This window comes from Pseudorca crassidens, chromosome 16 (assembly GCF_039906515.1).
Source record: "Pseudorca crassidens isolate mPseCra1 chromosome 16, mPseCra1.hap1, whole genome shotgun sequence".
In the NCBI taxonomy this organism is placed as follows: Eukaryota; Metazoa; Chordata; class Mammalia; order Artiodactyla; family Delphinidae; genus Pseudorca; species Pseudorca crassidens.
In genome coordinates, this window is record NC_090311.1 from 12028939 (window position 1) to 12314952 (window position 286014).

Below are 286014 nucleotides of genomic sequence, written 5' to 3' on the forward strand. Positions count from 1 at the left end.
ATCCAACTGGGATTCCAAAGAATTCCCTCCTGCCCAGGCTGAATCTGGCCTCTCTGTGTTTTGGGGGGGCGGGGCAGGGGGGACGGTTCACTTGTTTTTTTTGTTTTTTTGTTTTTTCTTTGCGGTACGCGGGCCTCTCACCATTGAGGCCTCTTCCGTTGCGGAGCACAGGCTCCGGACACGCAGGCTCAGCGGCCATGACTCACAGGCCCAGCCGCTCCGCGGCATGTGGGATCTTCCCGGACCGGGGCACGAACCCGTGTCCGCTGCATCGGCAGGCGGACTCAACCACTGCGCCACCAGGGAAGCCCGTTCGCTTGTTTTTATTAAGGACACTGGATATTCATTCCATTAAATGGCTGGACTGTAACTCCTTTAACTAGTTCACTGATGAACATTTTTTATTATTACCAATCTTTTGCTATAACAAGGAGATGATTTTTTTTAAGTTGATGAGTATCTTTTTTCCTTTTGTCATCTACCTTTTAAATTTACATACAGTAATAAAATTCACTCTTTTTGGTGTTTAGTTCTATGAATTTAGACAAATGCATATACTTGTGTAACATCAACACAGCCAAAATATAGAACAGTTCCATCACTCCTGATTTTTTTTTAAAGGAGTAAAGTACTGGTACATACATAATTACATAGATTAACTTTATTTTTTTATTATTTATTTTATTTATTTATTTTTGGCTGTGTTGGGTCTTCGTTGCTGCCTGCGGGCTTTCTCTAGTTGTGGCGAGCGGAGGCTACTCTTCATTGCAGTGTGCAGGCCTCTCATTGCGGTGGCTTCTCTTGTTGTGGAGCACGGGCTCTAGGCGCGCAGGCTTCAGTAGTTGCAGCACGCGGGCTCAGTAGTTGCAGCTCACGGACTCTAGAGCAGAGGCTCAGCAGTTGTGGCGCATGGGCTCAGTTGCTCCACGGCATGTGGGATCTTCCCGGACCAGGGATCAAACCCGTGACCCCTGCATTGGCAGGTGGATTCTCAACCACTGCACCACCAGGGAAGCCCCACTCCTGATTTTTTTAATGTTCTTTTTTTCTTTCCTAAAAAAAGAAAAAAAAACCTGAGTTCCTGAAAAAGTTAAACAGAAGTAACACATGATCCAGCAATTCCACTCATAGGTATATACCCCAAGAACTGAAAACTTGTACACAAACGTTCGTAACAGCACTATCACAACAGTCAAAAGGTGGAAACAGGGGACTTCCCTGGCAGTCCAGTGGTTAAGACTCTGTGCTTCCACTGCAGAGGGCACGGGTTCGACCCCTGTCGGGGAACTAAGATCTCGCATGCCTCAAGGTCAAAAAAAAAGGTGGAAACAATTCAGATGTCCATTAACAGATTAATGGATAAGCAAATTGCGGTGTATCCATACAATGGAATATTATTCAGCCACAAAAAGGAATGAAATAATGATACATGTTACAAAGTAGATGAACCTTGAAAACATTTTGCTAAGTGAAAGGAGCCAGACATAAAAGGACAAATGTTTTGTGATTCCATTTATATGAAATATCCATAATTCATAGACACAGGAACATAGACTGGTTATCAAGGGCTGGGATAGGGTGAATGGGGGAGGAACTGCTTAATGGGTCTGGGGGTTTATTTTGGGGTGATGAAAATGTTTTGGAACTAAAGGCGGTAGTTCCCCAACATTGTGAATGTCCTGAATGTCACTGACCCATTCCCTTTAAAATGGTTAATTTTATGTTGTGTTAATTTTGTCTCAATAAAAATATAATTTTTAAATTCAAGTAATAGTTGAGGAATACTTGGATTAGACCTAGTGATTAATAATATTAATATGCTAAACAACAAATTACAGTTTACCAAGTGCTTTCACCTACCTAACGAGTAGGTAGATATTATAATTCCAACTTTATAAACAAGGAAATTAAAGAGATATAAAAGGCTGTTGAAATAGAGGATGCATAACCAGAAAGTTGTAGGATTGGGACTCCAAGCCCAGTCCCTGGTTCTACGTGCAGCGTTGTTTCCATTCTACTGCATGATCTTCTAGAATGATAGGAAAGTTGCAGCATTTTAACCATGTGCACTGATCTTGCAGGAAAGAGAGGATATTGGCAGGAGACCAAGAGTCCAGAGAATAGTTAAATGGACAGAGGGAGCAGCAGAGGAGAGGAGGAAGAAATTAACAAAGAGAGGACCAGAACCTTGGCGTGCTGAACAAAATTACAAGGGGTGGTGGGCAACAGGCAGGCTGTCTCATGTCGGGGTGGAGTGTGACTCCTCTGAAGGAAAGAGGCTTTGAGCCGTGATAAGCACTCCTGGTTAGGAAATTGCAGATTAGGAACCTCACTACCTGCTGGCCTGGAGCGGCTGCTCCGCTGCTCTCCTCCACTACCCCTCTCATCCTCCCTCCTCTCTGAGACGTCAGTTTCCCATTGCGGGAAGACCAGAGAGGAGACAAAAACAAAAGCATCTTTATTTTCAGCACAACCTCTTGTCCCACCTCTACTCAACCTCTCCCTCTCTGGCCCCCAGCATTCCAAACCCTTGGGGAAATTAAAAGCGGCTTCTCCTTGCACAAGACTTGGAGCCCCTCCCCTAAGGTGCCTTAACAGAGCAGGGAATTGGAGCCCATAATAATGCTTTGAAACCGGTGAGGTTGTGTGTAAATGTTCCATGCTTCGTGACGTGGCACCGGTATTTCTGAAATGATGATGACTAAAGGCAGTCACAGACTATTTAGGCGAACAGTGTTTTGTTGTGGTTGTGGTAGAGGTGGAGGGAAAATTCATCTGAAAGGGAAGAAGACTCTTTTATTTTGGGAAAACACTTTCAGCGGCTTTTAGTTATTTTGAAAATCAAGCCACTTCCCACTCTGGAATGGGAATACAGAGGAGTTGAACTGTGCTGCATATTCTAAAAAGATGTCTTCACCAGGGGAGGCTGATCACTGGGGATTCTTTCTGGGAGAAGCCAAGGTGAGGGTGGGGGAGGGCAGGCATGGAAAAAAGAGGCAAGATCAAGGGTGCTCCCTATGATACTCTCCCAAGTGAGCAGATCCCTGAAACATGGGGGAAGAAGGGGTATTGCAAAGGAGAAAATCGTCCCTCAGGGGTGCCTAAGGAGCTGGGAAGGTGACAGAGTGTATGAACAGGATACCTCACACCCTGCTTTATGTTTGCCTTGTCTGCATTGTAATTCCCCTCTGTTATCCCCAAGCCTTCAATTTAAAATGATCGCTCATCTCTGCTGGCATCCAGGAATTGAGAAAAAGGCATGTGACCACCCTGGGACCCAGAAGTATGTACAGGAAGACCGGCAGCAGCCCAGAGAAGCTTCTGGAGCAAGGGCAAGAGGGGAGCTGAGAAACCCAGAGCAGTTGTTGCGGTGCTGGTACATGAGGTGAAGAGCACACCTGGGGTCAAAATGGACAAGATGTAAAGATTCTTTGGGACTCCCAAGAGGTCCTGGGAATAGGGACTGGTAAAAAGCTGGACTGCTTTCTAATCTAGGCTAGTAGGGACTCTGGTTGTTGGACTCTGAGATGCTAATGTTAATGACATTTTTAGTAACCCAACATGTCAGAACAGAATCTAACCATCATATAAGGTGTCAAAATTATCATTTGTTACTTCCTTCCTTTGACATTTATTGATCCACTGTTAAGTAGGAAGCATAGTTAGGCACCATGGGATGAACAGGACCACAAAGATGAGTAAGGCACACAAGCCCTACCTTTAAACAGCTTCTAGGTGCTTTGCACCAACCAGTCGTATGCAAGAAACTGGAGTAGAAGATAGATCAACGTGAGAAGTACAGACTGCTGCAGGAAGGATGCTTTACACTGTTTGGATTCAGTGTTGGCAAAACGTCCTAGAAACTGCCGCTTTCACTCATGGTGGAGGGAGTGTAAACTGGCACAGTCCATCTAGAAGGCAATTCGGCAACACGTAACAAAAATTATAAACACACACACGACCCTTCAAGCATTTCCACTTCCAGAAATATACCCTAAATATACCCTAAAGAAATCAGTAAGAACGTGCGCAAAGGTTTGGCTACGATGGCATATAAAGATCATAATATTAGTTATAATATGAAGAAAATTTTGAAGCAACACAAATCTCCAACAATATCAGTTTGGTTAAGTAAATTATGGATCAACACTTCAGTGGTCTTCCTGTCAAAAATGTTTAACCTGACTTGAATGATGAGGAAATATCAAACAAGTGAACTGAGGGACATTCTACAAAAGAGCTAGCCAGTGTCTCTTAAAACGGTGAAGGTCAAGGAAGATCAAGAAAGACTGAGGAACTATTCCAGCCTAAAGGAGGCTAAAAAAACAAGACAACTAAATGTGATGTGATGATTTTTTCTTTTTTTTCTTTTGTTTTTACTTTTGGCTGCTCTGGTTCTTCGTTGCTGGCCTTCTCTAGTTGCAGCGAGTGGGGTTACTCCTCATTGCAGTGCGCGGGCTTCTCATTGCAGTGGCCTCTTCCATTGCAGAGCACCGGCTCTAGGCACGTGGGCTTCAGTAGTTGTGGCATGTGGGCCCAGTAGTTGTGGCTCGCGGGCTCTAGAGCGCAGGCTCAGTAGTCGTCACGCATGGGCCTAGATGCTCTGCAGCATGCGGGATCTCCCTGGACCAGGGCTCGAGCCCGTGTCCCCCATACCGGCAGGCAGATTCTCAACCACTGCTCCACCAGGGAAGCCCAACACCCCTGATTTTGATCGTTGTAATATGGTTATTGTATAAGAGAATGTCCTTATTATTAGAAAATATACCCTCAAGTATTGAGGGGCTTTTATTTATTCATTTATCTTATTTTTTCAAAAATTTTTTCTCTTTATTAATTTTATTTATTTATTTATTTTGGTCGTGTTGGGTCTTCGTTGCTGCGTGCGGGCTTTCTCTAGTTGCGACGAGCAGGGGCTACTCTTTGTTGTGGTGCGTAGGCTTCTGATTGCGGTGGCTTCTTTTGTTGTGGAGCATGGGCTCTAGGAGCACGAGCTTCAATAGTCGCAGCACGCGGGCTCAGTAGTTGTGGCACATGGGCTGAGTTGCTCTGCGGCATGTGAGATCTTCCCAGACCAGTGCTCGAACCCCTGTCCCCTGCATTGGCAGGAGGATTCTTAACCACTGCGCCACCAGGGAAGCCCTTGAGGGGCTTTTAAAAAGTGAATTAGCCAGTTATTCAAGCTGCAAACCAGGAGAGCCACCAGAAATGATTAAGAAAGGAAACATTAGTCAAGTAACAGTTCAAGGTAACAGTAGAAGGCTTGTGATAAAACACAGAGGATTGATTGCCAAGAGAATTATGTTGATGATAACTGTCAAAGGCATTCAGGGAAAGGAGATGTCAGCTGGGATGGGAGGATGTGTAATCAGAAGTGGCTGCATATGGTGAGTTTTTAGCTAGATCTTCAACCAGATTCATCTAAATTGGCCAGGAGCCTGTCATGTGCCAGGCACGGTGCTGGGGTCTGGGCATGTAACAGTGAGCAAGATGGGCATGGTCCTTGCCCTATTGGGGCTTTTATCTTGGGAGGGAACCCAAAAAATACCCAGTAAACAGACAAAGTAATTGTAATTTCCAATCAAAGGAAACAGACAAGGGCCAAGCCGGTAATAAGAAACAAGGTCATTAGGGGAGTCCTCTTGGTGAGGACCACAGCTAAGCCATGACCTAAGTAGGGAGGAGGAGGTAGCCAGACCTGAGCAGAGAGCAGTCCAGTCAAAGAGCACGGCAGGTGCCAAGGTGCGCACTGGGTGTTGGGGAAGGAGCAGTAAACCAGCGTGGCTGGAGCAGGAATGGGGTGGGATGGGCCCCAGATGAGTGGTCTGGGAGGAGGCAGGGGCACAGACTGTCTAGGGCCCTCTATGAATTGGGGTTTTACTCTAATGAAACGGGAAGCTACTGAAGAGTTTTATGTAGGAGATGAAATGACCTGGTTGGTGTTTGAAGAAGAACCACGGCTGCTGCTGAGGATGAATTGGAAGGAGGCGGTGAAAGCAGAGAGACTAGGTAGGAAGCTGCAGGGCCCATCACGGGAGGGGGAGGGGAAGCAGGCAGACCAGGCGTAAAGGGGTAGGCCTCGAGCCTGTACTTTTGCAACGTCTTCAAATAGAGTTCTACGGGCCACGCGTGGAGTGAATTACGAATAAATATTTCTACCTAAATCCTGTAATCAGCCTGTGGATAGCATTCTGTATTACAGTTTTTGTAGCGCTGTGTCTGAGTTTGGGTTCTCCTAGACCTTGAGACTAGGATTCAATGCAAGGAGCTTGTCTGGGAGGTGCCGGAAGTGCAGGAGAGGTGGGGGAAGTCACACAGGAAAGCAGCCAGTAAAGGTGTGTTAAGGAACCTCCATGGGTGACCAGCTTAATCCCTGTGGAAACTCTGGGAACGCACCTCAGCTTGTCTACCCAGGAGCAGGGGAGCTGGGCTATTTTTACACCAACTCTCTCCCCCTGGCCACTGTGAGGGCTGCTGGGCAGGGGTTAATTCTCCTAAATTTCTGTCTTTCCATAGGGATGGGTGGTCCGGCCTTCCCCAGTTCTGAAAGGCCTCAACACAGAGATGCAGGTAAGGGCAGTTGGGAATCTCCGGAATCCAAAGAAGTAGCAGGGCCTGAGGGACACAGAGACACGGGACGGAATTGTGTGGACTTTGTGTTGGGTTTTCTTTCCCTTTTAAAATAGACCTCACATCATGGAAGTGACCTAAGCCTTTTTGATCACCAAGAGGCCCTAAGAAGCTGTGAAAATTCCAGGGGAGAAATGACGGTGGCCTGGGCTGAGGTGGTGGCAGTGGAGGTGGAGAGAAGACCGTGTATCCTTTGGGTGCTGGTTGGCTGGGATGGTGGGGAGGGCGCCGTGAGGCATAGGTTTGAGGAGAGAAAGCAAGAGTTTGGTCTTGTGTTTGGTAAGTCTGGGCTGAGTAAGAGCTATCTGAGTGGGGATGTTGGCAGCCTGGATGGGAGACACAGCTCTAAGAAGGGGATAGGTAGCTGAGGGTATGGGGAGGGAGGGATGACTGGGGGGCACAGAGGATTTTTAGGGCAGTGAACTATTCTGTATGATGCTATAGTAGTGGATACACGTCACCATATTTGTCCAGACTTGTAGGATGTACAACACCAGAGTGAACCCTAATGTAAACTAAGGGTGACAATGACATTATCAGTGTAGGTTCATGGACTATAACAAATGCATCACCGTGGTGTGGGATGTAGATATGGGAGAGGCCGTGCAGGAGCGGGGACAGGGAGGAAACGGGAAGTCTCCTGTACTTTCACTAAATTTTGCTGTGAACCTGCAACTGCTCTAAAAAATATGATCTACTGAATAAAGAGCCGGGGGAGAGGGAATAGGCAATAAAGACAGGAGGGGAAAGGCTCAGAAGGAAGCCGAGGTGTGTCGGGGTGGCAGGAAGGGAGCTGCCCTGTGAGTGAACATGAGGTGACCAGGGGCCTACAGTGGGCAGGACCTCCCAACCCAGCCTCACAAGAAGCTTCACAAGAAGCCTGTGAGGTGAGTGTTCCTGCATGGAGACTCTCAGACTTGGGAAGGTGAAACAATCTGTGGGTCCGTGGGGTTTTTTTTTTTTTTTTTTTTGGCTACATCATGTGGCTTGCAGGATCTTAGTTCCCCGACCAGGGATCGAACCCACAGAGTCCTAACCACTGGATCGCCAGGGAATTTCCCCATGGGGTTTTTTTCTTTTTTAGTACACGGGCCTCTCACTGTTGTGGCCTCTCCCGTTGTGGAGCACAGGCTCCGGACGCACAGGCTCAGCGGCCATGGCTCACGGGCCCAGCCGCTCCGCGGCATGTGGGATCTTCCCAGACCGGGGCACGAACCCATGTCCCCTGCATCGGCAGGCGGACTCTCAACAACTGCGCCACCAGGGAAGCCCTCCCCATGGGGTTTTGAACTGAGGACAAGTCGACTCCACCCGCTACTCCGCTGCCTGCCCTTGAGGAGCTCACCGTGGAGCAGCACGAGGCCATGCAGTGGGAATCCGGGGGATAATGTTCTCAGGAGAGGCCTTTGCTAGCAGACATGGCTCAGTGTTGAGACTGCATCTTCCCTGAACCCAGGGGCCCTCGTCAATGGGAAAAGAAGAGGAAAAAAATGAATGCTTTTTGCCGTGGAAAGAGGAAGAACTCAGCAAAACCCAGAGTAATGTTTGTCATCTCTAATTGTAGCCCTACTTACCAGAATATTAACTTGTGGTTCCAGGGAGGTATTTTCCTAATCATCATAAAAAGTAGCATATATCTTTTCATTTGCCTTTCCCTCGACTAGGTCCAAAAATTCTTCTCCCAAACTCAAAAGCAAGAATTTCAGTTATTTTCTACCCTTTTGGTAATGAGGACAAGTTCAGTTTGTCTTTTTTCTTCAGGGGAACAATCTGTGTCCTTGTTGTGACAGCTAGAGAAAACTGAATAAAGAGATGTCTTTTCCAGAATGAATGTGGAAAGAACGTTTTGGCCACCATGTCAGCCACTGCTTATTCATTCATTTGACAAATTTTTCTGAGCAGTTGCTATGAGCCAGGCACTAGCCTAGCCATGGGGACCACAGAGCTGAGCAAGACATGAGCTCTACCCTCATGAAGTTCACAGTATGGTTAAGATCTAGAGAAGACTATAGAAAATTCCAATGTGATGTGGCAAGAGCAATGAGAATGAGAAAAACGTGAGAAATGAGAATGAGAAAAGCTTTCTAGGTACCTGCAAGGTTTCTCTAACCCAGACCCATGGGGGAGGTAGTCCGGGAAGGCTTAGCAGAACAGTGCTCAAATACCAATACTAATTAAGATGATCTGTTCTTGGAATGAACAAGTGGAGGACTCTGCTTATCCTCCCAGGGGAAGTCCTTGGCTGTAGCCTGAGATTTAGCTGAAGGCCACTCACTTTGCAATTCTGAACAGGCTTGAAAGGCTCTGGTATGAAATTCCTTCTGGGCCTCTGGGCCTGAGATTCTAGGTTATTTCATTCCTTTTAGGACAAGGGAGATAAGCTTTAGACAGATATCAGCAGACCAACGTGTCCAATGAAGAGTTCTCAGTTCTAATTGTCCCCTTGCCAATGGATCCCTGTGTGACTTGAGGCAAGCTGTTGAACCACATGCAATTGCTTCAGCTTTCTGTTTAGAAAAGAAGCGATAAGCAGTGAAACGTCCTCTCCAGTGGCCAAAAGATCTGGGAATTGGGCTGCTGTCTTGGGCCTGTAAGTAGATAAGGTGGGGGGTCCTTGGAGAAAGAGAACCAGGCATGGCTTTCTTGACCTAACAGAAGCCATTTTTGGCCTAAGCTATTTTGTGATCTAAGCCTGGCCACAGAACTTGCCCTTGAACAGGTCTCAGTAATTAATGATCTAAAGGGAACAGAAGAATGCAGAAACAAATTACTTTATCAGGCAAGAGAAGAAACTATAGCAAAGATAATACATCAGTTGTAAAGACTTCCAGGTCTGTTTCAATGTTTAAGATTGGCCTGAAGCGTTCAACCACCAGATCGACTGGAACTTAAAGCTTGGACTTGGGGACTTCCCTGGTGGCACAGTGGTTAAGAATCCACCTGCCAATGCAGGAGACACAGGTTTGATCCTTGGTCTGGGAAGATCCCACATGCCGTGGAGCAACTAAGCCCATGTGCCTCAACTACTGAGCCTGCACTCTAGAGCCCACGAGCCACAACTACTGAGCCCGTGTGCCACAACTACTGAAGCCCACATGCTTAGAGCCCACGCTCCGCAATAAGAGAAGCCACTGCAATGAGAAGCCTGTGCACCGCGATGAAGAGTAGCCCCTGCTTGCCTCAACTAAAGAAAAGCCCGCATGCAGCAACGAAGACCCAACACAGCCAAAAATAAATATAAAAAATAAATAAATTAAAAAAAAAACTTGGACTCTTTCTACCACCCAAGCCCCTTCATGAATATGCATGTACCCTTAGCTGAAAACTTCCCCAGTTTTCCTGTTTGAGGAGATAATGCTTTGGGAAAGATCCCTGGTGTTCTCCTTACTTGCTGCAAGTAATAAATCCTTCCTCCTCCGGATTTTGCCTGGGTTGTGTCTTTTGGCTCCACACCCAACAAGAGGCGAACCTGGTTTTTCAGGTAACAGGCCTGGTGTTTGAAGAATACTCACTTATAATCTACATTTTGTCACACTTACTGTAGGGCCACTGTATGATTTTTATCATGTTTGATGAATTTGCTTCAAAGTACCCTGCTCACCACTGAGAACTTGGCTTTACTAATCAACAGAAAACAAATTTTAGATATGTCCTAATTCTCCCAATTTTGGCAAAAGAAGACAAAACGGAAGCCCATGCATCATCCTAAAGGTTTTGAGGACAACACAAACCTTGATGTGCCTGACCCACTCATCTTATTAACGGACTAAAATTGCATTAATAATTTTTTTTTTTTTTTTGGCCACGCCATGCAGCATGCTAGATGTTAGTTCTCCGACCAGGGATCACAACCTGCGCCCCTTGCATTGGGAGCTCAGAGTCTTAACCACTGGACCGCCAGGGAAGTCCCTGCATTAATATTTAATTTCATTTCATCCAGAAGCCACAAGGCTACACCTCTGGCTGAAATAGGAAAGGGATTCTTTTACAGAAACAGTAATCCACAGGTTCACAAAAAGTAGCAAATATGGAAATATCTATCTTCCCACCTGGATTAGACCTTTTTAGGTTGGGGCGACAAATAGAAATAAAGTGTCGCTTTCCCAAGCATGCAGCTACTTAGAAGCTTTAACAGGAATTAGCCCCGTATGAATTGGGTCAAGGGACCCGACCACAGGGACGTTTACACGCGGAGGATCCCCAGAAGGCGAGGAGGATGCAGCTCTTCCCCGCCGCGTCTCCGGCCGGGCCCCGCCCCCGCCTACCTAGACCCCGCCCCTGTCCCCGCCCTCCCTGTAGACCCCGCCTCCCCTGCTTCTCCGTCTGCCCCGTGGGTGCCGTGCACCCTGAAGATGGCGGCCGTGGCGGGAAGGTTGCTCCGGACTTCGGTGAGTGGCTGGCGGCGGGGCACAGGCGCGGAGACACTGTGGTGGCTCCGAGAACGTGCTTCCCAGATGGGATCCCGCTCCCCTGCGGCCTTGGGGTCTTTCACCCTTCTTGGAGTATATCGGAGGGTAACGGACCAGAGGCCTCCTCCTCTACGGAAGGCTCACTGCGCCTGCGCAGAGCCGCCCTTCCCCCACCCACCCTTCTTGTGGTCCCCTGCCCAAATCCCTTTCGCTCCAGGTCGTGGGTCCCCGGTCCCCTCTCCACCTAAGCATCTGGCTCTCGATGCAGGCGACCTGGCCCCTGGTCCCGGTTCTGTAACCGACTCTGTGACCTTGGACAAGTGACTTCTCCTTTCCGAACCTCAGTTAACTTTCCTCAGCTTAACAAAGAAAGAATGATGTTTCCGTGAGCAGCCACTTAAATGCTGGATGAAAACCAAAATGCCAAAGTAACCAAAATGCTTACGTGCAAAAGGCGCTTTTCTCCTCCCCACCCAGGGCGGTCCCAGGGCCGTTTCCTCCAGGCAAAGCCTAGTACCCTCTTGCTACCCGCCCTCCCTTTCTCGTGGTGGGGTTCAGCGCAGCCTCTTTCTTCTTCCTGAGTCATGCTGGACCCTGAAATTGAGCAAACGTTTCCCTTGAGCCCTGTCCAAACTTTCCCGGAGGCTGAACTTTGCTCTGTTTGTTTGCTTCTCTGTGGAGCTGGAAGGCCCTTGTCTTTTCTAGGGAAAACCTTGACCATAGTAGAACATGCTCAGCAGATCTGCTGGTAAAGGGCTTAATACACAGGGCCTGGCCAAGTTTCCCGGTTTCTGAATCCTCTGGGTTGCTCTTAAAAGCATGGAGTATTTATGTTCTTATAATTCTCTGCCTTGCAGTTTTTTTTTTTTCCATTCATTAATTTATATATATTTTTAAATAAAAATTATATACTTGAGGTGTGCATCATGATTTGATATACGTAATGAAATGATTACTACAGTCAAACCAGTTGACATATCCCTTCACATAGTTACTTCTCTGTGTGTAATGAGTACACCTGAAATCTACTCTTAACATATTGCCAGCTTCAATACAGTATTATTAAGTATAGTCAATATGCTTGTACTTTAGATCTCAAGACTTATCCTACATAACTGCAACTTTGTACCCTTTGACCAACATCTCCCTTTCCTCCTCCCCAACCCCCTTTACAATCTTGAAGGATAAGGAAGCAGAAGGGAATTTTAAGAACATGGAGACTCAATCCATGCTCTTAGAGTTTGGAGTTTGGTATTGTTGTTCACGGGAATAAGGACAGCCGAGGCCACTACTGGCCTGATGCCCTCTCAGCAGGGATTCAGCCACCATTCTGGGAATACTTCCTAATTTAAAGTGTTTCTCTTTTTAGCTTGTCCGACAAGTGAGTGCCATTCCTTGGGGCATTTCTGCCTCTGCAGCCCTTAGGCCTGCTGCTTCTCGAAGAACGTGCTTGACAGATGCACTGTGGTCTGGCTCTGCTCAAGCAAAATTCGCCTTTAGCACCAGTAAGTGTTGTTATGCTTTGGTTTGAACCAGAAAATGGCAACATGTGTCATCTCTGTACAGGGGCTCTGAACCCTGGCAGTGTATTAGACTCCCCTGGGGAGCTTTTGCAAACATACCACTGCCCCAGTCCCACCCCAAACAAAATGAGTCAGTCTCTGGGGTGAGACCAGAACATCAGTATTTTTCAAAAGCTCACCAAGTGATTCTGGTGTGCAGCCAAGGGCTGAGAATCACTGAGGCAATCTGCCCTTGTGTCGCATTTCCTTGTTGGTTCCAGAGGTTTTAATCCCGTGTTGGGGAACTTGAAGTGGGGTGAGAACACTCAGAGGCCTCTGGGCCTGCTGTGTGTGAAGGGGTGTGAGCTGACTGGGGACTGACAGTGCAGCTCCTCTAAAGGCATTTGGATTCAGACTTGTGGGCGGGCTCCACTTGGCCATGTTAGGCCAGTCGAATGGACTGCTCCGTGATCTGAGTGACACACAGCTATTTCTTGAGATTTACACTCCATTATCTAGAATATGAGGTTTGCTAAGTACAGCCTCAGATATCTGGAAATGCCTCCTTTAGATCTATCGCACCTTTTAAAAAGAGTGTATTTAACATGTAATGGTTTCGGGGGATATACTTTAGCAAACCCTCTGTGGGTGAAATGTTCTGAAAAATTTTACCATTTTACTTCCCCAGAGCTTTAAGAAATTTCTGGTAGCGATTTGATGCCACAGGTTTAAACCTTTCCTGTCACCTGTCCCAAACCCCCCTCCCAACAGCTCCTCCTGTTTCTGAAGCAGGCATCTTGACCCTTGGCCTCCTTTGTCCCGCCTTCCCAGGTAGAAGCATGTCCTCTCCAATTCTGACACAGCTCTTAAATCCTTTCCTTTCTTTCTGTTCCTTCTGCCGTACCCTTTCCCTCCACACCTCTCACTTAGATGCCTGCAGTCACCTCCTAACATCAGGCTCCCCCCTCCCTGTTCCTCTTACTGTCCCCTGCAGACTGATCTTCCTGAGAACAGCCGACGCATCATCCATCTCCTACGTGAAAGCCTCCAGTGATTCCTGTATCTCTTCTTTTAAGAACAGATTCATCGGCCTGATATATAAGGGCCCTTGCAGCATGGCCTTCACCAGCCTTGCTTTGTTTCCCACACGTCTTCCCTCCATGCACACCTGCTCTCTATATCAAGCTCTGCCACGGGCTGTTCCCCACACCTGCCCTGTTCTTTTGTGCCATTAGCCCTGGTCTTGGCAAAATCCGAACCATACTTAGAATCCACCTCGAGGGTCATGTTGTCCTTAATTCTATGTTCATTCCATCCCTACTATCTCCTATCTTTTTAGTTTCCACAGCACTTTGAATTTGTGTACAGTCTAGAACTATGAAAAGAGAAAAAATTACCTAAGATGTACAATTGAACTGAACTTTTAATTACACTATTAATTAATTACTGTGAGAGGATTAAATAAAACCAAATAAGTGCTTGGCTTAACCATGAACTATATACGTGTGTGCTATGTTTTGTTTTCAGGTTCCTCATGCCATGCCCCTGCCGTCACCCAGCATGCGCCCGATTTTAAGGGTACAGCCGTTGTCAATGGAGAGTTCAAAGAAATAAGCCTTGATGACTTTAAGGGGAAATATTTAGTGCTCTTCTTCTATCCTTTGGATTTGTAAGTGTATTTTCTGTGATGCTTTAATGTCATCCTGAGAGCAAGCAGAGATCCCCGCCTCCCCGCTGACATTGCCTGTCTCTAGTTACTCTTGTCAAGGCGAGGGTTGCTGCTGACCCTTTGTCACCGATGGTCTTGTTGATACAGTTTCCCTCTGTAGCTAATTTACAAGTGATAAATATAGGGGGTGAAGTGGCATTCCTCTTAATGGGGCAGGGGTTTAATGTACGGACTCTGGAGTAGTGGTTCCTGTAAGCCAGTCTGTGAGGAAGTTTTCACTGGTTCGGGGGGAAAATGAGAAAAGTAAGGATAAAATGAATTTTCTCATGAAGCTACCTTATTTAGATAAAATTTTGTCTTCTTGGAATATGCCTCCCCTACCCCCATTTTTTAAATATGATTCTTAAATAGGTGATAAATCTTTTTTTTGAAAATTGGAGTATCATTGTGACCAGGAGTCCTGTGAGGATGGTTAACCATTTTGCCTTTCTCACCTTTAAGCAAACTGAACTAGTTTTTTTTTAATTAATCATTTATTTATTTTATTTTTGGCTGCGTTGGATCTTCATTGCTGCACGCGGGCTTTCTCTGGTTGCGGCGAGTGGGCTTCTCACTGCGGTGGCTTCTCTTGTTGTGGAGCACGGGCTTTAGGCTCGCGGGCTTCAGTAGTTGCAGCACGCAGACTCAGTAGTTGTGGCTCATGGGCTCTAGAGCACAGGCTCAGTAGTTGTGGCACATGGGCTTAGTTGCTCTGTGGCATGTGGGATCTTCCTGGCCCAGGGCTCGAACCCGTGTCCCCTGTATTGGCAGGCGGATTCTTAACCACTGTGCCACCAGGGAAGTCCCTGAACTAGTTTTTAGACACCTATTGTTCAGATTTTAAAGCCTTGTTTTTCAATTCTCTGATGAAAATTTCTACCCTTTTTTCCTAGCACCTTTGTGTGTCCTACAGAAATTATTGCTTTCAGTGACAAAGCCAATGAATTTCACGATGTGAACTGTGAAGTCGTTGCAGTGTCAGTGGATTCCCACTTCACCCACCTGGCCTGGATAAACACACCAAGGAAGGTATAAACATCATTCACGCTGTGTCTGCACTTGTGATCTTAAAAACTCAAATGATCCCATTAAAGACCAACGTAGAAGTTGTTAAAGCACGACTAGTCTGAAATGGGCTATTAGTCAGGCCTAACCTACTGGCAAATTCTGTTAAACTCTACCCACCCATATCTCCTTTAACATTGCATGTATTTACTCCCCACTACACTTGTATTTTCCGGAGTACAAACAGTAACAGAGAACAGACTCTGCAGGGCAGGAGAACAGCTGGGGTTCATTGCCTCCCCTCTCACGTGTACCCTGTAGGTCCCCGGGACCCTGTGAGCCATGTGGGACAGTGATTAAGTTTTCTGATTTCACTGCTGTCCACGGTCAGTATTCTTGCCTAGAAACTTGCTTGGGAGAATCAAAATTTCTAGCTATGCTGCCGGACTATCAATCAAATTATTCAAAGTATTCTTTTTTTTTTTTTAAACTGTTCCATTTTTATGCTTCAGAAATTAATCTTCAACCAAAAGGATACTGTAAGAATTAGAAAAAGAAAGGTCTGTAGTATCAGCTGGGTTTAAATCCTGCCTCTGCCCCTTTCTAGCTGTGACCTGGAGCAAGTTACTTAACCTTTGTGTGTCTCAGTTTCCTCATCTGTACAGTGGTGGTGATGATAGTAGCTACTCCAGGATGCTTAGAGGAGGAAGTGAGACAACAGAAAGAGCTTAGAGCAGCGCTCGGCCCATTGTTGGTGCTCGGTCACCGCTGTCCGTTGCCACCGTCAGTCAGACATCGTGTTGCGTGGCCAAGGCTGCTGCGGGAGCCACAGTATAACAACCAGCCCTGTTTGCATTTTTATTAGAATGGCGGTTTGGGCCACATGCACATCGCACTCTTGTCAGACTTGACTAAACAGATTTCCCGAGACTACGGTGTGCTGTTAGAAGGTTCCGGCCTTGCACTACGGTAAGATCTGTTTCTTATGAACTGGAAATTGGTTTTCATGTTTAGCATCATCCTACTTCACAGGGGATTTATAGACACCTTGGTAGGGAATTTTTAGAACCCCAAATCCTTAATTTGTCTTTTAATAAGCACTGATGGATGCCTCCTGCAAGGGTTGGCAGTCTTTCAGAAATGGCTGAGACATGTGTGCCCCCTGCGTCACCCTGGGCCTGTTTCTGAAGAAGGATATCATGTCTTGATGGTCCCACTGCTCCACTCTCCCTGACTGTCTGGGAGCCACTCCTGGTGGTGAAGCCATCAGACTGTTTGGAGATGAGCGGGGGCGGGGGGGGGGGGGAGGTGGCCAGCAAGGGTAGGAGTCCGTTTTCTGGAATGGTTAGGATCTTGTACAAGCACTGGAATCAGACTGGAGTTTGAATTTATTTAAACTCAGCTACTTAATAGCTGTATGACTTTGAGCAAGATATTTAACCTCTTTGAGTCCCATTTTTCCTGTAACTAAAATGAGAATGTACCTCCCAGGTTGGTTGTGAGGATTAAATAAGGTGAGGCAGCTACAGAGTTTTTGGCACAGGCTCTAGTGCCTGTCCCAGCCTGTCAGCCTTGCCGGGAGGGATGAGAACTTAGGCCTTAGAACTGGCGTCCTGATGGCTGCTGAATGAAGGAGGGATTGGGCAAAACCGTACCTCCAGGAAGGAAGCGAGAACCCCTCTTGGATGCGCCTCCCGGTTTTGCTGGGGGTGGGCTTGAACCCGCTCACCTGCTTGCTCTTGTAGCTGACGTCTGGCCTGCTTGGGTCACACCTGAAATTTTAGCTCCAGGAGCCACCTTGGAGCTTGGGCCTTTTTGACTCCAAGGGGATTACGGTCTTCCTTTAATAAACTAAAGCCTAGCTTTGACAGAGGTGGCAAGGGAAGGAGAAGAGTGCTGGCATTTTCCTCCCAGGATCTCCTCCCCTGTAGAGTCGTGCTAATTTTGCAGTTACCTCCCTACTGGTTTCACTATCAGGATTGACAAAGGGGGAGGAGTCGAGTCTGACTTGTAAGATAAGGCTTTCTTTCTGGAGTCTGTGGGCCCTGATCCATCCTAGCCCTGTGTCTGCATCTAAACGGTGGACTCCACCTTGCCTGCACCCTGCAGGGGCATGCACCAGGACCCCTTAGCCTCAAAGCCTAGACCCCCAAAGGCCAGGCCCAGGGAGGGGGAACCACCTTTTTATCTTCTGAGTTTTCTCTAACTTGTCTTTTTCCTGAGTGATTAACACTTGGAATGCCACACCCTTTTAAAGATGGACTGTTAAAAACCTAGGAGTTTTATGACATCTGCATATGTCATAGTAACACCAGCACTCATATGGAAGATGAGCACAGACCCCAGGGTGGGTCACCTCATTACATTGCTGCCACGTGACAAAGAGTGATGGGCTTGGACAATCTGACAATAAAAGTAATAACTAGAAGTGATGGAAACACATCAAATATGTTTAAATCGATGATTTGAAGAGTTCCAGGGAACCAATTCATTATTTTGAAAACTATTAATAATGGAATAGTACTAAGCACTCATTCTCTTTCCTGTACCAACTGTACCTCAGGGTAACCAAAATAAATAAAAGTGATGGGCTTGGTTTTTCCTTTAGATTTCTGCTCTGCATAGCCTCAAGGCCAGTAAATTTTCCCATGGGATTTTCCCCCCTCTACGCAAGAATTCACTCATTTCATAAGTACTTACTGAATACAGATAAAATACATCTCTGTCCCTTCCCAGTTGCCTGTGGTTTCTTGCCAAGATTTGATGCAGCAGCCCGAAGAATGCTTACTACATCACTAATAAGAAGTCTTCAGTCTCTGTAGTTCAGTGACTTACAGATTCTGCGACATATAGGTCACATTTGTAAATGTGACCGTACTGCCTGTTTTCCATGGTGGCCTTGTCCAGTCCTGTCTTTGTTAAAGCATCCGTCATCAATAAGAGATGATAAGCTGTTTGTATAGCAAGGAAAACCCCATTTTTAAGCATATGATAGAGTTTATTAATAAGTGCTCTATCAAGGATAATTAAAGACAAAAAGGGGTAGAAGTTAGAGTCTTTCTAGCTCTGGTAATGTTGAAATACTGATGATGATAAATTCTGATGCAGAGGTCTCTTCATAATTGACCCCAACGGAGTCATCAAGCATTTGAGCGTCAATGATCTCCCAGTGGGCCGAAGCGTGGAAGAGACCCTCCGCTTGGTGAAGGCATTCCAGTTTGTAGAAACCCATGGAGAAGTCTGCCCAGCCAACTGGACACCAGATTCTCCTACAGTAGGTTTATTTTCCAAAAGCAATGGGACCCCAGCAGAGGGTCCCAGGTCCTCACTGCCTCAAGGGCTGCTGGCCTGGAATATCCATGAAAGAAGCCCACCCTTGGAGCAAGGGTGTAGATGGTGTGCAAATGGGTGAAGCTGGTGCAGGTGGGGGTGGGACCAGGCACCAGGCAGGCTGTTAATGTAAGTTTCATCCAGGTATTTTAAAGGAAACAGACCAATCTTTAAAAAGTTAAAGAACTTTAGATTAAAAATTGATGGCTTTCACCTCACTTTTGAGATCATAAAGTCACTTACCCAGTGAAATGTTTTTGTATTTTCAGATCAAGCCCCATCCGACTGCTTCCAAAGAATATTTTGAGAAGGTAAATCAGTAGACCATCCCACGTGCACCTGCAGCTTCCCACACCAGAAAAGAACCACAGCTGGAACTTACTTTTAGCATTTCAAAGATTATTATTTATAGAAGGCAAAAAAACAATTATGCTTGTATTCGTAAATATTACTCTAAATGTTTTGTTTTTGTAACATTGGCCAAGGCTTTTAAAATGTGGTTAGTTACTAATGTAAGGAGTCCTTTATTGGCAGTGTATGGATGGATGGCTAGTTGCTATAGAATGTGCAGTTCCCCTATTTCTTGGATCATGTCTTCAAAGGGAAAAGGAAACAACTTTTCTTTATCAGCCTTACTTGAACCTTTGTGTGTACACTAGCGTAGTGTGACAGGCATCAAAAGCTTCTGATCAAGGGTCCTGAAATTTTCTTCTTGAGTTTCTTTATATTAAACTGAATTTTCTTTTAAGATCATAGTTTTAAGTTGTTAGCATCAATTGTCTAATTTAACACTTGCAGGACTTCCCTGGTGGTCCAGTGGTTAATACTCTGTGCTCGCAATGCAGGGGGCGTGGGTTCGATCCCTGGTCAGGGAACTAAGAGCCCACATACCATGCAGTGTGGCCAGGAAAACAAAACAAAACAAAACACTTGCAATGAATGTGTATGTGATTGAAGCAGATGTGAATCATGTTTTTTAAAAAACCACCTACAGTGGCCAAGTGACTTAACTGACCATGCATGTTCCCCAGTCCTGAGATTTATACTTTATATAATTATTTTACTTATTTTGTTAGCTGACTTAGTGCCTACATACATTTCTAATATTTATTGGGCATAATTATAAAGGATAATTATTGAATCCAGGGATTGCATTTTGAATTTGAATCATTCATGCATTTGAATCATTGTAATTATTTTATTTCCTGAAGTGTTCAATGTAAAAAAATATAAAAATAAACATTTTAAAATACTTGCATTTTTTTTTTAATACTTGCATTTTTAACACCATTAATTTATTGGTTCAGCTTATGCTGTGGGACTCTAGTTTTCCTTCTCTGATTATATCAACAAACATTTATTGAACATTGAACTCAGTGGCTACAAAGATGAATAAGATGCTGGCTCCACATCCAAGGAACTCAGTTTAGGGGGTGAAAGAAACATGGAAGCATTTGTTAATTTTAATAAATCCTGGAGTTCCTACCATATGCTGTGTACTATTTTGGAGGCAAGAGAGTGAACAGAAAAGACACACCCCTTCCTTTATGCACTTAAATTCTAGAGGGAATAAACATAATAAAAATACATAGGGGGACTTCCCTGGCGGTCCAGTGGTTAAGACTCCTCGCTTCCACTGCAGAGGGCGCGGGTTCAGTCCCTGGTGGGGGAAACTAACATCCCACATGTCTTGTGGCATGGCCAAAAAAAAATACATAGGATGTTTGGAAGGACAATAGAGTGGAGCGAGGGACTAGAGCAGAGTGTTGCAGGTGTGTTCTAAAAGGGTTTCAGGGAGTCAGTCTCTCCAGGTCTGTTTTCTCATCTGTAAAATGAGGACTGTAATTGTACCTATCTTAGGGTTTTGATGATCAAATGAGATAAAACATGTAGGTGAGGGAGTAAGGAGGATAAGAAGGTTCTAGGCAAAGGGCATGGCAGGTGCAAAGGACCTGAGGCAAGGGTGGACTTGGGGTGGGTGAAGAATTGAAGGGCCATGTGACCAGAGCTGTGAAGGAGAAGCATGGTAATGGGGAGCCCAGAGTGCTTTATGGGCAAGCTAAGGACTTTGGATTCTATTCTGAGATGGGAAATGTCAGGAATGTTCTTGAGAAGAGTTACATCAACTTGTTCTAAGAGGATCACTCTGGCTTCTTTGTTAAGGCTAGACAGTCCAGAGAGGGAAGCAGGTCAGGTGGGCTGGATCTGTGACATACTTGCAGGGAGAGCCAGCAGGATAATAACAGGTGTGCTAAACTGTGGTACAACAGATACATTCCTGGGGCATAGAACACTGGGGAACAGCGAGGAGGGGGCACCTTACCCAGCTATGGGCATCAAGGAAGGCTTCCTGGAGGACAAGATGACGTCTTGAAGCCTATGGAAAAGTGAGCCAAGTGAGCTGAGCAGAAGTGGGAGCGGAGAGGCCACATGGGCCTCTGATAAGCTGGTTTCATGTTCCCAGAGGGGAAGGCAAAGCAAGGGAGGGCAAAGGCCAGCTGCCTGTAAGTGGCCCAGACTGAGCCAGCACTGTTAGGGCTTTTACATGTTTTATCTCATTGGACCCACAACAAAAACAAAATAGGTACAATTACTGTCATCATTTTACAGATGAGAAGGTAGATTTGGAGATATTGATTTGACCAGGGTCACACAACCAAGTAGTGGACGGTGCTGGGTCCCCAGCCCGGGACTCCTGAGGAGCCCCCTGGACACCCTAAACATCCACACGTCTTCCACAAACACACACAACCCCCCCACCCCCCCACCCCCCCAGTGCTGGGGGATGGGGTGGAAGGCGGAAAGAAGGCACGTTTTTCTCTGCAGATGGTCCCTACCTGATCTGGTATCCAACAGAAGGAGCTGGATTTGCCCCGGCGCTGGGGAAAAACCCTTGGGCAGAGAGAGAGATAGTGCACTGAAATCAGGGCCAGCTTCACGGGCTGGCAGCAGGGCCCGACACTTAACTTAGAGGGGCCCCGGGGTTTCGGTTTAACGCTCTGATATCGACTTTTGAAAATTCGCAGTCTTTTTTTAATAAGGGGCGCCACGTTTTCACTTTTCACTGGGCCACGCAAATTATTTAGCGAGTCCTGACTACCCCTGATCCCGTGTACGCTGGACTTTAGGTGCAATTGAAGGGATTTTCGAGGGTGATATCCAAAAGTCTGTGCTGGGGTTGGGGGGCGGGGGGCGGTGGTTGGACGCTGCAGGAGCGCAGGGCGAGGCTGTGGAAGGCGCCACACGCCACCTGACCGGGTCTTCGCGGTAGGTACCGTGATCCGGGGGTTCCATAGGTGACCCCTCTAGGCCTGGAGGCGACCAGGCTACCCGAAAGGGCGGAGCAAGGGTGGGAGGCCTTGACCTGTGGGATAGGTGAGCTCACTGCTACAGCAGACGCGCGGGGCCCGGGGCGCCGGAACAGCAGGCGCGTGATGCCTAGGAGCGGCGGGCGCGCGGCCCCGGGAGCGGGGAAAGGGGACGCGCGCGCGCCCGGGGCGGGGCTCGCCGCCCGGCTCCTCCTCCGCGCCGGGCCAGGCGGCCGCGGCCTTTCCCGGCAGCTCGTAGGTCTCAGGAAGAGGAGCAGCTGGAGGAAGAAGCGCGGGGGCTGGGCGGCTCCTAGGGTGCAGCAGCGCCGCAGCCCGCATGGAGCCCAACGTGCGCTTCTGGATCACCGAACGCCAAGTACGGCCCGGGCCTGGCGCGTCTGGGGACGGGGAGGGCGTGGGCCGCGCGGCGTGGAGTCGCCGCTGGCCGCGGTGACCTTGGGCAGGCCATGTGGTCGCAGCACCCGCCTTCCCATTTCAGACCCCGGGAGGGGACGAAGGAAACCCAAGCGTGCCGGATGCCGACGGCCATGGCTGTTACCGTGCGTGGCCTCTGCCCCCAGGCCTCGCAAGCGAGAGTCGCACAGTATCCCCCTGCAGATCGCACGAACTGAGGAGTCACTCCCCACCACTCAGGGGTCTGCCTTCCGCTGCCTATGCTGTTGCTGGGCATCAGGTTGGAGAGGAACAGGTCCTCCCAGGAGGCCCCAGCTTCCCCGAGTCTGTAGGCTCAGCCACCGGACAGTGAGACTCGGGGCTGCGGGAGGCCGCCTTGGCCGGAAAGTAACCTGGGCCCCATCTCAGAGTGGGGCTGGGCGGCGCTGTCCAGTAGAAATAGGATGGGAGATGCATAGGTAATTCCAAATTTTCTAGTAGCCACATTAAAAAACGTGGCTTTTAAAATTTAAATTTTAATAATATATTGCATTTAGCCCAACAGATATAAATATTAACATTTCAACATGTCGTCAATATAGAAAATTATGAATGAGGTATTTTACCTCCTTTTCTGTAGGAAGTCTTCGAAATCCCGTGTATGTTTTTACACATACAGCACATGTCAATTTGGCCTGGCCACATGTGGCTAATTGGACAGTACAGTTCTAGAGTGTTCTCTTTCAGCCTTTACCTAAAGTAGAGCCTAGCCTGGTTCTCTTAGATGGGGATGTTGAGGAAGGACAGGGTACTCAAGGTGTCCTGGCAGAGCCAGGCCTCAAAGCTGAAACCACTGCAAAATTTGGGGACTTTTAGGAGCAAACCATGCCTGCTTTCTACATATGTGAACTGCCTTTATTGAGCCTTCACTGGGGTGTCTGGTTCTTTATGACTAGAGTTAAGCCTTATAACCACTGCAGGAGGGTGAAGAAACAGATTCTGAGACCTTTCTAGGTAGTGCTTCAAGGTCATATGTGGGGTGTCAACATAGGCCCATTTGACCCCAAAGTCTGGGCTTTTAATCCTCAAGAGCACTTTGATATTGGAGTGGTTAAGAGCACAGGCCATTGGGTCATTTCCTGGTTGGGTTTCCTTGAATCCATTCGTGAGTCCTTGGAAGCCTCAGTTGCCTCACCTGTAAGATGGGGTTGTTGTGAGGATTCCAGGAGATGCTGCAAGAGGAAGGCCCTCAAAAGGTTCTCAAAAGTAACGTCGACTGCTCTTATTACCATGTATCTTGGTTTTTCTGCTGCCATTAACCTCTCTGGTGCTCTTGCCCCTCTTAAGTCTTTTATTCAAAGATTTCTTCAGTGGACAGAATTATTGGATCCTACAAATTTGGTCGTTTCAATTGTAAGTATTTTCTTGTTTTCAGAGATAGTGAATTTCACATTTTATTCTGAAACGTGAAGACTGTGTGTCCCTTTTGAAAGCAGCTGAGATAACAGAATCCATATATATTATCATGTTTTTATTCCTTGCGAATGAGCTTGTTGGATTGGAAGGGTGGTACATAAAAGCAGACATCTGTTCAACAGGTCGTAACAAAGGGGATCCAGACAAACCTCCCTGGTAATGGAGGACAGACCGGCAAAGCTAGTTGCAGACCTTGACCTAGGGTTCTAAGGGCAAAAGGTATAGTGAGGAATTGGGGGAGGTTGTTTAGAGAAGGCAGGGAGGGAGGGAGGGCGGGCCAGGGAGGAAATGTCAGGAAGAGCGGACTGTAAGCAAAATGGGGGAGGGGGGGCCAGGTGGGCCAGGTCACCCAGTTACTAGGGTTTTGTTTTCCTTTTTTTCTGCTGCGCTGCACAGCATGTGGGGTCTTAGTTCCCTGACCGGGGATCGAACCCGTGTCCCCTGCAGTGGAAGCGTGGAGTCTTAGCCACTGGACTGTCACGGAAGTCCTACTGGGACTTTTATTTTAATTCAGGTGAACCAGACACTTCTTGAAGGTCCTTGTGTGTCATTCAGACGAGGGCGGTTTGTACCTAGCCAGGTGGTGAGTAACCAGAAGGGACCAGACTGAGAGCAGTTCCGGGGATGGATGGCTCAGCTGTCCAAGTAAAAGATGAGAGTTTGAACCAGCTGTGGCTGAGGGATGAGGAGGAGGAGAGACCCTGTCACCAGCAATGACCCTCGGGGCCAGATCCACAGGGATGCTCCTGTCCTTGTGCTCAAATGTTCCATATAGTCTTGTTTACAATAGAGAAAAACAAGAAACAAGCTGAATGCCCATCGGTAGGGAAATAGAGAAATATAATGTAGTATATTCATGCAGTGGAATACTGATTAGCTGTTAAAAATGATGATCTGGTGATCGACCTATGATATGAAGTGGAAACATATGATATGTGTGATGTTAAATGGAAAAGCATGGTATCCATGATGTTTTGTAAAGAAAGCAAGACGCATATAGTACAGCATTTATGCAAATTACAACATAAAAAACCAAAACTACATATTTGTTTTATGGATACATGTATTCATGTATGTACAAATATAAACAATGGACTGGAAGTTTATACCTTGAATTCATAATAGTGGTTACCTCTGATAGAATAGAGGGGAAATCGAGACTGGGGGTGATGGATCTTTTGGGGGAAAAAATTAGAAACAAATATAACCGAATGTCCACAGTTGTTAATTCTGGGTGAAGGGATTGTATGTAATCATTTTTTAAATTTCCTTGTTTAATTTTTTTTCTCAGATTAAGTAAAAAGGAAGAGAGAAAATAAGACTGAACTGATTAGATGTGGGTATGAGAGAGAGAGAAGGGACTTCCAGGTTTCTGACCTGTGTAGCCAGGAGGATGGTGACAGTCAGAGAGGAACCGGTGGAGGAGATGGGGCAGGTGGCAGCAGCAGTGGGGTAAGCCGCTGGAGCTGTCTAAGACGCAGGGTGGGGGACTTCCCTGGTGGTCCAGTGGTTAAGGAGCTTCCAGTGCAGGGGGTACGGGGTCAGTCCCTGGTTGGGGAACTAAGATCCCACGTGCCGCGAGGTGTGGCCAAAAAATAAATAAATAAAAATTAAAAAAAAAAAGCTGGGTGGTCTGAATCTGAATGACACACAGGACTATCTAATGGAAACTCAGGGAGTACAGAGCCTTAGCTCCACGTTGCTTTAAAATTAAAATCAGGTGTGAGTGAACATGTGCTTCTTAAATCTGTGGATAAATCGGAACAGTGTTGAGATCATTGCTTGATTTCCTTATCTCCGATTATAGGAAAAAATAGAAAAATCAAGGCAGCTATTGTTAACACACGAAGATGCATCCGGAAGTGACCTGGAGGACAAAAGGGTATGGCTCTTATTCCCAGGTGTGCCTGGCTCAAGGCTGAGTGGGGTTGCCTTTAGGTGATTTTACTTGCATGGTCTGAAATCAGGTGGGATTTTGCCATTGTAAACACTGCCCAGTTGGGTTAGCTTTTTAAATGTAGGTAGGATTCCTTCTCGTAAACCAGATTAATATTAGTTACTAGTGTTAGGAACTGGTATTAAGAAGAAAAGGCATAGGGTTCCTCCTGTGCAACAGATATTTGCAGTTGCAATATCTGTTGTGAGGATTCTCTGTAGCTGATTCCTGGAGCCCCATGGCAAATTCCAGAATTCAGGCAGGCCTCCAGAGTCAGAACCTACTTCCTACTAGAGGCAGCGAGGTTATAGTCCTGTCCAAAGACTCAAACCAAGTGTTTGTTATCTACCTTGCAGTGTACGGGGCTTTCCGGAGGCCACAGACATCAGTCCCTCAAGGCAGCCTGCGGAAAGCGCACACTTTTTTTTTTTTTTGCGGTATGGGGGCCTCTCACCGTTGTGGCCTCTCCCATTGCAGAGCACAGGCTCCGGATGTGCAGGCTCAGCATCCATGGCTCACGGGCCCAGCCGCTCTGCGGCATGTGGGATCCTCCCGGACTGGAGCACGAACCCGTGTCCCCTGCATCGGCAGGCGGACATCTCAACCACTGCGTCACCAGGGAAGCCCAAGCTCACACATTTAACTTGGTTTTTCTGAGAACTTGTTGGGGCCTCTGAGCTCGCAGCTTGGCTCTGTTAAAAGTGACTTGGCTAATGGCGTGGTCTGCACACAGTTCACTCTGCTCTGAGCCAGGGGAGGCTCGCTGCGCTCAGGGACTCGCCCGAGGGACGAGTTAGGTGTGGGCCTCTCCTCGGTTAGAGACTTGGGGCTTTTTAATGCTTTGGTCATTTTCATGTGGATCTTCTCTTTGCTTCCTGTCAGTTCATTCGTTTGATTCATTTGATTCACTTGTTTTGATTTGTTCAGTCCGTGTGGTAGAGAGCAGTTTGCCCTCCAACCTGTGAAAGGTGGAGCAAACATGGCACCAGAAATGAGACTGTAGAGGAGATTGGCTGCTAAGCCACCTTTAAAAGCTATTGCTTGGTTTTTCTCTTTTTAGGTACAAGAAGCTTGGAAGAGAAGTCTCGTAAGTTTCTGCCCCGTCCTAATTTTTAGCCTAAGGTAACAAAACCAAACATCACACTCACCTTTGTGTTCACCCTTCTGAAGTCAACAGTGCATCCTGACAGTAGCAAGCTGATCCCTGGTCCTTTTCGACCTGCAGGTGAGTTGATTCTCATTTTCAGAGTGGTTTGTAACCTTTAGAAAGCCTTGCCTCCCTCTAGTCAAGTGTTTGGTTCCCCTGGCAACCAGCCCCCTTCTTTAGGTGCTTTCCCAGGGTCACTGCATTGACATTATCTCAGGTGTGGTTGAAAGGGGCTTGTTATGAAGAATAAGAGACACTCCTTTCACCTTTATCGCCCTTCTCACTTAGGAAATTTCAAGGATTTTAGGCTGTGTGCCAGGAGCAGGGATGAAGAGCAAGTATATGTGTCTTATTCTAAGTCCCAGTGTCACAGATGTATTGAATTCATGTGGAAGGGTGAACAAGGACTTGGAATAAGGGACCACTTACCTTCATTGGGCAGGAGCCTGGTCAGATCTAGCTCTGCTGCACTGATTTGAAGTTCTGCCACGTGCACAGCTATTATTTTTATTAGGAACAAAACAGCATGTGTAAAAAATACCCTTTGACGTCCATGCCTTCATTCGGCCTGAGAAGAGGTTTTTGGGTGGGTGGTTTTCCATCCACTCTGCTGTCACTGACCCTCTTGTCTTTTTTGCCAGCTCTCCTGCCTTTCACGGCGCCCATGGTGAGTAAGCTGCCGCTCACCGCTCTGAAGCTGGGGGCTTAGGAAGATGTCCCCCCATCTCCTAAGCTCAGTGGCTGGTGTCCTCCATCTCTGGACCTCTGTCCCGTGACTGCCTGATAGATGGTTAGGACCCGGCACCTCCGACCCTTGTCCACTCCCCACCCCACTCCCACATCTCCCCCCCGGGCACCAGGGCCTCTTGAGGGTCCACAGTGTCATAGGTAATCCTTTCTCTGAACACCTAGCATGTGCAAAGTGCTACGGCGCAGATTGATGAGTTAAGATGTGCTCCCTGGCACAAGCCCATGTCACTGGTCACTGGCTGTCACCTTCTCCCCGCAAGCCCTCCCCTTCATTCAGGCCCTCCCCTGGAAACCGGAATCGCCCCCAGCGAGGCCGTCCACCTTGGCTCTCATGAGGTGCGCTCACCAAGTGACAGCACCCCTCTGCCCCTGCAGGTGCTGCTTCTTAGCTGCCCTGCTCAGTTGCCTGGAGATGGGGACCACTGTGAGGCACCCAGGGGCTCCCAGTGCCCGTGGGTGCCCATCCAACATCACCTGTCCACTGCCCACTAGCCCCCTGCATCGCACCTTCCTCTACTTTCCCTGCTCCTGGGGTCTCAGGTCTGCATCTCCCTGGGCAAGTTCTTTGCTCCACAAGCCCTCCCTCCCCCCAGGCACTCACAACTCTGCTTTATTTTCTTTTTTATTTATTTATTTAATTGGAGTATAGTTGATTTACAGTGTTTCAGGGTTACAGCACAGTGATTCAGTTATACATATATACCTATTCTTTTTCAGATTCTTTTCCATTGTAGGTTATTACAGGACATAGAATCTAGTTTCCTGTGCTACACAGTAGGTCCTTGTTTATCTGTTTATTTTATAATATATATAGTAGTCTGTATCTGCTTTATTTTCTTTACAGGTATTTTTGTCAATGCTGCCAGTAAAAAGTCTAAAGTCCATGATTTTACCTCAGGTAGCAACTCTTTCTATTTCATAATTATTGAATGTTTTGTACTTGAAACCAGAATGTGACATGTTAGCCTCTGTCTTCCTGCAGGTTTCCTTCTACACGTACAGTACAGTCTTCAACATTGTCAATGGAAATGCAAGTTATGTGAGTATTATGAGGCCCAGAGGGTATGCAATTTCTTATTGTTTCTTTTGGCGATTTTGTGTGTTTAATTATCTTTCCTGGGTAAAACTCTGGTATTTGCTAAATATGAACTTTTGTTTTTCCCTAGGATCGTCGCCCCCATGAGACTATTTTAGTAGGAGCAGGAGTGATTGCTTCGTCCACCTTTTTTGGAGTGTGTATTTTAGAAATCTGTCGAATCTCTTTTATTCCTCAGAATCAAAATTTTACGTTCTAAAAAAAAAAAAAAAATTTACGTTCTAACTTAATTTAGAAAGTGTGATTAAGACACAAGGAAGAAAATAAAAGTCGTCTGTAATCCTATCGCCCCAAAATTGTGTGATTATGTTCCAGGTTTCTAGGCATGGGCTCAGTACTGTTATCTTTAAAAACAAATTAATTCAGGGGACTTCCCTGGCGGGCCAGTGGTTAAGACTCTGCACTTCCACTGCAGGAGCTGTGGGTTCGATTCCTGGTCAGGAAACTAAGATCCCACACGCAGCGCGGCACGGCCAAAAAAAAAAAAAAAAATTTATTCATGTTTATAAACATGTTACACAAATTGTGTATTGCTTTAGATGTCAGGATACTAATAGGAGAAAATGTCGATTTCAGAGTCCAGTAAGCCTGGGTTCACATCTTGGCTCAAATTTTTAATGGCTTAGTGACTCTGGACAAGTTCTGTTACCTCTCTTAAGTCTCCAAGAGTTCCTCTGATGATCAGGGAGAACATGTCAGTGTTGCAGGAATTAAAACAAGAAATACACGGAGAGCACTTGGCAGGGGTCTGACCTGTAACAGAAAGTAAGTTGACACTAGCTGCTCTCTGCTGGTCCCGTGCAGTAATGATTTTTCTCTCCTATTTTCTAGTTATTCCCTCGTTTGCTCCAAGTAAGATTTTCACTGAATAGCATTTTGAGCAGAAACGTCATTCCTGTCGTCATTCTCGGTAAGCAGGGAGCCTCCCTCCATCTTCGGGGATACCCAAGTCCCTGGGCCACACTGTAGCTGATGAGGGCCGCTGTTTGCATCTTGCCGGTGCCCCCAGGCCCAAATTAGGTCTTTGGTTTGAGAGGTGACACTTTCTCTGTAGATACTCCTTTAGTTGTCCAAGGGTGAACACAAACCTGGAAGCACAAATTACATTTGAAAGACCCTGTACAAGCCCTGTCCATGTATTATTTCATTTAATCTTGACAACAACTTAGGGGTAGGTAATGTTATTATTCCCATTTACAGATGAGGAGACTGAGTCAAGGGGAGGTTAGGGAAGTTTTCTGGGGTTTCACAGGGAGAAAGTGGTGGTCTAGGGGATTCCAACCCAGTGGTCTGACTCCAAGGGAGTGACAGATATTAACCAATTGTTTTAAGTTTGCCAGCCTGCAAGTTCACTAGTTCACGCTCCACATTTGGGTTTGGGAATCATAGCAGCTTGAAGAGTTAGCAGAATTATGTCAGTGGTAAACTTTGGGAAATTATGTTACAGAAACTTGGTCAAACCAGCTTCAGTAGGGATTTCCGCAGTGGTCCAGTGGTTAAGACTGCGCTTCCACTGCAGGGGGCACAGGTTCGATCCCTGATCAGGGAACTAAGATCCCACTTTCCACGTGGCGCGGCTAAAGAAACATAAAAAAACAAAAAAACAGCTTCAGCAAAGCAGGTAGGCGTATTTCAAGGACCCCAGGGTTTCTCCGGGAATCCTGTCGGGGTGTCAGAACCTGGTGCTAGTTTGTGGTCAGGATCCAAGACTGAGAGCCCAGCAATTCTGACCCTACCCCACAGCCCAGAGGAGAGCTTGGTTGGCCCAGTACCACCCGAGGATCAGGAAGCGCAACCATCAAAGAAACAGGCATGACACTTGAAAAGATGGTGCTTTATTGGACCGACACTTATCTCTCTGTTGTGTGTTTTCTTCTTTACATCCACAGCCCAACTCAGTGGAATGAATGTGGTCGCATCGAGAAGTTTGGAGCCCCTGCGAGGAATTGAGGTCATGGACAAGGACGGCAGTGTCATAGGCTACTCCAGAAAAGCTGGGACAAAGGTAGGGGGACACACGAGATGGAGCTGTAAGCCGCTTGCCTTTTGGGCAACGAATTGAATTGCCTGTTTGAGAGCTGGTAACAAATTCATGTCTCCCTTCAACCTTTTGTTATCTGTCTTTTCTTACGATGCTGAGAGAGAGAATTTACATTTTGTACCCTGATGTTTATTTTTTAAATTTAAAAAAATTTTTAATCTGTTCTCTGCAGTAAGATCTTTTTCTTTTTATAAATTTATTTATTTTATTTATTTTTTATTTTTGGCTGTGTTGGGTCTTCGTTGCTGCGCGTGGACTTTCTCTAGTTGTGATGAGCGGGGGCTACTCTTCTCTGTGATGCACAGGCTTCTCATTGCGGTAGCTTCTCTTGTTGTGGAGCACGGGCTCTAGGTGCGTGGGCTTCAGTAGCTGTGGCACGAGGGCTCAGTAGTTGTGGCTTGCGGGCTCTAGAGCGCAGGCTCAGTAGTTGTGGCGTACAGGCTTAGTTGCTCCGCGGCATGTGGGATCTTCCTGGACCAGGGCTCGAACCCGTGTCCCCTGCATTGGCAAGTGGATTCTTAACCACTGTGCAACTAGGGAAGCCCCACCCTGACGTTTAAAAGGTGATGCATTAGTCTGGGTTCTCCAGAGAAACAGAACCAATAGGATATCTGCCTATCTATCTATCACCTATCTATATATATAGTAAGACATTTATTTTAAATAATTGGCTTGTGCAGTTTTTGCACTGGGAATGTGTAGGGCAGGCCTGAAAGCTGGAAAGTCAGGAGCTGATGCTGTGGTCTTGAGGCAGAATTTCTTCTTTGGGAAACCTCAGATTTTGCTCTGAAGGCTTTCCAACTGATTGCATGAGGTCCATCCACCCTATGGAGGGTAATCAATCTCCTTTACTTAAAGTCAACTGATTGTAGATGTTAATCACATCTACAAAACACCCCCACAGCAACACCTCGGTTGTGTTTGATTAAATACCTGGGAACTACATCCCAGCCAGACTGACCCCTAAGATGGGTCACAGATGGACGTCCACCAAACGTTTGGCCCCTGTCTGAAGGTGAGATCTTGTCCTCCAAGCTCAGCATCTGCCCTCCCAGCCTGCTCTGTACTCGGGGAAGTCCGTGGACATGTCTCTGGGTTTAAGAGAAGCCCTCCGTGTCCACCTCCCAGTGGATTTTCTTAGAGCCTTCATCTTTAAGGACCAGTCTGCTCTCAAGAAGGGCCTGAGGAAATCCAATGCTCTGACCTAAAACTCCTCCATTTCTAAGACTTCTTCTTGTTAAATAGTTTACTCTTTTGCTCAATCCGACACAGTAGCTTCTGTCTGCATTCAGCTCAAGAACCTGCAGTAGTCTATGTTTTCATTTGGGGTATAGACTTTAAAAAAAAAAATACCTTTCAGGAAGTGAGATCTTTTTTGATCTCAGTGAAGTGACTTTAGCTAAAGAACTGTAACGTGAGGCAGTTGCTCACAAAGCAAAGAGAGTAGCTGGGCCTCTCACAGTGTCTGCGTTCAAGGGGGCTCCCTGAGCCAGCTGGACCTCCTTCCGCCCAGAATGCTGGTGGGAGAGGCGGTCAGATAAGATGGCCTCTCAGTTGATCAGTAACTACATCATTATGTGGCTGATGAAACATGTTACTCTAAATCCTGTCACCGATTTACAGAGCTGAATTGTAAACCACTGGATACGTGCTACAGTATTCTCACCAGCCCGTCTAATAGTAGGTCTGGAAGTAGTGGCCGCCTTTCTAAATGAGTTACAACAGGGACATCATAATTGCAAGTAACAGGAGAGAAACTGCTGCCAGAAATAAAATACCTTGTTTTGGAAATGAAGGTTCTATGTTTAAGAATCCACCCTAAAGGGTCCACCAGAGGGCAGACAGCAGAAGCAAGAAGAGCTACAGTTCTGCAGCCTGTGGACGGAAAACCACATTCACAGAAATATAGACAAAATGAAAAGGCAGAGGACTTGGTACAAGATGAAGGAGCAAGATAAAACCCCAGAAAAACAACTAAATGTAGTGGAGATAGGCAATCTTCCAGAAAACGAATTCAGAATAATGATAGTGAAGATGATCCAGGACCTCGGAAAAAGAATGGAGGCAAAGATGGAGAAGATGCAAGAAATGTTTAACAAAGACCTAGAAGAATTAAAGAACAAACACCTAGAAGAATTAGAGAACAAACAAGCAGAGATGAACAATACAATAACTGAAATGAAAACTACACTAGAAGGAATCAATAGCAGAATAACTGAGGCAGAAGAATGGATAAGTGACCTGGAAGACAGAATGGTGGAATTCACTGCTGCAGAACAGAATAAAGAAAAAAGAAAAGAAATGAAGACAGCCTAAGAGACCTCTGGGACAACATTAAACTCAACAACATTCTCATGATAGGGGTCCCAGAAGGAGAAGAGAGAGAGAAAGGACCCGAGAAAGAGATTTGAAGAGATTATAGTTGAAAACTTCCTTAATATGGGAAAGGAAATAGCCACTCACGTCCAGGAAGCGCAAAGAGTCCCAGGCAGGAGAAACCCAAGGAGAAACACACTGAGATACATAGTAATCAAATTGACAAAAATTAAAGAAAAATTATTGAAAGCAACAAGGGAAAAACGACAAATAACATACAGAGGAACTCCCATAAGGTTAACAGCTGATTTCTCAGCAGAAACTCTACAAGCCAGAAGGGAGTGGCATGATACACTGAAAGTGATGAAAGGGAAGAACCTACAACCAAGATTATGCTGCCCGGCAAGGACCTCATTCAGACTCGATGGAGAAATCAAAAGCTTTACAGACAAGCAAAAGCTAAGACAATTCAGCACCACCAAACCAGCTCTACAACAAATGCTAAAGGAAATTCTCTAAGTAGGAAACACAAGAGAAGAAAAGGACCTACAAAAATAAACCCATATCAGTTAAGAAAATGGTAATAGGAACATACATATCAATAATTACCTTCAGGGCTTCCCTGGTGGCACAGTGGTTGAGAGTCCGCCTGCCGATGCAGGGGACACGGGTTCTTGCCCCAGTCCGGGAAGATCCCACATGCCGCGGAGTGGCTGGGCCCGTGAGCCATGGCCACTGAGCCTGCGTGTCTGGAGCCTGTGCTCCGCAATGGGAGAGGCCACAACAGTGAGAGGCCCGCGTACTGCAAAAAATAAATAAATAAATAAATAATTACCTTCAATGTGAATGGATTAAGTGCTCCAACCAAAAGACACAGGCTCGCTGAATGAATACCAAAAAAAGAGACCCATCTATATGCTGTCTACAAGAGACCCACTTCAGACATAGGGACACATACAGACTGAAAGTGAGGGGATGGAAAAAGATATTCCATGCAAATGGAAATCAGAAGAAAGCTGGAGTAGCAGTGCTCATATAAGATAAAGTAGACTTTAAAATAAAGAATGTTACAAGAGACAGGGAAGGACAGTACATAATGATCAAGGGATCAATCCAAGAAGAAGATATAACAATTATATATGCACCCAACATAGGAGCACCTCAATACGTAAGGCAACTGCTAACAGCTATAAAAGAGGAAATCAAGAGTAACACAATAATAGTGGGGGACTTTAACACCTCACTTACACCAGTGGACAGATCATTCAGACAGAAAATTAATGAGGAAACACAAGCTTTAAATGATACAATAGACCAGATAGATTTAATTGATATTTATAGGACATTCCATCCAAAAACAGCAGATTACACTTGCTTCTCAAGTGCACACGGAACATTCTCCAGGATAGGTCACATCTTGGATCACAAATCAAGCCTAGGTAAATTTAAGAAAATTGAAATCATATCAAGCATCTTTTCCGGCCACAATGCTATGAGATTAGAAATCAGTTACAGGCTACAAACAACAAATGCTGGAGAGGGTGTGGAGAAAAGGGAACCCTCTTGCACTGTTGGTGGGAATGTAAATTGATACAGCCACTGTGGAGAACAGTATGGAGGTTCCTTAAAAAAATAAAAATTGAATTACCATATGATCCAGCAATCCCACTACTGGGCATATACCCAGAGGATACCATAATTGAAAAAGACACATGCACCCCAGTGTTCATTGCAGCACTATTTACAATAGCCAGGACATGGAAGCAACCTAAATGCCCATCAAGAGATGAATGGATGAAGAAGATGTGGCACATATATACAATGGAATATTACTCAGCCATAAAAAGGAATGAAATTGGGTCATTTGTAGAGACGTGGATGGACTTGGAGACTGTCATACAGGGTAAGTCAGAAAGAGAAAAACAAATATTGTATGTTAACGCATATATGTGGGATCTAGAAAAATGGTACAGGTGGACCAGTTTGCAGGGCAGAAATAGAGACACAGATGTAGAGCACAAACGTATGGACACCAAGGGGGGAAAGTGGTGGTGGTGGGGTAGTGGTGGGATGAATTGGGAGATTGGGATTGACATGTATACACTAATATGTATAAAATAGATAACTAATAAGAACCTGCTGTATAAAAACTAAATAAAATAAAATTCAAAACAAAAAAAGAATCATCCTAAAGAGACATCTTTAAATAGCTTGAGGAGAAATTTACATAGTATAAAATTCATTGTAAGGGTACAGTTTCATGAATTTTAGTAAATTCAAACAGTTGTGCAACCATCACCACAGTCCAATTTTAGAAGATTTTCATCACCCTAAAAATTTTTCATGTGCCCATGTACCATCACTCCCCCTCCCAGCCCCAACCCCAGGAAAACACTGATCTGCTTTAAAATTTATTTATTTATTTGTTTTTGGCTGCGTTGGGTCTTCGTTGCTGCACGCGGGCTTTCTCTAGTTGCGGCGAGTGGGGGCTGCTCTCCGTTGCGGTGCGCGGGCTTCTCATTGCGGCGGCTTCTCTTGTTGCAGAGCACGGGCTCTAGGCACGCGGGCTTCAGTAGTTGTGGCTCACGGGCTCAGTAGTTGTGGCTCACGGGCTCTCGAGTGCAGGCTCAGTAGTTGTGGCGCACGGGCTTAGTTGCTCCATGGCATGTGGGATCTTTCCAGACCAGGGCTCGAACCTGTGTCCCCTGCATTGGCAGGCGGATTCTTAACCACTGTGCCACCAGGGAAGTCCCCTGATCTGCTTTATATCGTCATAGTTTTACCTTTTCATACAAGTGAATCATACAGTATTTTTGTGTAGGGGTTCTTTGACTTTTGAGGTCTGTCCAACTTTTAAGGCATCAGTAGTGTGTGGCTTTTTATTGCTGAGCAGTGTTCCATTGTATGGCTGTACCACGTTTTGCTTGTCCACTCCCCAGGCAATAGATACTGGGATTGTGTCCAGTTTTTGGCTGTTACATGTGATGCCGCTCTGACCATTTATGTATGACTCTTCGTGTGGATATATGTTTGCATTTCTCTTCAACTCAAATTTAAGTGCAGGGCATGGGTATCGTTGTGAACTGTTCACAGAGGTGGAGAGAAGAGTGACAGCAAATGTTTAATCTACAAGTTGTTCCTCAGCACCTCCTCCCTGCTGGGCGCTGTGCTGGGCTCTGGAGACCCACACCCTTACCAGTCAGCATCCCTCTTCTCCAGGGGCTGGGGGCGGGGAGGCAGCCTCGGGCCCTGCTAGCTACCCACTTATCTAGCCCAGCTCATGGAGAGACACTTCCTTTTTTGCATGAAGGCCAATTTAGGGTAAAAGAAAGGTTTGATGGTCTGCTCTTTTTTAAGTGCTTATCTTTCTCTTAAGAATAAAGTGTCTGCGACCGTGCGTAAGCATTCTTTTATCACTTCCCTGTCACCGAAAGGTTTATTTTCTTTGGCTAAAATTTCAGAAACTGCGTAACCAGCAATATCTGATTGTAATAGGGCACCTTTGATCAGATTTCAGGAGCCTAGTCCGTGCTGTTTTCCTTGGCCTGGCCTTGTCAGCTACTCAGTTGCAAGCTGTCACGCGTCTTGCAGCGTCTCCTCATGACCGGTGTCTGGTTTGGAATGTCTTCTCTTCCACACGAGACAAATGGAGTGAGGCTGGCCTCGCCTCACTGACGTTGAAACACAGCATGCTCCGCAGCCACTTTTCTCCTCCTGGAGTCAAACAACTTTATCTTGTATTCCTGAAAGTTTATTTTAAAAGCCACCCTTCTTGGCGCCCTCTGTCCTCGTGGGGGAAGGACATTCCCGCAGAGGATCGGGTGAGCTGAGCGTTAGTGTCCTAAGCAGAGAACAGGCCTGCTGGGTACAGCAGAGGAGCCCAGATAGCGGGCTGTAGCCCCAGGGTCACAGGGTCCTGGGGTTCTGGGAGGACAGAAGTGCACAGAACAGAGTTCAGGGGAGGGAATGGTGGAGAGAGTGCCTGTCCATCTTACGCTGAGCGGTGCTGTGTGTGGAGCTGTGTCTTATCCAGGGCTTGGGTTCTGAAGTTCACATGCAAGTGTCATCTATAGTCAGAAATTTCCCTTGAAAGTCTCTGACATTGCTCTTGAGTACACATGATTTTGTGCATATAATCCATACAGTCAATCATATGTTTAAATGTTCAATATAGAGAGTAACGTATATTCTAGAAAAGATGACGATATGGTAGGAAATATACATACGTGTTTACGCAAAATAAAATTTTATAGCACATTGTTAATTACACAAGCAAAAGATGGGTGCATACAGGAAGACATATTCATGTTACATGTGGGTGTGATGCCACACCAGTGCACTCGGGGCCGGCCTTCCTCCACTGGAAGGGGTGGGAATAACTTGGGGGGCCTGTTTAGGAGAGGAAGGCCAGTGGCAGAGTCCTGGACTGGAAGGAAAACATGGAGCGGTCCTCAGTGGCAAGTCCAGTCCAGCATTTCCATCAAACGGACTGCCATCTGGTTCTAAGTAAGGATTTGTCCGTAAGCTGCCTTTGCTTGTGCTTGGTATTTTATTTGGGGTGGTTTGGGGGAGTGATGGAGACCACTGTGGAGTCAGGGAGGTAAATCCCGTCTCTGGTTCCTCTGGCACCAACCCCAGGCATCCTCTGTACGTGTGCACGTCAGGCGCTGCCTTCACCTTTTGCACGTGCATTGTTTTTCTAAGAGAGAAGGGAGAGCTGCTGTTTGCCGGCCTCTGTCGTGAGTTGCAAGATGCCTGGAAACTGTCTCACTCCACGTGCTAAGCTGCTTTCTTTTCATTTCCACTAGGCCGTTAAAGACACAGCAACATCCAGAGTTGTGCTGTTTGGGACCTCAGCTTTTATCCCTGAAGTCTTCTCATACTTTTTTAAAAGGTAAGAGGTACGCTCATCTCCCCGGGTAGGAATAAACATTTTAACAATCAAAATTGTATAAAACTCGTCAAGTACTGGACCTGGTTGGAGAGGTGGGAATAAGTTGCTTCAGGAATGTTCCTTCTAAACACGCTTCATCACAGTTAAGATAGTAGGATTGATTGAGGGCAGATGTGCAAATCCCGATGTGCGCATTCCAGCAAACCTGGAATCTCGCCCAGGCCCTGTCCTCAGTTACATCTGCTCCTGGGCATGTCCCGGCACCTGCTGAGGCTCAATTCCTCGCTTCTAGAATGATGAGTGTGGATGATTTGCGGGTTCTCCCAGCTCTGATATGCTATGAATATTGCTCAAGCCTCTTTTTCCCCCTTCATTCCAAGCATGTGTTAAATTAGCTTAAGTGGCCCAGAATCAGTAGACTGCCATCCCTTTTGAGAAGCGAGACATGGCCTGTTAGGAGGAGAGCCTGAGATCAGCCAGTATGAGAGGCCCCACTTGCAGTGAGTAGCTTAGGGCAGAAGGGAGCTGCGTTGGTTTAGATATTGGGTACGGTCAGGGTACGTTGCCCGTGGCAGCTGATCAGAAGCTCTGGTGCAGGACGGTCCTCTCTTCTCCTTCGTGGGTGTTGTCTTCCTTCTCTCCCACCACACACTGGCTTCTTCATGTTGAGGGACGTGACTGTAGCCACCTCCCAGCTCATATCCTCACAGTGTCCTGATGAGAGAGAAAAACACAGCAAACCCTGGGGGTTTAGGGGCAGGGAATGTCTTCCACTCAGTTCACAAACTCCCAAGGAAGGATTCTGTTGGCCCAAGAGGGGTCACCTGTCTGGTGCTGAACCAGTCTGCTCTGTCCAGGTGGTGAGCTCGGAAGTCCCTGCTAGGACCACACAAGGAGCACATTTCAGGAAGTAGCAGTGTCCTGGGCAGAGGCAACTGTTACTTCCCGTGGTTGATCCAGCTAGGTGGGTGTGGGGACTTCTGTTGGGTTGGGGTCTTCCTGAACCTCTCTGGCTGGCCTCAGAGTGGGGGCTTCTGGAAAAGCTGGGGTCCTGCGGTTCGTCCCCTGAGGCCTGCACAGTGGCACCCGCTGCCTGGTGAGGAGAGATGGTCCTCATTTCCCAGTGGGCCTTGGGTGCCTGGAAGGACCTCATATCATCCCACAGCTATGATGGTGTCCAAGCTGGAGGGACCACATTGGCTCTTCCGACTCAACCCTTTCATTTTGCATATGAAAAAACTCAAGGCTCAGAAGGGGAAAGTGACTTGCCCAAGAGCACACAGTCTGTCAGTGGCCGAGCCCCAGCCGGACCCCAGGACCCCAGGTCTCTGACTCCCAGGCTGGGCTTCTTGCACCTTCTTCCCACACCCTCAAAGGTCATGGTCAGAATGTCACATCCGTGTCAGTGTAGCCCAGGGGAGAGCACAGGCTCTAGAATCTGACCTCTCACTTTTAAGAATTTGGAGATTTTTGACAAGGGACTTACACGGTCTGTGGCTGCAGCCTCTTGTTCATATGAAGGGTATGATGATAACACAAACCTCACAGGGTCATGGGAGGATCTAATGAGCAAATGCATGTGAAGTGCTTGACCCGGGCCTGACGTGTAGTGAGTGCTTTGTGGGTGCAGCTGCTAATACGTATCGCCTGTTTGTGGGGCAAGTGGGAACCAAGTCTGGGCTTGCAGCTGCTGGCAAGACAATTGGACACCATTCGAGCAGAGGGCTGACCTCTAAAAAAAGCCCTGGTACCTTGTCTCTTACAGGACCCAGTTTTTCCTGCAGTGTCCGTGGTCACTGTGGACCCTAAAGCTTTCTTGTACTATCCTTGTCATGGGACTCATGGTGCCAGTTTCTTTCAGTGTATTCCCACAGATTGGACGGGTAAGTGTCCCCCTTCGACTTCCTCTAAGAATATATATCTCTTTCTTCCCCTCGTTATCAGAGTGAAATAACTTATTCTCCTAAAAAATCTGCGAAATTTTCAAAAGTATAAAACAAAGTAACATTATTTATGCATAATCCCATCTCCCAGGTCACTTGTACAATTTTGGATTCTGTGTTTCTTAACTGTATATCTGAAGCATGTTTCTGGGACGTTAAAAAAAAACCTTTGAGATATTTTAAATACTTCATAATATACTATAGCGACGCCCCACCCAATGGAACTTTCCACAGTGATGGAAATGTTTTATATCTGTGTTGTTCAGTGTGTGTAGCCGCTTATCACATGCGGCTGTTGAGCGCTTGAAACGTGGCTAGTGTGACTAAAGAACTGAAATTTTAATCTAGTTTAATTTAATCTTACGTGCTCACATGCAGCTAGTGGCTGCTGTTCTAGAGACCATGATGATCTATGGTGCGTCAGACCGCCTGGACTCAGATTCCCAGCTCTTCCATGACCCTGGTCAATCTGCTTAAACTCTCTGAGGCTGAGTTTCTATTAAAGACAGATGATGATCATAGTACCTCTGCAGAGCCTTGTTGCTGGTATCAAGGACGTTATTGATGTAGCAGATATCAATTTCTAGCATTTCTTGGCTGTCACCCCCCCCGTCCCCAAACCCCGCCAAGCAAGTCTTGGCATTTGCTGGACTTTTAAAATACCTTGTTGGTCCGAGGTGGGCATGACGTAGCTGAATGGTGGTCCTGTCCTGCCTAGGGTGGTTTGCAGAGAGAGCCCAAGGCTAAGAGGGATTCTGCCAGGCCCCTGCCCAGGGCCCCTCCTTGGACATTACATGGGCCACAGCATTTGTTTATATTTGAAATTTTCCATAAGAAAGTTTTTAAGAAGTTAGGTTAATGTTTCTTTGTTATCGATTAGACATCACTGAAAAGGTTATATGAAATAGATGCTTTCTGAAATTGTGTTGTTTTTTTTTTAAACTTGGCTTCTAAGGCAAGAAGACGTCTTAATGTGAATAGTAAGAATTTAACTTTGTGTTTTAGATACAGTGCAGTGAGCTTGAAAAGGAAATTCAGTCTGCAACAGAAGAAACAGAACTCTTCTATAACAGAGGGGTGTAGGGGTGAGTTTTAGGTGAATTTGTTTGGTACCTGCGTGAAAACCTTCCTCCAAGGTTTCAGTTTGGACAACCCTGCCAGGAGTGTCCTGGAACCCCCAGAGGTGTCTGCACCAACAGGATGGCTTCCGATTACGCACGCCAAGACTGTTTTGAGGCTGATCGTGCCTAGGGTTAAACAAGCTTGGGTGGAAGGAGAGAAACGGGGGCTGTCCTGTCTAACCCACCACACGGGGTTGCTGAGGGGATGAATGTGTGATGTAAGATTCAGTTTTCTATTCGTCAGCCTGTGAACGGATACTGTGAACTTACTAGTAAACTTTTCTAAAGTTGAGTATTGGAAAACGAAGGAGAAAGGTCCACCAATGCCCGCGTGCCCAAGGCACAGCATTAAACTGATGGCCCATCCCGAGGTGTACACGTGGGGAGCCAATGAAGGCCTCCAACCACCAAAGCAATCCTGTGTCCCTTCTCAGCTTACTCCTGTTAGACAGCTGCTTAAAATCTTTGCCAGCTGCTGCCCAGCTGCTTCTTTCTCCTCATTGGCAGGTGACCCTGTCTCCTCCTCCACTGTGAAAGCCAAGGCTATTGGCCTCCTGGCTCCAAACCTGCTGACCTCCCTCCACACACGCCGGCCTCCCCTCCTCCGTGCAAAGTCAGCTGTGCCCTGGGCTTGAGCCCGACCCTTCCTGTTTGCTCAGGGCCTTTGCTCTGCGGCCTCCTCTGCCCCTCTGGCTCCAGCCTCCCCGCTCTGCTCCTTCTCCGTAGCATTTCAACTGCTTGAGTCACCTGCCTCATGCAAAAAGCAAAACCCCCCCTTTGTAGCCGGACTTTTTCAGAGAGTTTTCTACCCTCACTGTTTCCACCCCGCCCTCCACTGCTGAGACTGCCGTCATCCGTGCCCCCACAGATGCTGGCCATACTGCCACTGCCCCCTGTGCGGGCCTGTCGTGGGGCTTGCTCTCCCCTGCCCAACAGGCCCACGTCCAGCGGCCCCCTGCGCTTCGCCATCTGGATGTCCACTTGAGACCATCTTCCCCTCCCAACCTCAGGGAACGGCACCACCGCGTACCAGTTTCGTCAGACAGGTTCACTGGCCTTGGCCTTACTCCCCCATCGCCCCACCCCATTCAGCACTATTGGGCTGAGTCTGTTAAGTCTCTAGAACTCACCCCTCCGCGTCCACTGCCCAGCCCAACAGCATATCCCCTGCTGGTGTCGCTCATCAGTCCATCTCCGGCCCGCTCTTCGAAACCACACCTGCTTAAAAGCCTTAAATGGCTTCCCAGTACATCAGGATCAAGTCCAAATTCCTTGCCATGGCAGGCGGGAGCCTTTACCTTATTCATCTCTTGCCACTCCCTCTCCTCACTCTGGACTGACATCCAGTTCCTCAGATGTGCTGTGGTCTCTCTTCTCTGGCCTTCCCACCAGCTGTTCCCTCTGTTCTGGGCTAACTCCTCCCTGTGCTTCACGTCTGACTTGGACGTCAATCACTCTTCTCCAGGAAGCCTTCCAGGATTCACAGAACTGAACTAGGTGCCCTTCCAATGTGCTCCCATAGTGCTCGTATCATGCCTAGCACGTGCCACACCACGTGCAATCCCGTTTGCTGAAGCTATGTGCCCATAGACTGTGCACCTTGACAGCAGGAACTGTTGTCTTGGGCATCAAGGAAGCCCCAGGATACGCAGTCCACGGTGTAGAGTAGGTACCCAAACGTATGCGTACTGGATGGAGGGCTGTTTCCAACACACCCTGCCCCAAGTCCTCTAAGAATGCACCTGTGGCTTTCAGTTTTCCCTAGGCCACAATGACGGTTATCTCCAAATTGGGTAAAAGATGTTTCACAACAGCCTAAAAGGACAAAATCAGTAAAAGTGATGTATCATTCAGCTCCATGTAGCCACAGGCTTATACTAAACAAACTTAACAAAATGTGCAATGGCTCCAAGTGGAGGTTCAGCCACTGACAGATAACTGAGTAGTAATGTGAGAGCATCTTTTCAGAGAAGGCACTTGGACCTTACAGTCAGCTCCAGGAAGTGCGGGGTGGAGGAGGGCCGGGCAGAGAGAGGAGGGCTGAGCCAGTGGTGGAAGGAACCAGACTGCCTAACTTTCAAATCGGTCTTTGGATAATTCCCCGGTGGGTTTGCAGTTGACTTTTAAAAAAGAGTTTTTTCTTTTGTTTGTTTGCGGTGGGGAGAATTAGAGAAAGAGGGCACAATTTTTCATATGCCTAAAACTGCCGAGTATCAAAATATTTCATTTTATTTCTGTATCATAAATTTGTCATTTTAACAACTTTGATCATTAGCTAATAGAGTAATACAAAAAAAACACGGGCAAAAATGATGTTAGTATTCATTCTCATAAAGTGCAGATTTAATTTTCAATTGTTGGCCTCAGTAAACATCATCTCATTTCAAATCCTCCCCTGCCCCCACCCAAGGAGGGGCTATTTTTAAAAATTTTTCCCTAACAAATGTCTAACACCGGGAATAAATGAACGATCCAATAAAGACAAGCTTTTTTGCAAACATTTTTCTGGGTAAGATTTCTAAGGACAACAGTACTGAGTGAAAAATAACCTTTCATAATGAATATGAACACATATAATAAGAACATAATTTAGACCCCCATGCTTATTTTGCAATTTTTAGGTCTCCAATTATGAAAAAGTTACCTAACTAAACAAAGAACGGTTATCTTCATACGTGGCCAAATTATTTTTACTGATGTTGTTTGAAGACATTCTCTGGTTTTGGCCTTTACAAGAAGTTAATTCTCACACACTCTCACCAATTACATAAGGCTGCTGTTTCAGCCATAGAGACATTTATATTCCAAATGGGCTTTCTTCTTTTACTCTACTACGTAAGGACTGGCATCTTTTTCAAAAGAATATTGCTAGCAACTGGGTTAATTAAAGAGTACTCATGGCTTAAGTTTGCCAAATGCTTACCTCTGCAACAGTATAAATATGGATTATTAAGTTGTCTACTCCAGTATAAAATCTATGCAGAACCCTCATACTATAGGCAAAATGTTCAAAGGCTAAGGAAAAAAAAATTCTTTTACAAGAAAGTGCAACTGCAGGGTCTTCTGAATGATCTTCTAGACGGTTCTGCAGAAAACTTAGTAGTTTGGCTCAAAGTAGAGTTCCTCATGAGGCATTAAAGTTCTTCCTAGAAGAATACAAAGCACAATTTCAGGCAGCTTTCTGAAAATAAACCATTAGTTTGTGGTTACACACTGAGACAAACTGGAACTTATAATAATGAAGGCTTTCGGATTTGCTGTGATTTGCAGAACTTGACAGAGCTGTTCTGCTCTTACTCCAGGACATCAGGCTGTTTTATAATGTTATATATATAGGTGGTTACAGCACTTTGTAAACATTGAGAGTAGGCATGAAATTAATCAGATAGGAGGAAATCGGAAGTGTTTTCGTATGTGTTTCAGTGCTTTTTCAGGTCAAATTGCAATGCTTTCAAATAAATCATTAAAAATATAACATTTTCTTTGTTATTTCCAGTATTTTACACAGTTAATGGATAATCATGGTGCTAGGGCTTTAGATCAGTTATCAGTAGTGATACATTCTGTCCCACCATCAGATTTTCAGCATTTGTTCCGCGGCTGCTAGGTGGTAGAGGAAGTTTTCTGTTGCTGGTGGAAATCGTCTTTGCTTTAGTGCCTCGTAATTGAGCACTCGCTTTTCTCCATCATCCGAAACTTCTGAAAATGGAGCCAGGTTGGTGAAGATTTCTTTTGTTTTTAGGGAAATATCCTTTAATAGAACAGGAAGATACACAATATGTTAGTATCAAAAAAATCTGAGTTCTCCAGAATTCTTCCTGCTATTCTTTTTTATCAGACTAACTATAAATTATAAAAAATGAAACAACAAAAAATACATGTCATGGTTAATTTTGAGCAGCGGTGACGGTGGGATCGGTGGGGGCGGGGTTAACCATTTTTAAAGTGTGTGCAACTCAGTGGCGTTTCAAGTGCGTTCACAGTATTGTGCAACCATCGCCACTGTCCATCCCAGAACTTCTCCATCATCCCAAACCAAAACTCCGTACCCATTAAACAGCAACTCCCCACCGGCATCTCCCCAGCCCCTGGCGATGACCATTGTGCTTTCTGACTCTGTGAATTGGTCTATTCTAGGTACTTCATATGAATGGAATCACGATATTTGTCCTTTTTGACTGGCTTATTTCACTTAACATGTTTTCAAGGTTCATACACGTGGTAGCACGTGTCAGAACTTCATTCTAAGGCTGAGTAATATTCCACCACGTGTATGTACTACATTTTTTCCATTCATCCGCTGATGGACATTTGGGTTGTCTTCACCTTTTGGCCATTGTGAATAATGCTGCTGTGGGACACGGGTGCACAAATATCTATTTGAGTTCCTGCTTGCAGTTTTTGATATATACCCGGAAGTAGAATTACCAAATCTATGTTAATGCTATGTGTAACTTTTTGAGGAACTGCTATTGTTTTTAGAACAAATCTCTCCCCAAAGTCCCCTCCTGCCTGGGATGAGTGACCCAGCACCTGTCGCATGGGCTTTATTCCCCTTCACTGACTGACATTCCCCTCGGGTGGCTGAGGACTCAGCAGAGCTCGCCTTAAAGTCATGTCTTTCTCCTGGTTTGCTGACATCATTAACTTATTCAAATACTGTGAACCTGTACAACATGGTAGGCACTCTCATCATACATTATACTGAGTCATCTGTGTATCCCTTTTAGTCCATGAAAAACACAGTAATACAAAACTCAAATTTACACATTTCACTAACATTGTTTTCCCTCTAATGTTGACAGGGCAATGGGTGGGCAATGACCATCTGTCCGGTAAGACAGTCTCAGTGTTTGGGTTCTCGGGAAAAAACCTGCCCACTCCTCCCAGCCACAGCACCGAAGAGAAAGGACAGTGCTGCTGGCGGGTCCCCGCCAAACCCTATGGCCCCTCTCACCACCTGGCAATCACATCTTTCACTATAAACGCTTGGCTTTGGCACCAACGCCCTCTGTCCGTCTTTCCCTGGAGCCTGGTAACTCGTTGGCTCATCTTCGCCAGGGCCAATCCTGCAGACCTCATCTCAGCAGCTGCCCACTGGCCTCCCCAGTAACTTCACTCTGTGCCCGTGAACAGCAGATAACCAGCCGCTGCCCAGCGATGCCGTTTCGAGACTCAGTCAGTGGGAAGATTAAGGCATTACCTGTATAACTTGACTGTCTGATTTCTCTGGATCTTCTGCCGACTGGACAATTAACTGACCGATTTCTTTATGTAGTTTGCCCATTGTCATGGCCTCTGGTGAGATCAAGAAAAATATTTAGATGTTTACATAATGAAAAGTAATCATCTATCTGGAAACTTGAACGATCACACAGAGGGAATTTTCAAAAAGCAACTGACAACCCCCCCATTTCCATCTTATTACTACACACAAATATGGTGACACAATAGGAGGTAAGGCATGATCATGATTTATATACTTCATGTCCAAAATAAAAATACACCACCACCAAACCAAAATTCTGATAAGAATTATTTTTCTTTCTAGACAAAACCTAATGAAATCTGACTGCCTATGGGTTGTGATTGTAAGCCAGCAAACAGCCTGACTTTCCTGTCCAGGTCTTCACAGTTGAGAATTCACGTTTATCTTTCCGGCAGGGATATTGTGAAAGCAGCACTTCCTGTCAGTTCTGCAGAAGCAGCTCAACATTCACTGTGTAAAGGCCCTTAGAAACGAGCTAAGGCAACAACCCAAGTTACATTAATTATATACACTGCTATTTTCTGCAGCCAGAAGGTTAACAAAAATTTCTGTTTGTTACTCGTGAGGGACAAACTCCACTGGGATGAGCCCGTTTTATAGACTCAGAGCAGCAGAGGGCAGCAGGGAGTTGCCAGGCTTTCCAGTCCTAACGCTTCAGCAGTTTCAGTGGCCCCGGCTACAGCTAGTTTTCTATCACTCCGGCTTTACAAAAGGCAATATCCCCTAAAGACCTGATACTATATTTTGAATTTTCCACCATGAATATTTATTATATTTGTAATTTCAAAGCGAAAACAAGTTCTGGTTCTACTAATTTGAGGTTGCTAGATAAAACCTCACATTATCAGAACCTAGCTAACAAAAATCCCTAATTGGCTGGCATTCAGCTGCTCCCACTTTTAGGAGAAAGATAAATGACACTACAAAAGCTGATATCTGTAATTCCTGTCTAAAACCAATACCTCATAGTGTCCTAGGCTCAAAACGTATTTAACCCAATCTTTTCTACTCTGTGCAGCTGTAATTTAGGATAATTTACAGTTGCCAGAGATGACCCTATGACACTAGAACACCCTTTCTTGGTCATTAGCCCCAAGAATACTCTCATTCCCTGCTGCTTACTGAGACATCCTTCAAAAAGATTTTCCACACGGGAGTCATGTTCAACCCTCGTGTGGTGACAAATGTCTACACACACTTTGATACTCCTTCCTTTATAAGGTGGAGTCTAATTCTTCTCCCTTAATGACTTGCTTTAACAAATAGAATGTGGAGGAAGTGATCATGTATGACTTCCTAGACTAGGTCACAGAAGGCACTGTGGTCCCCCCTTTCTTGAATTGCTCACTGTTGGGGAGACCAGCAGACGCGTGGTGAGAACACTCAAGCTGCCCTATGGAAAGGCCCATGTGGTGAGGCCTCCTGTCAACAGCCATGTGAGTCAGCTTGGAAATGGATTCTCTAGCCCCAGTTGAGCCTTCATTTGACTGCAGCCCTGGCAATATCTTGATTAAAACCTCATGAGAGACCCTGAATCAGAACCTCCTAGCTAAGTCACTCATAAATTCCTGCCCACCAAAACTGTGAGATAAGTATTTGCTATTTTAAATCACTAAGTTTAGAAGTCATCTCTTATGCAGCAATAGATAACAAATACACATTGTTTGAATATGAAACTGAAGAAACAAGACAAACAGACCATTTATCTTATTAACATATAACCGTACAGCGTAAGCCCTCAGATGTATCCCTAAAAGGGTCAGGTCTATTAACATGAATGCTGTGTTCTAGAAACAGAAAAATCCCTCCGGCACAACAGGTGAAGCAGGCCTTCAAAAGGGAGAATCAGCCTAAAAAATACAACTGCTTGGCTTACATCTTGTGTCAACAGAACAGAACAGAGAACTAACCTTTTGCAAGCGGGGCAATGGTAATCTCACCATCTGCCAGATTCACAAACACATCATACAGGTCAGATCTATTGCTCACCTCCGAGTCTACAAATCCAGCGACGTAACCTGCATTACAGAGGGGACCAGCGTTACTAGAGTAGGAAGAAATCACATTGTGAACATACCAAGAAAGGAGTGAGTCTAAAAGCTCATCAGCTGCTTTTCTTCTCTGCTTTATTTATCCAGGGCATTTTAGCCATATCCCGCGGCATTTATTAAGATGACATTTTTGCCAATTGCCTGAAGAAACTCAAGCAACTCAAAATGTTCCAAAACTAGGTTTCGGTGTCAAGGAGGAAGGCTGAAGCAAAGCATCTGCTTTTCAGTCATCGTTATTTGGGTCAAGAATGACAGAGGAGGCAGCAGGCAGCAAGGATTCTCTTGACCACTGTCCCCCCTAGGTCTCTGTCAACAGGAAAGTCATAGCCAAACACTCGGGTTCCTCAGGGATAGCACAGTGGAAACAGCATCATCTTCCCCAATTTCAGATCTGATACAATAAATGCTAAAGGAATCAGGGCAACTCAAGAATTAGCAGACTTCTGGAATTGGTGTTAAGACAATGGTTCCCAGACTTTGGATTTCACACAGCAGTATGATTAAAAAAAAAAAAATTTTTTTTTTGTTTTTTGAGGACCAATTTTTTACTTCACCAAGTGACAGCATTTAAGAAACAACGTCAGCGGACTTTCCTGGTGGCGCAGTGGTAAAGAATCTACCTGCCAATGCAGGGAACACGGGTTCAAGCCCTAGTCTAGGAAAATCCCACATGCCGCGGAGCAACTAAGCCCGTGAGCCACAACTACTGAGCCCGCATGCCACAACTACTGAAGCCAGCGTGCCTAGAGCCCGTGCTCTGCAACGAGAAGCCACCGCAATGAGAAGCCTGCGCACCGCAACGAAGAGTAGCCCCTGCTCGCCGCAACTAGAGAGAAAGCCCACGTGCAGCAACAAAGACCCAACAGAGCCAAAAATAATAAATAAATAAATTTATATATTTAAAAAAAACCAGCAGCAACAAAACCAAAAACCTGGAGCTCAAGATGGCAGCAGTGGGCCGTGTGCAGAGAGACTGCGGCCCGGCACTGCCACCTGGAGCGTGAGCCCTGCAGGCAACTTGCGAGAGCTCTGCTGTCCCACCCACAAAACGAGATCCCTATAAAACAGCCCCGACCCCGGTTTGCGGGGGAGAGCGTGGATGCACCAGCTGCGACCTCTCCATTCTTTGATCGAAGGATGAAGCTTTCCTTTGCTTCCGAAACGAAAACTCATTCTATTGGCTTGAATGGCACTGGGCAGAAGGACCCTTGCTGGAGACGGACTCCAGAGGTGGAGAAGAAGCTGAAAATGGCCGAAGCCAATTTGGACCTTCACAGAAGATATCTGTAGTCTCCTGCAGTTAGAGGTGGTGACCTGGCTGCTCCTCCCTTGATTTGCAACTGTTTGAATCTGCCCTTTGGAACTCAGGGTAAGTCATGGAGGCTGGAGTCTTGTCTACAAAAAATGGGGGACAAAAAGGCCTCCGTGCCTGGGAGGCCCATAGGGCCCCGCTCAGTTTCAATTTCTTCTTGCCAATTGGATCATAAAGTCACTGAGGAAAAGTGTCTTGTCTTATATAATACGGCAACTTGCCAAGACCTCAGCATATACTAGGTGCTTAAAAAATGTTTATTGCATGATGACTCGCTTCCTTGACTAATACACACCATAATTCTTCCATCATTTGGGAAATAAAGGGGCTGTAATATTGTGATATAATAAGAAATGTATATTTGGTTATCGAGGCTCCTGGCCAGAGCTCCTACAACACAAGCCTGCGCTCTAGAGTCTGTGCTCCACAACAAGAGAAGCCACCGCAATGAGAAGCCCGCGCACCACAACGAAGAGCAGACCCCGCTCGTGGCAACTAGAGAAAGCCCGCGCGCAGCAACAAAGACCCAACACAGCCATAAATCAATCAATCAATCAATCAATGAAATGAAATGATACTGCAGATTCCTGGAGAGGGGACACTATTCTGTAAGTGTTCCTGAGCCAAGTTGCCATCCAAATGGAAAAAAATGGAACCAGATCCCAAACCCACACCCTACAAAAAATAGTAATGCCAGGCAGATTAAAGACTTAAATGGGGATGAAAAAGCTTTAAAAATTTTTACTAGAATATATAGGAGAATACCTTTCTACTGTTGGGATAGAACTTTTCTTAAACAAAATATAAAAAATAAAATCATAAAAGCCTAAAAAGTCCCAACACATTAAAATTAAGATTTCTAGGGACTTCCCTGGTGGTCTAGTGGTTAAGAATCCGCCTTCCAGTGCAGGGGACGTGGGTTCGATCCCTGACCGGGGAACTAAGATCCCATAAGCCATGAGGCACGGCCAAAAAAAAAAAAGAGGGTAACTTTTATGTGATGTGTATTTTACCACAATGTTTTTTGTACTTTATAATTTTTATTGGAGTATAGTTGATTTAGAATGTTGTGTTGGTTTCAGGTGCACAATTTTTTTTTTAATTAAAAAAACTTTTTAAGGGAAAAAAAAGGTTGCATTTACCAAAAAAAAAAAAAAAAAAGATCAGTATGCCCCTTAGGAATGCACTTAAAAAAAAAAAAAAAAAATCCCCCGAAACAAACACCCCTGGTAAAGCTGAGCTTCTCATCCCCTGGGAGCCTGCTGTCTACCTGGGCACATCTGCAGGGCTTCCAGCTCGTCGGCATCCAGGTGCACGTAGGAGTGAAGTATGGTCCAGTCCTGTCGATGCCACACCAGGGCAGGCAGAGTCCTGGGGTCAAGGTGAGAACACAGATGGTTGCCAGCCCACACCTGAGACTCAGCCCATCCTCTTCCCTCTTCTTCTGGGGGAGGAAACTGGTTACCAGATGCAGAGGGAGAACAAGCCCTAAACATGCCAACACCTCCTCCAGGCTTCAAAGTAAAGTAATGCAATGTTTTAAACACCGACTGTTGGGTCAGATTGGCTACAAAAGGCTCAAGGTAAAGTTTCAAAAGATCTCCATGGTGGCAAGGAAGGATGCTTCTGAAGTGTTCCTCCCAACGCCCACTCTGCAGACTGCCATGGAGGGAGCCTGAGGGTAAAATCCAAAGTGGGCCCTGCAAGCAAGAAATTTTTTTGAAGTCTCGCATTTCATATTTAAAATTCCAGCCAAACTTGCAAACTACTTTGTGTTTGTTTTTATACAAAAATAAGTTTTCTTAAAGAAACTTCCAATAAAACAGGAAGAAGTAGGTACCGAATTTATCTGTGGTTTTGTGAACCCCCTGGTGGCCTGCTACATATCTCAGAAGCTGTGGACACTCCCATTTCAGAAGCATAAATGGAGAGGAAAAGGGTAATTGGGTGGAAAAATACAACGTTTGGGAGTCAGAGCCGGGCAAAAACTCTGGTCCTGTTACCCAAGATCTAAGGCAATCACAATCATAATAACAATGATCGTCTCTAGAGTGCCCACTATGGACAAGGTACATGCTGAGCACGATACACAAATTATTTCCAATCCTGAAACCAAGCTAACGAGGCAGGTATTATCATCTTCATTTTACAGATAAAGAAACTGAGGCGTAGAAACATTACGTACACTTTATGTGGTCACAAGGCTAAAAAGTTGCCTCCCAGGACTTTAACCCAGGTCCTTCTGACTAGCAAGTCTTTCTTCTTCTCAATATCTCACCCTTCGCCTCCATCTTCTCATCTATAAACAGGGCAGTAACACTTCCTCCCAGGGTTCTTGTCATAAGTAAAGTTAATAATTTAAGGTGACTTATACAATGCCTGGCATACGGTAAACAGCATAAATACTAGTTCCCCTGCTTTTAAAGAAGGATCTAAGTTCGATTTGGCAAGGAAAACAAAACAAACTGTATTTATTATATAAATAATACAGTCTGTAATAAAATTGAATGGAAGAAACAACTTACCTAAAACAGGGGTCAGGCAACTATGGCCCAGGGGTCAGGCAACTATGGCCCATGCCCGTCTTTGCACATAAGATTTTACTGGAACATAGCCGAGCTCATTCATTTACGTATGGACTGTCCATGGCTGCTTTTATGCAACCTGTGGCAGTTAAGTAGTCGGGACAGAGAGCATATGGCTACAAGCCTAAGATATTTACTTTCTGGCAAGGGAAAGTTTGCAAACTCCCCGCTCCAAAATATTCATATTTCAAAATTTAAAGAAGAATGTTCAAATTCAGTAACCTTGAACTACTCAATCTAAACTAAAACATTACACCAAAATGGTATTTCACCCCCAACCTAACTCAGCCTGTTTATACCAGTGTGCAAAGAACAGGGTACACAGTGACACAGAGGGCCCCAAAGTGGCTGCCAACAAAGTTTACACTTTTTGGGCTTCTCTGGTGGCGCAGCGGTTGAAAGTCCACCTGCCGATGCAGGGGACACGGGTTCGTGCCCCGGTCCGGGAAGATCCCACATGCCGCGGAGCAGCTGGGCCCGTGAGCCATGGCTGCTGAGCCTGCGTGTCTGGAGCCTGTGCTCCGCAACAGGAGAGGCCACAACAGTGAGAGGCCCGCGTACCGCAAAAAAAAAAAAAAAAAAGGTTACACTTTTTAATGATAAGAGACCATACCTGGTAAACTCCTGAACAGCTTCTATTTTGGGGTGATAGACGACAATTCTTTTCTTTAGCATCAGTGCTGTGTGTAAGATAACAGTTTCCATTCCAAACTGAGATACAATGTCTTAAAACAAAAATAATTATGGTACTGCATTAAACATTATACAAGGAAATCAAGTTTTTACTGGAAATTATTCTTGTATGAATGCAAAATTATTTTCAACACAGAATAAATTTAGGTAAATGTTATAAGTACAGAAGCACCTTATTTGGTGGATGGGCATATCAATTCATACATCTGCTCCCCAGGATGGGCGTTACAGTAGCTACACCTGCTCCCTCAAGGGACAGTATGCTGGATGCACAGATGAAGCCAGACTCACAAGAAAGTGGAATTATTTGAAGGGAACCACCATCCTCGGTGTCGTGCAAACTTAAATTTTAAAAAATGTTCACTGACCCCCCCCCCAAACCCACATACACATCATTGCATAAGTCCTTGTGAGACAGTTGGACAAACACCTAACACCTCAACAGGGATGCTTAGAAACCATATAAAACAGTAGGATCAAAAGTGGAGACAGGGCTTCCCTGGTGGCGCAGTGGGTAAGAATCTGCCTGCCAATGCAGGGGACACAGATTCGATCCCTGGTCTGGGAAGATCCCACATGCCGCAGAGCAACTAAGCCCGTGAGCCACAACTACTGAGCCTGTGCTCTAGAGCCCGCGAGCCACAACTACTGAAGCCCGCGTGCCTAGAGCCCATGCTCCACAACAAGAGAAGCCACTGCAATGAGAAGCCTGCGCACCGCAACAAAGAGTAGCCCCCGCTCGCCGCAACTAGAGAAAAGCCCGCGCGCAGCAATGAAGATCCAACACGGTCAGAAAAAAAGAGTGAAGACAGGTGCTGTGGGAGGATGAGAAAGCAGGCCAGCATCGCCCTAGGAGTTCTCCTCTCCTCCCTTTTAAGGACCTGATGTCTCGGATTAGCCCTAGGCTGGACTTTCCAGCGAGGAGAGAGGGATGGGGAGTTGGAATGGGAACTCTGGGTCAGGGGCTTGAGCTCCCCAGGTGGAACAGGTCACTGCTAAGATCTAAGGAAAGGAAAATGATGGAAGTCAGTGGAGACCTCGACCCATGAACTTTAGCTCACTGGTGAAAGTACATTTCTGTCTTAACAGCTGCAATCATATGGAAAGAAACACCGCAGAAGTCTGCTTTCCTGACAGAGTTCTAACCACATAAGGAAATGTAGAAGTTGAACTACCCTCCTGCATAGGAAACAAATATCATGTAGATGAAAATATATGGAAAGATGAAATAACAGAGTCTAATGACAGATTGTCCTTGGCTTGGGGATTTTGTTGTTGCTGGGATGGACTCATCTGGGATGGGTTTTTGTTTCTTTTTTGCTTCTTTTTATTTATTTATTACCTTTGATGGAGCCTGCAAGGTATGCCTTTCGGGCATCAAAATCCTTGCTAAGGAAAGAGCCATTTTCTTCACTCTGGCATATCCCCTTTGTGAGAACCGCGATGTAACTCTCCATCATCTTAACTGGGCTCCCATGTTTTAGGTACATTCTGTGAGAAAGGACAGAAAGCAAGTGTGCTACTAGTTAGCATGAACCACCTGGAGCAACGCACCGAGGCCAGGTATGGGTACGTTCTAAAGAATCTAAGCCAACTTGCTAATACACCTGTGAATGCCTGAATCTTTTCATGATGTGGTTACTTCTATAAATTTAATTAGAAAATCTATTAGAAAAACAAAACAACCACTTGAACAACCTTCAACAATTCTGTGAAGTCAGCCCTCTTGTTACATCTGGGGAGGCCTGCTGTGGTCCACTTAGGCAGGAGAATGAACTATGGACTTTCTGAGGCCCTGCTGTTCTCAAGAACATTGTATCCTTATCTCTTTTTATGTCTTACATTCACAACTGTTTTTGTTAGTCATAACAACTGTTTTATTGCTGGATATCCTCTGACAAGAAAGGAGTTTTATGCATGGTTCACAAAGAAAGCAGTAATTAGGTGTAGAACCTATATTTATTATCAGAGTTCTCAGAGGTAGCTGTATTTAGATAATTAAGAAATCAAACTCCTTTAAGTTTCTGGTGATAAATGCACACTAGACACATTCATCAAGTTAAAACTTCCAGAAAATGCTGACAGGAAACTGGCTACAGCTTACATGTGAAATCAGCCCTTTCCCCTGAAATATCTTCCTATAAGTAAGTAAATGTAAATTCTTCTGGAGAAGCAGGACTGGGTCTACTTGGGCATTTTAGTAGCTGAAGGGATAGAAAATTGGGACGAAAATAAAATAATTGTTTAAGAAAGATCACTTGAAAACTATATTTACTGTAGACTAAGTGAAAAAAGCATGTGATTTAACTGCTTACTAAATTTTGTCAGTCATCAGTGTTTTAAAATTATTTCAATGCATAAATTTGGGAAAAAAGGCAAAGAACAATGAATATTGTAAACTATCATATATATAGAACAGTCAACCCCATATACATGCTTATATATGAAGAAAATATCTCCAGTAAGATATAGAGAAGGGAAGCCCAGGAGCTGCCTTGGGATGGGGAGTCGGTAGGTAGAATTAGAGATGGGGAAGAGGGGAAGGAAGGGACTTAGGGTTCACTGTATACTCTTTGGCATTATTTGCATTTCTTTTTACGATGTGCTTACATTACCACCACCAAAACAAAGCAGGAAACCAAAAAACACCATTCAAATTATTAATTTTTTTTAAATAAAATAAAATTTATTTTTTAAAATTTAGAATTATAGAAAGGGGTCACGGATCTGGACCCAGATCCCACAGGGGGAATGAACCCCTCCATGCGGGTTTCCATGGCCACGTGAGCAGCGTACTGTGGAGGGCACCTCTCACCATTAACGGGAGGGAGCACCTCACCACCATCAAAAAGTGTGAGTCTAGGGCTTCCCTGGTGGCGCAGTGGTTGAGAGTCCGCCTGCCGATGCAGGGGACACGGGTTCGTGCCCCGGTCTGGGAGGATCCCACATGCCGCGGAGCGGCTGGGCCCGTGAGCCATGGCCGCTGAGCCTGCGCGTCCGGAGCCTGTGCTCCGCAACAGGAGAGGCCACAACAGTGAGAGGCCCGCGTACCGCAAAAAAAACAAAAAACAAAAAAAAGTGTGAGTCTAACTAATACAACTTTGTAAATCAACTATACCTCAATAAAAGTAAAATAGAAAATAAAGGGAAAGTGAAAAAAAAAACAGTGCTTGTCTCTGTGTGTGTGAACAGGCACACGTGCACACGGGGAGAGTGAGTGTGTGTGCACATGAGCACGTGAGCGTGGACAGGCGCTAGGGCAAGCACTCAAGTGCGGTAAGGGGTGGGGTCAGAGCGGGCGGCTGGCCATAGCTTGAGCCCTCATTTCTCTTGTAACTGTGACAGAGAAGAGAATCCGGAATGTGACAAAGCCACAGCTCTGCACAAGCAGAGACACCCTCTGGGCTTCCTCCTGGGCAGGAAGTGGGGTCTAAAGCAACCTCGCCTTCTGGGCCCCAGAACATTTCCCAGTGAATTCAGTTGAGTAACCTAACCCTGACTCAATCAAATGAAATGGGAGTCCAACGTTTGTTCAAAAACAACTTTGCAGTGTTTTTAGTTCACAGCTTCTGGATGGAGCCCCTTCTAACAATAATCATCTCCCTTTGTGTCAGTGCCGCATTTGCAGAAAACTGTTTATATTCCACAGCGAGCCATACACCTGGAATTTATCTCACTGAAAGCAAGAAGCCTTTCTTATCACAGCTGACTGCAAAAACAATTAAACTGCATTTTGTCAAAATACAACCTAACCGAGAAACACTTAGGTGATAAGATTGTATTCTTGCGCTGTGTGCGTACCCATGCGTGCATGTGCACGTGGTCATACACAGAAATTGCAAATAAGACAACCATATATCAGACTTATGGTGAGAAAAACAGAAACAACTCCCCTTATCCACCCCCCCAAAAAAAACCTACTTATTGGGCATAAACCTGAGGGCTGAGAGTAATACATAACACTGAGAATTATAATTCTATCTAGTAACAATATTAGAAAAAAAACAAAACCCCAAACCCTGAAAAAGTCTTGATTAAAGAAAAAGCCAATATCCCTAACATATAAGACGGATTTCATTAATTCCACCAGATACACTTATCAAGGCAAAAAAGCAGACTGTATATTTTAGTTAAATTTTTTCAACGGCTGGGATGAAACTGAAGGCGTCTATCCTTCAGTTTAACGATTAACCAAAAAATCAGTTTCTCAGCTCCTCAGCATTCCAGCTAAGAAATATTTTCCTGTGCTTTAGCATAATTCAAAATGCCCATTAAACTTTCCCCAAATGACTCCCACACACAGACCTTGCCACAAATGAACCAGCTTGCTTACCACTTCCATCCTAAGGAAAGTTCCAGATTGGAAACGAGCAGAAGTAACAGACCAAAAGTGGCAAGTGACTCAAAGTACCCAGAAATTACAATAGTTGTGCAAACTGCCTCTTCTCCTCCCCTCCACCATTTTCCCTAATAAGAGAAGCAGTACCATGGAAGCAGAAGACAAAGTTCCTCTTGATAAAACAGTGTTTGTAGGGCCAGTAAAGGTTAAGTTGGGGAAACAGAAGGCTGAAATATGCTTCCTCAGTGTAGAAATCTGCTGTATTACTATTGAGTAAGATCTTCATTTTTGTATATTAGCATTTAATACAGTTTTCATACAGACCTACACAATATCCTAGTGAAGGCGGCATATTTCTCTGGATTAAAATCTTTGGCGGTCAGAACAATAGAAAAATGAGTCACCTGTCCAAAACAAACAAACAAAAGTACACTCTTTAAAGACACTTTAATAGAATTAATCTTTATTACTATATCCTAACAAGCCTCTTATATAAGACATACCAGCATTAAAAAGAAAAGACCAAAATGTACCAAGTCCTCACTTGCCTCTTTATACTTTTACGTATATATACACACATAAAAAAAATTATATATACATATATATTTAATTTTTTAGTTATTTCCTCAAAAACATAAAAATATTTCAAAAATATCAGAAATGTGACTTTTTATTTAAGCCCCCCTACCCTCAACAAAGCAGAACTAAGAATGCCGTATCAGACCTACCACATAGTGACTGTTTTCCACTAATGAAATAGAAGGATGGAAAACAACAAAAATACGTTTCAGTAAAATTCATACAGTAAAAATCATACAGTTCCCAAAATAGTCAATTCCCTGTAAAATGCTATATAGGCTAAAGGGCATTGTTATAATAACCTTCATTTATTTATATGCCTCTGTTATTATACGTATAAATTTCTGATAATCATATACCTATTATTCCCATTAATGAGTATCTTTCTGCAATTTACATTTCCTAATTACTAATCTCTGTTTTATCTTAAACCTCTTACAGTTTCTAAATTGTTGCCTTCCTGTTATTTTAAACGTAATTCCTTACGTTTAAACTGGACATGCTGCATACTGTCTGGTGATTGACTATAAAATCAGCCCTGAAATTGTAAAAGAAGTCCCCACCCAGAAACCGACCAGGAGCTCAGCCACTTCTTTCCAATATTCTTTCCTCTGAAAAAGCCACTGGCTCTGTGGGACTAGGAAAGTGCACAACGACCACATACTTACTGGTTTTTAGTCTGTCACCTGATGGCATTCATATGAAATGACACACACACACAAAGTCTACAGAACACATGAATTTCCTCAATTATCCTTTCTATTCTTAACATATCCTTATCATCCATAAACAAATGAAAAGGTTTTCTTAACTAGGATAATTATAACCTTTAAAATAGTTTTTAGTTATGGAAAAATACTTCTTCCCACTTTTAATCAGAGTCCAGGCTTTGAAAATACTTCTACATTTCTACTCCATCCAAGTATAACCTGGGAAAGGCTTCGCTATACCAACCCCAGGTCAGTCAAATAATATACACCAATAAATACAATGAATGAGAGTGAAATGTGAAAGAGAACATTCCCAATTAAAGTCATATATTTAATATTTTTCCAAAGCGTATTGTGAATGATGAAGTCTAAAGCTAAGGGTTATTGGAATCTTACATCACTTAAAATATTTTTCGTTTTTTGACCCTCATACAGTCATACCTTTTTCAAAACGGAAGAATCTGGAACTTCAACTGTTGTGATATAAAACCATGTTCTTCTGTACTGACCAAAGACGAAGGGATGGAGAAGTTTGTTTTCCTCTGTAAGGCAGCATTTTCTCAGCAGTAGGTTCCTTAAAGTAGCTGTCGTGGAAGGATAACACCACACCCACAGAACTTCTCCATTTGTGTCCTTTTCTACGGTGGAAAGATGGTCACTGTGAGAATGTCAAACAGCAGCAAGGAAGTGAATTGATTGGTTACTCAGAAGCACTTCGTGGAATCAGTTTTAACACCCCATTTTACAAAGCAACCCAGAGCACGTGAGAACCCCCAATTCTCACCTACCTCTCCTGGTTACATTAGCTAGCTCTCCTGATCTTGAATTTTAGGCCACCTGAGTAAAAAGCTTTTCTAACAAATCATGAATGAAAATGTAGCCTTAGAGGTTTGCTAGGGGTCTTCCCTATCTCCTCCCACACTTTACCTTTTAATCTAGTTGGAAGGATCATTAATGAATACATAGAATGGATGGGTTTGTTGAAAACTGGAAATTAAGAAAATGGTGAAATCTCTGTCATATGCTATGTACTGACAGTATGCGTTCTATACTTAAAATTTTAATAATAATGGTTAAACAGTCATATATGTAGTTTCACCAAAGTCAACACCTCAGTAACAAAATAGGAACAATTTGCTAATAATTACTCCAGGCAAAAATAGCCTAAACGTTAGAGAAACAGTAACTGAACATATAGTAGTAAAAATCCAGTTTTTGATCTATAGACTTAAAAACAAACCCTTTTATTATGGAAAATAGCAAGTATTAAAAAAAAGTAGAATGATAAAATGAGCCTCCATCCCACAGCTTCAGCAGTTATCAACACCTGGCACTCCTCGGTTCATAAGGGTAAGGAGCTCCCCGCCACTTATTTTTAAGCAAATCCCTTTTAAATTCATGTCGACATGAAAAATAAAAAAAAACTGAATTGAAAATACGATAAGCCATCTTTTTCTTTGCTGTTACCAGATAAAGTCAGAGTTTAATTCAGCCTTAATTCCGAGGTACCTTCAAGAAGGACTTAAGATGCCTGAGGTACTTAGGTTTTGCTTTGAAACAGTTTTAAAAAATTACTTTAGAGATGAGCACAGGAAGCCGTTCCCAGATAAACGCACTCCTTTGATACAGTGAAAATAATCAGCAACATTTCGCCGCATTTCCGCCAGTTTTGCTAGATCCAAGCAATGTGCTAGGGTTTAGGGGTATATAAAAATCTCAGAATACTTTTTCAAAGAACAATGGCACTCAGGGAACCGACAGAAGTTCATTCAAGCAATCCCGTGCTCACTGTCGCTGTTGGATGAATGGTTGCTTCAAAAACTCTGCACCAGGTTCAGGCACACACTCCAGACTGCCCAAAGATCCCAACGCACTTCCATATCCATTAATTCCTCAGAACGAACTGGGATTCCACCCACTGTGATTATGTAGACACCTGTGTCATATGCACGACCTCTGTCTTAGGATGCAGTTCTCCACTGGTATGAGTTGGGGTTCTGGGGCTAGACTGCAAGGGTCCCCCATCCTGGGTCTGCCACTTCCTAATGTGCGTTCTTGCACAAATGACACGCTGGGCCGCCACCTGCTGCGTAAAGTGGGCATCAAACATTACCCAGATCCCCTGGAGCCGAGGTGAGAGTCAAACGGGAAACAATCCATGCATAACGTGCAGCACCCCGGGCTGGCAGTTGGCCACCGCGTCTGGAATCGCTCGATCACATGACCGGGGCCAGACGGGCGCCGGGCTGGCAGTCACGCGTGGCTCTCCCTCGTTCGGAGGGACCCCGGCCCTGCAGCCTCACAAACGCGCGGCCTGCAAGCTCCTCTCTGCATGACCGGCGACTCGCCTACGCGGCTCGGTTACCTCCACGTCCGGGCTCCTCTGTAGCCCGGGGCGTCCAGGAGGAGCTCCCTCCCAGAGCCTAGGAGGCCTCCAGGGTACCCGGCCCCGCCTCCCGCCCGGCAGGCCCCACACAAGGCCGCGGGCGCCCGGGCCCAGGGCGGCAGGCCGGGGCCCTGCGCCGAGGAGGCCGGGCCCTGCAGCCCCTAACCCAGGCCCAACATGGAGGGGGCCGCGCCCTCCCCACCGCGGGCGGTGCCGGGGACCGCGGGAGCAGGGACAGTCCCGGGCCCAGGCGAAGTCAGAACTGGGTGCGGGCCTGCGGGGCAGGGTGCCTTCCTCCTCACCGATCAGCCCGACTCCGAGCATCAGCAAAGGGTCCGCAGCCTCAGTTGCAGCCATCTTCCGCCGCCGCCGCCGCCGCAGCCGCAGAGCACCGCTCCCAGCTCTCTGCTCATAAGCTCCGCCTCTCTTCGGGACCCGCCCGCCCGCAGGCCCCCGCCCCGCAGGCTCCCGCCCCGCCTCCCTCCCTCCAGGCCCCGCCCCCGCACTGGAGGCCCCCGCCTCCGCCGCGCTCTGCCAGGGGTGTGCCCCTCCGTTCACCTTCACCGCAGGCTCCTCACCCTCAGAGATCTCCCTCATTTCTCTGCTCCAGATCTTCATTCCGCTCCCTCCTCAGCCCGCTCCAATCTTCGCTCTTCTCTTCAGGCTTTCCTCATTCTACCTCTGCCCTCCAGTCTGGCTCAAAAGAGGCGTCCTGAGGATGAAGGAATGGACTCCATTCATTAAGTCCCTTATTCATCCAGCCATCCAAAACAAAAAAAATAATTGAGGATTTAAAATGGCTTTAGGACTTCTCTGGTGGTGCAGTGGTTAAAAGTCCGCCTCCCAATGCAGCGGACATGGGTTCCAGTCCAGGAAGATCCCACATGCCGCGGAGCAACTAAGCCCGTGCGCCACAACTACTGAGCCTGCGCTCTGGAGGCCACGAGCCACAACTACTGAGTCCGTATGCCACAGCTACTGAAGCCCGCACGCCTAGAGCCCATGCTCCGCAGCAAGAGAAGGCACCGTAATGAGAAGCCCGCGCACTGCAACGAAGAGTAGCCCCCGCTCGCCGCAACTACAGAAAGCCCGTGCGCAGCGACGAAGACCCAACGCAGCCATAAATAAATTAATTTAAAAAATAAAAATAAAATGGCTTTAGAAATATAGTATTGACTAAGACAGAGCATTCCAATGGGGAACTTACTAAAACAGCCCAGAGGGATAAGCCTATTCAATAAAATAGTGCCGTTTGTTAGAGAGTGGATAGGGGTGCGCTGATCTGAAATGGGTGTTAAGAAGGATTCCCTCAGGAAGGGATATTTGAACCAAGATCTGAATGATGGGAAGGAGCCAGACAGTTTGGGTGGCTGCAGGATCTTTTCTTCCGGATTCTCTGTGCCTCTAAACCCAAATCACACAAAACTAATCAGGGAAAAATCTTTGGAGTCTATAGGAATACAATCCCACCCTCATCTCATTTGATCTTTAAAAAAATTTTTTATTTTTAATATGACATATTTCATACACACATACCAATCTAAGAAAAACATATGGTTACCACCCAGCTTAAGAAATAAAGTATTACAAGGACGTCCCTGGCAGTCCAGTAGTTAAGACCCCGTGCTTCCACTTCAGGGGCAGCAAGTTGGATCTCAGGGAACTAAGATCCCACATGCCTCGAGGAGGGGTCAAAAAATAAAAATAATAAAGTAAAAAGAAACATAGTATTACAAATGTAGTTGAAGCACTCTCCTTCTCTTCCTTAATCTCTTAAACTTCCCTATCCTACAGAGGTAACCACTATTCTAAATTTGTTAATTGTTGTTTTCCTGTATGTTTTTAAACTTCGGTATATGTATCACTCAACAAAATATTATACTCCTTCTAAAACTTTATACCATTGCAACAATAGTTAACATTTATTGGGTGGCAGGCATTGTTCTCCGTGCTTTACTTGTATTACTTCCATAAATCCTCACAGTACCCCTGCCTGTAAGTCCTATTATGATCCCCAATTTACAGGTGAGAAAGCTGAAAGGAGATGCAAATTGCTCAGGATAACAAGTGGCAGTGCCAGGATGTCACCCCAGGCCGTGGGATTCTAGCCACACACCGGGTCACCGTGCTCCACAGCCTCCCATGGTACGGCGTGCTGTTTGTATTAGTCTGTAAAGTGCTTTTCTTTTTTCCTTCTATTTTTTTGGCTCAGCGTGATGATTTATCCAAGTTAATATTTATAGCTCTGGTTCAGTAATTTTAACTGTTGAGTGATATTTTGCATGTGAAAATATGATTATTTCCATTGTCTGTTGATGGACATTAAGTTTGTTTCCTGTTTTTTACTGTATCATTACAGTGCTGCTATATTTTAAAAGTCTCCTCATTCTACCTGCTCTTTACCTTGAAAAATTCTTCATCATCAAGTCTCAAGTATGATTTCTTCCCTAAACCCAGGCAAAACTACATTGTCTCTCTTCCAAAGCCTAATAGTATTTGGCCGTAGAGCTAGGATTGGTGTATATTTAGGTGTGTATATGGCTCTTCTGTTTCTCCCATTAGACTGAACTCCTGGAGGGCATACACTTTTGGATTCCCTGTGCTCACTATTGTAGTAAATAGTTGTTAATATTTCTAGTTCCCACAGAAAATACGCAAGTATTGGGGGCTGAGGAGTGGGATGCAGAGTCAGAATCAGTTTGTAAGCCAAGCAGACATTTGCACTCCTGTTTCATTGGCCTTTGAAATGTCTAGTGGGGTTCTACAGAAAAAGTGTTTACAAGGAAAACAGATCCTCTTGTGGATTCCCTTTAACAGGCTCAATAATACATCAGCCTGCATCAATCATCTGTGCCTTAAGTACCTGCTTTTAGTGAAGGCCACTGCCACCCAGTCAACTAGGATAACTATATAAAATCACATATAGCAGCTACTGATATGAGCTGAAATAACCCATTGTTATATAGCATGGTCCTAACCCCCATTACCTTGCAATGTGACTTATTTGGAGATAGGGCCTTTAAATAAGTGATTAAGTTAAAATGAGGCTGTTAGTGTGGGTTCTAATGCAATCTGACCTGTGTCCTTTTAAGAGGAAATTTGGACCCACAAGAAGATACCAGGGATGAGCTCACATAGAGAAAAAGCCACGCGAGGACCAGAGAGGCGGCTGTGCAAGCCAAGGAGAGAGGCCTCAGGAGAAACCAAACCTGCTGACACCTTTTTCCTGGACTTCTAGCCTCCAGAATGGTGAAAAATTAAATTTCTGTTGTTTAAGCCACCCAGTCTGTGGTACTTTGTTATGGCAGCCCTAGCAAACTAATATAGCTACTCTTAGGCAATTAGTTTTAGATACATATGGAGTGCTCTGCTGGATATTATATTTCTGTAGAGCTTTCCCCCGTTCTCTTACAACAGAGAAGTTTGAGAAAATTACCTTTGAGTCATTATCTCTGCAGTAAAGGGGTGGGGCCATTGAGTTCACCTAGATAGTCTTCCTTGGATGGGCAATAGTTCCCACATCTGTGATTAAGACATATAGTCACCTCCTTTTGTGTTTGAGAGTTTAAGAGGAAATGTGCCAGACACCTGAAGGGATCCCAACACCTCCAAGGAGAGAAAGTGACACGGGGTCTGTGTGCATGGGGTGATGGACCCTGAAACCAGCCCTACTAACCTGCTGCTCCTGAGGCAACTGGTTCCCCTGAGGAGCCAGAGCAAGAGTTCCTCAGAGATTCAGGGTCCCCCACAAAAATCAGCACAAGGATCCATGCCCTGAGGAACATCACAGGGTCCAGGACGCTGCAGGCTTAGTCTTTCAACAGTGATTTGTGGGGCTGTGAAAACCACAGTCACATGTGGAACGCCCAGAACTAGTTCACAAACTCCCTGGATTTGTTTGCTGGGCACCTGGGACAATTGGAAAGAAACCCTTAATAAGGCAGCTGCATACTCTAGAATTTCATACGAAAGATAAAAGCAACATGAACATAATTGTTTATAGAGTTTGTGGTAGTTCATTCTGATTTAACTAGGAAATACCATTTTGTTTAATATGGGTTTAATGTATTTAAAGAAAAAATGTTAATGAAGCCTTTTTTAAAAAAAATTTATTTATTTATTTATTTTTGGCGGTGTTGGGTCTTCGTTTCTGTGCAAGGGCTTTCTCTAGTTGCGGCAAGCAGGGGCCACTCTTTATCGCGGTGCAAGGGCCTCTCACTATCGCGGCCTCTCTTGTTGGGAGCACAGGCTCCAGACGCACAGGCTCAGTAGTTGTGGCTTATGGGCCTAGTTGCTCCGTGGCATGTGGGATCTTCCCAGACCGGGGCTCGAACCTGTGCCCCCTGCACTGGCAGGCAGATTCTCAACCACTGCGCCACCAGGGAAGCCCTAATGAAGCCTTTTTAAAAGGCAGTTTGGCAGTATCTATCAAAATGGAAAAGTGCATACCCAGCAATTTACTTTTAGGACATACTTACACATGGACACAAATATGCATGTGCAAGGATCTTCATACAGCACTACGAGTAATAGTGAAAATGTGAGAAGAAGAATTACAATCCTGCAGCCTGTGGAACAAAAACCACATTCACAGAAAGATAGACAAGATGAAAAGGCACAGGGCTATGTACCAGATGAAGGAACAAGATAAAACCCCAGAAAAACAACTAAATGAAGTGGAGATAGGTAACATTCCAAAAAAATAATTCAGAATAATGAAAGTGAAGATGATCCATGATCTTGCAAAAAGAATGCAGGCAAAGATGGAGAACATGCAAGAAATGTTTAACAAAGACCTAGAAGAATTAAACAACAAACAAACAGAGATGAACAACACAATAACTGAAATGAAAAATACACTAGAAGGAATCAATAGCATAATAACTGAGGCAGAAGAATGGATAAGTGACCTGGAAGACAGAATGGTGGAATTCACTACTGCGGAACAGAATAAAGAAAAAAGAATGAAAAGAAATGAAGGCAGCCTAAGAGACTTCTGGGACAACATTAAATGCAACAATATTCGCATTATAGGGGTCCCAGAAGGAGAAGAGAGAGAGAAAGGACCCGAGAAAATATTTGAAGAGATTATAGTCGAAAACTCCCCTAACATGTGAAAGCAAATAGCCACCCAAGTCCATGAAGCACAGAGAGTTCCATACAGGTTAAACCCAAGGAGAAACATGCTGAGACACATAGAAATCAAATTGGCAAAAATTAAAGACAAAGAAAAATTATTGAAAGCAACAAGGGAAAAATAACAAATAACATACAAGGGAACTCCCGTAAGGTTAACAGCTGGTTTCTCAGCAGAAACTCTACAAGCCAGAAGGGAGTGGCATGATATACTTAAAGTGATGAAAGGGAAGAACCTACAACCAAGATTACTCTACCCGGCAAGGATCTCATTCAGATTCGATGGAGAAATCAAAAGCTTTACAGACAAGCAAAAGCTAATAGAATTCAACACCACCAAACCAGCTCTACAACAAATGCTAAAGGAACTTCTCTAGGCAGGAAACACAAGAGAAGAAAAGGACCTACAAAAACAAACACAAAACAATTAAGAAAATGGTCATAGGAAGATACATATGGATAATTACCTTAAACGTGAATGGATTAAATGCTTCAACCAAAAGACACAGGCTTGCTGAATGGATACAAAAACAAGACCCATCTATATGCTGTCTACAAGAGACCCACTTCAGACATAGGGACACATACAGACTGAAAGTGAGGGGGTGGAAAAAGATATTCCATGGAAATGGAAATCAAAAGAAAGCTGGAGTAGCAATAATCATATCAAGACTTTAAAATAAAGAATGTTACAAGAGACAAGGAAGGACACTACATAATGATCAAGGGATCAATCCAAGAAGAAAATATAACAATTATAAATATATATGCACCCAACATGGGAGCACCTCAATACATAGGTAACTGCTAACAGCTATAAAAGAGGAAATCAACAATAATAGTGGGGGACTTAAACACCTCACTTACACCAATGGAGAGATCATTCAAACAGTAAATTAATAAGGAAACACAACCTTTAAATGACACAATAGACCAGATAGATTTAATTGATATTTATAGGACATTCCATCCAAAAACAGCAGATTACACTTTCTTCTCAAGTGCACATGGAACATTCTCCAGGATAGATCACATCTTGGGTCACAAATCAAGCCTCAGTAAATTTAAGAAAATTGAAATCATATCAAGCATCTTTTCCGGCCACAACGTTATGAGATTAGAAATCAATTACAGGGAAAAAACCGTATAAGACACAAACATATGGAGGCTAAACAATACGTTACTAAATAACCAAGAGATCACTGAAGAAATCAAAGAGGAAATCAAAAAATACCTAGAGACAAATGACAATGAAAACACAACGATCCAAAATCTATGGGATGCAGCAAAAGCAGTTCTAAGAGGGAAGTTTACAAGCCTACCTCAAGAAACAAGAAAAATCTCAAAAAACAATCTAACCTTACACCTAAAGGAACTAGAGAAAGAAGAACACACAACACCCAAAGTTAGCAGAAGGAAAGAAATCATAAAGATCAGAGCAGAAATAAATGAAATAGAAACAAAGAAAACAATAGCAAGGATCAATAAAACTAAAAGCTTGTTTTTTGAGAAGGTAAACAAAATTGATAAACCATTAGCCAGATTCATCAAGAAAAAGAGGGAGAGGACTCAAATCAATAAAATTAGAAATGAAAATGGAAAAGTTACAACAGACACTGCAGAAATACAAAGCATCCTAAGAGAATACTACAAGCAACTCTATGCCAATGAAATGGACAACTTGGAAGAAATGGAGAAATTCCTAGAAAGGTACAACCTCCCAAGACTGAACCAGGAAGAAATAGAAAATATGAACAGACCAATCACAAGTAATGAAATTGAAACTGTGATTAAAAATCTTCCAACGAACAAAAGTCCAGGACCAGATGGTTTCACAGGTGAATTCTATCAAACATTTAAAGAAGAGCTAACACCCATCCTTCTTAAACTCTTCCAAAAAATTGCAGAGGAAGGAACACTCCCAAACTCATTCTATGAGGCCATAATTACCCTGATAACAAAACCGGACAAAGATACTACAAAAAAGGAAAATTACAGACCAATATCACTGATGAATATAGATGTAAATATCCTCAACAAAATACTAGCAAACAGAATCCAACAACACATTAAAAGGATCATACACCATGATCAAGTGGTATTTATCCCAGGGATGCAAGGATTCTTCAATATACACAAATCAATCAATGTGATACACCATATTAACAAACTGAAGAATAAAAACCATATGATCATCTCAATAGATGCAGAAAAAGCTTCTGACAAAATTCAACACCCATTTATGATAAAAACTCTCCAGAAAGTGGGCATAGAGGGAACCTACCTCAACATAATAAAGGCCATATATGACAAACCCACAGCAAACATCATTCTCAATGGTGAAAAACTGAAAGCATTTCCTCTAAGATCAGGAACAAAACAAGGACGTCCACTCTCGCCACTATTATTCAGCATAGTTTTGGAAGTCCTAGCCACGGCAATCAGAGAAAAACAAGAAATAAAAGGAATACAAATTGGAAAAGAAGAAGTAAAACTGTCACTGTTTGCAGATGACGTGATACTATACATAGAGAATCCCAAAGATGCTACCAGAAAACTACTAGAGCTCATCAATGAATTTGGTAAAGTTGCAGAATACAAAATTAATGCACAGAAATCTCTTACATTCCTATACACTAATGATGAAAATCTGAAAGAGAAATTAAGGAATGCCTCCCATTTACCACTGCAACAAAAAGAATAAAATACCCAGGAATAAACCTACCTAGGGAGACAAAAGACCTGTATGAAGAAAACTGTAAGACACTGTTGAAAGAACTTAAAGATGATAACAACAGATGGAGAGATATACCATGTTCTTGGATTGGAAGAATCAATATTGTGAAAATGACTATACTACCCAAAGCAATCTACAGAATCAATGCAATCCCTATCAAATTACCAGTGGCATTTTTTACAGAACTAGAACAAAAAATCTTAAAATTTGTATGGAGACACAAAAGGCCCTGAATAGCCAAAGCAGTCTTGAGGGAAAAAAACGGAGCGGGAGGAATCTGACTCCCTGACTTCAGACTATACTACAGAGCTACAGTAATCAAGACAACATGGTACTGGCACAAAAACAGAAATATAGATCAATGGAACAGGATAGAAAGCCCAGAGATAAACCCACGCACCTATGGTCAACTAGTCTATGACAAAGGAGGCAAGGATATACAGTGGAGAAAAGACAGTCACTTCAATAAGTGGTGCTGGGGGCTTCCCTGGTGGCTCAGTGGTTGAGAGTCTGCCTGCCAATGCAGGGGACATGGATTCGTGCCCCAGTCCAGGAGGATCCCACATGCCATGGAGCGGCTGGGCCCGTGAGCCATGGCCGCTGAGCCTGTGCATCCGGAGCCTGTGCTCCACAACGGGAGAGGCCAAAACAGTGAGAGGTCCGCATATCGCAAAAAAAAAAAAAAAAAAAAAAGTGGTGCTGGGAAAACTGGACAGCTACATGTAAAAGAATGAAATTAGAACACTCCCTAACACCATACACAAAAATAAACTCAAAATGGATTAGAGACCTAAATGTAAGACCAGACATCAAAAACGCTTAGAGGAAAACATAGGAAGAACACTCTTTGACATAAATCACAGCATTATCTTTTCTGATCCACCTCCTAGAGTAATGGAAATAAAAACAAAAATAAACAAATGGGACAAAATGAAACTTAAAAGCTTTTGCAAAGCAAAGGAAACTACAAACAAGACAAAAAGACAACCCTCAGAAGGAGAGAAAATATTTGCAAACGAATCAACGGACCAAGGATTAATCACCAAAATATATAAACAGCTCATTCAGCTCAATATTAAAAAAATAAACAACCCAATCAAAAAATGGGCAGAAGGGGCTTCCCTGGTGGCGCAGTGGTTGAGAGTCCGCCTGCCGATGCAGGGGACACAGTTTGGTGCCCCGGTCCGGGAAGATCCCACATGCCGCGGAGTGGCTGGGCCCATGAGCCATGGCCGCTGAGCCTGCACGTCCGGAGCCTGTGCTCTGCAACAGGAGAGGCCACAACAGTGAGAAGCCCGTGCACCGCAAAAAAAAAAAAAAAAAATGCTGTATTTCTTTGCATCCAATAGTCCAAATTTTCAAATCTCTGAAATTGGGATGCATCCTAAAATTATAATTAGGAGTGCTCTTTTTCCTCATAAAATGATGTGTTTAATCACTGATGGCATTTCTAGATTTGAAGAAACATGGTAGACAGAAAAAATAAGAAAATATGTTAAATTCATAGACCCCAGATATCCTGTCTTTTCAACTTCACTAAGGTCATTTGCTGAATCTTAAAAGAGACACATTTAGCCCAAAATACTTTATAATTTTATGTGGTATTTGGGCTTGGGTAATCATCTTCCATTAAATTAGCAAGAATGTAGAATCAGTCAGACTTGATTTCCTTTGCTCAGTGTGCTAGCATCTGCAAAACAGACTGTGACATGGGATAAAGGCTGCGGAGAGGGTACAGACATAAGCACAGCAGAGTTCTTTCCTGTGACCACCTTACAACAGGTGGGAAAACAGAAAAGAGGAGAGGGAACGCATGACCAGATCTATTGTTTCTGGGATTTCAGACCTAGAGATCCACACTTGCGGAAAGAGAAAAAGGCGAGAAGTCTCAGAGGTGGAACAGGATGAGAGCCTCCGAGTCATTGCCTCTCCTTGCCCTGCTTGGGTGGCTCTGCTGGGTGTGGGGACCTAAGGTGGGCACTCTAAGTACTTCCTCTAAGAGTAAGTTAGGGACAGCCCCCTGTGGCCAAGGCCCATCGGTGTCATCTTAGTCTCTGGCACATTCTGGAGGCATTCAGAAAATAAATGAGGATGAAGATGATGACCGATAGATACTAAAACAAAGGATTTGAGGGAGATGGTGGTGGGTACTGGGAGGGAAGGATAAAGAAGGCTGTGGCCAGGCTCGGATGGAGTGGGACAGAGGGTAGGGCTGGAGAGGTTATCTCTGGGAAGGTGGGAGGATGACTGGAACTGACGCCTTCCTCCCTCCCCTTTCACCCCCAAGCCCTGTCAGACCTGCCAGACAGGTTCTCCAGAGTTAAGGGGGAGAAGTAGAGGGTGGAGAGAGGGGAGGCACCCCAACCTTTGGCAAGAAGATTGACTGCTGGGTGTGGAAACAGAAAACTTCAGCTCTAATTCCAGCTCTGCCCCTCCTAGCTGTTAAACCAGTCTTCTCCGGGCTTGTTTTCTCAGTGATCAAATGCAGCTAACCATATCTTCCTCTGTGCCCATCCTAATAAGGGTTGGACCAAGAAAAATCTTTATGCTAATGTTATAGATAAGAGTAGCCTTGTGGAGAGTATGAACTAAACTACGGTGGCCAGAGTCAGGGCAGGACAGGCATTTAGAAAGTTTTTCCCTCTCTTTGACCAAGTATTAGTTGAAAAGAGTGCAGCGGAAACTGTAACCAAGAGAGGCATTATGCTTCCAGAAAAATCTCAAGGAAAGTATTGCAAACAACAGTAGTAGTTACCGGACTGGGCTCTAAGGCACCAAAGCAGTTCTAGACAAGGATTATTTCTTACTTAGAGATGGTGACATTCTTGGAAAGTATGTAGACTGAAATAAGTCACTACTGAAATGGCATCACGTGAAGCTGCCCATTCAACTGAGGTATTTCATCATGTAAATAATTTCCATGTTTCTCTTTTATAATAAACTAATGATATCCCCCCAAAAGAAGAATAGCCTGTGTAGGGCGTCCCCAAGACTACCCCCAGATTCAATGATTTGTTCAGGGGATTCACAGGATTCAGCATATAGCTGTATTCATGGCTATAATTTATTGCAGCTGGAGTATACAAAGCCAAATAGCAAAGGGGAAAGGCACAGGGGCTGGTGTTCAGAGCAAAGTAGGCCCAAGCTTCCAGGAGTCCTCTCCTAGTGGAGTCACAAAGGATGCACTTGATTCCTCCAGCGACAAGTTGTGACAGCACATGTGAAATATTGTTGACCAGGGAAGCTCATTAGAGACTCAAGGTTTTTATTGAAGGTGCCGGTCACATAGGCAACTTCTGCCCAGCACATACCAAAATTCCAGCCTCTCACAAGGAAACAGGTGTTCAGCATGAACCCTACTGTGTGTACGAATCGTTTAGGCATAGTTGGTCACTCTTATCAATTCTGGGAATGGTGGGAGTGATCCCGAAATCCAAGTTCCCGACACCCGCCAAGGGCCTACCTTCCTGGCAGGCTTTTCTAAGGGTGACAGTCTCTGGCCCGCTATGACTGGTTTGTGCAGCCACCTCCTTGCTCCCCAGGAAAAGATAAAGAAGTTGTTGGCACTGATGTGGATTTGGAAAATGCCCAAACTGTCTGCGTATGTGGATAAGGGACCCAATATTTTCCACAGATGTTCCAATGCCCAGGCTCCTGTGAGGCAAGTGTGGCTCTTCTTTTCATCTGTTTCCATAACTGGATTTAATCAGAGATTAGGCATGTAGTCAGCCAAGAGCTTCTTTGGGGTGGCAGCTCTTTTTTTTTTTTTTTTTTGCGATACAAGGGCCTCTTACCTCTGTGGCCTCTCCTGTTGCGGAGCACAGGCTCCGGATGCGCAGGCTCAGCAGCCATGGCTCACGGGCCCCGCCGCTCCGCGGCATGTGGGATCTTCCTGGACCGGGGCACGAACCCGCGTCCCCTGCATCGGCAGGCAGACTCTCAACCACTGCGCCACCAGGGAAGCCCGGGGTGGCAGCTCTTTTAAGGGATTCCAGGCCTGCCAGGGGACTGGAAAGTCACTTCTGGAAGGGGATTCAGTCAACTGCCCTGACACCCTGTCTTGATGGTTAACTGGCTTCCAGGCTATTCGAGACTTCCAGAACATTCCCAAGAGGAAGTCATCCTTCTTGTGTTCTCCAACATTTTAGGATGCTAATATTGGAAACTGAATAGATCCTAGGCCCCAGGAAGCCCAGCTTTGGAGCCTTAAAGAAACATTGTTGCATTAAAAGAAACATTTCAGTAAGGAAAATGCAATTAAAATTAATTCTGATCCTTATTTGCATTTTTCAAAGAGCATTAAAGATGACAGAATTCATTACCTACAGTAATATGTCTTAAAATTCCTTTCCTCTCATATTTTTAAACATTTTATTGTATTATTTTTAATTAAAAAATGTGGTACTGAAATCTGGGATAAATGTTTTGTTTTAGAACAGTTTTCGATTTACAGAAAAGGTGCAATAATACTGAGAGTTACCATATATTCCCTACCCGATTTCTTCTATTATTAACATCTTACATCAGTATAGTACATTTGTGGGACTTTTCTAGTGGTCCAGTGGCTAAGACTCCATGCTCCCAATGCAGGGGGCCCAGGTTTGATCTCTGGTCAGGGAACTAGATCCTACATGCTGCAACTAAAAAGATCCCACATGCCGCAACTAAGACCCGGTGCAAGCCAAATGAATAAATAAATATTAAAAAAAAAAGGTATAGTACATTTGTCACAACTATGGAGCCAATGTTGATACATTAGTAACTGAAGTTTATATATTATCCAGATTTCCTTAATTTTTACCTAATGAGTTTTTCTGTTTCAGGTTTCTACTTAGGATGTTTCCTTAGGATCCTCTTGTCTGTGACAGTTTCTCAGACTTTCCTTGTTTTTGATCACCTTGACAGTTTTGAGGAGTAGTGGCCAGGTTATTTTATAAACTGTCTTTCAGTTAGGAGTTGTCTGATGTTTTTCTCACGGTAAGACTGGGTTTTGGGCTTCCCTGGTGGCGCAGTGGTTGAGAGTCCACCTGCCGACGCAGGGGACACGGGTTCGTGCCCTGGTCCGGGAAGATCCCACATGCCGCAGAGCAGCTGGGCCCGTGAGCCATGGCTGCTGAGCCTGCGCGTCCGGAGCCTGTGCTCCGCAGCGGGAGAGGCTACAACAGTGAGAGGCCCGTGTACCGCAAAAAAAGAAAAAAAGACTGGGTTTTGCATTTAGCAGGAGGAAGACCACAGTGGTCAAGTGCAGTTCTCATCTCATCGTATGACACCTTGATCACCTGGCTGAGGTTGTGTTTGTTGGGTTTCTCTCCTGTAAAGTCACTCCCTCTCTCAGTTTTCTATACTGTTCTTCTTGGATAGAAGTCACTATGCACAGCTGACACTTAAGGAGTGGAGGCTTATGTGCTCCACTCTCTTGAGGGCAAAGTATCTATATAAATTATGTGGAATTCTTCTCCACGGGAAATTTCTCTATTTGCTCAATTTATTTATTCAATCATGTATTTATGTCGGCACAGGCTCCCTTGTATTTTTGTAAACTCTCTCTCTCATTCATCTGGCACAGGTTCTCATATCTCTCTCCACTCTCCTTAGAAATAACTCTTTCTGTTACCTTCATCTTCTCTCCTCTTTCCTTTTTTCCCCCATTAGCCTTTTTTCCCACCCCTCTATTATCCCTCTGTCTCTCATCTAAGCCCCTTCCTACTTGAATCTCCTACCCAACTTCTCCAGCTGTCCTCCTGACTGATTACTTCCTGTCCCGAATACAGGATGTGGAAAACAGGGGGAAGGAAACGGGGAAACGCTCATTAGTCATCATCAGAATAGTTTAGCAGTTGAGGGGGCAGAAAGAGGCTGTGAATATTTCAAGCATTGATTATTTTATCCGTCTTGCATATACGTGGAAATGATTTCTAGAGAGCTTGTGTCAGGGATGGTGCTAAGAACGATACACATAGTATCTCACTCAACCTCACAACCACCTCATCGTGCTTATTCCACAGTTGATAAAACTGAGGCTCAGAGAGATTACTTGCCAAATGTCAAGTAAAATGGCAAAGCTGTGGTTTGAAGCCACAACTAACTCCAAAACTGGCGTGCTCATAGCAATAACTGAGATGTATTCATAATCCTAGCTCCTTAGGAAATGTAACATGCCCCTAGTTCTAAAAATACCAATGTGGAGTATGGTAACTTGTTCATAGTCTCAGAGAGTCTCAAAGCTCTCATGAGGCTTTCGCTAGACCTGTCTGAATTTTTATAGTTACACCTTACGCAGTCTTGCCCTTTTCCTCCATTGAGTTGTACCTTGGTTTTCACTTCCTGCAAAGCGAAGACTCCATAGTGTTTCATTCTTTTTTCTCTGTGAGTTAATATGGAGAACACTGTTAAGTTCTCTGTATTAGTTTTCTCTTGCTATGTAACAGGTTACCACCAGCAGTGGCTTAAAACAACACCCATTTATTAGCTCCCAGCTCTGTAGATTTGTGTGGCTGGGTCTGTGTTCAGGGTCTTGCCAGGCTGCATTCCTTTCTGGAGGCTCTGGGGAAGAATCTGTTTCCAAGCTCATCCAAGTTGTTGATAGTATTCAGTTCCCTGCAGTTATAGGACTGAGGCCTCCATTCACTGGTTGGCTTTTGGCTGGGGGACTGCTCTCAGCTCCTAGAGGCTGCCCGCAGTTTTTCGCTCTGTGGCTCCCTCCATATACTTTCTCATGCTTTGAATCTCTTACTTCCTCTGCCTCTGACCTCTACACCCAGATTTAAAGGGCTCATGTGATTGGTTAGGCCCACCCAGATGATGTCCCCCTCCCTTTTTTGGGGGGGATGTGGGATCTTAGTTCCTCAACCAGGTGGAGTCTTAACCACTGGACCACCAGGGAAGCCCCAATCTCCCCTTCTTAAAGTCAACTGTGACATATAACGAACCTACTCACAGAAGTAATACACCATCACATTTACAGTCCCAGACATTAAACAGGATGCGTACACCACTGAGAAGGAGTCTTGGAAGTCTGTCTACCACAGTCTCCATTCCTTCATTTATTCACACATCTCATACTTATGGAATGCCTGCCCTGTGCTGGGCATAGTTCCAGGAGTTGGAGATACAGCAGTGAACAAGATGAACTTGGCCTCTTAAAGCTTACCATCTAGTATGTTAAGACAGACAGTAACCAAGGAAACAAAGAAAACTCCCAGTTAGTGCTGACTGCTCCTCTGAGAATTAAAACAGGTTGGTCTTTAGATTAGATTGGGTGGTCAGGAAAGGGTTCTCTGAGGAGGGACTATTTTAGCTGCTCCCTGAGAAGAGAGCACAATGAAAAGGTCCATGTGAAGATAGTCTAACATCCACAAACCCAGGATGAAAGCCCACACGTTCTAGGGTTCCTTCTAATCATGTTTAACACATTTCACAGAGAAGCCCCGTTTCAAACCACATCCAAACCCACTATACACAGTATCTTACTCATTCTGCTTCCTTGGCTGTAGTTGGTTTGTGTAGCTTTGGGCATAATCTCCTCAATCCCCAAGCAAGAGCTGGGCTTCATGGCGTGCCAACAATGGCACGTGTGAGCACGTGTGCCAATTCCCACAAACAAGCCCCTCTTTCTTCTTCCCTCAGCCTTCTTCTAGAGGCAAGCAGAATATTAATTGAAGGCTCCTGAGTGTAAGATGCATTTTACCCAATAAATAACAGTATATTGCCAGGACATGTTTCTGCTAAAAAGTATACTCAACTGAATTTGCATTCCAAGTTCCTGCTTTAAATGTGCAGAACCCAAAGGCTCAGTGAGAACTGTCTGGCACAAGCACAGTGTACCCCACGTTTGCCTTTGGTACCCCACTGCCTAAAAGCTTTCCAACCCCGGTTAGACACTTTCATGGTTAGGAATTCAAGGCTGTGAGGTTTTGGACCTAGTCTGTTACGGTGCAGCTGGAACCACCAAGGTGCTTGGGTGTGACCATGAGCCAGGCACTGTCCAGACACAAAGATTAATGGTCCCAATCATTACCTTCAAAGGACTTCCAGGGTCATAGAGGAGACCACCATGCAGACGGGCAATTATAATATAGGAGGCTTGCTTTAACCAATTGTCAGTTCTTCGACGAAGATTTATCGAGTGCTTACTCTGTGCAGGGCACTCTTACTGGTGCTGCAGATACAGCATTTGAACAAAACAGACAAATCCCTGCCCTCATCAAGCTTATATTCTAGAGGAGTAGACAATAAAGAAAGAAACTCATAAAATATATCAGGGATCAAATGATGATAAAGAAATAAATGCTATGGAGGAAAATAAAGAAGAGAAGCGTGCTAGGAAGTACTGTATGGGAAGAAGGGAGGTTATTATTACTTTAAAGAGGTGAGGGAAGACAGCACTGAAAAGGTGACACTGGCGTCACAAGGGAAAGGAAGGGATTGTGTAGGGCCTTGTAGGCCATTATAAGGACTGACTTTCACAGGGTGATCTGGGGGCCACAAGAGGGTCTTCATTAGGAGACTGACATGATCACTTCACTTTTGTGTTAAAAGGATCCCCTTCCTTGCTAAGTGGAGAAAAAAGAGAAGGGAGCCAGGTGAAAAGAGAAAGACAAGCTAGCAGGTTCTTATACACTCCAGATGAGAAATGATGGCGACTTGGATCAGCGTGATAGCTGTGGAGGTAGCACATGTGGGATTTGTTGATGGGTTGACTGGACGTGGGGATATGACAGAAAAAGTGGAGTCGAGGATGTCTCCAACACTTTTGTGGCTTAAGCAACCAGAAGAAAGGGGTTGTAATGGTTCACTGGGGGACGATGGCAGGAGGCACAGGTTGGAGCCAGAAGAGACCCAGAGTCTGGTTTGGGACAGGCTGGGTGTACGTTGTGTGTCAAACATTTAATGGATGTGAGACGGGCTTTCAGGGGAGAGATCAAGTGCTGATGATACAATTTTGTAACTTATAAGCACAGATGTGATTTCTAAAGCTATGAGCTAGCGTGTTGGGTACCTTTGCCATAAACAAGCATTTCCACTGCATAACTAATTGGCCGTAAGACAATTTTGTTATGAAGGATATAATAACTGGTTGACAATTTGGTTTCAACCGGTTGAAATGTATTAGCATTTCTTCTGGTTAGTGATATTATGGATGGCTTTATCGAGCTGACAGATGAGGTCCCTCTTTTACTTTTCGTTATTTTATCTTTTAGGGCAAAATTGCCTAAGGCCAATTAGTTATGCGGCAAAAAACATATGGAGGCAAAACGCTTGTGGTGAAGATGCCTATGGCAAAGATGCATCCTGCGAAAGTACCTAGAAGCACGAGCTAGAACCAAGAGATGAAGGTAGTTAGAGGAGGGAAGAGGTCCAGCAGCTGAGCCCTGGAACTTTTCAACCTTAGAGGTCAGAGAGGTAAGGAGCAGACAGAGAGGTAGGAAGAAAATCGGGAAAGGGTGATCCTGGAAGCCAAATGAAGACAGTGTTTCAAGGAGGATGCAGTGATCATCTGTGTGTGTGAGAGGAGATGGAATCCAACGTATTGGTAGGTAGGGGCTGGCTCTAGATAGGATAGTGGATGGAGAGTAACAGGAGGGAAGGCAGAGGGTCTGAGCACAGATGAAGATGGGTGGTAGATGGCAGAGTGCCAAAGTTCTCTAATTTTTCCACTGTTTTGGCCATCGGCTGAGAGTAGAGAAAGGACGTACTGGAGAATTAGAGAGGGGAAAAAGTATGAACTAGTCATCTGGGAGAGTGGGAGTGTGGCCCAGAGAAGTGGAGTAGGGTGGCTGAACAGCAACACAGTGCTTGTTGAGGCTGGTGGTCGTGAACTTAAAGTGAGACTTGTCGACATGGCTGTGCATTCTTCTCCAGTCACATTAGGCTCTAGGCAAGGAGTGGGTGGAGGGTTGGGTTGGCCAGGGTTTGGGGTAGAATAAAGGGAGAACTGAGCAAGAAAATAACTAAATGATGGAGTCCAAGTTGCGTCTGGAGAAAACAGAGAACAAGAGGGATGAGAGCAGTGAAAAGGAAGTACAGTTGATGAATGGATTGCAGGTCCCAGTCAGGCAGTAGGGTTGTTCAAGTTGGGATCTGATAGAATTAACCATAGGTGGTGGTGGCCAGAAAATAAGATGTTTGAAAACAAGATTTGGGAACTGAGACAGTTAGTGTGACAAGGTCTGGGTTAGGGGTCAGCAAACTATGGCCTGTGGGTTAAATTTGGCCTGCTGCCTGTTTTTATACAGCCTTGAGCTAAGAATGCTTTCTCACATTTTAAAATATATTAAAAAAAAAGACTATTATCCTTTTAGTAAGAACAGTTGCTCCAATAATTGAAGACATTGCTTCCTGGCCTGCAAAGCCTAAAATAATTACTACCTGGCCCTTTATAGAAAAAGTGTGCTGACTCTTGGTCTAGACTCTAGGGTATCACCATGTGTGAGTGGCTGAGCTCAGGTAGAGGACACATAGTGAAGGCCAGGTGGCCAGGATCATTTACTGATACAAGGGTATAGAGCCCACGAATCATTACGATGGTGGTGTTGGAGAGAGTGACAGGGAGCCAGAACTAAGAGCCAAGGAATGAGGGAATGTGACCTGGGTTCTGAAGATGCCTGTAGAGGACTGCAGTGTGGAGGAATCACATGTGGCCTAGACTGATGGCATGAATGTCAAAACTCAGAATTTAAGGGAGGAGAGAGAAAGAGAGAGAGCACACTCTGGAAGTAGCTAGTGGGAAGAGCTAGTCGGTCACTGGTTACCTCCAGGCACCAGTGGTTTGATGGAGGAACACAGCCACCCCTTGACAAGGTGGCAGGGGCAGCAGAGTGCTCAGGGCTGGCCCCAGTGATGGAGTTAACGGTGGCCTGAACAAAGAGCACAGGCAAAGGGGAAGTTGGGTAGGGCTCCCGCTGGCAGAAAAGGCTTTGCAGAGGAAGCCTTTGGGCTGAAGCTTGGAGTACTGGCAGGAGTTAGTCAGGTAACAGTGGGGGTGGGGGTGGGGGAGGGGCGGTATATATATGTGCAGGAAAGCATGGTATCTTTGAGCACTGACCTCAGAAAATCATGAGTGAACTTTGGCACAACTGGAGGTTCAGAAGCAGTGCCATTAGGAGCTTTGGGTGAAGAACATTCTTGTTTCTTCTTTACTATTTGCATGCTGAGGCTTAGGGATATCGAGCACTCCGTGTAGATGGGGAGATGCTCTATGAATGAAGCGTGACACACGTTGGCCTTTAAACTTGTTACCTCCCCATGTGTAAGGTAGGAAAATGTATTAGATACATATTTATGTAAGGATTTATTCATTTCTCTCTCCATTATTTTTTGAGAGTATCTTGTCTACCTGATGCCTTGCCAGGCATTGGGGATACAGTGGTGAACAACACAAATATGGTCCTTCCCCTCTCTGAACTTACTGTCTGCAAGTAATTACACTGAAGTATGGTCAGTGTTAAGAGAGGATGTTACTGGCGCTCAATGCCTTGGCACCTAAACTTATCTGGGGGCCAGGGAAGAATCCTGGCAGAAGTGACATGTATAGGTGATTGTTGCCAGAGCAAGGAATGGGCAGTGGTGAATTTCCAAGTGAAGTGATGGCATGCGCTGGGTTGGAGGTAGGAGAGGGCTGTTTCAGGCACTGAAAAGACACTGAGTGTGCTGAGAGATGGGCCTAGAGAGACGATGGGGACCTGGACTGGAGTGGTGTCACCGTTTCCACGTGGCTTCTTTTTTTTTTTTTCAGCCTTGTGGGATCTTAGTTCCCTGACCGGGGACTGAACCCAGGCCCTGGGTGGTGAAAGCACGGAGTCCTAACCACTGTACTGCCAAGGAATTCCCTCCACGGAGCTTCCGGTGAGTGTTCAAATCTTCCTCTCTCTAGACTGCAAAGTCTGAGAAGGCAGGAACCAAATCTGTCCTGTTCAACTGCTGTGTACCTACCTATCGGGTATTTACCTCCTCAGCCTGGCACATAGTAATGGTTTGTTGATAACATGACATAGTTTGTTGAACGAATGTATAAATGTGAACCTTGGTTTACCCCTGAATTTATTGTTCGTCATTATAAATACCTTCATTACAGCATTCTTGTAAACAAAACAATGAATGTGAAAGCATTTCAGTAAACTGTAAAACGTCATACTTGTTTTAAAACTGTAAGACATTATGTTGCAAATATGTATAATGTAGTACTTCAGTTGTGCCCTTAACAACTGTTTTTTTTTTTTTTGCGGTACGCGGGCCTCTCACTGTTGTGGCCTCTCCCGTTGCGGAGCACAGGTTCCGGACGCGCAGCTCAGCGGCCATGGCTCACGGGGCCCAGCCGCTCCGCGGCACGTGGGATCTTCCCAGACCAGGGCACGAACTCGTGTCCCCTGCATCGGCAGGCGGACTCTCAACCACTGCGCCACCAGGGAAGCCCAACAACTGTATTTTTGAGAATCATATTTATTCCACTCAAGTCAGAAAAGCCCTCCAAAACACTGTATTAGAGAAATTATCCAGTCATATATAGTACAAAAGTAGCTTGATTAGGGAAAAAACCTTTATCACCCTGATTACTTCCGTTTGCCACTTCCTGAGTGACTTTTAGTATACTTAGGTTGCTTGTTTTCTACTAAGCATTAATCAACAGCAAGTATTTATGCTTTTCTCCAGGCCCAGAAAAGATCCTATCTTGACCCTCATTACCCTCATTGTGTACTCATCTATCTCTGAGGGCCCAGGCAATCTCTGTGTCCCCAATTTTAAAATTTTACCTAGATATGAAATAAGCTTGCTTATTTGTTTAAGTTACTTATTACAACCCTCCTCCCCATACTAGTCCGGGCGGTGACAGGTCACCACTATCTCCAGTGATGAGCATCGCTGGCCCTAATGATACCTGCTCAAAGCATCTGTGTTAAATGAATAAATTCGGCATTTTAACTCAGTCAAGCCAGGACATTCTCTAGGCGGATGGGACCTGAGAGTTAACTTTGTATGACTCCGCACAAGTCATGTTAAAAGAAGAATCTGTGCTTTCCCGTCAGACAGAAGCTCTGACCCAAATCTCACCTTTCCCACCCAGATTGTCGCTCGAAGAGTGAGGTGGCGGAGAACCGGCTCTCTAACATTTCTCCGCGGAGTCCCCAGGTGCAGCCAAGAGAGCTAGGAAGACTTCGGGTGGCGCCACGTCAGCCGACAGGCGTGCGGCCAACGCGCCTGCGCGCGAGGAGGGGCGGTGCGCAGGCGAAGGCCCGCCCCTACATCCGGGGCCTAGGCGGCGGCGGTGCCGCTGCGCGGGGGTCACGTGTCTCTTTCCTTTCCGTCTCTGGCCGGCTGGGCGCGGGCTACTGCTGGCGAGGCGCGTGGAGCCTTGCGCTGCTACCCCTTCGTCTCCTCTCCTAGCCCGGGCCCCTAAGGAGTTCGCTGACGCCGGGTGAGCTGAGCCTGCCGCCAAGATGCCGGCCTATTTCCAGAGGCCGGAAAATGCCCTCAAACGCGCCAACGGTGAGTAGGGGATCAGGGCGCGCCGGACTGGGGCGGCCCGAGGCCTCGGAAGTCGAGGCGCCCGGGCCAGCTTCTCGCTGCTTCGCCGCTCAGCTGCGGCTGCACAGGAGGCCGATGCGGCCTGCCCGCCGCCGACTCAGGCCGTGGTTGGGCATGGTGTCCCTTCTCACTCCAACCGACGTGGGGGGTGGGAGGCGCGGAGCAGGGAACCGTCGCTCGAGGGCTCGTCCCTCCCGCCGCCTCCGCCGCCGGGTGAGTCTCGGGGCCGCGGCTCCCGAGACAGCCGTACCCGGGCCTGAGCTTCTTCCTCCCGCCCGCCTCCGCTTGGTCCTCCAGACCACGGGGCTTTCAGCTTCGGCCCCGCGCCCCCGGCCGCCATCTGGGAGTGCCGGGGAGGAGGAAACATGGCTCCCTCCCGGGGACAATGCACGCCAGAACCTCGGCTCCACCTCCCGCCGGGCCCGGAGCCGGGCAGTCCCACCTCCTGCCCTCCCGCAGACAGCTCGGCACCCCCTGAATCCAGCCCCGCGCTTTGCGGGGTCAGGGTCCACTTACCCTCTCCTCTGACCACTATCTCCGCTTCGGGGACTCTGACCCATTTAACCCGTTTCCTATTTTTTCTGGCATTGATTATTGGCAGCTCAGAAGCCAACTCCGAATCACAGGAAGTTGGAACAGAGTTAATACTGTAAGAGGGACTTCAAGTTCTCTCTCAAAGATAACGAAAGTGAGGCCTAGGGAGTCTGGTTTGCCCAAGGTCACTCTGGGAGTTAGTTGTTGAGCTAGGAGCCTAAAACCAAGGTCTCTTCCAGATCAGTCGATTTTTTCACTACGGCGCTGCTACTTGCGATTTTTATTTACATATGTGTACTTATGGGAAAACTTACGGCGCTTCTGGGAAACCTTGTGCTTGTCCCGGTCTATTCAAGAGGCATTTATTACGTTGGCATTATGGGGGTGCAAATGTATTACACGTACCTCTGGTCTTTAAACACTTTTTTATTTAGGGTTTGTAAGTGTTAAGGGCGTTCATTGCTCTTAGTTTCACCCTTCTTCCATCCAAACAAGTTTTGGATCTTATCCATGTTGTAGGTGGATATGCCGTGTCTGTTAAGCTTTTATGCTTGTGAAGCTTATTTTGTTAGTTTGTTTGAAAATCCTCTTAGGAAAAGGTCAATTTCAGTCAGTACATACAATTGATACTACTGATAATCTGTCAGGACCAGAGGTCTGTCACATGCTTGTTATTTTAACTAGAAGTAAGAATTTCGGGGAGAAGTAACAGTCTGTGAAATAGGATAGTGCCATATTCTGTGGAATAGAGTAATTGTTTTAAAAACAATTGAAACTACAACTTTGACCTGATCACCCATTTTAATTCTCCATCTAATAGTCAGAACAGGCAAGAAGTTTACAGATGTTGATTAATTTATAGGAAAGAAAATAGATTGAGATGGAAATTTAACCCTACAAAATGAGCTAGCAAAGTTAGGGAAAAAATTTTTTTTGATGTTTTGGAACTTAGAGAGTTATATTGTGGCATACCAAATGACTTGGGTGAAATGACTGCTGTAATTGCTTCTGCAGATCTGTTTTACAGTCCTTTGAATGCTTGACCAACAGACATTTTTCCCCCATGTTAATTGGCTAAAGCACTGTAATCTCAATGGCCTAAATATTACACATTTGATGTGTTCAGGCCTTGTTTCCTTTGCTCCTCCCTTCTGAATCTTTTTATGAACTTAATATGTCAGTAATTTTTTTAAATTAGAAGGGATATATGATATGTAACAAATCTTAAATCTTTTCTCACAATTTCTAAGTTGAAATAGATTTGATTCATGGAGGGCAATATGGGGAAAATGTCAGAAATTAAAGTAGGCAAGGTGAGAAAGGAACACTGAGATGGAGGTGGAAACTTGAATTTTGTTAATGTGGTTTTTCAAAAAGGCCCCTTTAAACTGTAGGATGAGCGTAGGATGGTAGAGATGCCTTACCTCTCAAGTAGTAATTTCTGTACCTTTCATCTTGTGAACAGAGAGATCCTGTCTTAGTGTCAAAGAGCAGAATGTGGATGGCAAATGACACTGCTTACAAAACTTTAAATAGGATGATCAAAGCACATTTTATTTTAATGGAAATAATCTCATTTATCTATAACATTGGTAATCTCAATCACATCTGGACCTCATCCATTATGTTATCCTAATAAAATATGAATAAATTTAAGTGTAGAATAGTTTATCAGAGCAATATTTTTGGAAACAATTGGAAAACAATCATCCAGGAAAATGAGAACTTGGCCCAGCAGTTACAGGCAAGAAATTCATTCCCCAGAATCATTTGGAAAAAGCCCTTTTCTGGTTTATATTGTTAAGTAGTGCCAAATCAGTTGCTTCTGACCCTGTAACAGCTTTTTAACTTACACTCTACAACCAATGACTTAAAAATGAAGTTGTTAATAAACCTACAAATTGTGTAACATTATATCTTATCTACTTGGTCCGGTGCACAAATAAACTAGTAAAATTGAAGGGTTGACCTAAAGTTTTTCTTTATAGGTAGACACATAGTTTCAGTCATGATGTCTTAAAGGTAAATTCAGAATGCCCACCCTCCTAGTAATAGTTGGTAATTCCAGATTTTAATTTTTATTTCAAAAATATCAGTCTGGAAATGAACATTTCTGTAAATTTTGCAGTAGAGGTTTTAGTGTGTGATAGTTTTTTCCAGCCTCAAAAACTTTTTTTCCCCTTAATTAGATGATTCAGAGGATCATCTAAACTATATCCTCAGATATCAGTTGGGATAAAGACAGGAACTCACCATCATGGATTATCATGAGAAACTTCTTTCCATTTCAGTGTTTTCTTTTAAAAACATCCTTGCCTGGTATCCATGTTTTCCTTTTTTTCTTGGTGGTGGTGATGGTCCTATGAAAAATTATTTTTTAATGCATTTGCTTTGGCTTTTATGAAACTATTGTTTCAGAGTTTGAAAGTATTGAATTTGGAATCCTAAATTTTGATTGGCTGTTGAGGAAATGAAAAGTACTTTTAGTTGTATCACTGAACAAGACTTTGTTTTTTTTTAAATGACATTAAGATACCACACGAATTTAAAAATAAGATATTGGGAAAGTGAATTATTTTTTGACAGTTTAATATTTTGTCACCACATCATGCTGGTGACTCTTTGTGCCTATTCTGTATTGCGTTGACGGTGTTTATATATGGTAGTATGGGATTTAAATCCTCAGCATAAGTTTGGGAATTGGATATAATAGGTTATAATAGGTCATTTTGGTGTGCTGCTGTGATATTCTTAATGTAAAGGATAAATTTAAAAACATTTACTCCCCAATTTTTGGCTGATAGAAACTGTGTATGTCAGTTTTGAAAAGCATTTAAAGTACTGTTGGATTTTAAAATAATCTGTGCATGCTCCAGGAAGAAGATGGGTAGGTTCTCCCCTTAAAATAGAAAAGGCTTATTTCAACAAAGTATCTAGTTGTATTACATCTTTGTTTAATTTTGTAGGCTTTATTTGGGGGGAGGTAATAAAATTGACTCAACTGAAAATGGCCTTTCTGTCATATTGGCTGGTTTGATATTGAGACTGTTGAAGTATTGAAGAGGGGTTTATATTCATTTGCCTGTAAGGAATATGATTTGATATAATATGGGATGATGTAGGATATTGTGTTAAAGATACTAAGTTCAGTATGTTTTGTGATTTATCCTGTGCAAGCTTTTTAATATACTAGAGTTGGAATATTGTTTGTAGTTTTCCGGGAGGAAGGAATGTTTAGAAACAGCATTCCTGAAAGATGTGATAATTGGAAGAAGAAATAACAGAGTTACTCACTAAATCTGTAGATCTAGTAAATCCTCCAAATAAGAGACATTTTTACCTATGTGTGCCTAGCACAGTTAACGTTAGATAATGTTATACATTGTTAGGTTAACACTTAAAAGAATTTCTTGTCAAGGATTTTTTTTTTTCCTTAGGAGGAAAGTAAACAATGATTTTTAAAAACAGATGTTTTAAGTTTTTTATAGTGTAAACTAGTGTTTAGTTCTGCCAAATTATTTTCAAATGTTCAGTGGAGAGATTTTTCTGTGTGTGAAATTTGCCAGTTACTGAGTTTTAAGTTGAACATAACCAGAAAAATACCACCCCCTAGTCTATTAAGTGTACAAAAGAAAATAAGATGAGAAAAAATATAAATTTTAACCTTGGTCAGAAATAATGTGTTAGAGGAGACTTTGCTTTTGATTGAGTTTCAAAACGAGCAACATACCTAAGATTGGAACTGATTTTGAAATATTGCCATGTACATGCCTTCACGTTTAGGTGGTGAATTTTAAAAGAGTATACATTTCTTTGCTCTACGTTCTATTTTTTTTCCCAATTAAAAAATAAACTTAATTTTAGAAATTTGAGATTTACAGAATTATCATATAGTACAGAGGGATCCCATATACACCACACACAGATTCTCGTATTAATGAATATCTTACATCTGTGTGTTATATTTTTCACAATTAATGAATCAATGCTGTTACATTGTTATTAAGGAAAGTCCATACTTTGTTCATATTTCCTCAGCTTTTCCTTATGTCCCTTTTGTATTCCAGGATCCCATCTAGGATACCACATTACATTTAGTTGTCTCCTTAGGCTCCTCTTGGTTGTGACAGTTTCTTAGGTTTGTTGATGGCCTTGACGGTTTTGAGCAGTATTGGTCAGGTATTTTCTCTCTCAGCTGGGATTTGTCTCAATATGTTTCTCATGTTTAGACTGGGATAAATTAGTGGAGTGATATTCTGTGCTCATGGATTGGAAGAGTAAATACTGTTGTCAGTTTTTCCAAACTTGTTATATAGATTCATTGAGATCCCAGTGAGCTTTCTATTTTTTTTTAACTTATTTATTTTATTTATTTGGCTGGGTCTTAGTTGCGGCATGTGGGATCTTTCCTTGCAGCATGTGGACTTCTCTCTCATTGTGGTGCGTGGGCTCCAGAGCGTGCAGCCTCAGTAGTTGCAGCGCTTGGGTTTAGTTGCCCTGTGGCGTGTGGGATCTTAGTTCCTGAACCAGGGATCAAACCCACGTCTCCTGCATTGGAAGGCAGATTCTTAACCACGGGGCCACGAGTGAAGTCCCCATGAGCTGTTCTGTAGGTATCTACAAGCTAATTCTGAAGTTTATGTGGAAAGGCAAAAGGTGTTGTATAGCCAACACAATACTGAAGAACAAAGTTGGAGTACTCACCCTACTTGACTTGAAGACTTTTCTATATGGTTACAGTAATCAAGACAGTGAGGTATTGGCAAAAGACTAGACAGATCAATAGAGAATGATAACTATAGAGCCCAGAAATAGACCCACACAGTCAATAGATTGTAAAGGAAAAAAGTCAATCTAATTTGTTTTTTCTGCCTCAAGTCTTAACATAAACTAACAAAAATTTTATCAGCCAGATCACTGTGACCGAAGTTATGCTTGATTTTTCTGCATGTACAAGGGGGAGATTGTTTTCCCTCATGACTTGAATTTCTGGAACTTTAAAATAACTTAGAAAGATATAATTGGTACAGAGGAATTGAGTGAAATCTAGTTTTACCTGTAGGTCATATTTGAGATAGTATTAAATTTTCATTGTTTTACCTTGGATAATTTTGGCATAGCTTTAGAAGTCAAAAATAAATTTGAGCCATCATCAAAAAATCTAGAAACAATAAATGCTGGAGAGGGTGTGGAGTAAAGGGAACCCTCTGCACTGCTGGTGGGAATGTGAATTGGTTCAGCCACTATGGAGAACAGTATGGAGGTTCCTTAAAAAACTACAAATAGAACTACCATATGACCCAGCAATCCCACTACTGGACATATACCCTGAGAAAACCATAATTCAAAAAGAGTCATGTACCAAAATGTTCATTGCAGCTCTATTTACAATAGCCCGGAGATGGAAACAACCTAAGTGTCCATCATCGGCTGAATGGATAAAGAAGATGTGGCACATATATACAATGGAATATTACTCAGCCATAAAAAGAAACAAAATTGAGCTATTTGTAATGAGATGGATGGACCTAGAGTCTGTCATACAGAGTGAAGTAAGTCAGAAAGAGAAAGACAAATACCGTATGCTAACACATATATATGGAATTTAAGAAGGAAAAAAAATGTCATGAAGAACCTAGGGGTAAGACAGGAATAAAGACACAGACCTACTAGAGAATGGACTTGAGGATATGGGGAGGGGGAAGGGTAAGCTGTGACAAAGCGGGAGAGAGGCATGGACATATATACACTACCAAACGTAAAATAGATAGCTAGTGGGAAGCAGCTGCGTAGCACAGGGAGATCAACTCGGTGCTTTGTGACCACCTAGAGGGGTGGGATAGGGAGGGTGGGAGGGAGGGAGACGCAAGAGGGAAGAGATATGGGAACATATGTGTATATAACTGATTCACTTTGTTATAAAGCAGAAACTAACACACCATTGTAAAGCAATTATACTCCAATAAAGATGTAAAAAATAAATAAAATAAATTTGACCTCAAAAGAGATGGTAATAGGTTCAGAAATTAAAACAGCCAAATTAAAAAGCAAGATTTAGGCATTTATATAGTATACATAACTGATTTTAATTCTCCTGAATTACTTTTCCAGAATTTCTTGAAGTTGGCAAAAAGCAGCCTGCTTTGGACGTTCTTTACGATGTTATGAAAAGTAAGAAACATAGAACATGGCAAAAGATACACGAGCCAATTATGTTGAAATACTTGGAACTTTGTGTGGATCTTCGCAAGAGCCACTTGGCTAAAGAAGGCTTATATCAGTATAAGAACATTTGTCAACAGGTATGAACAGCTGGGTTTTTATGTTTTACTAAGTGCTTTTAGTAATTTTCAGAGGAGTTTGCCTCTGAAAGTTATTATGTTTTATATCATAAAGTTTGCTTTTAAAATATTTTATAGTTTGTTGGGGAAAGTTTTATTTATTTGTTTTGTCTAGGTGAACATCAAATCTCTGGAGGATGTTGTTAGGGCATACTTGAAATTGGCAGAGGAGAAAACTGAAGCTGCTAAAGAAGAATCCCAGCAGATGGTCTTAGACATAGAAGATCTGGATAATATTCAGACTCCTGAGAGGTGTGTGGGTTAAATTACTAAGTAAATTTTTCTCACTGTTTTTCTTTACATGTGTCTCCATCATACCCATTTGAAGTAGGTGTTTGCTAGAAAGAATGCTTATCTTTGAAGTTTTAAATGTGTGGTAACCTTAAGAAGTCATGTACTATTCAAAGTTCATAAAGGTGGAAAATTACAACCATCAGATAGGAGGGTGTATACTAATTTAAATGGCTGTAATACAGGTTGGGAATCCAAATACTTTGACACTAAGTGATAGCTTTACAGTGTGTCCAGAGTTGTAGTAAAAATTTAAACTATTTTATAATGATCAATTTTGGTTTTGGTTTTATAATCATATGGCAAAGTAGGAAACCATGTCTAAAATTGTTTTCAATGTTTTTAAATATTTTTGTAGTGTTCTCCTAAGTGCTGTAAGTGGTGAAGACACTCAGGATCGTACTGACAGATTACTTTTAACTCCATGGGTTAAATTCCTGTGGGAATCATACAGACAGTGTTTGGACCTTCTTCGAAACAATTCTAGAGTAGAGCGTCTCTACCATGATATTGCCCAACAAGGTAAAACAAGAACTGATTTGAAAGTTGACTTAAGGATAGGTTTTGCAAAAGATTAACTGTTAAAGTTAACCTCCTTTTCTCTGTAGTACTTACTTTACATAGTTTTTATTGTTGTAGATGATTAGCATTCATTTGAATATTATATAAATGATTATAAGAAATTTGTTTCATTAATCAGGGTATTTCTCTATATTCCACTGATGTCTGAAACACCTTTTAAAGTCATTTTGGAATTTTCCAAGTGACTGAAAAGATAAACTTAACTTTTTTGATTGCTTTCTGGCAAACTTGAGTTCTACTTTTGACTCTACAACATATTCTTTGGCAAGCTACTTAACCATGTACTGGGTTTCTGGAGTCTTTTTAAGGTCCAGAAGATTTACATGATTCTATGAAAAACTATATATTTTTCCTTTCTTAAACAGTGTTAATATAGAACTAAACCTTGATGACTCAGGATCATCATAAAAAGTATCTAGTAGTTAATACTGCATGCACTTTTAATCTGAAGAACTGTGTTAAGTCTGTTTTCCTAATCTTGTCTTTTTGCCTTACTGTCAATGCAGCCTTTTAACTGTAAGTGACTTGAGAGTGGCTCTTGGCTTTTTCTTACTTTGGCCTTAGGCACAGGCAGGTGTTGCCATTCTTTTTAATATGGGGCTGATTGGCTGATCTGTTTTGTTATGGCTAGCATATGTGAATTTTCATTTAACACAAGCTAGGGCTTTTTGATAACAGTTGAGATAAATATTAACTTGTAGTTAAACTGCATCCTTTGAAATAGAAATACTCTTTTTTAGGGGAAGGACAAAAGTTATTTTAGTATAGCTTTTTTTTTTTTTTTTTTTTTTTGCGGTATGCAGGCCTCTCACTGTTGTGGCCTCTCCCATTGCGGAGCACAAGCTCCGGACGCACAGCCTCAGCGGCCATGGCTCACGGACCCAGCCGCTCCATGGCATGTGGGATCTTCCTGGACCGGGGCACGAACCCGTGTCCCCTGCATCGGCAGGCAGACTCTCAACCACTGCGCCACCAGGGAAGCCCAGTATTGCATTTTTGACAGTAGAAAATGACTATGTATTTTAATGGTGGAGCAAGTACTTCATTTGCACATCTGTGTACACAGTAGAAATTAGGTTACCACACACCCCCAATTTGTATTATTTAGTTTTAATTAGTGCAAAAGCTTGTTTTCTAGTAACTTAGATAGGAAAGTTCATTGTATTTCAGACCAGAATTTTTTTGCTCTTTTAGGGTTTGAAGTGTTTGAAAGGTGAGTCCCTCCTAGACCTAAATTTGAATCGCTTCCTTTTGTAAACTCTCCCAGAACCGTATTTTAGTCCTAGACCAGGACTGATGACTATGTCCAAAAGGTGGTCAGGGCACATGAAGTGAGTTATGACTCTGATCACTTCTAAAGACTGATGGTGAGTTTGGTAAATCTTGATAAAATAACTGACCTTAGTATATGAAATAAAACCTATTCAAATACTTAAGTTGATGGTGGAAAGTACCTAATATATTTTACACTTATGCTTATAGCTTTCAAATTCTGCCTCCAATATACCCGTAAGGCTGAATTCCGTAAGCTGTGTGACAATTTGAGAATGCACTTGTCTCAGATTCAACGCCACCATAACCAAAGTACAGCAATCAATCTTAATAATCCAGAGAGCCAGTCCATGCATTTGGAAACCAGGCTCGTTCAGTTGGACAGTGCTATCAGCATGGAATTGTGGCAGGTATGTTGTGAACTGTTAGCTTTTCTTTGTAGTAATAACAGCCCATATTACCTTTTTTTTCTTAATGAGTATCTGCATCTTGATAATTTGTTGGTTAATTTCAATAGATAGGTGACAAATTTAAGGTTGTCTAATGGAGTAGGAAGAGTTCTGGACAGGAAGTCTCAGATATTTTGGTTCTTGATGCCTGCTGTCAGTTCTGAGCCAAATCATGTAATCTTTTTCAGACCTCAGTGCTCAAAGTGTGGCTTAATGCTTGGAGGATATGCATTACAAAATTTTTTAAAGAAGTTTCTTGGTAGTTTTGTGTCTGTTTACTCTGATTAAAAAAAAGTCTGAGTTCATCTTTCCATCTTATTTTTGTAGTAATTTTATTGTATTTTATAAAAGTATTGGTGGCAACAGGTTAGAAATGACAAAGATGAACTTGTCCTTTACCGCAGAGAGCTACAGAAGCACTGCACTAGATGATCTCCTAGATGTTTCAGTGCTGCCCTGACTTAGTAAGCAATGCACAGTGAATATCATACATTGGAGATCCCAGTGGTGTTGGGAATCTTGTCCTCAGCATGGCCTTTTTACTCTAAGAATTCTGCAACGACATTTTCACATGAATTGTTTTTATATATTTGATTCCCCCACCAAATCTAATTGAAATTGCAGAGGAAGAAACTAAAAATCGGTAGTTTTTCAGCCAAGTGGAAATGTGATTTCCCGCTCTCTCCCCATATTTTCCTTTTCTGTAGGGTGTACCCTTGGAATACTGTCTGATGAACTAAAGAGGAAAAAAAGTTCAATAGAAGACAAGTAAACACGCTTAGTATAGGAAAAATAGATAAGTAAAAGGGAGAAAATATCCATTATCTTTATCACTCAAATAACCTCTATATTGTGTTTTATATCCTTTGAGATTAAAATATATATTCCCTCAAGTGGTATGATAATATGCATATTTTTTAAAAAAGTTTGGGCAATCTACTTTAAGCAGTTTAAGGATTTAGTGTTTTTGTAATTGTGATGTTTTTCTGAAACGTATCAGATATTGAATTATAGACGAATAAAGAGAACCACACATGAAGGCATTTTATTGGCCATTTTTATTCTTGTGTTCTGTATTTTAAGTTTCATAAAGAGATTTGAGTTAGATTTGTTTGTTTGTTTAGAATGCAATGACTGTAATTTGTACCACTAATTTTAGGAAGCATTCAAAGCTGTGGAAGATATTCATGGGCTATTCTCCTTGTCTAAAAAACCGCCCAAACCTCAGTTGATGGCAAATTATTATAACAAAGTCTCAACTGTGTTTTGGAAATCTGGAAATGCTCTTTTTCATGCATCTACACTCCATCGTCTTTATCATTTATCTAGAGAAATGAGAAAGAATCTTACACAAGAAGAGATGCAAAGGTAAGAGTCTTATTATCAGATAGTATTGAAATTATGAAAGAAATAACTTCTAAATGGCATCATAGTGTTTGATGAGGGTTTCTCAGCTTCTGCACTGTTGACATTTGGGGCTGGTTCATTCTTTGTTGTGGAGGGGACTGCATTCAGGATCTTCAGCAGCATCCCTGGTTTACCCACTGGGTGCCGGTAGCAGTCCTTCCAGTTGTAGCTACCAAAAATATCTTGACGTGGTTCTTCTTGGGCAGTATTCTTGGTCTTCAGTAGCTATCTTTTATCTGATAACTCTCCAACTGAGAAAATGGAATATTAGAAAAGTCAGTGTTAAGGTATGAGCTTTCTATCCACGTATGGGTATTTAGAATCTAGGAACTAATTAGACAAAAGAAATGAGTACTTCTATCAAGTAACTTTTTCCCAACTATAAAACATTAACTGTATAGAATATTTGGTGTGTGTATTTTTATGTAGATAGATAGTCTATAACCTAACAATCTAAAGACCATTTTATTTTTTTAACATTACATATATACTTTTCTTTCAGTCATGTTTGGTTTTTATTGTACATTTCAGTTGGGCTTAGGCAACTCACATACCGTATCTTATTGGTAGACCATGTTATTTTGGCCTCTAGTAGAAATATATACACCAGATTGTTTTTCTTTTAGCTTTTAAAGAAATACATGGAACCAAATAAATGAATTATTCTAGTATGTATTTTTAAAAAATAACTCTTGAGGATAGTGTTCATTATGTCATTCACTGTCCTGTACGTAATCCATGTCTGTTTGGGATAAGAAAAAACCTGATTTTCCTTTGTTGTTTCTATACTCTCCCATTAGAAAATACTGTAAGAGTACTGTCATAATCATTAAGCTGTCTTGCTCTATGTACGTTATTTTCCTTAATCCTCACAACAGCCTTGTGACTCAGAAAATGAAGTATTTTGCCTAAGGTTCCAGTCTTGGGAATCGTGAAGCTGAGATTCCAACTCTAGACTCTTGTGCTCCAGAGCACACAATCCTTAGTGTCCTACGGTGCTCTGAATTCAACCCGACTTTCCTTTTGTGTTTTAAGGAAGCTTTAGCTTTTGACCCCCACCTTCCATAATTATGTTCACTTATGGTCCTTGTAATTTTTTCCTCTTTCTCATTGTCATTTTTCCCTTCGTTTTAAAAGCTGCCTTAAATGTTTTTATAAGGAAGTATGGGGTACATGCAAATGTGTCTGTTCTGCCGTTTTACCCACACAGTCTTTATAGCTAGAAGACATTGACGGTAGTAAGCGGGTGAATGAAGTTCTGCTTCTCCAAGTGTTCATTTTAGCATAGTCCATTTCTCTTTTAATTAATCCCATGCTTTGACGAATACTTATGAGTACAGTTTACCATGGTGGTGTACATATTCTATCAGTGGCATATTTTACTAGAGGATTAAAGAGAAGTGTCTTTCTGCTTATCAAGTAACATTTACATATTTAACAGATTGTAACTTTGTTCTCCAGAATGTCTACTAGAGTCCTTTTGGCCACTCTTTCCATCCCCATTACCCCTGAGCGTACTGATATTGCTCGACTTCTGGATATGGACGGCATTATAGTTGAAAAACAGCGTCGCCTTGCAACACTGCTAGGCCTGCAAGCCCCACCAACGCGAATTGGCCTTATTAACGATATGGTTGGTATAAGTTTTAGCATTCTTATGGCTTTGAACAGAAAGCTATATGGTCAGGTTTTATAATTTATGATTATTAAATGCTGGGAATTCTGATGCATGGACAAGTTTGAGAACCACTGGTGTAAGTCAACACTGTTCATTTGAGGTGTTTTGTCTTGAGTGAGCTGGGGTTAAATTTGATGTAGCAGACAAGACCTGGACTAGCTTTAAGGAATAATATGGGCCACTTGGTAAGAGAAGTGATGATGGGCAAGAATGTTCAGGGGCAAGAGAAAAAAGTCAAGCTGATAGGTGTTAGAAATACGATAATGAGGCTAGGAAAGAATGTGAGTTAGATTAGGCCCAATTCTGGACAATTAAAATGTTTCCAACTTTTTTCTTTTAAACTTTCATTGTACGTTACTAAGGCAGTGATTCTTAATCAGGGCTATGCACTGAAATTTTGTGAAGTACTTTTTAAAATGCAGATTTCTAGGTTTCACCCACTGCATTCACTAAATCAGTTTCAGAATATGGAGCCTAAGATTTTGTATCTTCACAATGTTTTACATTGGAATCTTTAATTCAGTGGAAACTTATCACGTGAGTGTCTGTTACATGCCAGGCAAGTGATGCTTAAATGGAATTTGCACTCTTAGAGGAGTTTAGATTTTAGAGATTCTGATTAACAGTAATAGTCTGACTTTGTGGTTATTGTGGTACACCTCCAGCAAATTACTTTGGAACAAGAGAAAAAGGAGGGACAGGTATTAGAGAATAGGCCTTACTTTATTGGCAGTCAATTAATTTAGATAAAAATTAACACAATTTTTATATGGCAACAGTTTTCTCTTGTAACATACTTCTCTGTATAGTAGCAAGGCAAATTCCCTTTGTGATCAACTTTTATAAAAAAACTTAATATCTACAACAGTATTTCTCTGTCTTTGTATGCCTCCATGTTTTATTCTGCTTCCACTTACAAAAATCAGCTTTGTGTTTTGGAAAGTTTCTATGGGACTGAATTAAATTATAAAACAACAGCATTGTGTTTAGGAAGAGGTCTTACTAGCAAAAAGTTTTTTAAATACTGAAAAATGTGCCAAACTGGAAGTATAATCCATATCTCTTGAGCCCATGTCTGTACATAGCACACCTTGATGTTATAGGTACTTATTCAGGGGTGAGTATTGGTGGGATCAGGGTCAGTAGCCAGGACATCCAGATCTGGGTCCTCATTGTACCCATAGATAAATGTTTAAGTTTATAAGAAAGGTACTGGTTGGTGCCAGATGAATAGAATAGCTAACTGTCAAGAGGCATTTTACAAAACTTGAGTTCACCATATGTACAAGGTCGAGACCTGAGTTTTGGGCTCATATAACTAAATTCATAATCACCAAGAGAATGATTCTTATATCTCAGGAACAGACTCAAATTAATCAAGTTCATAAGGTATTGTTAGGTCAGAAAGCCAATTATTAATTTTAGAGAGAAATGTACTTTAATAGATTATGGTAGCCTGTCTAGCACATTCCCTATTTGGAGGGGGTGCTAAATGGAAAATCTAGAAGAATAATTTATTTATTTTAAATCGAATTGTAGTTGGTTTACAGTGTTGTGTTAATTTTTGCTGTACAGCAAAGTGATTCAGTTATACATATATGTACATTTTTTAAATATTCTTTTCCATTATGGCCTATCTCAGGATACTGAATATAGTTCCCTGTGCTGTATAGTTGGACCTTGTTGTTTATTCTGTATGGAAGAGTTTGCATCTGCTAACCCCAAACTCCCAGTCCGTCTCTACCCCGCACCCCCAGCAGCCGCCAGTCTGTGCTCTATGGGTCTGTTTCTGTTTCATAGATAGGTTCATTCGTGTCATATTTTAGATTCCACATATAAGTGATATCATATGGTATTTGTCTTTCTCTTTTTGACTTCACTTAGTATGATAATCTGGTTGCATCCATGTTGCTGCAAATGGCATTATGTTTTTTGTATGGCTGAGTAGTATTCCAGTGTGTGTGTGTGTGTGTGTGTGTGTGTGTGTGTATTTACATTACGTCATCTTTATCCATTCATCTGTTGATGGAAATTTAGGTTGTTTCCGTGTCCTGGCTATTGTGGATAGTGCAGCTGTGAACATAGGGGTGATGTATCGTTTTTAATTATAGTTTTACCCAGATATATGCCCAGGAGTGGGATTGATGGGTCATATGGTAATTCTAATTTTAGTTTTCTGAGGAACCTCCATACTGTTCTCCATAGTGGCTGCCCCAATTTACATTCCCACCAGCAGTGTAGGAGGGTTCCTTTTTCTCCACACCTTCTCCAGGGTTTATTTGTAGACTTTTTGATGATGGCTATAGAATAATTTCTTGATAGGAATGAAATCAGGACTGGGGGAATTTTACTTGAATGCTTGTATCACATCTTATTCCTATAAACATACAAGGGCATTTACAAGGGAAGTATTCAAATGCTGTGGGACATCAGTCATGCACGCATTTTGCACTGGAGATAAACCTAGAGTGCTCGAGAGTGTGGACATCCTCCTGTCTTGGAGATGGGATCTGCCAACAGTTGCCTCAGTTTGGAACCTAGTCTGTAGGGGTACGTGCTCCTGTGCTTTGGGGGTCTTGGTTTGTTGGCTGCAGTTGTTCTTTCTTTGGGTTAGCAGTTTCCAACAAGTAAAGGATAAAGGTCACATGCACTGCATGTAGTTAGAGCACAGGTAAGATAGGATTTGGTAATGGGCAGTTTTGGAGTTTATAAAATTATACCACTTTTTTGTCTCCTTTGTGAGGGCGGTTTATGCAAGCAGCATCTTTATTGTGAAAGGAAGTTGAGTTCTATTCAAATATAAACTTAAAATGTATTAAACTGTAACTTTTTTTAAAGTACAAATCATAAATGTAATTGCATAAATTCTCAAAAGATTTTTCCAGTCAACACTCTCCCATTTCCCCCAAGAAGAACCACTGTCCTGATTTATAACACCACAGATTAATTTTGCCTGTTTGTATATTTTATATGAAATTTAAATTTCACATAAATGGAATAATATGTGAAATTCTTTTCCTCACCATCTGGGAGATTTATTCATGTATTGAATGTAGCTGTGCTTTCTTTGACCGTTTCTGTATATAATGTGAACCTATCCCTTTTTGTCCTGAGTTTTTTTTGAGTTTGTGGCTATCAGGAGTGACGCTGCTGTAATAACTTCTGTGTGATAAAGTTGTTTGTAAACTGGTATTTTACTTGTTACTGATAATAAATTAGTCGATGTTGGCCACACAAATTGTCTTTGTAAATATTTTGATTGTGTTGATGAGTTTTTATTTCCCTTGTAAATTCTTTTGGGGTTTCACTGTAGAGAGCTGCATAATTTGGGGCAGGAGACTCAGAGTAGTGGTCCTGGATTTCTTTTTCATAAATTTCAAGGAGGTGAGGTTGAGGCTAGATAATCTTAGAGTCATATCCCAGATTTCCAATCTTATATTTTTCTTTAATTTATAATCATTTCAGAATCCCAGTTGAAAACACCTTCAGCATTTAAACCTTTTGTTTTGCTTACTGTAGGTCAGATTCAATGTGCTACAGTATGTTGTCCCAGAAGTAAAAGACCTTTACAATTGGCTAGAAGTCGAATTTAACCCACTAAAACTCTGTGACAGAGTCACAAAGGTAAGCTTTGGTTACATTACCACGTAGCCAGCCCTGTTGCAGTTTTAGGTTGTATTTTTATTTGTTAAGAGAGAAGTGTTGTCCTGTGTGTCTGAATTTGGTGCACATTTCATTGTCTTTTTTTTTTTATGTCAAGAGAAAAGATATTTCTGATGTGCTAAATAAACCTTTGGAGGTAAATTAGCAGCATGACTAATTTAGCCATTGCTGTCAGTCACCTTCAGACAACAGTCAATAGCTGCATATTACCTTTTGTATTTCTTTGCATTGTGTGGTGGTTTTGTATGTTAAGAAAATTGAAAAAAAAATCTCAGGTGTTTTAGTATTTGTCGTGTAGAAAATATAACTCTTTTTCAATTTAATGGATTTTATAGGTTTTAAATTGGGTTAGGGAGCAACCTGAAAAGGAGCCAGAGTTACAACAGTATGTCCCACAGCTGCAAAACAACACCATACTCCGGCTTCTCCAGCAGGTAAAGATGAAAAATATGAATGTTTTATGGACGAACTGTAATTTCTCTCTTGATTGTTTTGATCACAAAACTAAAAATGTAGGAATAGCCTAGAAGATGAAAGCCTCCCCAAATTCTACCCTCCACCAAAATTAGTTTTATTATTTATCTGTTTGATTTGAAAAAACAATTATGTGATTCATAACTGCTTTTGTCTCTTTTTTGTTGACCACTGTCTTCGTACATTTTTCCTTGTTAGCCGTTTATGTCTTATTCCTTTTAATACCTACGTAGTTTTTCATTGGCTAAAGGTACCATGATTTATTTATACAGTCTATTGATGGAATTTTTTTTTTTCTTTTTTTTTGCGGTACGCGGGCCTCTCACTGTTGTGGCCTCTCCCGTTGCGGAGCACAGGCTCCAGACGCGCAGGCTCAGCGGCCATGGCTCATGGGCCCAGCCGCTCCGCAGCATGTGGGATCTTCCCAGACCAGGGCACGAACTCGCGTCCCCTGCATCGGCAGGCGGACTCTCAACCACTGCGCCACCAGGGAAGCCCTGATGGAAATTTTTTAGTTTTTTTGCTGTCATAAAATGTTGCAGTAGTGAGCATCTTCTGTACTTGTATCTTTGCATTCTTCTGTGATTTCCTGTAGCTAAGAAGTGGAATTAGTCATGGTGTACACATTTAAAGCTAATAGATCCTCAAAGATCGGATTCATGGGCCCTCCCACCAGTAGTGAACAAGAAATAGAAAGCCTCTTTTCCTGCTAACACTAAGTATTATCAGTATTTTTTTTTTTTTTTGGCTGCAGTGCGCGGCCTATGGGATCTTAGTTCCCTAACCAGGGATAGAACCCGTGCTCCTTGTGTTGGAAGCACAGAGTCTAAACCACTGGACCGCCAGGGAAGTCCCAGTATTGTCAGTCTTTTAACGTATTTTAGCCCACCTTTGTACTTAAGTTTGAATATTATGGTTTCTAATATGGCTTTAATGATCCTGTTTTGTCTTCCATTTGTTTCATTGGGGGGGGGGCTTTTACTATATGTTCACTTTCATATTTGTGCACATTTCATTGACCTGCTTTCTCTCCTGTATGTGAGCAGTGTTATTTCTTATGTGCTATACAAATAATTGAAGGTTAATTAGCAGTATAACTAAGTAGTAATACTGCCAGTCTCCTTCAGACAAATAAACAATTTTATTAAGTGTTCAGATGAATTAGGTAAGTAGCAGGTCTCTATCTACAAATATGTGACCATTTAGGTGTTTTTTTTTTTAATGAAACTAGAATATGAAAGGATTATGTGATGGTTCAAAATATAACATAATCCTTTGAAATAGCCTTGGATTGTAATTCCAGCTCCAGCAATGTACTGTTAACATACTCTGAGCTTCAGTTTTCTTTTCTTTGAAAAATAGGCTAAATTTCTACTTTCCATGGTTGTCATGAGACTCCACATAAAAATTGCTGAATAAATGATAGCTGTTATTACTAACCTTGTGTTTTTTATGCAGGTGGCACAAATTTATCAGAGCATTGAGTTTTCTCGTTTGACTTCTCTGGTTCCTTTTGTTGATGCTTTCCAACTGGAACGGGCCATAGTAGATGCAGCCAGGCACTGCGACCTTCAGGTAGGTGCTGCAAGGGGACTCTGAGGTTGGAGGCCTTTGAGGACGAAAAAAACGCATACTCTTTGTTTCTCAGCTTTTGGTACAGTGGCACCCTTGTAAAGCTTTATTGAATCAATCTTCTAGCTTTTATATTTGACATTCTTCAGTTAATTTTTTATTTGAAATTTTAATCAAGTTATTCATTTGTAGAATGACTATATTTGCATGTAAATTTAACTGTTGATAATACCATTTAATTTTCAAAGGTTCGTATTGACCACACATCTCGGACCCTTAGTTTTGGATCTGATTTGAATTATGCTACTCGAGAAGATGCTCCAATTGGTCCTCATCTGCAGAGCATGCCTTCAGAACAGATCAGAAATCAGCTGACAGCCATGTCCTCAGTACTTGCAAAAGCCCTTGAAGTCATTAAGCCAGCTCATATACTGGTATGTATCTTTGGGAGAAATGGACTACAGAATTTTTGAGGGGCCCTTATGTCTTTCACAAAAAGGTTTGAGACGATGTCTGAGAGAAGGGATTTATTATGTATTTCCTATTGACATTTAGTTGTATTTGATAGTTTTGGTATTTTTTATCAAATATCTTTATCAGATATACAGATCTTTGAGCTTCCTTCCATGGGATAAAATGATAACACTACTCGGGTAATGTGATAAAAGGAGTACTGTTAAACCGTACAATAACAGACCACATGTGATGACCCTCCAAATAGGGGAGTGCTATGATTGGGCTTTTCCTTTCTGCTTCAGTTGTTTCTTGTTTGTGAGCTCTGTTAGTATTCCACCTTGGCTTGAACACTTTAAAGTAGATTTGGTTCAGGGAAAAGTCAACCTAGCAGATAAACGTTCTTCAGCTACTGTTAAAGACTTCAAGTAGGAGTAGCGCCATAGTATTTGGTACTGGGAACAAGTAGCTTGAATAATGTTATCGTCTGTTATTAACTGCAGATGCATGTAAGGATAATATATTAGGATTATGTAATATTTTTGATGTCTGATACCATGGTATGTCGCTTAAATTTTTTTAATGCATTTGTTTTTGAAGCAAGAGAAAGAAGAACAGCATCAGTTGGCTGTTACTGCATACCTTAAAAATTCACGGAAAGAGCATCAGCGTATCCTGGCTCGCCGGCAGACAATTGAGGAAAGGAAAGAGCGGCTTGAGAGTCTGAATATTCAGCGTGAGAAAGAAGAGCTGGAGCAGAGGGAAGCTGAACTCCAGAAAGTACGGAAGGCTGAAGAAGAGAGGCTGCGACAGGAGGCAAAGGAGAGAGAGAAGGAGCGTATCTTACAGGAACATGAACAAATCAAGAAGAAAACTGTTCGTGAGCGTTTGGAGCAGATCAAGAAGACAGAACTGGGAGCCAAAGCGTTCAAAGATATTGACATTGAAGTATGTAGCATATTATGCATTAAAAACTTCAGTTTTATTCGGGTCTCTTAGAAGCACAGTTCTTTTTTGTTTGTTTTTTTGAGGTACACAGTCCTCTCACTGTTGTGGCCTCTCCCGTTGCAGAGCGCAGGCTCAGCGGCCATGGCTCACGGGCCCAGCCGCTCCGCGGCATGTGGGATCTTCCCAGACGGGCACAAACCCGTGTCCCCTGCAATGGCAGGCGGACTCTCAACCACTGCGCCACCAGGGAAACCCAGAAGCACAGTTCTTTACCATTTATTGGTTTATTTTGGGTTATTTGGTTATTTCACTCATTTTGATACAGCTAGTTCATTAATCTCTGAAGTAAGCATTTGTTTTTAGTGATGCTACAGTTTTTAGCCACTGTTGAAGTGGAGTTTGGATACGGTAGAATGGAGGAATAAGAAATAGATGTTAAGATTACATTGTTTTTCCCTACAATCAAGTGGAAATAAGGCTATTTTAAAACATTTTTATATTGCCTGAATTTACCCATTGCAAACATTTGCCCATTATAAAGAAAGTAATTTAGCATATGTTTCTAGAAAGAAATGGTGCTCCATATTGACTGCTATGCACTTCTTTTATACTCTTATTAATTATGGTGCGTTTGTATTACTTTTCAGGACCTTGAAGAATTGGATCCCGATTTCATCATGGCTAAACAGGTTGAACAACTGGAGAAAGAAAAGAAAGAACTTCAGGAACGCTTAAAGAATCAAGAAAAAAAGGTAAATGAAAGAACTGGTGAACTTTAACATGCCAAGTTTAAAAGAATTTTTTTTTTTTTAAACAACACTTGTTTTCATGACATTCAGATTGACTACTTTGAAAGAGCTAAACGTTTGGAAGAAATCCCTTTGATAAAGAGTGCTTATGAAGAACAGAGAATTAAAGACATGGATCTGTGGGAACAACAAGAAGAAGAAAGAGTAAGGTTTTCATTTAATTATATTTTCAGACTGTAAGCTATAATGAAGTCCTCTGCCAGTAATGGGAACAGGGTTTCAAAGTGATTTTTGTATTCTTTTGCCAGATACGGTGCTTTAATGGCTGCATGCTAACAGATTGGTAGACAGAAAGATTTTCAGAATAGAGATTAAAAAATGAAACTTGTAAAATACAAAGGATAGCTGAAAAATTTATTTAAAACCAGCAATTCACATGCCATATAATTCACATGCCGCATAATACAATTCACATGCCATGTATTTCACCAATTTAAAGCGTGCAGTTGATGGTTTTAGTGTATTTACAGAATTGTGCAACCTAATTTTAGAACATACCCCAAAAGAAACTTCATACCTTAGCAGTCACTCCATTTTCTCTCCACTCCCTCAGCAGCCACTAATCTCCTTTCTGTCTCTAGACTTGCCTGTTCTGGATATTTCTTATAGATGGAGTCATACAGTCTGTTTTTTTGTGACTAAACAGCTCCTTCTATAGTTTTGTTAGTCTGTATTGTATGTATTTACCTAACGATACAAAAGCAACATTTGCAAATGCTTGTAGCGGCCACATTTGTAGTAAAAACGAGTGACCTCATTCCAGTTAAAAAAATAACCACAGGCAGGAGACAACACACAGCTATGGAGGCTGCCCCTCCTTGGTTCCATTGGATTGTTGTCATTCTGGGCCTAGTGTTGCCAGTTTTTCCAGTTTTTTTAGAAGTTGTAATTTGTGTGGTAATCTTAAAATGTATGAAATTAGAAAAAGAAAAGTGTTACAGACCAGCTAAAATGCTTAAGAGGATTTGCTCCATGTGCCCTGAAACCTTTTATTGTTTCACTTGGAGCACAAAGGAAAAGCCTTTCCTATATGAGTAATTCATCGTGCCTTAACCTCCAGTTTTTGTTTTTTTTTTTTTTTTGGCGGTACGCGGGCCTCACTGCTGTGGCCTCTCCTGTTGCGGAGCACAGGCTCCGGATGTGCAGGCTCAGCGGCGTGGCCCACGGGCCTAGCTGCTCCGCGGCATGTGGGATCTTCCCGGACCGGGGCACGAACCCGTGTCCCCTGCATCGGCAGGCAGACTCTTAACCACTGCGCCACCAGGGAAGCCCTCCAGTTGTTTTTAAGGAAGAAAATGCGTTAAATAATAAAGCCATAGTGCCTATTATACCATGAGGTATTTGTTATTTTGTTTTACTATATACATTTCAGTTTTTCCTCTATAAATGTTGTGGTACCATGGGGTTAAAACTGTTTCTTACAGATGCTCCAAGTTGTCTTTACCCATCTTCTGTCCCTGATTGTCTTCCTAGGGATGTGTTACCCTTCCATTTTTATGGCAGAATGGAAGGGGCAAAGGAACTTCCTGTAATTCTTCAAGAATATTTGTCAGGAATTGGGGATAAGTTAGTAAGCAGATAATGAATACTTTGAAATTTAACTTTGTATCATATATTTGCAGATTACTACAATGCAGTTAGAACGGGAAAAGGCTCTTGAACATAAGAACCGAATGTCACGGATGCTTGAAGACAGAGATTTATTTGTAATGCGGCTCAAGGCAGCACGACAGTCTGTTTATGAGGTGAACTTACTGGTTTCAGGGAAACATCTATTCATGAGCTTTTGGGTTTTACCTTAAGGATTCTTCTTTAACCTTGGTGGTACATTCTGTCTTGAGCTAACATTTATAATCGTCATTCAAATAATATTTTAATAGAGGTATCTTGAAATTATTTTATAAGCCAAGTAACCATCACTGTGAACAAATTTTTCTGAAGGTGAAAGTAGACTGATAAAATTTGCTTTTGGTACAAGCTTTTGTTTATTCTTTGATTCAGAAAGGAAAAAACTAGATCGAAGTGTCTGCTCTTAGTTTCTGACTTAATCATTTGATTTATTGTATAAAAATAAACCCACTGGGTATAGGTAACATTGTCAGTTAAAAATTTAAAAAATTCGACATGCGAGAACTTCAGTCATTTGGAAATTTGATTTTTATACTTAATGGTTGCTTTCTGTGGTTCCACGAAACTTGCAATGATTTTGTAAACTTAAAACTTACTGCCAGTCTGTAGCCCTTGAAAATTTGATTGTTTTTTATTTTTTGGTAACCATTCAATTACAGGAAAAACTTAAACAGTTTGAAGAGCGATTAGCAGAAGAAAGGCATAATCGTTTGGAAGAACGTAAAAGACAACGTAAAGAAGAACGAAGAATAACCTATTATAGAGAAAAGGAAGAGGAGGAGCAGAGGAGGGCAGAAGAAAAAATGCTGAAAGGTAAAACTATATAGACAGACTGGAGGTATATGGGAAGGGTGGTGATAGGTCCAGTTTGTACAGTCTTACTTAGAAAATAGAGGAATGTGGAACCAAGATGATTGGCTTCTTTTCTTTTTTTTCCTTTTTTTGTTTTTTTTGCGGTACGCGGGCCTCTCACTGTTGTTGCCTCTCCCGTTGCGGAGCACAGGCTCCGGATGCGCAGGCTCAGCGGCCATGGCTCACGGGCCCAGCTGCTCTGCAGCATGTGGGATCCTCCTGGACCGGGGCACGAACCCGTGTCCCCTGGATCGGCAGGCAGACTCCCAACCACTGCGCCACCAGGGAAGCCCAATGATTGGCTTCTTAACTGCAGCTAACTAGTTTTCAGGTTCTGACAACCCAGCTTGTAGTTTTCTGCAGTTTGTTATCTGTGAGGGTGTTAGGTCCTCTGCCAGCTTATTTCCACATTTTTGGTGTTCTTTTGAAAATTCTGCCTTTTTATTTTTTATCACTGTAGTCTATATAGTGTTAACATTTATTGAGCAACACATGCCAGATGAAGTCTCTCAGATGATCCTTTATCTGGCATCCCAGATGCTCAGGAGTTGGGGGAGGGCTGCTCCTTTAGTTGTGTTGAGCGGCATAATACTTGTGTTCTTGAATATTTCTGATATTCAAGTTTAACTGATTGTAAACTCTTTTAAAATTCTTAAAAAGAATTTCCTTCTACATTATGCTGCCTCTTTAATACCAGAGAAGTAGACCTAGCACTGGGGGAAGCGTGCAGGTAGGAGGCACACTTTATAACCTGATACGTTGTACAGAGCGGGAAGAGAGAGAGCGTGCTGAACGGGCGAAACGTGAGGAGGAGCTTCGAGAATATCAGGAGCGGGTAAAGAAATTAGAAGAGGTTGAAAGGAAAAAACGCCAAAGGGAGTTGGAAATTGAAGAAAGGGAACGTCGTAGAGAGGAGGAGAGAAGACTTGGTGATGATTCACTTTCTAGAAAGGTAAGTATAGACATCACTCTGTTTTTATGTGATGTGTGTTTATCAGCCAGGTCTCTTGCATGATGCGTTTGGTCAATGCACATGTCAGTGTCTGGGCTTGGTGTTTTAAATCACATTATTCACGTTTCTTTTTAAGTCTGGTATTGCTTTGTCTTCCCAAAGACAGAAGGTTCCTAGGGGCAGTGGGGAGGGGATTAGAGTTGTCTTAGCAAAGTTTGGATTTTATAATAGGCTTCAGTTTAGAATACTTAATTCAGTAAGAACTAATCCCATGAAACTAAGTATTTGACAAAAAGTAACACAGTCGTATGGAAGAGGGACTGTTTTGGTTCCTTGAAAGGAGTTACTGTGAATTAGGAGGATGATGTGAGGGTACTCAAAGATGAATCTGGGGGACCAGCAGTATTCAACATCCCTTTAGGAGCTTGGTAGAAATGCAGAATCTCAGGCCCAATGCCAAATCTTCTGATTCAGAGTCTGCATTTTAGCAAGAGTACCAGGTGATTCAAATGCTGGTCTAAATGTTTATTTTTAATATGCATTCATGTCCAAAACTGACCTGTGTTTCTCACTTTATCTTGTGTAAAGGGGGGTATCTCTTTAATCCCCTCTTTTGGTGGTGACATTGTACCTACTTAACCACAGTGTTTTGAACCCCTCCCTCTCCATTCTGTCCCTATGCTCCTGCCTTAATTCAGATTGTTTCTTTTGCCTGTATTACTTACTCGTCTTAACTATTTTCCCTGATCGTAATCTTCCCCAGCTTCACATCTTCCTCTATACAGTGGCCTGCTTGGTTTTTCATAATGCATATATGATTGTTACCCCTGCTCTTGGTTTCAAACCTTCCTTTGAGTGGTACTCATTGCTTAGAGCCAAAGGTAAAAAACATTCCTTAGCCGTCAGGGCCTTTTATGTTTATTGCTTTTTTCATTAGCTTCATCTATCACCATATTCTTCTTAGTCACCTATACTTTAGCTATTCTGAGCTAGTTTTATGCTTTATCGTGTCTGTGACATCTGCCTGCATGCTCTTTGTTTTTCCTGGGATGTGTCCATGCTGCCCTTTAAATAAAATACTGCTTATTTTTTAAGGTTAGAGGTGAGTAGCTGGAGGTATGTGTGCCACACTTGTATCAAATGCTTAACTTTACTGGAGGACCTGCTACTAGTTATCTTTGTAGCCTTCAATTTGTTTTATAATATATAGATAAATTTTTAGTTTTGTTACTCTTGTTGCTAATTCCTATGAGTATTCTTTTTCTGTTGGGCACTAAGTGCTGTATGTGTGAAATCAGAGTTACAGTGTTTGATTTGCTACATCCTGTTAATTTGCTTCATCTTCTGAAGTAGATGAGGTAAATCACCCGTGGTTATGGGTTTCTAATTCTTTTCTTTTCATTAGTTTTTGAAATTCTGTGTTCGTCCTTTTTTTTGTTGTTTCTGTTTGTGGGCCCCCCTCTTCCCTTTCAGTTGGAGAGTCTTTAGTTATCTCTTAATGTTTAACATGGTAACTAGTATATGCGGCTTTATTCCTGACATTTGGTTTGGTGTTTTTTATTTGCTTCCATGTCCCTGCCACTCACCCCTTCCTTTCTTTAAGCCAAACTTCAGAAGTTTTCTCAGCTCATTTGTTGTGCTTTTCTCTATTCTTTTAGTGATTACCATCTGTTCTTTTCAAAGTCTAAACTGCAGTGTGTAAATTTTGAGAACTCTTCCCTCTCTTCAGAACAGAACAAAATTTTGAGCACACCTTAAGTTTTATTGCCTCCAGTGCATTAAAACAATGCTAATCTCTCTATTTAGAAATCATTTAACAGTTTTACAACCTTGTTGGCAACATGATTTAGTTTAAAATATGTTTACACTGTTTATCACCTTTTCCCCTTTGCAGATAAGTTGTTTTGTAGAGTGTATATTTTATCAAGTATTTTTGTGTATGTCTCAAAAGAGGTTTTGTTTTTCTCTCTCAGTTGAATAATGGTTCATTGGTTTGGCCAGTTCAAAGTCATCCTCCTCCAGAAGTTTATAGAGACCTGTGCTCAGGGTCCTAGTACATAATGGGAGGAGGGTTCTTGATAATAGTCTTGTTCGTGTTACTTTTGTAGATACTCTGCTTTATTCCTTGGAAGCTCTGAGCATATGGTCTGTTATTCACCCGTTTTGGCATGTGTGCCCTGTCAGTCAGGATTCAATTTACTTAGAGCAGATAGAATTTCCTTAACTTAGGGAAATTTTTTCTCCTTTTCTTCTGGCCTTTCACAGTCCATCTCTTTTAAAGTTTCACTTATTCTTTTCATCTCTTTGTCCTCTTGTTACTGGCTCTTTGAGATTCCTGCTCAGTTTATATGTTGATCAGTAGTGTTGCTAATGTAGTGCCTCTCATTACCTTTGCTCAATGTAGGACCCTCGTTGGGGTGATAGAGATGCAGAAGGCACATGGAGAAAAGTACCTGAAGTAGATTCTGAGTGGAGAAGAGGCCCACCAGAGAAGTAAGTAGAGTTAAGGAAAATAGTACCAACAAATCATAGATCCTGTTAATATCTTATCAGTGTTTTTCTCATTTGGTTTATTTTGTAGGGGTGGGGAAAAGGGAGTCATGAAGAATTGTACACATGTCTGTTACTGAAATGTTTGCTTCAGTGCTGCTGTAATTACTGACTTATAAATATCTTGGGAAATACGTGCTTCAGTTTTTTTTTCTTTTTAATTCCCTAAACTAATAGTATTGAGGTTAGAGTAAGAATGAACAGTTCCATAACATTTTTCTCATCGTTTTGAAAGCTTGTAGTAATAGATTTAGAAATTGCTAAGGTATTCCTCATAAAGTGCAGATAACCTTTTTTTTTTTTTTTTTTTTTTTTTTTGCAGATAACCTTTTAAAGGCACTTGTCTGCTTATTGGTTTAATTAATTGTTGATGTAAGATTTTGGATTCATGTTGTTTTTTAGTGGAACATACTCTTTTAGGAGTAGGATTAATGAATTTAGACTGAAGTGATTTTTAGAAGTGAGTAACATCACTCCCAAAAAGATCACCTGCTTTTAAGAAAATTTACTCTTAAAGATGTTTGGGTTGTTACTCTGTAGGGAGTGGAGACGTGGAGAAGGGCGAGATGAAGAGAGGCCTCAAAGAAGAGATGAAGATCGACCAAAGCGTTTGGGGGATGAAGAAGAGAGAGAGTCCTCTCTTAGACCAGATGATGATCGGGTTCCCCGGCGTGGCATGGATGACGACAGAGGCCCAAGACGTGGTCCTGATGAAGATCGGTTCTCTCGCCGAGGGGCAGACGATGACCGGCCTTTTTGGCGTAATGCAGATGACGACAGGCCTCCCAGACGAATTGGCGATGAAGACAGGGCTAGCTGGCGTCAGGCGGATGATGACAGACCACCTAGACGAGGACTGGATGAGGACAGAGGCAGCTGGCGAACAGCTGATGAGGACAGAGGACCTAGGCGTGGGCTGGATGAGGACCGGGGGCTGCGCCGAGGAGGTGCGGATGAGGAGAGGTCATCCTGGCGGAACGCTGATGACGACCGTCCCAGGCGGGGCGTGGATGATGACCGGGGTCCCAGGCGTGGGCTGGATGACGATCGAGGACCTTGGCGGAATACCGACGATGACAGATTTTCCAGGCGCAGTGCAGATGATGACAGATTTTCCAGGCGCGGTGCAGATGATGACAGGGGGCCTTGGAGAAACACGGATGATGATCGGATCTCAAGACGGGCTGATGACGATCGGATTCCCAGAAGGGGTGATGACTCAAGACCTGGTCCCTGGAGACCATTTGTCAAACCAGGTAAAATTCTGGTATTCAAGAAACCAGATTGGATGCTTTATAGATGTAATCTGCTTGATTTGTTTGCAAATACAACGTGAAATTCTACACCAGCTAATCTCCACTGTTCTGTAGAGGATAGCAAGTTATTTCAAACAAGGAGATCAGATCTCAGGTGACAAATTACAGTTTGATTGTTAAGTAAGAAGCGTTCTTTTCAAATGCAAAAAGTGAAATTTTAACAGGCTTATGACAGAGGTTGGGCCATGTTACTACGATTTTTAGATAAACTGGTCTTTTATCTTTCCTTGAATATTTCTGCAGTGACTTTTATGTCAAAAGCTTGCCTCTGAGATCTTTCACACCAAAACAACTGGCTTCACCCGCTTTACTGCTTTAGTGATACATGCACTTTGTTTTCCTTCTTCCTTGTTGACTGCTTCTTTGAGGGCCCTTCCTTCTGTACCCATCCCTAAGTATCGGTGTTCTTCAGGTTCTGTCCTGGACTAGCCTCCTCATATAAATAATGAAAAACAAAATATACTTAACTAAACATTTATCTGTACTCTTGCCAACCATGGGATTATGTTCATGAGAGGAGCCCATTTCTTTAATTTGTCAGTCTTAGGCCTGCTCATCCTTTCATACTTTTTATTATTCTTGAGTAATGTATACAGGTCTGTGACTTCTGCTACTGTCTTCTCCAGATGACTTCTCCCCTTACCTTCAGACCTGTGTTTCCAACTTTATATTGCACCTGTAAGTGTTACTGACACTTCCAACTCAACCCGTCAAAACTGAACCCCCGCCTTCTCCAATACACACACACATACACACTTCAGGGGCACCACTGTCCATCTAATTGTATAAGATGGGAGTTCTTTGCTCTTTCATCCTTTTTCTTCCATCTTTTCAGTAACCATTGTAATTTGTTCTAAATGCAGATTTGAGCAGCTTCCTGCCCTTTATCCTTAGTGCTTTCTGTGGCATACTTGTGCTTCTTCTCACTTCATTCCACTGTGAAGCTTTGTGACTTTGAGAAAGCCACCTAACTTTTCTGTGCCTTGTGTAAAATGGGGATAACAGTATAGTAGATTCTCATTAATTCGTGATAGTTAATGTAATATAAAGTCAGTGAATACTGAACCATTGCTCTTAAGGGAAGTACCAGGTTAGGTTTCTGTGAGCCCTCTGGTCAGTTTTTCAAGCAGTCAACACATAACCTTGTTTTATTTTTCTGTTTAAAGACAGTTTATTTAATGTATGTTATTGATTCATTAGCGTTGAACTTATGGCCAACAGCACTGTAACTCATTCCTGAAAGAAGCTTATCTAACACATTTACTCTTTCCCTAAGGCATATCCATTGCCTTCTTGTGCTTGGGACTGCTGGGGCGTAGGGCTGGTGGTGCACTTAAAAACTGAAATCACCAACAGAAAGCACAAAAATGTGGTACTAACTAGATCACCAAAAGGCTACTTGTTTAAAGTAGGAGAGCTGCAGCAAGAAAACAGCATTGTCTTGTTTGTCCTCAGCTGAGAACAGGCCCGTCAGGCGACTCAAATATTTTGCCACTCTGTATGTGTCTGCGAGTGACTTGTAAAAGTGCTAGAGTATTAATTTTGGGATTATAGATTTTAGCAAGTAGCAAATTAGCAAGTATGGAATAATCTGCTTAGCTCAGCACTATGGGTAGGATTGAATGAGCTAATACAGGCAGAGGCGTTAGACTAGTTCTGTGGCACACAGTAATATAAATGTTAGTGACAATAATAATTATTAGCCTTGCAGCTGTGATACATTTTCATTGAAATCTCTGCTTCCTTTGGTTTCTTTTTGTGCATGCGTGCGTATGTGTGTGTACATGTATATATTGTTTCTGGATTTGGACATCCCATGGCTAAGTGTGAGATATTGAGCAGGGCCAAAGGATTTATCCTTATTTCAGGACTTTTTATGGGTGGTAAATGGTGAGGGGCATGAATGTGAAAGGAAAGAGTCTTTAGTTAGAAAGGTTTTGAAAATGTTGCAAGGTATAAATGAACTAGTAGTTGGGGTTCTGCCTCTCAGAGGTCTAGATCCTACCCCTTACCCTTTGAGTTTTCTGCTTAAATGACTTGTCTTTACCGTCAGAACAGATTTTTATCCCTGAAATCTCTGCATATGGAACATTTAACCCAGGCTATAAAAGTTCCTATATGTTATATGTTAGAAAAACAATAATAGGTAGTCATAAATAGGAGTTGGTGGTTCCATGAAATGAGGTAAATGAATTGAGTTGGTGTTTTAAAATGAGGCAGAGCGTCTTCATTAGCATCTGTAATGGTGATGGGTTAACGTCAAGATTTATGGCTGCCGGTCTGTTTCTTGAGTGGAAAATTTTTTTTCTTTTTTTAAAAACGTAGGTGGATGGAGAGAGAAAGAAAAAGCCAGAGAAGAGAGTTGGGGTCCACCTCGAGAATCGAGACCATCAGAAGACCGTGAATGGGATAGGGAAAAAGAGAGAGACCGAGATAATCAAGATCGTGATGAGAACGACAGGGATCCGGAGAGAGAAAGAGACAGAGAGAGAGATGGGGATCGAGAGGACCGCTTCAGACGGCCAAGGTTTGATATTCTAATTTAAAAAAAAAGTGTCTGTGGCATTACAGTTAGGATTCTTTTAATGCTCTCTTATGCGTTCCCAACTATTTTTGAAAAATGGTGCTCATCCCCTTCACTTCCCCCAATTTATCTAGTAGTATCATAGTGTAGATTTTAAAAAAATTAGAGGTCATCTTAATTGAACCAGTTCCCTGTCTACAGAGTGAGGACATGGAGGCTGGAGCTGTGTGGCTGGCTGTGGGCTGTGTAGCTCTATGGCAGTGGAACCAGTCGAGGTTCTTCACTGCCAGTTGCTTTTCCCTTGTGGTTGAGGTCAGTTTATTGCCTTTAAATTATTAAAAGCCTCTTTACTTTTATTAGTAGTAAGAATTCTAGCTTACTTCCTCTGGTCAAAGTGGCTTTGTACTAATCTAGACCAGTACAGTTCAGTACAGTTTCCTGCAAGGATGAAAATGTCCTGTATATGTAATGTTTGTCTGGTAACCAGCAGTCACGTTTGACTGTTGAGCATTTGGAGTGAGTAATGACTACTGTGTTGGACAGTGCAGAGCCAGGTGTTCTCATTTGACCTCCATGCCTGAGGCATCAGTTGGAGGTCAAGTCACGAGTTGAAACTATTCCTGTTACTATTTGCTAACTTGGATGTGATATATTCACTTAAAATTAACCCGTAGAGTCTAATGACAGAACTTAACGTGTCATTTTGAATGGCTACAGGGATGAAGCTGGCTGGAGAAGAGGACCAGCTGAGGAATCTTCAAGCTGGAGAGATGCAAGTCGTCGTGACGACAGGGAGCGGGATGACCGCCGTCGGGAGAGGGATGAGCGCCGTGATCTGAGAGAGAGGCGAGATGACAGAGACCGAAGAGGACCTCCTCTCAGACCAGAGCGTGAGGAAGGTAGAGATGTTCTTTCTGTATGACCGCTGAACCCTGGAGAGCCATAATATATGAGGGAATTTGGGGTTTTGCTATGTCTTAAATTTGTATGAACACCAAAAACAAGATGGACACGTAGATCTTTTATTTCATTTAGAGTTCAAGGTTCTCACAAACTTACTCACTGGTTGCTTTGTGAAGTTGAGCTCATCTTTAAATTTAAAGTATAGTAGTAGACTAATTCAATGGTGTAGTAAGCAATACCTATATTGATTTTACAGAAAGAGTTTATTTTATGTAAAGAAGGAAAGAAGTAAGGTCCTGGTAGATAAGCACAAAGTGTAAAACATTCTTTCTCTGGAATTGTAACAATGGAAGCTTTAGTAAAAAAATGCTTTGTTTAGTAGTTGCCTCACAAGCTTTTACTATTTGGTTTGTTACAAACCAGATTGTAAGGGTATTTCTTCTTTGATAGCCATAATGAAATATATTGTTTCATTTATTTTCTGTTAAATCTTCTTCAACAGGAGCCAAAAATCCTTTAAAAAATTTTTATTCAGCCAGATTTTTGTCACCTTATCCTAAATTAAAAAAAAAATTAGGACACTTCCCAGGCCGGTGATTTCTTCTTGCTTGCAACTTATATTTCTAAGTCTGTATATTGTTTTGAAGGTTTTTCAGAAATTGTATCAAAATGATTAAAGTGTATTTATTTAGCTTTTATTGTTTTGTTTTGTTTTTTTAAATGATTCTCTATCACTATCTTCAGTACAGGATTTCCAAGTAATTTGAGGCATTCCTTTTGCTTCAGTTCTGTTTAGTCTGAGCTAATAGCATACAGTACAAATTTATTCTCTCTCCTTTTTTTTAAATTAAAAGTAAGTTCTTGGAGACGTGCTGATGACAGGAAAGATGACCGGGCAGAAGAGCGGGATGCCCCTCGTCGTGTTCCTCCTGCAGCTCTTTCAAGAGATCGAGAAAGAGATCGAGACCGAGACAGAGAGGGTGAAAAAGAGAAGACCTCATGGAGAGCTGAGAAAGATAGGGAATCTCTTCGTCGCACTAAAAATGAGACTGATGAAGATGGATGGACCACAGTACGACGTTAAATCTCAAGATAATGGACTCAGACTCATGTCTTCATATAGGTTTGATCACATTCAAGGAATTATTATACTTGTGCTTCAGCCAATCTAAATTGGACTCTTTAATGTCTCACCATAACACAAAAAGCATGAACTTGTATTAACCCTATGTAATAGGTTGATCATGCACCGTATCCACAGAAGGTTGGAAAACCATGCCATTTTTTGGAATTTGAGGTGTTGCATTGTTTCATCAATCATTTGTTTACAAAAAAGAAAAACTAAAAAATAAATTTAAAATGGGAATTCTTCAGGTATTCAGTAACACCCGTATCTTGGTATAGAACTGATCTTTTTTCTTTGATTTCGAAGTACCTGATATTAATTTGGAATGGAGTAAGATTCTGTTATAGAAAATGTATTTGAAGACGCTAAAGCAGAGAGCTGAAACAATTCTCACACCACTAGCGGTTGAGACGTACCTCTAGGTATTTTGAGGTATTTACTATTTACTAAATTTAGAAAGTTTTTAGGTTTACTGTAAGTGCAGTAAGCATTACACACACCGGATACAAAGGAATTTTCGGTAGATTTTACTTGAGAGAAGGTGAGTATAAACCAATTTGCAGTCATTATTGTAATGACAAGAATACTGCTAAAGTGTGAATCCAGAACAGATACATACAGCTTTTACATTTTAAAGCATTTGGTAAACTGTTGCTGAGTTTTTTTCTGTTGCCAATAGCAAACTGCTTTTCCATTTATGGAGAATTCATGCCTTTCAAGCATTTTAAATATGACAATATTTATAAATGTGTGGTTTGGAGGAATTGTTTAAATTGTTTTTCCTAATTTCCTTTCTCTTCGGGATAGATTCTTTCACCAGGTAATTTGTAGTAATGACTGTGTTGACTTCAATTCTGGAGTGTAGTAGCTATGTTAAAGATTAACTATTTGGTCTTATTGAAGCCAACACAGAACTTGCTGCTGTGTTTTTTCTTCAATGATAAATAAAATACTTAGAGAATTTGTTTTAGTGTTGATTTGTGGTTACAGTCAAAGTGTTTTGTTTATAATGCTGAGCTTGCGTATTCAGTTGAGGTTTTTTCACTTGAGTTTTTACCAGTGCTGTTAAATTTTTCACTGTTGGGTATCAAAGAACATAACCTAAATATAACAGAAAGCAAACGTGGCTAGGATGTTTCCACTAAAACATCCTCCTCTGTTCCTTGATGAACCCCTTAGTTTCCTTGTAAAGCTGTTCTCTCTGTGAGTACGGTGTGTGTGCAGTACATCTTGGGTTTTCCCTTGAAATTAGAAAAATCATAATTGGTTTCACAGAATGTTAGTTGCAAATTTATAGTGGCTGTAGGCACTTACATTCTTCCTGGTGTGAGTAGTGGTGAGAATTTCTGTTGGTATAGCCCTAAGGCCAGAAGAGGGAGTATTGATGCTTTTTTAAAACTTAATCAGATGCAGCCTCTCCTTTTCGACGTTAACAATGATAGAAACCACTTTAGAGCTGCAGCCGGACCCCGAGCGAGCTGAGCAGCCTCAGCTGCTAGCGGGGTGGCAGCGGCGCCTCCCCCTCCCCCCCAGGAGACCACCGGATCACCTCTCCCCTTGGCCTCGCCATAGCGACCTACGGACAGAACTGCCCGCGGCCAATGTGTATTCCTCCATCATATGCTGACCTTGGCAAAGCTGCCAGAGATATTTTCAACCAAGGATTTGGTTTTGGGTTGGTGAAACTGGATGTGAAAACAAAGTCATGCAGTGGCGTGGAATTCTCAACATCTGGTTCATCTAATGCAGACAGTGGTAAAGTTACCGGGACCTTGGAGACCAAATATAAATGGTGTGAGTGTGGTCTGACTTTCACAGAAAAGTGCAACACTGATAATACTCTGAAATCGCTCTTGAAGACCAGATTTGTCAAGGTTTGAAACTGACATTTGATACCACCTTTTCACCAAACACAGGAAAGAAACGTGGTAAAATCAAGTCTTCTTACAAGAGGGAATGTATAAACCTTGGTTGTGGTGTTGACTTTGCTGGACCTGCAATCCACGGTTCAGCAGTCTTTGGTTATGAGGGCTGGCTTGCTGGGTACCAGATGACCTTTGATAGTGCCAAGTCAAAGCTGACAAGGAATAACCTTGCAGTGGGCTACAGGACTGGGGACTTCCAGCTACACACTAAGGTCAATGATGGGATGGAATTTGGAGGATCAGTTTATCAAAAAGTATGTGAAGATCTTGACACTTCATTAAACCTTGCTTGGACATCAGGAACCAACTGCACTCGCTTTGGCATTACAGCCAAATATCGTTTGGATCTCACTGCCTCCATTTCTGCAAAAGTCAACAACTCCAGTTCAGTTGGAATGGGCTACACTCAGACTCTGAGGCCTGGTGTGAAACTTAACTGTCTGCTCTGGTAGATGGGAAGAGCATTAATGCTGGGGGCCACAACCTTGGGCTTGCCCTGGAGCTGGAGGCTTTAATCCAGCTGAAAGAAACCTCTGGGAATGGATATCAGAAGACATGGCCTTGATATATTTCCAGTGTCACCAGCAGGCTTCCCCCGCCTCCACCCAGGAAGGTGATCAAACCAAAGGATGATCTAAAGAGCTGTGTTTTAAATATTTAGGCAGTTACTTGTTAGCTGGTTTCTAGTTGAATTGGTTATCTAGTTACCAATGCTGCAGTCGTGCAGTCACCTCTACATTATTTAAATGTATTTAACTGTTAAATGCGCTACCCACCAATAATGAAATAGACCTTTATGAAAACTGAAAAAAAACACTTTAAAAAACATTTTTCTTAATATCTGGATTTCAAACAAGTGAAAGTCTTAAAAGGTCCTCTTTTGTGAGGAGAGGGTCTTTCCTTTTGTAACAAGTGAAAAAACTTGGGGCAGTAACCTGCTCTGTCTTAAGTTACTAGAACAGGACTGTGCCTGGGCCATCACAGATAGGCCGCAGCAGACGATTCATTTACACTGGTTTGTTTAGATGAGTTACAGATGCGTGTCCCAAGTTCTTTGTCTTGGGTATTGGAATCAGAGCACAGGGTAAAGGCAGAATAGTCTGCAGCTGCTGTGATGCTGCTCTTAGGTTTCCACTCTCAAGGCCTCACCACCTTACCCCCTCCCCCACTGTTTATTCACAGGTGTCAAAGGAAAGCTGAACGACCAACCTACTCACTGTCTTCCATGTTGCCAGTGGTTTCTGCATTTTTATTTTTATTATTTATTTATTTTTTTTGCAGTATGTGGGCCTCTCACTGTTGTTGTGGCCTCTCCCGTTGCGGAGCACAGGCTCTGGACGCGCAGGCTCAGCGGCCCCGTGGCATGTGGGATCTTCTCGGACTGCGGCACGAACCCGTGTCCCCTGCATCAGCAGGCGGACTCTCAACCACTGCGCCACCAGGGAAGCCTGATTTCTGCATTTTTAGTTGGGGATATTATTTGTGTCAATATGGATGGGTCTGAGGGCAGAGACAATGGCCCAAAAAAGACTCGACATCCTAGTAGTTGTCCATAGTGGCTACCAGGAGGAGGTTGGCGCCTATATGGTGTGGCATGATTTGGCTGTAGACTGATTCATGATTTCATAAGTCTAATTGAAATATACAGGAAATTAATGGAATGTTCATATTGTAGCTAAGAACAGATTAGAGAATTAGGACTAACACAAATTTTTCTTTGAAGTACATGTGTATTTGTGGTATAATTTTAAAATATAAAGCAGTCTGTGCCTGCACAGTTGGTGAAGCTCTTTTGAGGATTCCATACTTTTTTTTTTGGCCAAATATGCAGTCTGTTCTTATGAAAACAACTTCATGACACTATTGTGGATACTTTTTAACACTTCAAAAAATTGGGTTTCTTTTACCCTAAATTTAGCTTTTTCAAGTGTTTAAAACATGTTTCAGATTGAGAGTTGCTTTTAAATGTATTAGCGTGGTTAGTAAACTTTTCGTAAGAGATCTCTGCAAAACTACTGATATTCCCTGTTCATGTGTAAAATACTGGGAGTTAAAGTTAGCTGGAGAACAGGCAAATTTGGGGGCTGATATGGTTATAAGTCACCTTAACCATACCTTCTGGTCTGGAGAATGCACCTCTCAGTTAATAATGACTCTTGAAAAGGTACAGTTAGAGCAGTGGCAAGAGGTAACAGGAATTCATGTTGACCTGAAAACTCCTTAAAAAGCAAGTCTAATTTAAACTGGTATGTTTTCTAGCAAAACTGAAGAAAATAAGTTAATTTCATGGTTTTATTAAGCTACTTGAGTTTAGGCCTAGTCAAGTGGATTATTTTTTCCTGACCAAGAAATCGTCCTGTCCATCCCCCGCCCATGCACCTTCCTTTGACCAATAAACGCTCATAGCTATCCCCAGTGTTATTTATTTATTTTTTTTGCGGTATGCGGGCCTCTCACTGTTGTGGCCTCTCCCGTTGCGGAGGCACAGGCTCCGGACGCGCAGGCCCAGCGGCCATGGCTCACGGGCCTAGCCGCTCTGCGGCATGTGGGATCTTCCCAAACCGGGGCACGAACCCGTGTCCCCTGCATTGGCAGGCGGACTCTCAACCACTGCGCCACCAGGGAAGCCCCCCCAGTGTTACAGCAGCTTCAAAGGATGTTCAAATCAGGCAAATTGGCTGTGGAGGAAGTTAGTTGTTTACCATGAAAGCAGTCTAATTTTTAATAACCTAGCTAAGCTCTCCTGGAACCTCTATAAGACTAAATCTCTTGCTGGTATTTTCAGAGAGTGATTTTATACATTTCAGATGACTTCATCTTAATTCATTTCCATTTTTGCCTTCTGTGTCTGTCCTGATGGTAGATATGGCGTGGTGCTCACTACAGTGGATTTGAAAATGAGGGTGGGAGGTTAAAGTAGGAGTCAAGCACCTTTGCTAAGGATTAGATTTAATCTCATTTATGGATAACTGGTGGGATTCCAGAAAGAGAAGGATAATCTTCCAGTGAGAATGGGAACATCAGAGAGGCTGTGTTCCTTGTCTCCTGCCCCCCCCCCACAATAGTTCCTTTAATTAGTGCTTATACCAGTTTGAGGACTGCCTCTGATGCTTAAAGCCAACACAGCCCAGAGTGGAACCTTCCTGAACCCAGGTTATTACATTGACCTTCCAGAGCTCAAAGGATTCCATCTTATATTTAGTTTGAGAGGCAACAGCTGGAATGAGCTTTCCACTATTCAGGAACCCTGAAATTGAGCAATTCAGACAGTGAATTAATACTACTCCCTTTTGATCTGAAGGATGACAAATGTTTTGCAAAACTGGAATGGGGTGGGGGGCATAGACAAAAGGCCAAGTACCAGAGTTAAAGGCAAGATTAATGAATTAACATACTGTATAAATGCACAAGTTTTTTTAAACAGCACCATTTTCAAGTGTGTACACAACATTATAACTTGGCACGACTTTTAAAGGTGGAAAACACTAGTTGCTCGTTCAGTAATAAAAGATCTGGTACATAAAAGGATAAGGAGCTGTATTCTACCTGCTACATCCAGCTAGGACAGAAACAAGCCACAAGGAGGGAACACCCACCCAAACTAATACTGGAAAGTTTACTAAGCCTTCACTTAATGATGCTACCAGGCAGGGGGGCTTGCTTCGCCTGGAATTATAATAACTGATTAAGGACAACAGAAATATTACTTGTTTCAAACAATAAAAGTCATTTTGCTGACATTCCATAAAATCGCCAGTTCAGTTAAGAGGCTTTTAAAAAAATATTCTAGACCTAATAAAGTGCCTCCATTCATAAAATTAAACATCCAAGATTAGACTGAGACAATTTCATACTGATGGGCATCTAAAATAGGTCGACGTATAAATAAACAGCGCCTCTAAGTTGCCACATTTCAGTTAGCGGAATACCCAGCCTTCACCGTCTGGATGTGCACAAACCAGAGATAAATCAAGACTTTAGCGTCTACTCTCAACCGCTCTTCGACAGGAAAGTACTCAGTACCGTCGGCTTCCTTTGAGAAAACCAAGACGACATCCCAAGTTGAGCCAACTGCTGAGCTCCATGCTCCCCAGCAGCAAGGGAGAGAGTGCGCAAATACGAGAGTGGGCAGGCGGCGACCCTGGTGGCGTCAGGTGGCAGCAGCAGACCGGAGCCCGGGTCCTCAACGCAGCTTCTTGCCGGGCAGGCCGTCCCTGGCGCTGCGCGGCGGCGGGCGGGTGGCGGGCGGCGGCGGCACTTTGGAGAGCGGACAGTACTTGATGGTGTGTGCGTTGTCACCACTGGCGCCGCACAGGGGGCACGTGTAGCGGCGCAGCACGGGGCACAGCACTCGCCCGTCGGGTCCCTTCAGGATGTGGGTGGTGTAGAGCGCCACCGCCTCCTTGTTGTTCCGGCAGAACACACACACCTGCAGCTCGGGCTTGAGCAGCCGGGCGGCGGCCGCCCCGGAGGCGGCGTGCAGCCTGGGCTCAGCCGCCCACGCCGCGGCCCGCTCCTCGCGCGGCGCCACTTCGGCGGTGGCAGCAGCGGCGGGGGCGCAGCCCAGCAGCACGGCGGCGGCGCGACCAGCGAACGGGCTCAGCTCGGCAAAACGCTCCTCCAGCAGCCCGGCCTCGGCAGGGTCCGCGCACAGCTCTAGCGTGCGCAGCTCCAGCGCGCCCCCCAGGTAGCGGCCCCGGGATCCCGGCTCGTCGCTGTCGTCGTCGTCGTCGTCGTCCTCGTCGTAGTCGGGCGGCCCCAGCGCGGGCCCCAGTGTCCCGGGCCCGGCCCCAGCGTGGGGGGAGCAGCACGACGAGGAAGAAGAGGAGGGCGGGGAACCCTCGCCGCCGCCGTCCCCGCCGCGGGCGCAGCCGAAGCGCGGCTCGCCGTCCACCGCCTTGGTGATGAGCGTGGCGAGCCCCAGGTAGTCGTTCCACGAGCTGAAGGGTTGCGGGTGCACTGGGCGCTGGGAGCTCACGTAGCGGGCGCTAGGCACGAGCGCCATGGGCGGGGGTGCACGGCCGCGGCGGGGCGAGCGGGGCGCCCAGGGAAAAGCCTCCATGGGTGGGCTACGGGCCGCTCGCGCCGCCTCCCCGCCGCCGGCGCGGGCCGGACGGAAGGGACGCGCTAAACCTGCCCGCCGGCCTGCCTCGGGGTGGGGCCGCTTCGCCGCCTTTTATCGCGCCCCGCTCCTCCCCGCCCCCGGCTTCGTCGCCTCGGCCCTGCCCCCTGCCCTACCCCGCCCCGGCCACCTCGCCCGTGCCCCGGACCGAGGCGGAGCGGAGGCGGACGCGCGGGGGGGCGGGCGGGCGGGCGGGCAGTGAGCGCGCTCAGCTCCGGCCCGCGCGGCTCCCGCGCCCCACGCGCTGCGCCAGCCTCGCCAGCTGCGGGGCGGCTTTCATTCTGGGAGTGGGCGGGCGAGGCACCGCCTCGGGCCGCTGCGCTAATTGGCTGCCGACCTGAGCCCCCTGCGCCACGGGCGCCGCTCCGGACTCTGATTGGTGAATCGGGGGAGGGGGCGTGCCCTACCGCAGCTGGTAGGGGAGGGGAAAGTAGGGGGGAGGAGTACGGGAGGGGCGGCTGCTGGGGCCCGCCTGAGCCTGAGCCTTGTTCTCTGGGTTTGGAACCGATGACCAGGCCTGGATCTCCCTCGGCCTGGTGGTGAGACCCACCTCCCAGCCTTTAGTGCCCTGGGCTAGCCTTCTGCCTTCTGAGAAACCCCTATCTCTCCTCTCTCCTCACCAGCATCGGCAAGAAAAGACGTGGGGAGGCAAGACTTGGCGCGACCTAAGGATGCAGTTTTTAAGTCAGAGCAGCCCAGCAATCAAGTAACTTCCGTTTGCACAGCGTTTTGGAGAGCTTTCAACTGGGTGAAATCCTCGCACAAACCTCAGAGAGGTTCAGAGAGGTTTTGGTTCTTACCTAGTAAGTAGTGGAAGGACGCAGGACTTTTCCACAGCACGACGCACCTCCCAACAGGTGTTCCGAGACTAGGTGGCCATTAGCTGGTGACAGGTGGGGATGAGGGCTGGGCCAGATAATCTTCCGGCCTTAGGACAGTGATTGGTGTGTGTGTGTGTGTGTGTGTGTGTGTGTGTGTAGCTCCCCACGCTCCCTGCCCCACCCCCAACCCCGGGGCGGGGGGCTGTATTAAAATCTTAGGTGTATGTGCAATTTGAATAACAGCGTATTCAGCGTCACAGTTGAATACTTTGAAATGAATAAAATTTTTTTCTAAAAACTTGGAAAATAAATCAGAAGACTTGATTAGGTGGCCCCAAGGTTGTTATGTCCTTCCCAGGAGAAGCGGCAATACATTTTTTAAAAAGATGGAAAGTAGGGAAGGTATTAGCTACTGGGAGGATTCTTGTAGGGTACTGTGGGACAGGGAAAACACCTCCTCTGGTGGCTGAGCTGGCAGGCAGAGTTGGCTTCATGGGGCAGGGCAGGGTTTTCCTTCCTCTCTCTGGAGGAGCTGTGGCTATTGAAACAAGGACTGGGAGGCTGGTGTTGCAGCCGTCATCAGCGGTCATTAGGCTATGCTGATGGGTCTGGCTGTGCCCAGCAGGTTTCGAATAGCCCAGGAGGGGATGTCCAGAACCTAGCGCTGGCACAGGTTAACATTAGAATGAATGAGTGAGTCAGAATGTTAGCAGTGGAAGGGATCTTTGGGATTATTCACTCCGATCTTACTTTACAGATGAAGAAAATGAGACCCAGAGAAGAGAAGGGCTCCTTTAAGGTCACGCGGTGAATTTGTCACAGCCAGAACTAGGACTCAGGCCTCTTCATGACTGGCATGGTGGCCTTCCCACTCTATCATGGAACCTGGAGGTATTTCAGACTTTGAGTCTGTGCATGCATCAGCAGAAATCTAGTAGCACACAGGGAAAACTGGAAGAAGAGAAGTGAGATGGGGCCTCGTGCCTTTGGCATGCGCCCCTGCCCTCGGGAGCAATCCAGAGGCCATGTAGCAGGCATGGGGAAGGCTTTGAGGCGGTGACGTGTTGCCTGTTCTGGCCACCTGTCTGCATGTGGGGTGGAAGAAATGTTTTTCAGTCTCTTCCTCACCTACTACTCCCTAACAGTTAAGTCCCCAACCAGGCAGTGGTATTCTGTACTTGCCAACCCAGTTCCTTTTCCAAGTTTGTGTTGGCACTCAAGTTAAAAAGCTATTCCTTTATTTCCTCCCGTCTCCCACCAAAAATAAATAAAAGGGCCCAGATGGCGTGGAGCTCCTGCAGAAGTGTGGCGGGTTTGCTGACACTGAACTCCGAGCTCTTACCACGAGAACGCTGGCCCCCAGAGTGGTATGAAGGATATTATTCTATAAATGGAAAATTCCTGCAGCCTGCATACTTTCAAGGTATGCAGGCTTTTCAAGTTCTGAAGACTGGAGCTACCATTCTGAGAAAAACTTCTGCAAGGAAAGTTTAAAACCGCCAGCTGCTGGGCCCAGTCCCCCTTGGTCAGGCCAAAGAGAGGATGGCAAATAAGCGAGGCCTTCTTTCCTCCCTCACATGACTTTTTAGCCCTTGTGGTTTTGCAAGGGGAATAAACACTTTTAAGTGAACATGAATGGAAACAAATGCCTTGATTCGGAGCTACAACCTGGGTGGGTGGGTTGTGGTGATGGTCAGATAGATGCCCTGGAGAGAAGTGAAAGGATGCTCGTGTGTCCTGGGGCCTGGCTCTGTGCTCTGTTCCCTAGGCTGCTCACCTTGTCTGCTGCCTTGCCCACAGTAGGTGTTTTGCCCTGAAAGAATGCCTGGAAGTGGAGGCCAAGTTCATAAAGGCTTTTTTTTTTTTGGCGGGTGACACCCTGGGCCTCAGTACACCGTCAGTGACCGCAGAAAGCCTGGAGTGGCTGCCTGGTCCAGCTCTAGGGTAAATCAGGAGTTACTTTTGTCACCAAGCACAGGCCTCAGATGAGCTCTCCAGCTCCCTTTGAGGCAGTGGAACTGACTTCTGAGATGTTCTTAGATGCTCCGATAGATGAAGTCTGACTGCCTTTTTGTTCCCTTTCCAGAAGTCTGGAATGAAACAGAAGGAGTCAGAGTGTGACAGTGTCTTCGAGGGATACCTTCAGATTGATGGAGGCAGGAAGACAGATCAGGACGGGCCTCATCTCAGAGGTTAGACAGCATCGCTCAGTTTCTTCTGGAAGGGGGCCTGTGTGGCACAAGTCGGGCAGAGCAGGGGTGGGTAGTGGGGAGGGACGCTTGGGCTCTGAGTTTCCACCTCTCCACGTGGCCCCCAGCCGCCATCCTGGGCCATTTCCCTTGCTGGCAGCAGAACTGAACCATGAGAGGCAACACACAGACCTCAGGCGTCTTGAGGCTCTTCAGAAACATGAGGTCAGCCCTAGGGAATGAGGCAGCTTGGCGGGTGTCCAGGCAGCTACAGAGACGCTGTTTGTCAGGCTCTGGGTTCCCGCTGACCCGCCTGCCAAGCTCTCGCGAGGGACAGGAAGTGCTTTGGCTCCCCCCGCCCTGGGGCCTGGGTATATCAGGGGCTCACTTCTGTAATGGTGTCGACTTTGTGCATGTCATGCCTCTGGCCGAGCTCAGAGGGTCCCAGGGACGGGGCTTCTGCCCTTTGGGGCTTAGAGGCAGCTGTAGTGGGTTGAGAAGCCACGTGGTGAAGTGGCGGGAGCTTGCTGGGCCAGGGGCTGGGTTTTTATCTTGGTCCTTCTGCAAAGTCGCCTGTGGCCTTGGACGTGGGACTTTACCACTCTGGGCTCCAGCTCCTTCCTCGATCAGCGAGGGGGCTAATCGTGTGAAGTGACAGCCACTTTCTCCTTCTTGCTTTCTTAATTTTGTACTGGAACAGTCTCTCCCTCGCCCTGTGTGGATGAGCTGTGATGGGTGTGAACCAGCAGAAACAGCCTATTTTCCCTGATTTTACTAGGAGAGGGCTGGTGACCCAGGTCCGGTCCCTGAAATATAAGGGGATGTCTGTTAGGTGGGCTCTGAGAGGGAGTTTGCTCCCTTCTTTAAAAAGAAAAGAAAAAAAAGATCAGGAACCTCACCTTCTTCTGGTCACTGACAGGTTGTGGAGCTGAGGCAGCCCAGAGGTGACAAAAGTCTTAAGGGAGAAAAAGCTGGCACACTGGTGATGGCCGCCTGGAAAAGCTATATTAAAAAAAAAAAAATGAAGCCTTGGTGACATTTCTGTTGAAGTCTTGTGATTTGTTACGCAAGATAATTAAACATCTTTGTTGTTTCAGCCACTACAAGTCAGGTATTCTTTTACTTGCAGCTGAATTCACTCTAATGGAGACGTAGTAACATGAAAAAAATGCATTTGGGAATTCTATCAAAAAGGTGGGATACAACATTCTGGCCAGATGGAGGTGACAACCATGTCAGAATTGTGTGTGTGTATAAACGGGGGCAGGAAGAAAATCCAGAGAACTGAGAACAGGGGCTTTGTGGTGGCTCTTCTCTTACCCACCCTGCCTTGCGCTGAAGTCTCCCAGCTGATATTCGTAATGGTAACACCACGACCATCAGACCAGGTGCTTTATAGCGTCGTCTTGGTACCACTTACACGACTGCTGCACGCGGCAGGTGCTGTGATTGTCCTCGTGTTGTCCGTGAGGGGAGGCTGCAGAGCTCACATTTAAACCTGTGTCCCTCTCCAAAGCTGGGCTGTGCCTACTTGGATGCAGCCGGTCATCCTCTGGCCATGGGGCTTCTGGGGCTTGCCTGGGGGAGGACGGCTAGGAGCGCAGGCAGAGGGGGCAGGAGGAGACGGTATAAGGAGCCGCCTGAGGCCAAAGTGGGCCCATCCAGCGTGTCAGGGATTGTTCCCAGAGAAAACCAATTCCACTCAGAAGCGGTGTGGATTTTTCGATCTATTTATCTAATGGGTACTTTGGTATAACGAGTAATCGTTTCTCTTTGTAACACACCCTCCCTCCTTCTAGCCATGTGGTTTGCTTTTAGACATACGTATCATCCCAATTTTGTTTAAAGCAAGATATGCCTGGAAGCTGACAGCCCGAAGGGCAGATGTCCCTGGGCTGATGGTGCTGATAATAATAGAAATAACAGCTCGCACGTCCAGAGCCTTTACAGGCACCAGCATGAGCTCATAGTTTCTTAAATCCTTCCGGCAGTGCTACAATCATACCCTTTTCACAGAAAGGAAAATGAGGTTTTCGGAGGCTAAAAAAGTGTACTCAGCATCTCCCTGGTAGGTAGTGGGTGGGCTTTCTCCAAGGCCTGTGCTGGGAGCTATCATATTTCCTCAGCCAGCTCCTGGCCCATAGACATTCAGTTAGAATTCACTACTTCCTGTCTCCCTACGTCCTCACCTTCTTTCTGACTGGGACTATCAGGCTCATCCTCAACCCCTGCTGTCTGCAAGGGGAAGGGAGTAAAAGCTGGGGCCCCTAGTGGAGGAGTTAGACATGAAACGGTAAACTATGAGGTCAAGGTTGTTTTCCAGTGGGCCTGAGGGCTGAGGTGGAGGAAGATGAGGTCAGCGAAGGGGATGAGACCAGACTGCCGAGCAGGGCTGCTGTGTATGGTTCTGCAGGTTGTGCACTGTGCAAGGGCTTTGCATCTAAGGGGGTGCCTTGTACTTCATAGACGTGGTAATACATGTATGAGTGAATCTCTGATAGTTTTCTGGCAAATCAGGAGTAAAGTGTCTTTTTCTAATGGAATGGTATATTATGACAATATTCTGACAGATGGAAAAAGATGTCTTGTGGAAGAAGTACCTTTTCCTAATTTGCCCAAAGCTTTGACTCTGGCCAGAAGAGTGAAATGCTAAGATTTTTTTTTTCTTAACATCTTTATTGGAGTATAATTGCCTTACAATGTTGTGTTAGTTTCTGCTGTATAATAAGATTCTTGAAAGCAGGCCTTCAGTTTGCCATTAACTACATGCCCATGGGTCTTTCTGAAGCTTCAAGTGAAAGTGTCTTTCTAATTGAGCTGATCAGGCGGGTGCTGGGCACAGTTCTGCCCTAGTAGTTACTGGTGGACCAGGGGCTCCACTGGGATTAACATTTTTAAGATCGCTCAAGTCATTTTAGACATCTTCTCTCGGTCTTACCTGACTTTCCCAGCTGTCCCGAGTTCCCTAGGGTTTCTTGTGCCCTGACAGTGCCTGTCCATGATGGTAAGTTGGCAGTTGTGCCTGTCCTGGGGCTTCTATGGCTTAGGCACCAGCAGGCAGGGTGGTGGCCCAGGCTGTTATAGATGGAGTAGGCTTAAGCAAGTCATTGCCCTTCTCTGGGCCTCAGTTTTCTTTCATGTAAAATAATTAGGTGGCCTAAGTGATTTCTTGGCCCTTTCCAGCTCTCAGGTTTATTTGTTCACCATCAGGGCTTTGGGCTGAGTGTGAATAAGATGTGCCTACTTCTGAGCTCATGGAGCTTATACTCTGATGGGGGTGGACAGACAAGCAAACAGATGATGATACTTTCGTGGGAGACATATTAGTTTCCTTTTGCTGCTGCAACAAATCATCACCAACATAGTGGCTCAAAACAGTACAAACTTATCTTACCGTTCTGGAGGTCAGAAGCCTGAACTGGGTCTCACTGGGCTAAAATCAAGGTGTCAGCAGGACTGTGTTCTTTTCCAGAGGCTCTAGGGGAGAATCTGTTTTCTTGCCTTTTCCAGTTTCTCGAGCCCGCCTGCATTCCTTTGGCTGTGGCCCCCTTCCTTCTTCAAAGGAGTTTTTCTTCTGCTTCCCTCTTCTACTTTTCAGAATGCTCGTGATCACATTGGGCCCACCTGGATAATCCAGGGTACTCTCCCTATTTTAATGCTCTCTAATTAGCAATCCTAATTCCACCTGGAACCTTAATTCCTTTCTGCCATGGAAAGTAACATAGTCTTCCGGGTCCGGGAATTAGGATGTGGGCATCTTTTGGGGCCATTATTCTGCTTCCCACAGGAAGAGTACAGAGGACTGTGGGACCCCTTGGCAAGGGGCATCCAACCAATACACAGGGGACCCATGTGTCATGGGTCCCTAGACCTTTGAATATCCAGAGGTCAGCTGGGCTGGTGAATTGAGGTTTCCTTTGCCTGTTGGGACCTGACCCTGTAGGGTGAGGAAGCCCTACGCAGTATATGTGTGTGTCCCTCAGGCAGATGGAAGGTAATTGCCTAGGGTCTGAGTTGCAAGAAGGGATGGTGAGCAAAGGAAGTAGTATATGTGTGGGGTACTCTAAAACATAATGATGGCGATGATGTTATTTAATTTGTGGTTAAAACAAACAAAAGCCAAGTACAACAAAAGTACCAAGCAACAACAGCGTGTGCATCTTTTAAATTTAGTGTATCTGAGATCCTATGTATTTTCTGCAATTTGCTTTTTTAAATATAAATTTATTTATTTATTTATTTTTGGCTGTGTTGGGTCATCATTGCTGCGCACGGGCTTTCTCTAGTTGCAGCTAGCGGGGGCTACTCTTCATTGCAGTGAACGAGATTCTTATTGTCGTGGCTTCCTTTGTTGCGGAGCATGGGCTCTAGGCGCGTGGGCTTCAGCAGTTGTGGCTCACGGGCTCTAGAGCGCAGGCTCAGTAGCTGTGGCGCATGGGCTTAGTTGCTCTGTGGCATGTGGAATCTTCCCGGACCAGGGCTCGAACCCATGTTCCCTGCACTGGCAGGCGGATTCTTAACCACTGCACCACCAGGGAAGCCCTGCAATTTGCTTTTTTCATTTAATACGTCTTAGGAGCTTTCCAGTTCAGTATATATAGCACCACCTCATTCTCTTTACCTCATTCTTTTTAGCTGCTCTAAAGATGAACCATGGTTTATTTAAGGGATGGTGTCAAACTCCCTGCCGTCCTCCCTGTGTCTGGCAGGTGAACACATATCTCTTGCTGAATCACTGATTGGGGAAAGTGCTCCCCAAGCTGGAGGAGCCTGTTGATGTTTTAGTTTTCATCATCTATGCAAATCTTTGAGTCTCTTTGGTTTGAGTGCGTCAGAGTCTGGTCTGGAAATCTACCCAAGATTATTGTTAGTGTGTTTGGCCAGGGGATCAGCTGCCCTCTGGAAACGCTCCCTCAGGGCCTGTCTGCACGTGCTGCCTCCAGAAGGCGGTCACAAGCTCTTGAAGATACATCTGGGCCTGGGTTGGAAGCTGATGGGAACTTGAGTCCCTGAATCTGAAAGCAGGGCTGGGAGTCTCCTGAGACAGGCCACAGCCAACACGTAAGGGACCCCAGGGGATTGATTCCTGGCTCCTTTTCTGGTCCTGCTCAGACTGTCTCCATGATGGTGGTTGCATGCTGATGGGACACTTACACTCTGGCCTCAGCCTCTGCCCAGCCCTCCCTCGGCTCCAAACAAGCTGTGAATGTTCACACCTTTGCACAAGCTGTTTCTTCTGCCAGGGATACCCTTCCTTTTTCCTTTTTTTGCATTTAAGGCTCAGCTCAAATGGCCCCTCTTGGGTAAAGCTTCCCCTGCTTCCCATTGGGGACGAGTTGGTCACTCTCTTCTCTGAGTGCCCAGAAGCTCTGTACCTGCTACATCCTGGTCACAAGGTAGGACCAACCACTGCTACCTGTCTGCTCCCCTCACCTGGTGGGGGCTTCTGGAGGCAAGGACCCCCGGTGCCCATCCTAGTGTCTGGCACATCGTGGGACTTTGCAAATGTCCACTGGATGCGAGAAGCTCTGTGACAGCAGGATGAAGGCGCTGGGCACAGGCAGGTGAGCAGAGGTGAGTGCTCCATGGAAGAGCTGAGAAGCTGTGAGGTTAGGAGCCACGGGCTTTCCTCAGGGTGACTTCCTGTCATCAAAGTGGTCCTTTCAGGCTGGAACAAGACACTTAGAGCATCAGAGACTTGAGTTCAACTCAGATGAAATCTTGTCTAATTTCTAAAAAAAAAATACTAAAGGCAGATGGCAGTTGTGTCCGTGATATTGATTTTACCTGTATCTGAAAAACAAAGCACCTTGGAGCACCTTGCATGTTGGAAGTCACGTCATCTGAGCACAGTGATGGTCACTTTTCTAGGGGTCTGACCCCCACAAACCTCAGCCATCCAGGATGAGGCTGAGAAGTGGGAAGTCAGTGGAAGGGCTTGGGTGATTATCTCAGAGAGTTCTACGAAAGCATTTTTGCTGCGCAGAAAAGAGTCAGCTGCTCTCTGGGAACCTGTTAACTCTTGCTTTACATACATTTGTAACAGGCTCCTTTATCTGGTTTCTCAGCTCAGACTGTAAGGTGGTGGTGATGGGGTGGGCGATACCTGTTGAAAGCAATGAAAAGCAGTAGCTGAAAACCAGACGTGAGAGAGGGGACCAGTGAACTGTCAAACGGCTGATGTGTGGGACTTCCCTGGTGGCGCAGTGGTTAAGAATTCACCTGCCAATGCAGGGGACATGTGTTCGAGCCCTGGTGCGGGAAGATCCCACATGCCGCGGAGCAACTAAGCCCGTGCGCCACAACTGCTGAGCCTGCGCTCTGGAGCCTGAGAGCCACAACTACTGAGCCCACATGACACAACTGCTGAAGCCTGCACACCTAGAGCCCGTGCTCCGCAACAAGGGAAGTCACTGCAATGAGAAGCCCGCACACCACAACGAAGAGTAGCCCCCGCTCACCACAACTAGAGAAAGCCTGCGTGCAGCAACGAAGACCCAACGCAGCCAAAAATAAATAAATAAGTAAATAAATTTATTAAAAAAAAAACTTATTAAGAAAAAGCTGATGTGGGCACAATTAGAACAGAGCCACCTTGTGCTGGACCATCTAGCACCTGGACAAATAGCCCAACTTGCATCCAGTCACCTCTATAGATATTACCGTATGATGGCAGGATATAATTATTTGGTAATGTTAATTCTGAATTATTAGAAAAATATTAAATTCCAATTACTGTTTAAGAAGGCAGGAAACGTATAGTACAGTTTAGAAAATGATTAGCACATAGTTTGATGTTTGTAGTATCTATCATGTAGACACATATATTATATGATTTGTCCCCTCTCTCAGAACCACCAGGTAAATAATAACTGTGGTTAATGTGTCCAGCTATGAACTCTACCCTGTTACCTCATTTACTCTCCAACAACCTGGGGTGGGGGGTTAGTGTTATGGGTAATCCCATTTTATAGATGTGGACAGTGAGACTCAGAGAGGGAATGCAATGCATCCAGTGTCACACAGCCAGCAAAAGCTAGAAGGGACTTTGATCCCAGGTTAATAGACTCCAAAGCCGGCGCTCTTAACCCTTAGGCCCTGACTCTGCTGTGATTTTCCTCTCTTGCCTCAGCAGACTGCAGCCCTGCTGGGTGTGTCTCCTGCTGTCCTTTAATCGCTCCACTTGCCCTGGCTCCCAGGGAAAGGTTCAGGGTGATGGAGTTGCTTCCCAGGAGGCTGGATGCATCGTCAGGGCCCCTGGTGTCCACTGCTGTGACATTTGCTAATGAATAGCTCCCTTCCTGGAGCCAAAGGAAATTCACTGTCTGGCCACAGGAAAAGCACACCGTGTGTCCCCTGACAGCACAAAGATGAATGTTGACTGTCTGGACACGCTCGGGGTGTACCCATGGCCTTTGGCTTCACCGACCACACCTGTTTCTGGGCCAGAGGTAAGGTCTAGGGCCATCCCTCTGCCAAGTGACGGGGCTTGGCTGGAGGGTGGGAGGGAGGCAGGGTCCAGGGTCCTGGCCAGGAAGCCACAGCAGCTGCCCTGCGGGCTGCTGCGAGGTTATGTGAGCCCCAGAATCTCCTGAGGGAGGCCAAGGTAGGATGGCATCACCTCCCCCTAGCTGCTGCCTGCAACCGGAGGCCAGAGCTCCCTGCCCACCCCCATGTTGAACATAAGTGTCACCTTTAGAAGGGAACTCACCACGCAGCAGCGTCACCTGCTGGGAAGGGTCCTACGTGAGCCGGATCGGGGCGGCTTTCTGACCCACCAGCAACTCGCAAGTGGTTTCCTTCCTCTGGACCTCAGATTCCTCCCCATTAAATAAGAAGACAGGCAGAGGCATGGAACATTGTTCATACCTGTCACTATTAAACAGGGTCTCAAAACTGTACAAACTCCCCCCTGTTATCTTGTTAAATGAGACATTTGGTAGGTATATTTTCCCTTATATATTTTGTGTGAAAAATATAGAAATATGTAAGAAAATACGTGTACAAGTATATATATATATATATATATATATATATATATATATATATATGAGATTGCTAAGAGTGATCATCTGGGAATTCCCTGGCCACTCAGTGGTTAGGATTCCCTGCTCTCACTGCCAAGGGCACGGGTTCAAGCCCTGGTCAGGGAACTAAGATTCCACAAGATGCATGTTGCGGCCAAAAAAAAAAAAAAAGTGGTCATCTCCAGGCAGTGGAATTAAGGGTGTATAGTTCTATACTTATTTTTTTTTAATACAAAAAATTCAAACCCAGGATGTTAGATTCCAAATTCTGTGCTCCTCGTTCATTGATGCTGCTGCCTCTGCTATTAAAGCCCAACAGTGGCTGTCTTCCTTGTCCCTGGAGGCTACAGCCAGCTCATTGCAGGGACCGGGTCCACCTGCCAGAAAGGTCTTGGTAGCCACACCTGCCCATTCTACCTCCTTTTGCCCCTCTGGGTTCCCTGTGTTGCACACCTGAGCACGCTTTCATCTGGGATTTGGTGGTGCCAAAGTCTGTTTTCAAAACAGCGCAAGTGGAAGTCTGGGTCCTATATGTTTCTTCACCTCTTACTACTGCACCCATTGCTCCCACCCCTAGATTCAAACATCATGATGGTCCTGGAGAGGTGGGAATTAGATTAGAGTGAGATAGGTGAGTAGAGTTCTGAGGGGTCTTCTCTGCTTTCCTGTCTTAGCCAGGGCAGCTGTAACAGGATACCATAGACTGTGTGGGTTATAAACAATAAAATTTATTTCTCATGGTTCTGGAGCCTGGAAGTCCAAGATCAAAGCGCCAGCAGATTTGCTGTCTGGTGGGGGACTTCTTCCTGGTTCTTAGTTGGCTGTCTTCTCACTGTGTCCTCATATAGCCTCTTTTATAAGGGCACTAATCCTGTTCACAAGGGCTGCACCCTCATCACCTCCCAAAGGCCCTACCTCCATATACCTTCACGTTGGGGATTAGGTTTCAACATATGAATCTGGGGGAGGTGGGGAACAAACATTCAGTTTATAGCCCTCTCCCTCTCAGCCATTGTCTAGGGTCACTGCTGTCCCATACCTGTTCCCTCTGCCCTTCACTCTCCCCTAGTAAATCTCGCCTAGCCGTCAGAGCCAGCTCATATGCTGCTCTTCAGTGAAGCCTTTGGCAGTAGATCAGGGAAGTGAGTGCCGTCTGCCCAACATGCTTTCCCACTCTCCACCTTTGGGTTCCTCTGAGGAACTCCCTTAGGCCATGTGGGCCTGGTAGGGCTGTCAATCACAGCTCTGCCCCTGCCACAGGGGTCAGCATATGACACAGGCTGGCCAATCAGAGGATCCAACCCCCTGGCCATAGAGATTGGTTCAGTGGTGGGCATGTGCCCAAAACAGGACCAAGCAGACTCTTCCCTGAGATTGATGTGAGCATGTTGCTGGAGAGAAGTGCTGTTTTCATTGACAGTGTTTACTTGGGATGCTGTGAGTCTGCAGTTGCTGGTGGCTATCTTGTCTGCATAGGAAGAGCACCTCTGTGCAGAAGAAAGCCATATACAGACAGAGCCCAGAGGACATAATTGCTTCAGCCTCTGGATCCAGCTGTACCTGAAGCTGATACTCCTAAACTTCCCAGTGAGCCGGTAAATCTCCTTTTTGTTCAAGCTGGTTTGATATGGGGCTCTGCTCCTTGACTCTGAAGGAGACCTGATCAGTACAGCTCCCTGACACCCCGTCCCGCCATGCACCTCCTTGAAGTTAGTCACTCTTATTTGTACTTCTGTGCTACATTGTCACTGCTTGCTACTGTCCTGCTCCTCAGCAGGGCCTCCCTGCTCCTCTTCCAGCCCACAGCTCTGAGACCATAGGTTGTGGTCAGTGAAGGGGGATTGAGTGAACCAGGGAGGGATGAGTGCACGTACCACCTTGAGACCCCTTCTGCTGCTACTAATGCTTCTACTCAGGGACAGGCTGGCTGGGTCTGAACTTACCTCACAAGGAGACTTTTAAAGAAAACAAAGAGATCTAGCCCTAGCTGCCAACATTCCTACTTCTGGAGTGAGGCTGGGCTTGGGCAGTTCATTGAAGATTCGGTTCAGGCCAAGAGAACAGACAGAACTGTTGCTCAGGGGATGAGAGAGTCTGAAGCCATAGCACTGGCACCTGCCAGGGACAGAGCTGACGTTAGGATTCATCTCAGCCCCTTGGAGGGCGGCCAGGAGCTGGCCAGAAGGTCAGAGGCAGGGTCCCTTGAGGGAGTGGGGGCCACGGTCCAGACAGGGGTCCACTTGAAATGGGTGGAAAGCTGATTTCCTGCCAGGAATCTTAACCATGCACAGCTTCAACTCCCAGGGAAAAGTTCCGATTTAGTTAGTGTCCCAGTGCCGTGCCCCGGGACATGGGCATGGTTTTCATTGTGCCTGTGAGAATAAAACTGATGATGGGCTTTTTAGAAAATGGAATCTAATAATCAACATGTTTCCAGGTCTGCAGCTTGTAGAAAGCCTGGCGGACGGTTGAAGAAATGTTTTCTTATAATAAATTAGAAAGTGTTTTACTTTTCCTTCAGCTTATTTCTCATAATAAATTCAGTTGTGCTGTGGTGGGGCAGGATTCTTTTAAATAATTCTTCCCTGAAACATAACATCTGCTGGCCTCAGATTGCCAGAGAGGATCCTTGATAAGTTTGAAATTGATGAAGATAGAATATTCATTTTACAATTGGCCCACATTTTATTTTGATTTGTGGAAGTCGCCTTCTCCTCCTTACTTACGTTGGCTCTCAAGTAAATACCATGATTGTGGCTTAGGTATTCAGCAAGTCCACAGATGGTTGTTTTAGTAGAAGCATGGACAACAGGGAAGGCAAAGCCATATTTATTTAAATTAAAAGATTTTATATTCCAGTATAGTTGATTGACAGTGTTGTCTTAACTTTTGCTGTACAGCAAAGTGACTCAGTTATACATGTATGTTCATTCTTTTTCATATTCTTTTCCATTATGGTTTATCACAGCGTTGTTGAATACAGTTCCCTGTGGTATACAGTAGGATCTTGTTATTTATCCATCCTATATATACACTAGTTTGCATCTGCTAATCCCACACTCCCAGTCCATCCCTCCCCAACCCCTCCTCCCCCTTGGCACCACAGGTCTATTCTCTGTGTCTGTAGTCTGTTTCTGTTTCATAGATATGTTCATTTGTGTCACATTTTAGATTCCACCATAATCACGTGGTATTTGTTTTTCTCTTTCTGACTTACTTCACTTTGTATGATAATCTCTAGGTCCAGCCATGTTGCTGCAAATGGCATTATTTCATTCTTTTTTTATGGCTGAGTAATATTCCATTGTATGTATGTACCACATCTTCTTTACCCGTCACCTGTCGGTGGAGGCAAATCCATATTTAGAGATTCAATTCTAATGAGAAACAAGTGCTGCCCCTCCTCTGATGGAAGTGATTCAATGTAATCAACTTGCCATCAGATCACTGGCTGGTCCTCTTGCGGGGTGGTGATGTGTCTGTAGCCTTGAGGAGGGGATGTCTATTGCTGAGCCATGGTGTCGTGGCCACTTTGGTGTAGGTTCAGAGCCAATGCCCAGTAACTCCTAAAAAGTATAGATATTTTCTCCTATCCAGTGCACAGGAACATGGTCACCTGCTATGTTGGAGGAGCAGAGTTCTTTCTCAAGAGACTGCAACAGATCGTGTTTTCCAAACATGGCTGTGTTGAATATGGTCCATCTCACATGCTCTTTTTATGGTATGATGTTGAGACTTCTCCACTGAGTGGTAGGGTCTGTGCTCTCTTCCCTTGAATATGGTCTGGTCTTAGTTCTAAAACACAGAACATGGCTGTGATCGTTCATATTACGTGTCAATTTGACTGGGCTAAGGGGTGCCTAGAGAGCTGGTGAAACATTATTTCTGGGTGTGTCTGTGAGGGTGTCTCTGGAAGAGATTAGCATTTGAATTGGTGACCTGAGCAAAGCAGATGGCCCTCCCCAGTGTAGGTGGGCATCATCCGGTCTGTTGAGGGCCTGAACAGAACAAAAAGGCTGAGGAAGGGTGAATTCATTCTGCTTGAGCTGAGATGTCCATCTTCTCTTGCCCTCAGACAACAGTGTTCCTGGTTCTTGGACTTTCAGACTCATATCTGGACTTACACCGTGAGCTCCCCCCTCCTAACCCCCCACCCCAGCCCCGATTCTCAGGCCTTTGGACTGAGGCTGAATTATACCACCAGCTTCCGTGGTTCTCCAGCTTGTGGATGGCAGATTATGGGACTTCTTGGCCTCCATAACTGTGTGATACAATTCCTATAATAAATCTCCTTTTATATCTATCTATATCCTATTGGTTCTGTTTCTCTGGAGAACCCTGACTAATACAATGGCAGTAATGGTGCTACTTGGCATCTGAGCCTAGGCTATAAAAAACGATCCAGTTTCTGTCTGGTGTCCTCTGTCTCTGTCCCTCCCCCCATGTGTCTTGGGAATCCTAAGCCAACATACAAGAAGTCTGGCTACTCTGAAGCTGCCATCCTGGAGAGACCACACATGGAGGCCAAACAAAGATAGAGAGAGGTGGCTGGGGGGCTCCAGCTGTTCCAGTCTCAGGTCTGAGTCCTCTGAGCTTTAATGCCAGACGTCTGGATGAGTCTTCAGATGACCAGCCCCCAGCCTTTGAGTTGTCCCAGACGACACCAAGTAGAATAGAGATCAGTTGTTCTTACCGAGCCCCACACAAAATGCAGACTTATGAGCAGAATACACGACGTTGTCTTAAGCCCTGAGTTCTGGGATGGCTTGTAAGCAGCATCATTTATAGGGTCTAGGTCTGTGGACTGGCTCAACTATGGGAATGAGTTGAAGGGCTGTGACTCTTTTGTGCTCATTCAAGGGAAACCTTTGCTCGCCTGATCTAGAACATCTCTGTTTATACAAATCAAGTAAGTTGCAGAGTGCCCATCTCTTTCACCATCTCTAAGGTCACCACGATCTTCAGCCAATACCAAAGATTTCTGCTCGTCAGACCAGGAACACTTGGTTCTGTTGCTTATTACAGAAATCATGCCAACCTTGTCTCTGGCAATTAAATACCGTCACTTGGCTTCTGCTTCTCTAGGATTTCATCTTCTCTACTGAACTGAGGAAGCCCAGTTTGATGCCGCTATCATTCCCAGTCTGTAGAGAATATCCACTGTAGAGACCTTCAAAGATGCCGTGCAGTCCCCACCACAATATTTCTCAAAGCCTTGGTGAGGGGAGTGTCCTCTGGATCCTCCGAGGGATCACGGTCATCCTCCCAGGGGTGAGGGAGCAAGTCTTACACAGCAGGTCCACGCGGGTATTCCAACCTCCCGAGCCTTTGACACCTTCCTCTACAGTATCCAAAGGAAGTTTCGGCATCTCAGCCTCCTTCAACATACACATATTTGGGTCTAGGATTCAGTCAACCAAGCAAGTCGATGAAAAACTGAAGCCCTGTGCCTATGACACTTTTCAGTGTAGAATCTGAATTTAAATATATGGTAGAGGACTTTCCAAGTTGAGGTATTAATGTAGAATATAGTCCCTCTGGGATACTTTGTGGAAGCAAATATAAGACTTTTCATAGACATTCTTTCATAATTCAGGGTCCATGGGCCCACTGAAGATAAACTCAGAATCCAGAATCACAAATGACGTGAAGAATCATTCTGGGGAAGAGACAGCGTACAGGATTCGTATTGTAAGAATCTGAGAAAATGTGAGCATACTAAAGAAAGAAAAAAATGAGAAAAAGCAATAAGGATAGAACAGAATATAATAAGAGAAAAAGAAGATTTGGAAAAGAGCTGCATTGAACAATACAGAAGTGAAAAGAAGCCATTGAAATAAAGATACTCAGTGGATAGGTTATTATCTCAAATGCGATACAAAATGATAAAGAGAAGGAAAGAGAGGTTGGGAGACATGGAAGATAGGACGAGAAAGTCCGACATACATCTAATAGGCCTTCCAGGATGTATAATGCGGGGAGAATAAGAGAGAATACTCACAGGGACAACGGCTGAGCATTTTCTAGTATTGATGAAAGCTAAGAATCTTCATATTATGAGACTGACATGCTGCCTACTGCACTAAGGTAGGAATCCTGCCTAGGTTGGAATCTTCATGTTGAAAATGGACAAGGAGTCCTGTGAAGGTAAAACAAGGAACTCTACTCTTATATACAATGAGTAAAATTGTAGACAACCAGAACAAAGAGAAATCTTTAAAGTAACCAGACTTAATTACCTACAAAAGAATTAATTACCTACTTAAAAACCTACAAAAGATCGGGCTGACAGCAGATTTAGTAACAATAGAAACCAGAAGACAATGGAGCTTTATAATAAAGATGCCACTATAAATACTTGTCAGTCAAAAATTCTGTAGCCAACTAAGAGTGAGAGCAAAAAAAAAAACGAAAAAAAACAAAAAAGAGAGAGACATAATTCAGACAAAGTGTGAGACTCTTAACACTCATAGACCCTTGCTAAAAGGATGATTACAGGATGTACAGTTGTCCTGTGGTATCTGTGGAGTACTGGTTCCAGGAACCCCTCATGGATACCAAAATCTGCAGATGCTCGTATAAAATGGTGTCATGTGATGAATACAGTTGGACCTCTGTACCTGTGGATTACATTAAGGGGTTTAAAAGCCCAGGAGGGAAAGGTTAGGATGTAGGAAGTAATTGTAAGACAATAAGTTGATAATTACATACATAAGTCTAAATAAGCCTTGATTGTATAAAAACCGGTAATTAAATAGCAACAAGTTTTGGGGGTTCAGAAACAGGTGGAACAAAAGTACTAGATCACAACAAGCTGAAGAAACAGTGGTGAGACTGGAGGCAAAGTGTTCTAAGGTCTTTGTGTCGTTAAGGTGGAGGATACTGATGTGGCTTAACTTGAAACCTTGTTAAGTATTCATATTAAAATATGATAGAAACTAGCTACAATAGTAAAATAACAGGTATGCCTTTGAAATCAGTAGAAAAGGAATCTAAAAAAAAAAAAGGTGAGGGACTTCCCTGGTGGTGCAGTAGATAATAATCTGCCCGCCAGTGCAGGGGACACAGGTTTGATCTCTGGTCTGGGAAGATCCCACATGCCACGGAGCAACTAAGCCCGTGTACCACAAGTACTGAGCCTGCGCTCTAGAGTCCGCGAGCCACAACTACTGAGCCCGCGTGCCACAACTACTGAAGCCCGCGCACCTAGATCCCGTGTTCCGCCACAAGAGAAGCCGCCGCAAGAAGCCCGTGCACCGCGAGGAAAAGCAGCCCCCACTTGCCGCAACTAGAGAAAAGCCCGCGTGCAGCAATGAAAACCCAACATAGCCAAAAATAAATTTAAAAAATTAAATCTTTAAGAAAATGTGATTAATCCAATAGAAAGCAGGAAAGGAGGAAAAAGAAGCAAAGAAAAAGCAGAGTAAATAGAAAACACAAAATAGGATGACAGTAGGAAATCTTGAATATTTTAGTCACCACAACACAGGTAAACAGATTGCACTTGACATCTCAAAGAAATTCTCCAACTGGATTAAAATGTAAAACAACAGCTGCTTGAATCCAGCATCTATCAGTGGCGCATCCAAAATGTGAGGAGACTTGAAGGGTAGAAAGAGGTGGAAAAAGACACATCCGACAACCACTAACCCAAAGAAAGCCAGTGTAGCAATGTTATTATCAGGCAAAATTAATGAAAAAGAGGGCCTTACACCTCATGCAAAAGGGACAATTCACCAGGAAGATATACTTGGATGAGTATCCCCTACCAACGTTATTTCCAATATATATAGAAAGTAGACAGAATTATGAGAAGAAATGCAAACCTTTACGGTCTTGGAGATTTTAACACAGCTTTCTGGAAAATGAGAGCTCTGGTAGACAAAACAATTAGTAATGATATAGAAGTTTAGAATAACATCTTTATCAATCTTGATTGGATGAATACATCGAGAACCCTGTATTTATCATTTAAATACATATTTTCATGCAAATATGGAACATTTACAAAAATTGATCACATACTAACCCAAAGTAAATCTCAACAAATACCAAAGAACTACCATCCCAGAGACCACATTCGCAAGCCACAACCAAGAAAATTACAAATCAATAGTGAAAAGTTAGCCAAAAAAGGAGAAAGATTATTCTCAGGATTTCCAGCCACACTCACAACATCATGACTTCGGGCATGGGAGCTGGGCTGGTAGTTACTGCTATGGGCTGATACCCTCTGTTATTATCAGGCAGACCATCCCTGCCCGGGCTGGTGTGTGTGTCCAAGGACAAAGAGTGCGTTGTCAACGTAACTGAGCAGGCGCATTAGCTGGCGTGTTAGTCTTTGAGGCTGACCGTGCAGCAGCAGCAGCAACTGAGTCAAGGGACAGACTGGAGATGACACCTCAGGGGTCTTATCTTTGGCTATCTCCCTGGTTGCCCACTGACTCCGGACTCATGTCTGGATGAAAAGCCCACCTTTAGGCTGGAAGCAGCCTCTGCCCTGAGTGCTATGGGGGTGGCTCTATTCTTACCTTTGTCTGTGGTCTAGACACTGTCAGTCCTTGAGAATGGGGTGGGATATTGTTGAATGAGCATCTCACTCCATATGTTGGCTTTAGGGTGGCTTTGGGTTTGGTCCAAACTGGGCCCCCAGGTGGAGGAGAAGGTGAGGCAATGTGTCAGATGGAGAACGGTCTAAGAGTCAGGCAGCCTGAATTCTGGTCTCAGCCCTCTCACTAAGCAGCTGCATAACCTTAAGCACGTCACTGCCTGCTGCCTTGAAGCCCAGTATGTGGCTTTTTTTTTTTGCGGTACGCGGGCCTCTCACTGTGTGGCCTCTCCTGTTGCGGAGCACAGGCTCCGGACGCGCAGGCTCAGCGGCCATGGCTCACGGGCTCAGCCGCTCCGCGGCATGTGGGATCTTCCCGGACCGGGGCACGAACCCGTGTCCCCTGCATCGGCAGGCGGACTCTCAACCACTGCGCCACCAGGGAAGCCCAGTATGTGGCATTTTTAAGGTACTCAGTCAACCAGAAGGAAGTTAGGAATCTGGGAGTTTTATCCAGGACTCTTGGCTGCAAGTGACAGAAGCCCATCTCAGACTGGCTCAAACAAAATGGGGCTTGATTGGCTGATGAACCTGGGACGCTGTCTTCAGATATGGCTGGATCCAGAGCTTCAAACCAGAGCATCAGGACTTTGCCCTTCTCTGCATTGCCCTTCTCAGCACCGCTGTCCTCTGAGCTGGCTGCAACCTCAGGCACATGCGTCCTGTTCACAGCAGAAATGGCCAGCTGCGGATCCGAGCTTCCATCCAATCAGCTTTAGAGCCCCAGTGGGAAGATAATACCTCTTTTGTGACAGTTTCATCACAGATCCCAGGACTGAAGCTCACTGGTCTGACTTAGGTCATGTGCCCATCCCTGAACCAATCACTGTGGCCAGACAGTTGGACACCCTGGTGGACCGGAGCTTGGACATGGGCTCACTGCTGGAGCTGAGGGGTAGTGACTTCCTAAGACTTCCAGGATTTCAGGGAAGCAGCGGGCAGCCCAGAGGTAGGCAGGTGTGCTGCTCCCCTCCCCTCCACACCATTGTTACTGGGCAGCTGGGCTGGGATGCAGACATGAATTTGGATCTTAAATTGCTTACACTCTAGGCAAAGCAGATAAGTACACAATGAACCGTACGTAATACCAGCCAGACCGTTTCAAAGACTATAATTGCAGCCCACACAAAGTGCTGCCAGAGCCCAAAGGAGGGGGGCCTGGGGGCCTGGGAGGGCTTCTCAGAGGAGGTGATATCGTTTTGTTCTGCATCTCTCCCTTATCTTTACTTTCTGCCTGCACTGTGGGCAGCCGAGACCTCTGGTGACTCAGGGCCGTCCCTGGTGCAGGACACAAGCCTCTCCGCCACCTGAGGGAATTGGCTGCAGCATCGTAAATCTGATTATCGGGAACCGAGTGGCTTCTAAGCGTTCCTTGAGGACCCTGGCTTCGCATGTCTGAATATGGAAATTTAATAACCTTACTTAATATAACCACCCCCCCATCTCTGTCTGTACCATTCCAGAGAGAAAATTAATCTTGGTGTTTGCAATTTTACAGACATTAGGGAACTGGTGCAAAAAATACCGGTTCCTGAGTTCACGGGTCTGAGGTGACAGAAGAGCCTGCTTGGGTTGTTGATAGAAACACAGAATGTGAGAGATGGAAGGCCTGAGGGGTGAGTCAGGCCAGGGGTACTTCATGTGGAGTCTGTGAAGTCTCCAAACTTGGAGACAGAATTGTGTGTGTGTGTGTGTGTGTGTGTGTGTGTGTGTGTGTGTGTGTGTGTGTGTGTGTGTGTGTGTGTGTGTGTGTGTGTGTGTGTGTGTGTTCCCTAGGGAAAGGGTTCAGATTCACAGATCTGACCACCAAAAACTGAGAGCTCCCAATTGGGGCCCAGACCCTCATTTGGTGATGGAGGAGAACAGAGCCCTGGGGAGAAAATATACATGAGAGCCCCTCGGGTCAGTGTCCGAGCTGCTGTTGAAGCTCACATGTCCAGGTCCTGGCCTGGGGATGGAGGAGCTTCCTCCAAACCAGGGATTCCCAAGCTGACTGGGCATCAGAACCTCCAGGAGGGTTGTCAAGCACCCAGTGTCCCGGGCTGGCTCCAGGCCCCCCGAGTAGAGCATGGCTGAGCCCCAGGAAGCTGCGTGCTTAGCAGGCTCCCACGGGGGTCTCCTGCAGCCTGCCCAGACCTGGCGCTGCGACAAAGGTCGGGTCCACAGCTTGGGAAGAACAAGCCTCAGATGGGCTGAGGATCAAGGGGGGGGACACCTTTGACGGGGAGTGGGTAGCTGGGTGGGTCTGGAGTTTCCAAAACCACCCTCAGGTTTGGAGGTTCACGAGAGGGACTCACTCATAGGATGTGGCATATAGTCGTACTCGCTTTTTTTTTTTAATATATCTTTATTGGTGTATAATTGCTTTACAATGTTGTGTTAGTTTCTGCTGTACAAGAAAGTGAATCAGCTATACGTATACATATATCCCATATCCCCTCCCTCTTGAGCCTCCCTCCCACCCTCCCTATCCCACCCCTCTAGGTGGTCACACAGCACCGAGCTGATCTCCCTGTGCTATGCAGCTGCTTCCCACTAGCTACTTATTTTACGTTTGGTAGTGTGTACATGTCAGTGCTACTCTCTCACTTCGTCCCAGCTTCCCCTTCGCCCCCGTGTCCTCAAGTCCGTTCTCTACGACTGCGTCTTTATTCCCGCCCTGCCACTAAGTTCATCAGTACCGTTTTTTAGATTCCATATATATGCATTAGCATACGGTATTTGTCTTTCTCTTTCTGACTTGCTTCACTCTGTATGACAGACTCTAGGTCCATCCATCTCACTACAAATAACTCAGTTTCGTTCCTTTTTGTCGTACTCGTGGCTGAGATCTATTACAGCAAAAACATACAGAGGAGAGCAGCAAAGGGAGTCTCTCCCAGCGGAGTCGCACAGGACACGCTTCACTCCTCCAGCCTCAGATCGTGAGTGCTGTCTACTAGGGGCACTTGTCTGAACCTAGGAGTCCAGGGTTTCTATTAGGGGTCAGTTATGTGGGCACCCTCTGCCTAGCACGCACCCAGATTCCAAACCTCCAGGAGGAGAGCAGGTGTTCAGCCGACACCACACAGTTTGTACAAACATCGTGTTCATTCCCTAATTATAAGCTGCTAAGCCCCTCTTCTTCTCAGGGAGTCGTGGGAACAGCCAAGGCTTTTGTGAGCGCAGCAGTCTCCTGCACAGTGGGGACACCAGCCAACTTGACCTTGATGAGGCACTGTGTCATCGGTGCTCTGGGAGAAGCACCAAAGGGTGACCAGTTGCATCAGCACACCTGTGTCCACGGCAGACAGGCGGTCTCAGCAGCTGTATATTGTGCAGTGTTCCTGTGACCTCACCAGCCTGGATCCTCTGCTTCTAGGTGTCACCAGCCCCCCAGGGAGGCCTCTGTTTGACGGATCCAGGATCGGGATCTGGCATGTTTTGCTTCTGCAGTTGGGGTTAGTCTCTGTGTCTGGTCAAGGCTCCCAGATGCGCGTATCTGCCTGCTCAGGCTGTCATAACAGGTATCACAGGCTGCATGGCTTAGACAATAGGAAGGAATTTCCTGAGTTCTGGAGGCTGGAAGTTCAAGATCAACGTGTAGGCAGGGATGGATTCTTCTGAGGCCTCTCTCTTGGCTTGTAGATGGCTGTCTTCCCTGTGTGTCTGTGTCCTACTTTCTTCTTATAAGGACACCAGTCAGGTTGGATTAGGACCCATCCTAATTACATTAATCATCATTTTAAAGACCTTCAAATGCAGTCATATTCTGAGGTACTAAGGGGTAGGATGTCAAAATATGAATTTTGGGTGGACACAATTCAGCCCACAAAGCGGTAGGGAATTCCCCAAGTAAAGGCAGGAGGTTTGGAAGCTGGGTATCTCTTCCCAAAGGACAGTGCTGGAATTTTAATGTCTGGGGGCTTCTGTGGTCATGAGCTCTTTCCCTTGGTAATGTAAATGTCTTCTCGCTCACTGGAGCTTTTCTATAACCAGCCCTGGTTTACAGAAGGAGAAAATGCAAACTAGTTTCTGTGCAATAAAAACAAACCCATCTTCTAGCCACAGCTGGTCATGAGATTCTGAGCCTGCAAGTCTGTTCTCTGGGGCTGGGTCGGGTCTCAGCCATGGGGAGACTGTGGGAGAAGCCAGTGCCGCTCTAGCCACCAAGCTCGTTGGCTGGTCCCACGTGTTCCAGGCGCCCTGGGCTCTGACCTGCAGGTAAATGAAGCAGGAGACGGGCAACTTTCCCAGGCTCCACACAGTGTCGTTTCTTTCTTGGTTTCTTGAAAAAAGTACCCTGTTTCTGTACATGAAGATTCTTGGGGTGAGTTGACAGCTGCAGAGGCATTTTGGGAGCAGTGTCTGGGCTACCACATGGCCTGAGCCCAGGCCAGGGACCTCTGAGAGCCTGTGGCTAAAGAGATAGAGACGCCATCAGGGTGGACACAGGCCTTCCCCCGGCTCCTCCCAGACTTTGATTCTGCTGTGTCAGAGGTCCCACACTGCCTGCTGTGACTGAGAGACCCTCACCTTCTGGGTAAAGGCAGGACACCTTGGTGTGACCCTGCAAAGAGGCAGCAGCTTCAGCTACAGTGGGAGATAAGAGGTTCATGAGATCCCAGGGGAGGCCTCCCTGGCCCTGTGTCCTCGAAGTTACATAGTGATGATAGCTTGAGCATCAACCCTCCCCACCCTGACAGGCTAGGTGTCTCCCCTTTACCCGGGGCCCCCAGTCAGCTCAACTGTGCCATGTGGACGTCTCTCTTCCAGAGTGCAACACTGCTGTAGGGGAGGAAAAAACTTTTCCTCTACCCTCTTAGGTTCTGTTCCTGAGGCCTGCAAACTAAACTGACAAATGATATATGAACAAGAGAGAAGTCACACAAATATTGTTTGATGTTCATATTTTAATTTTTTTGTGCATGGAGGTCTTTGTAGAAAAATAGATGAAGACCCAAAGAAAGAGTTAGACCTGGGGACTTATATACCATTTTATATAAATTGTGTAGAAGATAAACTGTAGGGAGATAGTTTTATGTAAATTGTAGGGAGAAATTATGTAACAAGACAAAGGAAAAGGGGTTTGGGCTTCTAGGGGCAGTAAATTCTGAGAATGAATATATACAGGAGAAATATATATATATGTATATATGAAACAAATGGAAGATGAGGGTTATTTTGGTAAGGTTTGTTTGTGCAGAACCATCTCAGTGCTGACTTTCTGTTTCCAGTGATAAGGCTTGATCTCCTAGTACGGGAGAGGGGAGGGGGAACACCTTCACAAAAGGAAACCTCTGTGCTGCTTTTAGGCAGGATGGGGGAAGGGCAGAGAGTTCTTTCTGTGTTTGCTGCTTAATTGCCTGCAGCTCAAACTACTCTTGTGCCAAAGTGGCAAATTTTGGGGTGGCATATTCTAATCCCCTTCACTGCCCACCCCCTCCCACCCCAGGTCCATGTATGTGCCCACACTTACGACTTTAAACGGGCAATCATGCTCCCAAAGAACCTCCTGGAAGCTGGGATCGAACGGGCTGCATGAGAGAAGGTGACAGTACAGTGAGGCAGCAGAGGGGCCTCCCGGGCACCAGGCCTGGGAGCTGGGCTTTGCTGCTCACTTGCTGAGAAGCCTCATTTTCCTTTTACTGAACCGCTGCCTTATCCATAAGGTAGGGGTTGCTCCCCACTGGGCTGGTGTGGGGATAAAGCGAGGGTGTGGGTGAAGGCATTCTGTAAACCGTGGGGTGCGTGGGGCGCAGCGGCCTCTCAGCCTTTCCTCCTAGTTGCCGACCTCTCCGGGAAGTTCTGTTCTGTCACTCCGCTGCCAGGGACAAGCTAGGATGGGGACAGTAGGGAAGCAAACAGCTGGATTCACTCCAGCCAGAGCTGCTGGCCAGGGCTGGACACACTGTCTGAAGGGCGCCCCCTGGTGTCCGTCAGCGCAGAACAGCGGGCCCTGATTGGGAATGGCCTAGTGATGGTTCCCCCTTCCCTGAGGTTATAACCTTCTCTTTCCCAGATGGAGCTCCAAACTGAAATGTGAAGTGGGGCTGTATCTGCTGAACAATTTCTAGTGCACCACCCTCCCGCTCTGCCTGCGTACTGGGATAGACTATTTGCAGGAGTCAATGGGGAAGTAACACCCACTGCTTGTTCTGAAGTCCAGGAAGCTCACACTTTCTGCGTCCTGCTTATGAAATCTTTGCCTACACCAGGGTCATGAAGATATTCTCCTAATTACTTTCTAGAAGATTTTGTTTTACATTCCATGGTCTATATCTAGACTTAAAAAAAACCAACCACTGAAAATTTGCTTAAAGATTGGACATTGGTTGCTGAGGAGTGAAATTCAGTTTGAGGCAAAAATAGGTAATAACACCTAAGCTTTGGTTTCCTTAGCTAGGAAATGAGGATAATAATTTTCCCAGGGTGGTTGTGACATTAAATGAGATAATATATGTCAAATGCTCAGAGTAAGGGTGGGCACACAGTAAGGAAAACTCACTGTAGGCTCTGATTATTGTTTTGGGCCCTCCTAGCTGTTTTTATGGCTCTTTGGTATTCTATTGTACTTGACCGTGATGGTCATGGAAGTGATTTCTGGTTTTCCCCTCTTGACAATCCACGCTGCATAAATAATCTTGTAAACAGAGGCACTTATGAGTATTTCTGCCGGACAGATTTTTGATGATTCCTTTTGCCTCCATCCAATGTCCCTACTAAATGACAAAGAGGAAAGGACTACGAAGATTTTCCCACATTCCCACTCTGTCCCCTGGGAGAGGATGGGTGAGGAGCTGTCTGCTGAGAAGCCGCTGGAGAAAGAAGACCAATCTAAGATTTGCCCTCAGAAGAGCGGGTGGTTAGGATGCAGGTGTGGAATAAGAGCCATTTGCTACAAACGGTGAGAAAACAGCTTGTGGGAGCCTTTGTTCCTTCAGAGGAGTAATTGCCTTTGATGGGCTGTTAATAGGAGTCATTATGCAGTTATTAAGAAGGGAATGTGATGAGCCCAGCTCTGAATTGTTAAGTTCAGGGGGCTCCTGGTTTAATGTTGTTTTTGCCTCTGCAAATAAGGAGTCACGCTACTTGCCTGGAATCCTCTAGAATCAGCGGTTTTGACCTTTGAACCCAGCAGGTTGGGACAATGCCTGAAGGTGCCAATTACCTCCTGGGGCACCTAATGGGAGGGCAGGGGTGGGGAAAGAAAAGGAAAGGAAGAGGTGAGAAGGGAGGTAGGAAGAGACATCGAGAGAGGGATGGAATGATGGAGGGAGATGGGAAGAGAGAAGGCAAGGGAGAGAAAGAGGGAGAGGGACCAGAACAGAGCGTCAGTGAGCAGAGGGGGGGCAGGGGGAGGGGGTAGGTGGGGGGAGAGAAGATAGGGGGAGGGGGAGGGGGGAGAGAAAAGGAAAATGGAAAGAACATTAGCCCATAGGGTAAATTCTAGAGCCTGAATTCTGACCCATCACCTGGGAATGCCTTCCAAATGCTGATTCTCAGGCACACCCAGCCTTGCTGATTTAATTTCTGTATTTAATAAGGTCCCTGGCGATGACTCTGCATGTTCAAGTTTGAGAAGCACTGATTTGGAGCTCACCAGGGACCTCAAATGACCTAACAGGCCCGGGGCCTGGAGTGGGCCATGTCAGGGCCCAGGGGACTCTCCAAGGAGGAGCAAGCTGGGTTGGATCTTGCTGAAAGCTATGTTAGATGGAGCAAAGTGCTCAGGAGAGAAATACAGCAGAAAGGAGTTTGGAGAGGGCTGGGGGCGGTGGTGCGGGGGCACTTTGGGGCAGGTGGTCAGAGGGGTCACCAAGGTGACATCTGCAGGGAGACCTAAAGGAGCTGAGGGAGCCTGGGGGATCTGGAGAAGCCATGCCGCTCTTACAGGGCAGACTCTGTTCTGAGTTCTTCACTGTGTTAGCTCATTTAACCCTGACACGCCCACCCCCTGGGGTGTTTGGCCACGCTGAATTCAGAGCTGGGAGAGACTTGAGCGGTACCCCCCGAGCACAAGTGTGAGTCTCTGGTGCAGACGGAAACAGCCATCTCCGCCCCCTCCTGGTTCTCTCTGTGACGCTTCCCAGCCATCACCTGCGTTGTCAGGGCATCTGCCTGACACCCAGTCCTGGCAAGTTTGGCTTTCTTCCTGAAGCCAGAGACCCTTACACTTCACCTAAGAGGGTGGCTGAAAATGCAGTTGGTTGGCCTGGGTCGAGGGGCCACTGGCAGGACAGCTAAAGCCTTCTGCACAGCCCCTCCTTTCATGAGCCGTGGCCAGGAGGGGGACCTGCTCAGGGTACCTGAGACTGGTCGGGGTGGGTGAGGCATGCTGATTCCTGGTCCCACAGCCAGAGCCTGAACCATCCAGGGATTCTGGCCAATTGGAGCCCAGAGAGAGCACAGCGGTCCTCTGTCTGGGGATTTGTGATGCCAGGTCCCAGGAGTGGCTGAGGAAGAGCAAACGCAAATGGAGCTGGGATTGGGGGACCAGGTCCTAGTTCCAGCCAATGCCACTGACTAGCTGTGTGACCCTGGGCAAGTCACTTTACCTCTCTGGGCCTCAGATTGCGTATATGTAAGATTGCGAGAATAAAGAGAGTACCTACTTATAGGGTTGTTTGGCACATAAATGGTATCAGCTGTCAATCATAAAATCAGTAGGAATGCACTTTATCTGTATCATCTCGCTCTTATTACCTCTCTGACTTCCTCTATGTTTGGGTCAGCAGTTCGGTTCGGGGACTTTTTCCTGCCTGTGGAGGAGTCAGGGTTGCGTGAAGAATACCTCACCCAAGTTTGAGGAGTTTGTAGTCGCCTTCGGGGCCAGGAGGAGGTTACTGGTCTTCTCTGCAATTTACAAAGCTCCCAAGTGGCTGCCTGGCCAGACTTTTCCATTGGCTGCCCCTGGTGGTGTTTGGAAATGGATGGCAGGTGTTGGGGGTCTTTTGAGAAGCACCTTGTCAAGCCCAGAAGGGACTCTTTACTTCCTTCCCACCTTCCACTTCGGGGCTACGTCAGCATGTGCAGTCGATGGTCAGTGGGGACTGACCCCTGGACACAGTCCTAAACAGCTTTAAATACATTCAGGATGTCATCTTAGACCTGAGCTTGGACCTGGGGATGGTTCAGAGCCTCTGCCACCTGTCGGGGTTTTCTCAGGCCTCCATGGTCCAACTGTTACAGGCAAAGTTCAGACTCCTCCTTGTGGTGCCCTTGGCCTTCCAGGACCTCGGCCGGCCTGGCCCTCAGACCTCCCTGTCCTGGCCTCAGGGGCCCTCCCTTCCCCCAGCTCACTGCAGCGGCCCCCGAGGCCAGAGTGTACTGTCTGTGTCTCCAGACATTTGGGAGAGCTGGTCTTCCTGCCCAGCAAGCCAGCTCCACTCCCTTGCCCTCCTGGCCGACTACTACTGAGTCCACCGTGGGGCCCACGGCTCTCAGGCACTTCTTCCTGCCCTGCCCCTGCCCTAGTGGGCATGTGCCATCAACTTACTGCCCTCCTCTGAGAGGCTGTGGGCTCCTTGCTGGTTCAGCATCCCTTCTTTCCAGAATATACACGACATCCTCCTCCTCCAAAAGCCAAAGGGCTCCTCCGATTGTTTTCTAGAATCAAGTCTCTCTCGTTACATTTTCTGCTTCTGCTTTCCACCACAATGTCAGGGAGTTCTCCTTTCCACCAGTGAATGGGGAGGAGAGAGGAAATAAAATCTGGTGTTTGTTTTGCACGACTAGCACGAAGCCAAGCTTTATCAGGCCAACCATATCAAAATGAAAAGATCTGGCTGAAATGCTTTCTCTTCCCGCCCTTTCCCTTCTCCCCTCCCCATCCTCCCAGGGCTGGCTGTTCCACCCCAGACTGAGTGAATCAGAATTTCTGGGGAGGGGGTGGGACCAGGCCTAGGTGTTTGTTTTTTTTTAAGGTGTCCCAGGTGATTCTAATGGCAGCCAGGGCTGAGAACCACTGCTTCAGGGTAAATGTTGTCATTAGGACTAGAAATCCCAAAGGCCAGAGACATGGAAGGGAAACAGCAGTAGCTACAGTGCTATTACTGGAACATGGCTTGTCTCTTTTTCCTTCTTCTTATTGTCCTTCACAGTGGCTCCATTTCAAGCCCTAACCTCAGAGGCACAAGATGGCTGCAGCAACTCCAGGCTTCACATTCCCTTAGTTTCAAGTCCTCAGGAGAAAATGTCCCACTCATGGCCTACTGCATCTCACTGGTGCTTACCCTCTCTCTCTTCCTGGTTGGCTTGTCTCTGGTTGTTTTCATTTCTACAAATAAGCTTTCTCCAGCAGGTGGACGGGTGCAATTTCAGTTTTGGGGGTGTGTGTGGATATTCATAATGGGGAACCTGTGAGGGGCTGTAGGAGCACAGAGTCAGGTTACCGGCTGGGAGAGGGGTCAGTATTGTAATAGTTAAGGGGAGGCCTAGAGGAGAGGGTGTTCCCAGCAGAGGAACTAGAATGATTTGTATTAAGAAATATAGTCTTCGTCCTATTCCTGGCACCTCCTAAAACCCTTGGAATTTCTTAAGTGGTAAGAGGATAAAGGTGTCTCTTGTTATTTATAACAAGCCCCTTTCAACCACAGCTGAGTTTATGTTAATGAGGAGCCTTTTGGAAAGCCCCTAAGGATGGGGGGGTCTGGTTGCCAGGGGAACCAACCAGAGGGTTGGGTGATCAGAGGGTTGGAATTGAGTCCCTCTGCCACCCCACACCCGCTTCTCCTGGGAGAGAAGAGGGGGCTGGAGTTTGAATCAGTTAACCAGTGGCCAGTGACTTAATCAGTCACGCCTGTGTAATGAAGCCTCCATAAAACTGCTAAAGACAGGGTTCCGAGAACTTGGAGGTTGGTGAACAAGAACACAGCATATGCCAGAGGGCGGCGCACCCCAGACTCCCCTGGGACAGAAGCTGCTGTGTCAGGACCCTTCTGGACCTCACCCTGTGAATCTCTGGCTGTTCATTTGTGTCCTTTGTCATAAACCAAGAGTCTGGCAGGTAAAGTGTTTTCCTGAGTTCCGTGAGCCACTCTGGCCTGGGAACCTCCTGTTTACAGCTGGTCTGTTAGAAGCACATGTGACACCCTGGACTTGCAGATGGTTTCTGAAGTGGGGGCAGTCCTATGGGACTGAGCCCTTAACCTGTGGGATCTGAGGCCACGTCCAGGTAGACAGTGTCAGAATTGAGTTAAATTGTAGGACACCCAGCTGGTGTTGCAGGATCGCTTGGAGTGGGAAACCAGCCCCGACATAGTCAGAAGTGTCCCAGGCGTCCTTTGAGTAGAGGAGTGAGAGTAGGCAGAACACAGGGGTGTTTCCTTTGCAGAAGGTAATACGTGTACGTGACTTAGAAAGGTAAACGGTTTTAAGAGTTAAACGTTAAACAGTGCCCCGTGAGGCTTCTGCTGTAAAAACTGCAAAACTCTGTTCCCCACCCCCCGATCCTGCTGCTCAGTGGGAACGGTTTTTCTGTTCTTCTAGAAATGTCTTCTGGTTTCTACTTCCATATTTCATTGTTCATGCTGCTCTTTCTTGATTTTTCCATTCTAGATACTGATGACTTCCTACTCTGGAAGATGGGGTTTTAGTATTCTTACACCTCCCCTGCCCTGGTGGGCTGAATACTGCACCCCCCCAAATGTCCCTGCCCTAACCCCCCAAACCTGTGAGTGTTACCTTATATGGCAAAAGAGACTTAGCAGATGTGATTAAAGTTAAGAACCTTGAAATGAGGAGATTATCCTGGATTATCTGGGTGGGCTCGATCCAATCACGAGTCCTTAAAAGTGAAAGGCAGTAGAGCAGGTCAGAGACGTGACAAGGGAAGATGAGGCAGGAGAAGGTGGAAGCCCCGTTGCTGGCTGTGAAGGTGGACAAAGGGGGCCACGGGTCAAGGAATGTGGGTGCCTCCAGAAGACGACCAGCCCTCCGCTGACGGCCAGCAAGGAAATGGGAACTTCAGTCCTCCCCACGGCAGGAAACCGAATTCTGCCAACAACCTCAGTGGGCAAGGCGAGGGGTTCTCCCTGGAGTCCCCGGAAGGCGTGCAGCTCTGCCCACACCTTGACTTCTGCCCAGCGAGACCCACGAGTGTTAAGATAATAAATTTCTGGGGAATACCCTGGTTATTAGGGCTCTGTGCTTTCACTGCTGAGGGTGCAGATTCAGTCCCTGCTCGGGGAACTAAGATCCCACAAGCCACTCAGCGTGGCCAAAAAAAAAAGGGTAATAAATTTGTTGCCTCAAGCCACCAACTTTGTTCCGCAAATAGCAGCGATAGAAAACACACCTCTCACTCTGACACGCATACTTCCTCATGCCCTTTCCTTCTGATATATTAATAACTATAATTCAAATTTCAGTGTTTATATAAGATGAAACATTGTGCCCAGCCAATCCATGTAGTGTACCAGAATTACATTTGTCTCTCTTTTTTGTTTTTCTTGGAGTTAATAATTGCCTTTTTTGTTTAATTTCCTGTATATTTATGAATTCAGACCTAAATATTTGGTAACACTATCCATCAGGTGCTTAGTTGTGAAAAACAGGTCGCACTCTAGCTCGAAAAATTTGTTATAGGATGCTCACCGGCTCCAGAATCTCCAGGGTCAGGCCTGGAGACATCACACCAGGGACAGTGCTCAGACCACAGGGCTGGAGGTCAGAGACGCCAGTCTTCCCCTGCTGTCCCTGAAGGTTAATGCCTTCCCCTCTACTTGCTCTTGAAAAGCAGGTGTCTGTCATTGACATCTGCTTCTTACATTGTTTTCCCCCAGAAAAGAAATCTCAGGTGGATCCACTGATTGGCAGGGCTGAGGTCACATGTCTACACCCTAGCTGCAAGGGAGGCTGGGAAAGCTCCAAGTTCAGCTGGGTTAGTTGCTTCTAGATCTGCTGCGTCCTGGAATCTCCCCACAACCTCTTTCTGGATATTTTCCTTGCCTTTCTTCTGTGCTGGACTGTCTCCAGTTGGATGCTCTGATGGAATGAATGGGCTTGTCAACTGCAGACTTCACTTTTTCAGTGCTTTTCATTTCAGTGGTTTTCAATTTTTGCTGCACATTAGAATCACCTGGGGAGCTTTCACAACTAGGCTGCCTGACCCCTCCCTAACTAATGAAATTAATTTCTGGAGGGTGGGGCTCTGGGATTGGTGTGTTTTTAAGGCTCCCCAGGTAATTCTAATTGCAGGTAATCTTGAGACCCCTGGTGCACGGTGATTTTGTTCAGCTGTCTTGAGAAACTAATAGCAGAAATGTAAGTAGATTCTGTAAGCTTGTAATCATACATGTCAAACATTGTACACTCTGTCCCCCTCTACAACAGAAACGGGAAATAGTATAGAGTAGGTGCAGGAAGTTGTGTTTTCTCTGACAGAAGTTAATTCTAAATTAAGTATCCCTGAAAGAAAAGCAGGGAAAACATTTTTGCCTGTCTATCATTTGTCCTTGGAGGGCACAAAACAACCGTGTCAGCACCCGGAGCTCTTTTCTCTTGAGTTGGTCAGACTCCCCCATGAAGAACTTTCCATTCTCCTGCCCTTTTTTTTGCCAGCATCCTGAGAGCTGAGTCGGGAAAGAAGAAGGTGGATCTCGACGTCTGATATGTAAGCTTGGATTTAATTTCCTGTTTTCGGCACGGGTCCTCTCTCCCCAGAGGTCCTTGGTGTCCCCCAGAGTAGAGATCCTGTTTTACTCTCTCCAGAGAATCAGCTTCCAGTCTTCCACTGGGGCAGATGGGGCATTTGGTCAACTACGAGGAGTGGGAGAGGTGATCAGCATCTACTTGCTTCTTAGCTAGACGCTCAGCTAATCATCTTCTCAAACCTACTTCCACCCCTACTGCCCCTGCTGCCCGGGGCTGCTGCTGCCTGGGGCTGCTGCTGCCTGGAGGGGGGGGGGGTTCTTCCGTGTAAATCAGGCTGAGTCCAGTGCTCTACTTGACCCTCTTGGTTCTTCTCTCTCAGTTACAGCTTATCCATCTGCTTCCCATCTTCCAAAATTTTGTTCCTGCTGTTTCTCATTCTTTTTGTTCCTGTGCGCTTATTCCTTTAAAGACTCCCTTTACTACAGTTTTAATGGGGTGGGGGGGAGGAATCACAGGTGAATGTGTCTCATTTATCATCTTTCATCAGAAGTTTTCACCATCACCACAATAAGAATTTACTGTATCACTTTGTGTGGACAGGGGAGTTATTTTAACTTTAGGGAATGGCTAGTTTAATTATTGCAACGTTAACTGTTCAGGTGTAATTTATTTTCCATGAGGCACAGATTTCACTGAACAAAATGACCTTCTGGAACCTTCTGGGGTGATGGGCTGTGTGAGAGGAAAGGCTCTGTGTTGAACACTGATGGGACAAACTTAAAAAAAATTTTTTTCGTTGCTTTGGTTCTTCTTTGCTGTGCATGTCTTTCTCTAGTTGCAGCGAGTGGGGGCTACTCTTCATTGCGGTGTGCGGGCTTCTCATTGCGGTGGCTTCTCTCATTTCGGAGCTCAGGCTCTAGGCACATGGACTTCAGTAGTTGTGGCACGTAGGCTCAGTAGTTGTGGCTCGTGGGCTCTAGAGTGCAGGCTCAGTAGTTATGGCACATGGGCTTAGTTGCTCCATGGCACGTGGGATCTTCCCAGACCAGGGCTTGAACCCGTGTCCCTTGCATTGGCAAGCGGATTCTTAACCACTGTGCCACCAGGGAAGCCCCAAACTTTTTTTTTTTTTAAGAGACAACTTGGTTCCTGTTTTGCACAGAAACGTGGTGGAATGTACCACAGATGCCGCTGAGTGCGAGCTCGGGGATTTATGCCGTACTTCTGGCTTCGTGTGGGTTTCCATTCACGATTGCTGCTGGAATGTGTTCTATGGACTTTCTTTCCCAAGAGCTAGACTTGTGCATTTGATTTTGTTTGGATAGAAACATTTCTGCCTTTGTTGCCAAATGCCAGGATTTGTGAAGTTGAACTCTGAGCTGTAAACTGAAATAAAAGGAGTCAGAGTGCCTGGGTGTTGGATTTCCAGGGAGTTGTCTTCAAAGAGGGATCCATGTCGTTCTGTTTTTGACTGAGTAGTTCAGTCAGGAGTTGGAGGTGAGCCGAGGGGTTAGGGGGTCCTTGGGAGAACTGTGGTCTGTGTGGCTCCTGTCTGCTAGCTGGGGAGGAGGGTAGGCACAGCTGTGGCCACGTTGAGGACCAGGTTACTTGAATAAGACCCCAGACAGCAGGTGGGGAAGGAGGCGTCTGGAAATTCGGACTCTCGGCTGCAGGAAGGTTGCCAGCCCCAGCGAACTTTTGACGAACCATTTCAATGTTTTATCCTGCCTAAGGTGGAGGCAGCTCTGGGGAGTAGAAAGAGGCCATATTACAAGGAAGGAACCCAGACCCTGCTAGTTAAGAGAGGCCCCCCGCCTCCCACTAACTCTCTACAGGAGTTGGCAAACTTTTCCTGTACAGGGCCAGATAGCAAACATCTTAGGCTTGTGGGATATTTGGTCTCTGTTGTATATTCTTTTTCTTTTCATTTTTTTGCATCTCTTCAAAAATGCCAAACCGTTCTTAGCTTGCTGGCTTACAAAGAGGTGGAGGGTAGGATTTGGCCCGTGGACTGTAGTTTGCAAAGCCCTGAATCACATCACTCTGTTTACTTCTTTCATAAAACCTCCCACATTTGACTTATTTTGTTTATATTCTTTTTCCTCTGCTAGTATATGAACTCCACAAGGGCCAAGGCTGTGGCAACTTTATTCTCTGCTCTGTCTTTAAGTCCTAGGGCAGAGCCTGGCACAGAGGGGGTACTCCAATGTTGGTTGAATGATTAAATGCACTATGAGTTCTCATTTCATCTCTGGTAACTCATCTGTAAAACAAGGATGAGACCTAGCTGGTCTCTGAGGGACCTTCCTGAGTTCAAGTTCTGAGATTCTCATTCACCGGTGAGCGGAGGGGTCAGGGGTCCTTGGGAGAACTGCGGTCTGTGTGGCTCCTGTGCTAGCGGGGGAGGAGGGCATTGTGGGGCTGGGTTCACATTATAGCTGTGTGGATTCTCCAGCCATCTCAGCCTTCTCCTGCGTGCAGGGTAGACGTAAAGCAGTTCGGCCCTAGGAGCCTAGGGCTGACTCTTGCCTCTCACCCGCATCCTTCCGCAACACTGGATCCGTTCTGCCTATGCTTAAAACCGGATTTTTCTCTGAAAATGATTCTGATCCTATCAGTCCTCTGCTGATAGTTTGCTGCTCCAGCCCTTGTCTAACAGGCATGATAGTCAAATTATGTAACAACTGATAGGATACAAGCACAGGCACTAACCAATCAGGGCAGATGCTGGATGCAAACAATTGGAGCTGCCATGGCAACGAGCATAGCTATGCTCTCTGCCTACTTCCTCAGCCTCCCCCCACCCCATGATTCTCCACCTGGGCATGAGCATTCCATGCTGCCCTTCTTTGTTCATGCTTTTTCTTGCACTTGGAATGACCTTCCTGAGCTTTTCTTTTGCCTGGCAAACTCCTATGCATCCTTTATGACCCACCTTGGCTATCAGCTCCTTTGTCCCCAGGCACACTTAATTGCTCCCTTTTCTGCATTCCTGTAGCACTTCTATGGCATTTTTATTTTCATTGACTTGGGTGTGTCTCTCCTCTGGACTCAGTTCTCAATGCCTGGCTCCTAAAAGCCTCAGAAAATGTTTACGGAATGAAAGGGATTGAAGTCAGAAGAATGAAACTCGCATGGCAGATTTCAGACCATGAATCCTCTCCTGGGTTTGGACACTTGGCTTCATTGCTGTTGCCAGTGGGCATTTTTGTGAGGCTCTTGCACGTTTAGAGAATTGGATGGCAGCACTGGGCAGCTGGCCCTTTAAGAACTGGCACTGTCCTAATGGTGCCAGGCCACTGCAGGAGGCAAGCCATCTGCAGGGGGTGGAGCTGTGAGGCTGAGGGCGTGGGTAAGGCCTCTTAGCAGTTGTCCTTTCACCTCTCTGTGCCCTGGTTCTCTCACTTATCCTCTGAAGGGATTACTAGATGCCCTCTGAGGTCCCTTCCGGAGGTAAAGTGTCAGGGGTTCCATGAAGAAGTGTTGGGTTATCAAATCGGATCCTTTTTTTAAAAAAAAAATTTTTATTTATTTTTGGCTGTGTTGGGTCTTTGTTGCTGTACACAGGCTTTCTCTAGCTGCGGCGAGCGGGGCTGCTCTTCATTGCAGTGCATGCACTTCTCATTGCGGTGTCTTTTCTTGTTGTGGAGCACAGGCTTTAGGCACACAGGCTTCAGTAGTTGCAGCACATGGGCTCAGTAGCTGTGGCTCATGGGCTGTAGAGTGCAGGCTCAGTAGTTGTGGATCACGGGTTCTAGAGCACAGGCTCAGTGGTTGTGGTGTGTGAGCTCAGCAGTTGTGGCTCGCAGGCTCTAGAGCACAGGCTCAGTAGTTGTGGCACGCAGGCTCAGTAGCTGTGGCTCGCAGGCTGTAGAGCGCAGGCTCAGTAGTTGTGGTGCACGGGCTTAGTTGCTTCGTGGCATGTGGGATCTTTCTGGGCCGGGGCTCGAACCCGTGTCCCCTGCATTGGCAGGTGGACTCTTAACCGCTGCGCCACCATGGAAGTCCCCAAATCAGATCCTTTATCAAATACGACCTATTCTTTAAATGCCTCCACCTCTGGGAAGTTTCCCAGGCGCCAAGTCAGAATCCCTCTACCGTGCAACGTGTGCACAGTGCCGCTATAATCCTAGATCAAGGCTGTCTGTACAACACCTAAAGGTACCTGATGGCTTCTGCTGCTCAGCCTTCCCACACTCTGTGCCCATTTCATGGTGAGGCTCAGAGAGACCAAGGGAGCAGTAGAGGTTGTGCTCTGCAGCCCACCCCTGAGGTCACTTACAGACGGTTCCTACACACTGGTGACCTCCTGCCTCTTTCCTGGTCTGGACGTTAGGAAGCCTTGGTTCTCTCCCCAGCTCCGGCCTCTACTGCCAGTGGGGCCCTGGACAGGTGTCCTTTCTCCTTCAGTTTTCTCATCTGCAAAGCCAGGAGTTGGGTAGTGACATCATGTCCCTTTTGGCTCAGACGGCCTGCTTTGCTGTCACCCGGGGTCCCGCTGCTCACATCACAGTGCAGTCCAGTAGCTGAAGCTCAGGGCACCCAAGTCCTCAGCCATCATGAGCTCATTGCTCTGGCGATCCTGCAGTGCGGGTGTGGTGGGCTCCTCACTCACTGGGGGAGACACAACGAGGACCTTTGACCTTCTCTGAGGTCCTCTGGTTAGACAGTGGGAGCCAGGGTCAGAGCCTCTGACAGTAAACCTCACAGAAATTTCACTTCCTCAGACCCCTGCCTGAGCCCGTCCCCTCCCGGGGACCAAAGCATATTACAACCCGACTTGCATGAGTTTTCTGGTGCTGCTGTACAAACCGCCACAAACGTAGTGGTTTAAAACAACACAGATTTGTTTTGTAACAGTTTTGTAGGTCAGAAGTTTGACACGAGTCTCACTGGGCTGAAATCAAGGTGTCTGCAGGCCTGCTTTGCTTCTGGAGGCCCTAGGGGAGCAGCTGTTCCTTTGCCTTTCCAGCTTCTAGAGGTGGCTCGTGACCCCTTCCTCCAGCTGCAAAGCCAGTGGGTTGAATCTCTCTCTCTCTCTCTCTCTCTCTCTTTCTCTCTCTCTCACTTGGTACCTCTTCTGCCACTTCATCCTTTATCACATCTCTGACCCACTCTACCTCCTCTTCCACTTTTTAAAGGACTCGTGATTAGATTGGGCCCATCTGGACAATGTTCCCATCTAAAGGTCCTTAACCTTATTCACCTCTGTAAATCCTGTGGCCGTTTAAGGTAGCATATTCTCAGGTTCTGGGGATGAGGGCGTAGACATCTTTGTGAGGGTCATCATTCTGCCCACCACTCCACCCCACTCTGAAGCTTGGGGCTTGAGTCATGGCAGTTTTCCTGTGCTGGAGAGGCACCTCTTCCTGGGAGCCCTCCCTGACTACACCAGGCAGAGGTGGCCGCTCTGTCTCTACACTCCCACAGCCCCAGGTGTGGCAGTGCTCATTCATGGTAGGTCTCCCTCGCTGACTGAGAGTGTGTGGGCAGGGACCTGACCTTCTCTCTGGATCCCTGGTGCCTGGGGGTGGCGAGTAAGCACATAGGGCTGGCCTGGGGAACGACATCACACGCTGTTGGGCGGGATGGAAAGCTTCCCCAGCGGTCCGACAGGAGCAGACAGTGCTGCCCTAAGCATACTTCCACTGATCCTTTTCTTCAGTCCCGGGACATCTTGGCGGCAGGTGAAGCGTGGATCGTAATCCCCGTTTTACAGGGGCTCTGACAGGTTCAGTGACTGCCCAGGCTCCCAGGGGAAGTGACAGAGCTGAATTCTGACTTGGGCCTCCTCGCCTTTTCTCATTCTCTTGCCCTTATCTCACTCAATTATTCTTTATTCCTCAAACCACCTGTTATGGGTTGAATCGTGGTCCCCACAGATTTAGACGTTCAGGTCCTAATTGCCAGTGTCTCACAACATGACCTTATTTGGGAATAGGATCAATGTAGATGTCGTGAGTTAAGATGAGGTCATACTGGGGTTGGGTGGGCCTCTTATCTAGTGGGACTGGGGTCCTTATAAAAGGGGGAAATTTGGAAGAAGACCCAGGCACACATGCACACACACACACATGGGTGAAGATGAAGGCGGAGGTTGGGATGATGCTTCTACAAGCCAAGGAGGGCTTCCCTGGTGGCGCAGCGGTTGCGAGTCCGCCTGCCGATGCAGGGGACACGGGTTCGTGCCCCGGTCTGGAAAGATCCCACGTGCCGCGGAGCGGCTGGGCCCGTGAGCCATGGCCGCTGAGCCTGCGCGTCCGGAGCCTGTGCTCCGCAACGGGAGAGGCCACAACAGTGAGAGGCCCGTGTACCGCAAAAAAAACCCCCAAATACATGCCAAGGAACGCCAAAGATGGCCAGCAAGCCACCAGCAGTCAGGAGAGAGGCCTGGAGCAGATTCTGTCTCACATTTGTCTAGAAGGAACCAAACCTCCTGACACCTTGGTCTCGGACTTCTAGCCCTCAGAACTATGAGTTAATACATTCTGTTGCTTAAGCCACCCGGTGTGCAGTTCTTTGTTTTGGCGGCCCCAGGAATCTATGACACTGCCCACAGACCAGTCCTCAGAGGTGTTATGAAGCCTGGCTGAGCTGACCCCTCCTGGGCCTCCAGCCTCCTCTCCTGCCCCCTCCCTCCCCTCCGTGAGCTCCAGCCACACCGGCCTTCCATGTATTCATTTCTTAACAGCTTTATTGGGGTATAATGGACATACAATAGGCTGTATGTAAAGTGTGCAATTTGACAAGTTTTGACATATGTATATTCCTGTGCAACTGTTACCACTATTAGGATAATGAACAGGCCAGTCGCCCTTGGCGATACCTCTGCCTGGCCTCACCTCCCAGCCCAGGCAACAACTGTCACTATAGATTAGTTTGCATTTTCTAGAATTTTACATAAAGGGAATCTTCCTGTTAGTGTTCTTTTTGTTTTGCACACTGGGCTTTTTCCAGTTTTTTAGAACTCCTGATGCCCTCCTGCCATGTGGTCTGAACTGCCTCTTCCTGTCCTCCCGCCTGTTAATATCCCTCAACTCTCATCAGTTCCTCAGAGCAGCCTTCCCGGAACCTCCCGGACCAGGAGGGCTCCCCATTTAACACACTTTGCTAGCCCTGCATCCGCCCTTGGACACAGCACAGGAGCATCTCACATCATCTGTGTGACTGATTCATGCCTGTCTCCCCCACCAGTCTCTACAAGGGGCAGGCCTGGGAGGGATTCTGCTCACCTTTATCCCTGGCACCTAGTAGCAGGAGATGGCACAGATGGGGCACCAGAGGGACAGGTGCACACCTGCGATGGGAGCAGCAAAAGCACCGGGCTCGGGAGCTGGGTCTCTGCAGTCAGCTTGCCAGTGATCTTGGGCAAGATTATCAGGCCTTCCTTCCTCTGGCTCCAATTTCCCATCTTTTTTTTTGGCCGTGCTGTGCGGCTTGTGGGATCTTAGTTCCCCGACCAGGGATTGAACCCAGGCCCTTAGCAGTGAGAGCACATAGTCCTAACCACTGGACTGCCAGAGAATTCCCTCCAATTTCCCATCTTTAAAATGGGCGCAATAACAGTACCCACCTCCTGCGTTGTCATGAGGTCAGGAGGATGTGATGCATGGAAGGAGTTTCCGAAAGCACCTGACACATAGTTAGCCCTCAGTAGTGATGGTCAGGCATTGTGGGGGCTGCCAAGGAATATGACAGTTCTGTGGCTCCCAGCAGAACTTCTCTTCTTCCAGATGGTGGGCCTGCGAGGCTCGTTCTCCCGCCCACCCCCAGCCTCTCTTGCTAACAAGCCCCCTAGTTGCAAGCCTCTTGGTGGATCAGCAGCGCTGGAGAATGAACCGAGTGGGGATAAAACACTGGCGCGAGCCTTGCTCCAGTCTGGCGTTGGGATTTCAGTGGCTGCTGACAGTGCTATGCGCTACTCAAGTCCTCTTCCTGGGGACTCAGGATGGATTTATTCAGCACGGATGTTCATGTGGCGGACGCTGAGTAATGGCCCTGTGGGGCCCATTGGAAGGTAGAGCCAGTGGGTGGGCAGGCGGTGTGCAGCTGTGGCTGTGAATTTCCCACCAACCCAACGTTAGAAAGCTCTGGAACTCCTCAGTCTTCAGGAGCAGCCCCCGTGGGGTGTCTCCTGGCCTCCACCCGGACCTGGCTTAGCGTAAGAACAGGTTGGGACAGGCTCTTGAGTGAGTCCGTCTGTCTAGGCTGCTGTGGCCATGCCCAACTGAAGGAGCCCTGAAGACAGGGGAAGGGTAGCATCAGGCTCCGTGGAACCGGGGGAGATGCTGGGCCAGGCCTGGGTGAGGTCTGGGCTCAGGGCACAACTCCAGAAATTACAGTCCATGTGAATGGCGGCCCCTGGGGTTGTGCAGTGTGTATAACCTGCGTGGCTACACATGGCTTCCCTGTCCGGGGTCCTGGTTTGTGGATTAGCCTTTCAAGGCAAGTGCTCAGACCCTTGGGAACATTGAGGAAGGCAGTGAGGAGTGACGGGAAAAGCTGGCGATCTGTGGGCAGAGCAGATGGCACAGAGTCAGCTCTCCACTATAGCTCAGGGCCTCAGGCAAAGCACCCTCAGAGCCTCTGTTGTTTCATCGTTAACACAGGGATCATCTGACATGCCTCCCTCACTGCACAGGATTATTGAGGATTATGTGAGCTGGGGCGTGCGGAATCTTTGTAAGCTGCTGAGTAGGATGGGCAAGTTACTGCTTAGCTTTTTGTACCCTGGAGCGCACGCCGCGTGTGGGTTATGGGTCTTCCACGTTATAGCTGTCCCTGGGAGAGGTACTGGGGCGCTCACTGCTTCTGTGTGAGCTTTTGGTTTTCTGGGTCTTCCTGGGGACTGGAGCCAGCCTGAGAGACTCAGCTGGGTGGATGTTGAGGGGTTATGGGGGACCCGCAGAGGAGCCGCAGAGCAGATCCTTCCACACAGCCCCCTGTCCCCGGGGACTGAGCAGCTGAGGGCAGCCAGGGGAAAGCTGACTGCGGGGGCTTGGAGCGGCCGGGGCTGGGGATCCCATTCGGCATGTGATTCCTGAGGCCCAGGCAGCGCGCTGCGCAGTGTCCCCACGTGTTGTCACCACACGCTGGCAGCAGGCCACAGTACTTAGTGTCCAGGGTGGTGTGTTCCTGTCTCCTGTGGTCTCGGGTGGAGGTTAAGAGGGTGGGCTCTTACAGTTCTGTGGCCTTGGGCGAATTGCTTTACTTCCTTGGGCCTCAGTTTCTCTACCTGTAAAGTGGGGATAGTAATAGAACCTCCCTCCTGGAGTCGGCCGTGAGAACTCAGTGATCTCAGAGCTGCATGCAGACCTAGAGCTCAGGGGAGGCAAGAGAGAAGAAGCACCAACAGAAATAACCTGCCTGGGGATGGGCGCTAATGGTTTGGTGAAGCCGAGGCCCTGTTATCCACGGGGGTCACCCGTTCCTGACCTCGGAGAACTGGGTGCGGCTCCTTGCGTATCTGGGGCCGCCTGTGTGGAGGCATGCTCTCGCCCTTCACGCCTGGGGTGGGGAGCAGGAGTTCCCTTGTCTGCTCGCTGCCCCAGGAACTGCTAGGATATTTTTCGGAGGGAAAAGTTGCAGCAATAAAAGTCCCCAGAACAAAACCCAGTAAATCTCAAAGACTCACATAAATGAGGTGGTCTCAGAATACTGACGCGCCTTCACAGACCCCAGGACAGACACACACAGAGAAAGGCCCAGATGCACAGGTCCCCTCCACAGCGTCTCCCACTGCATTCCTGGTGGTTCCACGTTCTTCTTCTGAAATCTCAAGGCAGCACCGTGGAGGAGAGAGGCGGCATTTCTGTGCAGCGCCACCAGCTGGTCCTGGGCTCCAGGTTGTTTGGAGAAGTTGCAGGGCAGTGATGTCGCTAAGTCACTTCTGTCTCCCAGGATGAATTGTGTGGCTTGAGGCTGCACCTGGACTCCTGACAGACGAGAGTGGGGTCCAGCCATCCATCAGCATTCTGGAACCTTCCCCCGCTGCCCAGGGTGGTTCGTTCACGGGGGGCTCTGGCCTGGCCAGGAGGCACCTTTCTTAATAGGAACCTGGAAGCTCATGGCAAGGGGTCAGGCACAGGCTGAGCTGGGTCTCTGTGTGGGGAAGGAGATTAGAGGCCCAGCGCTTGGAGTCTTATGTTTGAGGATTTCCTTCCTGAGATCAAAGAGTCTGAGTAGATTATTTTAATTAATAATAATGGCCCAAAGAAAGATCACTTATTTAGCGCTCACTCTGTCAGACAACAAGCTGGGGGTGCCTCCTACGCGGCCTGGTTGTTCCTGGGCCCCGCGTGGCCCAGTCTCCGTGGGGAGCTGCTTTCAGAGAATATTGTGTGGCCTCTCGGAGGTGATTAGAGGTGGTTCACTTGCTGACTCGTCTCTTGAGGAATATCAAAGGCAGGAAAGAAGCTTCTCCGCACGGAGAGTGGATTACTTTAGAAACACTCTTCTCCACACTTCTCTCCAGGGCCTTTCATGTGGTTCTGTCCCCAGAACTCGGCCTCACGCTCCATTCTCCACACCAGAGCCTCCTCCCTGAGAACCTGCACACTGCTGCTTTCCCCTCCGCCCTCCCACTTAAATACATGCAGATTCCCTTTCTGCCGTGGTGTCCTCAGTATAGTGTGCTGTTTCAGCATCACAAAAAGCCCATGAACCAAGCTGGTGAAGAGAGAATTCTTTGGGGGAATAGGGTGTGGAGAGTGATAACTGCGTATACGTATAATTTAATACCTTTTTATTTTCACATATATTATTCCTAATAACCTTCACATCACAAGTCAGTGTGGTCAACAGTGGTGTCCCCATTTTACAGATGAGGAAACTGAGGCACAAGGAGGCTAGGGAATCAGACACAGGTGTTTCTGAGTCCAGAGCCCAGGCACTGCGTGGAACAAAGGGACAGCTTCGCCTAAAAGCGCGTGCTTGGCATATTTCCTTTTGTCTGCCTTTTTTCTTTAAAGGGCCACCTCTTCCAAGAAGCTTCCAGTCTTCAGATTTGCAGGGCTGCACTGTCCACAAATACTCTCGTTTATTCCTCATTGATTTGCATTCCATCCTGCGCTGCCTGGGTGGAGTGGGCGGCAATAAGTGAAGGAGCAAGATGTCCTCGGGTTCCCTGGTTTGTATGCTGTGTTAGTCAGCTCCGGCTGCCACAACAGAACACCACAGATTGGGGGACTTCAACATCAGAGGTTTATTTTCTCAGTTTTTCTGGAAGCTGGAAGTCTGAGATTGAGGTGCGGACAGTCTGTGAGACCCCAGGAAAACTTGCCCATCCTCACCTTCTGGTGAGGCCTCTCTTCCTGGCTTGCAGGCAGCCACCTTCTTGCTGTGTCCTTATGTGGACTTCCCTCTGTAGGTTTGCAGAGAGAGGGAGGGAGGGAAGGAGAGAGAAGGGGAGGAGAGGAGAGTTGGGGAGGGATGGAGAGGAAAGTGGGTAGAGAGAGCAGTGGTATCTCTTCCTCTTCTTATAAGGACACTAGTCCTATTAGATTAGGGCCCCACCCACGTGATCTCATTTAACTTTAATTATCTCCTGAAAGACCCTGTGTCCAAACACAGTCACATTGAGGGTTAGGGCTTTGACATGTGAATTTGGGTGGGGTGGGGGCTCATAATTCAGTCCATAACATATGCCCAGCCAAGGGTGGTGGGCCCTAAAGGGACTGTGATGGGACAAGGCAAAAAGGAAGGAGGAGACCCTTCCAGACCATCAGAAAAGGAGAAATCTAGGGCAGGTGCTGCTCAACTGGCTCAGAGAAAGTGCTGGAGAGAACAGGGGGTTTCGGAGGCCATGGGGCATCCCGTGTGGTGGTGCTTGGACCTTTACTAGGCGTGTGGCCTTGTACTTGTGACTCAACCCCTCTGAGCCTCTATTTCGTCATCTGGAAAATGGGAATAATAGTAGTATCTGCTTCACTAAGTGGCGTTGAGGATAAATTAGGGGATTTATCTAAAGGGCTTGGCCCTGTCCCTGGCACATTGTGAGACAGGGGAGTGGCAGTGACGGTGTTGGGCCCCTTGAGTTCCAGGGTGGGGTGTGAGTTGGGGTGGCAAGCGTCACTCACATAGGAGTTAATCTCAGCGATCGATTAGAGAAGAGCTACTGGGCTAGGCCAGGTGTGCGGGCAGGGCCTGGGTGAGGGGGCTCTGAGGCAGACAGGAGGGGACAGATGTGACTCGTCCTAGGGCCCCTCAAGGTTGAGGAGAGGCAGGGTCTGGTAGGCAAACGAGGCCGGAGGGCAGTGAGACGTTTCGTTACTGAATGGGACAAATGCCAGCGACAGGAACGAGCCCGGTTGGGGCGTCAGAGGCCAGAGTGAGGGGCCTGGGGACCTAGTCCTCAAGTCCTTCACAGGACACGTCTCACCTTTCAGCTCAGCGTCCCCTCCCTTCCCTTCCGACAGGCGAGGCATGACGCCAAAACGCGCTGCTACTAAATGTAGCTGGCGGCATTCATGAGTCAGCAAGCTGTTTTATTTCGTCAACTGAGATTAAACCTTTTCTTCTTTGGCAAAGCGCAAAGTTTCTTCCGTATGATTTCTTGTGATCAGGGTCCTTTTAAAGGACGGGTGCTCAGAAGTGGGAGCACCAGAGCGTTCTGTAACTCAGAACAATGCATGCTGTCTCCCCACGGTGGCCGGCGCTTACCTGAAAGCCACTGGTGACTGAGTCTGCAAGGCAGAGGGGACACCGAGGTCACGGGTCAAGGAGCTGTAGCTCTGCGTCAGATGGCATTTCTCACCCAGAGTGGCAGAGAATCAGTGCCGGGAGCCTGTGTTAAAGGACTGGGGCACTAGCCTGGGGTGGCAGAACGTCCACCTGAGACGTGCTCTAGGAAGATTTCCATGCATCTTTGTGGGAAACGATGCAGGTGCAGGTAGCCCCCGCTCCAGATCTGAGTCACCTGCATCCCTTTCACATTCTCAAGGCTCGGGGAGAGATGCCCACATGTCAGCCTCCTCTGCCCTCTGCCTGCTCCCAGTGCATGGTGACACCCCCATGGTGGGTGGGGTGGATTCCATGGCCACCTCCCACCATCTTGCCCCGCCCACACTTGGCCAGGTACGAGACAGGCGTCGGTGGTGCTTTTCCATCCTGGGGAGAGGATAAACAAGCTCTGGGTTTTCCGCCCGTGCTGTGTGTGTGTGTGTGTGTGTGTGTGTGTGTGTGTGTGTGTGTTCCTATTTAGGACTGGGAGAAACTCAAAGTGAACTTTCTTGGAATCTCTGGAATTTCTTGGCAAAGCCTCATCTTGGGAAGGAGGAGGCAACCTGGATGTTTGCCGTCAGTGGCAGGAAGGTGGGTTTTCCTGGGGTCTCGCTGGCTTGAAGACATTCTTCTTCTCCTCTGTGGGAGCCTCACGCCCGCCTTTGTGCTTTGGTGGACCTGTGTGCAGGGCTGAGTAGCTTTATGCTTTGTCAGCTGCTGGGCTGACTCCTGCCAGCTGATGGTGATGACAGCACTGAGCAGGCGCTTCCTCTGTCCAGGTCAACTGCTTGATACTTGGTAGCTCATTTCTCTCTCACAACAGCCCTCTGTGGAAGGTACTGTTCCTTTCTGCACATTCCAGATGTGGAAGCTGAGGCCCAGAGAGGTTGTTTAACTTGCCCAGGGTCACACAGCTAGAAACAGAGTCAGGACTCAAATCTAGACTTTCCAAGTTGACGTGTGGCTGTGGGCCAGAGAGTTTGCTTGGCTCTAGCTGGCTTTAGCCTCTTGCTGGCCCTCCTCCTGCCTAAGTTCCCCCAAAGGCCCTTGCTGTCTTCTGGTCTCTAACCCCCTACACATGTGCTTCCTTGGGCTGGAACGCCCTTCTACTTGGCCAACTCCCACTTATTCTCAGGACCTGGCTCAGTGACCATTTCCTCCAGGAAGCTCTCCCTGACTGCTCCCCACATCCAGGCTGGATGTCTCTCTGTGTGGTCCCATGGCACCCTGGGCTTCCTCCCAGCAGATGTTGACCACCCACTGGTATAAGTGGGGCTCTACTTGTCCATCTCCTCCACCAATGCAGTCGTCTTCAGGGTAGGGCCTGCTCACTAGATGTTTGATGAATGAATGAATGTTAACTCGAGTCTCTTGCTGTAGTGTCTGGTCAGCACTGCAGCCTGGTTGCTGGGTTTCCATCCCTCCTTGCCTCCCTGTGCCTCAGTTTCTTATATGGAAGATGGAGAGACTCACAGGGTATATGAGTGAACCCACGGGAAGGACTCAGAATAGCCCTGGCCACCCTCAAGCTGGCCTTATTCTGTCCGGGTGGGGCAGGAAGGCTGTGCCCGGGGCTGACCTACTTCTCCCTTAGGCGCTACTCCCCGGGGTGAATGACTCAGCATTTGGAAATCTTTTTTTTCTTTTTTAAGGAGTCACATCATTCCCCCATCAAACTAAAGCTATTAGGTGAGGTTAAATGCCAGCTGACGGGTGGGGGTGGGATGGCCAGCAAGAAAACTGTCCAGATAAAAACAAGAGACCCGTTGCCATGGAGGACAGAAAATAAAATGTGTGTGTGAATGTGGGGGGACGAGGAGGGGCTGAGGCAGGAGATGCAGGAATTGGGATAAGAAATGAGACTGGAGGTAGTGCTCGTGGCTACAGGCCTGTAGATGCCACAGCCTACAGACCTTGAGCCCTGAAGCCCCCCTAGACTGTCCCCCAGGGAGGAAATGTGTCACCTAGCGGGGCTGTGACTCCTGGGGGAGGGTCCTTTTCTCCTTCAGCCCGTATTCTCTCTTGCAGTCCTTTCCAAACTCCACTCTGTACAAGAGTCCCACCAGCGGCTCCAAGAAGAGGGTTCTGTGGCGCGGCGCCCGAGGCTGGACCGCAGATCTGTGCCACCTCTGAATTGGGGCCGAATTGCACATGCCTTGCGATGAATCTTGGATTTTTTTTTTTTTTTTTTTTTTTACTAATTGGAGCGGGGACGAATCATAGATTTCCGATTTTATGTAAAATTCTGCTCAGCGCATTAAAGCCATCCCTTTTCCAAAAAAAAAAAACAAAAACAAGAAAACCGAGGGCAAGACCACTCCTGTGTCCCCTCCTGGGCGTTCACAAAGCACGTTCACACGCAAAGGGCCTCGTGCAGTCCCACAATCAAGAAGTCCTTGGAACTTTGTGTAGGCCAGTGTTTCCCTGACTACTTGACCAGGGAACCCTTTTCACAGCATATTTTCATATTACCCCCATCAACTTCCTGTAGTACCAGGAACCCTTTCCCCTAAAAGGGACTGGTACACTGTTCACATCATTGAGATTGAATTGACTTTTCTTTCAAAACTTAAAATGAAAAACCAAATAAAATCTGTATTAGTTTCCTAGGGCTGCTGTAACAAGGTACCATAAACAGGGTGATTTAAAACAACAGACAATTTTTGTCTCAGAGTTCTGAAGGCCGGAAGCCTGCAATCAAGGTGTCGGCAGGGGCGTGCTCCCTTTGACGCCCGTAGGGGAGGATCCCTCCTTGTCTCTGGTAGCTTCTTGTGACAGCATCACGCCAATCTCTGCCTTTGTCTTCACATGACCACCTTACCTCTGTGTGCTGTCTCTGTGTCTCTTCTCTTATAAAACTGCGAGTTGTATTGGATTAGAATCCCATCCTAGCTCCATGTGACCTCATCTTAACTAATCACATCTGCAATGACACATCTGCAATGGGAGTTCACTGCAACCATTCGGAAAGGTGCTTTCTCCACCTTCCGAGACCAGGCAATGACGTTATGTGCAGAGTTAGTGTGGATGGAGGGGTGACTGCCTGTCAGTCACTGTGCGTGCAGAGTGTATTACAAACAGCATCTCATCGCACTTTTTCACAGTCCTGAGAGCTGGGCTCTGTTGTTATCCCTGTTTTATTAGGTGAGCAGGTTGAGTTGACACAGCTGGCCAGTGGTGAACTGGAATTTGAAGCGGGGTCTGTGTTTCTGCACTGCCCTGGTTCTTATGCTCTGTGCTGTGCAGCTTCTGGTGGAAATGAGTAGCTGGCTTCAGATCAAGTCCCCGTGTCTCCCAGGTGCTTTTTCCACTTGCTTAATTTTTTTTTTTTGGCCTTCATATATTTATTGGCCATTTAGATTTGACCTTTAGTGAATTTATGTCAAATTTATGTCCATATCCTTTGCCCACTTTTCTATTGTCTTCCTATTGTAAATTTGTGAGAACTCTTTATATAGGACAGATACTGACACTTTCTCTGTAAAATGTAAATATTTTCCGTAAATAGTTGTCTGTTTGCTTAATTTACTATATCTTTTGCCATCCAAGAATTTAATATTTCTTGGCTAAGGTATGTCTTTTTTTTCTTTTATGCACTTTGAATTTCCTAGCTCCATTAAAATAGATTCCCCAATACCTACTTTGTATTTTCTTGTCTCCTAAATTATATGATTTTTCTTGTTTTTCTTTTTGCAGATAACATTTATTCCAACTAGAACTTATTTTTGCCAATAGAACTTATAGTTTGAGGTAGGGATCTGACACTATTTTCATCCAGAAAGATATCCACTTGGGCTAGCATCATTTGTTGAATAAACTGTTCTTTCCAGTTGAATTCCATTCACTTGTTTTTCTCCAGGGGGAATAAGGCTGGGAAAGTGTCTTAGAGGAGGTGGGGTTTTGGGAGCTGCAGGAATGTTGGGATGAGGTGCTCTGGTGAGGGAGGGGCCTGTGCAAGAAGGGAAGGGAGTTGGGGACAGAAGGTTCGACAGAGGAGAAGAAGTTACGGGGTCAGAGAGGCAGGTTAACTCCTGTTCCAGGGGCACCCCTGGAGGAACCAGAGCTTCCGGCTGGGGTGGGGCCAGCGCTGCTGGGACAGGGATACCTGTATGGACAGAGAGTGCCCTTATTCACAGGGTGTGGTCCCAAGGGTGTGGAGGTCTGGGGTGTTGATGAGAAGGCAGAGCACAAGGCCTGGGACTTGGGGAGGGGGGATTCCCCAGGGCATGGACAGCTGAGCAGGAGCCCGGTCCCCTGGATGCTGTGCCCGCCCACCTCCTGGGCACTCACCTTCCCAAGCACACCAATGGGTTCTTCCTGGAAGCACCTGCTACTCTGCCTGGACGTGTGCTCACCCTGTGCATGGGGTAGTCTGGAAACGCTAATTGATTAACTAATGTCTTCAGGAGCAGCCCGCACTGCGGGATGGGTGACCTTTGGTGTATAAACCCACAGTTTGCTTGGCCCTTAGGTGGGCAACTCTGAGCAGTGGTCTGCACCCTCTCCTAGAGGTCCCCAGAAGGACTGAACCCCAGTTGCTCATGGCGATGACCTTCTTGTGGACATATCCTTCCCTCTCTCCTTCTCCCGCTCCCCTACCTGTGCTTCCTGGGACCCCCTTGATCAACTCCTGGCACTTGCATCCTTATCTCAGGGGCTGCTTCTGGGGAAACCTAAACTCCTATGTTAGGTCAGCGCCCCAGAGGGCTGGTTGGAACCATCCCATCCCTCCTGCTTCAGGCACTGTTGGTCCCAGGGTTTGGGGGAGGGGAGTGTGAACCTCTGGAGAAGGGAGGAGAGACTTGCAGAGTTTGCCACCTGGGAAGGCTCAGCATTGGAGGTTGTGAGCAACAGAAACTCAGCTCTAACTAGTTTAACCCCAAAGGGGGAAATATTGACTTACGGGACAGAAAAATTCTGATGATGACAGTAGCCTGCAGCATGGCTGGGCCCAGGGGCTCCAACCGAGTCAGCAGTTCTCTCTCCATTGCTCACCTGCTTCCCTTGTGGTTGCTTTCATTCTGGAAGGGGGGCAGCTTTCCATGTGGTGCCCCTACCCCAACCTCAGGTTTATATTCCACTAGCTTAGCAACCCCATTGGAAAGAGTCTGCCTCTCTTCTAGTAATTTTAGGAAACACCCCAGCCCTGACTCTCACTCCGTAAAGCCCGGGTGAGGGACCAAAGTCTGAGCCAATCCTTGCAGCAGGTAGAGGGTGTGAGCTGACTGGCCAGGTCTGGTCCTGGGCCACCCACCCTGGGGAATGGGCTCAGTCTCATAAGATTGGAGGCCTTGTCTCTTCCTACAAAGATGGGCTCTGTTCCCTGTGCAAGAAGGGACAGGAAAGTGAAATCCACAGATGAGGATGGGCAGGTTGGGTTGGCGCGGGACGAAGGAGAACAGAACAAGCGGGAGAGGAAGGCAAAGAGCCATTGGGCGGAGGGAAAGGAGACAATTTCAGTGACTTTATTGTGGAGGCCAGGCTGTCAGATGCCTGCCCTGAAGCACTGTTATGAGAAGACAAGGATTGAAAAAAAATAGGTTCAATGTTTTTGGAGGGGGGTTTATTTTAAAACTTTTTGTTTTGAAATGGTTTTAGATTAACCCAAGATTTGCAAAGACAATACAAGTTTCCTGTGTGCCCTCATCCAGTTTCATGTTAACACCTTACATACCTGCGGTGCGGTGCGTTTACCAAAACTAAGAAATTATCATTGCTGCGCCACGATTAACGCAAGTACAGACTTTATTCAGATTTCCCCAGTTTTCCCTACTGATGTCCGTTTTCTGTTCTAGGATCCAGTCTAGGATCCTACATTGCTTTTAGTCATCGTGTGTCCTTATCTCATTTATAGTCATCGTGCGTCTCCTCCAGTCTATGACAGTTTTTGCCGTGTTTCCCTGCCTTTCATTACCTGGACATTTTTGTAGAGAGGCTGTCAGATGGTTCGTAGAACGTTCGTCAGCATGGGTATAACTGACGTTTTCTCCCGAGGACACTGAGCTTATGGATCTGGGGATGAAGACCGCAGAGGTGAAGTCTTCTCAATGCATCGTATCCAAGGGCTCAGGATACCAACGTGACTTCTCACTGCTGCTGTTAAGCAGGTGGTCACTGGGTTTAGGGGCTGCCTGCCAGGTCTCTCTACCGTAAAGTTAGTATTTCCCCCTTTCCACACTCTATTGGAGATGCAGGGCTTTGGATGAGTTTTGTCCTGGGAATGGGGAGCAGATGCCCTCTCTTCCTCCCTGGGTTCTCCCTCCTCCCCAGCCAGGCCTCCATGTACACCTGCTGGGGTGGACGCTGGTGCCATGTTCTCTGTCACTCTCCAGGAAGGCTGGCGGTGGCTTCTCCTTGAGGGTTCTGAATCTCAAGGCCGTCCTGTCTGCTGGGTCACAGAACCGTTGTGTTTCACATGCAGCCGGTTTGGGGCTCTAGTTGTGCATATCTGGATTCTAATTGGGAAACTTGGGCCAAAGCCAGATGTGGTGCTGCCCCAGCTTCCTGGAGAAACCCGGAGTTTTCTCCACGACAAAGATGGTCTAGTCCAGGGAAGTAAGGAGAGTTTGCTCGCAGAAGCGGGAGTAACTGAATTACCTAGGAGGCCAGCGGCGCCTCACCTGCTGGGAGGAGATGGATGTCTCTACTGAAAAGAAGGAGGTGGGGCGTGCTCCAGGTGACCTGAGCGGAGGGCTCACAGAGCCGGGGAGGACACCAGCCCTGGCCCGAGACGTTGGTGACAGCCCGTTTGCCAGGGTCTCTGCTGACCAGTGGCTGCTCTCTGGAAGTGAAACATTTTGCAGATTTACTCATTTGGGTCCTGTTGGCAGTTATGTTCTGAAAGATAAGCAGTTGTCGGAGCAACTAAGACCCTGTGCTTTAAAAGGAAGCTGAGGACTTCCCTGGTGGCACAGTGGTTAAGTGGCCAATGCGGGGGACATGGGTTCGAGCCCTAGTCCTGGAAGATCCCACATGCCGTGGAGCAACTAAGCCCGTGCACCACAACTACTGAGCCTGCGCTCTAGAGCCCATGCGCCACAACTACTGAAGCCCACGCGCCTAGAGCCCGTGCTCCGCAACAAGAGAAGTCCGCGCACCGCAACGAAGAGTAGCCCCCTGCTCAACGCAACTAGAGAAAGCCTGCAAGCAGCAACAAAGAACCAACACAGCCAAAAATAAACAAACAAACAAACAAACAAATAAATAAATAAAAGGAAGCTGAGCCTGTAAAAGTAAGTGTGGTTGGTGACCCAGAAAAATCGGAAGTTTGTACAATTCCTGTGCATGTATGGAATTCGGGCACTTTGGCTCCTACTGGCATTGAGGGGCAGGCTGGGAAGACACTGGGCTTGGATTTGGTGTCAGCTCCGTGAGCTGCAGGCCTTGGCTGCACCCTTTATTAGCGTGGGGTGACCTCAGGCAAGCGACCTGGCCTCCCGAGCCTAGCGTCTCCTCTGAGAAATGGGGATAATAATAGTGCAGCCATCTCGTCTTGCAGCTCAGGGGCTGTTTGGATTTGAGGTTATTCGGCAGGCAGGCAATTAAAAAAATATATATGCATGAGGGATATTTTCTATTTGGCCCAAGAAGGAGAAACACGATTTGGGCACTGTGTGCCTGAGGCTGAGAGGGGCCCTGGGGACAATGTGGGACCCTAACCAGGAGGGCCCCTGAGCTGTTTGAGCCTGGATCCTGCCAGGGCGGAGGAAACATGGCTGGCCAGCACCTAGAGGGTTTTGTGCTCTGGGAAGTGGTGTCTGAACACCAGTGCAAGGGCAGGGTGGGACGTGTCCCCTGAGGGGCTTGTGGACAGCAGTGAAGAGGCCAGAGTAGGGGAAGGTGAGTAGAGAGTGTGCCTGAGCTCACAGGAGCCCCAGGAACACCCGGGAACAAGGTTCAAAGAGGCCGAGACCCTGAGGGTGGTGGCCTCGAGCTGGTGAGATGCAGGCTTAGTGGTCATGGAGGTTCCCAGATGGTACCACCTGCAGGGGTGGCCGAGGACACTGGGTCACTGTAATACCTACCTCCTAAGGCTGGGGGTCAGGTGAGAGCACCGGGGGGGCAGGCATTGTGACAACTCAAAGTGCTATGATAAGCTCCAGTGCACCCTACCCAGCCACCTCGTCATCGCTCTGAGCCTCAGTTTTCACATGTGCGAAATGGGGATGATGAGAAGGCTCTCCTTCCCCTAGAGTTGTTACGAGGATGGAGTGACATAAATATGACTTCTTCTTAGTGGCTGAATAACATGCACAAAGTCACACAGCTGAGAGCAGCAGTGTCAGATTCTGTTTGACCCCGTCATAATCAGCGTCGTATCCCTGCATAGCCAGCGCTCAGCAGATGTGGGTGAAGGAATAAGTGAATGCTGTTCCCATATTCCACAGTGTTCCATTAAAGCTCAAAGTGCTATTTGTAGAAGTCCTGTTATGAACACACTCCCACAGAAACAAGTAGGACCTGAGCTCCGAGCAATGAAGTTCACTGAGGGCTGGTCTGCAAGCTATTGCGTGTTGCTTTCTTTCATCCTTGTAATGATCCTATGAAGTGGGTCCTATGACTAGAACCCAATTCCCACTGAATATAATTCCCATTTTGTAGCAAAGGGAACCAAGTCTTGGAGAGGCCAGGTGATTTGCCCAAGGTCCTAAGGAGGTAAGAGGCAAAGCCAGGATTTGAATCAGGTGGCTTCCTCCAGAGCCCAAACGCTCCAGCCCTTCATTTTGCAGTTGATGATGGCAGAGAACTTGGTCCCAGGTATCCAGTGGGCAGGCCAGCCCCGGACCCCATCTCTGGTTAACCAACCCAGGCTCCCACCGTACCACTAACGAGCAGTTTCCAGGAGGTTGCTGCCAGGAAACAAGACCCAAGGCCTCCTCCAGGAATTACATTAGGGGCTTAAGAGGCAGAGAGTGTTTCAGAATAGCTATTGGAGCCGACAATTATTATTTTTTTGGTTCGATGGGTAAAATTTCCCTCTCGCTTCTTACTCCCCTGCTAAAGGACTCAGTTGAATAAGTAAGAGAAACAGCAGCATGTGTTATTTGAAAACTGTTTAGTGCAATTACCTTCGCAGACTTTACTGAATTTGAAAATGATAGATGGCAAATCTTAATTTCCCAAACGCTCCACTCCGGCAAGCAGTTTGTTAAAGATTAGCAGTGCGGCTAATCACCGGTGCATAATGCCCACGAATACACGTTTTTCCTTTTTATGAAACACATTATGCTAATCACCCTGTATTCCATTTTTCAATAAAAGGTCAGCAGAGCACTGTTTGTTCAGAATGTGCAATTTAAACTTCATGTCTGTCATTAGAGATAATCTAGGTTTGCTGTATCAAGTGGGGTTGTCATAGAAACCAGACCCCGCAAGCTTTGTTTATGGCCTTTGGAGAATAAACACTTTGCATTTATTTCTCTGGAAAGGAAAAAAAAAAACCATCAGAAATCATCGAACAATTAAGTAAGGTTTGAAACAGAGCGATAATAGCCCAGAAGAGAGAGCTATGTCATTCATCAAAAATCAATAACTGTCACACAGTTGGTATACCCGGGCATTCAAGCAGGTAACTGACGGAAGTGGTCAAATGTTTCCCCTGGAAAGAACAAGTAAGGGAGAGCGGATGTGTTATTATGTCAAGTAGAGAATTAATTTAAATGTGCTAATGGGCTTTATCCAAGCTAATAGACCCCTGAAAAATATTTTGTATAAATTGCATCAAGTGCCTGATTAGGCTTTTTTTATGCCATATATTTGGATATTCACTTGTGAACCCCGAATAGCCGAGATGATTCCATAGCATGGTTTTTCTGATCTTCCTCCTGTCGTTTATAAGGACCCTCCCTGGAAGCAGTTCAGGGATCCTGGGCTTCAGCATTTTAAGATCCTGCTTGAGTAGCTTCACCATGTTTATCAAATCGAAATGCAGGATGATGCCCAGTTAAATTTGAATCGTTTTTTAAGCATGTCACAAATATTGCACGGGGTATACTTATGCTGAAATTATTGTTTATCTGAAATGCAAATTTAACTGGGTGTCCTGTATGAAATCTGTCTTCCTGTGTCTGAAGGGTCCAAGGGGGTGAGGCGGTCACTCTCTGAGCTCCTCTGCCAGCCTCAGTCAGGCCTGTGCTGCTTTTAATAGGGGAATGAGCAGTGTGTGCATGGGATGCGGGTGCATGACTAATCCTGTTAGTGTGGTTGTGGCTCTGATTTGCCTGAGGCACCAAGCAAAGTCAAGTGCAAACAAGTCAACCACTTGCAAATGACCAAACAGCGCTCAGCCCAGCCACCCCATAGTGGGAAAGCTTCTGGGCGTTTGCCCACCGAAAGAGGGTTGTTAGACCTCCTTTCCTGGACTGGGAGCTAACTGCCCCCAGTTGTTTCCTGTGGTGTGTGATGCTCAGTTCGGGGCTGAAAGGGTGGGGTTCTGTGAACTGTGGCCCTGGCCATGGGCAACTTCATTGTTGTAACCTCCACCCATGCGACGCAATTCGCAGAGATCTGGTAACTGGCAGAAGGTGCATTCATTAGGCTGCTGTATTGGATTCAGGTTGATGGAGTGAACTACCCAACACACATTCAGTTCAACACGTGGGAATTCAGTATCTGCTGCCCTGGCTCAGGCACTCAAGGGGACCCAAAGCCAGATGACGGCGAGTCCTCCAGGGATGCCTCAGCCAGCAGGGAGAGAGTCAAGCATAGATGTCACTCGAGAACCAGCAGATGGTCCAAGTGCCAGAGCAGAGGCAGAAACAAAATGCCACAAGAATGTGTGGGAAGAGATGGGTGTCACCCCGGGAGTCTGGGGAGCCTTCTTGGAGGACGGGGATTCGCAGGTGGTCTTTGAGGTGACTGTGTATTAAATCAGATTAGTTAACGCTAAAAGTATGTGTCTTACAAGGACACTCTCACTGGATTTGGGGGCCACCCTAATTCAGCACGATCTCATCTCCATCCTCAATTACCTCTGTAAAGACCCTACTTCTAGATAAGGTCACATTCTGAGTTTCCAGGTAGACATGAATTTTTGGAGGAGACTATTCAACCAGCTGCAGTTGCCAATGATGAAATCTTACAGATTTCACAAAATGTAGAGATTCTGCCTTCTCTTGAACAATCAGATTTGGCCCTGGTGGGCCTCCAGTAGACCGGGTCAGAGGGGCAACTGGCCTTTCCCCAGGCACACCCTCTCCAGGCACCAGGTGCCCTGCTCAGTTCTTCACCTGCCCAAGCCCTGCTTTAGTTCAGGTAGAGCTGTCACGCGACCTCTGTGAGGCTGGAGTCTGCTTCCTGCTCTCCCATCTCCTTCCCAACACGTCCTTCATGACATACACTCATTTATTCTATGCATGAGTTGCTGCTTAATAGTATCTATTTCCAGAGTCAGAAATATTTGATTCCAATTAGGGACACCAAGTTGAAACCCATGCAGTGTCAAAAATGCAGGTCAGGTGATAATTGAGAGCCCTGGGACATAGGACAAGGAGGGAGGGTGTAGGCTCCCAGACCAGGCAAGCCATGCAGCTCCTGCTCTGATCCCTGTGTGGTCTTGGGAAAGTAACTCAGTCTTAAGTAGCCTCAGTTTCACACCTGTGAAATGGGTATAATAACAGTTCCCTTCAATGTTGTTAGAACTTGAAATACTGTGTGTAAAGTGCCCAGCAGAGTCCTGGCATGTAGTAGAGGCTTAATAAGTGTCTGGTGAATAAATCATGCGTGAACTAGTTGTCTGAACTTTGAATCACTTACAGCTAAAACAGGATAAATGGTTCAGATGCAAATAATAGTGTCCAAAACACACTGATGAAATCAGGAAAGAAGGTGGTAGAATGTTCCAAGAAAGATTCTCCTTGGCCCTGCAATGCAATAAACTATGCATTTTTTTCAGTCAAAAGGGAATTCACTCCAAGATCAGTAAGTAGTCATTCCAGAGGTAGTAATAATGACAAACCTCAGTGGTTATCCCAACAGATGCAAAGTTTACATAATTAGGGAGCAAAGTCAGATATTTTTCCAACATCTAGGATAGCATTTCCAATTGTGTGTGTTCTAAAAAAGTTAATAGGTGTTCTGTGAAAAAAAAACCGTTCCTGGTTAAACAATTTGGGAAAATCCTCAAGTATAAGAGTTTTCTTTACTGCAGGAATTTTCAGAGGCTTTAATATGTTAATATGGAGTGTGAATTTCCTAAATTAGGATAGAACATGGAGTATCTCCCAAATATATTTGGGCAGAGAAAAACCACCTTCCCCCATACCTTTTTTTGGAACTAGCGCTGCATGGAGCACAGCACTGGGACGATTTCTGATGAATACTGTCTCCCCACCAAATGCTAGATATTCTTGTAGGTTTCAGGAGGGCTCCAATCCTTGATAGAACTGGCTGGCTGCACAGCCCTATGATTTCGGTTATTAAATGAAAGGCTGATCAAAGGGCTATGGAAGGAAAGACACTGGGCATTGAGCCTGTCTGAACGATGTCACCTTTAAGGCAACTGGTGAGAGATTCCTGTAGGCTGCCTACAGACGGACCGAATAGAAAGGATTGGGGAAAGCCAGGACAAGGGTCCAGCTGCCCCATCTGTCTCAGCTTCCAGGTCCTCCAGGGCCAAATCTCATTTTCAGAGGAGCTTCCAGCTCAAGTGCTGGGACACAGATAGGGCTTCCTGGGGCCTGGGGTCGGAGGTTGCCTGTTTCTGAAGCTATCACCTTTAGGCTCCTTATTTCTCTGCCGCCAAACCCCACCAGCTGACTCTGCCCAGTAACCCCCTTCCCACCAAGACTCGAAGATGCAGGCAAAACTCATCAGCCTTACAATTTAAGCCCTAGATTCTACCTCTAAGTCATTCTTTTTTTTTTAAAATAAGCTTTCTGTTTTTAATTAATTAATTTATATTTTTTAATTTTTGGCTGCGTTGGGTCTTTGTTGCTGCACACGGGCTTTCTCTAGTTGCGGCGAGTGGGGGCTACTCTTCGTTGCAGTGCATGGGCTTCTCATTGTGGTGGCTTCTCTTGTCATGGAGCACGGGCTCCAGGCATGCGGGCTTCAGTAGTTGCAGCGCGTGGGCTCAGTAGTTGAGGCTTGCAGGCTCTAGAGCACAGGCTCAGTAGTTGTGGCGCATGGGCTTAGCTGCTCTGCAGCATGTGGGATCTTCCCAGACCAGGGATCGAACCCGTGTCCCCTGCATTGGCAGGTGGATTCTTAACTGCTGCGCCACCAGGGAAGTCCTAACTCATTTTTATAACTCCTCTGCTCATATCTCTTGACAGTTCAGTCACATGACTCTCCTAGCTGCAAAGGAGACAAGGAAATGAGTCTTTGACCTGGGTGCCCTTGTGTCCACCTGAAAATCAGGGCTCTCTTAAAAAAAAAAAAAAAGAAGGAGATACTGGGAGGATACTGGGAGGTAACTAGCAGTCTGCTACAACATCCTTAACTTTGGCCAAGACATTCTTTTTGTTGGTTTTATTGTATTTGTTTACTTTTTAAAAAATAAATAGTCACAGGTAGACTATTTTTCTTTTTAAATATTTACTTATTTGGCTGCGCCGGGTCTTCATTGTGGCAGGCGAGATCTTTAGTTGCGGCATGCGGACTCTTAGTTGCGACATGCAGGATCTAGTTCCCTGACCAGGGATCAAACCTGGGCTCCCTGCATTGAGAGTGCAAAGTCTTAACCACTGGACCACCAGGGAAGTCCCTATTTTATTATTTTTTTATTAATTTTTTAATCGGAGTATAGTTGATTTACAACATTGTGTTAGTTTCTGCTGTACAGCAAAGTGAGTCAGTTATACATATACACATATCCACTCTTTTTTAGATTCTGTTCCCATATAGGTCATTACAGAGTATTGAATAGCCTTCCCTGTGCTGTACAGTAGGTTCTTTTTTTTTAGAAAGCACTTTTTAATTATTTATTTATTTATTAAACATTTATTTATTTATTTATTTGGTTGTGTGGGTGTCTTAGTTGCAGCAGGTGGGCTCCTTAGTTGTGGCATGTGAATTCTTAGTTGCGGCATGCATGTGGCATCTAGTTCCCCAACCGGGGATCGAACCCGGGCCACTTGTGTTGGGAGTGTGGAGTCTTAAGCACTGCGCCACCAGAGAAGTCCCCAGTAGGTTCTTATTAGTTATCTATTTTATATATAGTAGTGTGTATATGTCATTCCCGATATATCCCTCCCCCTTTTCCCCCTTCATAAGCATAAGTTTGATTTCTACATCTGACTCAATTTCTGTCTTGTAAATAGGTTCATTTGTACCATTTTTTTAGATTCCACATATAAGCAATATCATCTGATATTTGTCTTTCTCTGTCTTACTTACTTCACATAGTATGACAATCTCTAGGTCCATCCATGTCACTGCAGATGGCATTATTTCATTCTTTTTTATGGCTGAGTAATATTCCATTGTATATATGCACCACATCTTCTTTATCCATTCCTCTGTTGATGGTCATTTAGGTTGCTTCCATGTCCTGGCTATTGTAAATAGTGCTGCAGTGAACACTGGGGTGCATGTATCTTTTCGAATTATGGTTTTCTCCAGATATATGCCCATGAGTGGGATTGCTGGATCATACGGTAGCTCTATTTTTAGTTTTTTAAGGAATCTCCATACTGTTCTCCATAGTGGCTGTATCAATTTACATTCCCATCAACAGTGCAAGAGGGCTCCCTTTTCTCCACACCCTCTCCAGCATTTGTTGTTTGAAGATTTTCTGATGATGGCCATTCTAACTGGTGTGAGGTGATACCTCATTGTAGTTTTGATTTACATTTCTCTAATAATTAGTGATGTTGAGCAGCTTGTCATGTGCTCTTGGCCATCTGTATGTCTTCTTTGGAGAAATGCCTATTTAGATCTTTCGCCCATTTTTTGATTGGGTGTTTTATTTATTTTTTATTAAAAATTTCATACATGTTCACTGATGAAAATCTGAAAAATGTTGGCAATTTTCAAAAAAAGAGCTATCTATGACCACTAATCATGCTTCCTAGAGATAACTATTATTAACACTGCATATAAATGTTCCCTCCCCCTCCTGCCCAATTTTGAGGTCATGTCTTAAATTTGATATTATATCCTGCTTTTTCACCATATTTTTGCATGTCATTGAAAACACTTCACAAGTATTTTTAACAATGACAATCATATGGCTGTAATTATATGTACTATGATTTACTTAGTCATTCCTCTAATGGTTATTGAAATTGTTAGCAATTTTTCATTATTAACAGTAAAGAACATTTCCTGGGTTTTGACCTCATTTTGGATTATTTCCCCAGGGTTGATTCCTAGAAGTGAAATTACTGGTTCACATGGGCTGACCTTTGAAAGTTTCTTGATAGACAATGCCAAATTGCTTTCTTGAAAGCTGATTCACCTCACTTCCTCCAGGATTGAGAAGAAATATAGGTTTAAAAAAAACATGTTGGCCTTACTTTCGTGAGGGTGGTGGTCAACTGACTGTGGAAACATCCTCCTCTGTGCCCTATTACCTAACTGTCATCCTGTCACACAGCTGACGTCTTCGTGCTGTAGAAAGGACGGGGGTCATGGATACTGTAGCCCACAGATGGGCAGCCTCCATGATCTCATTAATGTTCCAGAGAGATCTTTGGCCACAGCCCTGTGCCTCATGTGTTGGATGAGGCAGACCATCTCATCAATACTGTCATTTCCATCCTTCTCAATGTTTTCCTGTTTCTGTGTGTCCCTGGCTGGTTCTTTGAAAGCAAGATGACCACTGCAGTCCAGCCTGTCCATTCTGAAGGGTCAGTTTCACTGATGTCCTTAGCTCCTTCCATAACCAGTTGCCTTGGTGATGTTGTCACCAACTCTTTAGGAGATGGACTTGAGGCCAATCTTCGGGGCTGTAACAGACACAGGGTCAGTTCCCCAACCAGGGCAGCAGCATCTGCTGTCAGATAAACCTGGATATGAGACAACCAAAGAAAGCTGAAGGTTTGCCTTCTGCAAGCCTGAAGAGGAGAGCTCTCTGCCTTTCCTTTTCAAAAACAAAAAAATTAAAAATACCTTTTTATTTTAGAGCAGTTTAATATTAATAGCAAAATTGCAAAGATAGTATAGAGAGTACCCATATACCCACACCCAGTTTCCTCTATTATTAACATCTTACATTAGCATGGTACATTTGTCATAATGCATGAACAGTTATTGACACATTATCACTAACTAAAGTCATACTTTATTCAGATTTCCTAAGTTTTTACCAAGTGTCTTTTTTCTGTTCCAGAACCCCATATAGGATGCTGCGTTATATTAGTTACCTTATCTCCTTAAGCTTCTCCTGACTGTGATAGTTTCTCACACTTCCCTTGTTTTTGATGACTTTGACAGCTTTGAAGAGTACTGGTCAGATATTTTGCAGAATGTCCCTCAGTTGGGATTTGTCAGTTCCACCCTCACCTCCCTTGGCTTTTTTTTTTCTTTTTTTAACATCTTTATTGGAGTATAACTGCTTTACAATGGTGTGTTAGTTTCTGCTTTATAACAAAGTGAATCAGCTATACATATACATATACCCCCATATCTCCTCCCTCTTGCGTCTCCCTCCCACCCCTCTAGGTGGTCACAAAAGCACCGAGCTGATCTCCTTTCCTTTGGCTTTTGGTAGGAGGACCACGGAGGTAAATTACCATTCTCATTGTATCAAGGGTGTATGCTATCAGCATGGTAGCACTGTTGGTGTTAACCTTGATCAACGGGCCTAGGTGGTGTTTGTCAGGTTTCTTCCCTGTAAAGTGACTTGTTCCTCCTCCTTTTATTACTGTGCCCTTTGGATGAAGGTTACTATGTGCAGCCCGTGCTTACGCACTGGGGAGTTATGCTTCACCTCCCCGAGAGCAAAGTATTTACATAGTTATTTAGAATTCTTTTGCGTGGAAGATTTGTGTATTCTTCCCCATTACACATTTGTTTATGTATTCGTTCATTTATTTATATCAGTGTGGATTCATGGCTTCCTTTTGTGCAGATTATACATATATATGTTTATAACAGCTTTATTGACATGCACCACACAATTAACCCATTTAAAGTATACAATTCAATGTTTCTTTTAGTATACCCAGAGTTGTTGGAATCAGGGCAGACACAGAATCACTTTCCCATCCAGGGCAGGAGCTGCTGTCAAATAAACCTGGACATGAGACAACCAAAGACAGTTGAGACAACCATAGCCACACTCAACGTTAGAATATTTTGTCCGTGCAAAAAGAGATCCTGTAACCATTAGCAGTCTCTCTCTACTTCCTCCTAATCCCCCTAACTTTAGGCAACCACTAATCTACTTTCTGTCTCCATATATTTGCTTATTCTGGACATTTCATATTAATGGAATCATAAAATATGTGGTCTTTTGTGACAAGCTTCTTTCACTTAGCATGTTTTCAAGTTCCATCCGTATTGTAGCTTGTATCAGTACTTCATTTCTCTTTATTGCCAATTGTATCCCATTGTATGGCTTATGCCACATTTTATTTATCAATTCGTCAGTCGATGGATATTTGTGGTGTGGTTATTTTTTGGTCATTGTGAATAATGCTGCTATAAACACTCATGTACAAGTTTTTGCATAGATATAGGTTTTTAATCTCTCTTCAGTACATAACTAGGAGTGGAATTGCTGAGAAGTGAAGTGGCATCTCATTGTGGTTTTGGTTTGCATTTCCCTGATGGCTAATGACGTTGCGCATCTTAATGTGCTTATTGACCGTTTGTATATCTTTGGAGAAATGTCTATTCTGATCCTTTGCCCGGGTTGATAATTGGGTCAATTGTCATTTAAAAAACGTTTTTTAATTTTTGTGACCACATCGCACGGCATGTGGGATCTTAGTTCCCCTACCAGGGATCTAACCTGTGCTCCCTGCACTGGAAGTGCGGAGTCTTAACCACTGGACCGCCAGGGAAGTCCCAATTGTCACTTTATTATTGAGTTGTATAAGCTCTTTATATATTCTAGGTACAAGTCCCTTATCATATATATGATCTTCAATTTTTTTTCCCATTCTGTGGATTGTCTTTTCATTTTCTTGATGTTATGCTTTGAAGCACAACATTTTTTACTTTGATGAAGTATAATTTATCTTTTTTTCCCTTTTGTTGCTTGTGCTTTTGGTGTCATACTTAAGAAACTATTGCCTAGTCCAAGGTGATGAAGACTTATGCCTATATTTTCATCTAAGAGTTTTAGTTTTAGCTTTTATGTTTAGATCTTTGATCCATTTTGAGTTAATTTTCAGATATGATATTTTTTTGGCCACGTCGTGCAGCTTGTGGGATCTTAGTTCCCCGACCAGGGATTGAACCCTGGGCCCCTGGCAGTGGCTGCTTGGAGTCCTAAGCCCTGGACCACCAGGGAATTCCCACAAATTATATTTTTATTAAAACATTCTTTCATACTAAATAAGTAAAAGGTAGCATGTAAACTGATGTACATTTGGTATTTCGTAATTGTCATCATTCACATGTTATAATATCCAAAATAGTTTTCTTTGATATGAATTGAGAATGTGAGGTGTCACTGTGATTATGAATATCTGTATCTTTATACCTTGATACCAGCTGGGAAAGCACACAAAAGAGTGTGTAACAACGTTTATGTATCCTTACAGTTTACTTGTTTCATTCAACATGATGAAGCACAAAAGTCAGAATGCATCTCCTGTGGCAAGACTTTTTTTGTTAAATGATGCAGCCACTTTATTTTATTTTTAAAGAATATTTATTTATTTACTTATTTGGCTGCAACGGGTCTTTGTTGTGGCATGCGGGATCTTCGTTGAGTCATGCGGGATCTTTTGTTGCGGCACGCAGGCTTCTTTCTAGTTGTGGCACGCGGGTTTTCTCTCTCTAGTTGTGGTGCACGGGCTCCAGAGCACGCGGGCTCAGTAGTTGTGGTGCGAGGGCTTAGTGGCCCCGCGGCATGTGGGATCTTAGTTCCCCGACCAGGGATCGAACCTGCGTCGATCCCTTGGAAGGCGAATTGGAAGGCGAATTCTTCATTGGAAGGTGAATTCTTAACCACTGGACCACCAGGGAAGTTCCTGTGGCAAGATTCTTACCTACAGAATTATGGAGCCAACAAAGCTGAAGTGGTCCCTTATGTCCTGAGAATACATTACATGGCCTCTATTGTCTGAGTATAAAAGGCTAAACTGGAAAAAGTGGGAACTTTACCAAAATTGGATTTTCCCTAACACAAGAGTGTAGCCTTGAGTCATCCTGCTTGCCGCATCATTGGATAAAAAACGTTGGTGAAGCAATATGCCCTGGACATTGTTGAGCTGCTTTGTGCCTTGGAGGAAAATTTAAAAACGAAAACAATGCCTCTGTCAAATGTTCTCATTCATTCCAGAATTATTAAAATCTGTTCCAGGGCTTCCCTGGTGGCGCAGTGGTTGAGAGTCCGCCTGCCGATGCAGGGGACAGGGGTTCGTGCCCCGGTCCGGGAAGATCCCACATGCCGCGGAGCGGCTGGGCCCGTGCGCCATGGCCGCTGAGCCTGAGCGTCCGGAGCCTGTGCTCCGCAACGGGAGAGGCCACAACAGCGAGAGGCCCGCGTACTGCCAAAAAAAAAAAAAAAAAAAAAAAAAAAAAAATCTGTTCCAGTGTTTTGAAGTAGACTGTGCAGAAATTGCCCTTTCCTTTCGTTGTGCATCGGGATGACAGTATTGATATCCCTTAGTGGAGCCAACTCCTGATTTTCATCTGTTATCTGCACAAGGACAACATCAAACAAAGATTCCTGTTTTCTGAACCTGTTTGGAAAGTTCAAAGACCTCCTGTGGTTTTTAAAATTTTAATTAAAAATTTAATTTTGACGGCCACTATGGAGAACAGTATGGAGATTCCTTAAAAAACTAAAAATAGAATTATCATATGACCCAGAAATCTCACTACTGGGCATATACCCTGAGAAAACCATAATTCAAAAAGATACATGTACCACAATGTTCACCGCAGCACTATTTACAATAGCCAGGACATGGAAGCAACCTAAATGTCCACTGACAGACGAATGGATAAAGAAAATGTGGCACATATATACAATGGAATATTACTCAGCCATAAAAAGGAATGAAATTGAGTTATTTGTAGTGAGGTGGATGTACCTAGAGTCTGTCATACAGAGTGAAGTAAGTCAGAAAAAGAAAAACAAATACCGTATGCTAACACGTATATATGGAATCTAGAAAAATGGCCCTGATGAACCTAGTGGCAAGACAGGAATAAAGACGCAGACGTGGAGAGCAGACTTGAGGACACAGGGGACAAAGGGGAAGCTGGGACAAAGTGAGAGAGTAGCACTGACATGTATACACTACCAAATGTAAAATAGATAGCTAGTGGGAAGCTGCTGCGTAGCACAGGGAGATCAGTTTGGTGCTTTGTGATGACCTAAAGGGGTGGGATAGGGAGGGTAGGAGGGAGGGTCAAGAAGGAGGGGATATGGGGATATATGTATGCATATAGCTGATTCACTTTGCTGTACAGCAGAAACTAACACAAGACTGTAAAGCAATTGTACTCCAATAAAGGTATATAAAAAATTTAATTTTGAGATGAATGTAGATTCACATGCAGTTTTAAGAATTAGTACAGAGTGATCTCTTCTATGCTTTATATAGTTTCCCCCAATGGTAACATCTTGCAAAACTATAGTACAGTGTCACCACCAGAATATTAACATTTATACGGGCAAGATACAAAATGTTTCTGTCACCATAAGGATCCCTCTTTCTTGCCTTTTTATAGTTACATCCACTTCCCTGCTACCCCCATCCATTGCTGGGTCCCAAGCAACCATTAATCTGTTCTACATTTTTACATTTTTGTCATTTTAAGAATGTTATATAAATGGAACCATTATAGTGTGTAACCTTTTAGAATTGGATTTCTTTTTTTTCACTCAGAATGATTCTCTGAAGAGTCATTCATTCATGTTGTTTATATTAATAGTTTGTTCCATCTTTTAAAATCTTTTTTTAAAAATTAATTAATTTGGCTGCATCGGGTCTTTTCGTTGTGGCATGCAGGATCTTTCGTTGTGGCATGCGGGCTCTTCTTTATGGAGCATGGGCTTCTCTCTAGTTGTGTTACGTGGGCTCCAGAGCATGCAGGCTTAGTTGCCCCGCAGCGTGTGGGATCTTAGCTCCCCGACCAGGGATTGAAGACATGTCCCCTGCATTCGAAGACGGATTTTTAACCACTGGACCACCAGGGAAGTCCCTGTTCCATTTTATTAAGTAGTATTCCATACTACGTACCATAGTTTGTTTAACCATACATCCATCAAAGGACATCTGGGTTGTTTCCACTTTTGGCAATTATGAATAAAGCTGCTGTAAACACTCATGTACAGGTGTAAGTGTTGACATAAGCCTTCATTTCTCTGGGATAAATGCCCAGTAGTACAATTGTTCAGTCATATGGTAGTTGCATGTTTAGTTTTTAAAGAAACTGTAATAGTGTTTTCTGGAGTGACTCTACCATTGTACATTCCCACCAGCAACATATATAAGTGATGTAGTATCTCTGCATCCTTGCCAGCATTTGGTGGTGTTATTATTTTTTATTAGTCATTTGATAGGTTTGTAGTGATGCCTCATTGTTGTTTTAATTCCATTTTGACTAATGATGTTGACATCTTTTCATGTGCTTGTTTGCCATTGTATACTCTCTTTGATGAAATGTCTGTTTGTGCCTTTTGCCCATTTAAAAATTAGATTATCTTTTTTACCCTTGGTTCTTTATGTATTCTCAATACTAGTCCTTTGTTGGTTATGTATTTTGCAAATATTTCCTCTGTGTACCTTGTGTTTTTATCTTCTTAACAGGGTCTTTTATGGAGCAAAAGTTTTAAATTTTGATGAACTCAAATTTGTCAATTTTTTCTTTTATGGAACATGTTTTTGGTATAAAATCTAAGAGTGGTTTGCCTAGCCCTAGATCCCGAAGATTTTTTCCTCTGTTTTTCCCTAAAATTTTTACAATTTTATGTTTTATACTTAAGTCCATGATCCATTTTGAGTTAATTTTTATATCAATATAAGGTATGAGACTTAACACTTTTTTTTTTGGCCTATAGATGTACAATTGTCCTAGCATTGTTTAAAAGGCTACCTTAAAAAAATAATAAAAGGCTATCTTCCCTTCATCAAAATGCTTTTGCACCTTTGTCAAAAATCAGTTGGACATATTTGTGTGGGTGTTTTTCTGGGTTTTCTTTTTTTTTTTACCTTTTTTTTTTTTTGCGGTACGCGGGCCTCTCACTGTTGTGGCCTCTCCCATTGCGGAGCACAGGCTCCGGACACGCAGGCTCAGCGGCCATGGCTCACGGGCCTAGCCGCTCCACAGCATGTGGGATCTTCCCAGACCGGGGCACGAACCCGTGTTCCCTGCATCGGCAGGTGGACTCTCAACCACTGCGCCACCAGGGAAGCCCTGGGTTTTCTATTTTGTTTATTAATTTGTGTGTCTATCCCTCCACCAATGCCACACAGTCTTGATTACAGTAGCTTTATTCTTCTATTTCAGAATTGTTTTTGTTCTTATAGTTCCTTTGCTTTTCCATATGAACTTTAGAATAACCTTGTCTATATCTACAAAAATTCTTGGTGGGATTTTGAAAGTAATTGCATTAAACCTGTATATCAATTTGGGGAGAATTGACATCCTTATTGTGTTGAGTCTTCCAGCCTATGAACATAGTATGTCTCTCTTTATTTAGAAATTCTTTAACTTCTTTAATCAGCATTTTTGTATTTATCAACATGTAAGTCCTGACAATATTTTGCTAGATTTATACTTAAGTATTTCAATTTGGGGGAGCAATTTAAAATGATACTGTATTTTCTATTTCAGTGTCTATATGTTCACTGCTAGTATATAGAAAAAAATAGATTTTTTTATTTATATAGATTTTTATATCAATTTTGTAAAAGAGAAAATGGCTTGTGCATTTCTTTAAAAAGATTGGAAAGAGGGACTTCCCTGGTGGCACAGTGGTTAAGAACCTGCCTGCCAACGCAGGGGACACGGGTTCTAGCCCTGGTCTGGGAAGATGCCGCAGAGCAACTAAGCCTGTGCGCCACAACTACTGAGCCTGTGCTCTAGAGCCCGCAAGCCACAACTACTGAGCCCACGTGCTACAACTACTGAAGCCTGCATGCCTAGAGCCTGTGTTCCACAAGAGAAGCCACTGCAATGAGAAGCCCGCACACTGCAATGAAGAGTAGCCCCTGCTCTCTGCAACTAAAGAAAGCCCACATGCAGCAATGAAGACCCAAAAATAAAATTAATTAATTAATTTTTAAAAAAGATTGGAAAGATGTAACAAAGTATTTGTTTTTATCTCTGATAAAATTTTAGGTGAAATTTTTCTATATTTTCTACAATAAGCATTCTTTTACTTACATACAGATACATATATATTTTGGTTTGTTGAAACAATGAAAAGTGATTTTATTATGAAAGTATGCTTTGGTCCCTAAATCAAATTTAATTTAGGGAAATTTGAAAATAAGTGTAATTTGAAAATAAGTGTAAATATAACTTTCAACATTTTAATTTGAAAATAAGTGTAAATTTAATTTGAAAATAAGTGTAAATATAACTTTCAACATGTTATTATGGAGACTACTCAGTGATTACATATTATTATTCATATTGCTAATTTAATTATCATAAAATATGTAAACCTTGTTCATTTACATAGACACATAAATAACATTTCTATGTTGTTTTTGTCTCATCTGCTTTTCTTATTATTTAAGTATGCATGAAAATAATACAGAGAAAAATATTACCTGACATCCAGGAAATACAATAGATTTTTGTATGTTTATCTCATATTCAATAACCTTGCTAAAATCATTTATTAGTTCTAGGAGTTTTTGTAGATTCGTTTAGCTTTTCTATGTAAATAATCATGTCACTTGCAAAGAGAGACTGTTGTATTTCTTTCTTTCCTGTTTGTATGACTTTTGTTTCTTTTTCCCACTTTATTGCTCCGGCTAGGCCATTTTGCACTATGTTAAATAAGAGTAAATGTCCTTGCCTTGTTCTCAGTTTTAGAGAGAAAGCATCACTCTTTCACTGTTAAGTATAATGTTCTCTGTGGGGTTTTGTAGATGCTCTTTACCAGATTGAGAAAGTTCTCTCCATTCCTGTTGGCTGAGAGTTTTTAACATGGATGTATTTTGACTTTTGTAAAAAGATTTTTTTGCATCATCTGAGATGAACGTGTGATTGTTCTTAATTAGCTTGTTAATATGATGGGTTATATTGATTGATTTTTCAATATTGAACCAGCCTTGCATCTGTGAAATAAACCTCAGCTGGGCGTAGAATGTAATTCTTATTAAATGTTGCTGAATCCTATTTGTTAGTATTTTGTTAAGGATTTTTGTGTCTATACTGAAGAGGACATTGGTCTGTAGTTTTCTCTTTTTGTATTGGTCACAGGGTGATAATAGCTTCATGAAATGAGTTGGGTGTTGTTCCCCCCTCTTCTATGGAATCTTTCCTATATATATATATATATATATATATATATATATATATATATATATATATATATATATATATATATATATATTTATCATGTTCTTACTTCCTTCTTGATGTTCTAAGGTTTTTTTCTTTTATTGTTTTTTTGTTTAGAGAACTTCCTTAGCCATTCATTTAGAGTAGATCTGCTGGAAGCAAATTCTCTTAGTTTTCTTTAATCTGAGAATGTTTTTATTTCCCCTCCATTCCTGTAGGATATTTTTGCTGGGTATGGGATTCTAGGTTAATAGTTCTTTCTTTCACCACCTGGAAAATATTGTGCCACTTCCTGCTGGCCTCCATCGTGTCTGATGAGAAATCCACAGTCATTCTAATTGTTTCTCCCTGAAGGTAAGTTGTCATTTTTCTCTGTCTGCTTTTAACATTTTTTCTTTATCTTTAGTTTTTAGAATTTTTCTTATGATGTGTCTTTATGTGGATTTCTTTGGGTTTATCCTGTTTGGGATTTACTCATCTTCTCAAATTGGTAGGTTTACATCTCATGCTAAATTTGGGAAATTTTCAGCCATTATTCCTTTGAGTACCTTTTCAATCCCAATCTATTTCTCCTTTCCTCTAGGACACTGATGACATGAATGTTAGATCTTTTATTATAGTACCATAGGTCCCTGAGGCTCTGTTCCTCTTTTTTTTTTTTTTTTGGTCTATTTTCTTTCTTTAGTTCAGATTGGGTAATTACTATTGTTCTGTCATCCAGTTCACCACTTCTTTGTCTGTTTCCCATTTGGCTCTTGAGCCCACCGACTGAACTTTTATTTCAGTTATTGTGTTTTTCAGCTCCACACTTTCTGGTTCTGCTTTATATGTTCTGTTTCTTCACTGAGGTTTTCTATCTTTTCATTTGCTTCAGATGCATTTGTAATTGCTTGTTGAAGCATTTTTATCATGGCTGCTTTTCAGTCTTTGTCACATGATTCTAACCTTCCTGTCCTCTTGGTGTTGGCATCTATTGTCTTTTTTCACTTAGTTTGAACTCATCATGGGTCTTCCTATGATGAGTGATTTTTGACAGAAACCCAGGCATTTTCATATTATGTTATAAGCCTCTGTATCTTATTTAATCCTTTTGTTTTAGCTGGATTTCTCTGACACCATTTCAGTAGGGGACGTTGTAGTGCTGCCTTGTTGCTGCCAGGTGGAGGTGGAAGTCCAGGCTTCCTACTTGGCATTTGTTGACATCTGAGGTGGGGGGCACCTGGTTCCTGCTGGTTAGGAGTTCTGGCTCCCCATGTGGTCTTCACTGGCACTGCAGAGGTGGGGGCTCATTACCACTGTGCAGGGGTGGGATAAAAGCCCTGGCTCCCTCCTTGATCTTGTCTGATCCCATCTGGGTAGGGGTGTTGGGGCACCTTGTTACATCCTTGAGAGGGTGGAAATCTAGGCTTCTCACTTGGCCCTTTCTGGCATGGGTAGAGGTGGAACCACAGTTTTACCTGTGGTGTTTGACTGGAGTAGAGTGGTTATGGCTAGAAGTGCTCTTTCCTGGCCCCTTGGCTAGAGAGAGCAGGCTTTTGTTGGGGCTTTTTTTTTGTCCTTGTGTATTGGCCTTTCTGGGTTGTTGGCTTCTTCCATTCCACGTGGGGGGATATATGAAGCAAAGAGAAAACTCAGGGAACTCACAGTGTCACTTCTTGGACACCAAGGTCCCTAGCTGGTCTACCTTCTTCCCTTCAGTCTACTTATGTGTGTTTTATATATAATATTTAGGGCTTTTAGTTATACATAGTGGAAAAAATAGGGAAAAGTATGTCTATTCCATCTTCCTAGAAGTAGAAGCATCTTCTGGACTCATGGGTAATTATTTTATACTTAGGTGTTCTAATCCACTACTACTTTGCTTCTTTTTCTGCTCAAAATTTTCCAGCTACAGTCACTGGTTGTGTTTTTTCTTTTGTATCAGAATCCAGCTGAGGTGCTTCAATGGCCAGGGAAGGAAGAAACCCTACAGAATGGTCTCTGTTTCAGTGTGGAAGGAGAGGCTTGGCTTCCTTCAAGTCCTTCTTTCATCCAACAGCTTGAGTAGAGGTCTAACTTGAAGCCATTTCTGTGGGTCCCCCAGTAGCTGCCCGACGTAAATTGGAGGTGAGCTGACTAACTGATTGCAGGGCAGGGGCTCCACAGCCCAGCTTCTTCACCCCAGAGCCTTGACCCTGTCCATGTGATTGTGACAGTTCTTCCTCCCACCATAGCTTGGGAGGAAATGGGATGCAGCCAAAGGGATCACGTATCTGGGGTGATAGCAAGTACACATGAAAAACGTGCTGGGAAACACAAAAGGACAGTGATCAGAAAGGCTTTCTCTTTCAACCTAAATCATGATGTTTTTGGCGTCAGCTAGAGTTTCCCAAGTTATTTATAACTGTCCAGCCCTGTTAGGGGATATATGTCTTATCTAAATATAAGTAATCTTTCCTAATCAAATGATAAAATGTGTGTGTCCCGCATGGAAGGCCCCTAGTTAGCCATCTTGTTATGAGTTGAGGTGGATAATGGAAATATTACGGATATGACACTGGATCAGATGCTTCGAGATCCTCAGTGTTTGGATATTAGGGCTCTTGGAGTCTTTTGGTGAAAGACCCTTCATGGTAGCAGAGGTAACCTTCATAAGCCGAATCCTCTTAGAATAATGTTCAAGGTGCTTCTATTCCTGACAGCTAATGATCGAGTGTGTAGGAGGTTCGGTTGTGTCCCTTTGGAGTTTATGTTTTGAACAGTCAGCATCTGGCTCTTTATCTCCAGTCCTTCTTGGGGGACCAATGGGGCATCTCAGTTCCAGACTTAGTGGGTGTCTAGTACTCATTTCCTCTTCACCCAAAGGGAAATTCACAGAGCGTTAGAGCTGGCAGGAACCTAATTACTGCTTCACTATAGCAACGCTGGTTGCTGTTTAGAAACATCTGGAAAAATAAAAAACACTAGTGTCCGGGCCCTACCTCTAGAGATCCTGATTTTTTACACCAGCGTGATAAAGTACGTAGTGTTATTATCTCCATTTAACAGATAGAGACCCTGAGGCCTGGATTAAGTTTCTCTCAGACCTGATAGTTGCCCAGTTTGGAGGAGGATTTGAATGCAGGCGGTCTGAGTCTGGAGTCCCCGATCTTAATCAACACACAGCCAAGAGGTGGGCCTTCATACCTGTTGATTTTTTTTCTACACCAATGAATGTTAGAATCACCTGGGGAGATTTTTACAAACATGGACACCTGTACCCTACTCCCTGATTCTGGTTTAATTGGGCGGGTGTGAGGTCAGTGCATTGATGGGCTTTTAAATATCTCCAGGTGATTTGAATGGGCATCGGGGTCAACAACCGCTGTTAAAGTATGGATTACTCCCCAATGTCTAGAAACAGACTCCAATGCCCAGAGGCGGAAGTGAGCCGGAGGTCGTGCCGGGACTCAGATGCTGCCCAGTTTTCTACACACAAGGGGCATCTGGCTGAATAAGGCCCTCGATCTTTTCAGTTATTTATTTATTTTGGGGGTTTACATTGTTTTAAAACGATTTTTAAACTGGTTGAGAACATCGAGATTGGGAAATTTCACATAGATGCCCAGATTTCAGAATTCACTAGAAATGTCAGAGTATCTGGTGACACTTGGCTGGAGCTGAGCGGGGTTGCCCTCTCCAGTTGGACACGTCCCCACTGCCTTCCTGGCATTCCCATCGCTGGCCTTCAAGCTCACTGGAGTTCACAACCGCTCTACTCCTCCCATGATGTCCTTCATCATAAAGATTTGTGTAGTTGTTTTAGTTGCTCTTCTAGATTACAAGCACCTTAAGATTTTCAACCTGGGGCAACTCTGCCCCCAAGGGACATTTGGAATGTCTGGAGATCTGTTTGGTTGTCACACTGGGAGTGGGGGACAGTTCTACTAGCTTCTAGTGGGTGGAGGTCAGAAATACTGCCGTATATCCTACAATGCACACGACAGGCCCACTATCCAGCTCTGAAGATCAGTAGTGCTGAGGTTGAGAAACTCTGCTTTAAAGTACTATCTGTGCTTCTTGCTCATCTCTGAACAGCCAGGCCCTGGGCCTGGCTGGTAGCATATAGTAGACGGTCAGTTAAATGTCAGCTAGCGGACTGTGCCGGCTCCTCCCCTGCTTCCGCTGGGTTTTGTCCTGATGCATCGTTGCTTTGCTCCGTGTGCACCATATGGCCCCTTGATAAATGAGTGAGTCAGTACCAAAACCTGCCACATGTGACATAAGTGATCTTATGAATGAAATCCAGAGTAGGGACACAATGATTTCTGAAGACAGAGACTAATTAAACACAGGATTGCAGCAGGCGCATTTGTTGGGAGAACTGAAGGCGTTCTGCAGAGGGAGAGCTCATTGCTCATTCCTAGAGAAGAGGAATAGGGAGGAAGTCTTAATCAGGCTTTTACTGATCAAAGGTGCCCTTAAGATCAATCCTTTCGTTAACTGGGTGAAGAATGAAACTGACCCAGCGGGACTTTCAGACGGCATAAATTAATTATAAATTGCTGCAAACAAGCTGGGATCTAGCTCCCATGCCTTTGCAGGAAAGGGTCAGAGGAATTCAGTTAAGGCTCTGAGGGAGCTGATATTAAATAACCCAAGCTGGGGCATGTTGAGCCTCCATGTCACCCTTTTGGTGACCACTTGGACATGGGGACCATCCTGGACTTAACCTGGCTACCACTGTATCTGGCCTTGCAGCTCTGTCCAGGATGAGGTGGCAAATTTACGGTTACCAACCATCTAGGCTTGTCTGGGACTGTCCCAGTTTTAGCATGAAAGTTCTGTGTCCTGGGAAATCCCTCCCCAGGATGTGAAGTCCTGAATTTCAGTGATGAGGGTGGAAGTTACAGGAAAAGCACAAAAGCCCCAGATAACACTGTTTTAGTGTCAAATGGATTTGGAATAGGTCACTTGCCTTTTGTAGTTGCTGTGTCTATTTTGCCCCTGTCTGTGATGTTGGCAACCCTGGGTAGCCTCTTGAAGCTGCCCTTTGCTCACCCTTGCTCTGTGTCTGGCCTGAGATGAGTGACAAAAGTGTAGCCTCTGGTCAGGTGTCTGGGTGCATTTTCCACGTGAGCTCATCGTAGCTATGTGGGCTTCGGAAAGCTAACCTCTCCAGGACTCGTTTTCCCCATCTATTCCATAGGGATAATAAGAACACCCTTCCTAGAGATCTGTAATGAGTATCAATTGAGACAGTGCCATAAAATGCTTACGGAAGGGCTTTGTTCAGAGTAAGTGGGCGTTAGATGTTAACTGACATTAATAAAATAATTATGCTGCAATAATAAAATGCTTACGGAAGGGCTTTGTTCAGAGTAAGTGAGCGTTAGATGTTAACTGACATTAATAAAATAATTATGCTGCAATAATTATTGTTATTGATATTATTACTGGTATTGTTGGTGTAAAGTGCTGAATGCTTGTGATTGGGCAAAGTGGAGCAGCCCAGGTCTTTGCCCTGAGCATCTTTCCCACAAGCACTAGCTCTTCTGTGAATGCACAGGAGTGATGGGGGCTTCTTTTTATGTGGCAGGGAGACATAGGGTGGTTGCCTTGAACCCTGCTCTCTGGGAGGCCTGACCTCTAGTCACCCGGGCAGGGACTTGAGGGTGGAGGTGGGAAATGGGGGGACCAGCTGGAGCCCCCAAAGACCCAAGTTTAGGGACTTCCCTGGTGGTCCAGTGAGTAAGACTCTGTGCTCCCAATGCAGGGGGCCCGGGTTCAATTCGTTGTCAGGGAACTAGATCCGGCATGCCTGCTGCAACGAAGAAGTCCTCACGCCACAACGAAGATCCCGAGTACTACAGCTAACACCTGGCACAGCCAAAATAAAATAAATAAATAAATAAATATTAAAAAAAAAAGACCCAAGTTTAGAAGCACAGTGAACTCGCTCATCCTTCTCCCTAGAGCGCTCCCTTTATGAGTTGTGATTTTCATGTCATATACGCTGTGAAACTATCACCAAAATCAAGAAAATGAACATATCCATCATGCCCCAAAGTTTGTAATCTCTCACTCTGTAACCTAAGGCCACAAAGATTTTCTCCCAGAAAATCCATTCTTTTCATCCAGAAGTTTATTGCTTTGCCTTTTACATTTAAAGCTATGATCCATTTTGAATTGAAATGCAAGATGTGGATCGAGGTTCATGTTTTTGCAATGGACATCCAACTGTTCCAGCACCATTTGCTGATAGGACTGTCCTCTGTCTACTGCACTGCCTTGCACCATTGACAAAACTTGGTTGTCCATATATATACATGTGGTCTTTTTCTTAACTCTTTATTTTGTTCCATTGATCTCTTTGTCTCATTTGACACCAGTACAACACTGTCTGGATTACTGTACCTTTACAATAGGTCTCCCACATTGTTCCTCTTTTTCAAAGTACTTCTATTATAGAAGTAGAAGTGATGAGTGTGGATATCCTTGCCTTGTTCCTGATCTTAGGGGGAAAGGTAACAGTTTTATTTTTGTTTTGTTTTTTTTAAATCAAGTATGATGTTGGCTGTAGGCTTTTAGTAGATACCCTTTATGAGGTTGAGGAAGTTCCCTCCATTCTTACTTTTCTGAGAGTTTTTATGAGAATGGATGTTGAATTTTGTCAAATGCCTTTTCTGAGTCAGTTGAGATAATTGTATCATTTTTCTTTTTTAAATTTATTACTATGTGAATTATACTGATTGATTTTTGAATGTTAAACCAACTTGCATTTCTAGGATAAATCTCACCTGTTCATGATGTATGCCATTTTTATATATTGCTGGATTTGATTTGATAAAATTATGTTTAGAAATTTTGCATCTAAGTTCATGAGCGATATTGGTCTGAAGTTTATTTTCCTGCGATATCTTTCAGGCTGTGGTTTAAGGGCAATGCTGGCCTCTTAGAATGAGTTGGGAAGTATTGTCTCCTCTTTTCTGAAAGAGTTTGTCTAGAATTATTTATTTCTTCAATGTTTGGTAGAATTCACCAGTGAAATCATCTGGGCCAGGAGTTTTCTTTGTGGGAAAATTTTAAACTATAAATTCAATTTCTTTAGTAAATAAAGAGATATTCCAGGTAGTAAATACTCTTGAGTGAGTTTTGGTAGTTTGTTTTTCAAGGAATTTTTCCATTTTATTTAAGTTGTCAAATTTATTGGTATAAAGTTGATTGTAATATCTCCTTTATTATAATTTTATTATCTGTAGGATCTATAATGATATTCTCATTCTGGATGTTGGGAATTTGTATTTGCTCTCCTTTTTTTTCCTGATCAGCCTGGCTCAGATTTACTAATTTCATTAATGTTCTTTAAGAGTCAGCTTTGGGTTTCATTGATTTTCTCTGTTGTTTTTCTGTTTTCTCTTTCATTGAGTTCTGATCTTCCTGATTTTCTTCCTTCTACTTACTTTATGTTTAATTTGCCCTTCTTTATCTAGTTTCTTAAGGTAGAAGTTGGGGTCATTGATTTAAGACCTTTCTTCTTTTTTAATATAGCTGTTTAGTGATATAAATTCCCCCCTACATAATGCTTTAATGGCATCTAACACTTTTTACATACTGTATTTCATTTTAATTCATTTCAGAATACTCATGACTCATGAAAACTGAGTTAATAAACTTGTTTTTTTTTAATTTTTTATTGGAGTATGGTTGTTGTGTTAGTTTCAATCTTGTTTTGTTTTAAGCCTCCAAATTTGTGATAATTAGTTATACAACAATAGAAGAAAACCAATTCACAGGGTATAGAGTTCTAGGTTAAAGATTTTTCTCTCTGTACTGTAAAGATAATCCCACTCTCTGCTTGCTTGCATTGTTTCTGAGGAGAAGTCTGCTGTCATCTTTCTCTTTTTTTTTTTCTATGTATGCAATGTGACTTTTTATAAACTCTGGCTGCTTTTAAGATTTTCTTCTTTGTAATTGATTTTGAACAACTTGACTACAATGTGTCTTGGGATCATTTTCTTCAGATGTCTTGTGTTTTGTTGTGTTGAGATTCTTGGATCTGTGGGTTTATAGTTTTCATTAAATTTGGAAAAATTTCAGCCATGATTTCTTCAAAAATTTTTTTTCTGTGTCCTTTGCCCCATTCTCTTCTTTGGGCACTCAGTATCACATATATTAGGTTGCTCAAAGTTGTTCCACAGCTGATTGATGCTTTGTTCATTTTTTTCTCTCTGTTTTTCACTTTGGAGAGATTTTATTGTTATGTCTTCAAGTTTACAAGTCTTCTTCTGTGATGCTTAGTTTGCCATTAATCCCATTAAATGTATTTTTAATCTCAGCTGTTATAATTTTAATCTCTTGATTTGGTTCCTTTTTAAAAATATCTTCCATGTCTCTATTTAATTTTTCAAACATATGAAGTACAGTTTAATACTCTTTTAATGTTCTTGTCTGATAGTTCTAATATCTATGTCAGTTCTGGGTAAGTTTCAACTGATTGATTTTTTTTCCTCATCATGGCTATTATTTTTCTGCTTCTTTGCAAGCCTGGTGATTTTTCACTGGATTCCAGACATTTGACTTTTACCCTTTGTGTGCTGAATGTCTTTGTTTTTCTATAGGTATTATTGAGCATTGTTCTGGGATGTACTTAACATTACTTGGAAACATTTGATCTTTTTGCCTTGCTTTTAAAATTTGTTAGGCAGGACCAGAGTTGTGTTTTGCTTGGGTTAATTATTCCCACCTACTGAAGCAAGGCTCTTGCCCTGTGAATTATGAGATTTTCCAGTCTGATGGGACAGGCACCATTTCTGGTCCTGCTGAGTGCGGTGTATTGTTCCCTCTTATCCTTTTGGGTTACTCATTCTCCAGTCTCGGGTAGTTTTCTCACATACTGTGCTGCTCAGTACTCTGCTGTGTGCTCCTAGGGGATCCTATGCAGGTCTTTGGAGTTTTCTCTCTGTGCAGCTGTCTTCTCTCTGGTACTTTGTTCTGAGAACCCTAGCTGCTCTGTCTCCCTGGACTTTCAGTTCTGTTTCCTTAATTCAGGGCTTCTCCTGGGTGCTGCCCAGATTCTCTCTCTCTTAGTGCGGCATTCTGGAAGCTCTCCCAAGGCAGCAGCCAGGCCCCTGTGGGCTGATCTGGTCTATTTCCTGACCCTCTGGGACCACTGTCTTTCATTGTCTAACGATCAGTCTCTTGAAAACTGTTGTTTCAAACATTTTTGTCCATTTTTTTAGTTGTTTCAGGCAAGAGGGTAAATCTATCCCCATTTTTCCACTTTGGCTGGAAATGGAAGTCCAAACCTTCTGTGTTCTGTGGTCAGATTCCACTTCCACTCTGGTTTAAATTCACTCTTGTGATTGCAAGGATCACACATTTTGCTACCTTCCTCTTCATATCTAATCTGCTCTCCCACAATGTTTTGATGACCTCTGTGCTTTCCCCTGAATTCTGTGACTTAATACATTCTATTTTTACTCACTAATCTTGATTGACTTTCATCCCCTAATGCAATAACTTTCTCTTCTGACCAGTACTGTCTGACATACATACAATGCATTTCTTCTTCACCCTCCCCTGCATCAGCCAGTGAATGGCAGTACTGCCCTCCTGCAACAGACTGAATTGTGTTCCCCTAAAATCATATGTTGAAACCCTAGCCCCCAGTGTGATGGTATTTGGAGGTGGGGTCTTTGGGAGGTAATTAAGTTTAGATGAGGTCACGAGAGTGGGACCCCATGATGGGATTAGTGCCTTATAAGAAGAGCTCTCCCTCTCTCCACCTGCACACACTGAGGAAAGGCTGTATGAAGACATATTGAGAAGATGGCTGTCTGCAAGCCACAAGAGCCTTCACCAGAAACCAAACCCTGCTGGACCTTGGTCTTATACTTTCCAGCCTCCAGAACTGTGAGAAAATTTTTCTGCTGTTTAAGCCACCCAGTCTATGGTATTTTGTTACAGCAACCTAAGTAGACTAACAGACCTGCCATCTTTCTGTGAACCTTTGCTCTGTCTGTCTTCTTACTTAGGCTGCTACCTTGATTTTTTTCTCCCCTTCAAGTAGTTCTATAACCTGCACTCTAGTATTTTGTCCTCTCCTTCTCTTTTTAACCCCTGCACTGTCATAGGTCGAGCCCTCCTCATCCTGGTCTATAGGAACCTTTTTCCTTCTAGGCCCTGTATTCTACACATGATGCCATGGTGTTTCGTTAAAACACAGTTCCCATAATGGTCTGCCTCTTCCCGTGCACCTTCAGTGACTATCATCATCGTCTGAAATGGTGTTCAAAGTTTTTGAGTTCCTTCCTCCACGATGCCTTTTTCAATACATTGGATGTATTTTCTCCTCTGTGCCCCCATAGGGGTTAGTTTTCTCCTCTAGTCATCGTACATATCATTTTCTTCCTTGTAATGAGCTGTGAACTGCTGTCTCCTTACTAGCCTGCAGACTCCGTGATGGTGCACCAGGATCAGAGCACGTCACAGAGTCTTGCACGTATTAGTTGCTCACCAATTGCCTGCATCAACATTTCCCAATTTCTTATAATGGTCTGAATTTTAAAGTGACATTAGAAATTATTTTTTAGAAAAGAACAAAAACCACCGTAATAATCCTACCCTAGTACAACTCATCTTGTTTTTGCACTTCACCCCTCTGTCTTTGTATCTGCATTTTCAGAGCTATATTCATAATGAACATATTCAAAAATCAAAATTCCTTTTTCTTCAATGTACCACCTTGCACATTTCCTCCTGTATTTAGAGTTACCAATTTTAAGTAACTCTAACATCCCGCTATGTAGAAGTACCGTAACTTACTAGGTTCTACGACGATTTATTGGATTCAAGTCTGTGGAAATGTGACCCGATGTCAGGTTTCCCCTTGTTCAGGGAATCTGACTCTGTTTTGGCCTCAGTTATGTTCCTCCAGTTAATATAACTTAGCCCCTTTGCTGGTTTCCATGAGAAATAAAGCAGACCAAGCAGTTTGGGGCCATTTTAGTCGAAGATCTATGGGCCCTGTCAGGGATTACATTGCACAGCACAGAGCCCTTTACTTGGAAAATCCTGGTTAACCATAATCTCTCCTCTGTAGAGAACCCCTAGTCCAACCCCCGCTCTGCCCACTCCCCTGTTGCTGGACCCGGTGTCTAGCCTTCCTTCTCGGTTTCCCTGGAAGTTCAACTTTCTCATCCTTGTGTTATTCAGAGCAAGTCACTGCCCCAACAACCTCTGCTAGTAAAACAGAGTCCTCTAGTTATGGGATGCACCCTCCTGGGCAGATACAAAGCATAGGGTGTTATAAATAACATCCCATGAGCCACCCCACCTCCACCCCTGGCTCTATAAGGGACGGAAGGAAGAAGAAAGCGGTGAGCATAGCACGGGGCTGGCTCTGTGCTCCCACCTCTCCAGGAAGCAGACTCTCATCTAGAGCCTTGATATTGAACTTCGCAGCCACCAGAGCTGTGAGCAATTTCTGTTGTTTATAAGCCGCCCAACTCATGGTGTAGCCTGAATGGACCAAGACAGTGTGTGAGTGAGAACAGAAAGCAGTGTACTGAGCGCCAGCTGACCCTAATTCTGAGTAAATCCTCTTCCCTATCCGGGCATCACTTTATCTTTCAGGTTATGGGGTTTGACTGAATGGTCTCGAAGGTCCCTTCCAGTTTGAATCGTCCATGATCCTCTGAGGTTTTTCACGATAACTGAGTTCCAGGGAAGGAAATCGGTGAAGTCACTGGTAGAAGCTTTTGTTTTTGATTTGTTGTTGCCTGCCTATTTCCCTAAAAGGATCTGAGGGGATGAGTAATCTTTAGATATTTTCGCATTATATATATGCACATCTTTACCTAAGGGAAAGCGGCAGTTCTTTTAAAAGTATCAACTTGTTAGCACCATAGAAAAGCCAGGGAAATTCCCTTCTGTCACTGCTGTTCCCTACTGCACAACGGTTCTGGTTTGGGGATCAGAATATCTTGTGCCTTTAAGCTGGATAAAACATGTAAAGGAAACAACACTTAGGGGCATGGTGCAACACGTGCCCTGAATGATCTCTCAGAGAAATTCAATTTTGTTTCCAGTTATTTGGGGTTATAGATAGGATTATATCTCTGAGGCAGAGAAAGTCATTAATCAAGAAAGAGGCCTCTTAATCCTTCTCCTGATTTTAATGAGACACTGTAAAATGCCTTTCCTGGCAAATGGCAAGTATCAGCTGGGTGTGATTAGCAGACTTCTGTGGCAGGTTTGCTGTGGTACTGTGTACCCAGTTATTCACCAGCCTAATCTCGCCTGACTGTCACGGGGGTGGAAATGGGCAAAGATGGCTTTGTGGCCTCCCTTAAATGGCAGGCTGACAAGTGAGGACCTGGCAGTGGCATATGGGATAGACCTTAGACATCAGCCCACAAATATTAGAGTGGTGCCTAAGCAGAATTTCCAAAGTATATTTTATGTACCAGAAACAGAGCTTCACTCTCAGCATTTGGGGGCATCCTCCTTTGTTGACCTCAGGACTAGCAGAGAGGTGAGAACCGGAGTCTCCCCACGTCCCTCCTCCCTTTCTGTGTGCCCGTAGCTGTGCTAGTCACTGGGCAGACAGCAGTGTATAAGTTCCTGTCTGCAAGAAGCCCAAAGAATAGGAGTGACAGATGTGTTATGTCAGCATAACAACAACCTCAAGATCTCAGTGCAAGAATAAGTGCTTATTGAGCTCAGGCAGCTGTGAGTCGGCTGGAGGTTGGCTGATCTAGGCTGGGCACAGCTGGAGCAGTCTTTTGTTCTCCTCCTAGGACCGGCAGCTTAGCCAGGCCTTGTCCTCCTCATGGTGTGTGAGCAGTTCATCAGGGCAAACAGAAACACGCCAGGCTTCTTAAAGCCTAGTATGGCACTGGGCACACTGTCACTTTGTCTCATTCTATTGGTCAAAGCAAGTCACATGACTCAGCTTTGAAAAATCTTGGCGGGGGGGGAATGTGCTTTGCTTTGATGGGGAGAATCCCAAAGTCATGTGACAAAGGGTGTCATCACAGGGAGGGGTAATGAGTGGGGGCAATAACGCAGTCTATCATGATCACATGTTAACCAATCAGAGTGATAAAGCCTTTGTATTAGCACAGTTTCTGTTGCTGGTATCAGAAACACTCCTCACACAAGCCCAAGCTCACATAGCTGGAGAGCCCAGGAGTTGTCTGATTGCTCATGGCTGGGTCTGGAGGCTCGGATGGTGTTGTCAGCACTCTGTCTCTCTTTTGTTCTCTTGGCCCAGGTTCTGGGTATGTTGGCTTCGTCCTGCAGGTGGCTTCTTTTTTTTTTTTTTAATAAATTTATTTATTTTATTTATTTATTTTTGACAACGTTGGGTCTTCATTGTTGTGTGCGGGCTTTCTCTAGTTGTGGAGAGCGGGGGCTACTCTTTGTTGCAGTGTGTGTGGCTTCTCTTGTTTCAGAGCACGGGCTCTAGGCATGCAGGCTTCAGTAGTTGTGGTACAAGGGCTCAGTAGTTGTGGCTTATGGACTCTAGAGCACAGCCTCAGTAGTTGTGGTGCACGGGCTTCGTTGCTCCATGGCATGTGGGATCTTCCCGGCCCAGGGCTTCAACCCATGTCCGCTGCATTGGCAGGCAGATTCTTAATCACTGTGCCACCAGGGAAGTCCCTGCAGGTGGCTTCTTTAATGCAGTGAGATAAGATGGCTCCAGCAGTTCCAGGCTTTCTCAGTCTTTATTGCTGCTGTTGGAGGAAAAGAGATCCCCCTGACACCTAGTGAGCATACACCAAAGTCTTAGAGAAGGCTCTGATTGGCCCCGGCTAGGCCATGTGCTCATTTCTGATCCAATCATGCTACCAAGAGAGATGGAGCATTCTGATTGGCTAGTCTGTGTCACATGTCCAGCCCCATGTTAAAGGGGCTGAAGGACCTGTGATAGGCAAGCCAGGCACAAATAAAGTGGGGAAAGGCAGTTCTCCCAAAGGAACAGCAGAGTGTTTTCACCAGACAGGAGAGGAAGGGGTGCTGGGCACAAGGAAGCACTAGAGGTCACTTCAGTACAGGGTCCAGTGGGGGTAGAAAAGAAGGAGTGAGGTGATCCTACTGTTTGCCTGTCTACGGCAGACACATCCCATTGCCTTTGGTGGTGTTTGGTAACAGCACAAGGGTCAACGATGTGTTTGGGGCAATAGGTCATCACCAGGTAAGGGCGCTGGTGTGGCAGGCAAAAGACAGGGTTTATGACCCAGCTCCTCACCCAGTTAGGGTTAATGATGGACTGAGCCAGCCAGGTCAAGACAGATGCCAAGCGGGGTCACTAGATGATCTGTAAGGCCCACTCCTGCTCCTGTGCTTTGTGACTCTGACATTGACCTTGATCATAGGATGACCTGGAATGTCTCAAGGGTGCTTTCCCACCTCAACAGTGTGGATAGAGGATCAGGCAGGGGGGCAGCCAACGCTCATGATGCTACTTGATTGGTGCCCGTCCTGACGCAGATTTTGGCTTTCAGAGGAGGCAGTGGGGTTTGGTGGGAACCATAGGATGCAGGCGCTTTAACGCCAAGTTTCACTGAACATCACTTCTGTGTGCCTGGCACGGGGCAGGGAATTGTCATTACAAATGCACAAGACAACCATTGTCCCTCCTTTCAGAAGAAAGTCCAGGGTTTCAGTCTTGGGCAAGTCACTTAGCCTCTTTGCGTCTCAGTTTCCTCATCTATAAAATGGGGGTGATATCTACCCTGCTTTCATCACAGGGTTTTAAGTTCAGTTCATGGAAAATCAAATGTGTGGCAGTATTCTGTAAAGGCATCATACGCTTGTGACGGATTATATTAAGACAGGATCATTATCTAGTTCAGACCCAGCGATTCCACCTGTTCTTTTTTTAATAAGTTCAGTGAGGTTTCTTTTTAGGTAATTTACTCTTATTTACTATTTTTTTGGCTGCGTTGGGTTGTCATTGCTGCGCGCGGGCTTCCTCTAGTTGCGGCGAGCGGGGGCTACTCTTTGTTGCGGTGCGCAGGCTCCTCATTGCGGTGGCTTCTCTTGTTGTGGAGCACGGGCTCTAGGTGAGTGGGCTTCAGTAGTTGCAGCATGCGGGCTCAGTAGTTGTGGCACATGGGCCCTAGAGTGCGTCAGTAGTTGTGGTGCGTGGGCTTAGTTGCTCTGCAGCATGTGGGTCTTCCTGGACCAGGGATCGAACCCGTGTCCCCTACATTGGCAGGCGGATTCTTAACCACTGCGCCACCAGGGAAGTCCTCCACTTGTTCTTTAGTGACACTCAGGGTTCCCGGAATGTACCAACCAAATGACTGACATGGGGAAACCAGGGTACAGAGAAGCAGCATGACATAGGCAGGCCACATGGTGTATCCGAGAGAGGATTCATGATCTCAGATCTCTGCTCCTTATCTAGAGCCCCTTTAGTGGAAACCTTTGGTTTGAAAGTAACATTAGGCCCCTGAGTGGCATTATCAGGCATTCCTGGCATCGTGTGGGCATCGGGGGGTGTGGTATGAGGGAAGAGAGGCTGTGATATGATGATGATTCTCTCCTAGTGCCTGCCTGCCCTCAGCCTCACCCACCTCTTGTCTTGCATTCCTTTTCCTCTCATTCTGCCCTTCCTTAAAGGTCTGGCCCTTTAAATAGCACCTCTGCCTCACGGGAGGGGCAAGACACAAGCCTGGCTGCCTGGGGGCACCTGGCCAGACTGAGTCTATCCGAGCAGTTCTTGTCCTTGAACTCTATCCCTGCCAGGGGTAGGGAAGGAGGAGGCTTCAGCCAGCAGTCCGTGGCCCTGCGGGGAAGGGCTGGGGGCAGGACAAGGGTGTTGCCCCTTCTGGGGTTGGGATAGAAGGAGCCACGTGATGTAGAACCTGCATTCCACTTGCTTCCATGAGGGACTTGGAGGGGTGACAGTAGAAACACATATGTGGGTACACAGGGACACATAAATTAAAGATGAAAAGAAAACTATATGGATAAGGAGAGATTGTAAGTGGGAACAAGAAATTAAGTAATGACCCATGATTGAGGTCTAAATTTGGCCCTGAACTTCCTGGCAGACAAGGCAGAAAGAGAAATATGACGGGTTTCTTAGTATCTTGAAAGAAATGAAGCGTTCAGAGAAGGCAAGTTTTTTGCCCCCTGGCACAAATTACTAGGAGAAATTTATCACCTGGGTCCTTATATAAAGGACACTGGGAAACAGAAATTCCACACACAGGAAAAAGTACCCAGGGTCTTGCTTTCACGAGCAGACATCTCGTGACTAGACACATCGTGGACTTTGTTTTAGTGTCTGTGTTTCCTACTAGACTGTGGGCTCTGTGTAGACAGGAATCTGGTCTGTCTGGTGGATGGCTGGGCCTCTGCATGACAGATGTCTCTACATGTGTTAGAAGAATTTAATAAGTAGTATTTTAGGAGAAAAACAAATATTTTGTGGGTAATTAGAAGGACAGCTAAGCCTGACCTGTGTTGTCAGTTGAGGGGGAGAGGTTTCCCGGGTAAAGTGGCATCTTATGGAGACTTGAAGGACTCCTAGGAATTAGGGAAAGGGCAGGGGTGAAAGTTGTTCAGGAGGAGAGACTAGCAAATGCGAGCCGGTGAGAGAGAGAGAAAAAAAAAACGAACCACGTGGTGTAAGAAGCAGAACATGGGCTCAGCTGTGGGGAGGGGAGAGGTGGAGACACAAGCCCGCCCACCTTCAATCGTGAGAAACTGTAGTTTTGTCTCTAGTATCTATCTGAGTTCCGTGAAAGCTTTTATTTGAAGAAGAAGTTTGAAAACCGCAGATGTGGTCCAATCCCTTTAGAATGAGGCCCAGAGAGGGAAGGTAATTCAACCAACAATGAACAGCTGAAAATGGCAGATTCAGCGCTAAACTCTGGTCTCCTGCCTCCCAGTCAAGTGCTCTTTTTACCAGCCCCTCTCCGGGATAAAAGACCAACCAAGTTAAGAAGGGGTGCGTACGTGAGTGTGTCTTGCTTTATCGGCACAACGATCCTGAGTGAAAAGCAGGGGGACGTTGTTTTTTTGCCTCAATTTCTCGTGAGGAAGGCCCTGTCTGGTGAGACCAGATGGGGTTCCTGGAGTGTCACCTGGCTGAGGCCTTCAGACAGGTCCCCGTTCCCCATACGTGGCCTCTCCCTCCTATTCCCTCCTGTCCCCTGATCCGCCTCCAGCTAATTGAAATTGGTGGTGAGTCAGGCACTCAGCCGCATTCCTGCCCTGGGGCTTCTGGGCCGCAGATTGTCGTTAAATTAACTGTGAAGATTTTCTGTGCTGGCTGGGAGGCAGTGATGCAGGGGACACGGAGGGCCTTGGGAGCTATCATCTGCTCCTCTGGCCCAGCTCAGAGCAGCTGCCCTCCGCGCCTGGAGATGCGATAATTTAATCGGGGGCGCTGCCGCGTCCAGCCTGGGCTGGGCACAGACACACCGTCCAACCTCCCAGCAGCCAGACGGATTTGCGAAATGGAGCAATTAAATCTAAAGCGAGCTGTCTGAACCGATTTTCCCCCTTCATCTTCAGCCAGTTCTGCAAACCCTCCTCCTGGCATTATCTTCATTAGGGGCCGAGACAGCCTGGAAGGGACTCAGATGGCTGGTTCTAACCTGTGTGCTCTGCACCCTGAAACGCCAGCTTCTGCTACGCCCCCCACCTGCCTGCATCACTTGGATGTCCCTCTCCTGGCCTCCCCAACGTCAAAAGCTCTGGGGCGCGCCCTGTGATTTCAGGGGCCGGCGGCCACATCCAGCCGCATAGCTGTGCTGGGCCCGACTCTGGGCCGCCTTTATTTCGAGCCCGATGTCAGTGGCCTCTGCTGGAGTTATGCAGGCAGCGCCCCCATTCAGGGCTCCCCTCAGGCCAGAAAGGAAGGATTGTTGATGTGGGCGGTGCTTCTGTTCCAGCTCCTTTGTGTCTGTTGCTTAGGGGTGATGCAGGGAAGGAGAAAGGACTTCTCCCTTCACCAGATGAGGAAGCGCCATTCATCAGTGTCCTGATAAATGGACACTGGGTTGGTGCTTCTCTCATCGAGGCCTGTAGCATTTGTCTGGGTTAAAAGCCCAGGGGCAGAAAGAACAGGGAAAAGAGAAGAGTCTGGAAGAGGCTCTGGCGACATTCTGATGTAGCTTCTTAGAACGAGCAAATGTCAGTACCCAAGATGGGGAAACTGAGGCTCAGAGGGGGCCGGGGAGGGCTCACAGGCGTACAGCAGAGGGAGGTGGATCAGAAGTAGACTCTCTGGTGCTCCATGAGCCCTTGGGCACATAGCGCTCAGGCTCAAGCACAGTACCTGGCACACAGCGGGTGCTTAATAACTGTTTGTTGGTTGACTGAATCAATGGGAGCAACAGTGATGTGTCTGAGAAGAAATGGTTACCAGCCCTCAGCCCTTCCAAGTCAGGGCCATGTTATCTTCATCTCCCTATTCCCAGAGGCCAGAACAGGCCTGGTGTGCAGTAGGTGCTCAGTAAAGATGTATTAAATAAGTCAATGTAATTGGGGGCAGTGTGGCTGGTCTTGAAACAAAGAGTCCACCCTTCCCACATTTATTAGTCATTTGGGGAATTAAAGGGAGCCGTCCTTACCAGGACTTCTGGTACAGCTGAGCGAAGTTCTGGGAGTGAGGAACATACTTCAGCACTGGGTAGGGCGTCAGCAAACGCAGTTTCAGTCCCTCTTGTGTGTTGTTGGTTGAGTCCGTTCTATTCTCCGGGCCTTGGTTTCCCCTTTGGTAAAAGGATGGGATTGGGTCAGGTGTCCCCATGGCCCCATCCAGCTCCAACATCTTGAGAAAACTTAGGGGACTCTAGTGAATCCCAGGGGCCTGGGAGCATGGGAATGGGGTGCTGGCTTCTCACCCTGATGGTCTGGGGAGGGTGGAGAGCATCCAGTCTCTTCCCAAAGACTTCCAGGCAAGAGAGTCCGGAGTGGCCTGGGTCTCAGGAATAGGAACCTGGAAGGAAAGTGGAGGTCAGGTCTTGTCTTCTGGGTAGCTCAGGACCCACACCCCAGCTGCCCACGGAAGGAGGGCCTCTGTGTGGGAGCAGGACCAAGTCATCAACTGGACCTTGATGACCCCGAGGCTACTGACATTCCCACTCTACTCGGGGCATGTTGCTGACCACATAGCAAAGTCGTCATTTCAAATGCCACTATTTTTGGTCCTACGGCAGGGGGCACACCTAGGGGAGGGGCTGGGCCCTAGAGGACATTAATGGGCCGATTGGTGTCCACCATGGCCCTTAGAAGGAATTTCAGGGTTAACCCCAAACTGCTCTGTAAGAGCTGAGGGAGGGCAGGTAGTCACAGTGGTGACCTAAAGATTTGTCCCTGGAATTGCTGAGTGACTCCGATGATCTGCCTCTTATACATTGAACCAGGTCACATGCAATGACCCTTATAACTTCCCCAGCAATCTTAGGCTCAGTTTTTCTCCTTTAACTCATGCTTGGGCCATACTTCAGCTTTTGCTATGTTGCCCCTCATCTGGGCTCTCTCAATAGTATTATCTCAATAGCTGCAAATGCTGTGGCTTAATTACTGTAGTACATGCACACACAGAAATACATGTCTATATACATATATCCACAGAAGAAGGATACACAGCCCTCAGGGCACATGTGAGTATCTGGAGCCACACAGCCAGTTCTCTGGAGAAGCTCAGGTTACCTGCAGTGAGGTTGCCCCGCCGTCCATCACATCCTCTGTCTCTGTGAACAGCAAGCACGACAATTCACCGAGGAACCCAGAGTCCTCCGTCACTTACTTGCACACGTGACTCACCACCAAGCCCTATTGATTCAGTTGCCCACGTGGCTCTGGCACCCCTCCCAACATTTTTTTTTTTTTTTTTTTTTTTGCGGTACGCGGGCCTCTCACTGCTGTGGCCTCTCCCGTTGCGGAGCACAGGTTCCGGACGCGCAGGTTCAGCGGCCATGGCTCACGGGCCCAGCCGCTCCGCGGCATGTGGGATCTTCCCGGACCGGGACACGAACCCGCATCCCCTGCATCGGCAGGCGGACTCTCAGCCACTGTGCCACCAGGGCAGCCCCCTCCCAACATCTCTTGATCAGGGACATGGCTGCCTACTCGTGGACCATTGGCCTCCGCCCTCTGCTTCGGCTGCATCTCTGACTGTTCCCCTCTGGTCTCTGTGGCTCAGCCATTGCAAGGCCTCCTGGTTCCCTGAGTATGTCAGGCTCCTTCCCGTGTCTGCATTCCTCTGCTTGGAGCTGAGTATTTCTCTAACCAAACTGGATTATTTTTACTGATTCCTCTGGATTCAGCCCAGACGTCCCTTCCTCCTCGCTGTCATCTACATTCCCCATGTTGCTACGTAGTAGTCTTCATTATAATCCAGTCCACGCCTGCATAGGAGTCTATCAGCTGGCATCCCCACACTTCACCATCACATATTATTGGGCATAAAATGTGTTTCTTCTGTTTCCCCAATATACATGATGCTGCGTAGAGTTGCCTTGATCTTTGGGAGGCAGGGTCGAGTTGTAACTAGGACTGTCTCTAGGTTTGGATCCTGGCTCTGTTACTGCATAAAAAGTTGTCAAGGACTTCCCTGGTCATGCAGTGGTTAAGAATCCACCTGGCAATGCAGGGGATACTGCCAATGTCTGGGAAGATCCCACATGCTGCGGAGCAACTAAGCCCGTGCGCCACAACTACTGAGCCTGCGCTCTAGAGCGCGTGAGCCACAACTACTGAGCCCACGCATCACAGCTACTGAAGCCTGCTCACCCTAGAGCCTGCGTGCTGCAACTCCTGAGCCTGCGTGCAGCAACTACTGAAGCCCGCACGCCTAGAGCCTGTGCTCCGCAACAAGAGAAGCCACTGCAATGAGAAGCCCGTGTACCGCAAGGAAGAGTAGACCCTGCTCGCCGCAACTAGAGAAAGCCCACGCCCAGCAATGAAAACCCAACGCAGCCAAAAAAAAAAAAGTTGTCAAACTCTGTGTCTCAATTTTATCATCTGTAAACGGGCATAAAAATAGTATCCATCTCATAGGCTTCTGAGAATTAAATGAGAAAACACATATAGAAAGTGTTTAGAATGGTGTCTGGCATTCTAGAGTAAGTGCTCACTTATTATAACCTGTTGTTTCCCTTCTTATTGTGTCTTTGAATTCAGTCCTGACAGATATATTCCCACAAGTAGTATTACTGGATCAAAGGTGAGAAGGTTTTTACGGCTCTGGAAATGTTTTGACAAATTGCTATTGAGAAGACTGTGCCTCTTTCACCCCCATCAGCCACGCCCGAGCAAAGCTGGTTGCTTTGTCCTGTCTTCCTGCGTAGTATATGCCATAATTCAAAGTGCCGATCTTAGAAGATGAAAATCATGATGGACTCCATCTCTGGGCTTTGGGCCCCTCCACCTACTCACTGCCATTCAGCTCAATCCTCCGCTCCCAGCCTAGAGGGCTCCCTCTTGCCTTGAGTGTGCCCTGTCCTGCTCGGCACTGCATTCTTCTGTAATTGTTTGGCACCGTGATGATTTATTGAGATATTAACTTACGTATTGTTCTTACCGTGATGACTGTCATTCTGTCCCCATTTCAAGATGGCAGCCAAGCTTGTTCCCTCCCACTCGTGGGTTTCATGTTGCAAGGTACTGTGGGACCCACAGGCAGGCTGGTGGGGGCGAGGGCAGGGGCGAGGAGGTGATGTGGGGCACTAACCCGAACACTGGGGCTGCCTGTCAGGATTCAAGCTCCAGCAGTTGAAGCACTGGGAGATGGGACCAGACGGCAGGTGGTGACGTGGAGTCAGGGAGAGCTGCCTCAGGGAACTGGGAAGGCAGGGGCTTTATCTGTTTCATTCCTTGCTGGATTCTGAGTACGTAGCACAGTGGTAAGTGTTTAAAAATACTTTTCGAGGGACTTCCCTGGTGGCACAGTGGTTAAGAATCCTCCTGCCAATGCAGGGGACATGGATTCGAGCCCTGGTCCACGAAGATCCCACATGCCGCAGAGCAACTAAGCCCGTGCGCCACAACTACTGAGACTGCGTGCCACAAAACTACTGAAGCCCACACGCCGCATCGAAGGGTAGCCCCTGCTTGCCGCAACTAGAGAAAGCCCATGCCCAGCAACTAAGACCCAACGCAGCCAAAAATAAATAAATAAATAATTTAAAATAATTACTTTTTGAATGAGTGAATGGATGGATCTGTGTTGAGGGCAGGCCCTCTGTGGGTGGCTGTGAGCTTGAAGCCAGGCTTCTGGTCAAGGGCCCTGGGTTCAAGGTGGGGCTTGCTTTGGAGGGAGTGGAGGAACTGGGCTCCAGAGTAGGGGTCAGAGTAGACACCCAAGCCTAGGAGTTCCTACAGTCATGGGAAGAGGAGAGGAGGGGATGGTGGAACTTGGGTCTCAGGAGTGGTACTGGTCTGGCCCTTGGCAGGCTTGCCGGCGGTCATTCTAGGCCGTGCTGGCGTCGCCCCCAGTCATGGTCATCGTATTCCAGCCTTGACCCTTGGTATGGGTGGTAGCAGCATGACCGGAGAAGGCGAAGGCCCCAAGGGCGTCAGTCAGGACCAGTAACTGTGGTGGACACGACTGTTGCCCCCACAAGCTTGGCTGTGTAAGAAGTGTCCCGACACCTCTTTAAAACCATGTGCTTTGACTCTAAGCCCCTCGTCCTGCTGGGCTGGTGAGGACTTCTGACCTGATTGGGGCTCCTTCCCCTGGTCTGTGGCGTGTGCAGGTCCCAGGGGTCTTGTGCTGAGCAAAGTCTCCTGCAGCCTTTACTGCTGCCCACACTTGGCCTTGGGGGTCCAGGTGCCTCAACCAGCCCCGGCCGGTCCTTGGGTGGTCCTCACCGTCACTTCCCCCAGAGGTCCTCCGGGCTGCTTTGGGGCTGCACCCAGAGCCTGCAGACCTCCATCTCTCTGCCTGAACCCGCAGGCAGCTCCCCTCCCCCAGTTTCCTGCCCGGCCTGTTCTCCCCTCTTCGGAGACTCAACTTATTCTTCCCACCTCCTGGATCATCTAGCAGCAGCCGCTCGATGAGCTGGGCTCTCGTGGAAGCCCAGAGATTTTCTGCAAGCAACCTTTATTGCAGGCTCTGGGTACACGGGCTGCCTTTGAGCCAAGGGGGGTCCTCAGGCCCTGGCTACCTTCTTGCCGGGGGGGCGGGTGGGGACAGGTAAGAAAAATACAGCAAGAACAAAATGCAGATTAAGATCTCAGCAAATCACCTTGTCATCCCAGCATCGGCCGTTCTGGACATATGTACGAGTTTCAGAAATTTGTGCCAGTTGATGGATAATTCAGCGCCCCCCGGCCCCCCCCAAAATCTCCTGACTTTATAGAAGAAGGGAGCCTTCTGTGTGTTTTTTTGGTTTGTTTTGGTGAGCAGAAGACTTGAGAGAGTCTGAAGCACTGTTTACGGAGGCTGAATTCAGCTTGTGCTGCCCAGAACTGTCCTGGAGACTGCGGGTTGGTTATAAGGTTTATCATTAAGTTAATATTGCATTGTCATTTTAGGTTCCCAAACTGGGAGATCTTTAACCCCTCTCCCCTCAGAAAACCCCTCAAATCCACCACTAAATTACAGTCAGCACTGATTTAAAAGAACAGCGTGAAATCATTCATCAGGCAACAGGCCCAGCAAATCTGAGTTGTTTATTCCTAAGTCATTTACTAGCTAATTACATGCTGCATAAGGTAAGAGTGCAGCAGGGCTCCATTAAGAGTAAGTCCATCGTTGGGAGGCACCTTAACAGAAATTCACGTTTGGCGTTTCCCCCGCTTTCAGTGACTGTGAACTGAGGCTTTTGGCAAGGGAGAGACCTGGAAGTAGAATCACTGTTTTTATAACAATCCTGTTACCTTTAATGACCATCTTCTCCCCTTAAGTGCAGAAAAGTATGGAAATATTGCCGTGCTCTTCGGTGCAGTTTTCCTACTGTGATTTTTTTTTTCTTTTTTTTTTGTTAAAAGCCCCAAGAGAGTGCATTTCTCTACCTGCTTATTTGCTACGGTCGAAAGAGAGCAAAATTCATGAAAAAACTCAACTGTCAAATCCCCAACAAGTATGCAGTTATTTCAGGCTGGCGTTTTAAGCAAAAATGGTTTTCATGGCAGAAACTTGCTTCTGTTTTCTGAACAGGGGATTTGGGCCGGGGAGTATGTTTTTGCTTCCAGCTGTTTCGCTTTCTCTGGGCATCTGCCAGCAACACCCGTTCTAACACACAGAGGTGAATTTCCACCCGCAGGGCCCCGACATCAGGCTGAATTAAATGCCAGTTTGGGTGCCCTTTTGGGCATCGCTTGGTGGGGTGGGAGCCCCAAGTAATTCCTCTTCCTGCCTCCCAAAGCCCATCATTCCAGGTTGTTACACTGGGGGCTGGGCAGCAAATGACAGAAGGACTTGGAAGGGAGGAGAAAATAGATGATCCTGTCCCCACCATAATACAGGGAAGAAAGATATAAAGGGAAGTAAGTGGTAATGTTCTTGAAAGATAAACAATTGACTGCCTGTCACCAATAATTGATGACAGAGATCCTGAAGAATGTGGCCATGATAAAAAATACATATGAAAGTGTACACATGCCATTTTCTCCTGACATATCATTGCTTTCCTCTTTGCAAGAATCTTCGCAGGATCAAATTAGAAGCACTGTTTGCTGAAAGGCAATATTCTGCTCTCCAGGCTTGTGAAAGCAGAGCTCCCTGTCTCCCGGGGAGACTTCGTTTGACTTTCATCTTGATATTGAATTTAAATGTTGTATTTTATGATAAACGCATGCAGCCCCTGGCCCACCTGGTAATAACTACTGCCCCATACGGTAGAAGTTTCATTCACCAGAAGGGCTGGGAGCAGACTCGTCTGATTATTTGAACTACAGTGTTAATTAACTAAAATCTTTCTCTGGTTTGAACAGTCCTTGGTGGGATCCTTCCTAAAGTGCATTTGCTTGCTTTGCTGTCTTGCTCTGCGTTAAGAATACCATCGTGAACAGAATTGAATTCCTGGGGGCAGAGGGCTTCCTGTGGTTCTGCATGGCTTAGAGGGCAATGCTAAGACCAGCAGGTGGGAGCCAACATCAGTTCCCTGGGGGGCAGGCAAACTTCCTACCCCAGAGAGCTCTCTGAGAATAGAAATATTGGGCTGCCTTAGGAGGTAGGTAATGAGTCCCCGATTAGTGGGGGAAACTGTTGGTGGAGCTGGACGAATTCTCGGAAGGGCTACTTACCAATGGCATCACTGAATCACGCAACGTTTAAATTTGGTGACACCATGACCCACCCATAGCCCGTCATCCTCACCTGAGGGCATTTTTGTGGCATTGAAATCATTTTGCTTGCCCATTATGCTTTTGCTGGAAATGCTGGGGAATTCATGCCCCCTACCCCTGTGGCCCTCAACCAGTGACTGGTGGGTATAAATATCCCGGCTCCCTCACCCTTCTAACTCTGGGGTTTGTGTCTCTACTGGCTCCCAGAGTTTCCCCAGGGGGATACTGTCTCAGTCACCTGCAGTGGCAGCCGTCTTGATAAAGCAACATTTATGGGTTAGGATTAGAATTAGGGTTAGGGATGCCTTCCCTTCTCGGCCTCACATCCCTCCTCTTGTACTCATCTGTCCTTTACTCCCCAAAACACTATACATCCTTATCACAAGGTCTGCGCCTGGGAGAGCCCTGAGGAAAAGGTAGCGACTGTCTTTTCCAGACAACGTAAGGGCCCATGGCCTGACAATGGGGCATCTTTGAAATTGGGTCTGGTGAACATGGTCCAGAACAAACAAACAGGCACCCTACTGTGAGGGACTTTCTCAGCCCTGATGAGAAGTAATTCTCTGATGTCCCATGCCTGCTGTCCTCACACCCTTTGCCTTTGCAGCAGGGCCCTCGCGGCCCGCCATCTGCCCTGCTACCCGCTGCCATCCCGCCTGTGTTCCAAGAGACTATGCCATGGCTTTGTTTTCTCAGAACCCGTCTCCACCGTGTACCCCCACTGCTTCAGAAATGAGGAACCCACACTTGGCACCACAGTCCTTCCGGGTGCTCTGGGCCCACTTCCTGCTCCTGGGCATTCCTGAGAACGGCTCCCTGCCCGCTCAGGCTTCCTCTTGCCTCTTCCTGAGACAGCAGTCATTCTGGCCATCTTCTCTTTAGCTGCCAGGCTGTGATACTGAGGAGACTGCAAGGCCAAAGGAGCACCATTCTGAGTATTGACTTTTTAAAAAAAATTGTAGATTTAAGGACAGAAGCATCAGGAAAATGGGCTAAATACATCCTGGCCTCAACTGGATGTGAATGCATTTAGAACCTCCCTCCCTCCCTTCCTTCCTTCCTTCCCCCCTTCTTTCTTTTTTCTTCTTCATTTAGATTTCATTGTGTTTGTTTCCTTACCTTAAAAGAATTCTGCTTAACTGAAGCTCCTCAGAGCTGAGCACGCATGAGTTCCCAAGTTCTAGCTTTGAGAACGTTTCTGTGTTTCTGAGTGTCATAGGCAATGCCTGTCTCTGGGTGTTTTCATAGCATGAACAGCCCTGAGGCAGCTTCTTGTTCAAGGACTGGGGGAGAAACACAGTAAGTCAACTGTAAACGCCATGCTAAGGTGCAGATAGCTCTGTGGGCCTCGTCCCAAAAATGTGTAGGTGACACATTTCTGGCTGCTTCTGCCTTCTCTCTGTGGTACCCAAAGTGTGCCCCCCTCCACTTCTGGTGCATCAGAATTGGAGGACCTAGCCTGTTTGTCTCATCATGATTTATGGCCCTTTAAGTGATGTTAAATGCTCTGCCTCATTGTAGCCTGGAAGAGGTCTGATTTTCCTGGCTAACTAGTTAGTCTCTTAGATAGTATTTGCCTTGTCTATCCCAGAGAGTCTTTTTTTTTTCTTTTTGGCTGTGTTGGATCTTTGTTGCTACATGCGGGCTTTCTCTAGTTGTGGCAAGCGGGGCTACTCTTTGGTGTGGTGCACGGGCTTCTCATCGCGGTGCCTTCTCCTGTTGCAGAGCAGGGGCTCTAGGTGTGCGGGCTTCAGTAGTTGCAGCACGCGGGCTCGGTAGTTGTGGCCCACGGGCTCTAGAGCACAGGCTCGGTAGTTGTGGCGCATGGGCTTAGTTGCTGCACGGCATGTAGGATCTTCCCGGACCAGGGGTCGAACCCATGTCTCCTGCATTGGCAGGAGCGCCAGCAGGGAAGTCCCTATCCCAGAGAGTCTTATCCAAGGCATGGACCTCAGCATATCAACACAGTTCCAGTGAGGAAGGACCCCTTCATTTTTGTCAGTGTGGATGGGGTTTTTCTTTGCTTCCCTTCATCTGCTAGAAGGTGCCCAGTAGGCTGGTCATTTTAAACTTGTAAAAACAGCATAGCATTAAAATAGACACTAAAGAACATTTTTAAAAAAATTCTCTTAATCTTCTCCCTTCCCAAGGCAACACTTTTTATTGTTGCGCGTTGTGATGTCAGGCTGACCCCATGTCCAACATGGCTTTTTCTCTTCACATTCTATCAGAAATGTTTTTCCATGTTTCTACGGAGGCTTCACAGTGATTCCTTTAATGGCTGCAAAATCTGTGTGCTGGTTTCCTGAACTGCCCCTTTGCTCTTGGTAATCGAGGGCCTTTCCAGTCTTGGGCTCCTGCAGTGAACATCTTCACAAAGAAAACTTTTTGTTTTCATTTAATTACTCCCTTAGCATATAGCCCACAAGAGGAATTTCTGGGCCAAGGCGTGGAGATGCTCCTCTGGCTTTTGATCATTTTGACATTGCTTTCCAGAAAGGGAATCAATGTACTCTGCCATCCCTGGGGGCTCCATGCAGCCTGTTAGAGCCGCATGTGCAGAAACCAGTCTATAAGGATTCCTAGCTCTCTCTTCTGTTCAGAGCCTCAAAAATCATCCTCATCCTCCTGAGGAAGTGTTGGAAATGACATCTTCAACCAAAAAAAAAAAAACCTACGCGAAAAAGAGAAACCAAAAAAACCCAACTCTGGCATCACACGCTACCTAACGAAGACGTAAGCGCCCCTGAGGGTTAATGATGATGGTCAAAACACACACTTGGGTGTTAGGCAATGGCTTGCTCTCTCCCATTATTTTCTTAATTCTTCTAGCAGCTCTCCAAGGTGGGTATTTATTATCCCCATGTAAAGATGAGCAAACTGAGGCTCCGAGAGATGAAGTATAACTTGCTTCAGGTAATGACTAGTGTCAGAGCCAGGATTGAATTTTCATCTACCTTGCTTTATAGGAACAAAAATTGTGATGCCAGGGTACTTAAATGTGTATTTGAAGGACACATCATGAAGATCAGCGTCAGCTTCAGTGCATCTTTGAGAAAAGGACTGTGCCTGTGGGGATGAGACAGTCTAAGGGTCAGCCTGAAGCCGATTCAGTCTAGACTCATAAGCCCAGGTGAAAAAAACTCACAGGCACAATGACACAGGGTATGGCTGATCAGGGAAGCCCAACACCAGCTAATAATCTGCAAGTGCTATAGCCTAAGTGAGCCCGTAATTGGGGAAATCAAAATAGTTTGGGGAGTCAAGGAAGGCTTCCTGGAGGAGGTGTTGTTTGAGCTGCAATTCAAAGGATAACAGAATCTAGAAGAAGAGTATGGTGGGAGAGGTGGGGAGACCATTCTAGCAAGGAAGTAGTGTGTGCAAAGGCCCTGTGTCTGGAGAGAACTAGGCACTTCTGAGAAACTGAGAGAAGGCTCATGTGGCTGCAGTGCAGAGCAGGCAGCCTTGTGTCTTCTTACCTCGTTGTACCAGCTTCCATGGGTCGACAGAGCAGGGGCCACAGGTGTGCTCCCCTTCCGCGAGGGGCTCTGGATGGTGATAGGAGCACAGGCTAAGGGTAGGTCATTAGGGAGCATGGTAGACAGGGTACATTAGCTTCTCTAAACTTGTGTCTGCCTCATTCCAGTTCGGGAGGTTGGAAAGTTGAACCCTACATTCTCCAGACTCCCTGACAGCTCCCATTCTGGATGTGAATCAGGTCCTGTCAATTAGACACAGGCATGAACGATTTGGACAGAGGAACTGTGGCAGAAGCCTTCTTCCTGCCCCGCTTAGGCTGTTTTCTGATGCTAAACGAGGTCATGGAAGTGTGAGGATTTCTGCAGCCATGCTGCAAAGCCCATTCCATAGCTTCCCGGCTGTGGAGAGAGTCGTGGTGGCAACAGCAGTAGCGGGGGTGGCCTCAGAGGGCAAAGGTCCCCTGGTGGGTCAGTTCTATTTGTCTGGGAGTCAGTCCTGGAGGCCAGCCTAGAAAGCCTCCTCTAGCCCTTCCAGGAAATGTATCTAATTCCTGGTCTTGAACCCCTTCCTGTTAAGATGCTCTAGGGCACGCTGTTGATGCCCCCCACCGACCACCCGGGTTCACCTGCGCTGTGACGGTTCCCAGCTTACCTCCTGAGTGCCTGTATCAAACTTGTTCTCCGATTGAGGGCTTTTTCCAGCACCTGGAATTCACTCTGCTAAACACAGGGGCGATCCAGGGGGTGAAGGTGTGAATGTCCTGGGGCTACTTTCAGCCGCTGGGGCATGGGATTTGGTAAGTATCCCACTTTCTGCCCCTGTGGGAAAATTCTAGGCCATGGTCCACATGATTTCTCAAAGGGTCTTCAGTGAGACTGAGCCCCAGCTACCCACAGCAGTAACCCACTCATGACTGATTTTCTTCCGCTCTCCTGTTACACTTTCCCCACTTCCTTACTTGCATTTCCTGGGATCACCTCTCGAATAAACCACCTGCACCTCAACCCTTGCCTCAGGGTCTGCTTTTGGGGGAGTTCAAGGCAAGACAATTAAATGCCTGTAGAAGTTTCTATTTCTGTGTGTGTTCCAAATCCGGCTAGGACAGAGAGGCACCGAAGACTGATTTATAGACACAGGAGTGGATACTTTTCAACTAAGTCAAACATACTCCAAGCAATCACATCACTGTGCTTTGAATTTATATCCCCAGGCTTTTAGCCTTTCAGTTACAAGATTGGTTTCCCAACACATTAAAATAAATTGCTGAAGTTGTGTCTTTGTCAGTCCATCCATCCATCCATCCATCCACCCTTTCATCTATCCAGCCAGCAATCATTTATCAGACCTCTGCTTGGGCCCAGTGTTGTGCTAGAGGCTGAGGATACAGAAACTAATTAGGCTTCCTGCCTGTCGGTTACTCACTGTGATGATCCTACAGCAAATGTGGTTCTGCCATCTCGAGTGCCACTCGGATTTCTGCACATAATGCGTTTCGCATGGCCATATAAAGTCAACACTAATGCCAACTAGTGGTCTTATCATATAAAGGTACTAATCATAACATTTCCATCTGTCCTGAAAAGTGTCTCCAACATTCAAACTGTGTCTCTATTTTATTAAAATGCCCTGTATTAAGACACTGCTTCTAAGGAACTAAATTTAGTTTAAGAAACTGCTCTCCATTTTGAAGTCATTAAATGTAGCCTTTGTGTGTGTGTGCATATGACAGAGAAAAATTAGAGGCAGCAGTGTCTATATTGAAAATCCTGCATTAGATTGCCATCAGTTGCTAATAATACATCATAATTATCCTTATAGGGTTAAGCTTTTCTCTTTTCTCTTCTACCTGCCTTGCCGAGATAACCTCTAAGGATGTCCTGGAAGACGGTGGGGCTGAAATTCAAAAGCTTTCCTGACGGCTGAGCTCTCCACGCAATTCATTATGTTGGAAAGATGGGGAGGAGAGAGTTGTCTGCAAAGATAATGACTGCAATTTCCAGTCCATTCTCCTTGCAGCCAGATCTTGGAGGCAGCCCATGCACGAGTTTCATCAAGCAGACCCTGCTGATCTCTCATCCCTCTAGGAAAGGGGTGTGTACTGGGAAAGAGGTTGTGTCTGGCTCAAGCAGGAGCAGGCTGAAACCCTGGTAGGACAGGCCAGTTTGTGGGGGGAATGGGATAGGGAGATAAAGCGGGGCTCATCCCCAGAGTGCTTGGTCCTAGGGATCTTAGGTGTGGTTCTGGCTGACATCAGTGTCAAAGGTCCAGATGGTGGGCTGGGAACAGGGGATTGCCTCCCAGCCTAGCCAATAGTTCTGTGCTTTCTCTGCATCCCCAGCTTTGAGCCCAGAGCCAGGCAAAGCAGGAGCTCAATAAACATTTGTTGTTTCACTGAGAAAGCACTGGTATACGATAACATGCGGCAAGGAAATCCGCCAAGCATATTTCCCATGGGAAATAAAGTCACGTTCTTCTCCAGTACCTGCCTATGGAATGAGGTTCTTGGTCGGAAAATCCCAGCCCGAGTGTTGGACTATGTATGGAGAAGAAGATGTCCTGCGTTTGTGGCAGACATCCCCAGCAAGCACTGCCCAAGAAGGACAGAAGATTTCCAAGGACGGGGGATGCTACTGTTGCTGCGTCTCTCATAATAAGCTAAAACCGGTGAAATCCTGTGTGGTCCCCAAAGGAAGCCAAACCAAGTTTTAAACACAAAGGGGGTGTTTCCTCTCACTGGAAGGCGGCAGGTGTCACACATGCCATGTCTGCCGGGCAGGTTTTCATTCACACTTTCAAGGCTGTTTCATTTTCCTTCCCAGCCCTGCTACCCTCCTTCCTTTGTCCCCCTTTCATTTGTCACCAGTGTACCCTTGGCGGGTTCTCAAGGTTATGGCCACTGTGGGAAGAGTGGCCTTGCCTGATTACAGGAGGGAAAAGAGAACACTGAAGAACTACAGAAAGTAGCATGACAGCAAAAATTAGAAGAATTATTAAATTATTATAAGCATTTGAAATCTTCCTTGAGCCCCCCCCTCCCTCAAAAAGAGAATCATTTATTTGCTTTATTGGCCAATGGCAGAGGCCATTATCTGTCCTGCTAAATCAAGTCTCTGCTTTCTTCTACAGTAAGAAGAAAAGCAATTTTCATTGAGCACAAAGCTGCTTGGAGTAAAGACTGCCTTTCCTGGTCTTCCTTATAGCTAAGTGCGGCCATGTGACTAAATTCTAGTCATTTAGATCCAAGCAGAAGTGATGTGTTTGACTTCCTTTTATTTCCCTTTTCTTTCATTATTAAAAAAAGGAAGTATAATTCACATACGGATCTTAGCTATACTGTTCAATGAAATTTGACAAATGTATGCATACACGTCAGTCAAGATAAAGAACATTTCCAATACCCGTGAACGTTCCCTACATCCAATCAATTAATCCTCGCTGCCTGCTTCAGTCTGGACAGCCCCCACCCTGGGCTAACCATTGTTCTGATTTCTAACACGTAGGTTAGTTTTATCTGTGCTTGAACTTCAACTGTACAGTATGTACCCTTTGTATCTGGCTACTTTCACTCAGTACAATGTCTGTGAGATTCATCCATGTTGTTCTTTGTATCGATTGTTCATGCCTTTTTACTGCTGAGCAGTGTTCTCTTGTACAAATGTGTCACATTTTACTTATCCATTCATTCGCTGATGGACATTTGGGAGGTTTCTGGTTTGGGGCCAGAAGAGTAAGGCTGCTGTGAACATTCTTGTATAAATCTTTTTGTGGACATGTTTTCATTTGTTTTAGGAATAGGATTGCTGGATCCGTGGGGAGGGGTATGTTTAACTTCATAAGAAATTGGCAAAGGGTTTTCCAAAGTATCTGTTCTACTTTACACTTCCGCCAGCAGTGTATGAGAGTTCCAGTTCCTTCATGTTCTCACCACCATTTGGTGTTACCAGTCTTTTTCACTTTAGCCATTCTGATGGGTGTAATTCGGTATCTGATTGTCGTCTTCATTTGCATTTCCCTGTTGACTGATGAAGTCGAGCACATTAGTACATGCCTACTGTCTATTCATATGTTTTCTTTTGTGAGATGTCTGTTTGCCCATTTTTAAATTGAGCTGCTTTTTTTTTTTTAAAAAGAAAACCCTTATTTATTGAGGTATATAATTTACATGCACTAAGATGCATCCATTTCTGTGTAGAAATCAAACGTTTTCACGAATGTTTGTACTTGTATAACCACCGTGACAAGCATGATGTAGAATATTTCATCGTATCACCAAGTTCTCTAAACGCCTCTTTGCAGCCAGTCTTCCTCCTCCCTTCCCACTGCTAGCCTTGGGCAGCCACTGATGTGCCTTTGCCGTTATAGATTAGTTTTGCCCGTTGTAAAATTTCAGATGAATGGACTCATACAGTATGTATTCTTTTGTGTCTAACATTTTGGCTCAGCATATTGTTTTTGAGTTTTATCCATTTAATTGCCCATATCAATGTATTTTTCTTTTTATAGCTTGGCAACATTCCATTGTATGGACAGTCCACCATTTGTTTATACATTCACTGTTGATGAATAGTACATCAACTAGTGGGTTGGTTCCCAGTTTGGGGCTATTTTGGTAAAAGTTCTACGAACGTTTGTGTATAAGACTTCAGGTGGATATATGTTTTCATTTCTCTTGCATAAAAACCTAGGACTTGAATCACTAGGTTGTATGCTTAACTTTATTAAGAACCTACCATATTTTTTCCAAAGCGATTATATCATTTTACATTCCCTCAGGTATGTGGGTTCTGTTGCTTTGTATGCTTGTCAATGCTTGGTGTTGTCAATCATTTTAATTTTAGCCATTTCAGTGTGAGTGTCGTGGCATCTAATTGTAGCTTTAATTTATATTTTCCTATGACTAATAATGTTGAGCACATTTCCATGTGTTTATTTGCCATCCATATATCTTATTTTGGGAAATATTTGTTCAAATCTTGGCCCCCCCCTTACTGGGTTTTCTTACTATTATTGAATTGTAAGGGCTATTTATGTATTCTGGCTACAAGTCCTTTATCAGATATATATTTTGCATGCATTTTCTTCAGTCAGTGGCTTGCTTAACAGTGTTTTTCAAAAGAGCAAAAGTTTTAAATGTTGATGAAGTGGAAGTGATGAATATCCCTTTAATGGTTTACACTTTTTGTGTGCTTTTCAATAACTTTCTCTACCTCAAATTTGTGAAGCTATCTGCAAATGATTTCTCCTAGAAGTTTTATAATGTTAGCTTTTATGTTAGGGTCTGTGACCCATCTCAAATTGATTTTTGCATATGGGATGAAGTAGTGGTTGAGGTTCATTGTCATTTCCCCAGGTGGATGTCTAGTTGTACCAGCATAATTTGTTAAAAGGTCTCTCCCTGCAAACACACATGGAACTGCCTTAGTGTCTTGTCAGAAATAAGTTGGCAGTGTATATGTTTGGATCTAGTTCTGGAACTTCTGTTCCATTCCTAGTTTTGCCTTTATGCAAATCCCACACTAACTTGATTGTTGTGATTTTATAGTAAGTTCTGGAACAAGTAGTATGAGTTTTCCAAATTTTTTTTCCCAAAGCTGTGTTGGTAAGTTTAGGTCCTTCACACTTACTTCTATATAAATTTTAGAGCAGTTTTTCAATTTCTACAAAAATGTGATTGTTTTGAATCTGGGAAGAATCTATATCCTAACAATATCAAGTCTTTATAATCCATGAATGTGGTATGTCATTCCAATTTTTAGGTCTTCTTTAATTTTTCTCAGCAATGTTTGTAATTTTTTTTTTTTTTTTGGCGGTACTTGGGCCTCTTACTGCCGTGGCCCCTCCCGTTGCGGAGCACAGGCTCCGGACGCGCAGGCTCAGCGGCCATGGCTCATGGGCCCAGCCCCTCCACGGCACGTGGGATCCTCCCGGACCGGGGCACGAACCCGTGTCCCCTGCATCGGCAGGCAGACTCTCAACCACTGCGCCACCAGGGAAGCCCAGCCCTAACATATTTTTAACAGTTGGTTTAAATTTCTTGTCTGTTAATCCAACAGCTAGTGTTTGTCTGTGGATCTGTTTCTGTTGACTATGATTTTCCTGAGTTCTGGTTACATGTTCCTGCCTCTTTGCATGTTTCATAATTTTTTTTTGTTTGGAGACTAAAGTATACTAAAATAAAGTATAATATTTTGTTTTGTTTGTTTTCCAGAACATGCAAACCCACTCCTCTGTCTTGCAGATAGGGTGAGAGGCTCTCTCAGTCAGATTCCTCCTTGAGTCTGGTTGGGCCGCAGCCTTCATTAGATTGAGAGTTTACCTGTTATAAGTCCATTTGTCTTCCAGCTTTTCGATCTGCTCAGTGTTTGAATTGGGAGGAGGTTGGATTAGAGTTTCAGATATTTTTGGTTCACTGTGCATTCAGCTCCTCAGGGCCCCCAAATCCAGTCACCATGACCATCATGGAGCTGAGTGGGACTGAGTGATCTGTCTCTGCTTCCCTGCCCTGTCTTCATGACTCCTTCCTTCCTTGGCAACATTTCTGACAGGGCAGCACTGTTGGGTTGAGTAATTTATGTTTGCATGTGGGGTTCTTTCAGATTCCACATCCTCCTGCCAGCCCACACAGTCTGTGGCAACTCTGTACTTTGTAAGTTTGGCTGAACTCGAACTATGTTTCCAAGAATTCCCTTCCTTGTGCATCTAGGTTAGTTGAGGCCATAAGAGACATTTTGCACAAGGCTTGGCAGATAGAAGTGAAGCTGCAGGTACCTTGTTGGACATTTTGAAGGTTAGCAAGAGCACCGGGAACGCTTGCCTCAATGGCCAGCTCTTTAACTCCCACGAGATCCCCTTCTTCTCTGAGTTGTAGGTCAGCTGCACGTGCACCTCTGAGGTGAAGACTATTAGCTTTTCCCATAACTCATCCAGAGCATTCAGTTTGGAAAGTGTGAGCAACAGCTGTGGATTCCAGTTCGTCCTCATAAGTTCCAGTTCATCCTTGTGATTCCAACTTGTGCTTTCCTTTGTCCACGTTCAATTTTCCTTTCTGGCTGCCCATCTGGCTGACCTCTAGTGATTTCAAGCTTAATACTAGTTACAGAGGCAACAGCCCGTGGGGACTGTCCCACCAGTGCCTCATACTGCGTAAGGTCAAACTCAGGAAATGAATCCTTGATTCTGCACCCCGCTTCTCTGATAGTAGCAGTTCTGTTTCTCTGATCGACACTGACTGCTACACAGTCACCTAAGGCTAGGTTGCTTCCTCCTCATTCGTGGGCAGTCTCTCCCCTCAGGGATGCCACATGCATTCCAGACTGGTTCCCCATACCTTCTCAGGTAGGGCAGCCGCTGTGGCCCTCTACTTACCTATGACATGCTCATTTCTTTTCGGAATTCAGTTCATCGAGACCTCCTTCTACCCTTAGCTCTTTGCTAGACCCATAGAGAAGTAGGATTTTAAGTTTTGTCCAGATTTTTCTCGTTGTTACCACAGGATCAAAAGTCTTTTACATTCTTCTACATTCTAAATATCAGCAAAGCTCTGGAAAATGTCCTTAAAGGGGGGGGTGTGGGCCCTTCTCATCCTCTTTCCCCCTTTCTGGGCTGGGATCACACATGACTGGTGCTGCATCAGCTGTCTTAGTCTTGGCAACAGAGAGCACTCCTAGCTCTGGCACGGGGCAGAAAGGGCGGAATAAGGGGATTGCTATACAAACCCTGGACTGCTGACTTCCAGAATCTTGATGTGGGAAACTAAGACCTTGAGTGCTTAAGCCATGGATACTTTTTTTTTTTTTTTTTTTTGTGATACGCAGGCCTTTCACTGTTGTGGCCTCTCCCATTGCAGAGCACAGGCTCCGGATGCACAGGCTCAGCGGCCATGGCTCACAGGTCCAGCCGCTCCACAGCATGTGGGATCTTCCCGGACCGGGGCACGAACCCGTGTCCCCTGCATCGGCAGGCAGACTCTCAACCACTGCGCCACCAGGGAAGCCCCATGGATACTTTTCGTTTTCTGATTCATGCAGCCACACTTCTTTCCAGAGCATAGAACCAGCTTCTGGGATTTTGTGGGGCTACTCAGGGTAGGTAGTGAAGGGGAGACTGATAGAAGGTGGAAGCAAGCCAGTAGGCTCTACAAAGACAGGGTAGGTGGGGAGGGGACAGGATGTAACTAGTCTAAGGCCAGGGTGGCTGAGGTGGAAGGGGGGCTACGAGGTATGCTGGGAGGTTTGCAGGGAGAAAATGTGTATTATTTTTAAGCAGCCTTGGTTTGTGTTGTAGCTTCCCCTTTGATCGTTCCCAGAGGCTTTCTCTAATGGACCTACATTTCTTTCCAAAGCTGTAAGGAGTTGGGTCTGGGTTTCTTTAGGTGCAGCCCTGTGCTGAGACAGGCCCAGTTTTATTTAGGTTCCAGAAAATAATTTGAAGGGAGCCCTAGGACCGAAGGTGATTTGGTTACTGAGTGTCCCCTGGGGAGGGATAGTTCAACAGCGTCAGGGCCACAGAATGTCCAGTCTGGAAGGGTCTTGGGCAGCCATCCACCTACACCCCCCTGTTGCAGATGGAAGCAGTATCTGCCTTGATTGAGACTTGCTCTCACTGCCCATTTTCTCCTTTGGACCAGGTTGTTTAATGGCTGGACTTCCCATCTCAGCTTCTAGGAACTCATCCCCTCTCAGCCTAGCTAGGAGTCAACAATCAACAAACTCAACCTTATCTGTATCCCTATTTCCCGAATGGGAATTCAGCCTTGTGAACTTGACACACATGATTTTTATCATTTCTAGGATCTTCATTGAATGACTGGAATGGAAGGGAACTCCCTTGGCCAACCCAGGGGAGGAAACTGTGGCCCATGGAGGGGAAGTGACCCATCCAAGGGCATATAGCCAGTGGGACCTGGGCTGGCATTAGAACGTAACAGCTCATAGCTCATGATCCAGAGCACTTCCCACACCCTCAGCGCGAGGTGGTATGGAGCGAGGGAAACATTAGAAGCCAGTTAGACTGGCTTTTTATCCTGGCTTCCCTCTGAATTATTGCTGACCTTCTTTCCATCCCTTTGGAGGCTTTCCTCTCCTTTGTGGCAGCAGAGAGATGGAAGGCAGTTGCAGCAGCGGATTCACCCTGACCGCAAAAACAAACCCCGCCGTCCCCCGGTCCTTTCCTATACTGACGGTCCCAGGTAGAGCAGGTGAGGCGACATGAATCCGTAAGAATGCTTTATTTAACTCAGTGGTTCTCAATGGAAGGGGGAGATTTTACGTACACAGCCCTTCCCCTCCACTTGCCCTGGAATATTTGGCAATGCCTGGAGACAGTTCTGGTTGTCACAAGGGGGTTTGGGATGGAATTGGAGAATGCTACTGGCATCTAGTGGGTAGAGGCCAAGGATGCTGCTAAACTTCCTACAATGTACAAGACAGCCCCCCCCAACCCCCATGACAAAGGATTATCCAGGCTGAGTCGGTAATACCCTGATAACCTAACCCTGAAAGCAGTAGGAGCTGTATCAGGTCTGTGGCACCAAAGAGGCGCCAAGCACACAGGCTCAGTACGAGCCCTTTCAGTTACAGCTTGAGTCCATCTGTGATCTCATTCTTCATCCACATCCTAATTGTCTCCCCAGTGTCCCCCATTCGCAAGTGTGGAACCATAAAGACTAGAACTTCCCGAACTGTAACGTGCATGTGAATCATCTGGCGATCTTGTTAACTTGCAGATTCCGGTTTGGCGAGTCTGGGATGGGGTCCGAGATTCCACATTTCTAACGTCTTGGGTGATGCCAAGGCTGCTGGTCCCCAGACCAGATTTGAGTAGCAGTGAGTAAGACCATGTGTTGCTCTTCCCCTGATGACTGTTTACTTCCTGCATGTGGCTTTCCTTATTGTATCACCAACATGCTGGGGGGCGGCATGTTTTGTCACTGGGATACCCCGGAGAGGGGCTGCCAAGTTCAATCTCAGCGGGACCCTCTGCTCTACTGGCTGTATTCCAACTTGGCTCACCTCCTCTCGAGGTTGTAAGAATGTAAACAAAAAGCCCAGGAGATTTGATGGAGTAATGCCGGCCAGTTCCTCCGAGTTGTTCTGTCAGCTTTCCCCAATAGCCCCTCTGAATGGACTCACGTAACATATTTCATTTCCACTAACTAAGTCTAATAAATTTCCCTCCTAAAATAAAACATTAAAAAATTTATTTAATTTGGCTGCGCCGGGTCTCAGTTGTAGCACGTGGGATCTTCGTTGCGGCATGTTAGTTGCGGCATGCGGACCTCTCAGTTGCAGCATGTGGACCTCTTAGTTGTGGCATGCATGTGGGATTTAGTTCCCTGACCAGGGATCAAACCTGGGCCCCCTGCATTGGGAGCATGGAGTACTGCCCACTGGACCACCAAGGAAGTCCTAAAATAAAACATTTTCATTTTGATGAATAGTACTCAATTCTCCCACCAAATATCAATATCTTTAAAATTTCATATATCTCTATGAAAAGAAGTCGACTGCTGCACCCTTAGCTCATGATCAATATTCTCTGTTAACCAACATCAGCAAGTTACTCAACCATCTGAGCTTCACTTTTCTCACATGGAAAATGGAGCTAATAATTCCTACTTTGCAGTGTGATAGGCATCACCTACAATCATGCTGTCTTTCTCTTGCTAGCTGATCTGGCTTAATCAGATGTGGTAAGATGACAGACACGGAAACAATTGCCTTGAAAGAAGAGTTTATTACTCACAGTTCCCCAAACAAGGGGGCACACAGTGCCCTGCAGGGCCAAATGGGGAAGCACCTGGGTGGGCCAGGAGTGAAGGAGTGAAGGGAGAGCATGGTCAGAGCGTTTACTGAGGTTTCCATGGGAAGGAATGCATGGGCAGGGTAGGCAAGTTTGGGCAAGTTTAGGATTGTATAGTTTGAATAACGTCAGTGGGCTCTGGGCTATAAGGGTGGTCTCTATATGTCTGGCACCCGGCCTGGTGGTGATTTAGGGCAGGGGAAACATTAACATGGTATTAGAAAGCTAGATAAAGGAGGAGGTGGATTTATGGGCTTTGGATTGGTTCGGTTTGCATAGGAATAGCATACGGAAAGCAAGGTGTTTGCTGTCTTTAGGAATTAGTCAGCCATGGGAGGGTCAGTCTCTCCAAGATCAGCAAGGCCCCAAGATGTCAAAGCATTATAAAATACAGCAAATAAAAAATTAAATAAAAAACTTGATCAATACATGGTGTCAAGCAGGGCTTTGGTCATTAACCCCCCCCCCCCACAGACTGCTCCTCACCACCTCAACTGAAGAGACAACTTATGTAAATGCGGTGGCTTCCAACCAGATGGCTGCCCCTATGTCCCTCCTCTGGAAGACTTCTCCTGCTGCCTCTTCTTTGTAGGAAGTCAGTGACAGCGCTGCTTCCAATTCACAGAATTTCCAAATGGCTGTGTAATCATAGACCCATGTAAGCATGAGCCCTGGTGTTCACAGGAAGAGGAGAAAAATCCCAGCTCCTTGCCCCTGTGAAGCCGAAAGACTGCTTCTGCATTTCCTTTTCATGCTGGTAGAATAAGGCTAATTTTGACTTCCCAGCAGCTCTGACTCCAAGTGAATAACTAGAAGCAGCAAGCAACAGGATTGGGACCTGCTGGTGCAGTTAGAAATAAACAGCATGTGCATGGGTTCCAGAGGAAAGCTGCTCTTTGTGGGGGAGGAGAGAGGGGTGGCGGGTACTGGGAACAGACGAATCTTCATCCTGCCTTAGCACTAGGGCTGCTTCTCAGAAAGAGAGCTCACAGCACTATAGAACTGCCTTCCTTGTGAAGTTTAAAAAACTCAAGAGAAGCGATGTCAACAAACAGCCATTTGAGGACAGCGGGGGTGTATGGGGGCTGGTGAGGCAGGTGTCATTATTACCTTGGAGCTCAGTGGGACACTTGGGCTGCTGGGCTCCCCATTGCTGGGCTGCCTCAGGGGAGAGGGGGCCTGCACCCAGTAGGGTGCTTTTGATTGCAATGAACAGATGAACCAACTTAACGTAGCTTCCAGGGTTGTCTGACATTGCACTTCAGAAGGTCATCACGGATGCTTGGTCCTTTCTACCTCTCTCTTCCTCCATCCACAGTGTCAGTTTTGTTCTAGGGCTGGTTCCCTTCTTTGTAGGATTGCTGCCAGCAGCAAGCTGGGCTATCTTCTTCCCCATTTATTTTAGGAAGAGAGAGAAGCTTCCTAGTCTTGTTCTTAAAAGTAAGGAAGCATAAGACATGAAGCCCTAGCAGACTTCTTATCGTGTCTCATTGGCTAGAACTGTTCCCCAGGCCCAGGGGAATGGCATATGCTGATCAGCTTAGGCCTGAGCTCTTGCTCCAGCTGCTGAAGAAGGGAGATGGGATTTCATTTTCGTTGGGTTTGCATTGACTAAATGGGGCCGACCTGGAGGCAGGGTCAGTCCCTGAAACTGAACTGTGGCCACACAGTGGGGGAGGGGGATGGATATCGGGGAGTCAACCACCACGTCAACTGTAGCATCTTATCACTGGAGCCAGGAGACGTGGGCTCAACCACTTGCTAGCTGTGTGACTTTGGGCAAGTGGCTTAACCTCTCTGAGCCTGGTTTTCACATTTTTTTTTTAAATGGGAGAAAAATATGTTTTACTTAATTTTCAGACCGTGAGGGTCAATGAGGTATTGGGGGTAAAAGCCTTTTTAAGGTGCACATGTGAGGAATCAGGAACATCTGTCTCTTGACCAGCTCCTTCCAGATAAATTAAGCAGACCAATCCCTGCCTACTAGAGGTGATGGTTCAAGATGGTGCAGAAGCAGAGAGAAGAGGGGTTTACAGATGAGAATGAGTTAAGGGCAAAATAGGAAGACTGGAGAAGTGAAAGGAGTCCAAGAAAGTGACGCCGTGTCCTTCTTTGTGCCACTGCTGCTGATGTGAACTTTGATCACTTGGTCCGGGTGGTGTCCGCGAGACTTCTCCACTTTCATAGTTAATGTTTTCCCCTTTGTAAGTAATTAGCATTTTGTGGGGAAGTCTTTGAGACTATGTAAATATTTTGTTTATCCTCAAATTTTTATCCACAAGTTTTAGCATCCGCTAATGATTCTTGCCTGAATTATTATTACTATGATGCTTGCCAAATTGAGATTGTCTAACTGTATCATTCCCTATTTTATTAGCCTCTGTCCCAGCTTAAATCTAAGAGCCTGAGTCTCATCGTTGGTCTTAAATGGGGCATTTTTGGTTTTCAGTGGAACTAAACTCCTAACCACCTCTGCCTCCTTCTAGACCTGCAGCCAAATAGCTCCAATCTTCAGTTCATTTAATGTTTTATTTTCTTGAGTTTTGGTCCTTGGAGATATTTATTTTGTTTTTAATGAGGGTGTGTCTTTTTAATTTTCTCTTTTTATATTTCATTTGTTATTGCTTTGAATTTGGGATTGGGGCATGATGCTCAATACAGGTACTTGAATGACATTTTGTCTGGATTCCATAAAAAAAGGGAGGTGGTGGTTGCTCAGAGGAATGTCAACAAAAAATTATGTCCTACTTTAGCCATATATGCCAGGGTGGCAATAGAGGAATGACAAACAGACCACCTGGCAGTGATTCAAGAATCCTTGGACTTATTTCCTGTAATAGCCTCTATCTGCTAACTTGCTGTGTGACAGTGGACAAATGACTTAGATTCTCTGGGCCTCAGTGCCCTCCATTGAAAAATAGTGCTGCTAGACTCCTTAACCTACAAGGTCCTTGTCAGCTCTAGAGTTCCAGGGGTCTACAGGGGATAGTTTAAAACAATGCTCTCTGTTACAGTTGGAAGGGCTGTTGAGAGTATTTGTTCAGTTCAGGCAAATGGTAAATGTGTCGGCCACTCTAATGAAATGAGTACGTTTTTGCTCTAAATGTCATGGATGTTTATTATCAGATTAAACTACAGCAGATCTAATTGTAGCTCTTCCAATTCAAGAGGAGCAATGAAGATTAAATGTTAGGCATAATTAAAGATGCAGATGTAGTTATATTGAATTATAAACTTCATTAAGTGCAACGTCCCAGGAAGGCCCCTGAGACCTACAGCTACAAAGGACTTCTAGTTGCAACACTGCAGTTAATAAAATATTGTAAAGTAGATCTCACTCCAAAAATATTACTACTTGGATGCAAGGAGTTTTTAAAAGCATGGTTGGAGTTGGTTTCAGGGGTAATTTCTTTGCAGATGGTTGGAAGGGAAAACTTTTCCTCAGTATCTCCACAGAGAGCCTCATCATTGGGGCTTGGTGCTCCCCCCTCAATCTCCCAACGTGGGTTCTAGTCTCCTGGGTCAGCAAGAAGGGCAACTTCAAGGTCAGTCAGATTTCATTCCAGAGTCAGTAGTAAGTGGAGTTGGTGGAGAGGGCAGAGGTTTACTACGGACTAGAAAGCCATGTTTTTATATATGTAGAGAGAAAGGTTCTCTTGGTGACATTTTCTTTTCTGTCTGTAAGGATAATACATTATCATTTTACAAATTCATACAATACAGAATAGGATAAAGAAGTAAAAAATAATCCAACTACTTCAAGATAATCACTGTTAATATTTTGATGCATGGATCTCTCCCTCCATCCCTCCCTCCCTCTCTCTCATATTCAATAAAAACAATAGATCCACCTTAAAACCTGTTTTTCCATCTACTTTTTCATTTAACATGAAGTAGACATCTTTCCATGTCAATAAATATTGATATATATTACCTTTTCTAATGGCTAATGATATTCCATTGTATGGATTTAATTTTTGAAAACCAATCCACCATTACTGAGCACTTAGATCTTTCCAAAAGAAGTTTTCCGTTTTTTAACTATTGTAAATAACACTGTAAGGGACATCCTTATTCATGCATCTTTGCCTCTTCATTGAATTACCTCCTTAGGATAAGTTCCTAAAAAAGGATTAGGCAGGGTCAGTTATCTAGTTGCATAATAATGCTGTGCAATGAACGACCTCAAACTTAGTAGCTTAAAACAATAAGCATTTATTTTGCTCTTGAATCTGGGGGTTGGCAATTTAGGTGGCGCTTGACTGGGCTGTTCTGGGCTTGGCTGGTCTCACTCACATGTCTGTAGTCAGCTGCAGGTTGGGTGGCCTCAGCTGGTCTTGGCTGGGACAGTTCGGGTGGCTCAGCTTTGCTCTGTGGCCCAGACATGTTCTCGGGGCAAAGGCAGAAGAAGAGGGAAAGCAGAAACAAGTAAGGGCTTTTTTAAGTGTCCGCTTGAGACCAGTACACTAACATCGCATTGGCCAAAGCAAATCACGTGGCTGACTGCAACCTTAAGAGGTAAAGATGGGAGGAACCACAAAGTCACGTTTCAGAAGGCTTGGATACAGAGTGGGGTGTTGATTTGGGGTCTCCCCCATTGGCAGTCAAAGCACACGCACATTTAACATTTTGATGCATACTTACGCACTGTCCAGCTGATGGGACCTGTTTACACTGCCACCAATGATGATGAGCTACCCTTTGTGGAGTCTTCAGTTAATGGGCCCAACTTCTGCTTCCTGACGGGCATTCTCTGCTCAGGGAGACCCGTCTCTCTCCTCGCTGTCCCATGAGCATCTCATGCTGATTTTTCTCCAGGCTCCTGCTGCTCTCTCCTATCTCAAATGTTCTTCCTCCATCTATCCTACCCATGTCCCACCCACCATATATCCAAATCCTGCACATTTTTCAAGGCTCACCTCTATCAACTCTGCAACTCCCAGGGATGTTGCCTTCCTCTGAGCTGTGGTAGAGCAGGTAGGGTGACCAACTTGTTCCAGTCTGCCCAAGATTTTACTGGTTTTAAAAACGTAAAGTCCTGCATCTCAGGAACTCCCTCAGTGCTGGGCAAACCCAGCCAGTTGGTCACCATAAGAGAGGGGGTTGGCAAACTTTCAAGGGTCAGACAGTGACTATTTTAGGCCACATGATCTCTGTTTCAACTACTTGGCTCTGCCAATGCAGCATGAAAGCCACCATAGACAGTATGCCCCAAATGGGTGTGTCTGTGTTTCAATAAAACTTTATTTACAGAAACAGGCAGTGGACTGTTTGCTCCATGTGCCATAGTTTTCTGATTCCTGCTTTAGGGCTTAACATTTGTTCTGCACAATTTAATCCTACATCATATTTTCTCTTATGTTGTTTCATGTGGATTTGTCTTGTCTCCTTGTTTGGAATGTAAGGGAAGTATAATATCTTGACAGCATGCTCTGTCACTTAACAGCTATGTGAACCTTTCTGGCCTCAGTTTCCTCATCTGTCAAATGGGATAATACATAATGGTATTGACCTCATAGGGATTTCTGAAGATTAAATGAGTTAATCTTTGTACAGCCCCTGGCGCACCTGGCACATCGTGAGGACTCAGTAAATGTGAGCAGCTACCATCACCACCACCACTACCATGATCAACCCATGTGACTTCTGGAGGAGCTAGCACAGTTCTGGTTACAGAAGAGGCTCAGTAAATAGAATCATAAAGATAGATGATGTTAAAGAGGGAAGGCTCTTCAAGAATGTCTCATTTAGGGCTTCCCTGGTGGCGCAGTGGTTGAGAGTCCACCTGCCGATACAGCGGATGTGGGTTCGTGCCCCGGTCCGGGAAGATCCCACATGCCGCAGAGCGGCTGGGCCCATGAGCCATGGCCACTGAGCCTGTGCGTCCGGAGCCTGTGCTCCACAACGGGAGAGGCCACAACAGTGAGAGGCCCGCATACCGCAAAAAAAAAAAAAAAAAAGAATGGCTCATTTAACACCCTCATTTTAGAGATGAGCATCGTGGAGTTACTCCTGTGCTAAGGATGGTGGGATGCTATCCATCACAACCGACAGTGCCCCCCCCACCAGATGTTACCCACCTTCATCCCGTGGTTACCCATCAGCCCCTGCATGCCCAGAGGCCAAATTCCAGCTTCCATGTCATGGGCAGTCCACGGAGAAGGCCAGCTTTTGTCTTGTTTTCGGTCCCCTGGTCTTTTCCTTGGGATGGTGTTCACTCACCTGAGCTGTGCAGGTGAGGCTCAGAAGAGGACCAACCTGAGGTTGTAGCTGGGAGGTCCAGCACAGGTGGAGTCAGGTGCTAGTAGTGTGTCGAAAGTGGTCAGAACTAAGGCCGTGGGTGCACAGGTGTGCTGGGTTTGCCTCAAGCTGGGGCCTGGCATGTGGTGTGCAGGCAGCCACTTGGATCAGGCAGGCCAGACAGGGCCCTGGACTACACCGTGCCCTTCTCTTAGGGTGGGAGGCGAGAAGGGGAGACCCCATGGGAGATGCTGGTCCAGTGACCCCTTTGGTCAAGTCTCTGCCACCTGGTTCTTCTTCAGGCGCATCTCATCGGGATACTTCTTCCATCCTGGTGCTGGTTCAGCTTTGATCTGGGAAAATAAAATGCCAGGCTGCTGGGTCCCCAGCTGCCATCTTCTGCAGCAAGAGTGAGACTTCATGATCCTGCTGGCTTACGCGCACTTCATTTCCCGGTAATTAAACAAGTGGAGATCAAAGTCGACAAATCTCCCCCATCTCTCAGCGCAGCAGATGAAAGGTAAATATTTCCAGCAACAGTTTTTTTTTTCCTCATTAAAAGTGAGATGTGAAATGTCTTCTCCTTACTTTGAAGAATACTGATAAGTTCAAGGTCACTCCAGATAAGATATTTAGTTTGACTGTCTTTATTATTCCACACCAATTGTTGGTCTGTAAAAAATTGGGTTAACTTGAGGCGATTGCAGAGGCTAAATCATAGCAAATAAGTCAGAAGACAAAGGAGAGTAAAGAATGATACCAAGATGGTAACTGGTCCGCACTGTGGAAACCTACGCCTTGTGTATTATCTTCTCGTTGCCGGGCAGGTGCAAGGGCTTCTGAGGCCAGTATCTAAGATGGGTCCTGGAGTCCTACATATGGAATCTCAGGCAGATGGCCCGATGCTTTCCCGGCTGGGCTCCAGAAGAGACCATTGAGATCTGCTGTTTTCTTTGTAAACGAAAGAACCCATCCCTAAGGCCATGAATCTGGGGGAGCTGGTCTATCCAACCTGGGTCCACAAATGCCTGCTGCGTGTCATCAGGCTCTTTTCAGTGCAAAGAACAGACCTCCCTTGAGCAGGTGGCTACTGTAAAGACACCGCAGGGACTCGGAATCAGAACAGGAACTCGAGTGTGGCTCAAGGAGCCCACAGAGCCTTGGGAAGGAAGAAGACAGCCGCTTCCTGCTCTCTTCTGACTGCCCTCCCTGGCTTATCCATCCTTGCTGCCTCCGACTTCCACCTGCTCACCAGCTCCCGGGGCTGCTCTGAGTGCAGGCCTCCCCCATGTCCCCTCTGTCCGTCTCTCACAGCTCACCTCTTCAGTCCCTCGTTCTCCGGTTCCAGACTCCAGAGAGAGAGGGAGAGAGAGATCTGGCTGACCTGGGCTGTCCTGTGGAGTGAAGTCACAGGTTTCTGGCCAGGCTGGGGGTGTTCCAGGCCACGCCCCCACCCAGCTAGCTGTAAGGATGGGGCCTTGTCCCCAGAGTCACACGGTAAAAAAATGCCAGCTGCCCCTCAGCAGCAGATGTGGGTGTGAGATTCTCCTCATGAGGGACTCTGGTGGTGTGAGGCTGTGATGGGCGTTTTAAGGGGTGTCAGAGCAGGACCAAGAGGCTGATGGCTTGGGTTGGACTCTTGGCTGGCTTTTTATGAGCTGTTTTGTTGGTTTGTTTTTGAGATGTAATTCACATACCATAGTATTCACCGTTTTTTTGGTTTGTTTGTTTTGTTTTATTTATTTATTTTTGCGGTACGCGGGCCTCTCACCGCTGTGGCCTCTCCCGTTGCGGAGCACAGGCTCCGGACGCGCAGTCTCAGCGGCCATGGCTCACAGGCCCAGCCGCTCCGCGGCATGTGGGATCTTCCCGGACCGGGGCACGAACCCGTGTCCGCTGCATCGGCAGGCGGACTCTCAACCACTGCTCCACCAGGGAAGCCCCTATTCACCGTTTTAAAGTGCACAATTCAGTGGTTTTCATTATATTTACGAGGTTTGGCGACCATCACCACTGTCTAATTGCAGAACATTTGCATCACTCTCTGCACTCGGGGATTTCCCCGGCGGTCCAGTGGTTAAGGTTCAGTGCTTCCAGGTGCCCGGACGAGGGACGGAGCTGGGAGACGGCGTCCGGAGCGGCTCGCTGGCTCGCGTTGGCACCCGTCGCATCTGGGGCTTTCCGGAGCCGGCTGAGCCCGAGGAAAGGTGGTGAGGTCTCCGACGGACGGCGGACGCGGCGGCTCAGTTCGGAGTCTGGTACCATGAGGTCAGTCACCGTTACTCTCAACGGCTCCATTTTGCCCAAACCGGTGAAATGTCCTTCTCCCTTCTCCGTGTGTTCTCCCTTGTGATCCCCTTTCTCTCTGTCGGGACGCTCATTAGCAAGAACTTTGCTGCCCTGCTTGAGGAGCATGATATTTTTGTTCCAGAGGATGATGATGATGATGACTAACAGGGCATGGAGGAAGTGTAGAAAGGAGAAAGTCCTGACTCGAGAAATGGTGATGCTCGCACCCTCTCCTCCTTCCCTGTCAGCACGTGGGAAAGCACCAGGGAAAGCCCGCAGCCTCCCAACCCTAGTGAAGCCTCCTGCATGGTCTGTGACCGTAGCTCAGATCCCCAGGCTCCGGGAGGCTCCTGGAGATGTGCTGCCCACCGAGCATAATCAAATTATGAATAAACATAATAAATATCAAAAAAAAAAAAAAGGATTCTGTGCTTCCACTGCAGGGGGTGCGGGTTCCAGGAACTAAGACCCCACCGTGCTGACAAAAAATTAAAAAAAAATTAACTCTGCACTCAAAGCAGTCCCTTCCCGTTTCCCCTCCCCCAGCCGCAGGCAGCCACTGATCTACTTTCTGTCCCTGTGGATTTGCCTTTTCTGGACGTTTCATGTAAATGGAGTCATACAATATGTAGCTTTTTGTGTTTGGCTTCTTTTACTTGCATAATAATTTCAAGGTTCATGTATATTGTGTAGCACGAATCAGTACTATGCCTGAATAATATTTAATTTACGGATATACCATATTTCATTTTTCCATTCATCAGTTGATGGACTTTGTGTTGTTTCTCCTTTTTGGCTATTATGAATAACGCTGCTATGAATATTTGTGTACAGTTTTTAGGTGAACACGTGTTTTCATTTCTCTTGTGTAGATATCTAGGAGTGGAATTGCTGAGTTACATGACACTTCTATATTTATCTTTTTTTTTTTTGGCCACACCACTTCCTAACCACTGGACCACCAGGGAATTCCCTATATTTATCTTTCTGAGGAACTGCCAGACTGTTTGCCAAAGTGTCTGCACCATTTTACATTCCCACCAACAGCGTACGAGAGCTCCAACTTCTCCATATCCTCGCCAACACTTACTATCTGTCTTTCTGAGTGTAGCCATCCTGTGGGTGTGAAGTGGTATTTCACTGTGGTTTTGATTTGCATTTCCCCAGTGGCTAATGATTTGAGTGTCTTTTCACGTACTTGTTGGCCACTTGATACCTTCTTCGGAGAAATGTCTATTCAAATCTTTGCTCATTAAAAAAAATTGACTTGTCTTTCATTAATTTACTAGCTGTTTGACATTGGGCTCATTGCTCAATCTCTCTGGGACTAAATTTTCTCCCCTTAACAGTGGGGGTACCTACCTTTCAAGGTCGTTGGGGACATTACATGAAGTCACGCATGTCAGTGCCTTCCTTACACAGTGCCTGATCGATGGAAAAAACTCAACTTATTGCGCCACTGTGAAGACTAACTTAATTTCTCAGTAGTATAATCTCTCCTCCACAAAGGAATCTGTTTTGCAAAGAGGGAGAAGGGACTTATGGAGAACAATTTGATCAGCAGCTGAGAAGCTGTGTCTGGATGGAGAGCGAGGATTCTCATCCCCACCAAGGGACAGACGTCAGTTACAGTAGATGCTTAATGCCTTTTTTGCTCAATAGGGTTTCAGGCCAGGGCTGAGGACAGTAGAAGAATTTGGGAAGTGACAAAACGAGATAAGCTGGGGGGACATACGCAGAGAACAGAGAATCTTTAAAGGTGGTTTTTATGGAGCTTCACCTTGCGATGTATAAAATGTCTTCCTTGTCTTCCCACCAAAGTGTTAGTAAAATCGACATCTCACTAAGAAATGTAGAGTTGGATCTTTTTGAGAGAAAGCTGTGAAATGCTTCTGGTTGGAGGGGGTGGGGAATGAATGGGGTCAGCCACACCTGGAGTTGCACCGTGATTAGTGGAAGATGTGAGTCCAGGGAGTGCAGGGGGTCAGGTCCCTTTCCTAGCTGCTCGCTGCTGCTGTGTGATGGGGGGCAGGCTGGCCCCGTCAGCCTCCATGGTTCAGGGTGGGTGTGTTCAGGGCAGAGATCTCCTAGCCCTGCTGGGTGTGGGTGGTGCTTCGGAGCCAGGCCCCCAATCGGCTGAATGAGCATGGGGGGTTTTACTTCTGCTGTGCTGGTGTCACTTCCTCTCGGCTGGTGCATAGACCCCCTCCAGGCTGGGTCTGCAGCTGGTGCAGTTCCTCTGACAGTGGCCGTCCCCCGGGGCCACAGAAGGGGATTCTCAGCCTTTCAGATTTCAGTAGGGAGAACTTGTTTTGGCTGGGCACTGCCTGCAAGATGCCTGTGGGCTACAACAGTTGTCTCCCATCAACGGGATGCCGAAGTTAAAACTACCCCCATATCAAGAAAGTACTGCCTTGCTGGGGCATGGGCATTTCATGCCCTCAACATGGGATTCCATGTCAACGCTAGGATCATCCCTCTGGGCATGTGTGATGGCTGGCATGTGTGCAATACCACCTGAAGAACTATTAGAGAACAAGCTCTCTTATAAAAACACCCAAGAGGACAATTTATTTGTCAGTCCACAAACACAGATTAAATAGCACCTGCTGGGTAACGTGCACTGAAGCAGGCATTGGGGGAAAGACAGAGGTGAATGAATGAGATCTGCCATTCCATCTAGTGGGAGGGATAGAGTTAGACCAAGAGGGAAACAACATGCAGAGTTCATGATAGGATGAAATAAACGTCATAGTACAGTTCGAAGTAACCTGCTGTGGGTGGAGAGAGCACTTCATTGTAACTGGAGCATGAGGGAAAATGTGGTAGAGGGTGATGGGGCCTTGGAAGGGGGAGGATGCTCCTGGCTGAGGCACTGCCAGGATCGACGTGGCGTGGGTAGATGGTGTGGGGTGTGAGCAGAGAAGGGTGGTTAAGTTCTGGTGGCTGGAGCACAGGAAGTGTGGACAGCTGACCGGGAGAAGAGGCTGAAGAGGTGAGCTGCGGCCAGGTGGTGGGAATCTTTGGTGTCAGGCCAAGAGGTTTAGACTTTATTCTGGAGGCAAAAAGGAGACCAAAGAGGACTTCAAACAGGGGCTGTAGCATGGTCCTGCCTCTTTTTAGGAAGAAAGTGAGACAGAAGGAAGACAGCTAGGAAAGGTGAGAGGCTCAGAAGATTAGTATTAATCAATCATTGTTAATTATATTTAGGAGTGAGAATTCCATTATGGATTTTTTTTTAAAGAAATAGGAGTCCTCATCAGATGCATCCTTAGCTCAGACCCATATTGAAATATCTACAATGACTCTGTAATTGAACCCTGAATAATGCTGGCCACTGGAAGATCTCAGGGGCTGGGCTTCAGTGGGTGATGGTGGAGTAGGTATTATTGGGATGGTCCAAGGGAGATAGGAAGCCCTGGTCCAGGATAGGGCCAGGTGAGGATGGAGTGGAGGGTGGATGAGGGAGAGGATATGAAGTAAAGCTGATTAGACTCTGAGTCCCTTTGGGGCAGGGGCCAGGTCTTCTGTTTCCTGCACAAGGTCTGGGGCATAAAGAAGGGGCCTGCTCCATCCTCAGAGATCAGCCATCCCCATCCCCAAGTCATCATTCTATCAGGTGGTCCCTCCCTCTTCTTGGATCCACGGGAAGATAGAGCAGCTGGGCAGTTTGGAAATTCTGTAATCAGCTGGTCAGGACAGCGGGGAAACATCATGACCGTCTTCTGGCCTTGGTCATGGGCCTGTAATCTGGGCCCACTCTTGAGGCTTCAGCACCTTCGAGACACAGAGCGAGCACCTGCCTTACAGGACAGAGGCACAGGGGCTTCGAATGTCCCGAGTTTGAACAAATGGGAAGGGGAGAGGGACGTCTGCTTTTCCTTCTTCTTCTTCTTTTGAGCCTTTCCTGGAGGTCTATGAGTTTGTTAAGGGCCCTGGTTCTCCTAGACCCACCCATAAAGGTCTGGGTGGTGGATGACCCAGAACCTGTATTTTTAACAAGTGAGTCCGCTGCCTTCCAAAGTTTGAGCACTACTGATATGGGAAAATTTTTCTAAGGAAAAGGAAGGGTCTGTGTATTTAAACCCAACTATACTAGGGTTCAAATGACCTTGAACAGGAGAAGCCATTGGATTCTCTTTTCTTGCGGGAAACTGCCAAGAAATTTGAGTTTTTAGAAGAAGTCCTTCCAGGTTTGTACGAGAAATTGTCACCTTTTTGTAAATAATATGCTGCCTGAATTTCTGTAGACCTTACCAGCCTGTGCGTATGGAAGAGCCATGTTACAAGTAATAATCCCAACTGACCTGATTGTACCCCAGCTGTACACGCAGCATCTCTAGCATTTCCCATGAGGTAACTTAAACATGCTAAGGATCAAGTTCTCATCCACCAGGTGGCGCCGTGGGCTTCCCAAGGTTCCGCTAGGCATTGGCCATCTTCCACCAGGCACCATCTCTTGGATACCCCAGAATTGGCATCATCACCCCCACTGAAGCCTGGGCTCTGAGGTTTTCCAGTGGCCAACACTATTCAGAGTTCAACTGCAGAGTCACGTAAATATTTCAGTATGTGTCTGAGATAAGGATGCATTGGATATTTCTAAAAAGACATACCCCGATAGAATTACCACCCCTAAAAGAAATGTGTAATGATTTCTTAATATCATCCAATACCAAGTCAGTGTTCAAATTTCCAGTTGTCTCATAGATGTCAACTTTTTTAAACAGTTTGCTTATTTGAATCCGGATCCGCAGAACTTCGTACGTGGTGACTGGTTCATCTGTTGCTAAATTTGTGGTTCTTTTATTCTACAGTCTCCCCCTCCATCTGTTTTTTTCCTTCTTGCAATTTAATCATACAAGAAACCAGGCTGTTTGTGGGGCTTCCCCAGTCTGGGCTTTGCTGATTGCAGCCCCTTGGTGTCCTTTAACATGCTCTTCTGCTGTATTTCCTATAAACTGGTAGTTGAATCCAGAAGCTTGATCAGATTCAAGTTCGTTTTTTTTTTTTTTTTAGTCATTACTACTTCATAGGTGGTCCTGTGTGCTTCTATCAGAAGGCAGTTAATGTCTGATTCTCTGTCTCTGTCTCTATCTCTATCTCTGCAGCTATCTCTATCTCTCTGTGATATTAGCAGCCATTGAGGAGCAATGCTTAGGTCCATTAGTTTATTAGGGGCTGCAAAATGGGACATTCTAATTCTATCATTGTTCTTTATTTATTAGCTCAGTTACTTCCATAATGAGAAATGTCCCTCTATCAACTCTTTGCTTCCTCAGTGGCACAGTCCTTTCTGGAAAGATAGGTTAAATGCTTGATTGCTTTAATTTTATCAGTTTTCAAAATAAGAAATGGGTTCTCTAGCATCCTCTGATGGTAACCAGTTAGGTTTAGCACCATTAATGATCTCATGGATTTAAGTATGTTTGGTGTGTTTCGATCCACGGCAGTTATTACCCTTAGCGATGCTCAGATTTTCTCAGCTTGAGCCAGTGACCCTTGAGTCCTTTGTCATGACCCTTTGATGGCTTAGTCTCATCTTGTATATTTCCTGAGCCGGTCCTGGAACCCATCATTTCTCCAAGCAGCCCTGGTTCCTTCCAGTAGGAAATGGTACTTTAAAAGCGCTATCTGGGTGTGAGGGATGCTTATTTCTCTTGGGTTGGTGATTGTTTCTGGGCCTTTTCAGTGAGTACATCTCAGAACTAGTTCTTTTCTTTCGTTAAAGATAAAATGCATCATGATAGTTACTGATGCTTCCTATCCAAGTTCAACTGCAGGATTTTTACCAGATTTCTTCTATCTTACACGTGTCTCCTTTCTTTCATGCCAAGAATACAAGAACGATAGAATTAGAAAATCACAAAATCACTCACTTTCTTCATCCCACATACACACAGGGAAGTCAAGTGACTTACACAGGTCACGTGGGCAGCAGGCATCGGTTCAGTCTGCCTGGCCTCAGAACCTGAGTCTTAAGGAGCACACGGTACGCTCCCTCTCTCTCACCAACTCTGCTGTCTGTAAAGTTCCTTCATGGATCCATGGGGCCGGCTGAGGGACCAACCAGTGCAAACAGCAAATCCCTCACCGAAATCAGAGCCTCCCCTCCAGCGAATCTGTTGACTGGGCCAAGAGCTTCCGCCTAGGCTCCCTTTCCCATGGAATGGGTTCTCTCAAGATGCAGCTTGACTTTGATGCCCGTAAAGCTCTCATGAACACCATGCGGGTTTCCCAGACACGGCCACGCAGTCTCTTCTCACTCAGATGGGAGTGGGACCCCACTTGCTTTTATAAGGCCCCCTCCCCCTTCTCTTTCCCGTTCAAGGCCAGGTCCACTTCTCCATCCTCAGCGAGTCTTGAGCTGAGCGGTTGCTTGGGTTTGACGTGAGGGCTGAGGTATGGTGTATTGCAGGAGACCGAGGGTCCTGTCTCCGTGGCATAAGGAAAAGAGCTCAGGATTCACTTTGCTGACTTGATCTCCAGCCCTCGCTCTGCCTTGATCACCTCCCTGAGCCTTAGTTTTCTCCTCTGTAAGATGGGATTGTCCCATGTGCAAGGTGGAGTGATGATAAAGCCTCCTCGCAGGGTGGTTGTGAGGATTAAATGGGGGCACGTATAGGGATAGGGCTGTGAAATGAATCTGTTGACTAATGGTTTTCCACTCTGTACCCTGGGGTGTAAAGAAGGGGTGGCTGGGGAAGGGTTGGGTCCCAAACATCATTTGTTGCTGGTGGCAGATCAGGACTAGAGCATCTGCTTGCCGAGTTGAGAGGGAATTTATTTCGGCTCTAGCTACCCGGGCAGCCCAGCCGCCTGTGTGGTCCCCGTGCGCCGCGGGTATGCTGAGATAATAGCTCAAGTACTTTGTTAAAAGAGAAAAGCTCTCCACGTTTCCATTAACTGCCCACGTGGGGCAGTTTCATCTCACCGCTCCAGGTTCCATTTACAGTCCAGTTTCTCAGCTGTGATGGACAGAAGTACCTGACTTGTTTCCGCTTCTCTCCACGAACCGCACGCATCCACAAACAGCAGAGATTCATCAGCTCACCCCTCACCCGTCCTTTCGTGTTCAAATCATTGCCTCCCCCGATCTTTCTCTCCCTTGTCCTCTTCAAATGATAGAGCCACGCATGCATTTCACTTTGAATTTCCAATGTCCCAAGAAGTGCTTTCATCCACATTGGGACCTGATGAGTTAATTTCTTAGGAAATAAGCTGAGCACCCAGGAGCTGTTATAATTCCCTACCCCCAATGCCAGCATCACAAAGAATAGCACAGCAGCACATAAATCTATTACTTGCATATGTTTACTTAATCACATTGGAATTCTCTTTGAACTTGACCCCAGGGAAGAGAGATCCCAGAACTGGCTGGTAGCTAAAATAATCCGCTGAAAAAAAAGTTCAGTGTCACACTAGAACTTCAGGGGCTGTTTGTGAAAAGCATGGAACCAGTGTGACTTCTACACTGTTTGATTCTGACAACAGGCTTACCCAGGGCTGGGGATGCCTCCCCACCTTAGGCTGTGGGTTGCAAACTGACTGGGAGGATACGATTTTCTTTTAAAATAAATAGGTGCCCTTACCTTGAATTTCCATATGGTAGGCAGTTAATGTGCCTGATCTCTGGAAAGGACAACGGGCAGTGGGGCCCTGGGCTAGACTTGTTAAGGCAAGATGGTAGAGTGGCTAGTACTGACTATGCTTGGGGATCCAAGGGATGCGTGCAAATCTGGGAGTCAAAGAGGTCAGGCTGGGCAGGCCCAAGGACAAGCAAAGAGGAGCACGGGGCAGGGCAAGAGGTGGGGGAGTGAAGTGATGGGTCGGAGACCAACACTGCCCACAGGGCCCGGATACGCCAGCTCATTGCTACGGAGCGTTGCTTGTCTATATGTGGATGGATTAGTGCAGGCACAACTACGGCCAGTGCCGAATCTGACCTGATGCCTGTTTTTGTGTGGCCTGTGAGCTAAGAATGGTTTTTATATTTTTAAATGGTTGGTATCGATGAAAAAATTAATCAGCAGTCAATCTAAGAAAGAAATGGAAAATTTTATTCGAGCCAACCTGAAGATTATAACCCGGGAGACAGCCTCTCAGAAAGCCCTGAGGACGGCTCTGCCCGGGAGAGGTCAAAGCACAGTTATATAATTTTTGAGACAAATGACCTATTGACAGTTTCCGCAACCCAGATCCAGAGGTACAAGAAGTAGTGGGTCATTGTGACCCCTTACAAGATTAAGAAGGAAGGTTATCTTCTAAGGAATTATGGGTCATCATGACCCTTTACAAGATTAAGGAGTGTTATCTCCTAAGGAGGTCTGGATAATGCAGGTGCACAGTATACGCCAGAGGGGAGGGAGGAGGCCCAAATGGGCAGAGAAAAATTTTATGGTTTTTTTTGTCTTTCCATAAAATATGAATTTTATTTCATCATTGGAAAAAAATCAAAAGGAGAAAAATATTTTGTGATGTACAATGTATGAAATTCAAATTTCAGTGTCTAGCAATAAAGTTTTATTAGAACACAGCTGCGCTTGCTCGTTTACATAATGTCTAAGGCTGCTTTTGTGCCGCTGTGGCAGGGTCAAGCCGCTGCGTCAGAGGCTGTGTGGACCACAGAGCCTGAGATATACTTTCTTGCCCTTTGCAGGAAAAGTTTGCCCACCTGTGGATTAGTATAATATGCACAGATGTGAAGCACAGGTTTGAGACAACTTGGGTTCTGGGTGGAATTAAGACCAAGTGAAATGAGCCATGAACTAGCTTGTTTTAGTGTGGGCCAGTTTCCTAATCTGTGAAATGGGTGTATTAACGTTACCGGTCTCATAAGGTGGCTGCCCACTGAGAACCTGCTGACGGACCCCTCATGTGTATTTCAAGACATTTACGTGGCTGGGAGGGGCCACAGAAATTGGCTGGAGATCATTTGCAGACCTGGGTCGTCATTTGAACCACTTGCTGAGCTCTAAAAACAGGGAGTCCTGGGCCACCATTCCTTGGAGAGACTGATGCAGTAGGTCTGGGGTGGGACTGAGAGGCTGTGATGTCACCGAGCTGCCCCGGGTTGGGGAAGCGGTGATCTGGCTATGCACCTCGAGCCACAGGTGAAGACACAGGGGTTTGATCAATCCTTCCGGGTCCCTCTTCACTGACCCCTCTGCCTGCACCCTTTCTTCCTGAGATCTCGTGGCCCCATGTTTCTTTTGTCCCCACACTGGGCTCAGGCTGTCCTGTGGCATCACAGTTTGTGGACGCCATTCTCTGCCCCTTTAGGCTGGGAGCTTGCTAAGGCCAGGCTCGGGGGAACACGTTTGTCGCCCCACTAAAGCCCTAGGCCAAGGTCACTCCTGGTTCCACACCCAGCGAGGCGTGGGCAGCTGTGCCACAGGTGGGAGGTGCGGCTTTGACTTCTACTCGGCTCTTTCCTAGCTGGGGGGACTCGGGCCAACCATTTAACAGTGCCTCCCTTTCCCCCCATCCAAGGCCTCAATTTCCTCATTTATGATATGTGGCTGGTCCTCCTCATGGACTGTTGTAGGGCTCAGAGAGACAGTAGTCATAAGAGCACTCAGTAAGAGGAGAATACTGTGCAGGTGGAGATGCGGCTCTTAGATGCTCAGTAGGAGAATACTGTGCAGGTGGAGATGCGGCTCTTAGATGCTCAGTAATCGTGTTCCCGTTTGCCCAGAACCAGGGGGATGTGCATTCAGCCCATTCTCTGGACATTGTGTCTTATACTTCCCAAGCTACCTCCCAAGGCTGTTGACTTCCCCTGCCAACATGGATTTTGGGCGTAGGGCGACCAGCACTGAAAGTCCTTTGTCCGGGGAAACTCCTCAGTCGTAGGCAAACTGGACGCTTGGTCACTCCGGTTGGGCCTGACCTGGGAGCTGAGCTTTTACTCACTGGCACAAGGTGATCAGCTGAGTGCAAGGGAAGGTCCTGGAAGGATGGTAAATTAGGGGTGTGCAAGGGAAGGTCCTGGAAGGATGGTAAATTAGGGGTGTGGGCTTTTGGCATCCTGTCAAGACCCCTTTCCTCCTGGCCAGCACCCCCAACCCTGCTCCTAGGACCCGTCTCCTTCTGGCCTCTGCTGAGTTGACATGGAGCCCAATCTAAGCCCATATTTAGAATTTGTCCACTTTTCTCCATCTCCCCCTCCTTCCCAAGTCTGAGCCACCATTATTTCTCACCTGGAGGCAGCTTCTGAACTTGTCCACCTGATTCCACTCTGACCCTCATCAAACGTACCCTCCACAGTCTACAGGACCAATACACTGATTGCCTTAAATTGCCAGTATAATCATGTAGGCCTATGCCTACTTTTTTTTTTTTTTTTTTTAATGCCTACGTTTTTTAATCGCCCTCAGTCCTCTTAGGATATAGACCAAACTCCTTACCTGACCTGCAGGGCTGGCCCCTGGTCCCTCCTCCTCTCCAATCTTAGCTCTTGCCCCTCCCCACTGCTACTTCCTGCTTTGGCGTCTGATTCTTGGAATGCTCTTTCTCCTGCTTAGCCTGGCCAACTCCACTCCTTTTCAGGCCCCAGCTCCAACATCACTTCCTCACGGAAGCTTTCCTTAGCCTCCCTGGTTTTACCTGAACTTCTTCATAGCAGTTAACACAAATGTAATTCTGATTTGTGCATGTGTGTGTAATTACTTGTTGTCTGTCTCCCCACAAGGCTGTAAACTTCATGAGGGTAGAAGCCACATTTTTCTTGTTCCCAGCTGCATTCCCAGCAGCTAGCACAGTGCCCAGGATATAATAGCTGCTCAATAAATATTCTTGAACAAATAAATGAATGAAGGGTTGAATGGATTATCAGATGGATAGATGGATGAAGGTTGCAGGGGTGGATGGTGGATAGATTATGATTGGATGGTGGATGGAAAGATAAATGGAATGAATGGGTAACTGGAAGAATAAGTGGTTAGATAGTGGATGGATAAGACGGATGGTTGGATGGATGTACAGTGGACGGGGCCCCTGAGACCCTTGTTCTTGGGTGGCTCCCTGTCTCAGCCTCATTCCATCTGTGCTCTTGTTTTGTTCTCATCAACAATAATAGCTACCAGCATTCCTGGCAAAGGGGACTTAACTTTCCCCATCTCTTTGGGAAGATGTTTGCCTTCAGGGAGGCAGCAGAGTGGTTGGCAGGCCCCAGTGAAAATGAGGTCCAATGCTGTGGCATCATTTTCACCAAATCCTGCTATCTGTCAGGATCACTTGGATGTCATCTGGGAATATGACCCTCAGTAGCTGCTGAGGTCCTGGGCTCTCCTCCCTGGGGATGGGCCCTCTTCGGTCAGATTCTGCAGTTGTGAGTGGCAGAGCCAGCTGATGGTGCTGGTGCTTTGGCTCCAAACACCCTGAACCCTACTTATCCCTAAAACAGAGGTCAGCAAACCTTTTTGGTACAGGACCAAATAGTAAATGTTTAGGCCTTATAGACCATACGATCTGTGTTGCAACTATTCAACTCGGCTTTTGGAGCATGAAAGTAGGCATAGAGAATATGTAAAGAAATAAGCGTGACTGCATTCCAATAAAACTTTACAAAAGCTGGTAGGTTTGGCCCAGAGGATATAGTTTGCTGACTTCTGCCTTAGAGAAGTAGGTCTTAAAGTGTAGTCTTTGGACCAAAGCACTAGCATTACCTGGGAACGTGTTAGCAATGCAAGTTCTTCGGCCCTATTCTAGACCTACTAAATCAGAATAAATATCTTCTGGGGCTTCCCTGGTGGCGTAGTGGTTGGGAGTCCGCCTGCCGATGCAGGGGACGTGGGTTCGTGCCCCGATCCGGAAAGATCCCACATGCCGCAGAGCGGCTGGGCCCGTGAGCCATGGCCGCTGAGCCTGTGCGTTCGGAGGCTGTGCTCCGCAACGGGAGAGGTCACAACAGTGAGAGGCCCGCGTACCGCAAAAAAAAAAAAAAAAAAAAAATTTCTGTCTGCATCCCCACTTCCTTCTGGGACTCCAATTACATGTATGTTAGGTTGCTGGAAGTTGTTCCAGAGCTCACTGATACTCCTTTAATTTTTTTTAAGATCTTTTTTCTCCTCTCTGTTTCGTTTTAGATAAGTTCTATTACTGTCTTCAAGTTCACTAATCTTTTCTTTCGTAATGTCTAATCTTCCAGTAATCCCATCCAATATTGCTTTTTATCTGAGACACTGTAGTATTGAGATGAAGTTTGAATTTTGGTCTTTTAAAAATATTCTCCATGGTTAGGGACTTCTGTGGTGGTCCAGTGGTAAAGAATCCACCTTACAATGCAGGGGCTGTGGGTTTGACCCCTGGTCAGGGAACTAAGATCTCACATGCCGTGGGGCAACTAAGCCCACATGCCACAACTACTGAGCTTATGCGCCTCAGCTAGAGTCCTGGTGCCGCAAACTACAGAGCACACGTGCCCTGGAGCCTGCATGCCACAGCTAGAGAAGAGAAAACCCACATGCCACAACTAGAGAGAAGCCCATGCGCAGCAAAGAAAGATCCCACATGCCTCAGCGAAGATCCTGTGTGCTGCAACTAAGACCCTACACAGCCAAATATAAATAAAATAAATTAAAAATCTTAAAAAAAAAAACTATTCTCCATGGTTCTATGTAGCTTTTCAACATATGGAATACAATTATAATAATTGTTTTCATGTCTTTGTGTGCTAACTCTGACATCTGTGTCAATTCTGGGTTGATTTCAGTTGATGGCTTTTTGTTCCTCACCATAGTCATGTTTTTCTGCTTCATTGCGTGTCTAGTAATCTTTGACTGGATGTCAGACATTGTGATTTTACCTTGCTGCGTGCTGGATGTTTTTAAATTCTTGAGCTTTTTTCTGGGATGCAGTTAAATCATCTTTTGACTCTTGAGTCTTGCTTTAAGATTGGGTAGGCAGGACCAGAGCAGTGCTGTCTGGGGTTAATTATTCTCCACTACTGAGGCAAGACCTTTCTGAATACTCAACGTCCATGTTTTCCAGTCTGGCTGGTGGGAATAGGCACTGTTCCTGGCCCTCCTTTTGGAAGGTTCTTCCCATGACAGTGGGTAGTTTCCTCACATGCCTGAGCTGATCAGTCTCGGCAGATACTCAAAGGCAATCCTTTGCCGGTCTCTGGAGATCTCTCTGGACAGCTCTCTTCTCTCCAGGACCCTGTCCTTCGACCTCTAGCTGCATGGGTCTCCCCCAACTCTCAGCTCCATCTCTTCAACTCAGAGAGTCCACTGGGCTCCACTTGGGTTTCCCTTTTCTGCACCACCTCTGGAAACTTTCTGAAGGCAGCAAGCTAGGGCCATCATAGGTCTTATCTTGTTTATTTCCTGAGTCTCAGGATCACCGTCCATCATTACCTGATGTCCAAGGGTTTTAAAAATCCTTACTCCATCTTGGTCAAATGCACTTCTGTAAGCAGATGTACTGATCTCTGATATTCTGATTGCTCAGAAACAGTAATTCAGACTTTATAAATGTGAGGACATTTGATTCCTCAGGAACTCCAGTGAAGTACTGTAGTTATTTTCATTTTATAGCTGAGGAAACCGAGGCTCAGACAGGTGAAGTGACCATTTGCCTGACCCCCAAGCTCTCATATTTTCATTGCTTGACGCTGCTCCCCTTCCGCGTCTGCCAGCCCCTGCTGGGATATCTTCTCTTTGAACCAAAGCACACCCTGGGAGTGCAGTAGACGGGGATCCTCCCGATACTCGAAGTGTGGGCTGGGAGCCAGCATCATCTGCATCCCCAGGAGCTTGTTAGCGAGCAGAGGCTTGGCTTCTTCCACGCCTGTTGAATGAGAACCTGCACGTTAGCAAGATCTTAGGTGACTTTTTGCATGCGTCACAGTTGGAGACACATTCAGTCAGAAGCTGTTTCCTGTTCTTCAACTCCTGAGGCCAGTCCTGGCTCCCTGGGAGCAGGGAGCTGAGCTGGACTGGGAGGAGGCACGGCCAGAAGCTGTGGGTCCCACACCCGGGGGAGCCTGTAGGGCCCCACCTCTCTTCCAATGGCAGTTTATGTGCCTGGCCCAGCACATACTGGGCAAGGCTGCCGGAGGAGCTGCTTGGACATGGCCTCTGCCCTCTGGGAGTTTGTCTAGAACACAGTTTTCCAGGAAGTTGTGACTCACCTGCCTTCATCTACCTGCCAGGTGCTAGCCTGGCTGGAGGCCAGTGGGCTGAGCTCTGGGAGAAGCAGCCAGGAAGGCCTCCAGGGGAGGGGAGTGGAGAAAAAGCGGCTGGTGGTGGGGGAGCAGCTGCTGGCTGTGGCGCCTTCCCTGCAGGGCTGGCCCGGGCTGCCCGGTGGCCGCATTGCCTGCCCCACTCCCTTGCCCCCCACCTCGCCACAGCCAGAGGCAGGCCATAAAACAGCCGGACAGGGCTTCCCTGGTGGCGCAGTGGTTGAGAGTCCGCCTGCTGATGCAGGGGACGCGGGTTCGTGCCCCAGTCCGGGAAGATCCCACATGCCGCGGAGCGGCTGGGCCCGTGAGCCATGGCCGCTGAGCCTGCGCGTCCGGAGCCTGTGCTCCGCAACGGGAGAGGCCACAACAGTGAGAGGCCCGCGTACAGCAAAAAATTTCCTCTGAGACCCTTACCCCTTACCTTGCAATTCACATAAACTGCCCCCAGGAGGAGGGTGGTACCTGAAGCTGGGAGAGACTTAACAGAGTTCTAGATCAGCCTCCTCTTCCCAGGTAAGCATGCTTGTTCTCTAAAGAGGGGGCTCCAGGCACTGGTAGAATTTTTCTCCTAACCAGTTACCCTGCAACCCCTCTCTAGGCATGGGGTTCCCAGACTTCTCTAACCGGTACCCACACCTGCACAGTATTTATGAACCACACTGCAGCCAGGTGCCAGGGAAAATGAACCAGCACAGCTGTGAAGTCGGAGAGCCCTGGCTTCGGGTCTGGCACGCACTGTGACAGGCTGTGTGGCTTTTGGCCAGCTTAGAAGCTTTGAGCCTCAAATTCTTCACTAGACCATGGAGTGACAATCAGAGCCACCTGAAGGAGTTTCAGTAAAGTGAGTTAATGTGTGGACCGGGCATGATGGTTCATTTTAGGTGTCAACTTGACTGGGTCACAGGGCACCCAGATTGTTTGGCTAAACATTTCTGGGTGTGTCTGTGAGGGTGTTTCCAGATGAGATTAGCATTTGAATTGGTGGACTCCAATAGCTAAACCATCCAGGCTATAATAGCACCTGACTGAACTGTGAATTTGTGCCTCATTTCTCTGGGGTTTTGCTCCAAATCCCTGCTTTTGTTGTCCAAATGCACCTCACTGTTAAGACAGCCCTGCATCTTATGCCAGTAACTGAAGCCACTTAGAAATAACTCCACTGTGATATTTAGCAAATTATTTTTTATCTGATGGGTAAACTCAGCTTTCATGTCAAAGAGAAGGGAACAGAGTGAGGGGTGTTCAGGGCGCCTGCTGGGCTCGCTTCATAAAAGGTGCCTTGTTATTTTGCATTCTGTCTCCAGTCATGCTATTTCTGCTGGGCTAAGCTGTCACTGACGTGTCACTGGTGGCAATAATAAAACTTGAGGAATGGGGGGAATATCCTAATTCAGCTAGAAGGCCCGGACTGAACAAGTGAGGCAGTTTTCCAGATGAAGGAAGATCCTGGCCCCAGTCTTATTTTCCCAAGCCTCATGCTAGGCAGGCTTCCTGCCCACCCACATCTGCATCGTGTTTTCCTTTCCTTCTGCACAGCCCACTCCCAAGCAGAGAGCACCAGCTGCCCCCTTTTCTGGCCAGTTGGGTTCGCCTGCCGCTGGGGCTGAGATCTCCCAGCCGAGGTCCTGGCATCATAGCCTTCATAATTGCTGTTCCTTCAGCTGCAGACAGGCTTCCCCTGGGTATCTGCATGGCTGTCTCCTCACCATTCAGGCCTCAGCTAAAATATCACCTCCTCAGGGAGACCCTCCCTGACCACCTCTATAAAGCAACCCCCACTCCCACCAGCAGTCTCATCCACTGTCAGCCCTGTGAGTGAGCTGTCTTGGACACCCAGCTCAGCCAAGCTTCAGGTGGCCACAGCCAGCTGATATCTGACTATAAGGACATGAAACACCAAGTGAGACCCGCCCAGCTGAGCCTTGTCAACTCACTGAGCCATGAGCAATGCTGTCCCCTGTTGAAAGACACTGAGTGTTAGCTAACTTTATCCTCCTCACAACCCTGTGAGGAGAGACACTCTTATTCCCTTTATTTTTTTTTAATATCTTTATTGGAGTATAATTGCTTTACAATGTTGTGTCACTTTCTGCTGTACAACAAAGTGAATCAACTATACGTATACATATATCCCCATATCCCCTCCCTTTTGAGCCTCCCTCCCACTCTCCCTATCCCACCCCTCTAGGTGGTCACAAAGCACCGAGCTGATCTCCCTGTGCTATGCGGCTGCTTCCCACTAGCTACCTACTTTACGTTTGGTAGTGTATATATGTCCATGCCACTCTCTCACTTCGTCCCAGCTTACCCTTCCCCCTCCCCGTGTCCTAAGTCCATTCTCTACATCTGCATCTTTATTCCCGCCCTGCCACTAGGTTCATCAGTACCACTTTTTTAGATTCCATACATATGTGGTATTTGTTTTTCTCTTTCTGACTTACTTCATTCTGTCTTACTCCCTTTAGAAAGAAGGAAAGGGAGCCACAGAGAGGCAACTGAATCCCCACAACTGTGCTATGAGGCGCGAAGATCCTCATTTTATAGAGGGGAGCTGAGGTTCTGCAGAGTTAGGAAGTCTGCCTGGGGATCCCCGCTGGGGACTGCGGCCTGGGTGAGAGGTCTGAGGGGCTTGAGGCCTGAGCCTCCGCCCCCCACCCTCGCTGCGGCTCTGCCCTATCTGTCCTTCAAGTGCGGCTCTTTTCAGCCCTGCTTCTGCATTTCTCACCCAACAGGCCCTTTCCAGGGAGCTCCTCCCTCCCCAAACAAGCACCGGGGGCTGACATTTTGTAAGCTGTGCTCGGAACAGTGCTGGGTGAAAATAAATTCCATGTGCAGCAGTGAGCTAAACAAACAAAAAACCAGCATAGAATATTTGCAGAAAATATAGGAGAATATTTTTGTCATCCTGGGGAGTGTGAGCCGTCCTCACCGAGTCACCAAACCCAGATGCTACCAAGGAAAAGACTGACCTACTTGACTACAGAAAATCAAAAAGTGTTCAGATTGACGAAGGCACAATAGAGTGAAGTGCAGACCAGGGAAAACTTTTTCTTCATATCTGACAAAGAATTAATATTCAAAATATACCATGAGAAAAAGTCAAAGTGCCCAGCTTTAAAAATGGGCAAAGGGGACTTCCCTGGCGGTCCAGTGGTTAGGACTCTGTGCTTTCACTGCCGAGGGCCCAGGTTCCATCCCTGGTCGGGGAACTAAGATCCCACAGGCTGCGCGGTGCGGCCAAAAAACAAACGAAAAACCCAGAATGGGCAAAGGATCTGGCTAAGATAATTCACAGAAGACAACTGTGATTAGCAGTCAACCTATAAAAATGGACTTGGCCATTTCCCTCATGGTCAGGGAAGGGCAAACTAAAACAAACACACTTCATTAAAAACAGATGGACAAGTTTTTAAAAATCGATGCTATCAAGTGGTGTTGAGGCTTAGGAGAAAAGGCGTTTTCAGCCCAGGCTGCTCTTTGTAATTGCATGTACGTATTCACAAAGTGCTTTGTGCTTTGGAGGACGTGAAGCTTTCCCACCAACCTTCAGGAACCGAGCTGTTCCAGACGGGAGCCACTCACCACCTGTGGCTATTGAACCCTTGAAGGGTGGCTAATCTCAACTGAAACGTGCTGTAAGCGCAAAACACACACCGATATTAACGACCTAGTACGGAAAAGATAATGTAAAACAGCTCATTAGACATAGGGCGCTCCTGACAGCAGCCCTCCTGGCCTGACTCGTGACGAGTCAGATGGACAGACTTCTGGGACTTGGAAGGAGGCCACTTCACTGGTCAGCGGCCTCAGGGGGAGGGCTGCCAAGCAGAGCTGGATGAGGGTGAGGTCCAGGAAGCGAGGGCCCTGGCAGCCCAACTCCCACCCAAACCCCAAGGCCATGTGAGTCCCATTTACCTGAGCACATAGGGACAATGGGGCCTGAACCTCAGGAGAGCTAGAATGTTCTGAGCCAGTGAGAGGAGGGAGAGCAGGGCCAGTGTGCCTAGAACGTGTTGTGGTGCAGAGTCACCACGGCCAGATTTCTGCTCCCCCCTTTCACGGTGGCTGCCCCCTCATAAATGGGTGCTGCTTCTTCCAGTCTGACAAACTTTGAGTGAATCAAACCTTTGGGGCTACCCACTGCCAGTGCTGAGATGGCCATGTTCCTCATTTCATGACTTAGAAATAGTACTCAACTCTGAGCAGACTCAAGCCTCCCCACACCCCACCCCTCCCGCCCTGCGATAAAACCGCAGCGCAGACTCACCACCTCAAGTGTTTTGTTTTCCCTCTCACATACAAGTCCAGAGGATGGCGTTTCAGGGCTGACGCGGGGCTCCACAGTGATCAGAGACCGCGGCTGCTTCTGTCTTTCTGCTCCACCCTTGTTAGTGAGTGGCTTTCATCCTCAAGTTTGCTTCTGCTCCAAAATGATTGTTGGAGCACCAGCCATCATGTCTATATTCCAGGCAGGGAAAAGAAGAAGAGGGAAGAGCAAAAGTGTGCATCCCAGCTTTCTGTTCTCCTCAGCTGTCATACCCAGTAATCTCTGCTCATATTTCCTTGACCAGAATTTAGTCACTCAGGTGCGGGTGAGGCTGGGAAAGGTGGTTTTCTAGCTGGACACATTGCCCCTTGGAATTAAACAAGAGTTCTGTTCCTAAGGAAGAACAGGAGAATGAATACTGGTAGACAACTAGAAATTTCTGCCTCACTTAGCATGGCAGTCAAGGCCTTGAATGAACTTTCAGAACCAGTGAGCTCATTCTGCTTCTTCTCCTGCACTGCGGGCCTGGCTCACGGTTGGGAGGACACGGAAAGTCGGTCATTCAGTTCTGTTAGGCTTGTCTGCCTGACTTGGATAACCAACACGTGACCAAGCCCAAATATTCTGCCTTCCCACTCAGCTTTTCTGCCGCTTCCAAGGTAGCATCTGGAACCCCACGTGAAGGGCAGAGCTGCTAAGGGCTCCTATTCTGTCCCCCAGCGAGTAGGGCAGTTTCCGTTCAGCTACCCTGGAGTCGCCCACTGAGAAGACACTGCTGCTGTAGGGCCATGGGCTGGAGCCTACTCCGTGTTTGCACACGTGCACACCCCCATGCACACATTCCCCCAACTCTCTGTCTTCACAGTCACTTACATTTCTCCTAGCTTTCTCTCTCTTGCTTCTTACACGTACACCCCAAGGAAAGAAACCTCTTCTAGTGTTAATACCTTTCCACCTGGAGCAGGTTACAGGGCTCCCACACGTGAGCAGATCTTTGAAAGACTTGAGTGCAGTGGAGGGGTGATGGTGACGGCAGCCTGTGGTCCAATGTCCCTCAGGTCCCCCATGGCAGGCTGCGGGTGCCTTTGTGATTCATCCTTTCAGGTGGGCAACCTCGCAAATCAAATATCAGGTCTAATTGTTAAAGCTGTTTTCGTGACAGTGGTTTTCCATTCAGTCCCCCAGAGCTAACAATATGTAATCAGTTTTCCTTAACAAATGACCTCCTTTAACTTCCTTAGTTCATAATTAATTTGCTAGCATGTAGCAAGATAATTAACACTCCTGATTAGAGACAGGCAAAAGAAGGAACCTCTTTTTCTCGTGGCCAAGGCAAATATTGATTAAAATCTGAGCTGTTTTCTAATTTTCCTTCCAATTTAATTCAGTGAAGGTGGTGGTTGGTGATTTGTGGGTTTTGTTTAAAAAATTAAAATGGAGGTAAGATGAATGAGTCTTGCTACAGAGCACTTTATTACCAGCTCACGTTTTGGATACTTTTGCTGTCTTTTCGTCGGATATAAAGACGTGAAACCAGAGAATCAAGGGGCAATTGAATATGTTTAATAGAGGCTTTAAATAACTGTAGAGACTTGCAGCTCATTAGGAGGGGAACTGAGGGGTGGGCTGGGGTGAGGAGAATGGAGAAATCCTCCCAGAACCCTGATGGTGAGCACCGTCTTCTGAGTGGTCTGGTCCATCTAAGTTTACAAAGCCCTTTCACTCCCTTATCTCACTTGGTCCCCACACAGCTCTGGGATGGGGATGGTGGGGAGGGACCCACCGTGGGAGCCTCAGCATCTCTGATGTGTAAACAGGCCCAGAGATGTGAAGAGAGTTGAGGAAGTGGAATCAAACCAGGGACTGCACCCTCTGCAGGCTGCACCCTGCGTCTTCCTACCTTTGTGAAGACCCATGCAGATGGCTGATTCCGCGCTTTTTGTGTCTCTCAGCTTCACCTGCGCATTATCGTGAGGTAAGCCAGGTGCCAGGCCACGAGGTTTAAGGTGCCCTCACTCTCGGGCCCCTGCACTCTCTGCCCTCGCTACCTCGCTTGTTCCACTCCAGCCCGGGCCCTGCATCCAGGCCCTGTGCTACTTCTTCATGTTTCAAGCACTATTTAATCCTCACGACCTGGTGAAATGGGTGTTTGGGTTATCTCCGTTTTTACTGATGAGGATAACGGGGCTTAGAGAGGGAGTAACTTGTCCAAAGTCACGAGGCTGGAAAGGCGGAACTTGTTTGGAGCCCTGGCTGGCTGGCTCCAGGGCCTTTGCTCTTGAGGCAGAATCCCAGATTTCCCAGGAGGAGAAATGCTTGGACCGGGCCATCATCTACCCACAGGCTGCTTGCTTGGCCTGCCCTGGCTGGGGGTTCCTTGGAGAGGGGCCGGGAAAGGGAGAGAAAGCCCAGTGCAGGTGGGTCTTGGGAACGTGGCTGGGATGTGCGTGTGTGGAGTGGGGAGGGCGAGTGGCCACAGGAAGGAAGTGAGGATTCTTGCTTGGTCCCCTCAGGCGGGCAGACCCTGCTGATGAAAACAGGGCTGCTCTCACTTTGGCCCCTTGCAGCCTCCCAATCTTAGACACAACATTCCCTCAGGGCATTGGGCTCCTCTTCCAGGTCTCTGGAGATGGAGCCTTTCCCAGGGGATGGAGGATGGAGTGGGCATGCTCAGAGGGGCTGGGGTTTGGGGCTCAGGCTGTGGCCCTCCAATGGGTGGCCAGCTTTCTGGGAGTCCTTCCAGGGTATCCCCTCACCCTCAGCCCAAGGAGCATAGCAAATGCTTAGGGGAAGGGAAGCCAGGGGCAGGAGGTAGGCAGTGCAAGGTAGCAAAATCGCCCCTGCCCCAGGGCCGTGAGCAGCACTCTGAGGGGACCCTCCCAGACCTCTGTCCACAAGGGGGTGCGAACCAGAACAGTGGCTGATCCAAAAGACTGCGATCTATAATTTATCCCCAACTCCTTCCAGAAAAGACTGGCGGCTGCCTGCCAGGGGATTTGTAACGGAGGATTTTGCTTTGATGCAGCTAAGGGGATTTCAGGTGGTCCCTTGGGTTAGGTGCTACTGAATTAAGACCATCTGTGAAGCGGATTCCTATGTATTGACTTCTCTGTGCTCACGGCACCGCTGCAGTCAGGATGATTATCTCCATGTGACAGATGGGGAAACTGAGGCTCAGGGGGTGAAGTAACTTGCCCAAGGTCCCATACCTAGGGCAGGCAGGATTACAATTCAGGTCCATTTAACTTGGGCAGCATCAAGGACTCTTCCCTGGAAGCAGACGGTGATACCATTTAAAATCTGACTGAAATCTCTTTGGTGCCTACAGCCATTTGAGGCATGACCCAGGTTACCCAGATGGTTCTAGCCACCCACTGAGCACTGGCCTGTATTTCCCTGGGACCACTTCTACCCAAAACATGGGTGTTGCCTAGTCCTGAATGGACTGTCTTTTGTTAGGCAGAATAGGAGGGAAGAGGGTGAGATCTGGCAATCTGTGTACTTTGTATACACAGGCCCAGTCATAAGGAGGCCCACTACCCACCTGTCCAATCAGAGTCAGCGTGTCGATGGCGAGGTTCTTGTGGACGTGGCCCAGAGTCAGATTGACTGGTTCCCGTGACGGCTCTGCCAGCGGGAGATGTGTCAGCTTGGGCTGCCGTTACGAAATACCACAGTTCTCTCCCAATTCTGGAGGCTGGATGTCCAAGATCAAGCGTTACAGGATTGGTTTCTTCTGAGGCCCCTCTGCTTGGCTTGCAGATGGCTGCCTTCTCCATGTCCTCACGTGGTCTTTTCTGTGTGCAAATCCCTCCTGTCCCTTCCTCTTCTTATAAGGAAACCTATCCTATTGGATTAGGGCTCTACCCATATGACCTCATTTAACCTTGTTTTACCCCTATAAAGGTCCTATCTCCAAATACAGTCACATTGGGGGGTAGGGCTTCGACATACGAATTTTGGAGGGATACAATTCCGTCCATAATTGGTGAACATAGGTGTGTGCCTCCCTAAGCGTCAGTTTCCTTGTCTGTTACATGAGGTTAATAAAAGTAACTATTCCATAGAGTTTTCCAGGGAATTCAATGAAGTATTACATGGGGACGATGATGGCATACAACACGTGCTCAGTGTGCTAGGTACCATCACCATCACTTTTATCGTCCCCATCACCACTACATCGTCTCCATCAGTCTAGAGATCTGCTGCTTTCAAACCTCTGGGTCCTGCTTGTCGCTTGTGGTTCAAGGTTGCAGTTAGTGAGAATCAGAGCTGCAAGGATCTTGACCTTTAACACCAAAGGCTGATTTTACAAATGAGGAAACTGAGGCCGAGCTAGTGGTCATCTGGGATCAGAATGCTGGTAACCTGTCCCCTGGCCTGGTGATCTTGAACCATTTCAGTGTCTAGGAGGGGCCAGGAGAAGGCTCCCTTCCCTGCTGGGACCACCCATGGAGTATTTGGACAATTCAATTAGTTTTATCCCCTTAATATTTTATGGACTGTATTTCCCTCATGTCTTAATGGAGTGCCTGTCACATAGTGAATGAATAAAAGCCATTCATTACCAAATCCCTACACATGGGTCCTCAACCCAGCCCCTCTCCATAAACCCGGAGTCCCAGCTCCTGGTGTGATGACATCAAACCCTTCCAAGGGCAGCCTAACATTTCCTTGCTTCATCCCATCCAGACATATGTGTCTCCCTGGGAATTTGGATGGCAGTATTAATAAGCCACCAGGCTTCAGTCAGAAGGGCATGGTGACTCACTTGTTTTGACAGTATAATATCTCTGGTTAAAAATAACGCAGAAGCTAAAAAACAAAAAATCCCAACAAGCCCTGGCAGTTCGGTTGGTTTCCAACCGCATGTCCACTCCCACCGTCTTCCTTCCAACAGAATCCCAACTGTGCTCAGGATGGGGTGCAGGGTACTCAGTGGGGGTCAGCCTGGAGCCCGGCTCTCGCCTGTTCGCCAACGATTGCTTTAGGACTGGACATGTGACCCAGTTCTGGCCAATCGGACTTAAGGGAAGTCTCCGGAGGACTTGATTTGGTTGAGAAGCCTCCACCCCCCAACTTCGGGTCTTGGGATGCAGTTGTTTGGGGAAGCGATGCCTGCAGCAGCTGCCTTGCAACCAGGCAGGCGAGGCCGGCAACACAATGTCTGACCTGGAGCCCAGACATTATAGAGCTGTGAACCTACCCTGGAACCTCCTACCTCCAGGTTCCTCATTCCATACTGTTTAGGCCTGGTTCACTCAGGTGCTGCTTGCAGCCAAAGCCAGGCCAGCTGAAGCTGGGTTGATGGTGACGGCCTTGGCCAGGCGCAGGTGAGGGAAAGCGTGTGTTGTTCCCACTCAGGGATGGAGGTGGTTGTGAGGACACTGGATGCCGTTCTCAGTCTTGATACCTTACCTGGTGACTGGTGGTCAGGTGATGCTCCCACTTCCTGCCTCCCCGCCCCCTCCCCCACCTTTGTGTGCTGCACCACCAGGCACCACCCTGAGAAACGAAGTGGGGTCGTTCTGATCTCAGCCTTGCTTGTGCTCCCTCCTCATCGGCCTCAGGTCAGCTGCACTCCGCCTTCCCACGGCTGTTTCTCCACTGGCATCTCCACAGCTCATCCTGTTTCTGGACCTCAATTTTATATGCAGGTCCAATAAGCAGCTGCTGAAGACTACACATGTTCCAGGTCATAGACGCCCTATGCTGGGCCCCTCCTCGTCCAGTGAGTGTCTGATTTATGGGCACCTGAGCTGGGCGTGGCGATCACTGCATTTCACAGATGGGAAGCTGTGGCTGAGCGGCTGACTCACAGGTCCTGCGGCCAGAGCTCTGACCCAGGCTGTCCGGTGCCAGGCCTCTTTCTGCTAGTTTTTCCCTGTAAGATGGGGTGGAGTGGGCAATATAATCTAGAAGGCCAGGGTCCCAGCACGAAGCTAAGTAGATTCAGATGTGGCTGGGCTTGGGCACTGGAGCTACCAGAAGTGTGTTTGTCTGATGGACTAAGGAGTTTGCTGGGAGATAAGTCACCTAAGGGAGAGGGAATCAGGAAGACAGTCTTAGCCCGGCACCGAACATGGCACAGGGGAGGGGGTCTTCGCGACCACAGCGGCCTGGGCACAGCTGGGGGCCTCGGCAGTCCCTGAGGTAGGGCAGCATCGCCGTAAGGACCGGGAGGTGTTGGGACGGTCACGCTGCAGCTCGGGGGCCCCGTGGGACTAAGTGGGGCCCTGGGTGGGGAGAGAGGCCACAGCATGGCACAGGTGGCAGGCCAGGGCTGGGGAGGGAAGAGACCAACACACACACACAGTCTGTCCCCAGCTAAGGTAGCCATGCACAGGGGCTGTGGAGCTTGGCTAGCCCCAGACCTTCATGGCTCTGCCTTGGAGGAAAGCTGTAGGTGGCCTCTCGTGCTGGATCCCTTGCCCAGGATCGCTTGTCCAGGGGTTGGCAAGTCTGGCCCACGGCCTGGTTTTGTATGGCTTGTGAACTAAGAATCGTTTTTACATTAAGTGGTTACATTTTAAATATTTATGCAAGCACCTACACAGTATACTCAAATTTTGCCTCTTGGGTCGTAAAGCCTGAACTCTTTACTACCTAGGCCGTTACAAAGTCTGTTGGCCCCTGGAGCAGGCGGTCTTTAGAGTCCAACCGTGGGGACCACAGGTTGCTGGTGGAGACACCTGGCCTTGCCTGTGTCTTGGCCCTGGGGGTGCGGGACGCCAGACCTCCTTGGCCTCAGGCTCAGTGTACGCACATGCCCTCCACGTTTTCTTAAGCCCCCCCACCCAAGCACAGAGGGGTAGGTCTGGGAGAGGGTACCAAGCCCCAAGAGCAAGCCCATGGCGCCAGCCTTCCCACCAAAGTCTTCCCAGAGCCATCGGTGCTTCTGGAGGCTGCCCTTGCTGGGGGCAGGTGTGTTCCCGCCAACGGAGCAGCATCTTGCTGATAAAACCTGATGAGCTGCAGTTAACAGCACAGCCCTGCCATGTGGCTTCCTCCCAGGGCTGCCCACCTGTCGGCCTTGGGGGACCACTCTCGGTGCAGCTGAATCCCACCCCCACACATCATCATCGAATCAGGAGAGAGCCCAAGTCCCCGGGGCCAGGCCCAGCACACAGGCCAGCAAATCTCTGTGCTTAGCCTGTGCCAGCTCCTGGCCACCCTCCAGGCTCTCAGTGACACCTGCAGATGGTGGCTAACGGAGGGTGAAAAGCTCCTGGGAAGGTCTGGGCACGGAGCAGTAGGGAGAGGCCAGCCAAAGGCACCCTGACCATGGCTGTGGGGAGGGCTCCAGGTGTGGCCTGCCTTTGCTCGGGCCAACCTGCTTTTATTCCTGACCCCTTGCCAGCCGTCCTTCTTCTCCTCTCCTTGTCACTAAACCCAGGGACCTGCCAGCTGGGCACTTATCCCTTGCAAAGGACAAGCAAAGGCAAGGTGTGGGTAGACATGTGCAGTCCACAGGCCCAGGCCAGGGTATTCCGGAAGGGAACTGCTCTGTGGCCTCGTACCTGCAGATGTCCTAGCAGCCCAGCCTTCCTTTCTTCCAGGAGTGAAGGAGTGGGGCCATCACACAGACGGGAACTCTGCAGCTCATCCTGAGCCACAGGCTGGGCTGTTCAGGTGAAACGGTTTGACCTAACCCGTCAGGGCTGTGATCGATGTTCACTTCATCCTCTGATGGTGTCAAGCATCGTGCTAGAGAGGCCAGTTCACAAACACATCCAGTGCCCCCTGGGCCAGTGTCTTCTTCCTCCAGACCCACCCCCAGTCCCTTTGGGCTGGAGGACCAGATAGGTCAGGCCAGATGAGAGAACGGGGCTGGATAAGGGCAGATCCAGCTCCAAAGGATGGAAAAGATATCATCATAAAAAAAATCCAAGCCAACACTAGGATGCCTGTCTTCCTAGGGGGAGCGAGGGAAATCCTTCCCAGTTGCTTGAGGAAGCGGACGTGCATCTGTATCACGTGGGATGGGAGAAAGGCAGAGGTCACCTGGACGGTGTACTGTTCCGAGGACATGCTGTGGTGGACACACAAAGGGGTTCTGGGGCTGCTGGGAGCTGGAGAAAGCTGGGCTCCTCTGCACTATAAAGTTGAGGAGGGGGTTTTGCAGCTGCAGGGGAGCCAGCCACGAGAGGAGCCTGAGCAGCGTGGAAGGTGCTGGCACCCAGGCTGGTGAAATAGCTAGGGTCTATTTGAGAGCAAGCACATCCAAGATTTAATTTTAAACCTGTTTTGTGGATCCATCTGCCTTTCATGTTTCCAAATCACCAGTGTGGACTGCTGCCCTCTCCAGACCTGGTGGGTCTGGGCCTTGTGGCTGGGGGGCCACACGGGCACAGAAACCAGCCACAGAACGTAGAGCAGAAAACAGGAATTCGGGAGAGGCAAGGATTAGAGCCGGGGTGACTACAGGGATGCAATGCTTTGGGGGGGTCCCAGGGATGGGATGGGGGAGGGGATTTGAGGCAATGTTGTCTGAATTTTAAGGGGCAGAGAGAGCCCAGGTGACAACTGGATTGTATCCACTCTAGAAAAGTGGCTTGAGCCCCTGGAGCCCAAAGTGGGTGGATGGTGGCTTTGCTCTGCTGGACGCTGACCTGTTTTCCTGGCCAGTTTCCAGCCAGTCCCACTGTCTGCACAGCCCCGGCTTTTGAAGCCAAGAGTTGAGTCTGCAGCCCAGGTCTCTGCCTGGTGAAGGAACGCTTTGAATGGGCACCAGCCGTCCCTTCTGGGCATGGAGGAACAGCTGGGACATTTGAGTGTTTCTTTTATTCTGCTTATTTTATCTCAGTGGATGGGGAGTGAACGGCAGGAATTAAAACCCAAAGAATCTTATAGCTTCACGTGCAAAAGCAATGTGTTGCTGTATTAAGCCATGAAATTTAGGGGTGTTTGTTATGCAGCCATAACTGACTGATACAGGGGTAGGAGGAGGGTATTACCACCTATTAAGCAGCCATTTTGCCAGATATTTTACAGGCATGAACGCGTTCAATTCTTGCAGCAGAAAAGCAGGCACCACTGATAGCCCTGCTTTAGATGCAGACACCAAGAAACATAAGAAATAAGTGACCAAAGACACACACATGTGGGTGACAGGGTCAGGACTGGAACCTAGGGCTGACCCAGAGCCTAAGCTTTTATCCATGGTGGTGCTTCCATGTTCTGGAATTCTTGCCCCAGCTCCATTGTGAGTGGACTGACCAGCCTGGGGCAAACCCTGCCCCCTCATCTATGGAAGAACAGACTCCCAGCCTTGACCTTGTACCAACCCCTTTCTCTTGTCACAGAAGGCTGGCCCCTGTGGACCTACAAACTTAGGCCTTTTGAGGCCGGTGGAGCTGGATACCTAAGCATTCATGGGGGTTGGCTCCCCAGCAACAGGGCCAAGGGGGGTGCTCTGGAGCACAGAGCTTTTGGGGGACGGGTGATAAGAAATATTAATATCTTTTTCTATTTCCAGCATTTACCACGTACAAGCACTGCTCTAAGGGCTTTACAAGTACTCGCTCATGGAATTGTCACAACAGCCCTATGAGGTAGATACTATTATCACCCTGTTGTACAGGTAGGGAAACTGAGGCACACAGAGATGACTGAATTTGCCCAAAGTTACGGCTAGTGAGGGCTGGAACTGGGATTTGAACACTGGAGGACTGGCAGAAGAATCCCATGTGGCAGGACATTAAAACAGCTCCATGAAGCCCGACGCTGCCATTTGTCAGGGTGGGTAGCTCTGCACCTGTAGGAGGACGGGGGAGGGGGGCAGGAAGCAGGATGGGCTGAGCAGTGACGCGGGCTCACGAGAAACCTCAGCCGATCTGCGGGGAGTTCTGCGTGGGGATGACGCTCGAGGGCTGTTCCAGTCTGAGGCGAGAGGGCCAGGCCGTTATGCCCCCACGTCCATCGGTCACTGGACGTGAACTGTATGGGGCGGGACGTGTCACCTTGGCCGAGGCGCTTGCTTCGGCTGCGCATCCCGGAGGGCGCTGCCAGCTGAGGGCTGTCCTTTGTTCTGATTGCGCTTTTTAATTCTCAAGGCGAGCATCAAAACCTCTCCCACTGTGGGTTGGGGAAGTTCTCTGGGAGAAGGTGCTTTTTGAGGAGAGATGACAAGAGGGCAACAGGACTGGAGCGGTGTGGAGGAGGGGCTGGTGGTGGCAGAAGTTTAAGTGGTAGCAGCGAGCAGATCACACACAGTCTGGAATCCATGGACGTGGCTTTTGCCCCCAAATGAGAGGGGAAGCCCGCGGTGAGTTTTGAGCAGAGAAGGGCACAACTTGACTTCAGATCAAGGGCTGGCCCTCACTGCCTCGTGGAGAACAGGCAGTGAGTGAGGGGCAAACAGGGAAACCGGCCAAGAGGCTACAGTCGCAGTAGGGAGGGTAGGATGGGTTGGGCGTGAGGTGTGAGAGAGGGGTCTGGAACCAGGATTTGGCCTGACTCACTGGAAGAATGGACTTGGCCATTATGAGATGGGAACCATAGAGGAGGGAGCCTGGGGTGGGGGCCCCTTACTTTCTCAGGACTGCATCCCTCCCTGTGGGCACTCCCTGGGGCTGTACTCAACTCAACTCCCGCCGCTGAGGCTCTGGAAGCCTCCCTGGAGCTCTGCAAGCTCCTGGAAGGTAGGGCTGAGTCTATGTTTATCTTTGGAGTAACTGCTCGTGGAATGGGTGCATGGATGAAGGGATTCAGGAAAGTCCCATCACTCAGGTAGAAGTGATGCTTGGCTCAGCTAAGGATGAGGTGATAGCATTTTCTGGGCTTCCTGACTTCTGCTGGTGGGAGTGGGATGTGGAAAGTGAGTTCTCAGAGGGGCTGGTCTGACCAGATTCTATGCTGCCTTTTCTTTTCTTTTTACTCTATCATCACTTTATCCAGATCTCCTGGAGAAAGAAAACAGGGAGATATGGGCTGCCACTACGAAGGGGAAACGGGGAGCTCCGGGCTTCTCCCCAGCCCCTGGGTTCACTCTGTGAACAGCCTGCCCCTCACAATGACGAGAAAGGTCTGAGTCATCCCTGGAGAGCAGATTCCCATCTGATCAGGCTCAGAGTCTCTCCACGGTGCCCGTTGCCATGGCAAACAGCCATTTACTGAGAGTCAAGCAGATCATTCCAGAACCCGTGCCCCACTGGTTACCCTGTGACCGAGCACAGTGAATAGGCTACACTTTGAAGATGCCAAGTCCCGAACCCGCATCTGGGCTCAGTGTGTGACCTCCCCTCTGACAGGCAGTGCTCACGCTCCTGCTTTGCACCTGGACAAAGCTTTCGCTTCACCTGCTGTTCTGGGGGCAGGAAGTGTGATGTTCAGATGCTCACAGCCCCTCGGCCTTAGAAAAGAGCGTTACTCTCTGTGCTGATGAGGCTGAATCCCTGGATCTGAGCTGTCACTGAAGGCCAGTCCTGAGCTAGTTTTCCTGCTGGGCCTTGCGTGTCCCCACATCAGACACTCAAGGGCAACTCACTGGTCAATGACTAAGGTTGGATTTTTGTTTTGTTGGGGCAACCAGAATGTCTCCCTTTTCTGGGCCCCTCGGTGGATAGAATGGGGTATAGTATAGCAAGGGTTCAGCACAGGGCCCCGCCCCAGGGGGGGGCAAAATGCCTGCCTGTCCCTGTTTATTATCCTTATTCCCTTCCTCGCCTCCCCTCCATCCCCTGCGCTCTCCTCTGCCCTTTCTTTCCCCGCAAAGGGCTCCAGAAACTTGAAAGAGAGCCTAGAGGGTTTCCTGGAGGTGGTGTTCCTATAACCACAGCTGGCTGTATGTATTTTCCAATAAAATAATGGCCCCTATTTCTAGAGTGTTTACTGTATGCCATGCATGGGCTATGTGCTTCTCACTTGATTCTTATTGCAACCTTTAAGGTTTTATTATCCTTATTTTTCAGATGAGGAAATTCGGATGAGACTCAGAGAAATTAAGTAACTTACCCAAGATCACATAGGCTATGTGGACCTGGGAAGTCTTATTCCAGAGCTTGGGCATTTGCCCCACATGCAGTCCTTTTTTGTTGTCGTATTTGTGTTTGTATTTGCTTTGGGCCTCTTCCCAGCTCCCCTTCACGCCCCTCCCCAGGTTCCCCTGAGTAGCAGTGCCTGCCTTCCTCAGGGACACGGGGCACTTCCTGCCTCTGCTCCCTTTTGACTCCTCTCTGCCCTCAGTAAGGCAGTGGCCACTTGACCAGCCAGTGGACCACACCTTCCAGTCCACTGAATGAACATGGAAAGAGAAGAGAAAGAAAGGAAACAAGCCCAAGTGTGAGACCGACTGGGGCCACAGCCATGTGGTCGTCAGGCTCATGAGAAGGGAGAAGGCCCTAGGACCAAGGGGAATGGGGCAGGTGTGGTCCTGGCAAGGCCAGCTGTCCAGGGTCCAATGGCAAGCTCTGGGCAGTCTGGGGCGCAAGCTGCAGCCTCTAGGGAAGGGCTGGAAAAACTCCAGCAGAGTGTTAGGTCCCCACCTCAGCAGACTAAGGGGAATTCGAGCTGGGCTTGAGGTCTGTAGGGCAACAGAGTGCTGGGTAGGGAAACTGAGTCAGGGATCTTGTCCTCCATGCTGGGTCAACTCATGGGTCCCCATGCAGGCTTCTGACTCCCAGGGTGACCTGGCTATACAAGCCTTAGGCCCATGGGCAATAGAATTTTACCCCAGCCCCAGGGGCTGGCATTACTCAGGCTGCCAAGACACTTGCTGCCCGTCAGAATGGTCTCAGACCTGGGTAGTGCTGAGTGTGCATGGGCATTCCAGCTTGGGGAGCAGGGAGGAAAAATTGGGTGAGAAGAGATGAAGATGGCGCCTCTCAGCACCCTAATTCTCCCACCACAGGATCCTAGCTACACAGAGCTCTCCCTCCCCAACATATTATCCAGGGCTCCCAGGCCCCCCGAAACTACTATTCAAGAGCACGTAGGGGTGGCGTCACCTAGGGCTTTGGAGGGAAGAACCTGATAACTTGATTGCAGGACTTCATACTAAAGTGTCAAGGACTACTTGTTTTTTTCAAAAAGGGTCTAAGAACCTCAAAGAAGCCCCTCCTTGGTGTGATGTGGGGCTGGGGGTGTTGATGAAGCTGGGGGATGCTATACACACTCTGATCACTTCCTGGGCGCTTGTCCCGTAGTTCTGGCCTATTATGAATTCACACATTGTGACGTGGCTCTCCCAGACTGAGAGGCCGGCTACAGAAAAAGCCGCAGGGAGAGACGAGGGAGGCGACGCCTCAGGGGCTCTTTGCTGTCTGGCTCCATGGGTGACGTTCATTATCCCTAAACCCCCAGCGCTGGAAGTCAGCCACGCCGGCCTCTGCCTGCAGCTGTGGACGCCCATCCCTGCTCCACCAGCTTCTTTCCACCTGATGACCGCTGCCGCCTGCACAGGAAGATGGATGGCTGCTGTCATCCAGGCAGGTGTGTGATGCAGAGGCACAGATCAGGGCTGACAAGGGGCAAAGGTGGCCAATGCAGACAGGCTGGAGCTGGTATGGGGCTCTTGGGAGGACGGATGCCCCAGCCCAGCCCAGCCCTCTCGTGGAATGCAGTTGCCACTCTGACCTCCTTGCCTTTTCCTCGTTTCTGGAAGCCTCTCCCCTTGGGACCAGCAGGCTGGTGGTACATGGGCACCATGGGCTGTCCTGCAGCTCCCCTGCTCCCCCACTCCCTGCCCCCTGTGGGTGCCTCCACAGTCTCTGGAGACCCGTGTGCTGGCTCTGCCTGCTGTCCTTAGCCTGATGCTATCAGTACGATTTCCACCCTCGTTGTTACCGGGGAGAAAGAGGAGAAGGAAGGAGGGGTCATTGACTCCCAGGGGACACTCCCTCCCATCGAGCTGTGCACCTAGTGACCAACCACTTCAATTTGCCTGGGACCAAGGAGGTTCCCAGGAAGTGGGGCTTTGAGTTTTAAAACTGAGAAGTCCCTGGCAAGCTGGGACGGGTCGGTCGCCCTGTGTGGAAAGCCGGGGGTGGGTGGGGCTGGAAGCAGCGCCTCACGGCTCTGGAAGAACAGCCTGTCTCTCCAGCTCCCCTCCGCCTCTCCAGGAATGCGGCTTTGTGGTCGCCTGGCCGTGTGAATCTGGCTGTGGCTGCTGGGGGACTCAGAGTCCCCCTGATGAATGTCCCAAGAACTGGTGTGCTTGGAACCTTGGCAGTGCCCTGAGAACGAGACGGCCCCGTGTCATTGGCACCATCCCCTCCCCTGGAGGGGGGGGACCGGAGCCTGTCCCTGAGAGCTTAAGGTCCAAACCAGAGAAGCAGAGGCACTGTCAAGTCCAAGGGCGGGGTAGGAAGTGAAGAGGTCAAGGACTTCTAAGAGCGTGAGACAAAGCCAGGTCAGGAGTTGAGAAATCCAGAGGAAGACTGCTGAGTTGACCACGTGGACCATGAGAGAGAGGGTGGGCTTTGTTATGGGACAAGAATGGCCAGGCAGACAGCCCTGACCAGCCATCACAGGTCACCCCTTCACATGGTGGGACTTACGGAAGGCACACAGTCTAGTAGACAGTGGAGAATGTCGGCTACGTGCCAGCCCTGTGCTTGACGATGCGTGGCATGCAAGCTTCACGAAGCAGAGACCCTGCTCATCGTTTACATTCCTAACTTTCCGAGCACCAGATAATATTAGCTAACACTTACTTAGTACTTAATATGTGTTAGGCATTGTTCTAAGACATTTTAAAAACAGCTTTAGTGAGATATAATTCACATACCATACAATTCACCACTTTAAAGTAAACAATTCAGTGGCTTTTAGTATATTCACAGAGTTGTGCAACCATTACCACAATCAGTTTTAGAACATTTTCATTACCCCAAAAGGAAACCCTGCACCCACGAGCAGTCACTCCTCATTCTCCCCTCCCCCTGCCCAGGCAACTACTAATCTACTTCCTGTCTCTCTAGATTTCCCTGTTCTGGACGTTTCATACACATGGAATCATATAATACCTGATCCTTCGTGACTGGCTTCTTTCACTTAGCATAATGTTCTCAAGGCTTATCCTTATTGCATTTGTCTGTACTTCATTCCTTTTTATTTCAGGATAACCTTCTATTGTATAGATGTACCACATTTTATTTACCCATTCTTCAGACGGACATTTGGGTTGTTTCTACTTTTTGGCTCTTACGAACATCTGTGTACAAGTTTTGTGTGGATATATGTTCTCATTCTTTGTTCTCAGAAACTTATATATATACCATGTGATCCTTAAAACCCTATGAGGTAGGTAATATCACTATCCCTAAGGCTCAGAGAAGTTAATTAACTTGCCCAAGGCCACGCGGCTTGTAAGTGATGGAGCTGAGGCAGGAACCAGGCAGTCTGGCCCCAGAATCTGTGCCCAGAACCGCTCTGCTCTATTACCTGGAAGAATGCCTGGCACAGCCAATAAGTATTTATGGAACGAGTGGCTGAATTAGACAGGGGCCCTGCTCTCCAGAGACTCATAATGTAGTTGCCTTCTTGCAGACAGCTTCTCTCTAATTAATCTCTGCAATACTCTCGGGGTTGGAAACAGGAAGAGGAGGTGGTTGGCTGGAATCAGATGTTAAAAAGCTGAATGTAGTTGACGCCGATTGCATAAAGGGACCCTTTCAGCCGTGCTGAGGCTGCAGGTTCCTAAGGGAGAGAAGAGTCAGCATACGGGCTGAAATTTTTGAGAAGTTACAAAAAACTTCTGCTTCAGAGTGGCAAACAGGAAATCTGCTTTTTTGGTTGTTTTTTCAAGTGAGTGATGTTGAAGTTCATTTGTGTGCCTGGTAACATCTCTGCCTGAGGTTCTGGACTGCCTGTTCTGTGTTACCTGTCACCGGCTGACCAGGAGAGCTGATTCTGGGGTGGGCGGCTGAGCCGAATATTCTAGGGCAGCAACTGGTAGGGAAGTGTAGAGGTTCAAAGCCAGAGAGGCGGAAATCCTCATCCTAGCTCCAGGTGAGCAGGGAGACCAAGACCCCAGCAGACCATGTTCCCCAGAGCCCAGCCCTGCTGCATCCTCTGCAAAGCCAGCACTCCCTTTGTACCAGCACCCACTCCACAGGCACTCCCATGTTTCTGGGAGGTGGCACTGACTTTTACGAATCGGGCAGTCATCAACATGAATCTTAAAAAAAATTTTTGTTAATTGAAGTACAGTTGATTTACAATGTTGTGTTAGTTTCAGTGATTGAAAGTGATTGAGTTATATATATATATACACATACATATATATATATAATATTTATTCTTTTTCAGATTCTTTTCCATTATAGTTTATTACAAGGCATTGAATATAGTTCCCTGTGCTATACAGTAGGCCCTTGTTGGTTATCTAGTTTATATATAGTAGTGTGTATCTGTTAATCCCAAACTCCTAATTTATCCTCCACCCCCCCACCCCCCTGCCACTTTGGTAACCATAAGTTTGTTTTCTATGACTGTGAGTCTATTTGCTTTGTAAATAAGTTCATTTATCAATGTGAGTCTTAAACACAGCCTGACCCTTTTACCCTGGACTCAAAAACCTTCACTGTCCACAGAATTAAGTACAAATCTCTACGCCTGACCCTCAGCGCTCTCAGGGCCAGCGCCCGTCTCCCCTGTCAGCTCTGACCTCTTGGCTCTCCTGCCCACCTTTCCCTCCACCCATACCCTCCACCCACCCCCTCCACCGTAGCATTCTGGGTCCCAGCCTCTCTTCTCTCCCTGCACAAGCCCACTTTTCTTTTGCTTCCCAATCTTTGCTCAAGTTGTTTGTCTTGTCTGGAATGGCCCCTCTGGACTATTCAATTCCCCATATCAATTCCCGCCTCCTCCAGGAAGCTTTCCCAGTCCCTCTGGCCATAGAGAATCTCCCCCTTCCTCGGGGACCATGTTACTCCCACCTCTTTTTTTTTTTAATAAATAAATAAATTTATTTATTTATTTTTGGCTGCATTGAGTCTTCGTTGCTGCGCGCGGGCTTTCTCTAGTTGTAGCGAGTGGGGCTACTCTTCGTTGTGGTGCGTGGGCTTCTCATTGTGGTGGCTTCTTTTATTGCAGAGCCCGGGCTCTAGGCATGTGAGCTTCAGTAGTTGTGGCACGCAGGCTCAGCATTGGTGGCTCACGGGCTCTAGGGCACAGCCTCAGTAGTTGTGGCGCACAGGTTTAGTTGCTCCGCGGCATGTGGGATCTTCCTGGACCAGGGCTCGAACCCGTGTCCCCTGCACTGGCGGCGGATTCTTAACCACTGCACCACTAGCGAAGCCTACTCCCACCCCTTTTAGCACTTCCCCCTGGTCTACAGTTGTGAGAATTATTTATGTTTATCTTGTTCCTGGAGAGAAGAGACAAAATTGCACTTTGTGTCTGCCCTTTCCCCAGGCCTGGCATAGTGTCAGCACATAGTAGGTGTTCAGTTTCTGGGCTGAGCTGGCAGCCTCTAACGAAGAGTTTGTCTTCATGTGGCCTGAGTCCACAGACAACCAGGTGTCCTAATGCCCTTTGTGTCTCATTCTGACACAAGAACATATGCCCCCATGGGAACGTGGTTTACTATAGACTCAATGGTAAAGGAAAAGAACACCATGAATGAAAATGCTATAAATATTTGATTGGAATTTTAAAATATTTTTTAACCTCTCAGAATCAGGGCCACTTCTAGCCAACATGGTGTCTTGTGCAAATCAGAAAAAAGGACTCCTTTTTTTCCTGGATAAATACAACCCTGCACCAGGGCACATGGCTGGATTTCAGTCCTCACGTACCCCCTTGGCCAGGTGCCCTTGCACAGTGCACAACCTACCCAACCTTACAGTGCCATTTGGGATGAAACAACTACTTATAATGTGTAAGTCTTTTGCTCTGCTTCTATACAATTACTTTCATACATATTTTTGTATCTATGAAAGCAGAGGACTGCCTATATACAGTATTTCCTGTTCATTTACTCTTTAAATTAGACAAGTTGTCCCATATTCAAGACATCCCTAGGAAAGTTGAGAAAGCTGGGCCATGAAACTATGAAAATTGCCTGAAGGGCGGTGCTCTACTTCTAAGACCAGAGTTCGTGTTCCCTTCCTTCAGCAATTCTCCTGCCCCTTTAGCGCAGGAGCCACCCTTCATCTTGTTTCCTAGTTATCTGTATCATTTCTTCTTCCTTCTACTAGATTGTCAACTCTCCGAAGACAAGCCCCAGCAAACAGCACAGAGACCTGAGGGAGTTTGCTGGCTGTGCTTTGATAGAAAATGAGCAGAATTGCTGGAATCATTATTGTTATAATGCAGAAGAATTGATATATTTTCTTCAGGTACTTACGTCTCTGGACTCTCGTAGCCTTTTGGGCATAAGCAACCCTTGGCATACCGATTTGCTTCCATTTCTTCTTCCTCCCAGCAGCTGATGGGAAAACCTTTGCTGACACCAACAGGGCTTGTGGATGATGGAAGACTGGTAACTGTCAGATCTTCCTTGGGATTGAGTCATGCCCTCCCAAAAGGATTGCATTCAGGGACTGGTAGATTCCAGCACTTTCTGTGAACAGGGGCTCTGTATGTTTTCTGTAGTTGGTTCCTTCCCAGTTGTGCAGAGGAGCCTGGGCTGAGCTTTGGGCTGAGCCAAAGGAGAGAAGAGTTCAGGTGTGGGAAGAAAGAAGTGGAACCCACCATGCCGGGCAGCCTTCTAGATCTCGCTGGGCTAGGAACATCCCCTCTCAGGCCTCATCCTCCTCTTCTCTAAAGCAAGCAGGAACTCAATGTCATGTACAGCCATGCTCGTCAAAGTGCGGTTCTGGGACCAGCAGCATCCGCAGTGCTTGTAAGAAATGCACACGAATCTCAGGCACCGCCCCAGAACTGCTGCATCAGAGCCTGTGTCTTGACAGCATCCCCAGGTGATCTGCTGTACATCGAAGGTTGAGAAGAGCTATTCTGAAGCCCCTTCTGGCGATAAAGCTTTACGATTCTGTAGGAAGGTACCCAGTAACAACAGCCAAAACATATTGAGCCTTTACTCCGTGCCAGGGCCTCTCCCATGAGCTCTGCTCATTCCCGGCACAAGCCAGAGGCAGGGGCAATCAGGATACGTATTTTACAAGGAGACGAAGCTAAGACGTGGCTCAGAAAAGCTGGGCTTCTCGGCTGAGGACACCCAGCTAAATGGGGACAGAAGTGAATCCACAATCAGCTGGGCCTGACTTCACGCCTCGTGCAGCATCGTCTCAAGGGTCCAGGCAAAACTTCAGAGAGGAATTGGTGTTCGAATTCTGCATTGCCAGATGCTGAGGAGTTTGCCAGGCAGGGAGTGGGAGAGAGATATTCCAGGGGAGAAAAAGAGCGAGGGCAGTGGCCCCAGGGCACGAGAAAGTATGGCAAGTCCAGAGAGTGGCCTGAAGTTTTGTTCTAATAAAATGAATGATAATTTGGCATGAGCTGGTTTCTGCTGAGCACAGCATGGGAAGAGGGGGAGATAATCAAGTTACCCAAATTATCAGCAAGTTTAAATAAAATCTAATGACATTTTAATGTGTTTTCTGAAGGTGCCGTCTACTGCAGTGAGATGTACCACACTGAGCAGATGTATCACGTGCTCGTTGTGCTGGAGAAAGCGCATGCTTGTGGATTGAATTTGCTTTTTATAATTTAGCTACCACTACTGTAAAAGGGTCAATTTCACCCCTGGAAGTCAATTTCACTTCCAAAGAGTCTCTCTTTGGAAGGAGGAACCATCACCAAAGAACCTTATGCTTGTTGAAATTCTTCCTGCACTTACCTGTCAGCCCAAGCTTCTGAAGTTGTCCTTGGGGGGTCCTCACATCAGTGGGCAAAGCAGCACAGACTCATGTGGTGAGGTCAGAAGTCCTTTTATAACATACTGTAACCATGGTGACACCCCTTAAAGTCAAATTTCGGAGACATCTATCGGAGCAAACATTTTGTAAGCTCATCTTTAAAGATCTTGTGAGAGGCCTCGCCCCAGTGATGAATCACTTGATAAAAACATACGAAGGAAAGGAAAATCAACACATCCCTCTCTTTAACTTGGATTTTCCTTTTCTGAGGAAGCATCTGAATCAGGAAGGTTTGAGTTGTAAGGGACAGAAACTGTAAGGAAACGAGGCCTAAATAACAAGTAGCCCAGAGTTAGGGCAGTGCCAAAGACTCACTATGGGATGGCTACTCAGTAACATCTGGGACGCAGGCTTTTCCCAATCTGTCCTCTTCAAAATGTTGGTTTGTCCTGTTGTCAGCTCCCCTCATGGTCCCAAGATGGCGGCAGCAGTTCTAAGAGTCTAGCGGCATAAAAAAAGGAGGCATCATCTCATGAGTTTCTTATAAGGAGGAGAGAAGCCGTTTCAGAAAGCCCCTGGCAGCCTCTTCACATTTCACTGGCCATAACTGTGTTATATGCTCTCTCCTAAACCGATCGCCAGTAAACTACAATTGGCTTAGATGAATGGAGATTTGCCCCTTGAGGTTGAAGAAGATAACTTCTCTGAGCACTTGTCTGGGCTGGGCATAGGGTGAACTCCTGAAAATAAAATCAAGGCTCTACCAGCGGGAAAGAATGGCAGGGGACATGGATTTGGGTAGACAACCATTAGAATTTGCCATTAATAATCATATATTCATGGTAATGAAAAATTTCTTGAAATTCTGAAATCAAAGGGTGGGACAGTCAACTGTTGGTACAAAAGTGCTGCATAACAAACAATCACAAAATTTCAGAGGAACTGAAAAATAATTAACTCATTGGTCAGTGGATCAGCTGGTGGTTGTCTAACCTAGACTGTTTGGCTGGGGTGGCTCAGCCCCACCTGACTCTCATCCTCTTCCTGTGCCCAGCATGTTCTTCTTATGGAGGTGGCAGAGGGGCAGGGGCCCAAGCCCCAGAGACCAAGCCTGTTTCAAAGCTCTGCTTGCATGGCATTTGCTAATATCCCATTGGCCAAAGCAGGTCACATGACCAAATTCAACATCACGAGGCTCCACCCATTTAGTGGGAGGTGCTGCAGAGTTAAAGGGCTGAGGGCCTGGATGCAGGGAAGGGTGACGAGTTGATGCAGTCTACCACAAGGGGAAACAAAATGTTGTCAAAAAGAAAATCAAGGGCAACTTTAACAATACTCTTATTTTTAAACTGCACTTTAAAGATACAAAGCCTTTCTTTAGAATATAAAAGAACTTGGGGATGTTCAGGTGAATATAAACATTAAAAATTTGTGTGTGTGTGTGTATAGGTTGCAAAGGGTCTTAAAAAGCAGATTTTTCTAGCTCTGAATAACCCACTGTGTGTGGTTATATTAACACCTCATATCAGGGTATCAGTTTCCGCAGAGCTAACTGTTCCCATCGCCCCCTCTCCCTCTTCTACAAAGCAATACCTGTGGTCTATACTGTGGAAATAAATGAAGACACCACTTAAATGAGAATAAACAAGCTGTTTATTTAGAGCAGAAACTCAAAGGCAAGTGGAGGAGAGGAAAGCTTTTCAAAGGCTGCAGGTGTGCCCTGATTGGAGGTTGTCGTCCTGAGGAAGGGGGAAGCAGGTAACTAGAAATAGGGCATTTTACGTGATTGGGCCTGAACTGGAAGCAGGGACAAAACATTGGTGAGCTGGGAGGCGTTGGCCGAGTCCTGACCTTTCTGGCCAGATTGCTGCCGAGCCTGTGATTTGGATTTCCCCGCACGTGGCTGCAGAGGTTGTGGTCTGAGTTCTACGGCCACCTGTGATCTGAACTTTGTCCCTTTGTGTGTTCGGTCTCTCAGGACCCATCTGAGAAAGCCCCAACTCCTCGGCATGGCGTAAAGACCCCTTCACTCTCCAAACGACACTTCTGGCCCCCACTCCTGACATCAGTGGTGCCAGCAATCCCCCCACCCGTTTCTCTCCCAGACGCAGACCGTTCCCAGCTCAGCAGCCCGGCCTCAGCGGGACCTCCGCTGCACGCTCCCAGAGCCCCACATGTCCTCCTCAGGTCGTGCCTTCCGTTGCTTTACACCTGTCCATGGAGTCAGCTCAAGAGTCCCCACCCCTGTGCCTTCTCTCGAGCTTTTCTTCCACCTCAACTGGCTCTTCCCCATACAGAACTGCTGCTGCTTCTGTGTCCGCCAGATCATTTGCATAAATATTTATTAGGACAGGGATGGATCTCATTGTGCAGAAGGCATCTGTTACTGTTTGTCTCCTCCCCTAGGCTGTGAATACCTTGAAGGCAAGCATTATGCTTTATTTTTGCCTACTATAAGAGAGTAGGCTTTTTGGAAGGAAGGAAGGGAGGGAGGGAGGGAGGGAGGGAGGAAAGAAGGAAGGGAAGGACCGAAGGGAGGGAGGGAAGGTCATAGGTCGGGTTGACAGATAAAATGCAGGATACTCAGTTGAATTTAAATTTCAGATAAACAATTTTTTTAAAACATAAGTATGCTCCAAATATTGCATCTTAAATAGATTTTTAAATAAGCATGATGAACAAGTATACTAAAAAGACTAAAAAACTACTCATCGTCTATCCAAAATACACATTCAGCTGGGTATCTTGCATTCTTGTTTGCTAAATACAGCCACCTTGATCATAGGGCAAACACCTAGCTGAACTTGAAAGCGGTTAGACTCTGAGGCCAAGATGCAAGGTCCCCAGTCCACTCTTCCCTTCCCTGTTGGCCAGAGCTCTGCCCTGGGGCTGGCCAGGCTTTGTTGCTGTTGTGCCCAGTAAAACCCCAAGGATAAAACCCCAATAGCTGTCTCCTTCCTTGGAAATCAGAAACCAGGCTGGTAGTTTCCGAGAGAATGCTTTGCAGAGTCCTAGAGGAGAAATGCGTGGAAATGGTAGTGGAAAGGCAGGAGGAAGGAGGAAGGAGCCTTAATGGCCCTTAAACGGCAAGACATTGCATTTCTAAGCCTCAGGCATTTCCTTCACAGGGGAAGACATGAGTTAATTATGAAGGACAGCCAGGAAGGGCTGCTTTCCCAGGGGAAGGGTTCTGTAGAGAAGCACTGTGTTCAGAGAAGCTCTGCAGGTCCATGAGGGAGGGAGAGACAGAAGCTGGTCCACACTGTGCCCCGACTCCCCTTCTGGGCCCCACTGCATCCATTAAAATTGTGGGAAGGATGTGTGCATTGGGTTGAATGGTGACCCTTAAAACCTGCAAATGGGACCTTATTTGGAAATGGGGGCTTTGCAGATGTAATTAAGGGTTCCGAGATGAGGAGATCATCCTGAATTATCTGGGTAGGCCCTATATCCAATGACGAATGTCCTGGTAAAGGGCACACAGAGGAGAAGACAAACACATGGGGGAAAAGTCAATGTGAAGACATTGCGGGGTGATGCAAGCCAAGGAATGCTGACGACATTGGAAGCTGGAGGAGTCTAGGAAGGATTCTCCCTGGAGCCGCCAGAGGGAGCAGGGCCCTGCCCACTCCTTGGTTTCAGATCCCCAGCCTCCAGAATTGTGAGAGAATAAATTTCTGTTCTTTTAAGCCACCAAGTTTGGGTATAAGGCATCATTTTAAATCTTAGTATTGGACTTCCCTGGTGGCGCAGTGGTTAAGAACCTGCCTGCCAACGCAGGGGACAAGGGTTTGATCCCCGGTCCTCGAAGATCCCACATGCCGCGGAGCAACTAAACCCATGCGCCACAACTACTGAAGCCTGCTCTCTAGAGCCCGCGAGCCACAACTACTGAAGGCCGCGCCCCTAGAGCCCGTGCTCCGCAACAAGAGAAGCCACCGCAATGGGAAGACCATGCACCATAACGAAGAGTAGCCCCTGCTCGTTGCAACTAGAGAAAGCCTGCGCGCAGCAATGAAGACCCAATGCAGCCAAAAATAAATAAATAAATTTAAATCTTAGTATCATGTGTGAAACCTCATATTCGTCTTTACAAAACAAATCATTGGTCCCCAAGTGGGGTGATCAACACAATTGGGTTGTGGGGAAAAAGTGAAACTTTGGGGCAAAAAAAAAAAAAAAAAACGCAATTATACTTTCCTAATCTTTTGAAGTTCAGATCAGCACTAGTAACTTCCTTCAGTGGGAATGTCAAAGGGTCCGATGTCACCCATGGCACAGGTAGGCCTTTCAAGGGCTTCACGATGAGAGGCTGATGGAAGTAACCTCACGTATGCATTACCTCCCAGGGGAATTTGAGGTAGTGTGCTCGACATGTGCTTGGGTAAGTGGATTTACAAATTATGCAATCTAGCTTTAGCTAAACTAATCCCTCTAAAATGGAAAAATGGTTTTAATAGATTATTGTAGAGAGACTGAGGATTGAAGACAATACTAATAGTGGTAAAAACCACTATAAAACCAAAACCAAAACCACTATAAAACCAAAACCAAAACCACTATAAAACCTGGTAAAAACCAAAAACATTAGCTGATGTGGTGGTATGAACCCTGTATTATTAGCACATCACGAGGTAAAAATGCGATCGGACAAGAAGTCAGTCCCCTTGCCCCCCAATCTAAAATTATCAAGAAGGTTACTTGAAAGATGGCTTTACGTGCAGTGTCGTTAATGATGAAACTCACCCTTAGTGTATATTGTGCCTTGGAATATTAGTAATTAATAGTATAGAGTCATCAAAATTAACACTTAAAATATTACTTTTTACCTTTAACTCATCTGCTTAAATTTTCTGTTTAATAGAGTGTGTGTATAATGTATACGTAAATATGCGTATATTAGAGATGCAAAATTTTAAAAAATTAGGGACTGCTATGGACTGAATTGCCCTAACCCCCATCATGACTGGATTTGGAATTAGGACTTTTAGAAGGTAATCAAGGTTAAATGAGGTCATGAGGATGGAGTCCTAATCTAATAGATTGGTGGCCTTACAGGAAGAGGAGAGAGCTCTCTTTCTCTCCATGCACACACACACGGAGGAAAGGCCACGTGAGCTCACATCGAGCAGGCGGTCATCTGCAAGCCAGGACGAGAGATCTCAGCAGAACCCAGTCGTGGTGGCACCCTGATCTCAGACTTCCAGTCTCCAGAAGTGTGAGAAGAAAATTTGTGTTCTTTAAGCCCCTCACCCCACCCCCGCGTCTGTGGTATTCTGTTACGGCAGCTGGAGCTGACTAATGCAGGGATAAGTGATCATAGGCATTTGGGGGTCACTGCAGTACATAATACGTGGTTGCCATGTATTCCTTCTCTGATTCTTTATCATCAAATTCTTTTTCCTCTGGAAAGTGGAAATGGCTCAGAGTAGTTGACTGTAGCAGTGACAGCCCCCATTTGTTCGTGCTTCCCTCATTCCATGCCTTTAGGCGGTCCCCTCCCATACAGACCCTGGCCTTGGCCTTGTGACTTGCTTTGGCCAATGGAACAATAGCTAATGTGTCACAGGCAGAGGCTGGGAAAGTGCTGGTGAGTTGGAGCTTGCCTCCTCTCTTACTGTGGGGCTTCTGGCACCTAGTGAACAAGCCCACCAATAGCCTCCCGGAGGCTCTGAGACCACAGGGAGAGCAGCTGCAGACGTCCCAGCTGAGGCCCAGGACCTGTGCGTGGAGCCAACTTGGCCCACCCAGCTCTGGCCAGACTGGCCCAGACCAGAAGAACTGCCTGGGTATCCCACAGAGTCATGAGAAAGTAGAAACGTTTATTGCTGGAAGTCACCGAGTTTTGGAACGGTTTGTTTGTTACCCGGCGTAAGCTAAGTGATAGCTAGTGGGGTAGGTAGATCGTAGGGCCTTTCGCCCAGTTTAGATGCATTGCAGTCTAAAAATGGACGGTCACCAGATGAGATGACTTTCAACAGTCCTTCCAGCTTTGTTATTTGTCTTTGCATTTCCCAAGTCTAGAACAGAGCCTCACACATATTAGATGCTCAGAAACATTTGTGGAGTGAAGAAGATGGGTCAAAGAAAACACACATTTCCTAAAAGTGGATTCTTTTACTTTCTCCTCCCCCCTCCCCGAATTTAGGGTAGGTATTATGATTATTATGCTCATTTTAAGATGGGGCAACCAAGGCTTAGGGAGGTTAAGTACGTTGCCCAAGACCAGGCACCTGGAAACAGCTGAGGAAGATTCCCACAGGTCTGCTTTCATAGTACCCGCTTAGGCTGTATGCAGTCCCTCCAATTTTGGACTGCCTATCTTTCTGTACTGCCTGAAATTCTAAGGAGGAATGCCAGAAAGGGAATTTTCAGAGTCCCTCTGTTGCTTAAGTTGTCCACAGCGCACACACCCAGCGCCTCCAGGCACATAGTGGTGGATGGGATCTGATCACTTAGCTCTGAGAACCAGGTTTCTCATGATAATGACAGCTGTGGGCCTGGTGGGTCCTGCCTGATGGAAAAGAGGTCACCAATGGAGGCTGTTAGGAGTAAACGACACACAGCCCAGGAGCTGGCGGTCCCCGATGCCACTAACCGGGATGGGATCCAGGGTGCTGCTCCAGCTTGGGCTCAATGAGAGCTAATTGATGCCAGTTGCCATCCCTGGGACCCAGGTGGTGCCCATTAGGCCCAGGGACAAAGCCAGCTCAGTGGCGGGTGTGTGCCACGTAGGGTCCGCAGCCAATAGCTTTCCCTCCTGGCAGTCTGTGTGAGCCCTCTGCCCAGCCTCCGTCTCTCCATCCTCAGATGGACAGAAAAAGCACAGATTGGATTACCCTGGTAGGAGCTGTGCACAAGCTACATGGAGTATGGGGCTGGTCTTTGGCTTTGTTAATACTCCCCGTGAGGCAAGCAGGTGTGGAAGATTCCAGGTGAGGGCTATAATAGTAACTAGTGCGTGCGCTCAGAGCTTTACCTGAGGTTTGTCTTTTAGCCCTCAAAGGGGAGGATTTCCCAGTTCCCAGGGCTCCCACACTCTGTTATTCTCCGTTACGGTAAACTGGTTACTGTGATTATTTTGTTTGCTTATTTATTTGCTTCCTTTATCATCTCTCCCTCACTGGACTTCAAGGCCCTTGGTTTTTTTTTTTTTTTTTCCAAGGCGCTTTTTTTTTTTCTCTATGGTATCTCCAGCTTAATGTCATGCAGAAAGTGGATGTTCAATAAAAATTTGTTAGGTGAACTCTTCAAGACAGACTATTATTCTTATTGAATAGAACAGGGGACTGAAGTTCAGAAATGTTGGGTAACCTGCTCAAGGTTACACAGCTGGGGAAATCTTAGAAACCAAATTCTAAGCTGGGTTTGGCTGACTTTGGAATCTGTGAGTTTATTCTAAAGCATGAGGCAGGTACCACTCATGGCAGGAGAAATAACGTTAAGTAGCACACAAACATGTTTAAAGAATAGCAAATCATAATGCAAAAGTCATTTCCTTTGCATTTATCTTTTCATCCTGGTTATCTCAAGA

The 286014-nt window shown here is 46.1% G+C and overlaps 5 protein-coding genes, 2 long non-coding RNA genes, 3 other non-coding genes and 3 pseudogenes across 16 annotated transcripts; 8 read left to right on the plus strand and 5 right to left on the minus strand.

The window, feature by feature from the left end:
- Positions 1-374: 374 nt before the first annotated feature.
- On the minus strand, positions 375-11713 carry LOC137208711 (uncharacterized). The gene is made up of 3 exons (XR_010935731.1): positions 11485-11713; positions 3719-3911; positions 375-1053 (listed from the first exon to the last, which is right to left on the minus strand). It is a non-coding gene; the product is annotated as an uncharacterized lncRNA (long non-coding RNA).
- PRDX3 (peroxiredoxin 3) lies at positions 10912-19842 on the plus strand. The gene is made up of 7 exons (XM_067709249.1): positions 10912-11018; positions 12409-12544; positions 14069-14210; positions 15143-15278; positions 16120-16223; positions 18363-18528; positions 18854-19842. Exons 1-7 carry the CDS (start codon positions 10983-10985, stop codon positions 18905-18907), a joined length of 774 nt encoding a protein of 257 aa, XP_067565350.1. The 5' UTR covers positions 10912-10982; the 3' UTR covers positions 18908-19842.
- Positions 19843-22085: 2243 nt separating this feature from the next.
- On the plus strand, positions 22086-43505 carry SFXN4 (sideroflexin 4). Its single transcript, XM_067709263.1, has 14 exons — positions 22086-22268; positions 23633-23698; positions 25569-25643; positions 26758-26784; positions 26868-26922; positions 27486-27511; positions 28439-28492; positions 28577-28633; positions 28761-28826; positions 29522-29600; positions 30580-30695; positions 37856-37941; positions 39707-39824; positions 40890-43505. The coding sequence occupies exons 1-14, from the start codon at positions 22230-22232 to the stop codon at positions 40965-40967; spliced, it is 942 nt and encodes a 313-aa protein (XP_067565364.1). The 5' UTR covers positions 22086-22229; the 3' UTR covers positions 40968-43505.
- On the minus strand, positions 43327-82009 carry DENND10 (DENN domain containing 10). 7 transcript variants are annotated; one of them, XM_067709260.1, is made up of 11 exons: positions 81850-81978; positions 76263-76435; positions 61508-61641; positions 58985-59181; positions 57579-57658; positions 54258-54406; positions 52836-52947; positions 50908-51008; positions 48185-48292; positions 46209-46303; positions 43327-44756 (listed from the first exon to the last, which is right to left on the minus strand). In XM_067709260.1, exons 3-11 carry the CDS (start codon positions 61545-61547, stop codon positions 44580-44582), a joined length of 1059 nt encoding a protein of 352 aa, XP_067565361.1. In that variant the 5' UTR covers positions 61548-61641; positions 76263-76435; positions 81850-81978; the 3' UTR covers positions 43327-44579. The 7 variants fall into 7 exon arrangements, with proteins under 7 accessions (XP_067565361.1, XP_067565362.1, XP_067565360.1 ...); XM_067709261.1 differs by having other exon boundaries at positions 76263-76432; positions 81850-81974; XM_067709259.1 differs by lacking the exon at positions 76263-76435 and having other exon boundaries at positions 81850-82009.
- Positions 62974-71647, plus strand: LOC137209465 (10 kDa heat shock protein, mitochondrial-like; annotated as a pseudogene).
- A 76-nt stretch (positions 82010-82085) lies between the features above and the next one.
- EIF3A (eukaryotic translation initiation factor 3 subunit A) lies at positions 82086-115613 on the plus strand. Its single transcript, XM_067709250.1, has 22 exons — positions 82086-82284; positions 88969-89159; positions 89314-89450; positions 89848-90011; positions 91554-91753; positions 92952-93160; positions 94661-94832; positions 98397-98501; positions 98876-98974; positions 100473-100589; positions 100835-101020; positions 101640-101987; positions 102635-102739; positions 102827-102940; positions 104419-104541; positions 105085-105238; positions 106045-106229; positions 108634-108722; positions 109320-110035; positions 112421-112622; positions 113337-113518; positions 114377-115613. The coding sequence occupies exons 1-22, from the start codon at positions 82236-82238 to the stop codon at positions 114604-114606; spliced, it is 4077 nt and encodes a 1358-aa protein (XP_067565351.1). The 5' UTR covers positions 82086-82235; the 3' UTR covers positions 114607-115613.
- Positions 98602-98731, plus strand: LOC137209559 (small nucleolar RNA SNORA19). Its single transcript, XR_010936102.1, has one exon. It is a non-coding gene; the product is annotated as a small nucleolar RNA SNORA19 (small nucleolar RNA).
- On the plus strand, positions 100018-100147 carry LOC137209557 (small nucleolar RNA SNORA19). The gene has a single exon (XR_010936101.1). It is a non-coding gene; the product is annotated as a small nucleolar RNA SNORA19 (small nucleolar RNA).
- Positions 115614-116081: 468 nt separating the features above from the next.
- Positions 116082-118363, plus strand: LOC137208717 (voltage-dependent anion-selective channel protein 2 pseudogene; annotated as a pseudogene).
- A 488-nt stretch (positions 118364-118851) lies between these two features.
- NANOS1 (nanos C2HC-type zinc finger 1) lies at positions 118852-121924 on the minus strand. The gene has a single exon (XM_067709264.1). It carries the CDS (start codon positions 121633-121635, stop codon positions 120757-120759), a length of 879 nt encoding a protein of 292 aa, XP_067565365.1. The 5' UTR covers positions 121636-121924; the 3' UTR covers positions 118852-120756.
- A 59338-nt stretch (positions 121925-181262) lies between these two features.
- Positions 181263-181335, minus strand: TRNAE-CUC (transfer RNA glutamic acid (anticodon CUC)). Its single transcript has one exon. It is a non-coding gene; the product is annotated as a tRNA-Glu (tRNA).
- A 58475-nt stretch (positions 181336-239810) lies between these two features.
- On the plus strand, positions 239811-241536 carry LOC137208719 (essential MCU regulator, mitochondrial pseudogene; annotated as a pseudogene).
- Positions 241537-258706: 17170 nt separating this feature from the next.
- On the minus strand, positions 258707-262503 carry LOC137208382 (uncharacterized). Its single transcript, XR_010935616.1, has 3 exons — positions 262262-262503; positions 259591-259830; positions 258707-258908 (listed from the first exon to the last, which is right to left on the minus strand). It is a non-coding gene; the product is annotated as an uncharacterized lncRNA (long non-coding RNA).
- Between the last annotated feature and the right edge of the window lie 23511 nt (positions 262504-286014).

Excerpts from the sequence above, each read along its gene's own strand:
- SFXN4 (XM_067709263.1), top strand. The coding sequence starts at position 22,230 with ATGGAGCCCAACGTGCGCTTCTGGATCACCGAACGCCAA. Across the intron at positions 26,785-26,867 it reads AAGCTTGGAAGAGAAGTCTC|TCAACAGTGCATCCTGACAG; the intron begins GTAAGTTTCTGC and ends ACCCTTCTGAAG. Across the intron at positions 37,942-39,706 it reads TTCTCATACTTTTTTAAAAG|GACCCAGTTTTTCCTGCAGT; the intron begins GTAAGAGGTACG and ends TGTCTCTTACAG.
- EIF3A (XM_067709250.1), top strand. The coding sequence starts at position 82,236 with ATGCCGGCCTATTTCCAGAGGCCGGAAAATGCCCTCAAACGCGCCAAC. Across the intron at positions 93,161-94,660 it reads ACACAAGAAGAGATGCAAAG|AATGTCTACTAGAGTCCTTT; the intron begins GTAAGAGTCTTA and ends TTTGTTCTCCAG. Across the intron at positions 113,519-114,376 it reads CAGACCAGAGCGTGAGGAAG|TAAGTTCTTGGAGACGTGCT; the intron begins GTAGAGATGTTC and ends TTAAATTAAAAG.
- DENND10 (XM_067709257.1), bottom strand. The coding sequence starts at position 81,908 with ATGTTAGAGAGCCGGTTCTCCGCCACCTCACTCTTCGAGCGACAATCT. Across the intron at positions 52,948-54,257 it reads CCTTGCAGGCTCCATCAAAG|ACATTGTATCTCAGTTTGGA; the intron begins GTAATAAATAAA and ends TTTTGTTTTAAG. Across the intron at positions 48,293-50,907 it reads AGCCCTGCAGATGTGCCCAG|GTTACGTCGCTGGATTTGTA; the intron begins GTAGACAGCAGG and ends TCTGTAATGCAG.
- NANOS1 (XM_067709264.1), bottom strand. The coding sequence starts at position 121,635 with ATGGAGGCTTTTCCCTGGGCGCCCCGCTCGCCCCGCCGCGGCCGTGCA.
- PRDX3 (XM_067709249.1), top strand. The coding sequence starts at position 10,983 with ATGGCGGCCGTGGCGGGAAGGTTGCTCCGGACTTCG. Across the intron at positions 11,019-12,408 it reads GAAGGTTGCTCCGGACTTCG|CTTGTCCGACAAGTGAGTGC; the intron begins GTGAGTGGCTGG and ends TTCTCTTTTTAG. Across the intron at positions 18,529-18,853 it reads GGACACCAGATTCTCCTACA|ATCAAGCCCCATCCGACTGC; the intron begins GTAGGTTTATTT and ends TTGTATTTTCAG.